General features: G+C 36.9%; 1 protein-coding gene and 1 long non-coding RNA gene across 6 annotated transcripts; one reads left to right on the top strand and one right to left on the bottom strand.

Annotated features, from left to right (window-relative positions):
• Positions 1-1,243: 1,243 nt before the first annotated feature.
• On the top strand, positions 1,244-5,820 carry LOC114061673. Of its 2 annotated transcripts, none has more exons than XR_003572178.1 (3): positions 1,244-1,369; positions 4,685-4,874; positions 5,580-5,820. It is a non-coding gene; the product is annotated as an uncharacterized LOC114061673 (long non-coding RNA). The 2 variants fall into 2 exon arrangements; XR_003572179.1 differs by lacking the exon at positions 5,580-5,820 and adding an exon at positions 5,474-5,545.
• COL11A1 (collagen type XI alpha 1 chain) lies at positions 5,814-135,968 on the bottom strand. Of its 4 annotated transcripts, none has more exons than XM_027892365.1 (68): positions 135,526-135,968; positions 120,627-120,794; positions 115,377-115,590; positions 112,865-113,027; positions 101,450-101,578; positions 93,453-93,569; positions 93,035-93,187; positions 92,753-92,848; positions 90,338-90,583; positions 87,705-87,767; positions 86,082-86,123; positions 85,659-85,721; positions 84,025-84,099; positions 82,643-82,726; positions 82,391-82,447; positions 79,916-79,969; positions 78,727-78,780; positions 78,569-78,622; positions 77,915-77,968; positions 75,311-75,364; positions 75,153-75,197; positions 73,774-73,827; positions 73,639-73,683; positions 73,146-73,199; positions 72,641-72,685; positions 71,426-71,479; positions 70,536-70,580; positions 68,955-69,008; positions 68,831-68,875; positions 65,488-65,541; positions 64,455-64,562; positions 60,884-60,937; positions 58,177-58,230; positions 56,025-56,069; positions 55,844-55,897; positions 55,710-55,754; positions 53,575-53,628; positions 52,659-52,712; positions 50,515-50,568; positions 49,489-49,596; positions 48,640-48,729; positions 48,298-48,351; positions 42,399-42,506; positions 41,819-41,926; positions 40,703-40,756; positions 36,559-36,612; positions 35,736-35,843; positions 34,141-34,194; positions 33,185-33,238; positions 33,033-33,086; positions 25,435-25,488; positions 24,855-24,962; positions 24,615-24,668; positions 24,270-24,323; positions 23,197-23,250; positions 17,833-17,886; positions 17,353-17,460; positions 17,214-17,267; positions 15,919-15,972; positions 15,099-15,206; positions 14,464-14,517; positions 14,339-14,374; positions 14,175-14,228; positions 13,114-13,363; positions 10,932-11,044; positions 10,001-10,069; positions 9,108-9,341; positions 5,814-7,564 (listed from the first exon to the last, which is right to left on the bottom strand). In XM_027892365.1, the coding sequence occupies exons 1-68, from the start codon at positions 135,638-135,640 to the stop codon at positions 7,418-7,420; spliced, it is 5,577 nt and encodes a 1,858-aa protein (XP_027748166.1). In that variant the 5' UTR covers positions 135,641-135,968; the 3' UTR covers positions 5,814-7,417. The 4 variants fall into 4 exon arrangements, with proteins under 4 accessions (XP_027748166.1, XP_027748167.1, XP_027748168.1 ...); XM_027892366.1 differs by lacking the exon at positions 135,526-135,968 and adding an exon at positions 123,337-123,389 and having other exon boundaries at positions 6,963-7,564; XM_027892367.1 differs by lacking the exon at positions 93,035-93,187 and having other exon boundaries at positions 6,963-7,564.
• Positions 135,969-215,155: the final 79,187 nt, after the last annotated feature.

The following is a 215,155-nucleotide window of genomic DNA, read 5'->3' as shown; positions in this document are numbered from 1 at the left end:
TCACCTTGAGTGCTCTGTGCAGTTTTGGGAGACACAATACAAGAAAAATTTAAACCTAATAAAGAGCAGCCAAAGGAGGCTACAGAGATGGTGAAGGGCCTTGAGGGGAAACTGTGTGAGGAGTGGCTGAGGTCACTTGGTCTGTTCAGCCTGGAGGAGACTGAGGGGAGACCTCAGTGCAGTTACAACATCCTTGTGAGGGGACGAAGAGGGGCAGGCACTGATCTCTTCTCTGTGGTGGCCGGTGACAGGACTCGAGGGAATGGCCTGAAGTTGTGTCAGGAGAGGCTGAGGTTGGATATTAGAGAAAGGTTTTTCACCCAGAGGGTGGTTGGACTCTGGAACAGGCTCCCCGGGAAAGTAGTCACAGCACCAAACCTGCCAGAGTTCAAGGAGCATTTGGAAAATGCTCTCAGGCACACAGGTGTGATTTTTGGGGCTGTCCTGGCAGGGCCAGGAGTTGGACTTCAGTGATCCTTGTGAGTCCCTTCCAACTCAGGCTATTCTATGATTCCTCAGCTGTACTTGGTCATCTTCCTTTGTAATCTTCCCTTGTCACACATACAGTGTTTGTAGGCCCTGGGCTTTACCCTTTTCTGCTTTTTTGCAGTGTTACAGCCCTGACCTCTGCACTTATTTACAGATATTTAGAGGCACACATCAAGCTCTGTATTCCTTCCCTGTGCTTAAACAGAAAAGGTTGGAATGCTATCTGGCTATGAAAAATATTCCAGTGTTGCAAGAGAGCCCTAAAGTACTTTTGATGTTTTTGCTGTCTCTGAGTTATACCTCTCATTAGTGTTAAATGTATCATTTCATACACCATCACAGCTGAGTTCCACTTGGGTAACGTGCATCTGAATTTGCTGTATATCTGTATGATGTATTTATTGTTATGCATATTAAGGGGGTATTAACTAACTCTGCTTGCATATGTTTCAGCCTTTAGTTGGCTTTCAAATTTGTGATTTCGCTTTCATCTTAGTTTTATAGTAGATGATTCTAACCTAGTCATTAAATTTAATGAGTAATCACATTGGCTAGCTGCTGTTTCTCCATGGTAAACTTGCGCATACAGTCATCAGAAAGATTATGCAAAACATGAGAAATGAATGCACACATGCAAAACCGCATAATGTCTTGAAATAGTCAAGAATCATTTAATCAGGAAAAATTTCAGCTATTATCAGTTCACGTGTACTGTCCATTTTTAATTTTTTTTTGTTGCTTTCTCCTGGAAAATTCTCTTGGAAAGGTGCGATGCTACTTCAAATGTCGTTCCCCAGTGCCACAAAATGCTGTGGCTGCTCCACAGGAATAGAGGTCCTGCAGAGGAAGCAAAGTCAGGACTGTTTTGAGAGAGGTGAGCGTGGGAAGGGAGGGGACAGAGAGCAAGGGACAGGGACGTGGCTGCAGCTGGTGCTGCAGGTATTAGTAGCACTGTGTTTTCCACAGAGATGTGCAATCTTTGCTACTGTTTTTAGGTGTGTTTTTTGTAAACCAGTTTTGCTGCTGCCTCCTTACTAGGGGGCTGGTGCCCCCCTGCCACTTGGCAATGAGAAACAGCCCCTGACCCCTGCTGTACACCAGCATTCACATGGGATGCTCCCAGACTGGCCATAAACATTTCTCACCCTCCTGCCCTATGCTGAAGGAAGCAAGCTCTCCTATCATCCTTTTCCCACATATTTCCCCACTGCTTCCTTATTTCCTAGGCCCCCTCCCTCCACATTTTCCTGCTTTCTGTTGCAAGAAAGTATTTTATTATGCCTTTATTCTTCTATTTAATTGTGCCTTTATTCCACTGTCAGTACTGCACTCAGCTCCTGTACCCCAGCACATGGACAAACTGTCTTGGTGTGGATATGAGTGAACTTCCTCCTACCAGTCAAATATTTTCCATCAGTTTGGAGAAAAACACCTTACAATTTCAAATGGAAGCATCACAGTTAAAAAAGTGGGAGAAGTTGGAAGGTGAAACCTGCTTTGTTCTTTTCAGAATTTAGAGTGCTGTGGAAAGTTTTTAGAGATTAAAATTCCATTTTTGGCCCTTTCTGACAGTAAACAGCTTTGATCTTAATATCTGTGCATTGAACAACTCTGCAGGCTCAGAGCAAAGTGGATATTTCTAAAATCCTTCTGAGGAATAACAAAAGGATGAGTGATCCCTATACATCCGAATCAGAAAGCTACTGAATAGCGAATGTTATGAAGATTATCTATTTATGCATTCTCCAGAGCCTGAGCCCTCACATTGTGCTGCGTTATCTTGTGAGCCAATTTGGGCAACAGGACCCCAAAGCAGAGCTACTTTCTTACCTGAGCTGCCACCGAGATGATATTCTAATAAAAAAAAAAGGCACAGGCCCAAGAGACTGTATGATAAGAATATAAAACCTTACCTTTTGTTGTTGTTGTTGTTAATATCTGACAGAAAGAAGCTTTTATGCCAATAAAACCAACTTCATTCTATATCCTTTCATCTCTCATTCCACTAAATATACTTTCTGTGCTGGAATGGAGAGTGCCTGCTCTGGAAGTGATGCAGCTCCGTGACAATCCCCTGGCTGCCTTCACTGGGCTTCCTGCAGAAGATTGTGAGTAAACTAACAAATAACAGATCAATGTTTCCATTTCAGGAACAACAATTATATCGTAACTTTTTTATCGTTATTTGTGAGTCACATCCTAGGTTTCAACATTTAGTTAATATTTTCTGCTTGAAAACTCGGGTTATGGCTCTGCTGTAGCTGCGTTTACTTTGTATTTGTGCTGGGGAACTTCAGAGCTTGCACACAGCATGATGGCCCTGCACTGCTGCAGCACGGGGGGTGCTGGGGCCATCTCCAGCATCTCTGGCTATGAGATATTTCAGGTTGAGAGGGGAACTCAGTGTGAGGCTTCTGGTTATTAAGATGACCTTGGGACGCTGGGCAGCCTTGTTATCCCAACTCTGGAAACTCAGAAAGATTCTTTTAATTAACCATTGCATCCTTACAGCCTATTTAGTTTAGAGAGCTTCTCGGGCTAGAGAAGAATTTATTTGGTTTTCTTCTGGCAGTTTATTGGGTGGACTGCCGTTAATTTTCATCTGCATTTTAATCACCGTGCAAGCTGGAGTTCTTTTATGCTTCAGTAAGATTTAACTACAATGCCTTTTTGATGTTAAAAAAAATTTGTTAGATCATACCAGGGAGCAGAGAAGGCACTTACATCCCAGTCCCACTGCTGAATTCTTAACAAGTCTTGTCTCTTACTGAAGTTGGGTATGTTTTGATGGAGATCACTTCTTCTACCCTTGAGAAACTGGAAACAAAGTCAAGGTCTGCCAAAGCTCCCTGGACAACCCAGACAAAACCTGTCCCTGGTAGCAATGCAGGCTTTGGCTCCATCCTCCCTCATTAGAACTGAGCCTTCATTCACACAGCTGGGAAAGGAACAAGCCCAATTTTGACCAGAGCATTATGTCTGAATATCTGTGTGCTTGCAGCTTTCCTCCCTGAAATTATCTTCAATGTTCTTATTGAAAACAAAATGTGTAAATAGCTTTAGAGCAATCTACTCCCTTGCAATAATCTTGGCAGTGCTTTTCACTGAACTAACAATGAGCCTCTGATAATTTATGTGCCTACCAAAGGAACACAAATAAGACATGTTTCCCAGTAAATATAATAGACAGGACATTTAATATGCTGTCTTTGTCATTTTCAGGTTTTTTTGGTGCACGTACAATAGAAGATGCTCATTCACAGAAAAGTGAGTGTGCTTGCAATAGAAAATCCATCATGGCTTTTAAAGCTTCTCTTTCTAGTCATTAGCTTCATTTTAAAATTAACAAAGCTGTTCCCCAGGGGAAGAATCTTAAGCAGATAACTGTCCTTATTTTTTGAATCAGATGGTGTTTTTTTGTATCAAATGGTGGCTGTTGATGTAAGCCATAATGACTGAAAATAAAATCTTCATTACCTTTTATGAAGGTTTCCAAGAGATGTGCCAGCCACGGTGAATTGGTATTGCTCTATCTTGGGTTAGAAAGAGGAAAGGAAAGAGAGAGAGAGGCAAAGAAACTCTACACCTTCACACTGAACAGTTTATGCCTCTGTGGTAATAGCTTGTCACTTAAATCTCTCTTGTATATCCATGTTATTCTGGACAGATCATTGTCTCAATATTTGTGGGCTTGTGTTTGCCGTGTGCTGACTCACTCCATTTGCATGCAACACACCCACAGTCTGTGTTTGCAGTGGGGAAACCATCTCCAGGATGGCTTTTCTGGTGAGAGGGGCTTGAAGCAAATTTTCAAGAGAAACTGCCCAGTCTGCTTTAGGTGAGGTGGCCCCTCACGATCACAGAACATCCAAGTTCTCCTTTGTCAGTTTCTACAGGTAAAATCCAGACATCGTATTACAATTTCAACCTTTTTGTGATTGCGCAGGTTTTTAATTTAGAACATGAAAAATATTGATCCTTGTTTTCTTTTGGGTTTTCTTCTTTGGTTTGCATAGTTTTTTGTAAGTTTGTTTGTTTTTATAATAGCATATGATGACTCTGAGGTTTTATGTTTTTATGGCTGATAGGATTTAACTACAGAGTCTGAAGTTTATTTTATAGGAAGACTAATGTGTGAGTTTTAATGTGAAATTTCTTTTTGTTCTGAAGAGTGCTCTTTTTGTTTGTTTTTTAGGCGCTGCTAATATGAGACTTCAGTCGAGGGAAAACAGCATAATTTTTGCTTCAAGGCAAGAATATATAATCCCCCTTTAATCTGAAACTTGAAGAGAAAAACAACAACATTTTGAAAAAGAGAATGGACAAAGAGGACTGAGAATAACTGGCAGTGGTGAGATGCTTTCATGACAAGGATAAATAATAAGGTATGTGGGTAAGGCCTTAAGAAGGGTTAAAGAATAAACCTGATGGGTCCTTGCCTGAGAAGTGTAGAAGACTCAAGTTTATTTCCTCCTTTGGGATGTTGCCAACACCAAAGCTTGGCAAGATGCTTTGACTAATTCTGGAAAAATCTGTTTTCATTTGGCTTCTTGAGTACATCGTTGCACTTTTAGAAGCAACATTCTGCTGCAGACTAATCCTGACTCTGTAAAACCACAGCCATTTTTATATTTTACCCATATCACCCTAAAGCACACCACCCAGAACTGTTGGGTTTTTTTAGACAGGCTTGAACAGCTCAGCCCCTAACTTAACTTTACCTGGCCCACTTGAGCAGCAGAAAGTAGCTGCTTTCACAGCTTGCTTAGACATAACCAGAGTTACTAAAGAACAGTTAGCAGGTTTTAAAAAAAGAGAAGCTGTTTTGGAGAAGGCCCTGGGGACATACGCCATGTCTCTAGATGGGACCCATCACCAGTTCTGGTTCCACTACCTATCTAAAGCAAGGTGCTGGAAATTTTGTGTTCCAGTTGTCTCTGAGTCTTGGTCTAATTCTTGTCTCACGTTTCCCATTAATAAGTAGGGTCACCTGCCTACTTGATGGGGTCCTACAAGGATAAGCCCAAGACTGTGAAGCAGACAGACATTGTAAGAGTGGCTGAGGTGGAGTATGGTGATGGTATTTTGAGCACTGCTGGAGCTACAAATCCATACAAACAGAGCTTATCAGCCCTGCTGCACAGTGATATGGCCAGACCAGCAGCTTCTCTGTTCAGACTTCTCCTCCCAGTGCCGTTGCCCAGTGCTGGCCAGGACATGTAGAAAGATTACTTTTGTTTAGAGCCTGGATGGTCTGGAAGCAGAATGAAGTTACGGTAATGGCAGTGGGTGAGTTTTGGACACTGAAATAAAAGAATGACCAATCCAGATAGACAAGACTTGATTTTATTAATAAAATTTGTATTTTCCTCTTTGAGGTGACAGTTACAAACTTTGGTTCAAAAATAAAAGAAAATATGAACAGCAAGAAGTTGACTTTTGAAATCTCACTTTTACATGTATAAACGTGCATAAGAAAATACCAGTTGGAAACGAGCCAGCAGAAACTAGTACTATTTAATTTAACAATTTATAAGAAATAGAAACAAACTTTTCTTTTCAAGTCTTACATATATTATGAAAAATAATTACAAAAGGATTTGTGTTGTAAAGCTAAAATGTAATTTCTACTTCCAACTACCTGAATAAAATGTTCAGAGGGAAGGCCAAACCAACCTGTGTTTTTGGTGAGCTTTGAATAGCGAATTGCAAGGGCTTGGGTCAGAGACAGCTCTGTAGGAAGCAGTCCCTCCTATGTTGCTTAGCAACTGTGTAGAATCACATGACCTAGACATATTGCATCCCTGGCCTTCAGGTGGAGTAACAAGAAGAAAAAATCATTCATATTAATGGGACGGGCAAATATCGTATAGAACCATTCTGTGGAACTTTTAGTATCCAGTTCAGGAAGCAAATATCCATTGCTTACATAAACATCTACGTAAACACTGCAAAACTCCATAAATAATTGTTTAGAAATTCAGCTTTTATATTTATGCAGACCAAATAAGCACAGTGGAAACAAATCTAGATGAGATTTAAAAAAAAAAAAAAAAGGAAACCTATATGACTAATTTATTTCACACCGATTTTTTTAACAATTCTCTTACACAGAAGTTTGTTTTTTTCTTACATATTTTTCCCACCCAAAAATATAAACTTGTTTATTTTAGGTATATACAGTTATCTTATGAAATTATGGAATTAGAAAAGAAAATAAAAAGTCTGAGGTATAGCACCATGGAACACAGCACCTTTGAAGGTGCTTTCATTATTAAAATTCATTGTCACAGAGTGATATCAGCAGAAAAGAGTTGTTTGAGTGTGCTGCTCAAGATCTTCCAGTTTTGCCACCTTAAGTTTACTGGCAACTTCAAATAACAAAGCTCTTCAACAACAATATATACAAAGGGATTTTATTATTAATCAGAAATGGAATTGACTTCACCAGCAATTACAGTTTTATTTTTTTCAGAATACATACACAGTATTGACCATGTAGTTTTGTAAATGTAAAATAACAGCCAGATGCAATTCAGAGACACATGCAAGTTTTGGAAATGGACAGAGAAATAACAGTATAGTACTGTACATAGAATAATTACAGTTTATTAAACACTTTCTTAACACCTCTTTGTTGTAATGGAAGGAGCACCATGTCGTTCATTTTTTACAGCACCAAAGGAATCCAAAGGGGGTGTTCCTGAAGTGAGCCCTATGTTGTCTGTCTGTGCCACAGCATCTTTGCAAAATAAGTTTAAGTCATGTGATTCTGGCCCTACAAGGGCAATGATTGCTTTCTAGATAAGGCATACATACACAGCAAGACATATTTTCTATGCCATCCTTATTCAAAACTTGCATGTGGCATGAAGTGGGTTGGTAGCACCAAAGTGCAACATTTTGTTGATCTGATTTTGTCTTAAGCTTAACCAAGGAAGCAAACAGGACCGACCTCAAATCCAAACTTCTGGTTCTGATCACCAAAGTCATTGATCATCACATCAACTATGGGCACTTGGTCTATTTTGGGCGTGTTGATTTCAAGCACCGTCTTTGCATAGCCCTTTCTTGACTGTTGAAAGAGAAGCAAAAGAAAGCCAATGGTTAGAGACCAATCAGAGCAGTAAGCTTGCGCTGGAGATCCTCATAGGTGATCTCTGAAGTGGAGAATTTGTTAAGTTACTGCCCCGTCAGGCAGCAGATATTGCAAACCCTAAAATTTATTATGTTTATAAATTGTCTTATGATTTTATTTTAAAAATATTTTTATTTTAGAAGGAGAATAGCCCATAGTTTTTTGACTTGCTAAAACAGACCTATAAATGAAAAATAATCTAAGACATTTCGTCTTTCTTAGAGAATTCTCAGTTCACGTCTATACTATTTAATAACTAATAATATTCCCATAGCAGTGCACATCTTCCTTGTGAAAAAATCATTAATTAGTTCTGAAAGAGAGAGGCTGTAACTGTCTCACAAAATATTACAGCAGCTGTTTGGACAGGAAAGAAAGGAGTAGTCTGACAGGACTGCCAGATGATGGACTTAGAAGCCAGCTTTGAAGGCACACCCTCACTGCCCAAAGAAAGCTCTCTGGCTCCTCTGTATGTCACACAGCCAAGTCACCGTGTTAGTTATCAGAACTGCACTTCCTTTACATGGTCTCTCGTATTTGCTGAGACCCTTCAGCTGTGCCAGAGTCTTGGAGTTCAGATAAGCATCCGAGTTGACAGATCTGAGGGTTCTCAGTTTACAGAGTTAAAACGTTCAGCTCTCTCAGGAGCTCTGCCTTCACCACTGTGGATAACAAAAGTGAAATAAAAATACAAGGAATATAGAAAGGCTGACATGAAGCAGCTGTGTAGTAGACTCTCACTGCTGAGCAGAGACTCTGCACCTCCTGAGCTGCATCTCTGTCTCAGAGCCAGGTGTATATCCTGGCACTTTCAGGTCTCTAATCTGTATCACTGACTTCTCAGAAACTGCCTTCAAAATGCTCCCATATCAAACCCCAAAATAATTAATGAGGCTTCAACTGTCACTTGCTCTTTTGATGTCTTTGTTTCAAAGTGTTGAGTACAAACCATTCTGTTTCTGCAAAGTGGTAACAGTTGTTATGCCCACAGAGACCCCGATGGAGAGGTGATCAGAGAGCTGATGCATGTTTGGACACCTCTGGGGATTTTAGCAAAGCTAAAGGAGGATTCTGAAAAGTAAAATCCACAAACTTCACCTGGCTTTGACTACACAAAATGAGGAAAGGAAATACAAAGTCATGTATCAAACTATTAAATTAATGTACTATGTTTGGGTACATACCTATGGCTTATGCCATACGTGTTTTTGCTGTATTCACTAAATATATGCCTTGATGGCCATTCCAGGTTTGTTCCATTTCTGTTGCTTGGCTTATGGTTATTTCTTTTTTGTTATGTATGTGAAAATTAAATATGGGATTAGTGTACCCTTAGTTAAAAATCCGCCAAAAGTCAGCATATGAAAAGTAAAGTGTTTAGAAAGCTTTTCTCAGAAGAAAGCGATGAAAAATGGATTTGTTTGATTTCTACTTTAAATGACAGGTTGGTTTTGCAAAGACTCTTTGAAGGTGTACTCACTGCACAGCCGTCGTGGAGAGCTTTGATGTAGGGATTGTTGTCGTAAGACATTTCCTCATCGTTGGACCCCAGGAACCTCAGAGCTTTGTCATAGCTGTCAGACGGGGCGTCATGCCAAGCTACAGACTGGTGACAGTTGTAAGTGAAATTTTGTCTGGCAGAGGCACTCAGTAGTTTAAGGAATGTCATTTGGACCATATTAATGGAATTGCCTTCAACATCCAAATAGGAGAGCTGGAAAATACAAGAAGTTAGATGAATATTTATCTTTTTTGTTGTTACAATGCAAACTAAAATTATTGTTGACTGGAAAGAACCACGTAGCTGTTCTTAACAAAAAAAATCAACCAACATGTAACATTTTATGGAGTTTTAAAGGTCAATACAGCTGTGACTCAGTAAATAGATTTTCATGATGTAGCAATATATTTAGGACAAAGAACTACATATTTTAGCTTCATTCCATTGGGAAAGACAGAGAATTACTCCTCCCTTATAGGGTAAAACAGCAGAATCTTTTTGGGAATCTGTTTTTAGTTAAAGTCACATCAGCCTGCAGCCTCTTTTTTTCATACTCAGTACATTTCCAGGTACCTACACTGGGGGATCTGTGCTCCAGCTGCCTTATTAAGGGTCAGTGGTGATGTGGGGTCTGCCAGAAGGCACATCCTCACCATCAGGTGTGCAGGTGACCCATGGGATCACTGTGGGGCAATACAGAGCAGGCTTCTGCTGGCCAGTGGTAAGAGACCACATAACTGCTATAATATTTAGGGCAAAGAGGCTGGGGGTCTTTTCATTATGTAAATATTTATACAATTCCTTGGGATCTGCTGATTGCTGATAACGTGCCCCTAATTTGTGAATACAATTACGTTGCAGCAACAACTTACAAGTTTGCCTCGCTTAAATTCGCTAAACCAAGATCCTGGATTCTCCTTTGGCCATGATGAAATTCTAACCTGTGTGGTCAAACAGCAGAGACAGAATTATTTAAAACATATGTTAACAGATATGAAGGTTTCACTTTACTTGAGACAAATTTCACACTAGATAATAAAAAATGTTTTTTTTTCTGAAATCTCAGTCACTTTAAAGCTCTAAAATAGGATGTTTTTCTTGTATAGAATGCCTTCAAATTAGTGACTTTGCATGGAACTCAAGGAGATAGCTTATAAAGAGAGTTAGTTCTAATTAAGGGAGACCATTATAATCTGTTAAGATTCAGGTAAACTGGTGGTATGAATTGTTGTTGTGAAGAGTGTCTAAATTTGAGTTTTCACTGCTGTTGCTGCTGATAGATCTCTCTCATTTAGGCAAGCTTTTAGAAAGCCTTCCTCTGTACCCTGTGCCCCCTCTGATGTGATCTGTAACAGTGAGTCAGGATACTGTTAATACATAGTGTTTTACATCTACTTTGCCTGGCTATGAGGGAACAGATATAAATGAACCCCCAAGAGAAACACAGTAAGAATTTAGCTTTTAGGTGACAAATCATAGAATTAACTGGGTTGGAAGAGACCTCCGAGGTCATCAAGTCCAATGCTAGATTATGTTCTGTAACTGCTGCTCAGCTGTGTTACATTCTGAAATGTAGTGAAGTGTTAGCAAGCAGGTGCACAGATTCTCTGCCTAAGAGTGAAAATGGTATTTGTTAACTCTGTGTACCATTTTACTGCTCCATTCAGAGGTATGTAAATGTAAATGTAATTAGAAAGACAGATATATGAAAATGTGACAGTGTAATTATCCTGTTTAGTTTAACATTGCAACAGCACAGTAGGATCTGTCAACAGCCAACTGAAAACACAGATTGGTACTTACTCCTTCAGATTTCTTATCTGGGTAGATGCAAGTTTCCCCACCTGCTGTGAAATTGCAGTATACTTTGAAAGAGTCTCCAGAACAGCCCTGGTTAGGATCAATCCAATATTCCCCTAAAAGAAATGAGAAAATATTTGCCTTATATAGTACTAATGGTATTTGGATGAACTAGGCTTTACTGCTACCTAATGGTCCTCCAAAGTGTGTAGCAAAGTTATTTTATCTGAATGATAAGAAATTAACCCTTTCTTTTCTGCCTTATGATCTGTTGCTGTTGTCCTTTATGAAAGATAACACCAGGATCAAAGTCTATTTTTATCTGTGTTCTCTTGTTTTTGTCTAGTTTGACTTCAAACTGTGACTGTTGCAGGAGAGTGCCGAGGTTTGGGAGGAACTGCAGACACCTCAGTGTAGAGACGGAATGACAGCACGTGTGGAACATACATGGCAAGTTTAAAAAATGTGGCCATTTCAGGATTTCAGCTAGAAGGATAATTTGTACCTGTGGTGAGAGCACTCTCAAAACCAGAGCAGAGGCAGCCTTGGGCAGAAATAAGCTAGGGTTTAGGTCAGAGAGCAGAATCTGCAGTCATTTGCATACTTATCTGCATAAAAAGGTGTGTGCATGGGGCTTGGTGGGGTTGTAGGTGGCACAAGTATCTAAAGCTTCCACTGAGAAAGATTTACCTCACACAAAGGCCTTTTCACTGCTGGGTTATGAAGATGCAGTGCTAGTGAAACTACTGAAGGCTGGGCATGAAAGAGTGCAGTCCATCCAAGGTCCATTAAAAGTCACTGCTTTTTAAAATCTACTATTCTAATTAAAACGATGATTTCTGTGTCGTGGGTTCTTATCTCCAGATATTTCACAAGCAGGACAGCAATTGATTTTCTGACACTACAGGTCTAATCCTGTTCCAAACAAATAGTGGAGGTTCCAAAGAGAAATGACAAATCCTTTCACCGGTTCTGTCTTCTGAATATAGAATATAGACAAAGCATTTATGGGGTTTAAATATTCTGTTGATTTAGGCTGTATTTATTGAAAACAGTCTTTCCTATCTGTAAGTCTTGTCCCTGGAGAATTTTATATTTTAATGAAATCCATTTGCTTTTATTTTAACCAAAATAAGATTACTTTTATATGAAGCCTCCAAATAAGAAGCAAATACTGGTAAATGAAGAAGGTGAATGTGTTCCATAAAAAACATTCCCTATTATGGAGGGTACTGAATTGTAAAATATGTACTTTTCATATAGCACATACACTGCTTAACTACTCCTCAAGGCGACCATCTGTTCTTATCTATCTAGAACGAAAGCAATAAAATATTATTAAACTGTCAAAATCCATTTTTCCTCCCATTTAAAAACAGAAAAATATTGCTTTGAACTGGGAAAAATATCCATTGCAATTGAAAAATATATGAAAGGATGAAAATTCTGTGAAGGCTGGCTTTCATTTAAACCTTTTCAAAGGGGTAAACTCAGTTAGAAAAAAAAAGAAGAAAAGAACAAAGCATAATAAAATCAAGATAGTTCTTCAGAACACTGTGTCTTGCTCATACTACTTTGCATTTTATCATGCTAGTACTTGGTAGCATTAAGCAGTATCAGAGAAACTTTGCTGACTGATATGGAACAAACGGTGGTGCAGTAGAACAAATTATTGTTTCTAAAGGTAAGAGAATAGTAAAGTTTTTGAGAGTCATAATTGATAATAGATTTCCTATGATACCAATGCTGTTTTATATTATTACACTAAGCTAAAGTACACAACTGCTGAAATAATTATCATTCATTTTAAAAGAAGCTATTAGCTATCCCAGCATGCTGACATTTGTGATTTCACTTTCCACTGATCTAAACAGCATCAATCTTTCATCACACTCCTGGCTTGGATTGTCCTGGAAATGCAATGCCCACCTCTCAAAACAACTTTTTATTTAAAAAGTTTTAACCTTAAAACCAGATCAGGTTATGTGTTTCAAGAATTTTGCTTTTACCAAAAGAACACCTCTTACATTTTTTAAAAATTTTGTACCTGTAAAAATGGATTCAGTGAGACTGTATTTGTCAAGCAATTGTGTTGCCAATCTCCCAGTAATTAATTGTTGTGCTAAAGTATGTCAGCAGACCACAAGCTCAGCCTTGGCTCCTCTGCCATGCAATATTCACATACCATCTGGGAAGTCTGGGTGACAGAGCTGCAAGTCTTTGCAGGTTCGGGCTGGGTTATTCTGAGTGCCCATTGGGTACTTCATGTGCTCAATGTCTTGCTTCAGCGAATTCAGTGAACCAAAGATCTCTTCCATGCCATCAGAATAATCCAGGATATTATCACCAGCATCAGATAACATATAATCAGGAGATCTTCTTGTCTTCTTGGGTGACTGGATTGGCAGTGGCTGGATTACCTCACCCGGAGGGCCCTGAGTGGAAAGGAACAGATCTGATTATCTTTTCTGTTTGTTTTTTAGCAGAGGAAGACCACAGAATGTGGCTTGGAAATGCTTTGAATAGGCTTTCTTCAAAGTGTTTATTTCTTTATTTCACTTAATTCCTTCAGATTTATACCTATGTGTTTTGATTTACTTGCAAAAAAAAAAAAAAGGATTGTAGAAGCCTTGTTGTGCTCTAAACTCTTGTCACTACATTGCTGTTTGGGGCAGAGTGTGTTGCCCTCACAAAAGTGTGTAGAACTGACTTGCAGTTACCTCTGTATCCCTGACAATTCCCTTGAGCACAGATATAGTCTATGACAAGTGAAAACTGTGGATGTTTCCTGTGATAAAACTTCAAAATTCCCCTTGGGGTCTATGAAGCAATATTTAATTTCAAGACATTGAAACACTTCATTCAGATATAGACTCTTTTCATTTTAGATTTTTATGATATGAAAAATAGTGGAAACAGAAGAATATCACCAGGGGAAACTAATATCATTCTATTTTCTGAGCTTCAATATACTCCTTAAATAATTATTGCATGAGGGTTTTTTATAAGGGGGCATATAGGGGGGTTTTGAGTGTTTTATTTGGGGAGGTGATTGTTTCAAATTTCTAATGGATTTTTCAATGCAGACATGTATTTCTCTCTCTGGGGATCTGTGAAAAATGATTCCTGAAAAATTAATTTTCAAACAATCATTAATATTTTAGTTCCAAAATGCTGAGTTTTACCCTTGTCAGAAGTCAAGGGGGATTGTGTCAATGTAATTCCAAGATAAAAATTCTTACTTACTGGAGGACCAGGTGGACCAGGTAACCCACTGTCACCCTTTTGACCAGCAGGACCCTACAAAACAATGAAAGAAATGCAGTGTTGGTCAGGCTACACAATGTTTAAAAATAACACACAAAACTTCAGGAAAAGAAAAAGAAAAAGTAGAGAGGAGAATTACTCACGCTGGATCCTTTGGAACCCTTTGGACCCTGGGGACCCTATGGACAAGAACATATAACTATGGTTGGAGTGCACTGCACACAGTGTGGGAGTTTTTTGAGCAGGAGGACTGGATGAAATTACTTACAGGTAAACCAGGAGGCCCAGGGGGTCCAAGTGGACCAGCAGGACCGGAAATTCCCTAAAAACAAATAAGACAATAAGCACAGGAGTATCCTACATACTGGACTGGATTAAAAATGCATATCTATGAAAAAGGTAGTGCCACTAAATGTCCAACTCTGATGAGTTTGATTTAGGGGCCAACATAATTTGCAAGTTTAAAATATTATCTAATAGTCTGAGTTGCTTGTAGTTGTTGTTACACTGCAGTATGTAAAGTCATACCTGTGTTGTGGTGAGGTTTAGAAACCCCCCTTTTTACATAGGGTCTTAAGAACTAGGAGAAAGAAGCAACTCTGAGTCATGCAGTTAGTAAACATGATGAGATTGGTGCTGCTAGTTTTATCTTGTCCCTAACTTGTGTTATGAGTGTATAATGTGGTGTATTTGTTTCCTTCATTTTCTCAAACATTCTATAATCTCATTTCAAGCTGTTTAATTTCACTGTGTTTGTACGATACCTAAGAAAGTTTTAACCTCTGGCAGGGAGACTCTGGGTGTTCAATGTTTATAATAACGTTGTCTTTCAAAAGAAAGCCTGGAATATGTACTCCTTGCTTGTATGGAACTTGAATGGAAACACAAATGTGTTGTACTCACTGCATCCCCCTTGGCTCCAGGAGATCCCTGTGGGCCAGGAAGACCCCTGTCACCCTTTTCACCCTGTTCTCCTGGAGGTCCAATCAGGCCAATCAAACCAGGATGTCCCTAAACAAGATTGAAGAAAATGCAGTTAAAACTCAATATACATTGGAATAAATGTGTTTTGCAGACACATAAATTAGACCTTTCACATGCTATCACTGTTGCTGGTCAACAATCAACCTGAAAACAAATTATTCTAAAAGCATATTTGTTGTTGTTAGATGGCTTTTGAAACTTTATTTGCAAGTTGTGACTGCTTATTTAGTGAAAGATATAAGTGCAAGATAGTCCTGAAACTGATACAGAAATAACAATACCTGTGGGTACAAATTTCATACCAATTTTCACATTTAGATGCTATAAGCATATAATAGAGTTGCACATTTGTTCCACATGTGTTATAGCTGTATAAACAGCTGATCCAAGGAGATAAAACCCCCCTGAAATTCACAAAGTACAGTCATATTAATATCCCTTTCTCTACAGTTTTTCTCTGATTCACAAGCAATCGATAAATTTTTGTGACTCTGTTAGAAATCTCAGATGTCTTAATCCATTATTTCAAAAGAAAGTATTATTGCTTTTAAATATATATATTTTGTTGGTTTAAAATAAAAATCTCCAGTGTTTGTTATTTCTACTTACTTTGTTCCTGTAAAACTGAAAGTTCTCCTTACATCAGTATCTTTGGGATTTTCATTGCAAGGCCAGATCATGTGGTCAATACATAGGCAATAATCTTTCTCCTCCTATTACAAACAGTGATAAATCATACCTTCTCTCCTTTGGAGCCTGGATCTCCTTTCAGTCCAGGCAAGCCAGGAGGACCCTAAATAAATTAAGAGAAGTAATGTTAAAATAAGTTTTAACATACTGCACATGTTTTCTTGAAATGTTATTAAAGGCAGTGCTAATGAAGTGCATTTATGTGCTTTGTAACAGCTATGTACTTGTGTAATCAGAGTACAGTGGTTGATGGTAGTGATTGATGGAATGTGATTTAGAGCCCAAAATAAAGTTGAAATGTATTTTTAAAAAGGGAAATTGATGCTGCTGTGGTATTTAAGTTTCTTTATAACTAGAAATCTAGAAAGGGTTGTATGATTAGAAATCTGTGAAGCGGAGGGCCAGCTAAATTCTTGATTTGAGAAATCTTCAGAAGTTCCTAAGAATGGCAGTACTGTTTTTGAGAAATTTGTACAGAGTGGGGTGAAAAATTCAGGCCAAGCAGTGCATATGCAAGAGACATTAATTTCTCAGGGGCTAATAATCTCACGCTGAATATGTATACATTAGGTGTAGAGCTGCTAGAGTAAGTCAGTCTCTCCTCACTGCAAGTCTCCTGGTGGCAGTGGACATCTGTGAAATTCTGATATGGATGGCAGTAATAAGTGACCTTTTCAACCTGGCACAGATTCAGCAGTGCCACAACACTTCATGTACAAAATATTATTCACTGCGTATGCTTTCCATCTCCACTTCAGGATATCATGAGATGCAAAAGCCTGGGCAAATACATAATTCATGAAAGAAATGTGAAATTTTTAAGCTTTTGGAATACAGAATCAGACTTTTCACCTGCAGAGTGTTGTGCTCTACTGCAAATCAGCTTTCATATTCTTCTCCTGAGAGCAATCTGCTGCAGAGGATGGCAGGGGAAGGAGTGAGACTTAACCTCAGCACCTTTTACATGTAAACTTTACTTTCTTAAAATCCAAAATTAAGTTGCAGCAATGGATTGAAAAAAGTTCTTGTTGAGCTGATAGGAAGTCTGCGCATTTGGGAATATATAGTTCATTAATATACTCAGCTTCAGATCTGAATTGAATATTTAAGCTCTCAAAGATTGGAAGAGAGATTCCTGTTTTTCAGTTCAGCATTCAGCACAGTTGCCAGTAGAGCAATGAAGTTTGAAGGTAGTTGTGTATCAGATTTTACCAGCACAGAATAGTAGCAACTTTGTGCTAAGAACTGACTTTTCATTTTTCTGTAAATGCACAGGCACATTAATGGTAAATTTTATTAGTATAGTGCTTCTTCTGTTCTTGCCCTGAAAGGAAGGGTACTCACCAGGGGTCCAGGAGGGCCATCCTGACCCGGTGCTCCAGGTAGGCCTTGTTCTCCCTGGAGAAAACAAAAATTTTGCTTTACCAGAGTATATTGAAGAAATGTGATATTTAAAATATTATTATTTGTTCCCATTACTTACCACAGGGCCAGGAATGCCCCGGAGACCCTCTGGGCCAGGTTTTCCAGCAGGTCCCTGTGGACCAACTGGACCAGTTTTTCCAGGAGCCCCTTCTGCACCAGGTTCACCCTAAAAAAACACAGCAGGTCAGAGAGGGAGAGGCAGCTTGACACGGTAGGGACAGACAAGATGCAAAGTGGGAGCAGAGTTTCCTCGCTCACTTTGTTAAAAGCCAAACCAGAGTTCTGCACAGGACGACCCCCTGTAATTCCTGCATGTAAAGATGTGGTGCCAGCAAAGCACCTTCATCTTGCCTTTCACAGGGCTGAGCTGGAGAGGCTCCACTCCATTACGTATTGCTACTAATTCTGAGTCGTCATTTGGATTTTACAGTTTAGCTATTACTTTGGTAAGTTGCACACTCAGAGCATGATAAGCAATTTACTTTCAATTTATAAGTAGTTTATATTTCCATGCTTCTAAAAAACTCTTAGGGATTACCTTTGCACCTTTTTCACCTTGTCTGCCTTCAGCACCAGTTGCTCCAGGAGGTCCCTGTAAAACATGGACACAGCTCATAATCTCAGATTTTTCAAATATAACCAGTGAAAAAAATCTGAAAGTGTAATTTCCACTGTATTAATAAGAAGTAAAATGCTTACAAAATAACATTAAGTTTCTTTCTTGACATTTTATTTATAGGATAAAAAAATACCAATCTGTCGTGCCAGCTCTTTTTCCCTTATAAAATTTTCTGGGTTTTTATAACATCTAAAAGAATATGCATTGCCTAACACATCTGACATGATGAGATTCAAACCAAAGAAATAGCTTGGAAAAAAAATTGAAACAGGGTGTAAATGGAAGTGAAAAAATACAAATTTATACACACAATAACAGTTTTAAACTTGCTTTGCATTGACTTCTATTTATTCACTGTAGTTTATCCACTGATTCCAAAAGGGCCTGCCATTCTACAGTGCACAGAATGACAAGTACTTCTTTATTCTCTAACTCAGGGATGGGCTCAGTAAGCAGCCTAATTACATTTGGACAGCCAAAAATTGACATATTAGCCACCAGATATGAAAGTGAACAATAAAAAGACCTTTTTCTCCTCCAAAGCATCAAGGGCTGATTTTTAGGTCAGGTAATTAATATTCATAGCTTCAGTCATGAACAGAAGCAGTGTCTAGAATCTAATGTACTCTTCAGAAAATGGTTCTCTTATATATACTTAGTTTAGGAAAGATGCACTCAAGATAATGGGCCAACTGTTCTACAAGGTTAATTTTTAGCCTGGGAAATGTCTTTATTACAAGTAGCTATTTCTTGCCAACCAATGAACAGCTAAAGCAAAATTAAAGAAAAGTGACCATGATGAAATGCTGAGATTTTGTGACTCTATAAAAAACTTATTTCCTAAGACTCACCTGTTCATTAATGCAACAAGTAGTTTGTTATGTAGAAATTTTAAAAAAAATTCTAAGGACCAACAAGAAGAAAAATTTAATCACTTCTGTTTATTTACTGCTTTTTACTTCATAAAAACATACAGAAAACCAATGTTTGACCTAATAGCAATTTTTTACACTAGAGCTGAATCTTGGCCAAACCTTTTATAGCCTGGTTCATTTCACTGTCCACTGCCCTGTCTGTCACATACCTCGAGCAACTCCACCAGTTTTAATTCCTGGCCAGAGATAGTCCAGGCTTTATTATCAGAGATAATACAACATGAACTGAATTTACCCACAGTGGACTTTGACCACTGTGGACTTTAGGTATCAACAGGTTTTTCTCTTTGGGTATTTTCAAGAGCTGTAAGTGGTAAAGGACTTAGTTTCATCTCTTCAAAATACATAGAAGCTAAGAAGCCCTGGGCAGTGTGGTCCAAATGTTGACTACTTAAAACAAGAAGAATAATTTAACTCACTGCTGTTCCAATAATAAATAGCAAAAATTTAAATAATAAATAGCAAATAGTAAATAATAAATAATAAAAAATAAAAAGTAATAAAGTCTGATGCATATACCCCTTTGTGTATGTTGTAATTCATTTGGTGGATTGCAGTTTGCAGTGATAATAAAAAAATCAAGAGGTATCTAAATTAACTCAGAAACATTTTAGAAACATGACTTTGTTTTCTTACATGATATAATTTACATGCCCATTGTCTTCACTGCGTGAAAATCCCTTGCATGGAAGTTCCCGTATGGATTATAATCTACCCTGCCTGAGAAACTGGAAAGGGTTGAGTGTTGTAGTTTGTATTTGAGAAATATGGTCTCTGCATAATCTAGAAATGCAGCTGCAGTGTGAATTCATTAGCAGGGCTAAAACCACTGTGATATCTACATTACAAAGAGAACAAATGCTGAGTGCCAAACAAAGGGGGTGTTCTTTGTCAAACAGTGCCAGTGCTGCTCCAGGTGTGAAGCTGCTGAAGGAACTGCTCCTTCCAACAGGCTGGGATTGCTGGTCTGGCACGGGTGGGGCTTCTACAGAGAGAGAGAGAGACTGCTAATTATTATTTATCTTACCTCCCTACACTGGAGTTGTTGGAGTGTCTGGTAAATTTTAACTGACAGAAAAGATTTCAATAACAGTAATTTTACATTAGTGCATGGCTGCCCACACTCATCACCTCAGCTACCATGGTGATTTTCAGGATCATTGCACTGCAATTTTGGACATCTTGCCTGATACATTTTATGCAGAACCAAGAAGACAAAAACAGTCGTGCAGAAACAAACTTGTTCGCAATTTTTGTTATGTGAACCTATTAAACATTTTTGTCTGCTCTGCCATATTTCATTAAAATAATTTAAATTGTTGTTTACAGCTGTCTGTCATCTGACTTAAACCGTGATTTCCAACATAGAAAACCATTACATTTCCTCAACCTGTTGAGATAAGAACCTGGCATATTGTTAGGTGTTCTGTGCATCTGCAATCAAGAGAGAAAATTAACTTAATTTTTAAGTGCTGAGTGCACCCTGCTGAGGCAGCGTGATGCTGTAGCCAAAATGGAAAAAAAATCTCCTTCATAAAAACACTTTATTTTTTCTTAAGTTATTGTATATAAAGGCGATGAACCAAATAAACTTTTCTTCTCAAAATTTAGAGACTGGCTTTGCTGCAGTATTGACATCTCTTCTTTTAATGAAAACAGACAGTATGCCCTCCAGTTGAGAACAAAAATATATCTTAGTCTTGCACTTTAAATTCTAATATTTTTAGATGGATATATGGAGCTTTATGTTATGTGACCTAAACACTGAATTGTCTCTAATAAAGAAAGCAGCACAGCTCAAGAGCCCAGCACACTGACAGGCTGAGAGGAACATAAACAAGGAGTACTGTCTGTGTTGATTTTTATTGATTGCATATGTTTAGGATGAATGTTGTCTGATGGGGTCTTTTCCTCATGCTGTTTTTAACGTTTGTCAGCTAGAAATCAGTGAATTCAAACTAGAGATGTTATCCAGTACTGTATGACAAAACAAGAAGTTGTCCCAAAATAAGAGCAAGGAATTAAGTTTCAGAAAATAATAGTAACAACATCATTGGAGAGTGGTTCAGTCTTGATATCTACAGTTCTAGATAAGCAGGCACAGTTACTACAATTACTTGCACCTTAATTACACAGGTGTGTAAACCCTTCTGAGCATTCATTTATCTGCTCTGGTACATGCACAGGGGTTTTTCTGAAAAGCAGAGGTGGAAATAGTTTTGGAAGAGCAAGTGTTACATCTGAAAAGTAATATATTATTTAAGGTACTGATTTTGGGGCTGCTCTATGATCTATCAACTTGTGTTTCATCCATAGATTTAACCTTTGAATTTGGTTTAGAACTAAGTGGTCATTAGCATGCTAGTCCTTTTTAATTCTTCAAAGAAGGAATCTGGAACAGGCTTATTGTTCTGGTGTGAAGTTCCTAGGTAGTATTTCTTAAAAGAAACTCACCATACTGTGTGTCCATGAGAGCCTCACTCAGTCTGCAAGGTACTTGTCAAAGCTTTTAGGCCTCCGCAGTAAAACAGTTTTGCTATTTGCTTAACTCACCAACTACTAGTAATCCTATTACTGTTATCCATCAGTAATTAGGTCGTGGCCTTCACTTGATAGCTGAATGTCACTGTAAGTACGTATCTGTAGCTGAAGTCTCTTAGATACAGTGGAGAATCTATTTATGCCCATGCCTTTCACTAGATTTGATTCCCAGGGAAAGGTAGGGAAACCTCTTTGTAACTGGCAACACCAGAGAAACTAATAATAAACATTATTTCAGAAGACCAGGCAGTAAAACTGAGTTCAGATCAGTTCCAAAATAGAATGGAAGAGGGTAATAAAAATTAGTGACAAAATAAATAAGGAAACTCTACAGATGAGGATTTCAAGAGACTTTAAATAAAATATATGAATTCTGAGCTCTGCCAGCTTGTTGTTTCAGAGACAGAAAAACAAAATGGTGTGGAATGTTGTTTTCTAATAGTATAGCCAGAGCTACACCTCCACAGACAGCAGTATTACTACAGAAATGGTTCGTCCTTCTTAGTCCAGATGAAAGGACAATTGTAGGGCTTTTTGTTGACATTGATTCTACCATGCAATTGATGAAAACTCATGAAAAGCATTTTTCCAGTTCATTTTTCCAAGAAAGTATGAAGCTTTCAGTCTTATCACTGTTTCCTTCTAGTGTAATGTCAATAAAATAGAGATTCTCTACAGGCTTGCAACATTCTGGTACTCAAGTAATGTAGAATTATGATTCTACAAAATGTTTTCTTCAGAATTCAGGAATGGGATTACTTGGCAATATTTAGCCATACATTTCCCCTGAATTGGAAATGTGTCAAACCACAGGTAACATGGAATTTGTGTTTCTATAGTGTTTTTTTGTCTAGGTACAATCAGATAAAATATAGCCCATCTGTTAGGAACTGCCTTTCTATATAATAAAGTAGGGAGTTCTAGTTTGATGTCAAACAAACATACTAAATGCTAACATTCAGTTTAGCTGTATTTCAGTTCCAGTGATAAGGTTGCTAATGCTGCCATAATCATCTCCAGTATTATAAATACTTTTCAAGTTGGTGGAGCAAATAGATTATTGAGTAAAATAGATAAAACTAATTAGGCATGTCAGTTCACTCAAGCCCATTAAATAGAGCCATTTAACATATTTTGTTAAATGACTCTTAGCTTACATTTAATGATGCCACTTCTCCTGGTTTTTAAAGTAAAAACTGCTCTAATTGCTCTCTAAAGCAGACCTAAAGGTTGATGCATGTACAACAGTTCTGTAACATTGTTTACTGGTTTTGATTACCTATATTTGTAAAGCCTGCAAAGCTTCAAAGACTTTAGAAATAATGGAATAGCTTCATAAGTTATAGAAATGTCTGCTTGTTAATTTTATGTGCAGAGAGGATGACACAGTTTTGCTGAAAAGCTGCATTGAAATTATTTTATTTCAGAGGCTAAAGACACCAAAACAGACACAGTTTTCCTGCTCTCTGATAGCAATCATGTGCCTAAAGATGAAGTCTTTTATTACTGCCATAATCACTCACTCGTGTTATTAGACTAATCCAGCAGACCCTGAATTCACTTGGGTGAAAAGAGCCTTTACAGGTAAGAAATACATTCTACCCTATGTATTTTTGTTCCCATGTGTCATGTGAGCTGTGTTAAAGAGTTTTCTCTGCTGTTTCTATTTTTTCATTTCTCCCATTATGTTACTTAAAAGAAACATCAAATATACACGAGTGTCACAACACAGAGAACAAGTAGGTGAAATTCTCTAGGATATGTCTCAGAACAGGACATGAACAAGAGAACATGAGATATTACTTACTCTTTTTCCGGGTGGACCAGGTGGGCCAGCTTCACCTGAAGGACCTGGTGGACCCTGCCATGGAGAATTATAAGCTCAGTGGAGATAAAGGATGAGTTCTTATCTTTATCAAATGCAGCAAACATCTGCCATAGTCAGCCTCTTTTAGTGGGCACAAAATAAGTACCATAAACACACACCACAGTATTCAACAAACCCTTACTTAGGGTGGTCTTTTGACATTTTTAACATTTTTTGTTACTGCACAAAATGCAATCACTATTTTTTTCTCTTCCTGTTTGCAACAAAATGTTGCAGACCAGAAAGTGGCTGCACAGAACTAATACACGGTCTGAGCCAACTGCCTGGCTCCACTAACAAGTTTCTTGCTTTCTGAGGTGCTGAAAGTGTTACTTTTGCTAAAATTTTTCCCTGACTTCTGTGAGTTAGCCATGGGTGGCTTTCTCTTGAAAAATGTAACTGTTAAGTAAGACATACAGATACTACGTGAAGTTTGCAGGTAACCCCCAGCTCATAACCCCCAGTCATCCAAACATATATTCAATGCAGTAGCATTTTTTATTTTCAAACTGTACTATATGGAATAATTGCCTGATGAGCAGAACTTTTGGAGCCAGAGAGAGACTTTTCAAAATGGAAACCCTATTTCTTCGCAATAAAAAAAACCCCTAATGATATTTTATATGGGAATCTACAGAAATAGAAGAGCTTTGAGGCTTAATATGGGTAATGCTAGATACTGCTTAAGATCTTTGCTTAATTTCATCAGGCCAGCTAATGAAGATTATTTGGCTGTACCATTCCTTTCTTATGCTCAGAGTTGCTCTATTTTTAGTGCTCCTCAGCAGCTCCAGCACAAATTCTTAACACATCATTTATTCCTACTTCAAAAAGAAATTGAGCTCTTGCTCATCTGTCTTCCGTCTCTACAAGGAAATAGTTATTTTTCAGTATAATACAAGGAGCTTCCACTTTAAAAACGTTTTCAAGAGTGTGAATGTATGGAAACCACTGATACTTTCTTAGTATCGGAGAGAATATGCAGGTGACATAAAATGACAGAAACAACTCACAGGTTGACCAGGATCACCATCTTCACCCTTCTCTCCACCAACACCATCCTGACCCTACAGGATTCATAGGAAAATAAGCAAAATTAAAAATTCAGCTAATTTAAGTCACTTAGTTTCATATATGAATATAAGAGCACTATTTCTCTACAGAACATTTTCCTTTTACAAAGTTTTCAAAACTTTGTAAAGATTTCTAAACATTTTTAAGCCTTAAGAAATATGTGAACAGAAAAGCAGTGGATTTTACAGTCCAGAACTCATCTCCAGACAAGAAAGAGTCAGGGTCAACTAGAATTTAATGCAAACCAAGACTAGAACCTAAAACTGTTTTTAAGGTATACTTACAGCTGGCCCAGGTTCCCCAGGGGGACCAGGGTCTCCAGGAAAACCAACTGGGCCCTAGATAAATCAAATAAAAAACAAGGGAAGAGTCATCCATTAACAAGCAGGTAGCACTCATCAAAAATATTTTATGAAACATATAATGAATTTAGTGCAATTGCAGAAAATCATATACAGTTCTGCATGTAGCACAACTTCAGTAATGCTTCAGTGTTTTGTGTTAAAATTATTAAGCTCACTTACTGGGTTACCCTTAGGCCCATCATCACCTGGAGGTCCTTTAGCACCTGGTGGTCCAGCTGCTCCGGGTGGACCAGCTTCACCTTTTTCTCCTCTTTCACCTTTTGGACCCTGTAGAAAACATGAGCACAAAAATTTCATGTGGCTAGAGGAAAAAAAAAAAAAAAAAGATCTCAATGGCAAAACTGTTTTTCAGACCAGGGCAGTGTTACTCCTCCATAAATACTGGCATGTGAATAGGAAAATAGAACTTCAGCCTCAGACTGGAAATCTCAGGTCATGTGCCAACTTCTGCACCCAGTTTGCATCAATGAACTGTTTTCAGAGAGAAAAACATGCAAGCTGAAGTTAATACCGTTGGAAGAAAAAATAAGTACTCTCTTGGAAGGATTTCTGCTTCGTCCTCTACCTGTGTCTATTATTATATGGAAACAAATTGCATTTTAAATGTGTAAGTTCTTCACTGAAAATTCAAAGAAATCATACATAAATACACAAGTAACCTGATTAAATGCTTTCTAAAGTAAGCTCTACCAGGTACCTTAGTTGGAGTTTAATGATAATACAAAACCACAGTACTCACAGCTGTTCCAGATTCTCCAGGAGGTCCAGGGTTACCAGCTTCTCCAGGTTCACCCTGTGTGTGAGGATAAATTTATAAGTCATTAGGGAAAATATTTCTGTGAATTTACTTCTGTTTTTCTGTGAATTTACTTCTGTTATTGCGTATTCTTCTTGTGCTTATTCATGTAAGCAGCTTACTAGAACTGGTTTTCATTGGGCCTACCTAAAGGGGTTGAGTAACATATGTGGCTTTGCAGAACTGGAGTCTAAAATTTGAGATAATGTATCAAATTAAGACTTTTGTGAGCCAGGGAGACTAACCTGCCCTTTGGGCTTTGGAAGATCTTCCCCTTTATTATCCCATACACTGCAAATTTCCAGTTTGTCGTCTTTCTTTCTAGCCACAGAAAAGCTAAATAAGAGTATTGACTGTGTAGTTTGTTCTTTAGAATAATTTTGCTTTCTAGAAGATAAATTTTGCCTGGAAGCAAGTTTCTACAAACAAGAGACTACTAACTGGAAATGAATGTCAATGGAGTGAAGTGATTATTGCTATAGCTACTGTTAGAATAAAAAAATTGTAGAAAGAAAAACATAAGGATAAAACAATAGCATAGCAGTTAGTAAAACTTTATCCACAGACTACAGAGGTGTATGCTATGTATTTACCAGTGATGGAAATTATTTAGTAAAACAGATGGCTTTGAGGATGACACTGTAGGAAGAAAATTTGTGCAAGTCAAAGATTATGCCCCATAAGTGAACATTTAAGATAATTCAGTCTGTTTCTGAGCTAATATAAAGTATTAGCTCAAAGACTGTCTTTTCAATTATTCATTTTGAAGTTTAGTTATGACTGATTATTTTCTAACTCAGTGGTCTGATAAATAAACTTTTTTTTAGAAAACTATTCCTACAGTAGAATATTTGGTTATTAGCATCACAGATACACAAATCTGTGAAAGGATAACAGAATATGCTTTGTGATTATCATGGAGTACTGAGGTAAGAACTGAATATTCTTATTCCAAAGAATTTCTCAATCTAACTTCTCATGGGGGGATTTTCTCCAAACCAAACGTACCTTGCCAATAATTAAGCCTATGGACAAGAGTAGTTCACTGCTGAAAATGCATTTTACCCAAACCTCTCTACTGACCTCACAAATTTGGAATAAATTTGTGTATCCTTCATAGTCCATGTGACCTACACGCCCCTCTTTGTTCTATGACAATTCAATTGATACATCATGCATGGCTGTTGTTTCAGTGTGGGCAGTATAAAGCTATAAATCATAAAATACAAATTTTGAACAACTGGTGTAGACACTGAACTTTTTTTCAGAGAAGCTAAAAGCAGCATGATGACCTCACTGGGACTGGAATTTGGCCCAATGCAAATATTACATTAGATTAATGAAAAAGATTTGAGTACCCAACTGAATTCCACACTCGGTTAATTAACAGACAACCAAAATTTTAGGAGCAATATTAAAATGCCCTTTAGAAAGGGCACTTTGAAAGGGTGAATGTGCCTTTAGAAACTGTGGTATGTTTTATTAAATGAACTTGAATTTGTAGTAATGTTAAAAATTAATTATCCCTTTTAGTAGTAATATTCATTTGCTTCTATGATACAGCGTTTGCTTCTATGATACAGCATTCATTATTTAAAAAACCCACAAACAACCTAGTGGATACTTCAGGGCAATAAGCATTAATTATGTTTTCTAGGAAAATCCATAATCTTCATTTCCTTATCCTCTGCACAGGCTTGACTGAATCTGCACCACCATTAGTACTGGGGTTTGTCCATGCCTCCTATCAATCCCATGAGATTTATGTAGCAATGGAGAATGAAGCCTGGAGTTTGCAAAAATACTGATGCTATTCAAGTTAGTAGATGTACCATATATAACAGAGTCCACTATATAGACCCTTTTAACAGGTGTTCCCATTGCAGGACTTGCTAAAGGAGTAACAAGAGCACCGGTTGTGCCAAGCCTTTCCTGACAAGCACTTGTGCCGGTGTAATCCCCTTGTAAGCTGCTCAGAGAGCCAGCTCTCTTTCTGCCTTTCTGCCAAATGATTGTGTAATTTAGGATGATCCACATTTGATTTATAATGCAATTCTTACCTTTCCCATTGACAAACACATCTTCATTTTATGATTATCATGCAACAATGGGTTTTTTCTGACACATTGGCCTATCCTTGGGGGCACGGGGGGATCTCGGGGTGCCTGCTGTAGCACACATGGCAATGGGCAGCTGCAGGCAGCTCTGGGAGCTTTGTGCATAGCAGCTCCCCAACAAGCAGCACTGTGGAAGGCAGGGAAATTGGAAGGGCTAGAAAATGTCAAGATGTTCCCCTTAAAGGGCATCTGTGAAAGACGAGACCAGTTAAAGTTTCATCTCACATTAATATTTCTATATCATTGCTCTACGAAAAAATGCAACTCTTCCTTGTATGCACTCCTTGTTTTATCTGACAGTGATTTTTATATTTCAAGTGTTAGGCACTATGAAATGTTGTATTTGGTTTAGACAGCTGTTAAGGGAGTTGATGTTTTGATAGAGAAGATTGTAGCTGGCATATATTTACAGAGAGCGTACTTATATCTACTAAAACCAGTGCAATCTATAGCTATTGTTGGCCCTTGTCTTCCTTTTTATTTTTGGTAAAAATGGTATTAATTCAGAATCTGATACACATTCTCCATAGAAAATATGTCATGTTCTTTTGGGAAATAGATTTTATGATCTAATAATAGATATATTTCAGCTCTGATTCTTTTCTTTTTTTACCAGGTCAGATCTTTTAAAAGTTAGTCTGGTCTGTCTTAGGCAAAGCCTTCCTCTGACAGAATTTCAACAAGCAAAGGCAGACATCCTGAACTACAAAGCACCTTGTCGTTTCACAGACATGTTTAATTCTGAAAACCTCCTTGGATTAAGCAAGCAGAATGTTTTCTATCAAGCTAGGCAAAGTAGTTTAAAAGTTCTTTGTTTTCCTTATGACCAGCTCTAGAGAACCGTCCCTACAAAGGGCAGAGATACTGGATGGAAGGCTGCCACCTTTTGGTTAGATTCTGGGGCATGATTATTTTGTAAGAGTGAGTGGCAATTTTGCAACTGACTGAGTTGTGAGAAGGAATCAGTTACAGTTTTGCCTCTTTTTTGCCATTCTCACAAAACAGGAAAAAAAAAAAAGAGAAAAACTGTGATTCTAGAAGACAATCCCTTTTCCCCTCTGTGACTGTGTTATATATAAGAAGGCTATATGGAGAACTGAGTTTAATTGAGAGAGAAATTCTAAAGCTGTACTGTGTTTTTCAGGAGGGCTCATATTTACAAGAATGTTAGAGAGATGTAGAAGGATGAGAAAAAAAATCACAGTCAGCAAGTCATGTAAAGTTATTAAAAGCAAATTGTTAGGACAGTAGCATAAACTGTCATAGACCCATCTTGATTAAGGACCTTAGCGATGTCTGCGCATGCGTGTGTGGAACAATTATATACACACACAAAGAGGGCTGTGAAAACTTATCAGACATGTTTTTAAACTTAGAGCCAGAATACTCAATTGATTTTGTCCTCTCACTTCCATCTGTAGCATAAATCAATGATTAAGCTCATAAACTACTGATTTCACTTGCTGAAAGTACTGTATTGGACTCCTTATTAGTGTATTACTTTAAAAAGTATTTTAGAATAATATAATAGGAAGGAACAGTGATAATAAGTGATTTTCTAGCATAAGACTTTTTCATAGAGTAAACCAGATCTGAACTCTGAGAGGCTGCAGAAAGAATGCTTAGGTTCTGCAGACATTCAGTTTGTACTGCTCTCTGACAGTTTACAACATGCTGCAGAAGGGAGATAGGGCAGGAGAATGGCACAGTACTGAGGGAAGTTATCACAGATTAATCTAAATTATTAAGGTAAATTTATTTTATTAGGTTTTGTGGAAGAGAAGTGTGAGGTTAACATTACTTGCTCCATTTCCTGTCTGTTGTACATTCTCATGTTACATAAAATGTCTACAGCACAGTTTTAAGAAGTCACGAGCAACTCCCTGGGTATTTAGAATATCTGCATGGTAGGCCTTTGACATCAAATTAAAGATGAACATGTGTTGGTACATTTTGGCTTTATGCTTTTTCTTCATTAAAAGCACAACAAAGAGAATACTCTTTGTGTGGGAGCTGGTTGTAGTTGAGTGTGAGTCTCCAGACCTCTGGCCTGCTCCGTGGAGGTTCCAGGCATTAATAATGCAGTGCTACACGCACATTTGTAGTGCTGAGGGCTTTGAACATTTGGGCCCTTGTGTGTAGAACAGAGGAAACAACAAGTTAGTTAAAAATGCATGGCACTAAGTGTGAAATAAAACAAAAAATTGTTTATCATTTGCCAGAAGATAAGGGGGCTTTGAAACCTTGATATTAATGAGAAAATATCTCCTGGTCTAAGCATTCAAATATGAATATGAGCAAACCCAGTTCACTCTGCAGCACTGACAGAGATGACGCCAAAATGTTTTTCTACACTCTACAATCACTGCATTGAATTATCTCTACTATGATATATCTTTCCTGATAGGGGTGCAGAGGCCAAAGCATGCTGACATAATAAGAAAAACATTGGGGAAAATATCTGTGGGAAGAAAAGAGAAAATGCATGTTTTGTTTAGAAGCGTGAACTGTCCTCCCACTGCGGGAACTCCTCCTGACAAAACAACTCTTGATCATTTCTAAGCTTGCAAAACTTATTAAATGGAACTGAAATTAAGATGGAAGATATCCCAACAAGGAAAAAAAAAAGTCTGGCATGTACTAACACTTGAGGAGGAGGGAGGAAAGTAATTAGAATAAATAAAAACTTCCAAAATAACACACTTGGAAGCTTCTCTGTGAATGCAGAGTACATGGGAAAGAAGCAAGAAGAAATAAAAAATGACAACCAAGTGATAAACAGTCTGAATTTCATGTTCTTGAATTAAATTTTGTGGGCTGATCATGACACATAGGGATTCTAAATCACATAGATGATTCACTGGGAGAAACAAAGGAGTGAGGAGTTCAGTATATGTCAATGATTTTACAAAATGAGGGGAATATAATTTGATCATGAAACAGTAAAAATTAAAGAGGTGACTGAAACCAATGGCAAAATTCCTATCGAGTTCAATGGGCCACAATATTATATGAGGTGGGTTTTCATGTTCTCATAATTAATGTTTCTCTCAGTACCCTGGTGGTAACAGGGAAATTTTTTCTTCCCATAGCACCCATTACTTTCTGTATTTCACTGACATACAGACTCTCTTTTTCCAGTAACTTTTTTTTTCTACAGCTCTTACATTGCGTCACATTTTTGGTACTCTTCTCAGAGAGAAACAAAATCCTGCAGCTTTTCATGAGGCCAAGATCTTTTTTAAAATAGGCCGAACAAACAATATCACAAACTTGGGACATTAGAGGGAATATCTTTGTTAATAATGCAGTCAAGCAGAAAGACATCATGTTTTATATGTCTCCTGTATGTGCAATTTTGGTGAAAAGAGATTGAAGACACAAGAATGATGTTGTCCCCAAGAGGTGAGTTGATGCTCAGAGCACTTCCTAAAAAAGAAGGGCTGCAGTGAAGCACTGTCAGCTTGACACATGACAGGGCTCAGTGCCCTGTGGTCTCAAAAGACAAAGTAAGGAGAAAAAGTAGGATATTTTTCCAACAAGCCATATATTATATTACATTATTGTAGTACACTCTTCACCACATCCTAGAGCATTGGTAAATGATTTATTTGATAGGCATATAGAAGAAAAACATGAAACACCTGAATATTCTATTAAACTAATAGTTTGGTCATACTGCTAAGAAGTGGTTGATTCCTTTTGACAAACCAAACCCATAACCAACATTTAATGGTAGATGTCAACAATACTGAAGAGCATCATGAGAAAGATCTTTTGTTGTTATAGATGAACAAGAAGCTTGTGAGCTACTGTAAGATGAACTGGAGATTTTTATCTTTTTACTAGTCATACAAATGATCCTGGGAAAGTAATGGCAACTTCCATGTCTTGTAAAGAGAAAGAATACCTACCAGCTCTATGAAGCAGAGTAACATGCTTTGGAACAGTGATCAAGAAGAGAATCATGAAAAATATAAGTGATTTTGATTGACATGGTACTTGAGTAATTTTTTGTAAATTCATAGTAGCTATTTTGTAAATTCATTTGTACCTAAAGGTACAATACTGGTCCATTGTGCCAAAGAGAATATGGGGATAAAGGGTGAAGAACTTAAGACTTCTGAAGTGCTGAGGTTCAGTTATAGTATATGAGGAAGATGAGAGAAAAGGTACCTGTGCATTTATTTATCTGATGGGACAGAAAGAAAAAGGGAAATCTTGCTTTGTGTTCTGAAAATTTAACAATATGGTGAGCTTTCTGAAAAACTACCAATACTGACATACCTAGAGATGTCTTTTCTAGAATTTATTGACATCAGTGTTTCTTTCAATACAAATGAGACTCTTTGGCAAATAATTAAATACTCAAGAGAAATTTACATAGTTTCTCAAGAAGCTATTTATAAAGTGACCTAGAATATATTTCTATTTTGTTTCCTCCACCCTATGCTCCACTGAGAATCTTCTTTCCAATTCCAAAGTTCAAGAAGAAATTCATATTCATTACAGCAAAAGGCTTTTAGGCTTACATGAGTGATGTGGCTGAGGTCATGTAACTTAATAAAATAAACATAAACAGGTATTTCAAGAGACTATCTCTTGAAATTTTTGCTTGTTCAGCACTATAAAATAGTTTACTCTGTTGCTTCAAATAAATCACAGAAAAAAAATGCCCTTATATCTATGGATATGTCATCTTTCCTTTAAGAAAAGGGAAGATATATCTGGCATTTTCTTTGGGTAAGATATGAAATTAAAAACAAACAAACAAAAACCAAACAAACCCACTCCATATACTAATAGGAAATTTTCTGAATAGAGAACTGAAAACAGCAATGAAAATAATTGTGATGAATGAATGTCATATAGCCTCAGTCTTGTCAGGTTTTCAACTAACATAAATAATCCTCAAACCTTTGACTTATTGGCACTGTATCTGTCTGTATGAGGAGCAGACATATATGGATGCTGAAGGTCTGCTTCACTTCACAGACATATTTACCACTGATACATCAGATAATAGTGGAGATCTTTGTTGTTCCAGATAGAGGGCTATGTCATATTGGAAGATACTCAGCATAACATGGAAAGCATTTGAGGCCAATAATGTGACTGAAAGCATCATATGTAGTTAAGGAAATAACCTTGCTTTATTACTTTGCCTGAGAACTACATTTTCTGCTCCAAAGTTCTTTCCTCTGATTGTTAAATAATTTTGTGGTCTAAAACTTGAAATAAAAAGACCAACTGTGGTAAGCCAGCAATTAGGAGTATAGCTAGATCACTATTAATAATTACTAGGTTAATGAAGAATATTTGGGAATTGTAATATATCCATATATCTCCACAGGGAAACGAAATGTACATTCATATTCCTATTCTAATGTTTTCTCTTTCTAGGAGGTTATTATCAACACTCACCTTTTCACCAACGCCTCCAACAGAGCCGATAGAGCCTGGGGGACCTTGAGGACCCTACAATGGTAAAAGATATTTGTTATCCCAAATATAGTTATCCAAAATAGAGTGCTTATTACTGAATTACAAAGATAAAAAAAGAGGTAAATTCTTACATCAGCTCCATTAGGACCCTGGGGACCTCTGGGACCTGGAGGGCCAGGTGGACCCTGTATCAAAGAGACAATTTGATATCATAGTATCATGGAACAGCCATAAAGAATAAGTGCAGTAGGCATTTTTTACCAATGAAAATGAATATACTCAATCTGTAGAGGGCTTTTAATCTTTGCAGTGCTACAGGAATGGCAGGGCCAGATTGCTGCCCATTGGATGAGCTCACAGGGTGGCAGGGGATCCAGGCTCTGGTACACAGTACCTGAGCTCAAAGGATCTGAGGCTTGGTATCCCGCACTGTACTTTCCCTGCAGGTTACCTGCCTGCCCACCCCGCTGTGCAGAGACCCTGGACTTGCTCCTGTGTGTGCTGAGGGCCTTGTGGCAGTCCTGCATCATCCTGCCTAGAGGTGGGCATTAATGAAGCATCCAGACTTGGCATAGAGTGCTGGAGGCAAATATATACTGTAGAGAGCTTGCATTTCTGTCAGGAACAGCCCAGAAGGCATTCTGTCAACACTACAAACAGTTGGAATATGCATCACCCAGAGAAAGCAAACAGAGCCAAACAGTGTTTACCATCTTCTAGCTTGCAATTACCTGAAGCTAACATACAATGTCCTGAATTTCAGAAAAGCAGCTCCAGACTCTCTGGTGCAGTGGTATCTACTTTTTCTTTCCTGAAGCTGATTACCACTCTCCTGTCTCAGACACGCACAGCATCTGTTTTACTGTCTATTTTTCAGAGTATTTTCTTAGGTTACTTAAATCTTGATATTAAAGATGAGGAGATAGTTGTGGGAAAGCAAAGTAAATCCCAGAGAGAGTTTGTTACACAAAATGTTTCACTCAATCACTAAATTCAGGAATAACAAATTGTGAGCTATAGAGAAGGGATAATAATATATGGAGGATATTTATGGCCTCTAGAGTGACTAGTGGGGAAAAAGTCTTACCATTGGGCCCACATCACCATTTTCACCTTTTTCACCTGGTGGGCCAGGCAGACCCTAAAACACATGGAGGAGAATACTATTAGTAGGGTACCTGGAATGATGAGTTATGAATCAATATGAAACAATATAAATGAGATCTATATGTGAAAATTGTGAACTTGGGAGAGGGCAGGGTGGTGGAACAAGAAAAGAAGACCAATTTGCATTAAAATGAAAAAGAAAAGAAGCTTTCTTTATATTACAGCATATGTATATGGAGTCCTAAGTTGCTTAATTTGGTGAAGCAGAAAATTTTTTTTGAAAACTAAATGCACACAGAAATGCTAGGGTGGGTGACTTTAAAAACACTGACATTGTTATCCAGAGGCCAGGTGCAGGTTTGGATAATTTAACTTATGCTATGATACATATATATGTAAAGAAAACATGATCAGTGCAGCACAATGAAGTGGTATGCAAAGATGTCTAAACTACCTGAGTACTGGAAGTTGCATAACTGCTTTATTAAGGTGTCCAGTGGAGGTGATAAATCCTGCTGAGAGGCATTGCATTGGGTTATACAGACATACCCTTAGCACAAAAGCGTCCAAGTTTGTCTACTAACAAACACCAAGAGAAGAAAACTGTAGCTGATACTAATATTGATACCTAGCTAGAAGCACTATCATCACTGAGCTGGGCATTCCCAAATGAAGGGTCAGGTACAGGTTATCAGGTGCAGGTAGAGGTACAGGTTAAGGTTTGGTTTAGTGACAGAGATGAGTCAGTTCACATGTGGTGGATAGAAAGGAGATGTACTGTTTGAATATATTCAAACACTATTGCCATCATTTTTAAAAGAGTGTGTATAGGATTCATGTTACAGCTTAGATTCATGTTTCATGGATTAGAATTAATAAGTGTTCTGTGCTCTCAAGTTAATTAAGTGGAAATGAATCAAAGGTCCTAAATGTCTTGTTCTTTGTCTCATTATATTTAGGCAAATTAAATTTTTGAAAAAGCAGATTTTTCAGCGGTAATTCTCTGGATGCAGCAGTGAGAAGCCTGCATTTTACTGTATGCTTGCTTTGTGGCTTTTGACTCATAAAATATCAATTTTAAGAGGAAGAAAACTGAAACTATAGGAACCTGCCTGTGATGGCTGCAGTATAAAAATATTACGGAGTTCTGCTAATCTTTCAGGACACAAGTAGTGTCTGTAATAGTATCACTGAGAAACATACTGTGTTGCCAAAACCTAGTGGGAAAATACTGTACATGACTAGGACATGTTGAACCCCCTTCAGGTTGCATCTTTTCTTAAAAGTGAGTATCTCCTGTATAAAGAAGTGCACTTGTTAAAACAGAAATTGTTTGACTCTGTCAATGAATGAATTACTGAATGAAATTCTAAAGCCTGAGTTAGCCAGCAGTTCAGTTTCAGAGCATCCTACTAATCTCCTGCAGCATTAAATCTGCATAAACTCTATGAATGTTGGATCTTTCAGTTCTTATTGACTGATACTATTATTTATTTAGTAGAGGCCCATAGCCATTCAGCTTCTGACACAGAAGTCAGGGTTCTTACAAGTGAAGGGTAAAATAAAGGAATTTACCTGTAAGCCAATAGGGCCTGGAGGGCCGGGGAAGCCTCGAGGACCTTCATCACCTTTTTGCCCAAACATCCCTTGCTGACCTCTTGGGCCTGGCTCTCCATCACCCCCCTATGTGGAAACAATGAAAAGCAAAAATATCACAGGTCTGATAATAACAGCAGAAAAATCTCCATGGAAATGACTGGAAAACAACTACAACAGGGCTCATAATCATGCCAAATGTCTTTACAAATGCATGCACACCCTCCTGATCAGATGAAATCTGTTATACAAATAGAATACCAGCACATGCCCTGGTTTAATGTAGGTCAATTAATACTGCTTGTCTTACAAAAATAATTTTCCCTGAATTCCTCTTCTCTTTCTCATCTGCATAAACATTCTAGCTGTTGAATACTTACATATTAGTAAATATGAGTAGCATATAGTTCTACCAATCTTCAGAGTAAAAGAATTCAAAGCCTTCTAAATAAAAATAAAATTCAATCCACCTGATATCAGGTGGATTTTAAAAAGAGGTACTGTCTCTTAATTGCATCTGGTACTGAGCTGTTATACAAACCACCAAGCAAGTTCACTGACAGGATGGGCCCCATTCACTATTCACAGTATTTAATTTGTAATGATTCTGTCGAATGACTGCCCTGCTATAAATCTGCAGTAGGACACCACCACCCATGCAGGCTTGTTTACAATGAAGAACTGCATGTAAGTGCTCAGTGATTTGAAATGCATTCCTGAGTAAGGAGCGTGTAGTTCAAAGAACTTCTAAGTATCAGAGAAGTTATGCAAGGTTGAGGTTTGCTCTGAATAAGCTACTTACAGCTATACCCGGGGCACCAACAGGACCCTGGAGACCTGGGGGACCCGGAGGACCCTGCAACAGACAAACATCAAAAGGACAAGTTAGTGATTCTGACATCTGGAATGAGATGAAAAGCAAAGACAGAGATGAGAGCAAACCCTGCTTACATGATCACGGTCTATTAAGCATTTCCACGTTTCTTCATAGAGAATGTAGATTATTCACAAGTCTTTTGCATTCAGTATAAATAATCATTATTTGTTTATTTCTCCAAAACTCAGATTGGCACACATCTATAGGAGGCAATACTGGCATTTGTTGGAAGCACATTTTTAATGTTTCAGAATGGATTCTCATGCAAACATGAATTAAAATGAAAAATATTTCTTTCGCAATTAAAAATATCAACACTTCCAATGAGATTTATTCAGGAAAACCTTCAACCTTTAAAGCATCATCTAAAAATGTATCTTTAATTGGAGCGCTTATTATTTGGATTAGTTTTTATGAAACTGCAAATTATTTTTACAACAGCACAAAGCTTATTTTGACCTCCAGGAGATACAAAAAACTGTAAGTTCTTGCTGAGCACTGGGAGTCATGTTCTCTTTGATATTAAGTCTTTTTTCAGCAGAATGGCAAAAAAAAAGTCTCTGAGAGGAACTCCCTAATTTTTTTCAGTGTCCTGACAGAATAATAATTTTCTAAGTTATATAGAAGTCAGTCATGCAGACGTGATATAACAAAGCTATCTAACAGAGTAGATGAATACCAGCTATTAATTTATGACGGAGTTAAAATAATGTGGTAGTTTGAATCTTGTTTTTTCAACACTAGAGGAACTAGACTGATGAATAGTGAAGCTAAGAAAGCATAAAAACACCTGGCATTGGCTAATTCTAGTCTATATCAGATAGAAAGTTTTCTACAGCTTCTAGGCTGCAAATTTTATTTTAAAGTAGAATAATGCTTGGATTTAAAGGCCTTGGTAGGGCTAAAATTAGATTACGGTGCTCCTTATAGGGAGATTAGGAAAAGGGACTTATTTCTTTCATTGGGTGCTGTGTATACTTTAGGAGTATCTTACAGTCAAGCTATATATTTCTCTTAGCATTTTCTTTCTGTCACATACCTGATGGCAATACATGAAGCAAAGCTCTCTGATGATATATCTAAAGAAAGGACTCCTAGGAATGCTCCAGTGGAATGGGGAGGGATACCATGAGAAAGGGAATTGACATGCATGGACTTTTTAAAAAATCCCATTGAAATGGATTGTTTTACACTCTGTGGATGCTTAAACATTCTCCTCTATTTTATAGGCCCTGGAATGAGGCCTATATGTTTTTAAATTAATTTAAAAGCCCTTTTTGATATAAAGCACTGTTGGAAGGTACTTTGCAATTGATTAATGAGAAGTTTATTTGGACACATGACTAGACTTTTTTTTCCATGGCTATGAGGGGAAATAGAGCTCTGGAGGGCAAATGGAAAGACTCAGAATGATGAGAGAATCTTCAGTTAATAAAGGCAGCTGTGATAGCTGTGGAGGTTTTGAAGGTCAAGAGAGGATGCATATCAACAACAAAATTGTGCTGTCCCTAGGTAGGATATAGCTAATAGTATTTTTGTTAGGCACAGTATATTTAAACCCCTAAACATAAATCCTTGTTAGTTTCAAGGGAAGATGTTTCCAGCTTTTCTTAAAGAGGAAAGAAGAATCAGTTCTTTGCTCAGGATCCTTGCTGGGATCAGGCTCTAAATGCTCACCAAGGCTTCTGTGGGTGGTTAGGTATTGTGAATATCTATTCTGCATGTCCTGTGATTTCAGAACTGGGTACTTCTTCTTTAGAACCTTTCAGAGGTGACCAAAAAGGCCTCTCCTCCCTGCCCCAATATACCTCTGTCAGCATGTTGAAAGGAGCAGAGTTAAAATAAACACATTCTGAAACTGTCAGAGTTGAATGGCTGCACTTGAGGGCAAACGTGTCTTCAGCTGGGGTAACGTTCACTTAACTAAGCAGGCCTGAACACTGAATCCTGCATTTCAAGGAAAATGAATAATATTCTCAAATGCCTTAAACCTTGAAACTGAGAGTACAGAACACATTCTCAAATGATAATGCTGCAGACACTTTATTTGTAAAGCAGGTCTGCTGGAACATGCCCAAATACATTAGTACTCACTAAGGGAACTGTGGTCACAGTCTAATGCTCAGCTATGCTAAAATGATGTGAAATAGAGAAGTGCAGCACATGTTTTTTCCTGAATTTCTCTGACGCAGAAGCCTCCCTAATGAAGAGGCATGTCAAAGGGGAAAAGGGGAGATGCATATGATCACGTGCAAAGCCTGAAGTGGAACTGGATGGGGCTGGAACAAGCTGATCTTTAACTTCCTTTCCAACCAAAGCCATTCTGTGCTTCTGTTATTCCATGACCTGCCTCACGAGCTTCCTCTTCCCTTTCCTTTAAATGCCAGATTCTTCTGTGTACACAGGGCCTGTTCTGTTCTCAACCTCTTTAGGTGGACAAACAGGAGCTGCATATATCTCTATGTATCCCACAGCTGGTTTACAACTACAACAGCAAACAGATTAAAATTTCACCTTGATAACTTGATTCTACAAAGTTAACCAAAGCACTCAGCTCAGTTATGCAGGAGTAATTTTAGTCTGAAGCAGAATTTGTTTACAACTTGATTACACGTATATTTCTTGGAAAACAGGGATTTATCATAGAAGTGCTCTCTTATGTATAGTATTACATTTCTGATCTTAACAGGGCATTACAAATAATTTATTAAAACACTTGTGATTTAATCTATAAAAACAAGATTGTGAAAAGAATGTGTTTTCTACAGTGGAAACTGCAGAAGTCTTTCTCACATAAATTATTGAGAAGAACAAGCTTATCTTTAAAAACAAGAACAACAAAACACCAAAAAACAAACAAACAAAACCCCAACCCAATTCAAACCAAAATAAAAAATGCCCCAAGCAAAACAAAACAAAAACCCTTGTCGTTTTTTCCCACATTTTATTGCCACAATTTTTCCTTGAAATTATCATAAAACTATGATTCGCTTGAATGTGTATATAACCTCCTATAAAACATCATCTATTAATATCTAAACTATAAATTTGGTGCAATTTTTAAAAGCAATCTTCTCTTAAGAATGCTCTGTAAATGGTTAATTGCAAAAAGCACACAGTGTTTTCAAGATAAATATGCTTAGCTATGAATACCTCTATGTTGAGTTCTGAGCTTTGCTGACTGTGAATATTGTTGATATATAACAAAAGGAATCTTCCTGCCCTTGCATCTCAATTTTTTTCTTCAGGAAAATTATTCAAATAAAGTGCCAGTTTATCTTGTAATTGAACACAAGTGAAAACCAACCTTTTTTAATTTTTGGGAAAGAAACCACAATCAAACATAAATAAATAAATGCTAGTTTTATTCTTTCTAGCTTCAAATTTCCCAGTGGAAAATGCTTAATTTTATATTTCTAGCCTCAATCAAAAAGTGCCTGAACTTTTGAAGACAGAAAAAGTCAAATTAAAATGGTAAAAGCCCAATTAGTCCTAGGTTCACTAACAGGCCTAATGACAATATATGAAAGCTTCTATAAGCCATTTCATCTTAGGTCTTCACTGTTCTGAAATGTTGCCATCATTTAATTGTGCTCTCCAAGAATTAGCTATTCTTTAAAAATTTTAAGGCAGTATTAGTAGATTCCTCTAATGAATATTTTCTTCATAGTTTTCATTGTTATGGCTAAGAAGCTGAAGCTGGATTTGTTCACACAATCCAGTCAGTGACATTAACTTAAACACAGTAAGAGAGTGCATGTGAATTCTTGGGCTCTCTCAGTTCAAATGCAGAATTATTTCAATGATACAGGAAGGGTGCTCAAGAGTATAGTGTACCTTTCTATTTTTTAGTGATTCTGTAAGCTCTAGGAATATGAACAATACTAAGTATATGCATGGCTCTATAATACAAACCTCTGGTGTCGCAGTAAATCAGCATTTTTTTGAAGAACCATTTTAGAAGTGTGTCTTTTTTCTGCTCATTTATGTAGCAAGGCCACCTGCATGCTTCATGCATGAATACTTTTTATTCATAAAGATGTAATGGACAAAGGATTTTGCTACTCACGTTTTCTCCTTTGTCGCCTTTACTGCCTTTCTGACCCGGTTCACCGATTTCCCCCTGTAATTGAAAGTTAAAAGTTAAACTTGTTTAAAATGGTTTCCTTCACACTCAGCTGAAGTCAATATCACGGTATTTTTAAATGTTCCTGTTGATATGATTATTTTATGTTTTATGCTGCTGCTTCAAGTGAAAGCCTAAAGGCAGCAATTCTGCAATGATCAATAGTATGTCATATTAATCCAGATATTGATTGCTGTATTGCAAAGGGCAACAAGACCTGGCTTTGAAGTATAGTGCAACTGAGCTCTAAATAAAGGAAATTGTGTTCCTCTTGTCACCTTCAATATGAACTTATAATGAAAGTACCCTGATTTACAGACTCATCTAACTGTTTGTGACTGAACAACTGCTTCTCAACGTAGTGTACAGCGTTTTAAAACTTCAGAATTATTCAAATCACCAAGAAACTGTGTTAGAAAATAATGGGGGTTATATACAATAATAAAGGCCAATTAAATTAAATAACAGAAAATACTCTCTGTGGGATAATAACACTCATGCATCACAAAAATTAATGTCAATATGTTTACCTTTACCCGATGCTAACTAACAGAGCAGTGTTGGATCAAGCAAACATGCACAATGATCCTGAAAGCTGCCGTGTCCTAAATTCTGCCAGAAGTCAACAGAGTATCTCTGCTGCGAACATAATTATTTTGATGCTCTCAACCTATCAACAGTGGTTCTGAATCCCTATATATTACTCAGAACATTTCATCTTACTCATTCAGCAAACCAAGTTTTCTAAAATAGGCAAAAATCAATTTTGGCATAATATGCCTCAATTTATTTTGCCATACTTTCATCTTTGCTTCTTTGCCAGGATAAATGTTATTCTACTAGTTCTTGAACACAAATCCCAATGTCCCATGGCATCTGTCCCTCAGACATTTGATTATAGAAGAGTTTTTAAAGGTTTTTTACAGTAAGCAGAGGAAGTTTGGGGGAGGCAGGGTAAGAGTTGTTTGTTTGTTGCCATATTTATTGTGAGGAAAGCTACAGAGAAATGTACTGACAGATCTTCTCACTGATGCACTAATACCAATTAAAATGATTCACCTTGTCACCATCTTCTCCAGGAGAACCACTAGGGCCAGCAGGACCAGGAAGTCCTACAGGACCCTGGATTCCATCGCGGCCAGCTGGACCTTGAGGACCTTTTTCACCCTGGTTGCAAAGAAAAGGAAGCAATCCACATAATCACAGGAGACTAATGAAAATTTCAGTACAAGGAGCCACATTACCATACAAAAATCTAAAAAACCAGAACCCTCACCTCTCAAAAAAAGAAAAACAACGAAACAAAACAGCAGAAAGGAAACTCTCAAGGGAAGAGAATATACCAGAGAATAACAATAATGGAAACCAATGTCAAATATACTTGTATGCTAAGGGAGAGTGGCTGGGCACAGAGTTGTAATGAATTTTTTTATTATATTCCCTCCATGCTGTGATAATAACAGGTTTAACTCTTCTGGGTATTAGAGGGTATGACAATGAATGTTTTACTATGTACTTTATTATAAATCTAGAAGGAGTAGATTATATATTTAATAGGCAAATATTAGAGTGAGGAAAAGTAACCTTCTGGAATGAAAAGTCTGTGCCATGAGAGTTTTTCAGGACTGTGATTACTTACAGGAGCACCCTTCTCCCCTGCAGGGCCTGGAGGACCCTGAGGTCCAGGACGACCTGGAAGACCAATTGGGCCAGCAGTGCCCGCTGCTCCACGTTCCCCTGGAGAACCCTGGAAAGAAATACCAAGTATAAGGGAATTCTGATATAACCCAGATAACTGTGGGTGGTTTTCATGACTGAGGTCAACTGAGAAAATACCTGTTTCTGAGTGAGATTCCACCTGGTAGAAAGGCAGACATGCAGCATGAGTGCAAGGAAAAAAAAAAGACTGAAAGAACTAACCTGAAGTTCATACTCAATACAGTTCATACAAAACTAATTTATTAATTTTTTTCATAAATATCACTTCATGTGTTTGTTCATCATCATAATAAGAATGCCCTTGAAAACAGCTTGTTTTCAAGAACTTATTTCTCTCTGTTTTCAAAATGGATTAAGATACTACTTTGATGAAAGAATATTCACCATATCAAAATACAGAACTAACCCTCACCACAATGCAAAGTTTTAGCCAAGTTTTTTGCTGTAACGTTGCTGTGATGATCAGTATGTTTCTGCATTTCAATTCACCTGTGTAAAAATCTATTCAAATACAATGACTAATCTAGTGTGTCATACAGAGGAGGCTTTTATGCACAGGTATCTTTACACAAGCACAAAAAAGTTAAAAATCTAATTTTGTAAATTAAAGGTGAAAAGACAGGCACTATATGTTGAGAACCACTAAAATAGAATCTTTGTTTTCTGTCTCTTAAAGTATTTACAGTTTTTTGCATCAATAGAGCACTGTTAATGGTGCTCCCCAACTTTTCAGCTTTACACCTTCAAAATAGTTTGTAGTATTTTAAAGTTTTGATTCATAGTTTCACTTTTCCAATGGATATACTAGGATTGGGATACATCATGGAATAGATAAGTAATAGGTGGTGTAGCCCAAGGCTCGGAATAGCCTTTATTTTCATGTCTAAGCAAGGTCAAATTTGTTGGCCCTTGGACATTGGAATTTTAAGATGCTTTCACCTATGAGGGCCCTACTTTTTGCTTTTACTCATGACGTACTTTTCTGGACTGAACTCATTAGCATAACTAGTACTAATTTCATAATAAGGTGCTTTTCCCTCCAGATAACTGTGGCAGAAAGAATACTGAATGATTTCTCAAAATATTTTTGCAAATTATCTCAGTAAGATTAAATTTGTGTGAGTGTTCAAATAAAGTATTTGTATGGGAATCATAGATGACTTTATCTTTCCAGGTGTTGGGGTTTTTCAAGTCTGGGTGAATGGCTAAGTTTCAGTCCCATTTCTGTTATTTTAGTTCCTAAAGCTTCAGTGAATTCAACAAGAAAAAGTCACCACCCTGCAGCCATTCTACCATGGTCTCTGATCTTGTCAGCTCTCATAAACTAAACAGTTTTAGGTCATCTCATCAGTAGAATGCAAGAATAGAGAGGAATAATACCCAAATAACTCACAGATCTTTCTTATGTCAGACAGCAGACACTAACAGTAGCCATAATTTCTAGTAGCTCTTTTTACTCAGCCAACTTTTCACATTTATCTTTTCATTTCACCTGAGTATGAACAGGGATTAAACCTTCTGCTTTCAAGGAACCTCTCCTTTCTCTGTGAGAATGGCCTCTGATCAGAGCAGAACACATTAAATCATAGTCGCAAGTCAGAAAAGCATTTAGGCAGCTTCTTAAATCTGTTCTCCCTTTCTATGTTTGTTATATTTTTTGATCACTCTGTCCCACTATGAAACAATCTCCTTATATTATGACACAATTTGTTAACCTGTGGCCTTGCAGTGGTATTCACATCCTGGGACCTTTCTATTAATCTGTGTTTTCTTTTAAAAAACTTCTCTACAGAATGGAAGTGTCATGTTTTGTCATGCAATACCCTTATATGGACTATAAACTCATTATCAATCTTGGTTTTATCTCACTTTCTGTGACAAAATATGTAATTACAGCTATCATATACATTACATAGCAGTGGCAATACTTTTTACTGATGGTTAACAAAATTCTCAACAAGTGAGGGTCCCCATGACTGCAAAATGTTATCAGAGAGATGAAGATATCTCTAGATAGCTCAGTACCAATAATTGGGTAGCCTACAGCTGGCTTATTCTGAGTCTAATTTGAGCATCCTATTCCTAAATGAGCAAATGAAAAATGACTGCTTGACATTCCAAAGAGCTTTCTCTCATCAGCATTCAGCATCCCACACAGTAGTATGAGAAGGGAAGAAAACAAACAGAAGACAAAGATAGCAGATAAAAGAGAGCTGTTAAAAAACCTCAAACAAAACCCCCACAACAACAAAAAAACCTCAACAACAAAAACATCCACAAACCCTCCACAAAAAACCCTCCAAAAACCCCCCAACCATGAACCCCTCACCACACCAAAAGAGAATCCCCCTTGCTCTGAAGTGCATTCATGCATCTCTTTCTTTTGTCCAAATCCCTCTAAACACAGTAATTGGCACACACAGTATTTGGAGCAGTCATTTGTTTGGTATGCTTGCAGATGTATGTGCTAGCCAAATAAAGCTTATAATTGACTATATATGCTAGTTGGAAGCAATTGGTATTGGCAGGGAATCGGAGGAAAGTCATCCAGTGGCATGAATTCTTTTCCTATTATAAATGGCAAATGAAGACTCCACTATAATTACACTTCTGGGTGTACCCGCTGTGGACTAAAAATAGATGGGAAAATATTTTAGGATTATTTGATGCTCATTGTCTGCTACGACCTACTGTTAAAAAAAAGCAAGCTATTGTGGTTTAATTCTGGTCCTTCAAGATACAGAGAAACCCAGTATAAAGGGCACCTCTACAACTTTTTTTCACTGAAAAACTTTGAAGATAACAAGTTAGTAATTAAAGATGAAATAGATAAAAAAATCCCACTGAGGACTCCTGAAGTACTTTCAGGGTGACTTGGTGCTTTTTTGTACCTCAAGTGGCCTGCTTGCACTACAATAAACTCAAAGCACTAAAAAAAAAATTAAAGTGCCCCTGAAAGTCTCTTTCCACTCTTGCTACCACTACATTTATTCCTTAAATATTGGAAAAACTATATGCAAAAATTTCTTAGCCTCCTAAGTGTTTCTTTCTGTGACTGTTCACCTTAGTAGAAAGTGTGGCCCCAACAGGAATGGATTTCTAAACTGAAGCCCTTGGTAGTGTGCTCCTGACACCCATACTCTGTGTGTTCCTGGACTATACTTCACAATAATTCTAGTCTGGCAGTGAACTCCCATTAGCTGGGGAACATTAATGAGAATTCCTGGATTTTCTCTATCAATTTAGTACTATTCATGAGCTCTGAGAGAGCTCCATAATGTGAACCAAAAGATAGTAAAGGGGGATAATTGAGACATCCTCCTCAAAAAGGCCCTGGTGTTTTCAACTAAAACACTAACTTATATACACCCTATAAGAACTAGAGAAACATGGATCATCTGAATTTAAATTCAAACCCACATATTTCAGAATACGGACAACTATCACTAAATAAGGTATGTGCTTTTGCCTCACGACATGATCTGTCTTTATGAGGAACTATGACAGGAGTGGCACTGCTGCTGTGTGGACATCCTGTCTGGCAAAGTGGGGTGTGTTAAATGTCAGGTATGTTTGTGCTGTCTGGTTTGTGCATGCTCAGAAGAGTTCTGGTTCATTGCACCTGAACTAACTATCTGCTTGAGAGTTGAGTCCAGCCTTAGGGGCTCCTCTAAAAAGGAATCAAGCTATGACCTTTACATTGAAGAGATTATTCTGGTCTGTGCTTTCTTGATTTTGATTCACCTTTTCTTTTAACATTTCAGGTTCTTCAGATGAGTACGATGATATCCCTTTTGACTCTCCCTACCAGCTTCTATTCTGTTTCACTCCATTCCCAGCTACCTTTTTTTGATGCCTTTTGGGAATATATATGTACTTCACAGTGTTACAAACTGAATCACAAATTCAAGTTCTTGTTTTTAAGAACAGATGCTAAAAGGCTTTAAGAATTCAATAATTAATTTTAAGAATTCAAGTACAACATATTACTTGCACTACTGATACTCTTTGAGGGTTTTTTTTATCCTTGTCTAGTGCTTTCTAATCTCAATATGAATTCCTGGAACATAATAGAGTTTCATTGTTGAAATACACAGAATTTCAGCTCCCCCATTATTTTTTTTGTCTAACAAGAATAGCTACTCTGATTGATTTTTTTTCCTTTACTTCAATTGCACTAAATGAAATAAATAAGTTGTCAACAGTCAAAATCGACACATTTTACATTTGGGAATAACTGTACCATGTTTTGAATACCAGTGTGTCCTTGAAGAACTTCCTTGCATTAAAAATGACAACAGAGAATAGGTAACTTTAAGCATATTCTACTGTTGATCTTAAAATATTGAGAGGAAGTTGCTGTATGAAATAATTTTGCTCAGTTGTACAAAGGGAATACAGGAGTATTGGGTTTGTGTGGCAAGGTTTTGGTAGCAGGGTGTTGCAGGGGTGACTTCTGTGAGAAGATGCCAGACACTTCGCCTGTGTGCGACAGAGGCAATGCCAGCTGGCTCCAGGATGGAGCAGCTGCTGGCCACCGAGTCCATCAGTGATGGTGGTAGTGCCTCTGGGATGATGTATGTAAGAAGCAGGGGAGAAAATGTAGAATAGAAACTGCAGCTGGGGAGAGGAGTGAAGGAAGATATGTGAGAGAAACACCTCTGCAGACAGTGAGGTCATGCAGAAGGAGGGGAAGTAGGTGCTCCAGTGACGGGAGCAGAGGTTCCCCTGCAGCCTGTGGTACGGACTGTGGCGAGGCAGCTGTGCCCCCACAGCCCATGGAGGAGACCCACACCAGAGCAGGTGGAGGCCAGAAGGAGGCAGTGACCCCATGGAAAGCCCAGGCTGAAGCAGGGTTCTGGCAGGACCTGTGGACCAGGGAGAGAGGAGTCCATGCCAGAGCAGGTTTGCTGGGAGGACTTGTGACCACACAGGTGACCCACGCTGTAGCCACCTGTTCTTGAAGGACTGAACCCCGTGGAAGGGGCACATGGTGGAGCAGTTCATGAAGAACTGCAGCCCAGGGGAAGGACTCATGCTGGAGAAGTTCATGGAGAACTGTCTCCCATGGGAGGGACCCCACACTAGAGAAGAGGAAGAGTGTGTGGAGTCCTTCCCACGAGGAGGAAAGAGTGTCAGAGGACAGTGTGTGATCAACTGACAGCAACCCCCATTTCCCATCTCCCTGCACTGCTTGGGGGCAGAATGAAGCAAAAATGAGGAGTTAAGTTCAGCCTGGGAAGAAAAGAGGGGTGGGGAGAAGGTGTTCTAAGGTTTAGTTTTTATTTCGCATTATCTATCCTACTCTGACTTGATTGAAAATAAATTAAACTCATTTTCCCCAAGTTAAATCTGTTTTACCCATGGTGGTAGCTGGTGAGTGATCTCCCTGTCCTGATCTTGATTCACAAGCCTTTCAGTGTATTTTGTCTTCTGCCCAGCTGAGGAAGGGAATGATAGAGCAGTTTGATGGGCACCTGGCATCCAGCCAAAGTGAACCCACCACAAACAGCAGGAGTCCGCCATTCACTAGCCATAGATTTTTCCGGAATGGAAAACTTCTCTCATCCCAAAACTAATTTGGCAACTAAGTGGCAAGTATTGAGCAGCAAGTAAAACTACCTACTGGTAGCAGGCGGCTTTAGATACTCTCAACCTTCACATTCTTTGAATGCTTATTAGTATGGATACTGAGTAGAAGGTTGATCTGTCTGCTGTTTTACAGACTGCATTAATGAAAACATCACAGCATGTAGACAGGAAAAAAGGTTACTAGGTAATGATGTCCATATTTCCAAAAAATTATTATGTGTACTTACCATTGGGCCAGGTGGACCCTGTGGGCCTTCCCCTCCTTTCAGACCAGCTGGACCCTAAAAAATGTAAAGAAAAAAAAAAGCTTGTCTACTAAACTAGAATGTTCAAGACTTACTTTTGCAACACATGTAACAGGAAAAATGTAAAAATTCAAAGACAAAAACCTGAATAAATTCCTTTTTTTCTTATATAGTCAAGGATACTTAACGTTGGATGCTTGATGTCTGTTTTCCCATTACATTCATTTTTAAGAACAGTAGAAGATTGAATGAAATAAAATAGTTAATATTTTGTTTCTTGCATTTAGAAATATCATGTCAATTGCTCTAGTGCTTATATTATACCTGAGCACCTGGAAGACCTCTCTCTCCAGGGAAACCACGAAGACCTGCTGGTCCATCCTTCCCAGGAATGCCTTGAGGGCCTGGATCACCCTGGGAAACACATTTTGATTAAAAAACCCCTCCATATTTAAAATGCTCATATTAGTTGTTAAATGAGTGATGAAAATTAAATACCATTCCGCAGTTATAGTAAAAAAAAAAAAAAAAGATTGTGCCTCCACCCATTCACCTGCTAATTCTTTGAAGATTATCAGTACAATAGTCTATGGTAAAATTTATAGCAAACTTTGATAAAATACAGTACTAGTTATAGAATACAAATAGTGAAAAACATGAAAAGTCATAAAAACAAGTTTAAAGATACAGTCAGTAAAAATTTAAGATACCCATTTATAATCAAAGACTGAATAGAATTACACAGTAACTAGATAAGCAATATTTTTTTTGTTCCTTAACAGTAGCCAAAAAGTAAGCAAGGAGTTAAGTTTAGTCAGTGAAATTCTGACTTTTAGTCACTACTACACATCCAACTTTAAATGCCAACGGGCAATTTTCCACCTTGGTGTGAACATGTCATTACTAAGTATTTCATTATTGAATGTGCAGTATGTGCAAAATATTTTTTTTAGTTTTTATTACAAAAATATTAATTATTGGCTCAAGAGAATTCTCATTATTTCAATGGAAGGAGACATAGTCTTTCAAATCGTTCTGGGTGAAATGTGCCAATCATGATTTTATGCTGTATGTTCAGATTTTATTCTACATGCATATGTGATGATTTGAAATGTCACACTGTCAGAAGTTTATCTGTCCCTTCCAATTTGTTCCCCCAAAGCCACATCATACCTTAGCACCTTCTTTTCCTGCAGCCCCTGGGAGGCCCTGTTCACCCGGGGGACCAGGAGGGCCTGGATGACCTCTTTCACCAATTGGTCCGGTCTCACCAGTAGGACCCTAAGCAAAATAGTAAAACTTTAGTCACCTGAAGGTATTTAATGTCTTGGGGGGCGTGGGAGGAAGTGGAGAGGAGCAGATTATTAATATCCAGCTGGTAGGAGTATCTGTTACAAAGCAGTGTTACCATTGGTTAGCACACATTCCTCACCTTCCCTCCAGGCAAAGCTGACTTACAAAATATCTTTGTCCTATAAAATAAATCTTGCATTGCATTTTGCCTGCAGACATGTCTGTACAGCTTCCAAAGGTGAAATCCTGACCTTGTTCCTTAAGCACTGAAGCTTTAAAACACAGCGTGTTTGGGAGAAGGTTACAAAAAGGACACGGGAGAGAAATCCATGTACTATTCTTGTCTTGAAACACTTCTGTGCTGTTGTTTTTCTGAATAATATGAATTTTAAGGGAGGAGTGTTGAAAGATCTCTCTTCAGATTCACTAGCAGAAAAGTTTCACTGAGGGAATTACCTAAAAACAGCTCATGCAATCCAAATGCTTGATTTAGTTGCAAATTACTAAGATTAGATCAAATGAAATTTTGATAATCTCTCCACAAGCTAAAAGTGACTGAAAATTGTCCTCTGACAAAAAAGTCTTTCTAAAATGTTTCATGATAATCTGCCTTCTTGACTTCTGGAAATCACTAAATTCATAATCACATGAAAAAAACACACAAACAAAAACATACACACACACAAAAAAAAAGGAAGTGGAAAGGTAACCCAAACATTTTCATATTTTGTGGACTCACTGATGAGTACTAAGTATACCTTTCTAATATTATTATGCATATTTTTTGAAAAAGTTAATATAACCATCGATATGGTCCTTCTAATACAACAAAAGACACTGCCTTAGCCATAATATAACTATTAAACTTGGGTCTTATGGAATTAACTATGAAATTAAATTGTGTACCTGAGGGCCAACAACGCCACCAGGACCAGGAGGACCAGTTTTTCCTTGAAAACCCTGTGAAATAATTATAGAAAATTATGTTACCTTGGACAAAATATAGAAGAGCAAAATTCATGTCTGTGCTGAAAAGGAGAAATTCCTTCTCTTCTGGAAATAAAAATGAGAAATCCTATTTTCCTGTGTACACTTAGAAATGAAATTATTAGTCTCTCTTGTATTTCTCAGTTCCAGTCTCTCTGAGGTGATATAGCTGTAAAAATTCCTGTCAGTTTTACAGATCCCTCGAGGTGAACTTGATTAGGTGAGTTTGAATGCATAAGTGATGCAGCTAAAAGACAGTTGAAAATACATTTTTATGTATATACATTACGAATCACAAAGCCAGACTTAAAAATGGTTTTTAAAGAAAGACACAGATGGTGAATTAAGTTGGAGGGGCATTAAAGATAAAGCAGAGGTTAGACAGAAAGAAAATGAAAAGAAATAAAGATCCAGGAAGATGAAGGTTATATAGAAATGGTAAAAAAGGCAGCATGAGTGCTACAAAAAGAATGAAGCTAATGAGAAATTGATGTGATGACAAAAACCGGGAAGAGGAGAATAGAAAAGAAATGGGTTAGAGACAGTTTTTTAGAACACTGGCAAATTTTACAGAATTTTCATTTTCTAATCAGTGGTTCCAGACTTCAGGCCAAAATCAGTCAATAAACTGAATGACAACCTCACTTTACAATAGCACTGTTTAATGCATCTTTGAAATATGCTACATTATTTCTTTCAAATACCGGAAGTGTGTTAGGAGAGTTCACTGCTGTATCACATTAGGGTTCTGTGCAGTTTTCCCTGTTTAACAGCCCATGTCTCCTTCCTACTCTGCTCACCTGTGNATTCTCTCTGAGACCTATGAAATAATCTATACTTAAAAAAAAAAAAAAAAAAAAAAAAAAAAAAAAAAAAAAAAAAAAAAAAAAAAAAAAAAAAAAAAAAAAAAAAAAAAAAAAAAAAAAAAAAAAAAAAAAAAAAAAAAAAAAAAAAAAAAAAAAAAAAAAAAAAAGACAAAAGTATCCCTTTGTTCTAATGACAGAAAATCAGAATTGCTTCAGATGGAACCATTCACATGTCCCTTCCTTTACACAGTCAAAGCTTCCTCTGTAAGCCTATTATAAGGAAAGACAAGGAATGTTGAACATTTTGGTCCAAGTATACAAATACACAGGGCAGAAAACAGTGCTAATGAAAAGCTGCAAAAGAACAAAGTTGTCACTAATGTTTCTCTCACACAAAAAAAAAGCCACTATCATTGCAAAGCACTGCTATGTCACAGTGCTACAGTACTAGCAGAAGAAAACAGAGATTTTCAGAATGATGTGGTACTCCAAGCTCTGTGCTCCTCCTTCCAGCAGTGGAAGTGACTCACCAGTCACTAACAGATTTCCAGTGACGCTGGAACCTAAAATACATTCTACATGCTGAGAAAATTCCTCTCTAAATTCATTTATGGCTTTCTCTCCAAGAAAGAATTTTATTTTACTACAGTGGAACATGAGTAAGGTTTTGGTGCTACAAAAATAGAGTGTTATTAAAAATAATTCCATTAAAACTATTACATGTTTTGTGGTTTGTTTTTTTTTTTTCTCCATTTTGATGCCAGAATTTATTCATTGTGATTCTTAGGAGAATTACATGGAATATAGTTTCAAAATGTAAGGGTTTTTTTTTAATAGGTTAAGTCATCCTTGATCCTACTTTCCAAAGGTCTTGGCTTTTCAGTTTTCTAGATGCTTACCAATAGTAAGACTTTTTATTATGCTATTATTTATGATACATGGCATTCAGTGAGAAAAGAACTGTATAGTAATTGTCTCAAAAATCTTAATTAAAATTGAGATCTAGGTATTGATCTCTTTTACTTCTACTATTTTATCTCATTGTGATGCTACTAACTGGGCATAGCAAAGAATAACCTCACACTTGTACCATGGAAAAAAATAAAGCTTTCTCATGCTTAACCTTCTAACCACAAGTCCAGATATATAACCTCTTAGTGCCAGCCTCTTTCCCTTTTCCCTGTTGGCTCTATTTCTTTAGTTTTGATTACATAATCATGACCTTTCAGGGTTTACAACACTAACACGTTTACTTACAGTCTCACCCCGCTGTCCTGGGTGTCCAGGCAAGCCATCTTTTCCAGGTGGCCCCTGAAATTGTAAAATACATAAAACATTTCTGGAAAAAAGTGTGCAATTAGCTGTAAGAATCTCTGCTCTCTTTTTTTTTTTTTCTTTCCTGGACTAGTCTTTGGCAAAGCTTAACTGCTGCTATATCAGACAACTAGGATTTTAATAATATTTACTGGGATTTTAATAAGATTTTTTCCTTGTGTCTGCCTTGATGTGTGTTAACAACTGCTTAGAGAGTGACTGTTGACAAATATAAACGTGGTCAGAATGTAAATTCAGAAATCATGGAAAAACCCTATACTTTCCTTCCATTTTTCTTTGGTTAATGACTCAGTTAGGACAAAACTAAGCATTACAGGAGTGCTTGATGAAATTTCAGATTTGGCATTGGAAATAAAAGTACCAAATGCATGGGTGAAAAAAACCACAGGTGGTTGGATGCTTTTGTACTTCACATGAGCAGAAGCACACCAGAGGAGCAGTAAAGCTAGTTCAGGCAGCAGCTCAAATGTGCTATTACTTCTACACATTTCTGCTATTAATGAATGTCTCCTTCCTCTTCATTCTGTCCTCAAAGAATCAATTGTTAAAAGAAAACATACACCAGTGAAGTAGTATTTTGCCTTAACTCGGTGTGTCAGCTGGACGCTGGATCAGGACACTAGAAGGTTTGCAGTTTGGGGTATTATGCCGAATGTCTTATGAGCTGCACCAATGATCATTTTGAATATGTGAGTTCTTAGCCTCAGAGCTCAACAAGCATATTTGTAATTTATACAAAAACCATCCCTTATATAAATTTTTAAATAGTCTCTTCAGGGACACTGCATGGAAATTAACATTCCTGTTGTTGCACATACTTAATTAAAGAGATACTTACTGGAGGTCCCTTTGGTCCAGGGAATCCAACAGGTCCCTGAGGCCCTTGTGGTCCCTGGAAAAAAGGCAACCAAATAAATAAAGTTCTACTCAACTGTTCTAACATCTTGATGCTTTTTAAAGAAAAAACCCTTGCAAAAACCTGCAGAGACAGGTACTCTAGTCTTATAGAGCAAGTCTTCATTGTATTCTACCTGGTATATGATGTGTGGTTTTGCTATGGTATCAGCTACCAAAATATGTTAGAAATGTTGATTTGATACGAAAGACTTGAAGAAGGCCACCACATCTCCCAAATTACACTATCTGTTCCTCTGATAAAGCTCTGTTTTCCAAGGTCCATAAGCCTCATTCCTTAGAGCCCAGGATCAGTTCCAGAGCACAGCTGCCTCCTGTATTAGGCAAAGCAGTGTGCAAATGTAGCTGTGGGAGAGGATCCCTTGTGCCCACCTTGGGAGAATTTGCCCTTAAATGAATCTTATTCCAGGTCAGACTTTTATAATACTGAAATACTAAATCTGAGTCAACTAAGAAGTGCTAGGCAAAGGGAGAAATTTTTGTGATCTTACTGCACTACTCATTAATGTTTTTTTCTTCAAAAACAGATGTAACAGATGAATTTTCCTCATTTGCTTTTGGATATAACATAAAACCTAATGTTTCAAAAAAAAAAAAAAGTAAGAGTTCTGTAGAGGAAAACTAATAAAATTGACTCAACTACTGTACAAAATATATGAATTAAATTGGTCACTCTCCAAAAGTGGGTTACAGGAGCACAACTCAAATTTTACAGTTAACTGCACCTTCTTTCTCATAAATTTCCACTGTTCTCACATCTTGAGGCCTTTAAAAGAAAAACCTTGCATTTTATTTCTCATTCGTGATTTGGCTTGCAGGTCTCAAGCCACTCATGGGCTGATGGATTATGTGAGAAAAAGCATTAGAACACTAACAGCATGCTATCAAAATTGCATTTTCTTTTCTGTCTTAAAATTTCATTTTAACAGCAGCTACATGGGATAGATTATTTATTGTTTACATGTCTGGTACCTGAAATAGTCTCAGAGGAGTAGAAATGACAGTTTTATTTTTTGGTTGACATTCACCCCTATTGGGAATCAAATAAGATACCTCACACTTGTATTACACAAGTGATATGAGATGTGGTGCTCTATGATTCTTCATCTCTTTGCTCTTATCAATTTTTCTCCAGGGATCCTTCATCTTGGATTGGTCTGCTCATTGTTTTCGGTGCCCCCACAACTTTTCTTCCTCAGAACCTGTTGGAGCTGTCAGCAAACTCCTCTTTCAGAAGGATCTGCTATTCACCTTCTGTAGTCTGTCTCTGATCTTCCTCAGTGCAATATAACCCATGCTTCCTTTCTTACACTAAGCCAAATTCTTTGCATCCACCATCCTACTTAATGTGAAAAAAAAAGTGACAGTATGGAGTTGGGGAAAATGCTCAATGTTCTCTTTTGAAGAGAACACTGGGACCTGGGAGTGGGCACTGGGAAAAGATCTATAGGTTCCCTGTATGGAAAAGGTTAAGAGTTTAATGAAATATAACCACAAAAGAAAAGTTTGTTAAGCTTTGCAAAAATACTTTGGCAGGAAACTCATCTACTGAAACTGAGCTGGTTTTCAAGTGCTGCTATTACAAAAATCTGATTTATTAATATTGTTTTTCTATATATAGTGCTGTGCAATGAGCTGACTGTATACTAGATTTGTGTATTGATTGATAAGATAATAGCAAGCAGAAAATTTTGTTTTGAGAGAACAATAGGTTTTCTGAAGCATGCAGAAAGTAGGTTGAAGGGAATTCTTAGCTGATCAGAACAAAAAAACCAGATGCTTCAACAAAGAATCTTCTGGAAGTGGCTTGAGTGTTTGCAAATCCAAAAAACAGGCAGTAAGCTGCAGTAAGTGGGGAATTCTGAAGAGCATAATCTGGTGAGTACACCTGTAACTCACGCAGATATATATAAAGTGCATGGATATGACACAAAATGTGTATGTATTCTCTGTGTCCTACATGTACAAAAATGATGGAGGAAGCTTTCAGCAAACTTCAGCCACTCCATTCATAACTTTGTGAAAAGAATCATCAGGATTACTCTGAACATTACATACCCTTTCACCTGGTGGGCCAGGAGGACCATCATTTCCTGAAGTACCCTGGAAAGGAGAGACAATATGTTCAAAGATTTAGATTTATTTTAAAAAATCTGTCTGTAGCCAATCTATACAGTGTGCTGGACCATTACCTTTGGACCTGGTTTACCAGTGGGACCTCTGGGACCTCTTGAGCCTCTTGGACCCTGTCAATTTAACACAGATGCACTTGATACGTATTGGATACTATAATCAAATAAAATTAAATCTTCACAGTATAATGAAGGTAATTTATATAGGAAAGCTGCTAAACTGCAAATCAAAAGAACATACTGTTGGTCCTCGCTGTCCTCTGGGGCCTGGTTTGCCATGTAATCCCTAGAAAGAAAAGTTGACAGAAATCATCTTAGCAGACACTCTACTTGTGAGATAAAGTTTTTTTACTGAAGTGGAGGCAGAGTGCAACTCCCATAAGTTTAAAAATTATTTTATCTTTCACTATCTGGTTTGCATTTCAATTTACAGAATCATGGTCCTTGATAAAATTGATTATCTTTCTGAGTTCACTGGGACTTGTGGCTAAATGTGCTGAATTTGCCTCAGATTCTCTCAGACACATTAGAAGACTTTAAACTACATTAAAGTAGTAGTGAAGATGGCACACAGCAAGCACAGTCCCTCTGCAGTAGTCTAAAGGACTTGGTTTCATTTCCAATGGAATAACAGCCTTGAAGACAAAGTTCCCAGGTTCCCATGGACAGCTCCACAGATTAATAGAGAAAAGAAAGGTAAGCCTCTTCATTTAGAACAGAAATGAGGACTGTAATAGCTACCAAAATTACGTGCACTTGCACAGAAATACAGAACTTATCTGAATACTAGCCCTTAATTTTTTGCTTTAATGTATCTCCTGATCATACTCAACAGAATTTTTTCTTTAGGCTCTGCATTAAAATTGCTGTGCATTGTAACACAGAGAATCTTAAAATTCAAGAGAGTATTCTTCAGGTAGAAAAAGGAACTTGATGACTGGTACTTTCTAATCTCTGAGGTAAACAAAAGAGCAACAAAAAATCAGCAGAGATGTTTTAGCATAAAACTTGCCTTTACCAGAAACCAATTAAATGCACACACTTGTTTCCTTGACAGTTGTTTTTTTTCCCCTGTTGTTTTTATTTCACTTATCAAAATAAAAATTATGTGTTGTTTTTGAAATGCTACACATCTTGTGATCTCAGGGACAAGGACTGTCTTTCCTAGTACCTGTATGTGTGGTAGCACAAAACACAGTGATAACCCTTCAGGCAAGATTAACCATATCTGATTCTCATTACACAACCAGCAGTTATGGTCTTATTGATGATCAGCCTAATGCTTGAGTACATAAGGAGTTTGATGGTATCATTATGTGAACTGAAAGCTTTATGAAGGCCTGATAACAGATCAATATAATTAGATTTTCATAATTTTAAGTCTGCTGTTAGTTGTTATCATAATTTTGCTTGTTTTTTAAACTTGGTATCTGTATTAGCAGTCATGTGTCATTTTTCCCAGAAAGGATGAAATGAGCATTGTTTTATTGCTTGTGCTTGTACATGACAACATATTTTCATCTGCAATAAAATAACACAAGAACAATTTAAACCATACATAAGCAGTGCAAGTGCAATTGGATTTCATATATTTAATCTTAAAAGAATGAATTTCTGCTTTATTTTGCGACAAAAATTAAAATGGATTCCTAAGAATAATGATATGCTACTTCAGCTTCGGTTGCTATCACCTATGAATTCTGATTCGTCTCTTAATAAGTTCATCATCTTTCTAACATGTTCTGCTATGTGCAACTGAGCTTTAGAGGCAACAGCACAGTGACCTTTTTTCTAATCCATTTTTAATTGTTATAGTTTGAAGAACATACATAACAGATTTTCCCTCACCTGCTTCCAACAAACAAAGAAGGAAAAGATGTAATTTTACGTTTTTTTAATATATGTAATAGTACATATTCTTCATCTTGTCTGGTATATTTTGCTTTTTTAAAGTTAAGCCTATAAAAAAAACCCTACCATGTGGCAAATCAGAATACTTATGAAATACAAGTCGAATTTCCTTGAGGGTAAATTGCATGGTAGCAGGATAATTCGTGGGATACAGGAAAATAGTTCTTGCCAACTCACTCAGCTATACTGTCCAAAAAAACCCCATCAGCAAAGGTGACTTCCCTTCTCTTTTTAAAATCAAATGATTATGGCAGCATATGCAGCAGAAAGCATCCACCTTCTTGTATATTTAGATTATTTTAAAGTATTAAAATAGTGTCTCAGTATGTCCTGTTTTACATAAAGGTCCACCTCAAGTGGACCTAAAACAAAAGCCTTGTTTTATAGTTCTTTAGACAGTAGCTTGTATCCTTGGGTTTTGGGGATTTCCCATGGCATGGAGTTTCAAAAGTTAATTCTCATGCAAGAATGAATTATCATACCCTTGCACCTTTCTCTCCATTGGCACCTGGAAATCCTGGGAAACCAGTTGAGCCCTGTGTACGAAAGCAGTGCAAATATCAGAGGATATCAACAGCAAAACAGTAGTAGAGCTAACATTTAATTCACACATAAAGCACAGCTGCAAAATCATGTACATTGTACATGTCAAACTTGCAAGTTTGATGGCACTCATGAAAGCTGTAAATAAACTCACCATAATGCTTCAAGTCCAGAATGCGTTAGAAAAAAAATAAATCAATATATAGAAGGGACATTATTTTTCATCTTATTAGATAACAAAAGATCTATTAAATCTGCACAATTTTTTAAAGTAGAGAAGAAATAATTAGTAACATCTCACTAGAAATAACTGTATCATAACGCAGACAAACAAACAAGGCCTTGTTGCGTCATAGTATAATAATTCTTTAAAAAAATAACTTAATTTAAAAAATTGTAGGGTTTTGCCACATTATCTATTCACTGAGCTGTAAATTAATTACTTCAGATGCTTTATTAATTATAAACTCACCACTGGACAGTTTTGTTTAACTGATACATACAATTTATGCATAAGCAGAATTTGTGAGAGTATCTGACGTGAAACTGCTCCCAGCTTTATTCCTCCTTCCTCTTTTTTTTTTTCCCCTTTCCTTCTGCTAAGTGCCTAGCCTAGTCTGAACAGTACTATTTTCTTATTTATTTCTGGTAAACAGGTTCAGTGGGGCAGCAGACCTTTTACCTGCCAAGGTCTTAATTTGTCATAAGGGACTTCAGGTCAAAGAGGTGATAGACATGATAAAATACACTTTTAACTGACTGGAGATGAAAATCAAGTGAGTGTTTGGTTTCATCAGCCATTAAAACTTACTGGCCAGACTCCCTGCTGTGATAATGCACCTCTGTCTGTGGAGCTCGCTGTTAGTATTTTAGCGACAAATAAAATGCATATAACAAAACTTAAAATATAATTTCTTGGTGCTCTTCTTTGAAATGTTAGAATTATTTTTTCATTTTTTTTTTCTCTTGTTCTTACTTATGTCTTTCCTCTAATGAAACTTGTTTCACACAATAATTCCAATTGTCCATAAAAGACTTAGGGAGAGTACAACTTCACAAACACAGATTCTAAAGATACCCTGACTGATATTGACTGGTGGGAGAAAAGTAAAATCTTTTTGCCTTTACTTTCCTTTTCTTTTCCTTCCCTTTTCTTTTTGTTCTCTTTCTTGCCTTTCAGTTCTTCACCAGTTATAACTTCATACATGAATAAAAGTGAAAATTCTAGTCTGTGAAGCCCAAGCATGTTCTCTAAAGTTAAAAGGCCAGTAAAAAACCAGACTCGAATGATGGCACATTAATAGGCACGACTTGGTTGCAAATATGTACAGTACTTTGGCAATTGTGCTAATCAAGAGGGACTGGATTGGAGAAAAAAAAAAAAAGCATAGTGAAAATTATCAGCAAATGGCAGTACTTTAAGAACAATTCTCAGAGGAAAAATCATGAAATGCAAGTAAGTATCAGCAAAAAGAATGGTGCGAACCTTCTCGACAATACTGGGACAAGATTTCCTATTTGCTTTGCACAGCTAATGTACTTCTGTGCTGCTTTTTTTCTCACTCTCTTGTGTTAATTTGAATTGGACTGTGAACAAGTTTCCAAAGAAGTCTCCAGTGAGTTATGTTTTGTAGCTGTCATTATTCTTTCTTGGAAATTTAAGCAACAAATTAGAAGAGTGAACAGTGAACACAGCTTGAGAGCTATTTTCAATTTTAATGTGATAAAAATTTATCACAAGGAAATTCTTGACCAAGTCTTTGTTGCAAAAAGAATCAATCAACTTTTATTTGAAATGTTATATAATTTTTGTTATTAGAACGGAATAATGTAAGAACTCTGATTTGACTTATTTGACACAGTCTGGAGGTGCAATGTCTCCCTAATGGTCTCCTCTACACAAGGAAATGTCTGTAGAACTATGCTTTTATTTCATTTCTTATTTCTTGCTAATCTCAGAAAAGAGAGCTTACAATTAATTTAGCATGCTCATTTCCTAAAGTTGTGTTAGTATGACCTTGATAGAAATATATTTCATAAAAATGTTTTAAAAATAAAACCCTTCACTTAAACCAGAAGCTCCCAGCATGGTTTTCTATTGCAATCCAAATGTAAAAGAGGGCTGAAAGATAGAGGTAGGCATGGGTTTTGTCACATTTGTCTTAAAAGGAGATAAAGGAAAACCTGATGAAAATAGTAAATTATATTTCAAAGAAAAATGGCTTATTCTATGGAAAAAGCAGTAATGACACAAATGGAATCCTTGTACCACACTGAAAATTCCCATCACTATCAGCATCCATTTTGTGGTCAATATAGCACTTATTCTCTTTTGAGCATATCAGCAATTCCTTAATTTTCTAGTTGTTTACTGCATGCTAGTTTCTGATGCTTACACAAAAACACAAGTCACAAGAGCATGAGAACATGGGTTGAAGGCAGCCTACTTAAGAAGAGGAAACACAGTGCTCCATAAAGAGCCTAACTTAGGGATTCCCATGTAATTAAAAATTTTACTTCAAAATATGACTGTCAAGAAAGAAAATGAGAAAAATGGCCCTTTCTTTGAAGTCCACAGCCTTCTACTGCAAACAAATAAAATAACTAATATCAAAGCACACAATATACAGCTCATTTACAGCTCACCTTTGGACCTTGTCTTCCTGGATATCCTGGCAATCCAGGTACACCAAGCTTACCCTGCAGTAAGAAGGCAGTGTTAAATTTTAATTTATCCTCCTTAGTGGTTCAGCCAACTTCTATACAAAATAATTTTTTCACAACATGGAGTGATGATACTCCATGGAATATAATCTTCAATTAAATCAATTTCTCATTTTTACAATTAATCACCAGTGAACTCAGTTCCCCAAACTTAAATAAAAAAACCCCTCCAGTGAATGAATCCAGAGAAACCAATGCCTCAGTGTTTTCTTTTTTACCTCATGAAGTGCTGTGCATTGTTGTGGGGCTGATGTCACTAAACAATTAATATTCTTTAAGAAATCAGGCTGTTAATAGGTTTAAGTGAGAAGAAATTCTTTTTAGCTTATACTGTATGATGGCTGACTTTCCATGAATAGGCATACAAAGAATCAGTGTTTTCCTTGAATAGTTCCAAACTGAGACTATGATAAATCACACCCCAATGACCATTTGCTGACAATAGATTTGTCAACAAATATTAAAAGCTTGTTATGTTCAGAAAGGACTGATCAACACTGACATCAACCATTCTCAGAAAAAAAAACACAGTACCTACTCCACTGAGTTGGTCTCTTTAGAGCTCTAGAGAATGAGTGATGGTTTGCCACTTTCAAAGGCAAGGGAAAGCAGTCTCAGACTTTGAAAGATGGGAACTCTGGGGAAGAATTTGTCTATTTTCCAGACTATCACGTTTTGGAGAAGATCTCAATAGAAAAGATATGACTATAAAGTATCATAAGGTACTCGCAGTAACCTTTGGTAATGAAAAATAGGAAGGAGAGACCTGTATGGGGAAGGAAATTTGCTAAAAAATGTCTGTTGATAAAAAAATGCAACACATGAAAAAACACATATATTATCATATTCTTGCATGTGTCTGGTGAGACATTGTAAAAGAACACTTTTTACATTATGAAAATAATTATAATGCTGCCAGTTTTGTGCCCCACTGAAACAAGCTGCTTGCATTGCAGTGATTTAAATGTTTTGTGGAATGACAGTCATCAAACTCTTGTCAAATTCAATGAAAGTTTTATCCCTGATTTTATGATTAAGCAAGCCCAGTTGCATCGCTTTTGAGTGTGGATACAGATGGGTTTTTTTAATTATAACCTCTTTTCTGATCTGTTCCCCATTTTTTTGTACCCTACTTGGGATTTCCTTAACCAAGCAGATTCAGCCTTAGACCTACTTGGAAAATAGTTTTCTTATCATGGAATCTGTTGAACACAGTGAACAAGAAACTACTCCGGTAATTTAATGACTTCCATTACAAGAGCAGTACCTTTGCATTAAATACTTCATAGTATTTACAGAACAGGACATGTATAAGTGGTTTTACAGACTTTCCTAATATTGTGAGGAGGTCTAAGAGCTCTCAAAGATTATTTTAGTTTTTCAACTAAAATAAATATCACAGGACCAACACCACAGAATTCCTCTCTGACCCACTCTATTCTGGCCAAATATCCATAGAATATCCACAGAACATGTCTGAATTCTAATGGGCAAGATAAGATAGAAATATTTGTAGAAAAGGAAAAACTGTAGGTCTCAAATTCCAAGGCCAGCTAATGGTGCTAGCAACACCAACAGTTTTTTTCAAATGTCTTCCGATATTTAGAGTTTCAAATTCTGGACTTGTGAGACTGTTAGAGTCCCAGATATGTCACAGTGAAGAAAAAATGCTGGAAAATATGAACCTATATTAATACTGAGTAATCTGAATATGAAGAATTAAAAATAACTCAAATTCATATTTGGAAATTACCAACTATTAAGAAAAAAAAAAGGTTTGGTTTATTTTGATCTGGTTTACTTTATTGTGAGGTGGTTGGTTTTTTTTTCCTTAGCTTATAAAGATTTGAAAAAAATGGACTATTTCCTAGAAGTCCAGAATTAATTATTCGGCATATTTCATAACAAAATTATCAATTTCTACAGGATTCCAAATATTCTTACATTTTTGTTAGTCAGGAATACAGAAAAAACCCATTGTCATGAAACATATAGTTCTTTCTGGAGAACAGAAATATATTGTGGCTCAAGACAATATGACTCTTATTATCCTGGATTGTTTTGTTGACTTACTTAAAACACAGTACACCGGCCTTCTGGTGTGAACTCAGCTTGCATTCATGTGAGAGAATAATTCTGAGTTTCTTTTTTTCTGTGTTCTTTGATTTGTGACCTAATGAATCAATTCAATGACCTAGCTGGTGAGGGATCTTGCAAAATTGTAGAAAACATTAATTAATAAATAATTTCCAATAGTTAAGTAAATCTATTTTTTTGTAATGAGTGAACTGAGTTTTTAAATATATATTTTGAATTTATACTTTTGAATATATACTTTTCCAAGAGTTTATGAATGACATTATGCTCAAATACAACCCTAACATCTTTCTGAAGTTCTACTAATGATGTAGTTGCAAAATATAGTGGCTTTTGATGAGAAGAGAGTTTGTTCCCAAGTTTGTAGAACACATCTTTTTCTTCCTGAAAAAACTCTTAGCTGTGAACCTTATTACCTTTTTAAGATTTCAGTGTATACTTTCAAAGAGTGTATATAGATAAAGATAGAATAATTAATTATCATGTGAGATGGAATGTTGCTGGAAAATACTAACTGTTCCTACTTCAGAGACAGTGAAACTGAGAATGAAATATAAAATGCCTCTTTTGTCCCATGCTTTTCAAGACAGAACTAGAATTAATTCCATATTTCATAAAAAAAATGAAATCAGCATCTTTTCACTTTGGTGAAATGTAGTACATCCATTTCTGAACCATAATTTTTTGTTTAATTTTATTTTATATTATCATTCTCTCCCTGATATTCAAATTATCAGTGCTGAAATCACCTTTCCCTTGTGGTGCTGCCGTGCAGTGAAATATAGTGCCCATCCCCCCATTCCTCAGCCTCCTTTCCATCCTCTGTATCAAACTCAAGTGGCTTTTGTTGAGGTCAGGATTCTACAGAGATCTGTACTTGTCTCTGTGCTTGTTCTGTCTTGTATTTCATGCCACCATCCTTTTTTGTCAGTCCTCCATTTTAACAGTCCATTTCCCTTTTACCAACACTACTTCAGATTTTTTATTCAGGATATTTCTTCTGTTTAAAACAATCTTCAAATCACAATTTGCCATAAAATGCCTCAATATTAACTCACTCTCCAGCAGCACCTTTATTCTCTTTTGTGCCCGGCTATTTTCTTTGCATTGTGTTTTCCCCAGCTGGCATGCACTGTATGTAATTTGGGATAAGAATGCAGTTGCCTTACATACTGGTGAAGTATTATAATGCCCTTTTGTTTACTTCCAAAATAATGATTCCCAATGCTTGTTCAAATGTGAACTCCAGTGGTCTATTGTAGTAGTGTCTCATAAAAACTACTAGGTAGCTAAAGATTCTGCAGATATGGAGACTTCTTTTTTCAGTGATGAAGATTATGGGTTCCACCTAGGTTATGAGGCAATGACATGTTTATGTTGATTTCTGGCTACTGACCTTTTCCCCAGCTGGACCAGCAGCACCTGGATCCCCAGATGGACCTGCTCGACCTTTTGGACCTTCTGGACCATCTTCTCCTCGTGGACCTGGCTGACCAATTTCTCCCTAAAATAGATTACCTTATAAATATGGAACAATTGCCTTTGTCCATATATTAGACAGATTACCTACAACTATCGAAAGTAACTTTTCAGTTAATCTAAATAGAGATTAGAATCATAGAATAGTTTGGGTTGCAAGGAACCTTTAAAGGTCATCTGTTCTTCCTGCAATGCACAAGGACATCTTCAACTAGATCAGGTTGCTCAAAGCCCTGTCTAATTTCCTATTAGGAAAATACTACTAATGTTCATGATATAAATGTAAATACAAAATACATACAGATTAGATGCCGAATATTACTTTCACAAGTGTAAGAGCCTAGTTGTCTTGCCTGAAGACAGTTGCATTTGAAAACTGTGTAATCTTATTTTTCCTTTCCTAAATTCTTGTGAAGGCACTCTGTCAGTCCACAGAAAGAAACCTGTCTTGTACTTATGTGGATACCATATTCACAGTTATTTATGTATACAGACAACAGATACAGGCCAGGAGTGTCTAAGGAGTTTTTTAAAACCTCCACAACACTTCCTATGAAAGGATGTAATCAATTATTGGGCTAAATAAACATTTTGGCAGAGATTTGCAAGATGCTGGGTTGAAATAGAAATATCTTTATCCTAGATAGATAAATTGTCCTCAGGCAAATACTGGAGATCTTGGAATCTGGAAAAGGAGTTTCCCTAGGAAGAAGCTTAGTGAAAAGGATATTTGAGACTGACATTCACTTCCTCTTTATAACCTTGCCATTGTTGATTCACAAGAACCATATCTCTGCCTTAAATTTGTGCACGCACGGGGAATAAAAATAATTAGAGCTACTAGCCTTTATTTTATTTTTTGTTAAAATACATTTTTTCACTTTAGTAATCCTTTCAAAATAATAACACTTAAACTTTTAAGAACATATGGGCTATGAGTAAATGCTTACCCGGTCACCTTTAAGACCCATGTCGCCTTTAAATCCTGGAAAACCATCTTCACCCTAAAAAAGGTAGAAATTCATTTAAAGACTTTTAGTAATAAGAGGAATTTTTTTTCTGCAAAAAGAATAAGAAAACATGTTCACTACAGATTAAAATAACGTGCATAAAGCGAGAACTTCAGACACGAGAAAATTTTACTATTACTATCTTATAGAAAATATATCAGTGCACTATACAAAATGACTTTTTAGTCTGAAAGTTCTTAATAACAGCTCTTGAAAAATCTATTTAAATACAGAAACAATGTAAATTTTCTATTTTAATATGATTTACCTTGTTAAGTCCTTTCTTAACTCCTAAGTTGGTTTTGATTATCACTCTTTTTAATATGGTCATCCATTCAATTAAACAAAAATTGGTGGCAAATCGGTGTTATTCTTTTTGATAGCAGAACTTCCCTTTTTCTTTTAAACTAATGTCTTAATAAAATCATGAAAGGAAATCAAAAAGTTGACTAGTTGTGACATCTTAATAAATTGACAAAAAAACTCCAACGTAATAATGTTCATAACTTAAAATACGTAGACATCTCTGTCACCTGTTTGATGTCCAGCAATACTCAGCCCTGAATACTCTCATAGGCTAAAGTGGTTGAAAGGATGTAGGAAAAAAATGGACATTAAGACTGAATCCATATACAGTGGCAAAACAGGTGCACATTAATGTTATTCCTAGTAAGAATTACTTATTTACTGCCTACAAATTCTGGCAGAGACTTTACTCCAAGCAATTTAATATGTCCTCCATGCTGAAGTACAAGCAGATAATACTCAGATGAGTTTCATTTACACTTGTATAAGTTAGTTCAGATACAAACAGAAATCTCCCATGTGTTCAGTGGAGTTGTTTATGTCTTGCTCCAGCATAAAAGGACCAGCTTTTGGTTCTCTCTTTCTTAGACTAACTCATCATAAAACTACTGTTCCAATATTCAGACAACGAAGATTATTGACTCAGTTTTCATCTGATGGTTAGTTATAACCTGGCAGTAAAGGTCTTTGTCATGAATAAACACATAGTAAAACGTTCTACTATGATAACATTAGGTTTTTTGTATGCTGAAGTAATACTGCTGACTTAGAATCTGAGTAATATTTGGACTGTCAGTAAAGCCAAGAAAGAGTGATAATGTACTCCATACTACTGAAAAAAAAACAATAAGGCTTTGTATTGCATCCTCACTTTAAAAAAAGAATTCTGTGTTTTGCATTCCTGGGCCCACGAAAGCTTTTTCTCCCTGATCAGCAACTGAGATGGACTGCAAGGCTAAAGCCCCTTTGAATTTGTTTGGAAGTTGTCATACTGCATGCAACATATAACCCTAAAAAGGGTGATAGAAATAGATCTGCCAGTGCTAAACCGTTAAAAATAGGTAGGGAGACATCAAAATTAAAAAAAACAAAACCAAAAACAAAACCCACAAGCAACCAAACAAGCAAATACAGATTCTTAATAGAATGTGTTTGTGTGATTCTGTCAAAAGGAATTTGCTAAAGACCATTCTCAAAGCAGGTGTGCCATGCTTTTGAGATGGTGAAACAAAGCTTTATGTGGTCATCTTCTATTGCTTAACTTAAAATTTTAAGGTGCCCTTTCTTAAAATTTAGAAAGAGGTGAAAAAGGCAGAGTGCAGAATACATCAAAAAAGCTTCAGTTGTAACAGTTGCTCAGTTATGGCCATGGACAGTAATAATTACAGGAGAACACTTTGCAACATATCAGCAAGGACTGAGCACGTGCCAACTACTGACCAAATGGCTGCCAAATGAACTGAAACGCTTCTTCAGCTTTCACAGTGAGGTTCCAGCTACTGAGATCTACAAGAGCTTGATTTTATTCCATGTAGGAGGAGAGAGCTAAATGCTCTATTTCCTCTTCTGCTGTTAACAAAAAATAAAATAGCTAAAGAGTTCTAGTTACATTTACTGGTCTGTACAAAGAAAGGCCTCCTCTGATATCCCTGGGACCATCTCAGATCTACAGAGGCTTTCCTGAATGATAGGTTTATTTATTTTGGTCTCTTGCAGTGCTTTCCCCCACGTAATGGCATCTGAATAATTTCAGTTAAAAAAGCCCTGTGTAACACCCCCTTAAAGCACTAAGAGGACAAACTATGATTTATCTTCGTGTGACCTTTCAAGGTATTTAGTAGAGTTCACTGTCTTACTGCAACTGTGAGATGAATTTTTAGGAACACAGAAGTATTGTGGATATTATGCTAATCGGCACTCCCTGATACAAACAGATGTATACATACACACACACATATCTTAAGCATATTTATATGCAAGTCTTGTATTTTACCCAAGTTGGATATTAATCACTCAACAAGACACCAGAAAAATCCGGGGTTTTGAACTGTCCAGTCTCCACAGGTATTAAACACACTCCTTTTCAGGTTAAATTTAATAAGCAGCTCCAGAATGAGCATGCAGAGTAGACAAACTGTGGTTTAGGAAGGCTCAAAAATATCCAGCAGCTCTTGGCATCTGAGACAAGTGTTGAAATCAAGACTTTTTGGCAAGACTGACTCTTCTGCTTGAGAAATATCTATAAATATATACATTAGCCACCAGATCCACAAGGCTGAATTTGCCTGTGTGGCCAGGTTTGCGATCTGTCTCTTATTTTGAATGCTGAGGGAAGTATGAATTTAAACCAACACTGGCTGCAGTTTCAGCCACTGCAGACCATCAGTACTCAGTATAGTTCACAGTAGCTGGTGTTTGCTCTAATAAGAGCTCTACACATAAAATTAATGGTATGAACATAAGAGCTTTCTTCACATTCATATACATGTATCTGACTGGGGTTGTCCATCGATTTGGAACAAAAGTACCTTGAACCTAGAAAGCCATTGCACTAAGTACATAAGTATATACTAAGTACATAAAAAATACAAATCTATCTCATGGCTCTATCAAAACAGATAAATTAACTGTATTGTCATCAACTATTTTTATCATGCACGAGTTTCTCAGTATCCACTCTAGTTATCTACCAACAAGAGAGGGAATGTCTAATTCTCTACCTAAGGGCACCTTAGAGAGAAGTTACTTCAACTGGTGTGAAGAGGATTCAAACCCATTTTAACAACTGAAAGTTTTATTTTCAGTCTGTACCAGCGTAAATAACCATGGAGGTCACTGATTTAGCAATTTGGCTTTGTATGCCCTTAGGGAAAGGCAAAAATAAACCCACTGCTGCAAGATAAAGCACACTGCAGTGAAGGAGACAGAAGATGTCACAGTGAAAAAAGGGAAAAGAATTAACTGCAGTCTGATTTACCTTTTCACCTTTGGATCCCTTGAGTCCCCGGACACCATCAGCACCCTAAAGGGAGAATATAAAGAATTACTCACATGCACATATTCAAAGGAGTGGGGGGAGAAATCCAGTAACTAAATCTTACCTTTACACCACGAGGACCTGGATAGCCAATTGGACCCTGAGGACCTGGAGGGCCCTAAAATATATTGGAGTAAAGAATCTTTGTTTGTATAGTACTTGGTTAGCAAGTAGTTCTCTTCTGAATCTAATCCTTATTCTTTCACTATAATGCAGCAGTCTTGTGTGAAGCAGCAAAATAACACTGGGCTGCCTGCCACTAAGAAAAGTTAAGACATCACAAAGCACCCTTCAGTGTCACTATGAACTATTAATAGAATTATGAACTTAGATCTACTTGTATATTTGAGAAGCATCTATCCACAATATAAATTATCTGAAACAATGGAAATTGTAAAAAGTAACAAACAACCTGAAACAAAAATAAAGATGCGAATTAGAAACTAGTGGGGAAAATTTATGTTAATTATGATGATGACACAAGTCAAAAGTAGAGATCAAAATAATGGGGAAAATAAAAATTACAGTTTAAAAAAAGAAAAAGAGAGATTCCAAGCCTGAAAGCTAAAAGGCTCATGGTGCTATCAACACTGACTGGTGCCTAAAGAAACTAAGTTCTGTGAACAGTGGAAACAAGGAAGCCTGGAAACATCTCTGTGTGAGGCTGAGCTCTTCTGTTGATTTGCCAATGTCTGAGATGGACAGATAACAAAATCTTTCAATAATGGGGACATTGATAGTGTCTTTTTCCTCATTCCAATGTGCCTTTTCACAAAACTTTTAGATCATTACCATCTCTGAGAAACCGAACTTTCTATCAAATTTGGCTGAAGTTAATCAGTAAATTCAAAAGTCTTAAGGAACAACTGACAGATGTTCATACACCTGTACTTTTAAATCATAAATGCTCTATGTAAACTCTATTTTCTTAAGAAATCAGGATAAAATGTAAAAGCCTCTAACAGATAACATTTTGGATAAATATAATATGCTGATGTCAGTAGTACTGTACTTTCTGAAATTCCTATTAATTCATTCATCCTGTCAATTCATTCATCCAGAATACAACCTTTTATCACTGCCCCTTGATATCAATGCTGACATTATAGCACTGATGTCAGGGGCTATAATGAGGGCTATTCGGGATAAATAAGGGTCAATACTGAGCAAGCAGAATGATTTAAAGAGCCCCAAGTCCCTCCAGGGCTTCATAAGGAAAAAAAAGAATTACACTGACACTGAGTTGAGGGTGACCTAAAAAATGCAAGGTCTCTGCATGCATTTATACTTTTTTCAAAAAAGCAGGTTCTGAAGGACTCTTGTGGGTACTCCATACAACAGAATTGAAAACTCAAAATATCTGTAAGTTATTTACATGAAATGTATGCACCTTTTATTGGTGGCCACTCTGCCAACACCAAAATTAGTTTTACTTAAAAAAAGTAAGCTTTATTTTATTTACAATGTCGACAATATTTCAAATACAATAAATATGTTTGTCTGCATACAGATGTTTGAGTGTGCCATCGGTTTTCTATTATCTTCTTAAGTAGTTCTTGGAGCACCAAATGTGTCATACAGCTGAAAAACGGCCAAAAGCTTTCTTGAAGTCTATGTAAATAGATGGAAAAGTTTTAAAACTCACCAAAGCACCTTTATCCCCAGACTGACCCTCTTTGCCAGGATGACCCTGATTTAGGAGAAATGTATTGGATTTGAAAAATACTAGTTTTTCAGTAGTGACTTTTTAAATATTTGCATTTCAGGACATTAATCACATTTCTTCTGTATTAGAAGAGACACACAAAATGTTGAGGACAGATTTTACTTTTAATACTGATTTAGTTTACATAACAAAGGAAAAGCTGAACAATAGTTACATTTATGTCAATATTTTCAGAAAATTATCATCATCCCTTCTGTTTAGTTCATGTAAGATGCTTTTAATGCAAGAGACTCTCAACTTTGATTTTTGTAAGAAGAGTGATTTATATTGCAGCATGAAGACATTCCTAAAATTATTTTTAAAATTACGGAATTTATCACAGGAGTCAGTAGAAGGCTGATCTAGTTTCAACATTCTATGTCTTTGTTCTAAACTTTGTCTTTGCTTTTAAAATAAAATACAATTTACATCTTAGACTTTCTTCTATATCACTGACATTAACACTGCAGCATTCAAAACATTAGTCAATCCACCCTTTTTCTTTCTTACAAAATTTGAAAATATCGCAAATTCTGCAAAATTTAAAGGTCGTTCAATGAAGCTAAAGATTAATAGATAATTGTTTTTGAGTGAATAGGTTGTGTGTGGGCAAGAAGCTGTGAGGGGACACAGCTCAGACAGCCATCCCAAATTAATTAGAGAAATATTCCATACCCTATGATGTCATACTCAGCACTAAAAGCTGTTGCCAGCTGGGATGACCACTACTTTCTCCCTCCATTTTGTTTTTGCAATAGAGGTATCCGGAAACATTTATCACCTGGTAAAAATATCTAAACATTCAATGGATTAAATATTTGGTTACTTACAGGAGGCCCATCAGAACCAGGAAGGCCAGGAAGGCCAGGCTTGCCTTGTGGTCCCTAAATGCAGTAAAAGACACACATCTTAAGAACAATAGCAAACATGTCAAACACATTTGTCTTTGAGAGCTAAGGATATAAAATGCAGTCACACCTAAATCCCTCGGTATGGATATGAAGGATAAACCAAAAATATAACAAAACTCAAGCCAGAATAGCACTACCATATATGTAAGTGCAAGGCCAGTTCTTACAATCTGGAGCCAACACAAATCACCCATGTTTTTTAATGGATGCTTGCCTGAGAATTACCCTATGAACATGCACACACATAACACAAGATGGGGAAGAATTCTCCAGTGTATAAAATTAACTGTTATTTAGAATTTCAGGAATAAAAGGATTGGCCAGCGAAAGATACCAAGTTCAAGAGGCAGAGTAGAGGTTACAGAACTCCAGTGCTTGTAGCTGAAAGGCATGGTACGCCTTTGTGAGAGCCTAGGAAATGCACACATGGTGGAAATAGTCCATTTCGCTGGAATAACACTTCTTAGGCACACTGACAGGTAAAAAGTATGCATATTATTTCCTAAAATTTCCTTCAATTTCTCCAAAAGAATATAGTAAACAGTGAAGAGGAGAAAAATCAAAGAAGAGTGAATTGAGCAGGAATTCAGCAAAAAGGGGAGAAAAGTAAAATTAGCGTAAAATTCAATAGTTATCTTTTTAAAGTTACCAGAAGACATGTTTCAAGCCACAAGAACATGTACAAACATATCAGAAATAAACACCAAATGACCCTACAGTATGCCCATTACACTGCAGAGTTATGTCAAACTATAATCTTTGGAAAAAGAACAGAATCAGACTTGAGTAGGTAAAACTTCTCATAAAAAAGAGGTTAACAAAAGTAATTTTTGCAGCTTCCTCTAAATTTAGTTAAAAATGAGTATACGCTGTTTAATATTGTAGATGGGATTCTGAAGCTAATAACAGAATATTAAACCAAAATAAAGGGAGGAAGTTATGCTTGTGAAAAAGGGTATATGAGAGGAAAGCCAAGCCTCTATTGGTTATTCATTTACTCGATGATTTCGGGAAGATCTCCTGATTTTTATGTTTAGGTTACTATTCCATAAAAGACAGCGAAGCCTTCAAGTTCATAAACAAGGTTGTTGCACAGAACTGACTGCGAAATAACAAAATAAGGCTGTAACTTACTTTTTCACCAGGAGGCCCAATAGGACCTTGAGGACCAGGAAGCCCCTGTTAGAAAGAAACCAGTGTGAGAAACCAGGGAGAACAATATACATACATTCACCCTACTAAAGGTCCCTCATTAATCTGTTTAAACACACTGGCAAATATAAGTGGCTTTTTTTCCCCTTACAAGTTAGATCAGTTTTGTGTGAGCCTTTTGCACAAGCCACTATTCTGGCAGTAGGTCTGTAACAAGATCCTATTCAGAACCCTCCTCCAGGTGTGGCCATTCCTGCTGCATTCCAGCAACACTGAATGAGTCATTTTTCTCCTGAATGAAAAATCCCTCTGAAAACTTGCTTAAAAACTCTGCTCCCACTGCCTTCAGCACATTTGCAGCATTATTTATAAAATCCTTGAAGCTTTATCAGTTTTGCACATGAAAAGCTAACCTTTTAGTAATTTCCATTTATTAAACATTTGCTGTATATTACATCGTATTTCTTTGGAGTTATTTTACACTTACTTGTGGGCCTGGAATTCCTTGCTGACCAGGAGGTCCTGGTTCCCCTTGAGGACCCTATCGTGCGAAAAAATAGTAGGGCATTAGGTTTGCATTTCTGTACTACAGATCTTCATTGTCAGGACTAAAAGGAATACAAACTCATCATTGTTCCTCCCTCTTTAAAGTCTACCACCAACTTTCTATCCAGTATGATATTTTTTCATTCTAATGAATATCATGACCTTTTCTTTAATAGAGAATAACTGCCCACACATAGGACCTAAGCACTGGAGTCCATGGTGCTAAAGGAGCTTGAGAGAAATCATGGTTAGGCCTTTTGGCTGAAAACTAAGTAATAGAAGGCTTCTCTTTTCTATATAAAATCATAATAAACCTGAATATTTTGACAGAAAAGTTTAATTCAATGGAATGGACACTATAGTAGCAGGTATGGGAGAGTGTACAAAGGATTCTTAGAATCTACTCTCTTTCTAATTCCCAATTTACTACTCACCATGTTTCCTTTTGGGCCTGACGGTCCATCAATACCTGCAATGCCCTACAACAAACAATAAAAACATGAGCAACTTTCAGTGGACTTCCAGTTTTTTCTTCTGGAAATTGCAAATACAGATCGACTCATACGTACAGGTTGTCCAGGGGGACCAGGTGTTCCTCTGGGGCCCAGTAATCCCCGTGGACCCTGGAAGAGAAGATACACCCATTAACACCTGCATGACTTTTCTGAACAGAGACAACCACAAGCAAGACTGGGCAAGGGGTGTAATAAGGAGTAGGAAGGATGAAGGGAAAGCAGCATGAATGTTTAGGAAGAAAGAAAGGAAAAAGCTCACTGATAACAGATTCTCCTCAAGGATACCCTATGTCTGAATACGATTTCAGTGGAAGGGAAAGCTCTGATTTAGCTGCTACATTGTCATTTCAGAGAAAGGTAGGAGATTGCTATTTATATTTCCAGGTGTAGAACATTAGGACAGCATCTTGCACTGAAGTTTCGGCTGTGTCTTGGTCTGGAAGTCTGACCTTAACAGTAGCATACATATTTATATTCCTGTCTTCTGAAAACATGATGGTGTGCCTTACTCTATACTACTATTCTAAGTTTAAAATAGTGTTTTTATTTTTAGTAAAGATCCAATAAATAATTAAAAATTTCTAATAATTTTATTATAATAAACGCAAGGCAGTCTGGAAACCAAAATCAGATTTGTTCCTCTTACCCCTAGAAATTTCCACAAAAGACCAGTGGCTATTGTCCTAAATAAGGAGAACAAGATTTGAGTCTATAACATAATCTTTTGCCTTATAGTATGTAAATGAATATTAGATTTCATCATTTGTGTCATCATTCAAGTCATGCTGCTAAAGAAGGCAGAATTGAGTCTCCAGTCTCCTCATGTATGATATAGTCACAAATCACCGACACTCTGACTCTGTAGCAACTTTGTTGTACTTTGTGAGTAGGCAGCAGTATATCAGACATTTAGGGTAAAACTCCCTTTTCTGAGGCTTGATTTCCTGCCTGCAATGCAGAACTCTATTCTGCAGTGACAGCACCTGCAGAATTCCAACTGACAGGAGTGGAAATTCTGCATGTGAAACATGTGAAACAATGAAGCACAGTAGTGTGAAAAAAGGGGAGAATCCAGGTTTTATGTTCTAATAAACAGATGTTTAAAAGAAACAGGGGCTTGGTTATATTCTCATGTATCAAGGACTGCAGTGACTGATTTTACACAACAGGATAAGAAATAGCCTTTTTGATTCTGAAAGTGGTATATGCTTGGCTGGACATATCCCTGATTGAATTTTAATTGTGTAAGTGGTGTTTCATCCCTAACAAAACTGTTAATTTGTTTGCTTTTCACACAGAATCACTATTCTCTATATACACACAAATGCAATAATTTTTATACCTGGAATTCAGAACTGTTCAACAGAAAGGAAAAAATCTGAAAGTGACTTTTGTTTGTAACAGAAACAGAAGAATAAGAAAGAATTGCTTACAGCTTCACCTGGAAGACCTCTTGGTCCAACTTCCCCATCTTCTCCCTGTTTTTGTACAAAAGGAAAACAAGTTTTAGAAAAAAACTGAACATGTATTGTGACCATGTTCCCATTACATGAGGATTCCTTCAAATTTTCCTGTGTGAATAACAACTTACTCTTGACCCATCTTCACCAGGTAAGCCAGGAGGTCCCTGTGGGCCACGGTCTCCCTGCAGAACAAGGAAAATCATTAAAATAATGTCTGCTGTTGGAAATAATAATGGATGGGAAAGGAAATAAAAACAAATGCGTTAGCTAAAGTTTGATGTGTCAAAACATGTCTTGACATGGTGATACAAATCTGAAGGTTATAGTACTCAGTAAAATCTTCCATTACATTAGTATAAAAACAAATGAAACAATTAATTATTTTTGTTTGTAAAATTTCACTCTGTAACATTTTCTACTGCTACAAAAGGTAGTGTTACCTCATCAACACCTCCCCTCTTCCTCTACACAGTGTATTAGTGTCAGTAAAATAGGGCTTGTGTACATGGGTCAGAAGTTAATAAACCAATAGTTGGGCCCTAGAATATACATAGCAAAGTTTACTGACCACCTTTTAGAGTCACACACCCTGGCACCAGCCACTAAGAGCCTTGGGACTGATTTGTCTGAGGCTTTGGAAGGCAGCCAGACTTCCACAATTCCCCTCAAAGGTTTGGGCTTTTCAAGTCTATATACGCAGAGCCTCAGTAGATTCTGGACCATACTTTTAGGGTTTATTTTTCTTTCCCAATTCCTAAAGAGAACTAGTGTGCTACGTAACTCAAACACCACCGACTGACCTCCTTGTGGGCCGTGGGCTTTTAGACTGTGACTTCCTTCTGGCATTGGACAACAACCAAGTATTCATGCTGTTTACCTTCATTTTATCAGTGTTTCCAAGGAGCTTGACCACTGCTGTGGATTCTGGTAGAGATATATGGACTCACTGCTTAGTGGCTCTGTTCTTTACACTTTCAAGCTTTCCTAGGGAATTTTAGGTAACTTCCTTATATACCCAAGGGTACATCCCCCAAATAGAAGAGTAATGCACCCAGTGAATCCAAATAAGAAAAGTTCAAAGCCACAGATACTGAAGTTAAAAGAAATATTGCACCATGTAGTGTGATCTGCCCTACATTGGAAACCAGAGAATCTCATCCAGTAACTCCTGTCTGACAACTTGTGTTTGACGGAGGCATAGCCTCAGAGAGACATACAGTTTGCAACTCATAGGTACAATATGACTAATTCCAAAACCAGTCCTAAAACTTCTACTCTAAAGATATGGGTTTTCAACATCTATTCTTTTACAGCTGAAATATAACTACAACAGAAAAATCGCTTCCCTTGCATTATATGTCAGTATATGTGACTCCAAGAGCCACAGCCATCTGATCTGGCTTTGAACTGAGCTGCTTTCACAAAGATCACAGTGTGTTCATTTACAGAAGATTCCCATAGAAACACAAGAAAGTAGTGATTTTATATAGTGGGATAAAAAAAATGATGAAAAGAAGTCACTACTTCTATTATTATTCTGTAAATTTCAATCCAAACTTATTCTTCTATTTAAGGGGGAGTTATTTTTTTTAATATTTAAAAAAAGAGATATTTTTTTATTATTTGGAAGGTGCCACAGACAATTCTAGTATCCCACATTGGAAAGCAGACACACATTCCCTGATTGAGACCAGATTTCTGCTCAGCCCCCAGAGTTCAGCAGTGGCAAGTGCTTAATGCCGAGCCCCCTCTGCTGTTCACCTGCTGAGCATGCTGGGTTTCAATTATGTGACGCACTGATTGCTTTAGACTCTTTAAGTAAGAGGGGATGATGAAAGAGGAATAAAAAATTCTTTATGACACCAGAAGTTTTTTCCCCACTGCAAACAAAACTCAAAGCAGTATCCTTAGATGCTCTTAAAAAGAACTACATTATGGTTCAGTAGCCAACACAGTTGAGATTTTCTAGGAAGTGCAACTGTGCTTACTCATTGAAGGATGACGTAATCATTTCTTGGTCATTGAGCTTTAGCACATCTGGAAATGGTTTTGTTGACATTCCCATTCACTGTTTCTTTTGTGATGCTCTACACTTACTTCAGGCACACTGTTGCTAGCACCTACAATTAGGTATGTAATCTAAAGCAGAAATCCCTGACTGTAATCATTTCAACACTGTAGAGAAAGATGAAATGTCATCCCATAGATTTGTATGACATAAGGAGCAAGTATACTAGTTGTTTTAAATATTACTACAAGTTTTCCTAACTTATCTGACCTGACTGTGATCTTTCTTTAAGTGTCAGTTGCTGGAATAAGCCACACTAAGAAATTCAGTTTGCAATTCAAATATTCATATGCATTTTTTTGAGCAAGCTTCTCAGCAGGTTAAAATTTGTCATGGTCCGGATACAGAAACTTCAGGTATTGAAGTTTCTATTACTATTTCCTTTACAATCACAGTAAGTCCAATAGGCAAATTCCTTAACTAAGAAAAATTAGAGCAAAACCTAGCTGAAGATGTGATCGTTGTCTGTTGATTGATATTACTAAACAGTTTCATGAAGAATGCATTGCCTGACCGTACAGATATTATTCTGTAGTGTGAAAAGCATGAAACACCCTGTTTGAACTTTCCTCCTAGTTCTTAGTGCTATTCTTCATGAATAGTGCATTATTTCTGTGACAGTATCAATTTGGTGTTGTATAAATACACATATTTTTCTTCTTACCCTGTTACCTTTGTCACCAGGGAGGCCAGGAAGACCATCAAATCCTCTGTCACCCTAGGAAAGAAGAAACTGCAGCATTAGTAAATGACTATTATATCATATATTGCTTACTCTGAAGAAACTGTACCTTCCCTCTACAAGTTAATTTCTACCCTTGGTTACCTGTACACTTTCATTTTTAAATTAAACACATAGGGGTGAGCATTTAGATGAAATTCACAAAATTTGCTTCTATGCATTGTAGAAAGAGAAGATGCCACATCAACTTTTTCCCTGTGCTTTAATTACACTATTTATAAAAAGAAGTCCACACTGAAATTAAAATCTCGATTCTAGCTGCACTTTGCAGTTGCAAAACTGACTTTACTATTACTGATACTCTGTAATTAGAAACTGACTGGAGAGAGAGGAATCGTGCCCCAGGAATCAAGTTTCTTCAAGGTCATACTACCAGCCATTAACATGAATTACCATATTTTAAATGGATGATTCACTCTCAGTTCCTGCATCTGGCCCAGCTATCTGAAATCTCATTATTTTCACTTAAGAGAAGAACTTTGAGTTGGCCTGGATGAAACTGTGGTACTAACATAAAATCTGTCTAGCCCACTCCAAGACTGAAATAAATCCTAAGGTCTCATTATTATTATTTACCTTTGCACCAGGTTCTCCTGGCATTCCTCTGGCACCATCAGCTCCAGGACGCCCCTGCAAAAGCCAAAAGGGGCAAACATTTGAAAATGCAGTGGAATCAGTTAATATTTTAATAAAAACTATTTACCCGGAGAAGAACTGATCTATATGCTACCTACCCTTTTGCCAGCTTTTCCACTTGGACCAGGGGCACCTTGAACACCACGAGGACCCTGAATTTAAAGAGTGCAATTCTTAGAATCAAGTTAATGTCAGTAAAAAGTTAGTTAAAAACCTCACCTCAAGAACAAGGTAAGATTTTTTTATACACAAGGCTGCTTTTTTCCCCTCAGAAGATGGATTCTGGTTCCCAAATTCCCATTAGTTTTAAAAGAACATAGGCATCCAAATTGGCCTTAGCACTATCAATTTTAACACTAGTTTTCATGAAATGGCACTATACATGGCATTATTCATGCTTTTAACATAAAAGTTTCTCACATTCTTTCCATAGCTTTTGAGTTCTCAGTCCTGTAGTTTGAAAAACCTTCTTCCTCTCATGCCAAAATTTAGTCATATTACAAATCTGATGAAAACTAAGGGTGCTTATTTCAGATCCCTAACTTATACACAAACATGAGTTGTGCTGGTAAACAGCTCACATGCTGTCTTAGCTTTACACAACACGGTTTTAAGTAGAGGGAGACTGAGAAACATACTTCCACTTTTCAAACATATGTAATGACATTTGATGACTGTGTGGGCATGACTGTAGAAATTTTCTCTTCCTCCATCCAAATGCAGGTGAAAAAAGCAATGGTAAGGACTAGCCATCCAAAAATAATGTCAGTGCTCTTTAACATCACTGCACAGAAGTTTGTACAATAGTAAGCTGAAAAGCAAAGCATGCACTATTCCTAAGGACTTATTCTTGCTATGTCACATCTTTCTTGAAAGGAGGCTCTCTAATTATGAATTAAATTCAACCTCCCTCACCTTATGAGATCTGATAAGATCAGAGCGCCAGGCCATACAGTTGCAGACTAATGTGATTATTGAACAGGGAAAAAGGCCTGAAGTGACAATATTAAAACAGGTTTTCAAGTGCTAACACTCTACATGGGATAATTGCTCTTTCTTATACAAAGATTGTTACTTCCATATTTCAGAATGAACAATCAAGCTATTGATTTTAATTAAGATTTTAATATTGATCAAGCTATTGAATTTAATTAAGATAGTATTATAAAAGTTACTTTTCTTCAATTGCATGCAGAAAGCATATAATTGATTGATTTCTTCTAATTGATATGAACACTTTTTTTTTAAGATAAACACTCTCAAACATAACAGGGAATATTATTGTACCTGGGGACCTGGTTCACCACTTTCACCCTTAGCACCTGCTGCTCCAGGTCCACCCTTGATGAAAAAAAGCAACATACATTGTTGAAATGCACAAAAGCCTCCTTAAAATACTAAGTTACTTTCTATTTCTATACTTGAATTACAGGGAGCAATAACAATCTTCTATTCAGCAGGAGGAATGAATTTACCATTTGAGTCTAAAGACAGCCATGATATATCATTGCCTAGACACTGGTTCTAGGTAGGTAAAAATAGTTCTTACTGAAGAGAACTCCCATTGATTTGAAGGAGATCAAATTTAACTCTTTGTTCTATATTAATATTTGAGAGCTAAATGAGCACAGTAAGAACATAGATAATGCAAACAGAAGTGCATCCTTCATAGGGAAAGCAACAGAAGCAAAAGCCACCTCTTTTTACTTTTATCTATTTCTATGTTGTAAAGAAAATAACAGTCTGAGTTCAATCTGAAGATCACTACAGTCAATGAAAAATACCCTGTCTAATCTTGTAATGAACTTCAGTGATGTTTTAATGAAGTCCTTTGTGCATCTGGCCCTGCAGAAGTGGGGAATCTATATAACTACATCTCTTTATTATTATGAAATGATGATATAGATTTTAAGAGTAAATTTTACTCATAAAGAGGCCTAAAGCAGATATTCATCCAGGGCAAGGTACTGTACATGGAATCTGGGGCAGAACTAGTCAAAGTAAATTAGGTGTCTCACAAAAACAGACAAAACAAAACAAAAATATCTTGGCATGCACACATAGAATACAGGCTCAGGGAAAGAAAATACAGGAGTTTGCTGCTATGTGCAAAAGGATTTTTGCATTTCTGACCTTTGAAACAGGTTGTGACTTGATCTGTGTATTTAACATGAAACAAATGTTGCAGACCTTTGAAAATTGATAATCCTCCTATGCTCACCACTGTGAACTTTGAAAGCAAAAAGTAATCTCATGGTTTGCCTTAGTGCTGAGTCGCCCACTCTGGGGTGGAAAGATTCCACTGACCTTATAGGTATTGAGAGAAAGTCAAGTCCTAAGCAAACTGAAAATCAGATCCCAAACTGGTACTGGCAGTGGAAAGAAGATTGGCTTTGGTAGGTGGTGACTGTCTCTTTGGGTTTCTCTGATGTAAGTTCTTCTTTTAATTAATATAATTGTTTGCGTTTAATATTTGTAGGCAGAAGTTTATTTTCTATGCTGTGTTTATTAAGCATGTGAACTCCAGACTTGGTTGAGGCTACACTGGGGCTTTGACACTGCTATGTTCAAAGTTTTTAGTAACTAATACATTTGTAAATGTATCTTTTATTTCACAAAATGCAATTCATACTAGAAGTAAAAGCTCCAACTTTTCCATTGTTAAAAGAAGCTAGGCAAACAAACAGTTTACAGATCAAGAAATTTGCTTTTGCAACTGTAGGCAAAAAATGTTGCTAGATCAAAGAGTTGGATTTCTAGAGCCTCCTGGTGGTTTAGAAGCAAAACAACTATTAGTATTATTCATTTGTTGGAGTTTGCATACAGAAATTCATGAAGGCTTTTAAAACATGAAAGCATGAGTATGATGTATGATGCCAGGTTACACCACTGTCAATATTATAACAGCTTTTACAACTTACTCCTCGCTTACAGAAGTTCTGTAGTTTTTTTGTCTATATAGACTGAATGCTACCCTGCGCTTCACTTGATTTAAATATACTGCTGGAAATAGTGTATGAGTTTGTTAAACAGATGAAATATGTTTGACTATCTGTAAGTATTGCATATCTAATCATGATGAATCAGGAGTCTGTGAGAAATTCTCTGCTTGGTAGCAACTATTTACTTTGGAAAAATACTCTAGGGAAGAATTGCTCTTGTACAGATCTGCTTAAAAATACAAGCAAAGTATACAAACTTTGTAAAAATATTAAGCTTTTTTAACATCCATTAAAGGGCCATTTCCAGATCATTTGGTATTAGCAATCAAGTAAAATTCAAGATTAAAATTAAAAAAGTATAATTCTTTTAGAAACCTGCAGGGCTCTTAAGTGCCTAAAGGAATGCCTTTTAAAAACTTTCCGGATTCCTCCTAAATTTTGAGCAAAGGTGATTCTGCACACTCTTACTTTATTATCTCCTACGGTAGAGCTTCATATTGAACACAAGAAATTGTATCAATGTTATTATAGAGATGACTGACTATAGAGACATATGTAATTATCTATGTAAAACTATTCACTAGTTTTGCAAGTCTACCAGTGTGCTCTACCCAAACACCACAACATCTACAATAAAAGCTGATTTAGTATTCAGGTTACATTGAAGGCCTTGAATAAGAATACAAACAATGGTTTTAATTATATAATATCGATTTCAAATAAAATAAGTACAAATACAGAGGTGTAGGCAAGACCAGAATGGGATCCATGGACTGCATTACTGTGTTCTTAAACCTGTGTCCCTGCTTTGTTCACATACCACAGGACCCGGTCTTCCAGTGAGGCCCATAGGACCAGGTGGACCTCTCATAGCAATCTGAGAAAACAAATAGAACAAGAGGTATCATGGGAAAAGCTGTGAGCCAGCATACATATTCTATATTAATACAATTTCATAATGTGTTAGCAAATAGCCCCCATCTCTGACTTCACATCCTGAATGATATAAAACAGATTGGGTTTTGGAGCTGTACCCTTGTGGCGGTTTTGTTTGCAGGCTCCTTGTGCTCACCCTAGCTTGCTGAAGAATAGCTTGTGCTTGAGCTTCCTGAGCTGAGATTGTAGGGCCTTTCTCACCATCCCCACCGAAGCGGAACTGCAAATATAAACACAAGGACTCAGAATTTATCAAATCAAAATCATATTTGTTTTTTTGCTGGAACCGTGCAAACCACTTCAAAGACAAAAGGTTACAGTTTAGTTCATTCCACTGACTTCAGAAGATCCAGGTCACTGGATCCAAGATGAATATAAAGTCACTGGTAATAGGTTAGAATTGAAATCTAAATCTAATCCCTGAAGAGAAAATATTTTCTTCATTTCATAGGATTTTGGTTTTCATTTTGTTTGTTTGCTTGCTTATTTGTTTCAAAAAGAGGCCAAAATAGACTCTTAATTTTCTGCAAAACTTCAATAAAAATAGCTATCAAAATTAATTATTTCTCTGTACATTGGTAGTTACCCACAGGAAAAAAAAAAAAAAAAAAAAGCAATTTAATTTAGGGCAGACAAATTTGAAAAATGTTTGGTATTTTAAATAAAAGAGTTTTGTGTCATTTCTGTCAATTTCAAAATAAATTACAGAATAAAATTTAAGTACTCATTCCCATGGTTCTGGACTATTATTGCTCATGCAACTGCTAGCAGAAGCTTTGCAGTGTTGCAGAAATGCTAAGCTGCAACAAGAAGCACAGCTTTCCAAAGGTATGGCATAGGCACACTGGATATCAGGGCCACAAATCTTTCACTGCCCACAACAGATTATCCAGCTTGCCTACGCCCAGAGCTGACATGGATCTTCTGCATATATACATACACTCAGGAATAATGAATTCCATGCACACAGTATTTTTCATACCACAAAACTGCAAGATCCTTTAACAGCTTTGGGCTTGTTCCTCCACATGCTAAAACAGATGGTGTTTTGCTTTGACTCCAGTGGGAGCAGAGCTGGCCATGTGCATATATTTCTAATCAAAGGATGCACTGACTCTTCAAAGAGGACACTGAAGTCCAATTTTAAGCATGGAATGCTTAAAATTCTCTGTGTCAATGAGACTTGAAAGCACACACGCCTGTTGGGAGTACAGGTCCTCTGTACAACAGCAAACTCGTTGTTTAGGACATATAGTAGCAAAAAATAGTTAGTATTGAAAATATAAGGAGATTTTCCATATCTGTAATTTAATAGGTTCCAGTCTGTCAGCCACGCAGGAGTTAAAGCATATGTTTTGTTTGAGGAAAAAAAGGCAGCATATGAACTTCAAATTCTTAGGCTGTACAAGAAACTCTGTATTATCTCTCATTCCACAGACAAAATTAGATGAGAAAGAAAACACTTATACATTTCTCGTAAGACACTTTCCCTTTTTGTAGGCTAGAATCATAACTTACCGGCAACATCAACATGGTACCTGGGGGACCTGCTAAACCATCAGCACCAGGAAGACCAGGGCGACCAGGTGGACCCTAAGAGAGCAGAGAGATGAGAGAAAAAGGGATGAGAATAAGATAGTTATGTAAGATAAACCTTTGAGTCACATACTTTTGAGTCACTTCCATTTACATTCGTAGAATATTTTGGGTTGGAAAAGACCTTAAAGATCTAGTTTCAACCCCCCGCCATGGTAAGGATACCTTCCACTAGACCAGGTTGCTTAAAGCCCCATTCAGCCTGGCCTTGAACACTTCCAATGCCTCACCACCCTCACAGTCAAGGACTTCTTCCTGGTATTAACTTAAACCTGCCTTCTTTCAGTTTAATAACATACCCCTTGTTCTATCATTATGTACCTTTCAAAAGTCTCTCTCCACCTCTCCTGTACCCTCTCCCTCACTCCCCAGCCTCTCTTCACAGTAGAGGTACACAAGAGTGGTGTAGAGGAGGAGAGTCACTGCCCTGGACTTGCTGGTCGGGTTTCTTTCTTTGCAGCCAAGGACACAGTTTGCTGCAGGTGTACACTACTGTGTCATGTCAAGCTTCTTGTCCACCCCAAGACCTTCTCTGCAGGACTGCTCTCAATCCATTCTCCACACAATCTAATTGCTGCAATTATTTATTTGTGTCATGTCTCTGTTTCATGACAAGCAAACAATGTGTTTAGTCAAGAATTTCCTTATGATGAATTCAGTAAACAGATAGTTACAAAACTAAGTACTATTAGTAGTTATTTCATTACAATGTGTTAAAATTCCTATTTTATAAATTTAAATACCAACATATTTAGTTAATCTGCAGAAAAGAAATACTAAAGAAATGTGGTTGCTGACTTACTAGCTAGGTGAAGAATTGTTGGGGTTTTAACATTATCTCATTATTCAGTGAATTGGTAGCATCTTCTCAACATGTTGTATGCATAAATATAGCAGGAACATGCTAGACTTGAGACTAAACTATCTTTTGTAAATGACAGGAAAGTTTTTTAGTAGTATATATTTTCATCAATAAATATATTCAGGTTATTTTAAAATTGTGTTAGTTGTGGCAGTAAGGAAAAGCTTATGAGAACGTATAACACTAAAATAATAGCTTACATTTAAATTATTTTCATTATTGGATAGGGTTTTCATGCCATATATTATTTATTATGGCAAATAAATTCTTCCAAGATCATCTAAATATTGTCCATCACCTTCAATATTCTCGTGTGTATTTTGATTCTGCAGAGGTTGTTTTTCTCTGTATTTGTACATATTACAGACGAGGCCATGGTGGTTTTTAAAAAACTCATTCAAATACATATGAAATGTTTGCCCCTATTACTTTATTAGATTTTAAAACACATCAAAACAGAGAAATATAAACAAATAGGATCTTAACTTTCTTCCTGTGTTTACAATACATATTTCTACCACTAAGGAAAGGTTAGTCCAGATTCTCAGTTGATTTCCTTGGCTGAATTGATCAGCCTCAGTTGCACTGAAGTTTCTTAACCTGTGTATCTATTTCAGAGCAGGATCTAACTCACTTTTGTAGCAATTAGTGCAAGATATCCCATGAATACAGAGGATTATGTTTGTTGACTTACCCTTTCACCAGGGTCACCTGGAGGACCAACAGGACCTTGCAGACCTGGGGGACCTGTAAGACCCTATAGAAAATAAATGACACAATTATGCTGAAGGCTTGCAGCACTTCTGAACTTTTTTTTTCCTTTGGAAAGTTATGAAAAATATGTATTTGGATAAAGTAATTTATAAGATGGTATATTTTTTTTCTTACAAAGATTCATAATCAACATTTAAAGCTTAGGATTTTCACGTGCACTTAGCTTGTAGTGTGCTGTCACTGAAAATGCTAAAGGTAACCCTTTATTACTCCCTCCTAAAAGTGCTAAGTCTGATATACCATTTGGGAACTATAATAAGACCAACATTGTGTTAACTCATGGACACAAAAGCAGAGTGGATAAATCAAATGCAATAAAGGAAATTGTGATTAATACACTTACAGCAGGTCCTCTTGGTCCCGGCGGTCCTTCAATGAGCATACCCTAGGGGTGGATGAAACATGACATTAACTTTATTGTGTCTTGTAGAAAAATATAAAAATCTTTATATCTGAACTACTAAAGTTAACATTTCTTAGTGTTTTGATAAAGTTTTGGAGGAATCTTCTCTCTAAAGTTACTAGAATTAGAATCTGAATTGTTGTGTGGCTTTAAAAGTGAGAAAGACTTTAGACTGGAGGGATCTCCTAGTTGATTTTAAGTAATTTTTTTTAATTCTGTTGAAGAATTTGATGTGAATAACTGACTATTCCTATGTTATGGGTCTTGTACCATCTCCTAGTTCCTTTTTTTTTGAAGTAGATGCTAATCCAAATTCCAGGTCATGGTAAGTCATACAGCTTGTGATCCTCACTTGTACTAATGGGCTCTCCATAGAAAGGAGGACTGGACAAACTAGCTGGAAGGTAGCTGTAGTGAACTCCAACAATATTGTGGATTGGCAGTGGAAACCTCTTCAGTATTATAGATCTAAACTAAATGTACCTTGCAATGGCTTAAAAAAGTCATGCATTTAATGAGCTAACACTCTTTGAGCTTCTTCACACACCATGACTGAGACGTCACGATTTTGATTTCAAACTTGTTCATTATTGTACTCCTTTAACTTTATTCAGCAGTACTTTATCAAATCCTAATCTTGAGACAGAAATACAGAATTAAGAAAGAGTTTTTGGATCACAGAATCCAGATGATTGCTATTTAGGTAACAATGATACATCATAATATTTTTTCAGACTTCAATTTAAGCTAATTTTTCCCTAGGAAATTCTGTACCTAATTTCCCATGAAATAAAAACCAGATTAAACTTTAATTCCTGCTTGGACCAAACACAAATTTGAAAGCAGTTCTTGAAAATTCTAGAAAAGTAAACCCCACTGGCATTCAGTTTCTGCTAGATATTTGATTATGCAAAAATGATTATTTTTGCATAATCGTTTTAATTCAGTTAAATTTTAGTTTCTAACCACCAAACATTATGCTACAGTAAACTTATTCATAATGTAAAAACCACTTAGTTACTGTAATACTGTTTAAAGATGCATAAACTACTGACACCTTACTTGTGCTTACAAGTTGTAACCTCCAAAGAAAGCATTTATTTAAACTCTTAGCAATATGATTGCACCAGCACAGGTTAAATATACAAGAATTTAATTAACCTCTCAGAGGGACTTCTCTGTCCTTGTTGAAACCTGTAGTCACAGTGTGTGCGCCTATGTTGAAAGTTATCTTGGTAAGCTGAAAGTTATATTGGTAGATCTGTCCAAGCTGTAGTTCCTAGATGGCCTGAAGAGCAGATCAACACTGTTTTCCTCTGCACAAGAAGATTTTCCTTGTTTTATGGAACATGTGATCAGTACTTCATGTGACCAAAAGAGTAGGCTGGAACAGGCCACTGTCTGTAATCACTTGACACCATCCACATTACAGGTGAGTGTTTCAGAGATCATGGATAAGGTCACTGTCATCCTTTCATGAACAACATGGTTTGATAACGATGCACCCACAGTGTACATATATTATATAGTGATACAGAAAAACTCACCCACATCTGTACTTACAGGTTCAATCACAGCTGGCTCTCCCTTTTGGCCTTTTTCTCCATAAGCCCCATGTCCTGTCACCTGGCCAGTAAAAACAACCCCAGAAATGAAAATAAGTAGAAGGTCTAAGGACCTGGTAAAATAAAAAACTGCAGCAATCTTTAACTGAAAGCTAAAGCTGGAATTGGTCTGTGCTATAAAATATGCATCACAGGCACAAATCATATAAATAAAAAATACATGAGAAATGGAAAATGCAAAAACTGTATGCATGCTTTTCAAATTACTGGATACTGTCAGTTTTTACTTTTTGAATGTGATGCAATAGTGTGCATCCCATGCTTTGCATTAGGACTTTGGACTAAAACTTCAGTGTGCAAGCCACAACATTGTTTCTTTTCTTATTTGATTGGAAATATTCTTGGTAATTAACAAAGATTCTTCATGGTTTTCTGAATTAAGCAAGCCTAAAGTAAGAGGGAAAGAAAGATCCCTTCGTCCAATATGGACAGGACTCCTCAGGTTCCTAATTTCATTCATTAGAAAATCATAACATGTAAAGTAGCCTGACAAAGGGCTGTGATTGCATGGCAAAAATGGGAAAGGAGTTAAATGGCACTGTGAACCTTAAATAATATGTCACAGATAGCCAGTTATACCTCCTAAATACATGAATTAGCATCAACTGCCAAATTCTTTTAGGATCAGCTCTATAGGAAGTTTTGGGTTCAGGATTAAGATAACAGAAGTGACTAAAACAATATGCCAATAATGCATGTTAATGGCAAAGACAGATTCAAGTTTCAAACAAAGAAAAAGAAACTGGGTTTTTTTCAAATCATGAGATAACGTATTTTTCTTCAGAAGTACCTCTCTTGATTGCTAATATATTCACTAGAAATTAAAGTTCTAGTTCTGACCAGTAGAAAATTTGAATTTTTTTTTTTTTAATTATTTCAGTAGAGTGATTTGACATTTACTCTAAAATAGCTGGGGATTTTAAAATGTTAAGAATAATGTTCCAGTGTTTCAATAGGAAATATTTTGGAATGGAAAAATAGAGGCATAGATTAATGTCCTGTGCATTTTGAATTTATTTAAGAAGGCACAGATCTCACTATGAATGATGTTCATAAACCCATCGATGGTTCATAAAAATCAAGTAGCAAGAGGTATAGACAATTATTTTTTATTAGAGTAACATAAATTAGTTGTAAAGAATGACATCTTAGGTAACATTGTCCCTTTTTGAAAGTTTCCAGATACTGAGTACTTTCAAACTTGCCTTTCTTATCAAAGGTAGAACTTCAGTTCTTCTAAATACACCCATATGTCAAAGGAAAATGATATGATATCTCTGGTTCAGCAGATGAGAAGGCACAGGCCAGAGCCTGTGTTCTAATTCAAGATTCCTGACTCCTTCAGCTTTGTATCAAGGCATTTTAAGTTGAAATTTACACCAGGGGATAGAGTCTACACAGTCATTTGTTTAATGCAGGCACAAGTGGTGCCTTATGGGCTCTTTGCTTTGCACATAATCTGACCTTTTCTGTGTCATTCTGTCACAGTGTCCCCATCTGGGCTAGAAGGAAAAGAGTACACTTGTATCACATTGCACAGATAAGGATCATTAAAAAATACAATGACCCCAACAGGGTTTAGAAAGGAGCAGTAAAAGTAGTATGGGTTTCAAGGTTGGCAGAGAAAAACAACCTCACAGCATTTGCTGTTATTTCTTGGATCCTTCATGAATTGAAGTTTTGAATTTGTGAGGAGAAAATAAAGACAATACTGAGCAAATACTGCAAACAATTATTTTTTTTTTACTATATTCAGGGTCTTCCTAATTAAAAAATCCAAACGGAAATTTTTTTTTTCCTTCCAGTCTTAGCCATATTACTTTTCTTTGCAGCTTCCACAGTCTGGTAAACTGGTAAACAAGGATCTTGGCACAACTAAAGGAAAGTTAAAGCCTTGCTGTTTAGCCTGTGATTAAGTCAGGGGGAAAGAGAGAGCTATTAAACTCAGAAAAAAGAGCATGATTCACAGGATCCACCATGTCATCCTATCTTTCTTTATATACACTGAGCTGTTAAATCACTTCTGCAGGATCATAAACCTGTCACCATTGACTAAGCTTATTTTCATGAAAGGGTTCAGATCTTCACATTCCCACTCATGAATTTTCTCCTTGGAAAGTAGCAAAAGCCATAGGATTCTAGACACTTGTGTGCATTTCAACTTCTTGGGGTAATGATATAAAAATAATTATTACAGCACTTACACCTGCATTAGAACTTACATTCTTTCCAGCTTTAGCTCTAGTTTAAAAAGATTTTTAAAACTGTTCATTTTATCATTTATTTTTTTGAATTCTACCTCTTCTTTTCTTGCCTTTACTTTCCCTCCCATCTTCAGCCCTCCCTTGCTCCCTTCATCAAACAAGAAAAGAATCTTACATTTAATAAAAATAAAAAAGTTCAGGAGTAGTAAAATAAAAGGATGGCCTTGATCCAAAGTCTATCAAAAGTGAGAATATATCTAATAGTTACAAGGAGCTCTGGATCAGGGTCTGTGCAGTTCTGAGACTGTGTAATTATAAAATAATTGCTAAATTAAATTAATCTGCATTATGCCTCCAATCAACTTACGCTTGTTTCTGTGATATCGGTCTCTGCAGGAACACCTGGACCAAACTCCTCATTAGCGGAATCAGTTGGTTTCTCTTCATATTCTTTATATTCATAAAAATCATATTCTCCTAAATCTCCATCTACCAGCAGATCAGATTCACTGAGGTCTACTCCTCTGCTTCCATATTCAGTTGCCTCAGTTTTTTTATCATAATCCTCTCCAGTTATGTATTCTTCAGCAAATACTTCTTCAACAGGATTTTGCTATTCGTATCAGTAGCAAAGATTTGGAAATAGGAGGAATATGTGGGTTATTGTTAGTAAAGCAATGTAAGCATACGCTGATCCACCATGATGACTTGTCAAAAGAAGAAAGAACAGTAGAACTACAGCATATTGTCTTTTAATTAGAGTCTGAAGGAATGGAAGTTCAGCCTTTCAGAGTAATTAAAAGATCTTTGTATAAGTAGTACAAAGAAGTAATGTTTTCATAGGCTTTGGTTTTTTATGTCCAAAACCACTGAATTCAATATATCCAGTACTATGTGTACTGTTTGCTTAATGTTACTTTAGTGCCAAATATAGCTAAATTTCCCTGCTTGGTTTCACACTTACAAGCATTCAAATGAATGAACATGTGCAGTGAGCAACGAATGAATTCAGGTCTTTTTACAATAGCAATGTGGAGGAAGTGCAAGAACCACTTTAGTCAAGCCACCCTTTTTCATTATTTTATGGCTATAAATACCAATGCTGAGATTAAACCCCTTTTCTTTTAATAATGATTTTACAGTTTACTCATCAATAGAAGTCATGGCTCATATGTGTCATGGTTATTTACGTACTTTTTTTGTCTAAGTCAAGTACGATCTGCAAAATTCAGATTAATTTAAACATTTCAGAAACCAAAGTTCTCATCTTAAGAGTATGTAAACTGTCAAACCAAGCAACCATCTTAAAAGCACTAAAGCAGTTTAAAAGAATGCTATATTTGAGATGTACAAAACCATTTGTGAAACAAAAGAGGATTGCTTTATTCTATTACAGAGGTCTCTTGAAAAGACAATTTTGAAAGAAACCAGATTTCAGATATTGCTAATATGAAACGGATATTCCAAATGATCACACAATATGAACTTGGATGGTCTTAAAAATATTCAGAAGCTACTCAACATCCAGAGTAATTAAAACATCTTGATTTTATTACGAAACATACTGCAGTTAAAATAGGTCAGATTCTGATTTAACAATTGCCTAATTCAATTACCTACAGGAGTATGACTTTTGCCTTACAGCTAGAGTAAACACAGAGTTGAACCAAATCTAAGCCAAATTTAACCTTTATGCAGAACTGTTCTCACCAAGGAGAGCATTTAGTGCTTTGAATCTACCTCATTACAACTCTGCTATTGTAAAATTGGCTTAAACGTGCCCAAGAAACTGAATAATTTAGATATACCTCTATTGAACAACTTGGGAGAAGCAAACATGAGATTTGACACAAGAATTCTTTACAGTAGAATGAGTAAAACATACCTTAATTCACCTTCACCTTTCAAGATACATAGGAGGGAAACCAGAAAAACAAATGGGGACTCTTTTCCTCTTTTCGAATATTCAGGGGAAGGGGGGGGGGGAAGTTTTGTACATCTTTTAAGCAACATATCTTAATTTTGAAAGGAAAAGGTAAAAGAAAAATGAAAACAATATTTTTTACAATCAGCCATCATTTTTCCAACAGTAGCATTAATTAATATGTAGACATATTAATCAATACTGGCTTAGGTGTAGCAATTTTAAGAAAATAATGTTTAGGCTTGTCATTCTGGTTTTCTAAAAACGTCTTTTCTAACATAAGTCAAAATAATAATTTTATCTTTTTGACAGTTCAAAATATAATGTTTCTTTTGACTAGAACAAATGAAAAGCCAATAATTTGGTTTTGTTAGCTGAAGAACTGTGAAAAGCAAATGATGGCTTCTGACTCAACTTCCATATGGTTACAGCAATTCTTCGTCTTGTGTTAGGCTCGTTTTATGCTGCACCTTAAGAATTACAGGAAAAACTAGAGACAACACTTCCTATTAGATCAGGAGGACTATGTCTAGTATCTAACCTAGTTTATGCTAGACATAACTCCATTCACATCCACACTGAATGCAACAACCATACATTCCACGACATATATCACTGCATGATTTCCAGAACCGTGAACTCTGCAGTCTGAAGATTCAGCAGATCTCTACAGAATTAAAGGGAGTTCTGCCCAAGAAAATAGTACTTTCTCATATTGGCTGAGAAAGCATAAAACCACACTAACTGCTGTCATAGTATGTATCTTTTACATAGACATTCATCTTCTTAAAAAGTGTTTCTACTTTTTTAACCATCGACACCTGGTGGAACAAGTATTTTCTCGAGAGTCCTTATTACCTCATTTGCTTCAGTAGTTCTGGAGGGAGCTTCTGTCTGGGGCCCATAGTCATTTTCAGCTATGCTGTACTCTTGATATGCATCAACAACATTTGCCTAGTATTAAAGAAAAGTAAATTATTAAAAAAAAAATCCTGCTTGAAAAGTTCCAGAGTTATCACTTTTATTCAGGTTATGGTATTAGCCAGATGTATTCATCTAGTGGGGTTAGGTAAATTTTTTCTTATTATCAGAGATCTTCCAGTCTTGGTCTGGGAAAGATCTTGATTATTTCTTGGCTACCTTTACCCCTAGTTTGCCTTTTGCTGCTGCTTGATAAGTTTTCTTCTTCTTGGATGCATATTTTTCAGTTTTTTTTGTTGTGGCCTTTTGGGGTTTGTCCTTTGAGCTAGCGGCCACTGTCCTCTTCTTCTTTTTGGCCATGGCTTTCTTTTTCTGCAAACGTTATGAAAGATGGAATGGAAAAACATAAATAAAATGAAAAGAAAATTGAGATAGCATGAATGAAAGAAGAGCAACCAAATGCGAGATGAATGCTGTCAGCCGTGAGACCTTCCATCTCTAACTGAAAGCAAGTGCTACAGAGTAAAGACATGAGTGAAAGGAAAACACTGAGCTTATATACAGAAGACACAAATTGACAAACCATGTGGTAGGGGACAGCTGGACACCACACAACAAACAGACCAGATTCTGTTACCTCTGTTTGTGCTACTGTCTCTTCGAACAGTGGGAGTCCCTCTGTTACAGAATCAGTTTCTTTATAATCTGCATCCCCATACTCATAGTCATACTCGATAAAATCTTCTGGTGTGTACTACATTATAAATGGAAAAATATCAGGCATTCCTATGTTAGTGGTAGCATACTAGATTAGCAATACTGGAAAGCATCTTAACCTTTACTTAGGAGTAAAATTTAACAAAATTAAGTTAGTATGAGCAATTCAATATAATTATTCACTTGGGAAAAAAAAAACAATTTCTTATTTCTTTCAAAGCACAATACAAAAGTAATAAAAAAGTAAGTAGTAGTGCCAGGAAAAAACTTCTCTTTTATTGGACTGCAAAGAAGAATCAACTATAATTTTGATTACTGGGAGTACCAAGAGATCTTAATGAAATCACATATTTATTTAATATTTAATTTTCAAATAATGCCTCTTTCTACCTATATTTACCTGTATTCTTTCTCAGGTGACCAGAAAAGTAGAGCTGTCAATATCTTACATGAATAGAGCAAATAATTTCAGACACAGGAAAGAGGCCACAACTCACAAATAAACATGGCTATCTTCCTCTTGTTTGTTGTTGTTGTAGAGTTCTGAAAACCAGGGTGGCTCCACAGTACACACTGCCTGAGCAAATGCCTCACTGGTATAATTTCATTTCAGATTCAGCATCTGCAGACTGCTCCATAGCTCTGCATCTATAATAACTAGTATCAAATGAAGATTTGGCACATAAAACTTTTACAGGAGAAAACAGCATTAGAACTGGATTGTGTAATGTTGAGAACATAACCTAGGGAGCCAGAAACTCCTGAGCTGTACTCGTGGCTGTGCCATGAAGACACCAGTGTCGATATTATGTGCACCAAGGACTACTCATCACAGCTGAGAAGACAGGGCCACTCCAAACAATCTTACACTTGATGCTACAAGAACTGGTTAGTCTGGTAAATTAAAGCAGTCTCCTGGTTGCTACTGGTTCACTTTATGTATCCAGGGATTCAAAAGAAGGTGGAGCTGTGGCCAGAGTCTGGATAAGTGTTTTCTTTCCCTTGTTTAGGAAGAAATACTCTAATGTGCCCCATGTGAACTAGCCACTTCCGAAATCCCCTCTCCCCTGTTACAAGTCAGCATCATTGTCTGTAAAATGAAGACAATATCTGTTTGTTTCACTAGATTGATAAGAGAATTAGTACATTACACCCAAATGGTCTGAGGATTCACAAGAGCCATCATCATCAAAAAGAGAATGACATTTTAGAAGAAATTACAAATGAGATTAAAACAGATCTCCATATTCCAAAATATATTCTACCATGCGACCGAAGCACTGGTTTAACTGTTTTCTCTGGCAATGCTTTTTGATAAAATTCCTTTCCTTATGATTTTAGTGCACAGAAGTAGACTTCCTCAGCAATTATAAGACTGACACTGAAAGGCCTTAATCACTTAGAAATCCCTTTCCATGGGTTTCCATTACTTCACTTCTGTGGCTCCTCAAAGGCTTACTATGATAACAGCTTTTCTTAAAAAAGAAAGTACAGATTTTTTTTTCAGAAGTCAGATGCTCTTTGCTTGATTGTCCTTTTGATTATTTCTACCCATGCACATATAAATTGGTTAGTTATGAGATATGAACATAAAGAAAGGTTTTAACATATTTTGGTACTTCTTCAAAGCTATATTACACATTAATAAGAGCACTTCAAACTACATTTAAATAAGAAAGCATCATTTTAGGTGGAGTATATCCTCTTTATGCAGTATATGGACACTTCGTATCTGTCTCATATAATTAATCAATGCTTTGTTTTCATCAGTGGTATCTTTGGCATTACCAAAATAAGTTGATACGATTTATACTTTTCAAAACCAGCAGCATTTTAGACTTAAACATGATAAGTAATACATGATTACTCTCTCCTTGTTCAGCAAATTATTATTTAGTCCTAACCCCAGTGAAGTCAAAGAAACATGTTTGACTTCTAAAGAGTATTGTCCACGGGCCTCACGAGGAGTGCTGATATATTTGTATAGTTCTCTCAATATATAAAAACATGTTTTCTGGCTTGTGCAGTTCTGGAAATGCAACTCAAACCAGCTTGTTTGTAATGAAGTATGGCAGTGCCATCCAAAAAAGAAAACACAATGACAAGTTTCTAGGAAACCATACACAGCCACATAAAGGAATCAAAGAAAGAACCACATGAATAAAAACCAGATTACCAGATTTTTTAAAATACTTGCAGAGTAGCATTGAAGTTGCAATATTTCTTTGAGAATTATAAAAATGTGTGCAAATGCATAAAACCTGATTCATTTATCTTCTCTAAAGAAGTCCATGCAAATTAGGTTTATTTATGAAAGAAAAAATATTCAGTGGAATGTACCTCTCTATATTTGGTTATTCCAAATAACAGTGATAAGCCATTACACACTTCTAAATGCTTCCTCAGCCAAATGACATGGATCAAACACTCTGCTACGCAATTTTTATTGGTACCCAAACAACAGACACTACCTATGTTAAATAATATCTAATATCTTAAGGGGTAAGTGGAGGAACATTTTGGAGAGAATTACTGAGTGATTAGCCAGATTTAAATTTAAATATACTGTTAGGAGCTTGTTTTAATAACTTACAGACACATAGATTCCCTTTTAGTAAGCACTGTAGACCTATTCAGAAACTGCAAGCATTCATTCCAGCAGTCATTTTGACCAATTAACAATTAAAATATAGCTCTGTGTTGCTCACAATTATAACTGCTTTGCAAATCTCAGTAGCATGGCTTCTCTCATGGTAAGCTGAATGGCTGTGCTGAATTGTGCCAACCATGTGACTAATAAAAATTGCAATAGTTGGTAACAAATAGTTCTTCAGAGGCCATAAACTAAACAGAAATGTTGACTGGAGGGAAAAAAAAAAAAAAAAAAGAAAGGAAAAATATCTGTGCCAATGTCAGTATTAAATAAAAAAGAAAGTGGTGAATAAATTGATATTTATGCTAAGAGGTTTAGTTTGAAAAGTCAGACATTTATGAATGAGAACTAGAAAACATACAAACCAGCACAAATATGTGGACAGATCTATTACATCATGCATAATCACACAGAAAATACTTTTGCGTGTTGTGTTTCACTCATTCCTGTTAAAAACAGTGAAACTTTCTTGACATGTGCAAAACGTGATCAAAGTTGTTGCACTGATGTTCAGGCACACAGACAGAAAGAACATGGATGGGTGAGAAGTGGGGAATGACAGTTTCCATGCTGGTTTCAGATTACAGCCAAGCAAGCAGGTAAAGATCCTCCATTTTAAGAGCACAGTATCTGAGAGGTATTATGAAAATTCTGGAATTTACAAGCTGAGACATGTGGCCACCTTGCTGAAACCACACTCAAGCAGTTTCCAAATCGCACTACTTTGTAGCCCTGCCGATACAAGGAGGACAAGTGAAAATATGTAGCAGTCCTAAACTTTCTACAAGATAAATCTTCTTAGCAATCCTTCCTTTCCAGACATTTCCTTCTGAAAGATCAGCAGCCCTTGTCTTTCCCACCAGCTAACAAACTCAGGGTATGTTTTGTACTGTACTGCATTGCATGGGTCCTGCTGCAAACAGCGAAATACAGACGCAAAATCTTCCAGGTGTATTTCCCGAGGCACAATCTGTCCAGATAGAGGAATGCATCTCTATATCCCTAACTGGTGTAAAGATATACTTTAGAAATATTATTTACTCACAGAATGAGTTTATCAACTCCACCTGATGAAGGCTATTCCCTGTTTTTTAAGATGAGACAACAGGGCTATTGAAGGACTGGCCAGTTAAATGAGGATTAAATTTAAAAGTACCAGTGACAGGTTTAATGGCTTTAGTCACCTGCTGTGAAGCTGGCAACTCACACTTACCCTTCCATTGACAGTCAAGCCTGGATATGTGGTACATATCCCCTCTTTTTCTGGAGCTACACAACCACAAGGTCACCTTTATCGGATAACCAGAGAGAGGGGTATGATTCATTCAGTTTGAGGCCTCAACAAAGCTTGAGAAAAGTGTCTTTACATTTTGGATGCTACTATTCCTGAGTGCAAAACCCAGGCTTTGCTATTAGTTCACAGAATTTGGGGAGTCCACAGAAATCTGTCACAAGCAGACTATTGAATAGGTAAGAGTGAGCATCTAGAATTTCAACTGTAATTAATGCAAATGGAAAAGTAACTTCTGCCACTTTCAGAATTTAATCAAGCCCACTAACTCTAGCAAGAAATCAAAGCATGGAATGAAAGCAAGTATGACAGGATGACAAGTGCAGGAAGAGAGTGTAATTTGGTTTTTTAGCTCTATACCAAAGATATTACTGGCCAAGAATGCAGCCAGAGAATCAAGAAGTTGGAATGGGATTTAAAGGGGCATTCCACTTGTGGATCATTCTGATGATCCCTCTGTGAGTACTGACATAGCCAAGTGTCAAATATACCTACCACAGATGTGCAATGTTACTTCAAACCTGCTCCAGAGATCTGCCTGCGAAAATTTACCTAAACCCTAATACTGCTAAATAATGGAGTGGTTACAGCTCTGAGAAATCAGGGATGGAAAGTTCTCTTGTGAGAACCAAGTGCTCACAGTTACAGCAAAATATATATACTGCATTAACTTTCCCAGTGGTTTCCAATGAATATCAAAAAGATTGACTCAAAGTTATATTTCAATAGGTGGAACTTAGCAAGAGATTTTAGTTAAGAGATGTCAGGTAACACTTCAAATGTGATGCAATTTTCTTCCTCTTGCTCTTCTTTCTTCTCTTGTAAGACCAGCAATAGTTACTGAACCGCCATTCTTGTAATGAATATTGCATATGACTGTTTTCTTACAAATGAAAGGAAGAATAAAACCTGATGCTTTTTGATGGGACAAAATGTTTCCATTATGATCTCATGCTTTCTTTACCAGAGTGATTATATTACACTACCAGATCATTATGTAATTCCAATTAAAGAGATGAACTGTTTTCTTCATCAGATGTATTTTAGAAGCAGAGGATCAGCAGGATTCAAGGCCTATATTTCAACTGTTAAATAACTTAAATATTCTGGAGGAAATCTTACTTTGAAAACCGATTCTTCTGCTATTCATACTCTAAAACCCTTACCTCCTATTCCAAAACGTAGATTTTAGCAATATTTGCTTTACATTTCCAAATTAAAAGAATTAATAATATAAAGAACTGTCATGATTAAATTAATAATAACATAAGCCAATTTTTTCCATTGCCTAAAGATTACTAAAGCATTGAGCAAGTTAAAGAGCAAAGACGACTTGGAAACATTCTAGACTCACTAAGACATCACAAAATACAATAAAATAAAGGATGCTAAGCAAATGAGAGTTTTAAAAATCAGCTGCAATAATATAAATAAATGATAGAAATGTCAATCTTAGGGCAGAATAAAAGTTAAAAGAATTGGATGGTCTCCTCTATCACATAGTCCTTATATTGTTCATAAAAGTGATAAAAGGAAGGAGATAAAATGAGATAAGAACAAAATGTTCAGTTTCCAAAGACAGTCTGTGTCAAAGGAAGAATAAGATCCTTAAGATTCTTTATTATGTTACTTCCTTAAATAAAAAGTCTACAATTATCTTTCTGAATTTTTCAGCATACTAGTATTTCTGCTCAGTCAAACACCTGAAAGAACATTAAACTAACATGTTCTGAAAGGGTGCCTGAAGCCTCCAAGTCAACATATTTGGGGGTCATTTGCACCTTTACTTTACCAAGTTCATTTCATTGAAGGAAAACATTTTATGTCTTCAAGTAATCCATTAGTTTGGGACAGATCCAAAATAAATGAAGCCAAATTCCTTTGTGGAGCAATTTCTTCAGCAGAAGTCAGATGATGTGATTCACTGGGTTGCAGAATAATCTTTCCAAGAGGAGATGTGAAAGCCTGATAGTTGGGTCCTTTGAAAACTAGACCTGATGACACTCAAGAAAATACACTGTCCAGCATCGAGGACAATGAAGACTGGCTAGGTCTTTCTCTGCTCTAATTTCTGTGAGCTCACCAAGCATAGGTGATTGAAATGGAAAGGAATTTAATACATTTCCATTTATAGTAGAAAGAGGGTTGAAAACAAAACAAAGTCCTGACTGTTCACAAGGTATTTATAAGAAAAGCATAGGTGCGTCTTCCTTAAGAAAAGTAATCTTGATAGTCCTAAAATACAATTCAGACCCATATTTGATTCTTAAAACCTAACTATACATTCAATATGAAAAAACCTAATGCTTACTGAACTTCTAGGCAACACCTTTTTGTGTAGTGACAACTGCTGAGTCGTAAGTCTGTACTTGAAAAGTTACAGAGATTCGTACCTGGCTATTCACAAGCATGACTGAGGAAAGCTGATACACACTTCAATTAAAACATATCTTGAAGATGGAAATAAATTATAATAAACAACAGAGTAAACTGTGTTGATATTACTATTAATCTACTGTCGTATCACTTCCAGACCAAGTGACAGTTCTGAAGAAGAGGGAAGAAAACACAGAGGGATAGAATCATTCTCTACAGGAAGGGTACTGACATGCACCTCTTCTAACCCAAACTGCTCCCACAGAGCTTCAAGGGCTTCACACAGGAAAGAGAAAGAATCAGAGTGCTAAGCCAAATAGCAGCAAAGCCCAGGAAAGTTCTCAAGCAAAATTTAAATTTTCTTTGAAATGTACTAATGAGAAAAAAAATATTTTTGTGGTTTTGTTTTTTGTTTGTTTGTTTGTTTTGTTTTGTTTGCATAAATTATCAACAATATGCTTTCAATCTGTTCTGTTTTGGAATATGGAGATCCAGGTAGCCAGGCAGGCAGACAGAAGGTCCTATGGAGTCCCTATGAAGAGCCCAGACTCCATACACTGTAAATGCAGTGTAAAGACCCCTACCTGTGTAAAATCGACTTGACGCATCTTGAACTACAACTCTGAGGCAAAAAGATGTGGGAGGGAGTCCCTCTGAAATAAGTTCTGGGCCCTATGGATCTCTGCCTCTTGCTGACATAATTTTCAGTCAGACAGAATAAATAGTGACAACAAATAAAATTATCATGTATTTAGGAAAAGTTGAGTCCTGAAATAGGTTCAAAGCACACATCCAAGAACATTTCAGCAAGTTTTTAATGATGATCTCTTGAGCAATCAGTAGTAATAACCGGCCAGGTCACACACTGCTGACTGCACGCTGGCTACCCAGAGCCCAGTTCAATTACTAGTTAAATTTTGCAAAAGCTTTTCACTTTATATTATTTAATATGAGTACTTAGAACCTGTATACAGCAATACATACAACTGCTGATGCTCAGAGGTCTAGTCTGAGGAACTATCTTGACTTCGGTGAATTACTCAGTTTATGACTGTTAGAACTGTCAACAGTGACAAACAGTTTCTATTAATATCTTTCATGTTTCTACTCTGTTTTGTGCCCACTGGTTAAGCTGCTAAGAGTGGAACTGGCTGAAATAATTTTGCGTGAACATTCATTTGTGCACACAGCTCACTAAAACACACAGCATTTCTAACAGAAGATGTTTACAATTGCAGAATATCAAAAGTTCCTTACAAATGTGGCATTTGTTGATACTCTGCATTACTGAAATTATAAACATACACAGGAAGACAAATACATACAAGCAAACAAACTCATACTGTTATCATTTTAAAAAAGAATTACAGTTTAACTTTACTGAGAATGGTGGTCGCTCAAACACCACCAGTGTGAGAGTTTCCTTCAAATGCTTGACTTAAATGAGTGGACAACAAAAATGAATGCACTCCTGCAACCTGTTTCCTTCACTTCTAGAACAATGCATATCATTTATCTGGAAGTGCTCCTTTGTAACTTGTCTCCAGCACAACCACTAATGTGCAGTAAGTCTAGTAATACATGACTGACTACCCACCTCATCAACCTGAGGATCTTGAGCCTGAGCAGCATTGGGCACTGGGGAATCACAGTCCGGGCTATAATGCTCACAATAGTCAAATGCAGCTCTGGGATCAGCTATAATCAACAGTTGTTGGATGTCACCCTGCAGGAAAGCATATGCAGATTAAATAACAAACACAAAGATAGTCTACAATTCATCAGAGGTACAGAGTTTGCATTCAGAAATAAAACTAGGCACATAATATTTAGGTATTACCATCTGTGGTTATAAATATCCTACTTGATTTCTGCTGCTATTATGGAAAACATCTTAAACATGGTTCCCATGGAAAAACAACACAAATTAATGTGCAATGGACTAGATGCAAAATTCTGGCCTAAAATGATGTCTGGTGGGAAGGTATAACTCCTGCTCTGCCATTTTCCTGCTGTTTGTTTACTTCTTTACTGGAAACCAGTCTAAATTCCTAAGATTTAATTCAGGGCACTTCCTATTACCAGCATGCAGGTCAGCATGCAAGTGATCAACAGTGTTATTCTGAGAGTTTGCATCCCATTGGTACTCTCAAAGAAGGAGACAATAAAATAAAATTAAACAGTCTGTACCAGAGACACAGTTATTGGAATACAAAATAATTAAGTAAGCACTGTGCAAACACACACTGTAGAATGTGCTAAAAAAACCCTTTTAACTGCTAACAAATGTTATTTTCACCTCCATTGCCATATATCATGCATAAAAACATCACAGTAAAAGGATCCACTATTCTGGATATTAAAAATGGCTCTGCTGAGATCCCCTGCAGAGACCTCGTATGTTTATCATTTTCCACAGAAAGCTGTCTGGTATCCAGTGTATTTCTTAACATAGTGGTACTATTTAAACAGTGTTAGGTAAATTCCTGCCAACATTTCCACTATAAATTTCCTCATTCAGGAGCTTCTTATGCTCTCATAAAAATAAGCTTGTTGAAAATTGGCACATGTTCTTGGTCAAAATCCATTAATTTTAATCTCTCACTATTTCCCCGGGGGGGGGGATTTTTAAGCTTTTATATACTTCTAATGTAATTTTATTTTGATTTTACCCAAAATAGGGGCAAATTATTAAATTTGTCAGTATACCTGTTGCTGTTTTGTCTTTAAAAAGAAGATATCATAACTGATGGAAATCTACAATCGGAAAAGTCACAATTCTCTCAGTATTTCCAAAATTGCTTTACATCTACGATAATAGTAACCTTTAACAAACTAAGAAAACTGGAGAACATTTTAAAATAATAAAGAATAATGGTAACACTTGTTCCTTTCAAAAAGAGAAAAAAACAAAGAAATAAGCAGAGAAAGAAATTTCTACAAACTGACCAAAAAAAAAGGAAAAAAAAAGAAAAAGAAAAAAAGAAAAGGAATCTGCATTTTTCCTAGTTCGACAACATTTTTACTATCTTTTTAATCATATAGTAGGAAATAGTTTAATAGCATATAATGGCTATATATTACAAGAATACTTTTCACAATATTCTCAAATCATTTTACTTTCTAGGCTCTTGTGTGTCTCAGGTTAATTGAGATTTGGAATATTTTTTTAAGCTTCCAGAAATAAATACATATGCAGCAGTTTGTTTCCCTGACAGCAGTTCTGGACTGTATCTTTTATTTTCCTTAGCTCGCTAACACTTGCTGTTTTGAATATCTTCTTACAAAATCTGATATACATACAGAGAAATTCCCCCTTTGATTTTTTTACATGAGTCCCTCAAGTGCTTTGAGAGGTTTTGTACAGTCATTGTCAGCCCGGGCTACGCTTCCCCCATCTCCAACAAAGTGTTTCCGAAGTGGCCACCCTTCCTCTTTCACCAGTCAAATTAAAATGGAGTGAAGTAGAGAGAAAAATTAGAGAGAATTAGCAAGTGAAAGACAAAAGAGGTAACTCTTTTGGAGCAGCCATTAGAGGTGGATGTGTAGAACCTCTGTCCTCACTCTGAGTTCAAGTCATTGTCTTGCTCTCTGCCCTGGAACATCGCCGGCTCTCTGCGATGCCCATCAGATCATCACGTCCACAGCGTGCCAACCAGTGCGAGCAGTGCCCACTCTGCTCCTGCCACTGCTGGGCAGGGTGACAGCCCGAGAGAACCCGGGTCAGGGAACGCAGCCAGCGCTCTGGAGCTTGCTTTGTGCGGATCCTGAATGCCATGGAATTTTGGCACTGAGCTTTGCTGGATTGTGTGTTTGCAAGAAGCACTCAGTATGCTGTTACCACTTGGCTTAGATGTCCCTAAATTGGTTAAAGCTGTTCCCGATCCATTGACTGAACTTCCCAGCCCCGCCTGTCTGCCTGTCATGGGTCCACATAGAGGAAGGCCCTCAGAAGTCTCGCACAGAATACATAAATTGCTACGGGCTATTCATGTGCAAGAAGTTTACTGAGGAACCAATTGATTTTAATTGTTAATTTCCCTCTTTTTCCTTCAACCTCTGCTATAAAAATATTTTCAGAAAATTAATAATTTTCTTTTTGGTTTTTTTTTTGTTTGTTTTTATTTTTCTGTCTTTCCTAATTAAATGGCGCCTTTTGAGTGTTTTGTTCTGTGAAGTATTGGCAGTCCTCTTTCATTAGTCTGAGAGGAGCTTTCCTTTCAGATCAGGTCAATCATCTCAGCACACGAAATTCCACACTCATTATTGCAAATTTCATTACTGTGACTTAGTTATCATTCTAAGGTATTTGTTGGACAAATCTACACTCTTTCCCTCTGAAAATTTTTCATACAATGACTTCAGTCTTCCCAAACATTCTTTGATTTTAACTGCTTGACTTTATGAGACTAAAATAGAATTTTTAAAAGTTTTTTACAAATAAACTACAAATTATCTGGTCATATTTCATGACCTGGAGTAATAAATTAGGCATTTAATGATCTACCTGCAAAAGTTCTGAGAACTTTAAATAAATTATGGATAAATAGAGTCATGAGTTATTAAGAATTCCAATAGTTTCTCTCTAAAACAAAACTAAGGTATCTAAACATATGCATATGTGCCTACAGGATAGAACGATGAAAGCACGAGAGGGAGAGCAAAGGAGACAGAAGACCAGTTTAAAATGTACAAAGCATCCTTGAAGTAATCTGAAAAGTGCATAGAGAAAAAAAAAGTATGAAAGGCAACTGTCTATATAGATCGGTTCTTTTTCCTTCTCTATGAATGACCGTATCTGTTGGCAAAAACCGCTCAGGCAATTTCACAAAGTTGATAGATGATTTCTAGCCCATTATAGAAGATGGATTCTAAATTCTGTATTGAAATAGGCATTAAGTGGTCAAAGCCCACACATAACTCACAAAGTCAATGCATAGTTGAGTGATTAATCACAATATGGAATAAAATCGGTTAAAAGCTATGAACATTTTCGTTCCTCTCTATTTTGAGGATGTGCTCATAATTAAAATCAGAGACTTTTGAATCAGTCTCATGGTTATATGAAAAAATCTGCCTGAGACTGTTAAAAGGAGTTATTTAGATCTGAGGAAACATTCACTTCTTTGTTGCATGCAACAGCAAAGGCAGAGAATGAGGCTATAGAGCTACAGGGAGAATATGCTCAAATCAGCAGAACACCTGCTGAGTGGAACAACTGCACAGACATTCACTCACATTAACTGTTCTACAACAAGGAACTGCACAGCTAAAATTGAGAAGTGTGTGGTGAATTCACGCATTGAAAATTCCTCTGTGAACCTCACAGACATTCCACAGTGACGTGGAATAAGAAGTCCATGTGCATGCACATTTCCAGGATTTGCTGAAAAACACAATGCAGTGATGCACAAGATGGGGCATCTGCACTGGAAACATAGCCTTTTGATATGAAAACAGTTTGCAACACTGAAAAAATGCAGTGTTGAATAAGAAAAAAAAAGGAAATTGAAACCCAATTGGCAGGAAAGCAGTAAACTAACAAGTTCTATTTCCATAGAAAATCTGATGTCACATTTTCCCAATGATGTAAAATCACTGAGGGCCTGAGTAGTAAGGAATAAATTATTTTATCATTATATCAATAAACGCTAATGGCTGCTTATTACCTTAACTGACTTCATAAAATGTCTTAGATAGTATCTGTCTTCTTGAAACATTCCCTTTTCCTTCTAACTATCTTACTAATTCTTTCTAAATAAGGTACGTTAGAGAAGTACAATGGTATTAGTCCATTTATAGTCTATTTATTACCTTAAAGTTTCTATCATCAAGAAAAGACATCTCTATTATTACCTGCCACATTCTTAAAAGGGTAAAAGTATGAATTCTTACAAGGTTGTAAGGGAACTACATGAAGGAATCAGTGCTGAAATTAACATTTTCTTCCAATATGTGAAATTTTATGATCTAGTTCCACAAGAAACTCAAACAGTTCAGAGAGAGATTTTGGGGCTATCTCTTTTACAAGAATCTTAATGAAACAATAACCCTGCCAGGTGAAAATGATCTTTGTCCAGAGAATAGCAGGTGTTATTTGAGAAGTTCTGCAGGATTTCTCCATAAAAACAAACTTCAAAAGTTCTTCAAGACATTAAAAAAAATAATTTCTAAGAACAAGATTTCTAAGATCTTGACAGTTGAACAACTAAGATGATACTTAACAATGTGACTGGACCAGAACTGAGAACCCAAGTTGTAATTTCTTATAGTAAAATAATGAGATTCTGGAAAATGATTTAATTAGGAGAAAGTCTCTTGCTCTTTTTCCAGTTTGGAAAAAAAAAAAAAAAGGCTGCAATTACTTAAATGTCTAATTTATATTAGAGGTTCAAAAAGACTTCCCACAACTAGAGTGGGAGGGTTAGTGTTAGCAAAATATGATCCTTCTTAATCATGCTCTGGATAAAGTAAATACCTCTTATATGCTCATAAGGATAATTAGATTCTAATGATGTCTAAGTAAATGGTGATAAAAGCAAAACAAAAGCAGTGCTAGGCACTGTATCAACTCAGGAGAACAAAATCAATATCTTTCATTTTCATGCTAAGGCTAAAGCCTAAGAAGTACAAAGTGAATTTTTCAGTAAATGAGAAGAAATCCTAACCTGTGTACATGTGCCAGCTTTCTCTAATGAGTTATGTGACAGTACAGCTGTGGACTCCACAGAACAAAAGTCTAGACAGCATAGATACTATTACTATAGAACTTAAAAAAACCTGCTGCAGAATTCATTTAACCTTCCTGTAAAGATTTGAGGGATTGAGGAGTTCCAAGGGCCTTTAATATAATATTCCATAACCAGGGCCCATTGCATAATATAGCTAGAGAAAGATACTCAGAGCCTGCCAGACTGAAGCACTGTAAAAGCAATAAGTTGTGAAAGTGGAATTCTGTACAGGTCAAAGCTTCCACAGAAATCAATGTCTTCTGATTTTTTGAAATATAATGCTTAAAGGACAATAAATTCAGCTTGGTTAAGAAACAGTTTGATGTACCAATTATAATTTTTAACCTTCAAAGCCCACTGTGATTCTTGGCTGAGAGATTAGATTTTATTACAATGCCTATATAACAGCAAGTGTACATAACACACACACACACACACACACACACACACACATGTGTGACCAAGGACATCTTACTGGCTTGATAAAAGATCTGCAAACCTCTTACATTTTCATATATCGTTGAAACCTCATTTACAGCTGTGCTTAAAACTGAAATGTGTTACACACAATAACAAATGAGGTGATATTAAATCCTATCCGTTAAATTTATTAGAGCTGATGCAACACAAAGCATTTTTTGAGCCCAGGCTGTTAATTTTAAATGTAATTGAATTTAATGTAATTACAAAAGTTTAGTTAAATGACCATTCTTTTGCTTGGGAACATTACTTGAAAATGAACTTGAATTCTGATGAATTACCAGAACTTACTTTCTTTTTCTCTCCCATTCCTGCTTTTAAAAACCAGGAAGGGAAACTGGAATTATTTACTTTTATTCCTTGAGCATAAGCTTGGAAATACTATAAAAAATTAATAAACACCAAATCACGATTTTTTGAGATAAAAAAGAAAAAAGCAAAACACCCAAGCCAAATAGAAAACTTTTGTAAAAAATCCTGATTTTTTTATTAGGTGCCTCTGAAATGGAAAAACTGTTTGCTTTGCTTAACTGTTTTTTTTTTTTTTTTTTTTTTTTTTTTTTTTTTTTTTTTTTTTTTTTTTTTTTTTTTTTTTTTTTTTTTTTTTTTTTTTTTTTTTTTTTTTTTTTTTTTTTTTTTTTTTTTTTTTTTTTTTTAAATGTTGGTTTTCCTTTTACCTCTCAATGCTGGAAGTTGGCCACTTCTCTGGTGTTGAGATCCAAAAGGCCGATTCTAAGTGTTGCCTGGAGCCTATTACATTTTTTGGTTTCTGTCCCATTTATGTTAAACATTACTTTTTAGTCTGATGGACACTAAACATTCAGTGGGTCAGTAGCAATTACTAAATGTGATGTATAATGGGAATTGCTTTGGCCGGGTCTAAATGAGCTGGTAGAGCATCTCAACAGGAGTGTATGAAAGACAGGATACTGAGGACACCTCCCTCACACCATCTGCCTTCAGGGGCATTTTGCTCTGGGCTGGCTCCCCTATTCTACAGAAGCTGTCCAGCAAATTTGACAGGTCAGTGAAAGCTCTCCCCATTCTGCTACAGTTACCTTCTTAAGGGAGCATGCACACAGATGAAAGGCCTTTCTGCACGTGCACTCTTCAACTTGCTATGCTTACAGATATGTGAGGGATGTTTCCTCGTCTGAAGGGATCTGCAGGTTAAATCATGTTGCTGTCAGGGCACTATCGGTCTATCTTCGAGTGCTTGCTCAGGCTGTTTGAAGGAATCCTATTCTGTACATGGTGTAGGAGTGCTTTTTACATGAAAACAGATTAATGCCTACTATCAAAATCTAAACCCTTTATTAACAAGCATTACTGCAAGGATTTAATCTCGTAAACTCTGTGCTTTTAAAGATTTCACTGAACTTTAATTGAGAGTCTTATACATCCGGTTTTGTCTTATTATACTCATTTACAGCACAATGCCTAAAAATTATTGCATTGGTATGACGTGTGGAGTTCTGAAGAAGAAAGAAGTCTATAGGAAAATATCTGCATAAAGACTCTCTTAGTTATTAACTTGTTATAAAATACTTCTAAAAAACTGTTGTATTGTTCACACCAACAGTACTAAATGAGGAGTGACAAATCCTTAACGCTGGCAAAGAATAAAAAGATCCCCATTATTTATCAAACATTTAAGCTACAAACATTTTTCAACGGATACAATTCAAAATTCTTTTACTAGGTGCCATGCACCACAATCTCACTAATTTCTTTTTTTTTTCTATGCTACTTAGGAATTTCTATTCTTTGCAGTAAGTACTTACAAACCAGCCTTTCTTACACTACGTATTTGAAAACACAGAAGACATTAATTTCAAAAGACACTTGTAAAAGTTTGAGAAATGTTGTGACAGCCTTTCATAAACAAGCATTTAAGAATTAGTCCCACTGATATCAAAAGATCCACTTCAGTGAGCAAGAGCTTAGCAGTGTAAATGAAGACCTCATAATTTGGCAGTTAATAATAATACAGTTTCTAGACAGCATAATTTTATTATTCTAAACCACAATCACAGTTCATAAGTTGCTTCTCAAGCATTTATATGCACCTGGTGCTTAATGCTGGCTTGAATTCAGTATCTTGTTTTTAACATCACATTGATGTCCACAATAACTGAGCAGCAGACAACTCCAAATTGGAATTTTCTCATACAAAACACGCACTCCAACCCTCACCTCAGATTTGGAAAATATTTTAGGTAAAATTTTTCTTGCTTTTAAAGTTAAACTAGAAGATTTTTCTGACACCACTACTAAAAATATGCCTCTTTGCTTTAGTGCAGTAGGCAAACTTACCAGAGAGTATTGTGTGTTTGTGCAATATGACTGAAAAAGCAATTCTTTCTTAAAAAGATACAACTGGGTTGTTGGGAGGTCAGAATGACTGTACAATGAGTACACTCATGTGTGTACTGAAGAATTCATAGAGGTTTAGGTGCACTCTCTCAGGGAACAGGAACATATGATGTATTTAATTGTTCACAGCACTGGTTCTGACAGGGCTGAACTCTGCTTTCAGTGGGAGTGAATTGCCTTAGAGGTGCAACTGCTTTTTTTCAGTTGTGTTATGTTGCATAAATTGGTTCAAGACAAAAAAGAAAGACTGTCATATTCAACTAGTAGGTTTTTGAAGCCCAAGATTCCATTACATTTATCTACAGGTTCATTATTTCCACATTTTAAATTTCCATTCAGTTTGAAGAGTGAAGAGTGCTCCACTGCTCCTGGGATCAAATCATTATTACCCAAGATAAAACAGCCTTTATGATTCATGGATACAATATTAGTGCTTCTGACACTCAGAGCTGTGAATTCCAACCGGTATTTCTTTTTAGGCAACATATGAAAAGTCTACTGTATTCTGTGTTAAGTCTTAAACAGTTAAATCCAATGTCATGGCTAAATAACTTAATTTCTGGAATTTCCTGCACACAGAATAAGACACATTGTGTTATGTGTTTCTTCAGTGCCTACTGCGGTCCCAAGATACAGCAGGGTTCATAACACACAAATAGTAACAAGAAGACCCATGGAATCACCAAATATCACTCTGTACTACCATGAATGAGAAAAATAGAATATTTAAGACATAACCAGAAGACTGTCAGGCAGGAGGCAGGTTTCAGGAAACAGCACAAAACTTTAGGAATTGTAGCAGCAGTAACTAAGGGATGGATAAAGTCTTATTAATGAAAACAAAAAGAATGCTGTGCAGAGAGTAGAATAACAGCAGACAAACTAAAAACGAACTAGATTATGTTTTGCTTGGCCAGACTTTGAAGGACAGAGGTCACTTGGCTTAGAGAAGCCTAGAGAAGAGGAGACTGATGGGAGACCTCCTTGCAGTCTACATCTTTCTCATGAGGGGAAATAAAGGGGCATGTACCAATCTCTTCTCTGTGGTGACCAGTGTCAGGACCCAAGGGAATGGCCTGAAGTTTTGTCAAGGGAGGTTTAGACTGGATATTAGGAAAAGGTTCTTCACTCAGAGGGTGGTTGGGTGCTGGAACAGGCTCCCCAGAGAAGTGCTCACAGCACCAAACCTTGCAGAGCTCAAGAGGCATTTGGGCAATGCTCTCAGACACATGGTGTGATTCTTGGGGCTGTCCTGTGCAGGGTCAGGAGCTGGACTAGATGATCCTTGTGAGTCCCTTCCAACTCAGGATATTCTGTGATTCTGTGATTCATTAAAAATGTATATGGCACAGCACTTGGCTTAAACTTTGAGGTACATTCTAATTCCAACAAGCACATTTTTATCTAAAGATTCAGATAACTGAACATTGGTATAAATGAATCCATGGTGGCTGTACAGTAAAAGAGAAAGCAGAAACATATCCCAAAAGAAAGATTGGAAGCCTCTAGTTTAAGTAAAACTTCAGACTAAATCTAAACTCCCAGAAATTACAAGAACAGCCTTGCAAGATGATAAGAGATTTCTCTGAATAAAACAAGAAGAAAGAATCGTACTCAGTTGAGTAAGAAAAACTAATCACTGAAGAAATTCAGAAATGTACAGTGATGTTAAAAAAGATTGAAATGCTGCTGTTCTCAGTACTGAATGTTAAGATTCAGCCTCTAAACTGACTACAAATGGCTGCCAAATTTCTTTTGTGAGCCCAAGGATACCTTTCTTCTTAGTGGGTCTCATCTGGAATTGAAGCACTAACTTGTAATGGCAGTGTAGAAGATTTCAGCAAAACATTTTGGCAGAGGATCACTACCACTACCTTCCTTTTTCATCCTTCCACATATGACAAAACCCATCAGAGAATAGTAATTTTAACTCATTCTAGCATATTCTGATAAAGTTATATTCACATATCACCAAAATTTATTTTCAAACAGCTATGTACAATCATTTCAGCACCTCTGAAACTTAAGACAGATGTTTTTATTTAGCAGTTGCACCGAGTAAAAGAAACCAAACATCAATGCTTAGTTATTGTGCGCTTCCCTCCTTGAAAACTTCTAAAATGGTTACAAACTTTGCAAGAACAAGCCAGGGCCTGTTGCCTTAGCTTCTGTTGTAATCTAAAAATCGCATGTAAAACACTTTAAAAAATCAGTTTATCTAATTTTATTTTTTTCTGAATCATTTTTACTATTGCATATTCACATTGCACACATTTTGGCAATTTATTGTCAAACACACATATTGTGGGACTTGGTTTCTGACCTAAGGAAAAAATGCAAATGAACACAGAAAGTAATTTAGCCATGGGGAGACCAAAAATCCTTGTCACACCCCAGATAAGGCATCTGTGGAATTAACCTTCAAATGGAAAACAATGTCCCTCAGATGTGCAAACTGTACTGGGGACTACAGGTAAATTAGGCTGCAAATACCAAACACATCATACTGGTTGATCCATTGAATCATCACAGAAATTTCCATATTCAAAAAGCTCATGGTGCATCAGCATCACAATGTTACACTCAAAATTCATATTTCCCTTCTTGATACCTGTGTAGCTTCTCCAGCACATGACCTACTTAAAGCTAGGATTACAACAGTGGACATTAACGGAGCACAGATGTTTTCTACATGGAGAAAGTTAACTACTGATGAGTATTTTCTTGTTTTTCAGTTTTAATTTGAATATTTTAATTTAAATCTTACAGTTTTATAGCAATATTGTAAAGGAAACTCAATAGTGTAGATCTAGTGAAGCTTCATTATTAGCCTGTAAAAATAATTGTTGACATAAGGATTCTACCTAGAAAGGCCTCATGATTGGCAGTCACATACTTCCTTAGAGGCATTTTATCCTTCCTATATGTACTTCTTGGCCACTAAATGATGGAAACATATATGTCCTTATTGCCAAAGTATGTTCCATTTACTGGAAAGAGTAATAAGTGGGATAAACACTATAACAGATTCATATAACACAGAAAACTTTCCAGGTCCTTTTGCCCTGCTCTCAAATACTCTTAGCATGCACAAATACCTGCAAATGTTTGAGAGACAGAAAGACAATGATTCAGTATGATACTACACAACTTTCCCTGACTGATTCTCCTAAATACCTCAGGTATCTCAACATTAGGCAGAAAGACAAAAAAAGCAAGTCCCCTCCAGATACAACATAATCTAAAGGACAGAAAAATGCATCAAATCTTCCAACAATACACTTCCCTGTTTTACTTCTCTTTCATTTCAGCCTATCCTAACAGGTTCTATAAATCAAAGTTTCTACATTATATCAGCTTTTGACCTTAAGCACTTCACTCAACACAAAATCACTCAATACCATTTGTTCATTATTGACTTGTACCTCAAAAACTTCTTCATCCAGAATCCTGGTTCCAAAGACAGTGATGCCATTGGTGTCCACAACTGTTTTGTCACTTCTGTCCAGTGGTTTTGTACTTTTTTTGTTACAGTCAACAATCATTGTAACACTCTTTTTCTCCACACTAATAGCTACTCGATGCCACCTGTTAAAAAAACCAATACAATTCTACTTAAAACTAGATCACTGTGTTCTTATCAAGTCAGTTTATAGCAGATGGCGCACCAATGAATTCACAGATAAAATTTCCTATGTCTCCATTTATTTCCTTTCTTCATATGTGCACAAATGTGCACAAAGTTTTAACTATTTCCTATATACCTTCTGTCCCTCAACACACACAGATCTGATCCACAGGTCACTGTGAATATCCCATGTAAGATAAACTTCAAGCTGACCTTCTCTGCAGCTTTACCCAAAGAAATTTATAAACGAGTACACTGTTTACATTTTATAGACTGACTGATCTGACAGCAGATTTTTTTTTACTCATATGTTTGATTTTCCAAATTACTTAAGGAACTACTTGCGCAAATATAATTAACCCAGCAGCTTATTATTTATCATTTACATTTTAATATTTGTTCTGTATAATCAACCACAAAAATTTTACCACGTTCCTTTGCTTCTTTGAATGTATGCCACAGCTATAGAGATTTTTCAAATATGTACAGCAATTCCAACATAGATGCTTTTCCAGATACATATACTTAAAAATGCCACCATACTGACAAGTGTCTGTATTTATTTTAAAGACATTTCAGAATAAAGTTTTATATGATTTTCCCAACTCTACTATGTTCTTTAAAAGACTTTATTAATCATCATGACAGATCACTTGAATTTAGTGAGCCTCTTTCAACTCAAAGATCTAAGAGCAAGAGCAGACCACTCTGCAATCTAGGATGGAGCAAAGTGTTAAAGAATTTCTGAGAGACCAAGGCAAAAAGTGTCAGAGTATGTCATGTTAGTGACTAGTAGGAGGAAGGCTGGAATCAAATTATTTTAGTTGGCTTTTTTGGCATTAAGGCTGCCTAAATCAGAAAGACAGCTTAGATCGTTACAAAGAGCTTCTGTATGTCAAAAGGAACATCTTGAAGCTAATGGAATCTGACTGCTAAACAGTGTCACTGAGCCAGAACTGTAATTCCATGTTTTCTCTGGAACACGGTTAAACATTATCATTATAAAAGCAAACTGGCCATGCATCCTCAGGCACATTACACTGTTTACACTTTTTAAATATATCTCATTTTGAGATGAAGATTGTTGTCCTAGATCCTTCATAAAATAGCTGAGTCAGAAGAAAGTTGTCAGTCTATCTTTTGAAAGCATGTAGAAGCTGAAAGCATGAAATCATGGCTCGCTGTGGACAGGAGTTACTCCAGTTGATTTAGAAGTTGTATAATCTCACCACAGGAAATTGTACCAAACCAAGTTCATTTTTATTTCTAAGTTTTTGTCAATTTCTCAACATTTTGGGGGAAATTCTGAAATCTATGTAAAATCTTTGTTATTTAGCAAAAGGTAATTTAAAAAAGGTTTGCTGCTTTTTTTCAACACTCCTTCTGCTAGGGAAATGCATGAAGCTTAGGTCTTGCGGTGTAAATCAATTATCTGGTAATAGAAGGCCAAGAAAACAATTACTTTTTCTCTTTTTTTTCCTCCTTTATTGCTTTATATGTGTATTTCATTACAGCTCAGTTTTGGCCCTTCCTTACTGATTTGTTTTCTCTTGCTTTAGTAATATTTATTTCTGTGTATCTCTGAAGACTGGCTGCTCTCCCTGGACTGCAGCACCGTCAATAAAGAGTTTTTGAAAGAAAGTCCTTTTACAAACACTGGAATGACGTTCCCCAAGGATGATTACTCACCTACAAAGCTATCAAAAATTAACAACTGCCTTAATAATACAACAGGTGTTTGAGATTAATTCCTTTACTGAGGGTGCAGTGTAAGTCTTTGCAGCACTTCAGATTAATTGTCCAGCTTTTTCTTCCCTGATTTCATTACACATGGATATCTCAAACCATCTTATTGATCTGCTGTTTTGGTTTGTAGTAGGAGAAATTCTGTGCTATCTTGTCAACTTGTCTTCACTCTGCCTAGCACCTTCAAATGGACCAGACAATTCTTCCAGTGAGACTATTCCTTGAGATTTTTTGAAAACAGAGTTTCTTTCTATATTGCACAGGCAGAATCTTCATAAGTTTAGATTTGGTGAGTTTAACTTTTATGACTATTTCCTCACTCTTCATTTACAGAAATGGCAAATAAGAAAGGTAGTTTGTTTTATTTGTAGCTGTGTACACCATTTGAAGCTGGAACTGTATTCTGCTGCAAAGGTTCTCTGATTTTGTACCACAGCAGTCACACTAGCGAGAAACCATGTTCCTGATTAATTTAAATATTTAAGAAAACATCTGTAAATACCATAATCACCTACACAGTGGTCTGTCGGACTGTTTCTCATTTTAAAATTTTACACACTTACTTGCCATCAGCAATGTTGACTGTTCTGAAAAGAGGATAGTCTTCTGGGGCAGGTTTTCCATTTTGGTCTTCAAATAGGAACACGGGGGATCTACCAACTTCAACACCTACTTGCTGAATTCCTTGCTCATTGTAGATAGACAGAAGGAAAGACTGGATACCCTTTTTAGGTTTTACTGTCATTAATATTGAAAAATCTTCTGGAAAATTTCCACCTGTAAACAAAGTTATACATACAGCTATAAATCCAGAAAAGATGAAACCATTCTTGAAAAGTTTACCTTTTTTCCATAAGCACAGAAGATCTACCAAACAAACTGTTGGGGTTTTCTAATTCTCAAATCAAATACATAAAAAATCATATTAGGAAGATTTTCTTTATCTTTTTTTTCTTTCTGGTCTCATTTTATTTCCTGAAAGATATATCTTAATGGTTCTTAAAAACATAACTTGTAAACCATAAAATCATAGAATGGTTTGGTTTGCAAGGGACCTTAAAACTCATCTGGTACCACCCCCCACCATGGGCAGGGATGTCACGCAGTAGACCAGGTTGCTCAGGGTCCCATCCAACCTGCTTTCAACACTTTCAGGGATGGGGCATCCACAAATTCCCTGGGCAACCTGTTCCAGTGCCTCACCATCCTCTGAGTAAGGAATTTCTTCCTAACATCTAATCCTACTCTCTCCTCTTTAAAACTGATTCTCCCTGTCCTGTCACTACCTGTCTGTGCAAACAGCCCCTCTCACTCTCTTTTGTAAGCCCCCTTTAAGTACATGAAAGCCACAGTGATGTCTCCCCAAAGCCTTCTCTTCTCCAGGCTGAACACTGCCAGGTCTCCTTTGCAGGAGAGGTGCTCTAAATCTATTGTGAAATCATGTAATAATACAATATATGAGCCAACCGTGATAGTTCACATTTATTATTTTTTTCTATTCATCTTCTGTTTAGCAATCTTCTAATTTAAAAGTGTGCACTACAATTTCACTCAGCATAATAAGCAACTGTGCTATAGCAAATAAACTCCAAGACACTTAAATAGCCCTTGATAAGCATTTATTTCAGTTTCTCTCTCACAACATATATTTGAGTCTTTTTAGAATTATATGGTGTGTAACACTGAAAAAATATCTAACTAGTTTTATTTAATGGGAGATTTAGGCAAAACCAAATAACATTAATTTTCATTTATTCCCTGATGCTTTTTCTTTGAAATAGAGATGGTACATCAAATATTTTTCCCACCTATACAAGTAAAAATAAACAAAATTAAAAATAGATATCAGTTGTTTATAAAGGAAGTACTGAAATACTGCTCCCATTGAAACTTGTGGTATATCTGCATTTCACTTGATGTGAAACTCTATTAGGCTTAATAACAAACAAAATGTAAGACAGATTCTAAAATTAAGAATATTGGATCTGGATCCATGTGGCTTCAGCTGCAATTTGACATACAAGAAATAGATAAGAATCTTACTATAACATTGGCAATGTAACTTTGTATGCATGATTGGATAATATGTTCTTAAAAATTTTAATATAATAATGGAATAAGTTCTAATAAAATAATATGTTGCATTTTTGTAATGAATAAAAGTATATAAAACTTCATCAAACTCTGATTTAGGAATTTCTTCTTCCAATGGAGAAAATCCAAGATTTTTCCAAGACTATGGGAAAACTCTTTAAAGATTCTAGAGTCTTCTGTGAAGACAAGTTTCTACTTCTTTAATTACAATACAAAAACAAAATGCATAGAGCTTTCCTTGCTCTTTAAATGTCATATTACTCTTCTAAAAAACAAAACTTACACTTCTTATATTGTCTGCTGCAATGGTAGTTTATGTGCTTTCTACCATTTTTTAACTTTTTTTTATAGAAGGTTTTCAAAAAACTCTAGTAATATAGATGAGGTTTGTACATCATTTTGACATCTTATTTTGAAGGGATCAAAGCTCAATAAATAGGAAACATTTCATTTACTCTGGTGAGTAAATGGTGGTAAAGATTTCTCATGACAAGGTAAAGCAGAGTAAATTAAACTGTATGTTATACCTTCTAATGTCAGAGCAAACAGATGGCAAAACAATGGAAAAGAGAAGACACTGTAAACAAAGGCCAAAGAAACTATTCAAGAAGCACTGAACACTTGCCCTATATGCATTGTTAACCTGAAAGATATGCTGAAAATGCTTAAGGCAGGTGATACTAATTCAACTTGTCTGGGCATGTGCTCTTCAAACAGATAAAATCCAATTGAAAGAGAATTGGGAGCTTTCTAAGAAAGGTGACTGAAAATGAATCATTCCTCAGTTCAGCAGTTTCTGTCATCACTGCTATGACACAATATTCCCAAATGTTGAATCTACTTTGTGTAATTATAAGCCAATTTCCTTTGCAGTTTTGATTGAAAAAGTAAAAAAATAAATGACATTCTAAGATGTAACATTGAACATTGAATGTATTCCCATGCAGATACAGTTCACGGACACAAAGTTATCCAAGTCTTCTCAAGTACTGTTAAATTTCTTGTTTATTGGGATGGTTCTATTTGAGCAACAACTAAAAGTAACAATTGGAGGGAAACCATCTAGAAAAATCTTTGTATAGGTCTAGGTTGGCATTCCAATATGCTTTTGTAAATGATAACTAAGAGCATGTAAACAAACAGTACAACTAAATCTAAGCAGTTATCCTTACAATTATATAATGCCTTTTAGCCAGTGAAATCAAATTCTATTAGATTTGGGAAAATTGGTAAATATTACTAAATTCATATTTTTAAAAAATGGATATATTGCTTGATATATTTTAATTCCTGATGAATTACAGTAGTCAGACGAAAATAAGGATGGGATGCATTACAACTTGTATTGTTAAGCTAAAATGATATTTCACCATTTGATCTTATCTTGGATATCTTTTATAGTCTTTCCACTGCTACAGAGCACTAAGAAAAAGGGACATAATCACTAAAACACCTTTAAGAATATTCTGAAAAAGGAAGATTTCTTGTGGTCAGGAGAGAGGACGCTTATTCCACAAGATTCAAAAGGAAGTAATTACCATAATCACCTCCCAAAAATTGTTTTAATGTTTTTTTACAAATGTAAAGGATAGCAGGACATTTTTCTGTATTAAGCAAAGTTTTGTGGTGAGCAATACCTTTTTTTGTCTGCTGCACTCAGAATACTAATAGGTGAAATCAAGAAAACTCACTCCAGTTGTAAAGCAGAAACTAAAAGCATGAGTAAGAAGAACACCTAAATTATAACATTCACAGGCTATAGAAATTTAGATGTCAGCCAACACATTCTGCCATTCAAGAATCACAAGAACAGTTATAACTGCAGCTGCCAGATTTCCTCTTTATACTACAACTTGATTCATGAATAAGTGCAAATCAGCCCAAGCTCTCAGAATTCCAGCTCCAGATTCTCAGGCTTTGATTTAGAAGAAGGTGTTTGCACTGTCCTAAACTTTTAAAAAAAACCAACAGTGATTCCAAGTCAGTTTAATCTTCTGTTCAGTTCTATTTGAATACTCATTTTAAGCTTTTTGTTTTACCACTTTGTTTCAATTACACACATGATAAAACAGACTATAAAGGTGCCAGCTTATTACACTGTGCAGCTTGTGCAGTTTTCCAATACACAATCACAGAAACAAAGAATGGGTAAGGTTGGAAGGGATCACAGTGGGTCATCTAGTCCAACCTCCCTGCTCAGGCAGGGCTATCCTACAGCACGTGACATAGGATTGCATTCAGGTGCTTCTGGAATATCTCCAGTGAGGGAGACTCCACAACCTCTCTGGGCCAGTACACAGTCACTGGCACAGTGCAGAAGTTCTTCCTCATATTCAGGTGGAACTTGCTGTGCATCAGTTTCTGCCCATTGCCTCGTGTTCTTGTGGTTGGCAGAGAGCCAGGGAGCAGAGCCTGCCTCCATCCTCCTGACACCCCTGCTTTAGGTATTTACACGCAGTAGTGAGGTCCCCTCTCAGTCGTCTCTTCTCAAGGCTGAATAGGCCCAATTCCATCAGCCTTTCCTTGTAAGGAAATACAGTGGAGCATTTTTGCACTATTTTTTAAAGAGCAGTCCCTTTTCTGCTATCCTTACTAAGGTGAAGAAGTATTTAATTGTAAACATAGCACGCGTATAGCATGACATACATAGCCCGTGTCACTAATGTGCGTTCTGTGAATGACCTTTTCAGCTGGATAGCTCTGTCAACTGTGTGCAACTTAGTTGAGAGGATATATTCAAACACAAAGAACTGCGTTAAAAAATACTATAAATATATAATTATATAAGTAGTGAACTTTGCTTTGATTTTCCATCAATAAGAAAATGATGAGTTAAGGGAACATGTGAACAAGAAAATGACGAGTTAAGGGAACAAGTGAAAACATACTTTTCACTTGAACTGTGTAGAGCTGTTTCTCATGTTGGTCTGGGAACAAAAGATTACTGGAAAATAAAGCCTGTTACCCTTTTAGAGATCTGGGTAATTTCTATGATTTCTACTTTGAAAGACAACAAAGCAAGTATTTTTCTTTGCCACATCTAATCTGTATGTTTATAGAAAGAATTGTTCAAACTCTGCATGATGTGTTAAAACAGAAAATTCAAATGTTCCGTGTTTTTGGTTGTTAATATTCTTACTGTCAATTCCCTCAACAGTTTGAGTCAAATGACAAGTGACAGCCAAATAATGAAATAAAAGTCTCTCTGCAACATCCAAAATTTGACTATTTCATTTTAGAGAAATCTGAGAGAAGATGGAATCAGATTATCAGTTACCTGCAAGTAGCCTTGTTTAGTCCCCCAGATATCCAGATACTCTGAGGTAATTCTTAGAGGATAGTACTTCTGGCATTGATTTTGCACTGGCCAATGACAACTCACTCCTATCACTGCAGAAGTACTCCAGGAAGTACTACTACTTTTGAATGGACTACCGAAAAAGGGAGGAAACTTGCCAAAGCCACCACACAAGGTTTCCACCAGACAGCATCATGAAAGAACAGGTAATATGACTTAAAAGTCAATTCTGGCAATGATATAATTTGATGAAGAGCTTTATAACTGAGCCAATAAAAACTTAATTATGCAGTGGATAAAAAGCCTGTCCTGTCCTTTGTATGCAGGCCTAACTCTAGGAATAACAGAAGTGGTACTGATGATGTGCTTTAGATACCATAAAAACATAGGCAGTAAAGCAGTAGCTTTCTGACAATCTTACCTGGGTACAGCTGCTTTGTTGGGGCGCTCAGCTGTGCAGTTTTTGAAACTCTGTAAGCAACATCTGATCCTTTTGAATTCCTTCTGTTTGTGCAAAATCCTGCTGTTCTTGATATTCCTTCTGGTGAATTGTGAAATTCTAATGCTTTTAGCACATCAACGGGTTCAGCTGAAAAAGGAAAAAAAAAAAAAACAAACCAAAAAGAATTACTCATCTTTCATCTCTACAGTATGCAGCCTCCAAAAAGGATATGAATTTCATTGCAAAAGGGTGTGTAATCCAAGCAGTAGCTGCATGCTATTTTGATTTATTGCACATTACTCCCACACCATAATAATATTTTAACAGGATTATTCATTTTGAAATATGTAGGCGTTCATCCCATTCAACATAATGTTTATGATTATATTTTCTAACTACTTGATAACACACCAAAAATCACCATTTTGCAAATGCAGAGAATCTTGGTGGTTGAAACTTACAATACAGACTTTTAATATGTGATTTTTAAGAAGTGGAACTGATTTTTGAAGTTTGCACAAAAGTTACAGAAACATTCAAGTGCCAATAATCTGTTACCAGAAAATCGTCTGTTGCTAACATTAAAGTATAATCTGATTACATATAACTTCTTTCTCAGACACAAAGTGATAAGGAAGCAGCTAAACTAACTCCTCATTCAGTTAGAGGAAGAAAAATGTACCTGCTTTGCCTGCAAGGACTGAATGGACTGAATCACAGTATTCCATTATTTCCAAGCTAAAATGAGAATGGATGTGGTTTTTACTTTAGAGACCAAGTACAATATAATTCCATTTGTGCTCAGCAATTTAAAGTTGAAATCCAGAACTGTTACTGCACTGATATTGATGCAAATTAAAACAAACAAGAAAGCATATCTATGTATATAAATATGTATAGAAAGTCAACAACAAAGTGTTAAGCTATAAAAGTTCTCCATGGTAAAAGGACAAGGTACTGGATAGACAAGCACTTCAACAGAGGCAGTGAGAGAAAATAGTTTGCAAATTACATATCTTTTCTCTTAGGAAAAATTAAGGTGCTCATTGTCATGCTCCCTATGGATCCCTTGGCTAATGTATTTTTTTGAGTGGAAATAGAATTTCAATAGACTTTTTTTTTTCCTCTGGTTCTATTCTGCAGTTTTTACACTGGCAGATTCATAACAACTTTATTTGGACAGGCAAAGTTTTACATGATTTTCACTGTGAAAGCTGAGAAATGTGCTTGGTAAATTTGATCTTACTTCTCATCTTTGAACTGCTCTGTGGCATTAACTATAGCTGATTTATTGTCTGCTATCATTCACTTTACATGTCAACAAAATATCATTTTAAGGCCCAAAATACACTGCCCAGGAATATTCCACTATTTGCACAACTATTTGCAAACAAGTGGAAGAGTGTAAAAACGCAGGAAAAGTATTAGTCTTACCTCTCTGTTAAGTACTGACAGAAAAATGTTAATGGATATAACACATTTTCTATAGGTGTTCCACACAATTCTAGTTACTACCATATTGAAGGAACTTCCACTCTTTTTTTCTGGTAACTGATGGCTAATATTGCTTTACCTATAATAGTCTGAACCAGTAAAGTAATGCAGAACTAGTCACTAGAAATATTAGTAAAAATTCCAATTCACTGTATAAGTCAATCACTGCTACATTCCTTTTTCCTTTGCTTTTTTCTATAATTTGCACCAGATTCTTCTTTTTTTTTTTTAGAATAATGGCCTTTCTTTGCCTAGCTGACTGGAAGACTATTCACCCATAAACAAGATTATTCATTACTCCCTGCTAGTTCTCCTGCTAAAAAACCTCCAGACAAGAAACAGAATAATAATAGGACAATCTTCAAACCACGAATTCCAAATAATAAGAACAAACATTCTTGCTAATAGTGCACAGCTGACTATTTATTTATTTCTGCAAACTGTGATTCATGAAACATAAAATAGCAAAAAGACTAGTTTAAAAGAATTTCTAGAAATGTAATTTGTCATAGAAGTGACAAGATAGATGCAATAACAATTTCTATAGAAATTGAAAGTTACATGAAGCAATTAACACAAAAAAAGATAATTAGTCTATCTCCAAAGACAAGGTGGCTGACCTGTTAAATGTATACAGATCACAAGTAACAGAAACTGCTTCCCTAATTTATATCAAAGATTTCAGACAGCCACTTCAAACAATATTTATAAAGTCAAGCGGTTCTTTAGATAAACTGGACAGACATGTAAAAGATGCAGGACTCCTCCTGTGCCATGCCTAGTGCTACCATATAGTGACGTTCCTGCCGAAGACCCCTCTTTTTGCTAGTGGAAATTTTGCCTCATGGAATTTCAAGATTTTTAAATATATTTTCTGTAAGTATTGCAACCTAGTTGGAATAAGCATTCAGTAGGCTTGACCATGCTGACACTACATCAGTCTTAAAATCCTTGATGAGCTCACTGTGCATGCTCAGATAATGAGCTCAGGGCATCTAAAGAAAGCAATAGATGCTGTTGCCACAGAGCACATGTGTAGGAATACAATCTAAAATAAACAGTTCTTGAAAACCTGCAGCTTAGGCCCTTACTGGTTAGAGGTAACCTGCTCAAGTGTAAAGGACCATGAGAAGTCCTCACACAGCCAACACTGCCTGCTTAGAAGACCAGGGAGAGAGGCAGGAAGACGACTCACAGTCAGAGAAGAGCATAGTCTGGAAGCTTTCACCTGAAACTATGGCTTCTCTCTGCCAGTTTCCTTATGTCCTGCAGTGCTCAGTGTCACTGTATCCCGAGAGCTTCCATTTTTCCTGAAAACTGCCTCTTCTCTAGCATGCTGTTCCCACATGTTTTCTGGGAATGGGAAGAAATAACCAATAAGAGCCCAAGTTCTAAGGGCACGCAGTTGGCCTGTTTGTGTGGTCCAGAAACTAAGATTACAGCTTGTATTTATATAGGGCAACAACAGTGTAACCCATATATTGGCAGATCAAGGGTCTCTCAGGAGACCTTCTCTGCAGTGCATAAAACAGCTTTCCTAAAAGATTTTACCTTGTATTTAATTTCCTTGGATAATTTTCTGAAAAAGTAAAGAAAACTGCAGATTATGTTATATGATGTCATGGGTTTGTATCTTTCCAATTTGGTGCCAAAATTTCAGATGGCTAGGCAATAACAAATAAGCACCATGTAAACAGCTCCATTCACCAGTTTCCCAGTTCTTGGGATGCAGTTAATTCTCCTTATGAAAGACATCAGCTTTGAAAACTCAACTGTTTGCCAGGCAAATTCAATGAAATACAAGATCCAGATGCGGAAAATAGATCCCTTATGCAGATGTTTATGGCCATGCTGCACTGCTACTTGAAGGCCACCTCTTGCAGGCAAGCCAGACAAAGCCTCAAGATAACCCTGTGAAAAGAAGCTTGTGTTCATCAGGGCAAGGCTGCAGTTTTCAGCCTAAGCTCTCCTGGGTTTCAGACTGCAATCAAAATGCAAGTTTCCACTCTGCTACTTTTCCACTGATATAGAACCAACTGCATGGGATTATTCTTCTCACTAATGACTATAGTGCAAAGTTCAACAGCACATGTCTTGATTCAAAAGATTCAGAGAGACATGCAACTTTCACCGTCACTGAAAGACTGCACAGTAGTAGCCAGAGAAGAAGTGTTGAAAAACTCTGGGATTTCTGGTATGGCAAAGGCAAATTCTTCAGAAATCTCTTTTTGGAAAACAGAATTGCATGAGATGGGAACCTGAGTGTTCCAATGTCTTTCAAGATATCAAACCGTTAATCATTTAACTCCATCATAAGTTCCTGGTTTTTAAATAAAAAGAAGATAGAGCACACAAACAAAAATTAGTGGTGTAACATCTTAAGACCAAAGATAACTTGTAACTTGCAATATTTAAAATTGTAAAGTCAAATATCGTGGTATGATTGAAGTATATCCATTCACTCAATGAGATTCCATATTTATAGTGGTATGGATAAGAACATTTGGTCCAGAGCATTTCATACTAAATATAACTTCAAAGCTGTATTTAATCTTCCTTGCCTTTCCCTTTAGCTTTCTTCTATTGTAACTAACCAGGAAACTTAGGGAGAAAAAAGACACTTCGACAGAAATATAAAATTTTCTAAACTACTTTAAATGGTACTGAGGAAAACTTCACGTGTCTTCTGTTTATTTGGAGAGAGGGAAAGTAAGTAAAAATTGACTTCCAATTTTGGTTAGCACTTTCAAGCCTAGACTTCCTCTATATACAGTGATACATTTGTTCTAAAGCCTATGACAATGCAATCTATTAAATGAAATAATAACCACATATTGTAAATACAATGGTATTAAAGATTGAAAAAGAACATTATTATCATGCAGTCACAGTTAAAAATATCATAGCTTTCACTGCACTCCACAATCTCTAAAGTGAAACAAAATTTGTGATATATCATTCTTATTAATACTAATACTACACATATGGATCAAATTATATCTTTCTATATCTATCTTTCCAACAACTACTACAGTTACTCAATGTCATATCTTCTGGAGTTAAACTGAATCTGATGAAAACACCAGATTCATTGCTGATATGTTATAATGTCACAAATGTCAATAGCACACATTATTCAAGTTCAGAAGACTTGCTTCCTTCACTTAGACTTCCTGATATTTGAGCTGGAATCTATTAAATAATATGGCACTGCCTTCTCGTGGTGGAAACTGTCCATGGTGGAGGTTCCCAGGCACCGTGACAAGTCATGACATCAGAGAAAGGAGTGTTAAATATTATCTTAGTTTATTAAATATGTACCCTGCCTGTAACTGAGATCATGGTGAATGTAGTACCAAAGTAAAAGGCAGTAAAATTCCTTGTTTCTGCTTCAGTGGCCACCATTAAATTTCTGCATTGTGACAAAGCCCACCTGACACTGCAAAGGTAAACTGAACAGAATCCAAGAAAGATAGATCAACAGTTCATCTAATGGCAGCAGTGTCATCTTTGGAATTATATCAGCCACAATAACTTCGGATAAAAGTCTAAAGTCAATTATCTTTATTTTAATGAATTTTCTTTTATGAAAATGCTTTGATTTACAATACGCTTTTTTAACAAGTTTTACTCAAATCAGTTTAGTGAGTGACACTGCTGACAACGCTAGCTAGGTATGTAAATGTTAGGTCATAACACACACAGAAAAGAGAGCTGTATTGTTTCATGTAAATAGAATGTTCTGTCCTGTATCACTCAAAGTAGTGTATATGTCAATAAATTGACACTTAAGCATACAAAAAACTTGACCTCCTGTTTCTTAGCATATATATCTGCTTCCACTTAGTAAGTTAAGTCTGCTGCAGTCACAAATAAATTGACAAATTCTGTGTCATATTAATTTCATTCACAGAAAATTACCTGAACATTCTATTACTGGAAATTTTTTTTCGGAAGACCTTTACCGCCTACTTGTGCTTTTTCAGCAATTTCTTTGACCCATCTAAGCTAGTTGGCTACCAGACAGGTTTCTAACCTATGTAAAGCTGTATCGAGAAGTTTCTGTGTCAATTCCACGAGCGGCTGCAATTGCACACTGGTGTGGATCTCGGTATCTCCTCCCTCAGATCTGTGGAGATCAAACATTTAGTGATCCCATCCCACATGCATGCACTGCTCCTCAGTAGACTTGCAATGCATGCAGATTGAAAATATTCATTGAACTGAGAACTTCTGAGTGAGTTTGATTATTCCTTGAAAGATAACCATGGAAGTCAGAATGGACTTATCTAAAGGTCACATCTTGAGTTTTCTTCTATTTAACACATGGTAAAACACTTAGAAGCTACAGTGGGAATAGAGCACTGAACCTTTTCAGACAGGGTGTACCAAACTTGACACCTATTCCCTTGCTATAAACTGTACAGCAAAGCATTTTGTAGGTGCAGATGAAGGTGGTGGTCCTTAGGACCAAACAGTTCAAGGAAGACTGTTATTGAAGACAGGGTATATACAGGAAACAATCATCTGCATTTTCAGAAGGAAGGACTTCATTGTCAGGCCTCAAAGTAGAACTCTCCAGGATTGACAGGAAAGTGACTGCAGTGGCAGCTTCTGGCTACAAAATTCATTCACATATGAAATTGTTTAGGGGATGACTCATTTAGACCAAAATATTTTTATTTCTGTTGAAATACCTAATAAATCAAGGAAGCTGAAATCCTATCATGTTTAGATTTTGGTCTGGTAACTCCTGGGTCTTAGTCTCTTAATTCTGTGAGTGAGCTCAGGCACAATGATCCTTCCCTATTTAAAGGCTGTGTTCACCTACATGATTTGCAAGATGCTGACAGATTGCATGCTGGAAGACACACTTTAAATGCAAACACTAACAAAACTCAAGGGAAAAAAAAAAAAGAGCCGGTATTCTTTACAGATATACCTTAGCAAATGGAGGGGCAACTCAGTGCTTGCCATACTGTTAATACCTCTAGTCACTTTGCCTTTTCCTTGTTTTTTGATATAGTAAACAGTAGTTTTACAATAAACAGTATTATGTGTTTTTCCAATAAAATAAACAGGTAACTTTGAGTTATCATAATTCTTCAGCAATGCCTTTTTTTGATTGATGTGAAAGTGAGTGATGACTCCACAAAGACCCTTTAAGAGTTATGATCAGTAACTCCTAATTAGTGAGATACAACCCTGGAGTAGAAAAGAGCTCAATTTGCCCCAGTAAAAAGAATTATTTGAGAAATTTAGGAAGACTAATGTATCTAAATTACTATTATTTTACTTCATATTTTTCCATGGAAATAGGTTTCATTCTGCCAGTAATCTGTTCCAATGGAACCACTGCAAAAGCTAAAACTTAAAGAGCGTTGAAACATTAATCTTCAGTTCTAAATGGAGTGTTTTTTCAAAGTTTTAGTCCAGTTTTATGTCACTGTAACAGATCATTTAAAACATACTAGCTGTTACAGCCTGGTAGGTAGGCTAAAACGTGCATATTTGGTGAGTATTAATGAAGGGACTCCTTATACTTGTGGACAAGGCTTTCAAAATAGGCTACCTATGATTAGATTTCTAGGTATGTATTTAGGGACTGAAATAGGAGGTACTGGCTGCTCCACAGGTTTTTGAAACCATGCTACCCATTAAAGGCATAATAGCCTACAGTTATTTAGTTTATTTACTTTTCTTAAAATTTTGAATCTTTATAAGTGCTCATTCTAAGGACCTTCCATGTAATCTAAAGGTGGGTAAGGATAAACAATGCTATGATGAAGGTTTCTGACACTCATTAAATGGTCCAAGGCTTAATAAATATAAGAGGCCTTTACCAGCAGCGTTAGAACCTGGATTTGTTAAACTGCTAGTTTGTTGACCTTTAGGATACAAAACAAGACCCATCTATTACTAGAAATTTGTGCTATTTCTAATGTGATAAGAATATTTTTGTTTCTATTTTTACTCTTTAGACACTTCTACTTATTGGGGGCACTTATGATGGGTATCTTTGAAAACCACAAATACATAGAATTATTATTATCTATACTTATTATTTTACTGTGTTCTTCATCTGGTAAGCATTAATTCAGAAGTAAACATCCAAAAGCAGGAATTCAAAAGCATGTTATGCCCAAATGCTTCACTGAGCTCCCCAGTTCTTAGAAAGGACTCTGTTACCTCCCCACTGCAGACTCCAGCCTCTGTATCCCAAGCAACGATTCCCTGCAGTTTGGTCATAGGTGTCTAAGCACAAGAAAAGGATCAGACACTTCTGTCCTCAGTATTTCCTACTGGCTAGCTCTGGGCAGCGCTGCCCTTCCTCACATGCTTTTGGGCCAGGCAGTCTGAGAATCCCAACTCCACTGAGAGCCCAGACATGTAACAGAAGACTGCTCTTCTGGAGGAAGCATCAAACATGTTGGTTCTGCAGTGTCCTTTGTGAGGGTTCCAGCACTTTTCAGAGATGTTGACCAAAGGACTTGACAGAGCCGGATAAAATGAACTCTCTGTTTTATGGGCTGCAGAAGTGAGTTACAGAGCATCTTCAAGGTAGAAAAATGAAGCTAATTGAGTTGCCTAAAGTAATTACATAGTGCTCCTGAAAATCAAGCCGTCTTTTTTTTTTTTTAAAGGAAACTGAATACAAATTTATGAGATGAACCAAATGTCTATTGCCCTCATATATATATATATTTTTAGAGACATACTTTAAGGTTGTTTTATCTGTTAAGAATTTTCCTATGTGTTAGCTTTTAGATTAATTATGTAATTGGGATCTTGACTGGTGACGTTTTTAGAAGAAGGTGTTATTGCAGTGCTTTCATATTTAACAATTATGAGAACTAGAGATTATCCAGATGCATATAGGAATGCTTTCAATGGCCTAGGATTGACTGTTTCACCAATGGAGGCTTGTGTGAAACTTCTCAGAACTGGCTACTTCTGTTTCCACACCAGTTACTTGGAAATTTTTCATTGACTTCTTATGCTGCCAAATCTACTGAACACTTCATAGTATTTCAAAGACTATGCATACAGTCTAGGTATATATGGGATACAATTTTGATACTCACCAACTACTAACTATATCTCCTTTTAATTACCAATCTCCAGTACTCATAAAGTAAAAAAAACCCACCCAACCAACCAAACAAAAAACCCCAAACCAACAACAAAGAAACAAACAACCTCAACAAAAACAAACAAAAAAACCCCAAACAAAACCACAAAAACCCCCACTGAAATCCCATACTGAAAACAGTGGAAAACTTGTCTATATTCAGCTACAGGCTCAGATCTTTAACAACTTTAGCTGATTTATTTACAGGAAATATTCAGCAAAGAGTAAGAATATTTCTAGGTTTTGTTAGACTGCATAATTCTGGAGGGTAACCTAGATTTTGAGACTTTTTATCATATTTGTTTTATGTATTTTACCACAAAATGTGACTTTTTATTACCCAAAACCTTCTTTGAGACTAGATAGGTTGTACTTTTATCACTTGTTCAGCAACATTGACTGCAATCAAACACTCAGGACTTGATGCTGACCCCATAAATGGTTGCACTTGTTACCCCTAGAAGACTGGGCTAGTTGATCATCCGATGCAGGCCTATATTGATCCCTGGGGTTACAAGATTTTCATATTTGTCTCTATATTCCTATGGAGTTGTTCTTATGTGGCACCTCAGCAAAATCTGTCGGTACTGCAGTCCAAGTGTCTAACTATTTTGAGGTCTCTGCTAAAGATTCAAAAAGTTGTTTTTGTACAGACAGTGGACACAGTACTTTCCACTGTGAAAATCAGCAAAACAAGTATTACATTCTTGGGGTATCCTGTTTCTATTGCCTTATCCAAAAAAAAAAAAAAAAAAAAAAAGACAGTCAAAAAATGGTCCCTGCTACAGGAAGAGACAAGGTGTTCCCTCAGCAATTAAGCACCAAAGAAGCTGAGCCCACTTAAAAGTTTTGTTATCACGCTATTTATTCAGAAGTAGCCCAAACAACACTTCAAAAAGATCTTCTAATAAATGGGAGTTTTCAAATGTGGAACATTTGTAAATTTTTCAGCTTTAAGCATAGAATACAGCTAAGGATAAGATTTAGAAATGGTGCCATTTAAAGTAATCCTCTTTAATTTGATAGAGAAACAACACATAGAACTAAAAACTTCCACCATAGTTTCACTGATGTCAAAGGTATTCTCTCTCTTTTAAGAGCAAGGCAAGGAAATCAGACTCAGTTCTCTATTCTACTAATATCAGCAAGAATTCCTCTTGAGCGAGGTTGAAACATCATGAACTTATTTTTTTTATAAACTATGAATGCTTGATTACTATGATAATTTGAATAAAGTAAGGTACACAGTTAAGGGAGAGAGTAGGTTAACACTTATTCTACAGCAATACTTTCACAGTGTGACCATAACTTGACTCACAACTAAGTTAATTTGTATTATAGACATAGCTTAGCTGCCACTGACATTATTTATAGCAGGATCAGTATCTTTGTTTTTTTTCAAATCATCTATTATAATACATCTTTCAGTTTGGTTTGCAGCAATCACTTCACTTCTATAATATGAGCACTGCCAAATTCCTTCTGTTTCACACACTGTGTGCATTAACACTTTGACACACAGTGAAGTCCCAGACCTGAAATTCACAAAGGTTTTACAACCCCTTATGTGTGCTAATGTGCTAAAAGGAATTTAGGTTCTGCCAGATTCTACTACTATTGTAATAACCGGGTCAACAATTAATCCTTACATTTACAGTCTGTAAACTTAGTATTTAATACCGAGTAGAACAGTTCTAAGCCCTTGCAACAGGCATGTGTGTTAACCTAATTCCTTTTAAGCCACTGCTCTCTATTGTGTCCATCCAGAGGGCAAATCTTTATCACTGCATGAGACTTCACATTCTTATAACATTAGAGATTTCTCCCAAGCTCTGCTTAATTTATTCCCCCCATTATCAACAAATACTCAGAACAATGATAAATTAACCAATGCTAGGAGGATTTCTTCCGAAAAGAAGCAGAGTGCTCTACAGAGAAAAGAAAAGCAACTTCTTAATCTTGCTGGCAGATGGAAACCCTACTGTTCGCCACTGTACAAAACAAATCCGGGAAAGACATAATTGCTCCAGTGTGTTTTAGGTATAACTTCAGTAGTAATGTCATGGCTCCCTTAGTGTGCTGCAACCATGTTAGTATTAAGGGTTCTATTTGGAGGACATCAAGTAACTTTGGGCATGACAATTGTAAAAATGAGCATGACAACCTCTTGCCTACATTTTACAACTGCTGCAGATACCAAATTCACAAACAGCAGGGGGGCTGGGGGTGGGTTGGTTTGGTGTGGAGTTTTTTTTCTATTAATCAGAACAAAAGATAGCACCAGGAAATATTTCCTATCCAAGATTTTTTTTCCTACTGTCATTCCAATTATAGGTGCCAGACACAGAGATTATTTCAAGCCAAAACCACTGAGTACTTGTGGGTATTCTATACGCACTTATATACAGTTACTTTTGTTAAGATATACACAAAAATGAAGTTGAGAAACTTCTTTTCTGCAGAGTTAGTAAAAAGACATAATTTTCTGCAGCCTAAATAGTCCTTTCTTGGATCCTCGTGGAATCTCCTAAATTAAATGCAAAGACACATGCTCCAGAAAATTAATAACACATACCAGTCATTTTTCTGCCTGATGTCTGCTGCTGCAGTTGAAACAACTACTTTACCTTATAAACTATTAAGAAATCTAAATTATATAGCAAAACAGACGTATACTCTCAAACTACCCTGGGAAGATTGGACCATTTCACCTGCTGATCCTTGGGACTCAGAAAAACTTCAGCTAGGACCACTAGCTGCATCAAGTGATGGCACCCTTTGATTTATTTATTTTTGGTAACTTTGTCAATATTAATGTGAGAAACCCAAACTAACACGTAAGACAATTTCGCTAAGAAATAAAGCAATAACTTAAACGTTTATGTTCTTTTTCAACCTTAAAAGTGAATTGATCAGTTAAAATCAGAAGTGCTTTACATCACTAACAGTTCTGAGAAGAAATTTATACTTTTCTGGTTTAAAAGTCCATTTTGTCTAGGTTTAGACTAGCCGGATACATTCAAGAAACAGATCCATATCTTCCCTACTAAGTAATTACAGTGTAACTTACTAAGCAATTACATAGAAGCAACAGTGTTTCATGTGCACCCTCGAAGACTCTCCTTTTGCCATCATTAACTGTCCCAGTTCTGCATTCCTTCTGCACCTAGAACTCCCACTAGTTTCCAAGCCTGGGTGAGGGAAGCACAAGGAACCTTTGTATTGCTTAAGATGACAGTAAGAAGTATTTATTCTATATTAGAAACAAATCTGCTTGTCACTGACACAGAAGGTCCAAAGTGTGTTTTCTATATATATCTTCACAGCCTCATTTTCAGTAAGGTTTCTTAAATCTTTTTTTTTTTTTTTTTCACTCAGATTAAGAGATGGATTTCCATTTGCTTGAAAAAGCTTATAAATAATAAAAAGACTGATTTTTCATTTCTTGCCCATGAAATTTAAATCAGCATCACAATAGTGCATTGATGTCAAGTTCTTACAAAAAATTTATAGTGTTGAAGCCATGCCATTTCAGCTAAATGAGTTTATTCATTCCAAACACATTACCAACAGATTCAGTATTAAAGGTGAGGAAGGGGAAAGGAAATCAAAGGATGTCTTTTAAAATACTGAATTTTGTTTGCCTTAGCCAAGTCTTAAAGAAAAAATATTTTCTAAAAAGAGCTGGTTAAGAGCTGGTGAGCACTGAGCTGACCAAATATGAGTCACTGCTTTTCTCATTCAGTTTATTCTCACTTCTGTAACTTTTTATGTCTAAAGAAGAAATAACTCAAAAGCCCAAACACACCTTCACACACCATTTCTTACTTCTATGAAAGACACCTCATACTTTCCTCTTTGAGTGTGTGTGTTAAATAAAGAAACTTGGAAAAAGTAATGAATTTTATGGATCTGTTCAGGTTTGTCTCCATGGAATGGTTTCTCTTGTCTTAAAAGGAAGTCATTGCTATATGATTAAATGATGTATTCATATAAAGTTAATTTTCTTTTCATAGAGGTAATTTATGAAAAAAAAAATTGAAGAATATAGAATTCAAAACAGTATATAAGGGCAATTAATATTTTGCCCAACATATTCATTTTGTCATATTGTTTACCTGCTGTAGTATGCTATTTGGTTTTATTCCTTGTTATTTTCCCTCTTCTATTTTCAAATATGAGTCATCGTGCCCTGTGTTATCTTTTAACTACTTTAAATAAGATTAGAATGCATAAAAGATGATTCAGAAATACCTCCCTTGTACTCTGGTAGAGAAATTAGGTCAAATTCTACTCCCTCTGCAGTCAATGGAAAAACTCTTACTGACTTCAATAACAGATCAAGTCCTAAACACACAGTTCCCTGTAGTTTCTAAGCAAATAGCATACTGTATTTCAGAAAAGTTCAAGAACCAAGTTCTTTTCAGAATACTTTTACAAACACAAGAAGCCTGTAGTTTTAAGTTTCTGAAATGTCCTTTATGCAGAAGACTAGAAGAAAAGATTTTCAAGTTTTTAATAAAGTTACCAAAACCAAATTAGTCTGCCTAATGTTGCAGAATAGAGTTCAGTAAGTATCACATAACTTCTGTTGATTTTTGCTGGGCTGTTTGGATTTAGATTTTCTTTTAACTTGTCACTTGCATCCAACCCACTCTGTAAACATAGTCTACATAAATCCTACCTAATTTAGTGAGTTCTACTGTGAAAAGTGGCAGAAGAAATCGATCATGCCTTTGAGAACAGTATCACTTCTTGAAGAAATTTAGTTTCGACATAGTAACGAGTAGCCCGAATCCTTGAAGCTCTGCAAGATTAATTCACTCTTGGTGTAATTCCACCGAGTCCGTGGAATTGCAATAGGAATGAAATCTGACCCTTCCAGTCCCTGTCAGAAGCGGGGCCAGCAGGGGGCAGGAGCCCTGATTGATCTGACACAGTCAAGGTTGTGCCCAGGTATAAAGGCTTGAATGGAAACTGATCACCTTTCCCTGCTCCCCCTAGGACGCCTGTTGATTCGGAAAGTGGGAATTCAGATCGAGAAGTACCTCGTTAAAACAATAAATGTGTAAAAAAATGAACCTTTCATTTCGGAGAGTTAAGCCCCACAGTAAAATAAAAACCTCCATCTCAGCCAGACTGGCCCCCAGATGCGCCTGCGGGGTCCGGCGGGAGGGAGGGAGGGATGGAGGAAGGGAGAAAGAGGCAGCGTTTTCACCTTCGGGAGGAGAGGAAAGCTCTCCCGCCACCAGAGACTACACACTGCAGCTCCGCGGACGTGCGAGCACAGCTCCGAACGCCCAGATGTGCCGGGGGCCTGGGGCTGTGCCGTGCCGGGGAGCGGTGCGGGGCGGAGAAGTGCGGGGGACGCGCGGGGTGGTGCGGGGGAGGGGGCGGCGATTTCTTTCTGCCGAGGCTGCTGCGCTGCTGCCTGGCTCTTGTTCCCATTGCAAGTCCCCCGCGGGCCGCACCCTGCCCACCAGGTCCACGGACACCTAAGGGACCACTCGATAGCCCGGGGAGGCTGCAAAGCGGGGAGGAGGCTGGGGACGGCGCCCCGGCGCTGACACCGCCCTTGTGGAGCCGGGAGACCGTCAGGCTGAGCCCCCCGAGCAACCCCGGGCATCTCCACCTGCGGGGCGCCGCTGCCCCAGGGGCTGCCTCCCACCCTTGCGTCCTGGAAAACTTTTTGCCCAATGAAACGCGTTCCAAAAGGAAAAATAAAAGAGCAGAGAATGCAGGGAGCCTCCACCCCCCCACCGCCCCCCGCCCCCCAACTTTCCCTTTCCTCGCCCCTCCTAGGAGAAGGCAGATACTTGTCGTTCCATTTCAGTCACAACTTGGTGAACTTGAGCAGTTCAACAACACTGAAAATCGGACGCATGCTCCACAAAACAGAGTCCAGTACTGGACTCTGTCATTCTGCTCAACAAGTATTTCTTTCGTCTTCCCGCCCCGCCAGTGTGCATCCCCTTTACCTCATTAAAACCACATCCAAAGTTTAAGGCTGAGGCTGAACGGGAGCCATCCCGCCGCGGCACCTGGGAGGGACGTCCCCCGCCCGCGCCGCCGGGGGCTCCCAGCGGGTCCCCGTGCCGGCCCCAGCGCCTCGGTGCGCTCTCAGCTCCCCTGCACCGGGACTCGCTCTGACAGGTTTCCTCCGAAACGCGGCCACAGCCGTGCCCTGGGTCCTCTCCCCCGAGAAGAGGAAGAGAGGCGACTGGACTCCCCGGCTCCCCTTTGGTTTCTTACCTCCTCTGACTTCTGCAGTCCAGAGAAGGATAGCGAAGGTGATGAGCACGGTTACGGCCGAGTCCCAGGGCCACCTTCTCGTTTTCCACCTTGTGGACCATCTCTGCATCTCCATGCTGGGCACCCACAAGTGTGAATTAAACACAGGCGCCTTCAGTTTATACCAGCTCCGTCCTTTCCACTATATTCCCAGAGATGATTTCTCCTATAGAGCCATACGTGATAAACGAGAGGGGTTTTCTGTGTTTCGACCCGCTCCCGCTCTGCCCGGCCTCGCACAGGCCCCTCCGACCCGTCCTCCCCGCTGCCCTTCCTTCAGACTGAGGGAAGCTGAGGGGCTTTAATCAAAATGCAAAGAGCGCCGCATCCCCCTAAAGGCTTCATCCCGTCAGAGGGCTGGGCGAGCAGCTCCCAGGGCCACCCCTGGAGCCCGACTGACACGCCAGCCGCCGGGCGGAGGCCAATCGCGGGGCTCCCCCGGCCGCCCACAGCACCGCCCTCTGCCTCGGCGGCGGCACACCGGCCGCTCAGCGGGCACCGCCGGCCCCCGCGGCGGCGGAGAGCGACCCTGCCGGAGGCGCTCGGGGAGCGGGGCCGGCGGGGCGGGAGCGGTCCGGGGGCGCCGCCGGGATGCCCCGTCCCTGGGGCAGCCCCGTCCTGGGGCAGCGCTGCCCCGCCGCCCCCCGCCCGGCACGGCGTGGGCCCCGCGGCCCCGCGCATGCGCAGAGGCGGCCGCGGCGCCCCGCGGAGCGGGGACGGGGAGGGACGGGCCGGGGGCGACGCTGGGGACACGCGGGGAGCGGGGGGAGGGGGACGCCGGCTGAGAGAGAGCGAGGCAGGGCAAGTTTGAGGGGAGGAATGTGCGTGAGAGGAGCCGGGGCGCTGAGGTGAAGCCTCTGCTGGGCGGCCCTTCGGGGTCCCCGAAACTGCCCGCTGGCGTTGATGCTGCGGCGGGTCCGGCCCCGGCGGCCCGTTCCCCCTCACACCCCTCTGGGGCGCAGTTTGTTCTCACGCACTCTTGGGGGACCCCCGGGAGGCTTCGCTCTGAGGCCGCTGTGAGAAAGGAGGGAGCGGGATGGTGAAGGAAAAGCCCGCCACTAACCAGGCGCCCCGTTCCCCGCCTCGCCACACCCTGGAGCCCGGGGAGCCAGGTGTGACGGCTCCTCCCCGTGAAACCTCCCGCTCGCACTCCGGTCCTGCCCCACCTGTGCGGCAAGGGGACCGGCCCGTGGGGAGGTGGTATGCTCAGTCGAGATCCTCCGTGGGGATCAGGTTCTGCCCCGGCTCCTCTGGAAAATGAGAGAAAACCATGGTCACATTTTAGTAGAAATGTATATAGAGCCTTACAGTAATTAATAAACATATGGCTTATCAAAAAATGCATGTTCTTTTATATGTCAAATAAAAGAAATTTATTGTCCTTTCCTACAATAGCTTATGTTTTGCTGCACTGTATTAATATAACTAGCTCTTTCTGTCTTTGGCTTTCTGAAACAGTGGGTATAATTATCATGAGATTTGCAACTGAGGGGACTGAGGTCCATCACACAGTTACATCTGAGCTCCCTTAAGTGCTGTGCATTGAGTGCCATTCAGTGAAGAGATACACAGGGTTCTTCTGGCACTTTATGTAGTTACCCCCAGTACAGCTGTGGAGCACCAAAATGCTCCATATGCATCCCACTTTTCTAGTACAAAAACTTACTCATAGAATCATTAACGTTGGAAAAGACCTCTAATATCATCAACCATTTAACCCAACAGCACCCTGTTCACTAAGCCATCTCTCCAGTGACTGTGAGATTACCCCCAACTGCTTATAGAATATTTTGTTTGGTTTTACAGTTGTCTGTCTTATACTCTTAACTACGTACAGCTTCCCAAAAGTCAGTACTATTATTGTTTCTCTGCCAGTCTATGGTGTTCTGTCATTTACTAGATGCTGTCTAGAACAGATCAAGTGAACTGGATGGTTCAACCTCCTTCATTACCATGTCAATAGGTAGTCCTAATGGCAATTGTTTTTACTCAAGTTGTCACTGGAAATATCTCCCATATGCTCTAAAGTTTCAAGTTTCCTCTTCGTGCTTGTAAATTACACATCCTTTTCTGTCACCAGCATTCTTGTTCTTGCTACTTCCATTCTCTTTTCACATGTTGCTTCTCNCTTTTTTTTTTTTTTTTTTTTTTTTTTTTTTTTTTTTTTTTTTTTTTTTTTTGAGCCTTGCAGTTGTCCTAAATGAGTGCAGCTATATATCCTAGTAAAAAAGGAAAAACCCTGCCTCTGCCCAAGGGTAGAAATGGAAGTATTTCAGATAGTGGTGAAAAAGAACAAGTATTCTTTTAGTGTAGAGAATAGTAATTTTACACAATGCCTTTACCATTACTTGAATTTTAGGGTATGTGGTTCATCTCTCAAAGTGTCAGTGGAAAGACAGGTGAGGTAGCATGTTATATTAATATACAATTCTGTATAATTCGATATTAATTCTAGTACAAGGACCACATTAATTTAGACCTAGCCCAGTTATTTTTGCATGCTGGCATACCAAGCCACACAGACATGTAATAAACTGCCATCAAATTCAGCAGTTATGAGAGAGAAGTTACATGCCATTTAGATGAAGATTCACATCTCGCAGCCTGTCAAATTCAGTATTTAAGGACTATTTCTTTACAATTAAATTATTTACATTTATTTTCTTAGTTATTGCTTTTAATCTTCTTAAGTGCAATGATGATGTTTTAGAGTGAAATAATTGCAGCCTAGGTGCCATGAAAATATGCTAAAGAATAGATAATCATTCAGAGCATAAATAAGCTTTGAGTGCCTTAAAATTATTCTTAAAATATTTTTGTTAGAAATTTTCAACCCTTAGATGTAATTTCAGGAGAAATATGTTCTTTCTTGAATATGAAAGAGGATTAAAATATGAAAACTTTTTCAGAGAAAATCAGAAGAGAATGTTATTTTTTAAATCAGCTGTGACCCACAGTGGTTTGTTCTTTCTGTCGGCCTTTTTGTTCCTCATTACTCTTCAAGACAGTTTTAGTGAAAAGAAAGACCAAGCACTGTGACATTCATTATGTTCTGTCCCTGATACATCAACGTTGGCAGATTAGCCCATGTTTAAATATTAGGAATTGCTCTCTTGTATGTGCACAGATGGGTCATTGTTGTATTTTGGGGCAGAGAGGGGGAGGGGTTAGGAACTATGGAGAAGAGAATATGTTTCCTTGGACTACTGTAGGTTACAAGAAACTCACAGCAGCAGCACTCTCACATTCTTCAGACTACAGGCACTGTAATGAAATATAAGTGAAAATATGGTTTTCTTTGGCTCTCTTGCAATCATACTGTGTTTTTCCCAGCATATTCCTTGACGTGACCAAAAGCGAGAGACCTTTCTCTGTATGTAAAGGGGTCATTTCCTTGGGAATAACTAGTGCACTGTAAGGATAAGTGTGCTTTTATTGTTGGTTTCCATGAATCTCAGGGATCTTGACTTTTAGTTTCTGGCTTCACACAGATGTTGATGCCCTTTCCAATTCTGTTCACAGCACATCAGTGAATACTGCAAAATAAATGTCTGCCTTAAAAGTCATCACCCACTGCCTTCTCTATTACTTTATTTCTTTTGGCTCAGGTAGGTGGATATTTCAGCGTAGTCTTGTTTCTGGTGCATATCTACGTTTTCTGAGAGTTTTCTGTTGTATGATTAATATTAGGAAGAAATTTGGGGAAGTGCACCCTCGTAATGAAAGACATCTTACCAGTGGAGATTAGTGGAATGATCTCTGCGAGGTGAAATGCTAATCAGCTTCTTTCTGTACTTTTAAAGATAAAGAAATATTTGAATGCATGCATACAAACAAAATAATGACAGTATTACTTCCTGTGATTCCATCTTCCAGAAAGTTAATATACCTTTTGCTACCACCAATCATAGCTAGCAGCTTCACTGAACTCTCCCAGTTCCATTATCACAGGTTTTGAAGGATGAAGCCAAGGCTTTCTCTGTCCCCCAGCAAACTCTTTGGGCTAGGGAATGACCCATTGATTCTTTCTTTCAGATTCACAGGAATTAGGGAGGGCAGACGATAGTAAAAGAAATTCAATGCAAAACAGCGTAGTTCAGTACTCATTAGCTAAGGTACCAGAAGACTACAGAAACATTAGCATCACCAACTTTTTTTCATGTGGAGAGTGTATTGAGAATGACGTAGGCAAAGCTGCAATGGCAGCTGCACTGTGCAGGGCTGAGGTGGGGCTACAAATTGGATGCATATTTGTTCTGGTGAAAACATCCTTAAATTTCTAAACTGATTGTGCACTTACAGGAATTGCTACCAGAAACACCAATGTGAGAGGTTAAACCTTCTAGGCCTATGTAAGGAATAAAGTTGGTGTTAAGGTTAGCATTAGGGATTTAAAGGGTTAAATGACATGACTGCTGTTTGAAACAGCCTCCTGGTTTGGGGAGGGGGCTGTAGGTGATAGGAGCTTATACATGTCTTGCTGTGGGAGTTTATACAGTTTTTTTAAAATACAGTTAACATTGAGCGTTAAAAATGTCAACCATCAAACTTGCCTCCTGCTCTTCAGGATCATGAAGATAGAAACAAATTTGGAGAATTTAATCTTCAATGTTCTTTGAAGATAAGATCAAAGCTAGGCAATAACCTGTGTCGCTTCTTATTCAGGGGTGATGCCTCACAAATAAATAAGTATAATCCTTCTTACAGAAAGAACTTGGTTAGCAGAAACAAGGGATATTATTAAAAATAAGGAAAGGGAGAAGATTTGGCACATGGATAGAGCTGAGGATTTTGAAGTCTTGAGAAGCCAGATTGTTCCTGGTGACTCCTGGAAATAGTAATTCTTTTAACAGAGACCTGTGCCTTGCTGTATTAGTCCAATAGGAACTAGCAGAATGTTTAGGAAAAGGAGATGACAGGTTTAGGCCAAAGGTTTTTGCTAAGAGCCATTATACCTTTCTATGAGTTCCCCCAAGTTAATTGTGTTGGTAGAAATCACTGAATAATGCTGTCTTTAACTTCCCTATGTGCTAGTTAATTCAGGTGATAGTTAGTGTTCAAGTCATAGAGTCAGGGTTTGAGAACTGTAACTGTCCTAAACCCTGAGTAATGCAACTATGCCAGACTGCCAAAGGTGGTATTAAGAAGGGGGGTATTAATAGAATCTGATTTACTGTGTTGTTGTGATTTCCTGTAGAAATCGGTGCCCTTCCTAAAGATGAAACAACGATTAGAAATTACTTTAATGCTGATACCTGCATACTTGTCACAATTTCCACTTGCATTTTGATCCTATGGGGAGCAAGGAGATAAGGAGGTAGGCACTGATAAAAGGCAGTGCTTTATACCAGCTGGCAGAAACCAGTGACTTCATGTCTTCTAGGCTGGGGAGAAGTCTACTATTAAGCAGAGGTTTAAGGCTTAGGAAAATAAAGCATCAACAGTTAAATTTATTTCACATAAATGCAAAAATCTTTTCAGCATGTTTTGTGCTAATGTAGTTAGCAGCCAGAACCTTTAGCAATTTTCTTCCTAAAAAGAAAACAGTATTTTACTCCAGATGGAGAAATAAGGTAAGGGTCTATATTTTGTTTTACTGTTGGAATTCATTCTTCAGAACTAAACAAGACTTCTGTTACACTTGATGTTAGGTTTTTTAATATAATGTGTCTTGATCCCTAAGTAATATTCTCTTGTACATGGTCCCTTGCAGGTAAGCACAGAAACAGTACAAATGGAAACCAGAGACTGATATTGTCTTACATTATTTATATATATAAATATATATATATTTATATATATCCTGTGTATATATTTATATACACAGGAGTAGTTACAAATTGGCATTAGACTCTGCAGGTGCTACAGGGCTGAGGATTGGGCAGATACTGCTACAAGCCCTGTATTGTCTTTTCTACTCCCCAACCCTCCTTATTATCAGTGTGCTTCCATATTGTTATGCAAGAGGAAAAGTAAGTTCATTTACATAAAATCTTAGCACAATTAAGAAGCATCATTGTTTCATTAACTTTGTTCTTTTCATTGATAGATGTAGTCTGACAAATTGGTAATTCTCTATGAAGTTCCTCCTTTCTTGCTTTATATAGCCTTAATATATACAAAAGTAAGCACTGTTCCAATGCTGATTCAGGTGACTTCTGAAGAGCTGCAGCACATGGCATGACTGGAACGCCAGTTTCTCTTTGGATTGTGGAGCTGTAGGACCACACATCTGTGAATGGAAGATATTCTGACTGGAATTTTTCTGGGAATGTGCTATGTGTTTGGCCTCAGGTTAAAAGAGAATGTTAAAACTCTGTCATCCTGTGAAGTTAATTGAAGAAAAGCAGCAATCATCGTATTTCCTGATCTAGCTGACTTTGCTGGATCTTAATCGTGTCTGCTTTGTAGAATAGTTTGGTCTTCCTGCACCTCCCTCCGAAGAGAGAAAAAATATCGCTAAAATTGCCTTTTATAGCATATAAACAGCACAACATTTCCATCCTGTTCAGCAAGCAGCAGGAAGTATCAAGTATCATGCAGCATTGCCAGCTCAGTTTGGTCATTCAGCTCAAGTTTTGGGGGCTTATTTCAGCCAAACTCCCTAATCATTCAAGGTTCACCTACTGATGCTTTACAGCACTGCACTGTGTAATCAACACAGCAACCCACCATTCTTGTAATTTACATGAATTTCTTTTTGGGATCATAACCTGTTGTAATCATAGCTTGTTGTAATCATAATTATACTTCAAGAGAGAATAAAAAAAAGAACAATTAGTTCAACACAAAATACATCTCCTAAAATATGATATAAAAAGGATGGCAAAATTGTCCACATTTCAGAGAGCTAAAAATGACATATATATATATATATTTGAAGTAGGGATTAGTTTCTTAGTTTCTGTCTAGTTTTTAGATATTACCATTACACACCAAAACTGTCAAAAATCTACATTTTGGTTGCCCTTTCTGAATTTTTTCAATGGCCAACTAAAACTTCAGTCTGTTGTGGTTTTGCAACACAACACTTTCAAATATTTGCCTTCAATTGCTGGTGTCTGTTTGGTTCCTACATTTTTTTTCTTTTAATGATTTATCTGGAACTTCCTTTTGCTGGAGACCAATTGAAACAGACATGTGGTCTGGGAGAACTAACAGGGAACAGTGTAGACAGGCTTTAGTTACTTTCCTTGGCAACTGTTTATCTTATTATCAGACAGTGTCCCTGATCAGTTCTGCTCCAATCAGTGCGGTTCTTGAACCGGTTGGCCAATATCTACATACCACAGGCCATCTTTAACTATGACTTTTGACAAATAAAGAACACAGATGTTTAAGTATAAAAAGCCTCTTACAGTCCCTGTTCTGCATTGTTTTGTGGTATTGTTTTGTGTTGGGAGAGTACTGGTGGCCTATCTAATACACAAGGAGGCAGTGCAGGCACAGGCTAATGGTCTGCATGTGTCACACACTTGTAGCATGTTTATTAGTTTTTGGCAACCCTAATGCTACCTTACAGTTCCTTTTAACTGGGGGAAATTAAGACAGGGAGAGAACTAAGAAGGTGAATAGCTGATAGCAAATGAATTTATGCCCACTCTTGATAGTCCTGTACTTCCTATTCCTACACATAGACACCTTGCAACTGAATCACTTGGCAAAGTACTTTGAAGTGGAAGAGAAGTTTATCCTGTTCAGTAAGAAAGAACACAGAGAAAACAAAGGTAGCATTTCAGGAAGGCCATGTGTCTCAGGATGCTCTGTCAGACTTGCCCAAGTTTGAGCAAATGAGGACCAAAATATAAAGTACATCTAAATAATAAAAATAAAAGAAAAAAATTACATTAGTAGTTCTAATTTAATAAATATTTGTCCTATTATATTTAACTCACATTCCTCCAAAATAGCACATCATCTCAAAGCAGAGGTTGCCAAATGACAACTGCCTTGGTATATGAGGGTGCTGGCTGACTTCAAATATTTCTCATTATCCACATCAGTTCAGAAAATAATGGCCATTTTAGTAGTCCTAGCTGGTGAAAACTGAATCACATGCATTAGCATGTCATGTAATAATTCTTCCCTAGACCAAATTCTGTTGTTATACCAGAAGGGAGAAACCCCTTTGAGGAAAGTGGTTGAGTTATGTGTAGTAGCTTTAAAATTTAGGCATGGCAAAGCTTTTAATTTGATTTGGTGCCTTTTAATTTTTTAAGATTTGAAAACTCTGTTTCGGGCTGACCAGGCCCTTTTGAAATGTGAGGCAGCTCCAGTACACAGGCCCTAACAGAGTCTTGGGGACCAGTCCCAGGAGATCAGTGGGCTGGGTGTGTTAACAACAGTTCCCAGAAGGCCTGGAGTGGTTCGTGTGACAGGGGATAATGAAACAAGGATTGCACAAAAACTGCCAGATTGCCTTAAGCTTCCTGTCCATGGGCATACTTTTCTGCAGAGCACACAATTCCTTTCTCAAAGAGAGTGTGTTTACATATTGTTTGTGAATTTGTATGGATGTTGAAAAGACAAGTAAAGAAAATATTATTTTAATCATTGTTTAATGTAAAAAATTGTAAATCTTTGTATCTGATATTAGGACCCACAAAGAAGAATATAGCAACTCTGTGAGAAACACAAAAGAATCAGTAAATGCAGGATGAACAGAATATCTTTGCATAGCCCTTTTTGTATTTTATCTTGAAACTGTCATACACCTTTTTTCTCTATAATGTGTGTTAGACTAAATGATCAGTATGTTGATTTCTATTTGGTTCACTCTTAGTGTTATTCACCTCCCCTTAACACTTTAAAAAACACCCTAACAGGTGCTCGCAATGCTCCAGTATTCCTATTGTAGTCAGTAATAATCTCAACTGCCCATATTTTGATCTTTTTCCAGGAAGTGATTATTTTCTAGTCAATACCATGAAAATGATTAACTTTATCAGAAAAATGTCAAGTTTTTGTTTCAACATGTATCTTCAAAGCAGCAGTGGGTGTCCAAGCCCTGCTGTCTGCCAGGCACATCGCCCAAACTATCAAATAATTAGATTCATTTGTAGCCAGTCTGGACTGAAACAAAATGTAATGAGGTCTACTAGTGTAGTGATAGTTGAGGAAGATGAAAAAGTACAAAATTTAAAGCTCTGAATGAAAATCTATCATTATTTATATTAATTATATTCTATAAAATAGGCAATAAAAAGATAGGAATAGGGAAGTTCATATTTGAATTCTTAGTTAAAGAAATGAAAGTTCCATTGCTTCTTCCACTACTCTATTATTTTACAAGTTAGGTGATCTGAAACTCAAGATTAAAGACTGCTGATTATTAAGCTATCACAGCAATAAGTAAATTGTATACTTAATTACAATTTTCAGTACCAAATTCAACTATTTCAGTATGAAATTTGTTCTGGTCATTTTCACATAGATTCTGAGATTATTTCCTTATTTACATACTGAAAGTTCAAGAGGTATCCTGAAAAATATTTCAGTGAATTTATGCATACTGCCTTGACATTAAATTGCTAAACCAAAACATTGATCAGAAAAAAAATCTGAACATTCCAAAATGTAATACTGCTGAATGACTATAAAATGAGTTGCAGAATTTCTGAAGTACAGTGGGCAAAATAATGAAGGTTGAGATGTACCTGTTTGTTTGTAGTGCTGTCAGACACTGAAACCACAGATCACCTTCTGTGACAGGTGCAGTATTAGTGCAGATTCTCAGTGCATGGAGAAATCAACGTTTGGATATGATTATTGCATCTGCAGTGTATATTTTCAGATTCTTATGTGTACCAGGCAATGTTTATTTTATGCTAAGGATTAATTTATTGTATTCAGATTGATTCCAGATGATGACTGCAGTAATTTTCCAAAATTTATTGTATGGTTTAGTCTTCTAATGCTCTACCAAATTATAATCAGATATTAGAGCAAGACTGAGAAATGTAGAGAAAAAAAATTACCCTAAATATTGATTAATATATATGTATATTATACCTTGCTGTCATCCCAAGATTGCTCAGAATCCTTTAGTCCTCCTAAAGATAGACTTTAAGAATCATCACATTTGCAGACAATAACCTTTTCAAAACTGGGCTTTATTGTGCCAATAGGATTTTATACATCTGTTTTTATTTTTAGGTATGTAAAAGGCCCAAAATTCATTCCAGATGATATATAGCAATCTTGTCTTTTAGTCTTCCCTGGATAAAAACATCCAGCCTATCTTTACCGTAAATACTGTTCCTGTCCTTTATTTATTCTCACATCTGCAAGACAGCTATGATTATGATCCTTCTAGTATTTTGGCAGGTGCTTTGTTTTTAAGCATGTAATTGTATCTGTGCACCCCATTGGGGTGTATCTTTAAATGTATCTTCTTCTCCCCAGGACTAGTTCCAACTACTATAAGATGGCTAGCCATTTCTAAAATCAGTGTATATTACTAGTGGTTTTATATATGAAAAGTAGAATCAATATATATTTCTTGTGCATCTGTGTGGTGGATAAGACAAATATAAGGCAGAATGAAGTTACTATCATTTTGAGTTGGAGGGGAGTTGAAGTGGACGAAGGAAAAGAAAAAGGATGATTAGCTCACTGTATATACTTTCTGTTGGACCCAAATGATTATTGAAAAACTTGGAAAGAGTTATAGGAAGGGAAGAAGGGCATGAGAAAGGCTTATTTCCAGTATCCTGCTCTTTGGGAAAGGAAAACGACTAAATGAGAATGGACATTCAGTCTCCACCATTCAGTGATGCCTGTACTGCTTATGGCCAGGGAAAGAGATTGGTGAAGTATTGATGGTAAAACTAAGTAGAACAATTCCAGATGGTATCTAAGATCCAATGTTGCAGTTCTGTCTTTTGAAATAATCCCTTAAATTCATACAAACACATGCTAAATTGCACCTAATTGAATAGGTCAGAATTTCCCCCATTTTAAGACATTGAGACAAATTTCTTTGTCAATATATAGGCAACCGTAGCTGTTGACTGCAGTGGGTTCATGTCAGGTTTCTAAAGCTCTGGATTTGGCATGTTTGCCTTTGGAGCCTAAACTGAATGCTTTGGGAATGACAGTGTTGCAGGAAAGATGCATTTTGACAGGAATGAGAATAATGAACAGGCAGGTGGAAATACCTGGGCAGGTCATGCTTCGTGACAACCTTCACAAGCAGTAGAGCTGCTGACTTCAGAGTTGCCTGTGGGTCTGTCACTTTGTTCGGCTCTGTCAGGGTTGATTTATCAGAACTACTTTATCTCCAATGCGTCATATCCCCAGTGGCTTACCTTAGCCTGTTAGGAATTTACATCTTATCATCAGCTTTGAATATGTCTTAAATTCCCAAGAAAACTCTGGAGCTATTTCTTTATTATAAAAAGCAATGGGAGGGAGATGGTAGCTTGTCATCCTATTATTTGTGTGGGAACGTATCTGTGATAGCATATCTGCATGATATGTTTCTGAAACTCACTGGACTTTCTGTTTTTGAGAAAAAAATAATTTAGAAGGACCCATTTATCCTACAAAATAAAGCTACTAATACATTTCGTATTAATTACCCTTGCACTGTTAGTCACACTGTGAAATTTAATCTCATACTACATTGAGAAAGAGGAAAACAAACAACGTTTTAAAAGTTGTGGTAGTGGGGAGAGCAGTAGTACACTGTCACAGTGCATATTCATAAAATTCCAAACACCTACATTGATCAAACAATAAAAAATTTGAATGAAAGAATGCACAGTTTGATTTCAAACATGTCAAGCTGCTACAATCTACTGGCTTTGAAACCTGACCACAAGTTTGCATTACCCACTTTTTCTGTTTAATTTCCAGCTGTGGGAGCCACAGGAATGGGCTAAAGGCATGGGAATGCTGCTGCTGTCCCTTCAACAGGGAGTTTCCCTGTTCCTGATTTCCCCTCCCCAAAGGCAAAATGGTCTGGCTTGTAAAACAGTGGCTTCTTTCTATGCAGAAGACAGTAACAAGAAATGCAGGAATTATTTTGTTTCTGAAAAATTCCCCGTAAAAATAGATGTTCAGTGCTTTGCTTCCTCTCTCACTTCTTAGGCCTCTCACTTTAAAAAATGTGTTCATCTTAATTTCTTTAAAAATTGCTGCTTTTATTTAATTAGATTAAAACTGTGTATTCTGAGGAACATAATTTGGTAAATAACTCAGAGCCAAGATTTTTAATAATTTGTTTAAGGAAAAGTTGTTAAATGTAAAGAGTTAATAAAAATTAAAGCCTGTACACAGCCTCTCATAGTCTGTGTCAAACCTATGTTTGGGGAGTTCAAAAAAAATCACAAAAACAACAAACTGTCTTAATACCAGTAAAGGTAATTTCATGGGAAAAGATGACCTGTTTCACAAAACAAACCCTGCCCTGCTGTTCCCTCACCAGTAAAGCATCATTGCCTGCAACAGAAATATGCTCTTATATCCATCCAGCAAATATCTGAGCATGACATTAATAAGTCTCATTTTAAATGAAAAAAGAGATCAGTGACCTCTTCTTGATCAAGCAGATGTTAAAGATATGGTAAAGAACACCTAAGGTTTCTCTGCTGTTGTGGTACTGCCAGGAAACACAACCAGGGAGGGCTGAATGGTACAGAACATCCTGCTGTACTGTGAAAGTAAGGAAGTTAAATTTAGCTGTAAGTTATTTTTAAAATTAACAACTGAGCACTTTATTCACAGAATCACAGGACCACAGAACATGCCAAGTTGGAATGGACCCACAAGGATCATTGAAGAATGTACAGCTTTATGGTTTACCATGAAGTTTTCATCACTCATTATTGTGCCTTAACTTTTGTAATTTGGTAGTAAGTCCTGCTGTGGTAAATCTTATAGACTTCCCTTCCACTCTGTGTATCTAGAGATATACTGAAGAATAACTATTCAGAAATTGGTAGCAAAGAAGATGGTTAATGACCAGCTTGAGTTCTCAAACACAAATACCCCTGGAAGAGAAGTTTAATTCAGGCCATATGAAGTATAACATCATCCTCATACCAATTTCATTTACATGATTGATTAAATAGACTTAGGTCCATATAAGTCATCACTAAATGATATCAGAAGCACATGGTCTTCATTAGCTGAGATTATGGTGTTAATATTATCACTATAAATTAAGAAAATCAGTGTATCACAAGTATAGAGGGTTAGTTTTTTTGCTTATAACTTATCAGAAATGGTTACTTATCAGAAGTAAGCATATTATGAAATTTTCAGTTCCTTGCCAATCAACAGCCAACTAGGAGTCCTTTGCCTACTGTTTTTTGACAAGTGAAAAACTGGATCCTTGTTTACTGCCTCAGTATTGTATTATTCAACAACAGACATAAGACACAGGTGAATTCTGCATGTTCATATTTTGTCTTATGTTTTCTTAATATTTGCTGGTTTTTTTAATTCCTGTGGATAACTGCTATTTTACATTAGTCAGAGTAGAGGCAAGAGTCAGGTAAACTCTTCATAATTTTTAAGAATTTCAAATCTACTTTTTCACAAGGTAAAAAGCAAAACAAAAATATCAATGATATATAAAAGTTATCACCATTTTTCCCAAAACTATGAGCAAAGAAAAGATTTGGTGAGGTAATGGAAGTTGTTCCTGGGGTCTTTTTTATTTTTGTTTGTGTTGTTTTTCCTGTTTCTGACTTGAAAAATGGTTTGTGATGGGGGAAGGGAAAAGAAAGCAAACAAAAAAAAAATTAAACCATTAAAAATATTTAGGTAAAGATGCTACTTCTATTCTGGAAGTTTTCAGCGTAGAACATCATTTAGATTTACTAGGATAAGTTTCCCCTTTCTCTAGTGTTCTTCAGTTAGTATCAATGAATTGAATGTTAAGAGAACATTTTTTAATTTATCTGTAGTATGACAAATTAGGAAAAATTAGTTCAAATTTATTGAAGACAGGAGTGAAAATTAATTGAAAAACATTCATAGAAAATGCTTTAATTCAGAATTAAATTGTGTGCATAAATCTAATGTGTTTTAGAAGGAAGGTGAGTTAAATTACACCTAATTATGGAGTTTAATTCTGAATAAATCTGTCTACTCAGCCTTTTGATGTGATATTTGCAATGTGATTTTGAAATTTAGTTTGGATTGTTTCCCCAAGTGACCTTGCAAAGACTTACTTAGATATAGCCTTAATTACTGGCTTATTCCTATTACTTGGGCAGAACAGAAGATTTCCATGAACAGAAGATTCTCTGTGAACTATCCACAGCAGAGTCTGTAATTTTTCTTATTCCAGAAAAAAAAAAAGGTTCAATTTCATGTCTTAAAATAACTAAGATAGTGGTGTTAATAATCCTATGCGATGAGATTGTTAAATAATTTGAAACATGAGGAAAATAATTTCACAGTAACAAGTGTACAACTTGATGGTCTCAGCCGTAGTATGGGATTGATGGACAAGCAACCAAGGAATCATTATCACTACACTGTTTACCTCTGTGATGTTGCAGCATCAGAAGACAGGTAAGCAAGTGCTTGCTGTAGCAGTAGTACCCTGTTATAATTGCACATGAGAATACATAAGACAACTAATCCAGAGGTGCTTTCTGAGTATTTTGGAATGTTAACGTTTTGCTGTCATGGTTGTTGGAAAAGGAAGGGGTGAGGAAAGCTGAGAAGAGATTTGGAACGTTCAGGAAGAAACCAGAGCCAACCATATAGGCATAGGCTGATTTGGGGGATATTTGCTAAGATGGGATAGTAGTCTCCATCTGTGAGTTATTTCTTCTGAGTGTTTCTAGTAATGTGATAAAGAAAAGAATAGTAGATTCTTGCCTCGTTCTGGCAAATACGATTTGGCAGCTGAGTTGACCAGGTTTTCATTCATAGTAATGGTGAGGGTTCTAAGCTTGTATTTTAGTAAAATGCCAAATTAATTTGTAACTTGATAAAATCCAGATTGTGGATTACTGGAAAACTTCCCCAAGAAACTGAGCAAATTATTTGCTCCCTTTTCTAAATCTTCACTGGATTTCTTTCTCAAGGCTGAAAAATCAGCTACTGTGTTGCATGTAAATTGAGTTGGGGTCTGCCCTCTGACTTCTTGCCTGGTCTTTCTGTTCTGTTTCTATTATGGAACACACTGGCTGAAATCTGAATGTGCAACAGACTTTCTATAATCTTTCCTCATAGCGACTTGTACCTGGCCGATTCTATGATTCTGTGATTCCATGTTCAACTAGTTATATTTATGCCTGGGGTGGGTGTATATTTAAGTTGGAAATTGCCTTAAAATAATAGTAATGACCTGAAATGGGAAGCTTGGATTGTATAAAGTAGTTTAGTCCGTGAAAGGAGATTAAAAGGGCAGTGGGAGCAGGAAAATGATGGTAACTGACAAATGGAATTAATAATGGGTCATAGAGAGTATGACCCATTTACCATCCAGAAAGAAGGAAAAGCCATGATGAGTTGCTTTAGAATGGGAAGGACCAGGCATTTTGTGGGAGCTAGTATGAGAGTAGGTGTGTGTTCTGGATGACTAGAAATGTATCTTTCTGGCATATTTGCTTTTTAAATATTTTAAAGGGAAGGCTTTGTTTTAGTTTTAGATTTTTAGTGTAGGATAGTACACAGACAACCACATTGTACTGTCTAAGGTATGAGGACAAAACAATACACACTTGGAAGTCTTAGTAAACACACTATCCAACCTATACAGAGTTGATTCTATCAAACCTACACCTATTTGATTCATTTAAGAGTTTGTTGCTGGGCTAAACATAGGGTCTCCAACTTCTGAAACAAAAGCTCTGTTATGAAGCAAAAGAAACAGCTCCCTTGAGCTCAAGCCAGCTGAGTTTGTTATATTCAGTCCAGACTGCTTTACAACCAATAATTCTTCTAGTTTATATACAGTACCCTGCTATTTCCAGAGGGATGGTTTTATTTGACTATCCATTCACTCAGGATACAAGTTTAACGTAAACTTGATGGTGCCAAATATGGCAAGTTGATCTTATACCTCTTTGATATCTCACTTCGCAAAGCCAAAGCAAGCATCACCAATCTACAATTGTGGCTTACCAGACTTACCATTAAATGCAGCATTTTAAAACTTACTGTGGCATAGCAAAGGCATGTGATCATTGAGATGCACAAGACCAAAATTACAGTGACAGAATCGTATCATTATATCCTGTTTCCTGCATTTTATTTACACTGTCATGAAACATAAAATGGATGCTGAAAAACATAGATTAACCAAGAAAAACATTAAAGCATTAGGAAGGCCTTCCTAAACTTAAGAGGTTAAGAAATGTATAAAACAGCAAGAAAATTAGGTGAATTTACCAAGCTTCACCTCAGATGAGTTCAGTTGCTTCTGTAACTGGAAGATTGTTCCAGAAGTCCATCTTTTGAGAGATATATATAAAATCTTCTAATTTTCTGAGTACATTTTTTTATAGCAAATTTATCATACATTTTCATCGAAGTAGGTATTGCTCTTCTTTTCTCCAGCCACTCACTCACCTGGTATATTGTTGGAAAGTTATCGTATTCTCTCTTATCATCAGCTTTGGTAGATGGACTCAGGAGGTGCTTACAGTCACTTCCAGTAAGAAGAGGTCCCATTTTCTCTGCAACTTCTTTGCATCCATTTCATTTTGAATGCATCTTTTGATATACAGGCTTAGGGTCCTTAGGCAAGAGCCTTTACATGCAGTCTTGTGCCTTAGAGATAGCTTGATAACATAGACTGCTTGTGTGCAAGTCTTGGGTACTTTGGCTGCCCTCAACAGAGTTTTTTATGGGTTGACAAAGTATATCAAAGGCTGCAGCTTGGTCTCACATATTTTATTCTTCTGGACTTTTCAGGTTCGAAGGAAGCTATGCAAAAAGTCCCCAAAGTATATACTATTCTGTGTTTAGTAAGGTTTACTCTCAATTTGTACTGCACTTTACAAATGCTTAGGTGATAAAACTCTAATCCCGTTGGATTTACACACCGGCTTTATTAAAATGTAGAAATTAATTAAAATGTGAAGAAAAAAAATTTGAACCAACCTTCCAAAAGACCCCCATGTCTCTGAACACAACAACAAACTAGAGCTAAAGACCTTGCTTTAGGCTTCAATCTCATTAATTCCTTTCCCTGGCAAGTAAGTTTCAGAGAGCTTTAGAATTTTTTTAAAAAAATTTCTGATATAAGGATACTTGCTTTGTTGTGTTAAGAAAAAAAAAAATTATTCAGATCAGTTCTACCTGCAATGTTTATTTACAGGTGCAGTATGAAGACATTTAGCAGATATATATTAAGTCTGAATATGAAAACACTGAATGGGTGATACTTTAGAGAAGGGAAATTCCTTCATCCATGTCATTCCCCAGCTACTCCACCTGACAGTTTGATCAGCTGGCAGAAACCACACGCAAAGACAGGTGAAAAAATAGCTAATGGTAAAAATCTACTTAATTTTTCTGTCGGTCCTGTTGTATGCTACAGACTTCATTATTTTTTGAATTGTGGGCTGACTTTGTTAGGTCAGGTCTGATAAATTTATTACTGAAGTGTTTTCATTATCAAAGATTAATTATTTTTAACTTTTATCATCTCCCAAACAATATTTCAGTACTTATTTTACTAACATGAATAATGAGCCAGAATGGACTATGGAGTGGATGTGCCACAGTCATATTTGAAGATGAAATATTTTTGATTTGTCACAAAGTATTTATGTCTTAATAAGAGGATGTTATTTCCTCCTTTGCTGTGTTGACTCATCTTAGTTAAATACCAAAAGACAGGCTTTCTCTAAAGCACCACATGAATTTAAAATAAACTACATTGGCACATGGATTTGAAGAGAATGTGAGAATAATTTCTATGAGAATAATTTATTTTAAGTATATAAAGAAAAGAAACTACTAGAGAAAAATAAGGGAGGGAAAATTTATTCAAGTAAAATAAATTTCTAGAGACAGGCATGGGAAAAAAGGAAATATCTAGATGATAGACACAGAACAAGAAACGAGCCATTTTGGGCTTTTTTTTCCTTTGATTTTTTTTCCTTAGCAGGATGAAAAAAATACATTAAAGCAAACTGTAGTATAGGTAGTGTTAGTACTGATGCAAGATAAATATCTGGTGGCACCTTTCAGTGAGTGAAGGAGATACTTGCTTTATGTAGCCAATCTTTTTCAATAGAAAATTTCTCTTTTCTTATTTGTTTCTGAGCCAACTGCTGATTGCATAATTGTAATTTGACATAGCTACTAAATACTAATCATATTTAACTTCCTAATGTGCATGATTTGATTGCTTTTATTCTTCAATGCAGAGCATTTCTGTGGGGCTATAAAAGTTGATTTAAAAACTGCAAATACTATTTTCTTCAATATTTCTTCAGGGCTTTTTGTGTGTATGTGTGTGTGAAGATCTTCAGCTTCTTTAGTGTTTGTGCCAGCTCCTCTGGAGTTACAGAACTTCCTTAATATAAATCAAGGCTTTACTATCTCAAGAGGGCAATTTTTCTTGGCCTAAAAAATCTGAAAATGCAGCAGAGGTGGAGGTTCTGCTGGCACTGACCTGCTATGAGTAACTTCCTTTGTCTTTGAACAGTTGGAACAATTTGCTATGGCTAGAACCAAAGCTGGATAGAACTGAGTGGACAGCTGACAAGTAACTTCAAATACTCCCTATGTTAAAATAGATAAGCCATTTCTATTAATCTAATAATTTCATATAATTCTGTATTAAAAGGTGTCTGAATTATTTTAATCCACTGATTTACTGTTATGGATGTAGTCTCATCATTCAAACTTTTTACCTCAAATCACAGCATCAATCATGATCATACTTAGAAAGTAGAACAATTTTATTAAAAAAAATTGTCAGCCAATTTCTTCTGTCTCTACATTAAATCTAGATCCATTTCAAGTATTTCTTCTCGTAAAAATGAGATTGATGCAGACAGTCATCTTGCTCTCTTAAGGAGTTACGGCACAATATTGCAATAGTCTAATTTTTTGCCTACATAATGTCTTCTCCTGCTTTATTCTGATAGGTGATCATGTCTCTTGTGAATCTGAATAATTTGCTTTGCAACATTTGCCTTCTTTAGCAGTTTGTGTTGTACTGTCCCTTCCAGTTGTACATTCAAAGGAAGAAAGCCCTTGCTTTAATAAAGTGTGTCTTCAAGGAAGACATTCTGGGATTACCTGTTTCTGTTGCTTTCATGTTTGGTAGAGCTTCAGTAAATGGGAAATGTAAAACACGGCACTGCCTTTTTGTTCAGTTAATAAATTGCTTTATTCATTAGTCATGTTTGCTGAAACTGTGACTTTGGAAAGCATTTTAGTTGATACCTGCCTTTCATACTTGGCTGCCTACATATATTCTATACATCTGTGCTGTTTCTGTGGTTTCTGTTACTACTGTATTTGCGTCACCTAATTTGAAACAGACTCTCTGCTGTTTTCAACTATAATGGGTTTGTGGCTTAGTATGTGAAATAGAATTGACTGCACAAAATGTGAAATTTTGATGCTAGACATTCCGGCTAGGTCTCCACAGACAGGAATGTACATTTGTCTGGGCAAGCATTATAGTGCTAGGGGTGCTTAGCTCTTTTAGTGACAGCCTGAATATGTTGAAGTCATTTGATTAAAGAAAAAAGAAAGAAAAAAAACACAAGAAAACAATACAAAGGAGGGAAAACCCCCCCAAAGATAGAATAATTCATTTTAAAGAAAAGAAGAAACTGCCTTGGCACAGCTCTGGGATTTTTGCATTGCAAATCTCATACAACTGTGGAAAAATTTGTGAAACAAACATTGAAAGAATAAAATATCTTAAGTATGTGAAGTCCTGTGTAGTAAGTAAACTGTAAAAATTAAGAGAAATGTTTACTATCAGGGGTAAGTCCTACTAAAAGTATGAGATGCACAGATTGCTCCTCATTATCGTCTATTTAACTGTATCTTCAAAGGAATGAAAACACACTAAATCCACGAATCCTCCAAAGGTTTTTTAATTTTAAAGCATGAGATGGCTTATCCCGTTTTCCAGTTGTCCTTCTGGTTTTTGGAGAAAGCAGACACTTCGCGTTGCTCTGACAGTGATGAGCACAAGTCACTAGAACAGCCACAAGAATTTCTTAGTCAGAGATCAAGCTGTTAAACTGAAATTGTCCCTGTGGGGAAGGGATAATCTCTCCAGACAAGGTTAGGAGAGAATAAAGAATGAGGGAGGAGAAACTCCCACTCCTAGGAGTGAGAGAGAGAGAGAGAGAGAAGGAGGAGTTTGAACTCCTCTGTAACAGAAACTTCTGAGGGTGGAGTGATGGGAGTTGTGACTATTGAAAGTCCAAGTATGTTTGTTTTTTATTTCAGGTTTCAGAATATCAAAAATATCTTCCCTTCAGCCAGCTACTAAGAACAATCTCCTTCCTCTGCCTGTAGTAGTTTCAGTCTGTCCTGTTATGGCTTTTCATTCTAGAGCTGCCCATAAATCCTTCAGTCATTGTTCCCAGGGCCAGGAGCAACCGAGTCAAACCCATCCAATGGACATACAGCCTGACCACATAGTCCTTCCATAACAAATCAGCTGAAAAATGTTACATTCCTGATTCCTGGCCCAGGCATTGCCAGAGATCTTCTATTTTCAACTCTTCTGCTTTTCTCCAGCAGCCTGGCTGTCTGAATTGGTAGGACTTCCCTTACCAACACTCGGGTCCCAGATTACTGGCAGGATTTTTCTGTGGAGGTTTAGAGGCTCTCTACAGCTGTGCTGATGGCTCCAGTTGTCTCCTGTGCCCACTCCTGGAGCAATGGGCACAGTGTGTGAGATGAGAGAAAACAGGCCTAGGACTTAAAGTGCAGTTTAGAAACAACTGTTTTCTGACAGTTTCTGAAATGTCGGTTTTATATGCTGGACTCTGGTAGCATGAATGGCCCATCACTTGTTTTAACCAGTTGTTATAAATAATTTAATGCCATGAAAATAGAACAGCACATTTTGGATCCATTTTTATCATTGGCATAAAACTCACTTCCAAAGTAATGTGTTAACTTGAATTTAATTGGATTCTTTTTATATGAATAAGACGACTGATTTTATTATGAACTGAAATGAAAATGCTGAGAGAAAACAGAGCTCATGTTTATATTGTATTATACAGTGAGCCACGAGACTCCTCAAAGACAGGAAACTGATTGTTTGAATTGGTAATTCTCATTTTTTTCCATTCTGAAACTCTATCTACTCTCAGGACCCTTCTTGTGTCTACTCAGGAACTAGAGAAGATTTCCTGTCTATTGAGGAAGCATACAGTAGCCAGAGGCAGATTAACTCAATTTAAAGACTTACAATTTAGATCCTGTATGATCATTGAAACAACTGGATGCTTTGTAGCATTCATATGCAGTTATATAAAAATAAGTATGGCTACAGTGTGTCAGATCCACAGTCCATCTAAGCCAACATTCTGTCCCAGAGGGTGGCTAGGAGTGGAAGCCTACAGATGTGTAAGGGCATCCTCTAGTGCTCTGTCCCAGCTTATAGGGTTCTGCTACTGAAGATGTTTTCTCTTCAAAACATCTTTAACATTGTGTTTAAAAGCTATAGGGAAACCTATTTTATACCAGTTGCTTAATTGTTTTTTGACATTATATCCATTTATATATTTGCATTCAAAATATTGCAGTTAAAATACTACCATTTCAAGATTTGATATGTGAAAGACCATTTCCTATTTTTAATTTTTAATGTACTGACTGATACTTTCTTTGTGTGACTTCCACTCCTTTGAATTACAAGAAAAAGTGATAAATAATTTCTGACCACTTCCTCTATTATAATTTCTAATTTTTACATCTAGTGCAGCTAATATCGAAGCTGAATAATCTTGATCTTTTAAACTTATCCTTGTCCAGAAACCATTCCATAGTTCTGCTTGAACTGACTACCTTCCATCTACTTAGTGCGATACTGAAATATCCTTTTGTGAAAGGTGATCACTAGTAGCAACGCTCCAGTGTGTGTGCTTGGGAACTAGTCAGTGTTTAATGATTTTTCCTCATTTGTTGTCTCATTCCTTCTAATCTTTATGTGTCTTTTTGTCAGCTTCTGAGTATTAAGCTACAGACTTCAGAAAATTATCCAGAGTAATTCTAATATCTCTTAATTTTTGGCGATAATTTAGATCCAATATATTTCATAAATATTTGAAGTAATCTATTCAGTGTGAGAAACACAGGACTCTTTACAAAGGCTTAAGTGTTCTGCCATCTTTACACAGTGAAATCACACTGTAGCTCTGTGTGTGTAGCAGGGGAGGGTTGGTATTTACCACAGAGTAGCTCTGACAGGTCACAGTTCTTGTGAGCACTGCAGAATTTGGATTGCAAATGGAAACTATGTTTTTCTAGATGAACAGTTTGAAACCCTTCGTACTGGCTGCAGATTTACTATGATGGTTTTCTAGTTTTGATTACCCATGGAAAAGATGTATTGATGTAATATGCAGTTAAGAAATTTAATACTCCTTACAGGTTATCTTAAACATTTCAGTATATGTAGCAGTATTTTTGTATGCCTTTGTGTGAAAGCAAGCTGTTGAGAAATCTGTTTGGAAACTTTCTGTCAAAACATTTACAATGAACTGATGTATGCTTATAAAGCCTGCTTTCAAAAACTTGTGAGGTGTTGCTACCTTAAAATATGGTATTACATTAGGGGTTTTTTTTGCATATTTATCATACATCCATGTATTTTTAGAAAAAATTAAGATGTAAATGGACACCCAGGTCAGGAACACATGCATCAAAACTGCATCCAAGTCTAATCATTTTATGCATGTATACTCCAATTAGTGAATTGGTCTTTTGGTGTTACTAACAAAAAAATATATATTATTGTAATCCTTAGTGTTTACCAGTAGCCTACTTTATGATCTAACTTAATTCTGAAATTATAAGCTATACAATAATTGTCCTCTTATTCAAGCCAAAGTTACTATACTTAACTAGTAAGTTTCTAACCACATTTTCCACTGTGTTAGCTACATGAAAATAAGGCTTTTTTGTAAGGCTGCATATTTAGAGAAAATGCTACTAAATTGCCCCTGTATTAATAGAATCCAGAGCATTCCTTGGTGGTGGCTCAGCGCATTACCATGTGAGTTGCCTGCCTTTGGAAAGGCATAATTTGATCTTAACAGTTTTCCTGAATTCTCTGGTAGTTACAGAGAACAAGTGACCACAGTTCAGCTCCTCGAGTCGAAAGCTGAGATTAGAACCACAGTGGTGCTGACTTATATGTTTGTGAATTTCAACAAGAGAAGGAAAATTCTTCCTTGCAGCTGAGTCTTTCTGATTCTAGTGATGAGTTGGAAAACCAAAAATAGCAAAGTGGTCCCAGATGGACTTTTTTTTTTAATGAAAAGCTTCTTAAGTGGTAAAGCTGTCTGTCAGTTTTCATAGACCTGTCTATGTAAGGTAAAAGGCTGGACAGCGTTATGCTAGAGCCAACAGGAATGTCTGGTGAACGCTAGGAAAGGCAACATTATTATTCTTGAGCTATCAAAATTAAAAACGTAAGAAAATACCATCAGTTTTGTTCACATTTTTTTCAGCATACTGTTTATTTCCCTTGCTAGATATAAATCTCAATTACCAGAGAAAGGAGTAATAGTAATTTAAGTTATATCCAAGGAATAGATTTGCCCTAAAGCCAAAAGAGTTAATAGAAGGTTGGGAAGCTTAGAATAAAATAACTACATACTTCCTATCAGCTGCTTCTGAGTGAGAGAATGGAGTTCAAAGGCCACATGCTGATCTTGGCTACAGCAGGGCAAATCCAGCCTCTCTGTGGAAACCGTAGAATTGCTAAAGATTCAAATCGGCATGAATAAAACTAAAATTTGGTCATTAGAAAACTTCATTACGAAGGAATATATACTTATCCTGCAAAGTTTATTTTGTGTTTCTTATGTCTGAACATTGGTACCTTCTATTTGTAGTTATTTCTGAAGGTTTTTTCTTTGGTTGGTATTTTTTTTCTTGACTTGGCTTTGACTTATCCAGCAGCATAAGGGTGGCATGCTATTAGGTTTTGATTGTGTTTTATTTAAGTAATGATGGCTTTTGGATTAGTGAGATGATGTGAAGTGGTATTATTAATGGACATTGACCAGTAACAAAACAGAGCTGCACAGGCAGATCTCCAGTTGGCACACTGAGGCCAAGGTTGGAAGCCTGCCTGGAGCAGAGGAGGAGTGAGCCTCACCAGGGCACAGCACAGAAGATGTCTCTGGCAAGCACATACAAGTAGCAGCTGAGAGGATTTGACAGACAAGCATAGATGGCAGATACCATATCTCCCACAAGGATAAACTAACAGGGTGTCAAGCAGATAAACATAAACATATGCAGCTCTAAGTTGAAGGAGAGCTAATGCAGATCATTAACAGGGATGCTGGCAGTGACCCTCTAGTAATTTCTTCATAATATATTAAGAAAGTCACTGGTAAAAACAGTGCCTGCAAAGAATCAGTATCCAACTGCCCTGGTAAGGAATCCTTCACCAACTGCAGGGAAATACCTACCTTGGTGTCTGGAGGGCCTCTTCCTCCCCTCTTTATTTGTCTTCCGGGGTCTCTGTGCCATTTCAAACAGGTTTGTTTTTTTTTTTTTCTTCTCACTTCTCACTACCTTTGCAGCATTTTGCTCTTTCTTAACTACGCTTTCAGAGAGGCACCACCGGCTTTCCCCAGGGGCTCAGCCGTGCCCGACTGAGGAGCTGCTGTGGAACCTTCTGGAACAGATCCCGGCCGTCCCTCACAGCGGCCGCCCCTCACAGCGCCTGCCCCACAGACACCTGGTACAAATGTGAGCTTGGAATGTTTTTAATTCCTGCTAATAAAATCCTTCTGAGAGCTAAATAGAACTTTCAGGTATCAATGGGGACTCTCCCTATAACCGAATATAAACCAAAATCAGCAGCCTGTGATTTCTCCTGCCCTTTTACATATTTATGATTTGGCTTCAGTAATGGAACTAACGACCTACCTCAAGCTGTCTGAGCAGACCAGGTGAGGACAGAGGGGCAGCACAGCTGGCTGGCAAGGTGGGCAGAGGGATTCCCCCCAGGGTCTACCCAAGCCCCTCAGGGACAGTGGGAGTAGCTGTGCCAGCTTTCCACAGCTCCATGCGGTGGGAGAGGGACAGCAGTGGGCAGCCATGGCTCTATGGCATTAGGCCTGGGCTCTGCACCCTGGCCCAGGGTCACCTGCCCTCTTGTATTTTCAAAGGGTTCTTAAGTAGAACTCATTAACTGATTGAAGAATTCATGGTGACTGTGTGGTGTTATGAATTCACTTCGTGCCTGTGCAATGTGCTGTTTGGGTGGGGGGTAAGCGGTTTTCTTTAGAATACACAATAAAACAGATAAAGCTTCAAAATATACCCCAAGTTTGTAAATTCTCTCCTATATAGCCTACTATAACTAGAAAAATTTGCCTAAGATGTGATAGAGGCTGGTTATATGCTTTTTCTTCTACTTCTTGGCACTGCTGCACAAATTAATATGACAGAAGAAAGAATGAAGCAGAGGCAAAGAAATGTGTCCACTAGCAGGCTGCTCTCTCATCCATTCACTGGTGTTACTACTTGTTGCCTTTGGTTTGATTTCTTTTTTTCATTGTAGTAGAGAGAGAGGCCCTTGAGGAGATGAAGATGCCTATGCTGTTAAGTAGACATGGATTTTTTGTGGATCCTGGAATTCTTTTTTTGGCATTTTGCTTGGTCAAGGATTCTCTTAGTCTGGTTTTAATTTTGTGAACATATACATTGACATACAGAAGGCAAATAGTGGTCAACACCAGATGCTTCAGAATTAACTGGGAAAAGCTGCCTCATGCTTCTAATTACATCTTAAATAAAACAGATATGCTGGAGAAGGGACTTCTACCTAAGAACTGAACTGTGGTGATATGGAGAAGAAGATGGTGATGGTATTGTTGATTTTAGTGTTGCTTATAACTGCACTTCTGAAAAGGCAGAAGGGGGACGAACAGGATTGGTCAGAGTTAGCTGAAAGGGAAAAAAAGTAAATGGAAAATAAATCAGCAAATTATATGTTCTATGTACATCTGCTTGACTCATTCTGAGTAACGCAGATCATGAGTATTAAGCGAAGCCAAAATGAGAGCTTTGTAGATAAGTTCCTGGAAGTTACAGCACATACAGGACTCACACCCTGACCTGTTAAGGTGGGATAAGGTTACTAAATAGGGGCTAATATGAAGTCAGAGTTTGAGAGTACCTATGATAACATGTTCTTGCATTTTGTAGAATTTAGGTTCTACTGGTGGTATCTTTGAGTGAACTTTCTTGCATGTACTCATATCTTTTGAAAAGGATTACACACAATTTCACATGAAATCACAAATAGTTGAGATAGCTTCTTGACATTACAGAATATGATGGAATCTGGCCACTCAGCCAAAGTGTTTTTACTTGAAATATAAGATGAATAATAATAATAAATAATAAAATAATAATAAAATAAGAAATAAAAATAATACAGTTACCATCGTGATGTACCTTAAATATAATGGATAGAATAAAATTTTCAAAAGTATGCAGCTAACCGACTGACTCGAGTCACATTTTCAAACCTGATTAAGGCACCTACATTCCTTAGGCACTTTGAATGTTTTGCCTCTGGGGCATTTTCTGAAATATTTAGTTGAGATCATGATTAATTCACAATACAAAAAAATGTTGATTCATAACCAGAAAATGCTTATTTGAGAATATTATTATAAATTTTTCTTTATTTCATATCATTATTCTATTTGTTACAGTCAGTTTAAGGATTTTTTTTTCTTTTACAACTTTTGGCATAGAGTAGATATTCAGCTAATTATTGGCATATGTTCTTGAAATAGTTGCCCAGAAGATGACCTGTAGACTAAACAAAATCTGTGGAATCTGTTGCAGTACTTAAACAAACCAAACAAGTGGTACTTTAGAAAGCAACAGGTAACACTATAGTAAGAGGTTATCTTAGTCTTCTTTCTTACTTGGCAGAGAGGAAAAATTGTTGAATAGTTGTGTATGGGCCACAAAATTCTCAATCCCTGATTTTGAAGGTAATCCAAAAATCACTCTTTCATCTTCTAGTGATTAGTTTTGGCAGCAAAGTGCTTCATGACTGTAGTAGTCACAGTGCTGCAAATATTTAACCATTTTAATATACTGGAAAATTAAGGTTAAACACATGTTTAAGTTGCAGGCATAATATCAGATTTACTTGTGAAAGCTACAGAGCCATCTACAAATATTTAGCATCTTACCTAAGATTAGTGCTGACCTTTAAAAAATGAGGAAAAAGATCAAGTCAGAAATATTTGGGATTCAGTGTTTAGATTAGTAATTCTGGTAAATTTATTTTTTTGTTTGTTTGCATATTTCAGTAACACAGAGCTATAGAATTTTTAAACCAGTTCCTAATGTGAAGGTGATCTTATAAATATATAAGCTCTATAATCTTAGAAATGCTCTCTAGTGCGATATTTACTAAGTCACTTCCTTGACTGGGCAAAGAGCACTCTCCACAAGAAGGCTGGAAGTTTCCCATCAAACCTGTGTAATCCAAGTAAGAAGGGGCAGTTTGGAACACTGGATAATAGAAGCAGAGGTGAACAGAGAATTTAATGTGCTGAGCTGGGGTTTTTCTTTCTTCAGAAAACTTTGGCCATATTTAGAAATTTAAAATATGAACCCAGTGGGTCATGCTAAAATCTGGCTAATTCATTTGAACAGACAGGTGGGTTGTGGCTCCTGGGGGAACTTGTTTGTTTTCTTTGTTTTTGGTTGTTTATTTGGGGGTTTTGTTTGGTTGGTTGGTTGATTGGTTTGTTTGTTTTTTAACTGTATGAGGTAGTTTGACAGCTCTTTCTATTCCTTGAGCTGAGAGACCTCAGAAAAGGAATGTGCAAAGGGAATGGCTTAAGGGGAAACAGTCGTGGGTAACATTAGGACTGAGTGATCAGCAGAGTTGCCTGAGAGCTGCAAGCTGGATAACAGTGAACGTCATCCATCTTCTGGGTACAGTCAGAATAAGTCTCGTGATATTTGTCTGTCTGCGATTCCCCCGGTCTGGCACCAACATTGCCCAGTGGGCAAGTAGGAGTAGACTATTTGGTACCCTTCTATTGGAGCAAAGTGAGCCCACAAGAACTGAGAAGTAGCAGAAAGTAAACTAAAGATTTTTAACTCACTGCTGCTTAAAGAAATTGAATATCACTTGAAGAATCATTCCTTGAAGATAAAATCTTAATTTTTGTAGGACACTGCTCATATGCATACTAATGTGAAGTGTTTATCTAAAACCTTGTCTCTGACACATCATTTGCAACCTATGAAACCCAAAAGGTCTCTAGAAATACAATGTCTTGTTCGAATGAAGAGAAACAAGAAAATCTCTGCTCATTGCTGCTGCAGGGAAAGGACATGAAGGTGTGTAACTCAGTAGCTGTTGCACTAAGTTTCTCACAGCAATAGCTTGCTCTGCCTCATCCACTGGCGAGATCACCTCTGTCTCAGTCACAGGGAAGTAAAATTTTATTTTTACACTACATCTGTGAAATGCCTCTAGTTACTTCTAAAAAAAGAATATTATGCCAGCTGTAGGTTGGAGGTCTAAGGAGTGTAATCTGGGGGACAAAAAAAAAAAAATAAAAAAGGTCTAGGAGGATGTGGTGGCTCTCCTTCCTTCTGGGTTGTTTGGAGATTTCACAAAATAAGATACTGCTTTCTCAGTTCAGTTTTTAAATTCGTGACCAAATATTAGGTGTATATACTTATATTATTCTGTGTACTGTGCATGACACTCTTCCAGTGGAGCTTTATGGTGGAAGAAGAGTGAAAGATCGGGAACATGTGTGGAAAATCTCTAGATTTGTGGTTTTTTTTGCTTTTAATACTATTTTGAATGAAACATTTGGGTCCCCTAAAGATGTTTAAAGTTCACTTTTTTCAGGGAACACCATGTAGATTGCTTGATAGCTTTCTCAGATGTGAAGAGGTATTGCAGTTGGAATAGGTTAAAAATAAAGTCTTTCCACTTGGTTCACTCTTTTGCTGAAAGGAGATCCAGGATTCTGGTTGCTATGAAAAGAGAAGCTTTCCAAAACCAATTAGAGTACTAGTAGATTCATTAAGCGTAATTATTTGTGAAAATGGAGCTTTTCAGAATATCAGGCCTCAGTTTCATACATAAAGACCTCAAGGTAGTCTGTGTTTATGGAAAATCCTAAAGAAAGGCTTGAAAATTCTGTGTGTGTATGTGTGTGAAAAATGATAGCCAGAAAAATACCTTATTTATTTGAAAGCCACCATGTACATCCAGCTGTAGCTCGATCACTTAATTAAATTGTAGGAGTCTGTGTCACACTGATAGGAGAGCTGGGGCTGCCTGTGGTGAGGATGGTATCTGAACAGATAACTGAAAGGTGGGTGAGTGAAAAGACTGAGGGAAGGAGTCTGGGAGAGACAATTTTCTTCCTTGGACATTTGTTCAAAAGATTTGATTTTAGGGCCTCCAAAAAAAAAAAAAAAAAAACAACACCAAAACCAGCCAACAAACAACCTTTCTGAATTTTTAAAATATCTTCTTCAAAGAGATTCACCTTTTAATGGAAATACCCTTGACAAAGCCCAAGTCCTCTGGAGGTGTTAACTGCGGTGTTGGAGCTGTGGCTCTGGGCAGCAGGGTGAGCCTGGGCTGGCTCCCTGGGGCTGTGCGGCCGTGGCAGCAGCTCTGTGAGTGGGGCCCTGGGACACAGCGGGGCTCTTGCTTGGCCCTTGCCATCCCCCCCAGCCTGAGCCTACCTGCTGCTGTGGGAAATGCTGCCTACAATGACACTAACACAGAGCTGGGTTAATACAGGTGGAGAAGACAAAGCACTAAAGAACTGTATCATTTGTGTACAAGGTCACTTCAATAATATATTTTGCCAGTTTCACCCCTCCCATTTACAACTTGCATTGCAATACCGCTATATTTTCCCACAAAAATGAAATGTAGCTTAAGAGTCCTTTCTAAAAATGAGACATATTTATTACAATAAATGTGTTTCTATTGCATCTTATGCCTAGGATTTATATGGCGTTCCAAGTGGTGACATTTTGACAAACAGGATGGAGTTTTTTCTTTATCAAATACAAGTAAAAGGAGGCAGATTACTTTTACTTGAAATAAGTCAAATAATACTGAAATAATTTAGCCAAAGAAATAGCAATTAATCCAATCTCCATATACCAAATCTGATTAAATTAAGTTCTACTAATTCTTTGTGTATCACTTTTTTATAATCTTGAATTTCATGTGGATCCAGTATGTAAGGTTGAATACTACACCACCTTTCCTTAGAAATGGTGATTCTGCTTTGCTCCACCATCAAATACTAGATTGTTCTGGCTGCTAAACATGCTGCTTCTGCTATGTCTGATGTATGCCTTCCTCAGAAATCACCTTTTACACCTCAAATTGTTTAGGAAAAAATGTTAAGTTATAACTATCTATATGCGTATATATGTGTATACATGTGTATATATATATGTATATATGTATATATAATATATAGATACTTCTGGAGTTTGAATTTACTTGCTCATTTTAAAGTCTCACTTTGTCCTAGTAAAAGATGGATAGATTTGTGTGGAAAATAAAATGGAAGTATGCTGTAGAGTCTTCTCTAAATGTCTTTATGGGAACAAAAAATAAATGTAATCCAGAAAGTATTTCTGTCAAGAACCAATAGCATATAATTAGCAGCCAACGTGTAGAAGAGGTTTTCCCTGATATATATCTAGCTGTAAAGTACTGACTTCTGTCTGGAAATTCCATTTTATTATGTAATATATTTTGGAGCTAATCAGCAACTATGGAGCCAAGACACAAGTGCTACAAGAAGTGGAATTTTCATTACGGCAAAACCACTGCTGTATCTTTCAACTCTATTAAATAAATCACTGAAAGAAAAATGTATGAACGAAATCTGGTACTTAAAAAACAATTGCCATACTTTGCTGCATGACTGTACCAAGTACTGACACAAAGAGTGCAGTGTACCTAGACATTTTAGAAAAACTAAGCACATGACCTTAATTGTTCTTAATTTTTCTCTTTAGAACACGACTAAAGCTTATTTACTTCCTTTTTATTTTTTCAGTAACGAGTGTATTGATCCTTAAAGAGGGCAGGAAGTGAAGTTGGTGTATATTTTATGGAGTGCTTATTTTTACCTTTATAGGATTCTACTCTCAGAGGCTATAAGAAAGATAAGAATTCAGAGGCAAAACATCTGTATAGTTGGGAGTATGGGTGGGCACAGGCACGTGGTGGACACTGGTTATAAAATATCCAGACTGAGCATGTGCACAGGCAGCAGGTGTGAAACACCTTAACTGGGCAAAGAAACTGGGTGTGTGTCAGGCTAACTCATCCCTGCTAACTTCTGGTGATGAAACAAAGATGCACACACAGAAAACTTAATACAATCATCTTCAGTAATCAAGCAGAAGTTTCAGATGTGAGATTTGGAAACACAGATTAGTTTTGTTTCACAAATTCTCTGGTTGAGCAGTATAAAAGCTTAGATCTTCAGTTCCTGGGCTTTACCATTTTCTGACTGACTGGAAGTTTGATTGCATCTTTCTTGTAGTGTTTAAGGTTTCCATAATCCAGTTTGGCACGATATAGTAGGGTATATAGTATGGTATGATATAGCAAAAATAAAATTAGCAATTACTACAATAGTATGGTAGTGTGCTGAGGCACTGTGAATTCATTTTATTCTGTCTTAAATTGATGAAGCCCTACTCAGGTGTGAGGTGCAAGCTACATTTTCTGAAGAAGTAGCTATATACTCTCTTTGTGATTGTTCATTCCTGTTTGGGAGAGTACTTTCCATACCTACATATGTGTCTGTGTTTATGTTATCTAAGGTTTGCACACCTTTGAGTCCAATCTCATTTTGTTACGATATTTGTGACAAATAAGGTTTGAAGGACCTAGAACAGTGGTTTGTCTCTGTTCCTAGGAAGGAAGACTATGAGTTCTGAACATACCATGCAATCTTCTTTTCTATCAGTGTCATTGGCTTTACACTTAGGAAGTTCCCCTACTGCAGATTAAAAAAGAGCTATCTGCTCTTACTGTGGATATGAAAAGCAACTTACTCCCTTGTTTGTTCAGCATGTTATAGAGTGCTTCACTGTACCTATCCTCAGTCTGCTCTTTAGGGAATAAATCCAATTCTTTCAGACTTTCTACACACCTGAAAAGCTTGTTCTTTTTCTCTATGCCAGACTTTCTCTACACAGCTCATGTGCATTGGGATGCCCAGAGTGTGATAAAACCTTCTGGTGAAGCCTTTACCTGTGCTCTGTAGAATGGGAGGATTTCATTTTGTGTTGTGTCAGGCATGCTGTCTGTATCCCATATAGTTTTATTTAAAGGTGACATTCTTTCTCAAACTGTTTGGTTTGGGTTAAATCTGTGATTTTTAGTGTAATTGCAGTTCTGAAAGCCTCTCAGATAAGTTCCAGTTATTGCTTATCTACATATAGCACTTTACTCATTTAATTGTAAATACAGTTTGAAGCTATTTTATAAGATTACTCTCTAGTAATTTTCAAGGCATAGAAAACTGGCATTTTCAGCTTTGCAAGATAAAAATGCATTGTGGTTTTTTTTCAGAGCTTTAACAATAATGTCGGTTTTAATTCCCAAGGCAGCTCAGGCATTAGAGCCTGTTTTGAACGCCACCAGTGAAGGACTTGCTCTCCTGGCAGCTGATTAAAATTTCAGTCAAATCAGAACGAATTATGTCTGCGACGGAGAATTGGCATAATGTAATAATGTGTGTTACCTTAAAATACCTCTTAATGATGAAGGATCTGTCTACAAATGCAAGACCAATTTCACTGAACTTGGCTTAAAAATCATATTTTAGTTGAAACAATGCAAATACGCATGAGTCAGCTGTAATGTTTGGTTTTGACCGTTTTCACTATGAAGTAACAGTATTCAGCTTTTATCTGCTAGCTTGCACTCACCTTGTATTCAGGATACAGGGAAATAAATTAAGATGAAGTCATCAGAGAGAAACAAGTATTTTGGTATTTGAGCTACATTATCTGGTTTTGCACACTAAAAACCTGGTCTTGTGGAAGGTGTCCCTGACCATGGCAGGGGGGTTGGAAAAAGATGATCTTTAAGGTATCTTCCAATCCAAATTGTTTTATGATTCTATAAAATGAGTAGAGAGGATTTAATTAAAAAAAAAAACAAACAGTAAAACTACAATTTAAATGTGAAACTTGCTTAGGCTCAAAGAAGCCCAGACTTTCAAATAAAAGATTAAAAATCATACTGCAAGCATTACATATTTCTCTAAAGGTTGTCAATCTGAAAGTTGTCATTTTTTCTTCTGATTAGCTTTTGAGCAAGGGATCCAGAGTTTCTTTCTTTTGATGATGGAGTAGACAAAACTAAAATAGCAATGCTTGCAAACAAAGACTTCACTTTGATGGAATGCCAAAAGCCATTGTAATTTATAGTTTGAATTTAAGATTATTGGTTTCCCAAAACAATGCACTGTGTTGCAGAAGGACATTATTATCAGGTCCTTGTTAGTAAATGGCTTTACGGTATGTAGGAGCTCACATTCTCTTTTTTAGGAGTCTTTGTACGTAGTCTTACTGTGCTGTGAAATTGCATTTTGTAACAGCAACATGACAGAATCGTTAACTCATTAGATATTGTAGTAACTTTATGCATTTAAAATGCAATTGCAGAGAAACAGTATATGTGGAGTAATCAGAGTAATAATGTCTTTTCTGATGGTGACTAATGTCAATAGCTCTGTTTGTTGTCCTATTTATAGTAGCAAGTTGAAAGGAAGTCTTTCATCCTACTGTGTAATTAGTACATATTTTCAACTTTTTTTCCCCTGACCTGCTATCCAGTTCTTGGAGGGAGAAAGAAAATGAGTGAAAGACCTAAGAGTACACAGTTCCAAATCTGCAACAGGAAAGTAAAATAAATATGAAAAATTAATCCCTTTGGGCCCTGGAGTCCAATTTTCCAGACACAAGCTCCACTGGAATCCACTGTTACCACTGCCAAGGAGTTAAGTTCCTTTGATATATTTTGTTTACTTATCCAACTCACTTTGACTTTTTGGTCTAGTGTGTTTGATTCCCAATTACTGAAAACATATCAGCCTATTTCATGTCTAAAGGAAAACCAAAATGAGCACCCTGGCTGCATGGGCAGGAGACGATCAGCTTAAAGCACTGGCCTCTGCTTCTCTTCTATGCTTTTATTTTCAGCAGCAGTGATTCAGACAGCCAGGTAAAATGCTATGGTTCCTGACTGATGTGTGATCTCAGTTATCACCAGTCTCTTTGGTCCAAGGTGCAGTGCTATGAGCAATCTTCAGACCCTCTCAAACACTTGCTGCACTTCTCTTGGGACAGGAATGTGGTGGATATGAAACCTTGTCTGCACAGATATCAAGAAAATTAGACAAATGAGTATGTACAACTTTGTGTGCTGATGCAAGGGCTTCTTTGACTTCGAAAATATTGTTATTCATTCCCCACTCCCTCCCTGCCCCTGCAAAACCAAAACAAGCAATAAGCCAACAACAAACAAACAAACAAACAAACAGAATGATTAGTAAGTATTTCTGAAAGAGCCATACTTGACTCCACAGCTGTAAAGTGCTGACCTCCTTCTTGGTGGGATAGAGATTCCCACTGGCAGGAGAACTCATGTTTTTTCAGCTTTACCTTCTCAAGAAGGGGAAAGAAATGTGCTGCAGAAATCAGACATTAAGAGGGAAAGCTGTTCTCAAATCCTACCTGAGCACTGCAACACTACCCATATTTGTAATAGAAAGTTGATAATGAGGCTCACTTTCAGCAGCTATACTGAATTGATTTTTTTTCAGTTGCTTGTAAAGGCAAATTCTGTGCATTTTCTTAGTGATCTAAATAGTAACACTGCTTGGAAACTAACTTTGTGGTGTTCAAACACTAATGTTTGCCCTTCGGTAAAACAAAACATCAAGTGATAAAAGGAGACATGAAATTGCCCTCATCGTGGCCTCCCTCTGGAAGGAGCAGCATTTTTTTGAATAAATGAAAATCGGTAATACGTTGAGTAATTGTTTGAGTATGCTGATTGGATGTATTTACAGTAAAAAAAATATTGCACCTTCTCAAGTAAGTTTTTAAAAAGCTAGTGTGCTGAACCTTAACTTAAAATGTCAAGTGATTTTAACATGCTGCTTGTGAATGCCGAGGAGGGTTCAGTTTAGATGTTTATATAACACTGAATTCATATTTAGTTATATGTAAGGGAAGCTGGAAACTGCAGACAGATAAAGCCTTTTCTCAGCACTTTATTCCTCTAATGCACCAAGTGTCAAACCAAGTCCATCCATAGATAGTGTAGCTTGAATGAATTTTGTTTGGAATACGTTGCCCAAATAATCAATGCAGTAAAATAATAGTAAAATAATAATAAAAAAAAACTAAATACCCAAAACAAAGATATTTGTAAAATGTTAATTGATATATGAATGATAGAAACAAACTCAGTGATGAAAATAGACATTGGTAAGGCTTGGGGCACTGCTAAATGAGCAGTGTTGTGTTGTCTGGATTTCATTTCTTTATTGGGCTGGACTGACTGACATAAAACTGATCAGCAGCTGGAACTGTGCTGTTCTCTTTACTGACATGGTTTCTTGTATAGTGATGAAATACACTTTTTATTAGATGAAAGATGTGTACTGGTGTGTGATGTGAGGTCACCAGAGAATTCCTTGTATTATAACTGGCTAGTCATTTGTCTATTTGGTCCAAAGAAATATTCTCCCGCCAAACTAACAGTAGACTTCTTAACTTAGTGGTTCACTGGCAGATGGAATCCAGCTGCTTGAAATTTGAATAGTCAAAAGCAATATTGCTTAAACTACAGCTTGTGGAGTCTTTGTGGATCAGTGGGATAATTCCTGGGATCCGTGATACACTAAGTGATACTTATTCCTGGGAAGTCAGCAGTCCCTTCCTGTCAAGTACTGGCTGCAGGTCTGGCTTTATGGAGGCTGCAGCCTGGCCAGAAGGCAGTCCTGGGGCTCTGGGGAATGACAGCTGTTGGGAACTGGCCATGTGTAATTGCCCTGGCTCTTGCAGCCCATTTCCAGCCTCTGTCAGTGTTGGGCCAAAGAGTTTTGGGTGTGAGCTGAAAGCAGACTCTGGGCAGATCTGTTGCATATTGATTCTACTACAGACAGACGAGCATGTGTCACACCCCCCAGCATCTTTCTAGGGTTACACTCCATTTATTAGTACTGCGAGTGTGTCCTGCCTGCCCGACCAGACAGATTAGTTACCGCTGTTGAAATGCAAAGTCTGTAGCTTTATTTACCTCTGTTGTATATTTTCCAATTAGTCTATTTTTCTCCAGGAAAATACAGTAAGATAACACAATTGCTAATCAGTGATTCAGTAGATGCTCATTGCTGTAAGACTGAATCAGAAGCCATCTAATTAACTCTTTGAATATATTGGAGTGTGTTCATGCATAGAAACTAGATCATGGGTGGAGTAATTAAAATTCCTATTGCCCTTTTTCCTGGAGTACATAGCAACTTAGATGTTAAGTCACCACATATCTTTGCCTTGAAACCTTTTGTTCTTTATTAGCAGAGGATAATATTTTTATCCCAGAATATAACTGTGTTCCCAAGGTTCAGGTCATTCAGATCAGTCCAAATAGAAGAAGAAAGCTGGCCAAGAGTACATCTGGAAACAATGTTAAAAGCAGGCAATTTCTGTATGCTGAGCTATTTGAAAGATCTGAAAGCTGAACAAAAATGGTTCACACCTCTGATCTTCCAATATAGTAGCAAAATCTTTGAATTACTCTCGTAATAATACCTACCTCTTGGACTGCTCTGAATAGCTGATGTTTATGTTCTTTGTTGTTGTTCTTATTACAGTTTTAATAATAGTTTTAACCCTTGTAATTAGAGTAATTGATTTCTTATATGTCTCTGTGATCCCAATCTGTTCATTTTGAGGTGAAAGCATGTGCCATCATCTGAAAATAATACCCACTGAGAAAAAATATTTTCTTGATATGCCTTTACAGCAGCCAATTGAATCAATTCCATCTTTAGCTTTAGTGTAATGAGACAGCATTTTTCTAGCCCACTACTAGGCTCAAAAATCCAAAGTGCTTTACTTATACCTTTACAAGATCCCAACTTTCAAATTATATTTGGATTTTTTGTGGCCTTGTTTATCTTTTCCCCAGTTCTTCTAAATGTTAATCTGATAGGCTGCCCTCTTGTTACCTCTGCAGCAAATGCTGGGGGTTTTTTTCTACTGGAATTCACAGCTGAGTATGATGATCTAGCATATCTGAGCTGTCTAAAGCCTGAGCAAGGCAATTTTGTGATGTCTTTAGCAAGTGCCACTCTGGTGCCCAAAATCTGATGTTAGTCTCCAGCTTTAGGTCATTACACTCATGAAATGGGGCAGGAGAATTTTGTAGTACCACGTTTCCTTTATATTGCAGTCTTGCTCATTCTCACATGCCATCCTCTCTGTTTATTCCTAAACTTTTGTGTGATGGTTTTCAGTGTACTTAACAGCTCTCACTCTTAGGCAGAAACACCTTTTTAATTCCTAATTTCAGTAACTTCACGTTCTTCAATGCATTATTTGAATGGATCAATTTTTTTGTGCTTATGTGGAACCCAGTTAAAACCTTAGGGCTGGGGGAAGGGTAATAAAGGTAGAAAAAATGGCTGCATTTTCTTTAGTTGATTGGAGAGTAATAGTGTAGATCTACATCTTATGGTTTTCTGTCCATATTACACTCATTTACCTTTGGGATCTTAATTTCCTTCCTGCCTCCTTTGCTTTCAGTTCTGCATCAGGGCTTCATTCAGTTCAGTATTGTATTTCTAACAGGAAGAAAGGAAATAATTCCACAGATTAAATGATCCAAAGAAAAATATTTTCATACCCCTTGTCTTGCTATGTTTAGAGATGTTATTGTAAACAGTTTTTCATTCTTTTAACTATCTTATACTGGATCTATATTATTATTATTATTATTATTATTATTATTATTATTATTATTATTATTATTATTATTATTATTATTATTATTATTATTATAAGAAGTGCTTTAATAATTTTAGGTCATCACTTTTTTTCAGGATATAACTAATTCTTTTGCAGTTTTATAGAGCATACATTGATGTATTTTATTGTTGGGGGGGGTATTTGGTTGTTTTTGTTGTTGTTTTTGTTTTACTGCCATCATTAAAAATTCTTAGTGGAATATCTTTTCTTTTCCAGACAGGGTTTTTGAAATTCCCTGTTCAGTCCAGTGATCAAGATTTCTTAGCTTTACTGAAATTTAAACTGAAATCAGATTTCAAAATACTAATGAATGCCTGGCCACCATCCTGACAGTGGGCCTGGCCGGCCTCTTCTGCCGTGGCTCCTGCAGGTGCCTTTCCCTCTTGGCTGTTCCTTGTTCTTGCAGACTCTTCTGCATCAGCCCTTCCCACTTTGCTTTTTTGCCTGTTTAAATCCTTAACCTACATTCCCTATTGGGCTGTAACACTTCATTATTTCTGCTTCGTCCCAACTCTGCACACTTGGCAGCTGTGCTTTGTCTAGATCAGACTGCTGAGAAAAGTGCAAAAGTAACAGTTCAACAATCGAGATTGAAAGTTACACACTTGGCCACTGTACTTTGCACTGCTTATTTCCAGTTTTTGTGTTCTGACATAATGTTTCATAAAGGAAGTGATAGAAGGGTTTTTAAAATTTTTCTACCAGAGAGGTTATCTGTTTTCATCTAATGCCAGAGCCTGAGCTGGCCATATTTTTTCTCATGAAAACTTACTCCAGGGAGTAAGATTCTCTCTTAGCAGAAAGCATTCAATGCTAGTTCCTGGTTTTCTCATTTAGAAAAACAATTAAATTAATCAATATGAAACATTTTATGCAAATTTTCATGCATGTCAGGAATCACCACAGCATTGGTTGTACAGCACTGTGACAGAATGGTTAAAGGAACTTTTATAACAGAGAGAAAGATACCAACAAAAGCAGAAAGGAAGAGGTCAATGGTGGGGTAAAAACTCTGGAGGGACCATTTTGAGGACAAGTGAACTGCAAAAAAGATACTTTGCACACAACTATTTCCACACATTGAATATTTGACTTTGTAAAACTGACCTGCTTAGAAGTAAAAAGCACTAAAACCTGGAGGATCTGCGAGAAGTGGACTGTGCTAGTGATCATGTCCAAAAACGTACTTCACTTATTACTTCTGGTCATCGCAGTCTCTGATCTACCTCTCTTGTCCATCATGTTGGTTCATCAGACTTTTTTTCCTGCTTAATCTAAATATTAACATTGATTATATTGTCTTTTTGCTCCTGGGAGGAGAGCAATCTATCAGGTACTGGCATGTTACAAGAACCACTTGACAAGTTATGACAAGATGTTTGATTCCTTTTTTACTTGTATTCTGAAATCCATCTCAATTGAGATTTCCCCCTAAAAGTTTGTGGTGTCTTTTAAGTGCCTTCTTTGGCTACCTTCTGATTTTTTTTTTTAATTTTTTTTTTTTTTTGTAGCAGACCCTATGCTTGGATATCATAGCTTTTTCCATTCCAGCTACAGTGTAGACAAAGCCCTAGCAAGTTGAGTTTGGCAGATGACAAGTATTTGTTATAAAGTCAGGAGACTGTGCATCCAGAGTCTGGACTAGTCATGCTGTACACATCATCCAGTCTGTGAGAATAAAATGATTGTAGAGAGTCCAAGAAACATTTTAGGACATAACTAAGTAACAGCACTGAACTTGATTCCTTCTGTAATTAAGAAGGACTCTAGCAGAAAGAATCATTAAATGCTTTTCAGAGTTTCATGTCAGTCATTAAACAGTGAAATTTGTTGGACTTCAGTTTGAGTAATCTAAAAGGTAAATGAGTAGAACAAGTATAAATAGATAGTATTGGGTTTTTATCTACTTAGAAAGGGAAAATCAGGATAAATTGTCATATGGTTCATTTATCTAATGTGAGTAGTTCAGATAAGAGTGTAAAAGCCCATGAAACCAAACAGTGCTGTCTTAGAGAATTTTACTTTTTAACCATGCTACTTGAACTTCCTTCATACTGGCAAATTCATTGTCATAATTAAATGTGCTTTTTTATGTGTCTAGTAGAAAATGGTTTTCCTTGGTTAAGTGGCAAAATACAGCTGTTTGAATTTCTCTCTACTAATTGGACCCCCTGAGGTTTGCAAAACTAAGGACTGTGACTTAACAGATCTCACTTCCTTTTAAAAAAGGTATCAGCCAACAGGATACAAAATGAAAGGATCTCAATAAAGAATTCTTTTTTTATTTACAGATTAAATCCTTCCTACTTAGGAGTGAAACTCCCCTTAACTTCCAGGGGTTGGCTGTGGGTTGTACAGGGTTGCAAGGTGGTTCTCAGGTTGTAATGAAGATCATTCTGACTCTGTTAAAAAAAATAGCAGATTTGAAGTACAACAGAAAGTGTTTATCACTTCTTCACTGATAGATGAATTATGATAGTAATGATCATGATCATAATGATAATTAACTGATATTGTTAATTATAACCTTAGTAAATAACACTTTTCTTTTTTAAATTCTCTCATATTAACTATGTAAATGAGCTCACAAAGATTATAATGGTGCATCTTTACATGTTTTAGAGATCTTAGTAAATTTGAGGGTTTTTTTACAGAGGCAATACTTCAGATGCAACTGAAATAAGGAGTAGTCAGCAGTTTTAATAGTTAGGGCTCAGAGTCTCAGAGGTGGAACTCTTGGCACTGTAATGATATTTTGCCTTCACAGGCCTTATTATCTGGCATCACAGCTTGATCCTGGTGGGAAATAAAAATAAATCTACATAGATACAGGATACACTGACAATAAATATTTCCTATCTGTAAAAATAATTTTTAATTTATCTGATTCAGGATGTGTCCAATGTCCAAATGCAGTGTTTTTTGTGTTAAAGTGATTGCTTTTGCAGAAAATATGAATCCATAGATTGACCACTCTGTATATCTGGGGGTATTTTTTCAAGTCTCAAGGGTGTCATGAGAGAGACACAGACACTTTCACTTTGGGAGAAATAGCTTTTTAAAGCAAAGAATAAAAGATATTCCTAGACAGAGAAATACACTCTTCTTTCTCTTAGAAAACGATAGTAGGAGACATAAAGGACAAAAAATTCATAATCCAATTTTGAGAACAAATACATGGTGCTGATGGATGTGCTGAGTCTGCTGACTATTTGCTGGCACTAGTATTTCATATGTCTTTCAAGCTGAATTTACTTGTCACCTTAGACATTAAGGCAAAGATATGTGAGCCAAAATCTGGAGATACTTACTAGTGGCAACATCCAAAAAGATTATTCAATCATTATTCACTTGTGTAGATGGAAACTGCTTGCTCCTTGACCTTTAAAATAATTCACTGTGGCAAGCTAGCTGATTCTAGCACAGTGTGAATGCAAACATATATCTGTATTTAATAAGAGGATTCCATCAGTATTCCCAGAACACCATCTCCATTTTTTTCTGAAAGAATTTATTACTATTAAAAATAGTTTTATCTTCTTGAATTGTAAAATAGGGGATTTTCAGGTGGTGCACTTGGTAGCTCTCAATAAATTTCTAATAGTGAAGGCACCATTTCATCTATCCAACAACCAGCTGAACAACAGTATTTAGTTACAGACATTGAAGTATTTTTTTAGTGGGCAAAAAAGGAAGACTGAAACTGGACTCACACTGCATATTGTGACTACCTGGCCCAGAACATCAGTTACAACTGGAGCTTTTTTTTTTTTAATTTTTTCCTCCCTCAAAGCTATTAAATTTTAATGTCTTAAAAGGATAGTTGAAAGATAAAAACTCTTTTCTCCTTCAAGTAAATGCTGTATTTTCATGTCTGAGAATCTTTTTATTTTGTTGATAATGGCAACTGCCCTGTCATTTTTTTAAATCTTCAGCATATGTGTGTTTTTATATACATATATGTATATAGAAATCATGATTAGTGCATGATCTGAGTCCAATCCTTTTCTAGAGTTATTTATTTATCCTCTTATGGGAAAAGGAGTAAATATATGCAGACATGGGAAAAACTTGTGGTAATGCACTGCTTATGAATGCACACTGGTTTTAAAATAATGAAATAAAGCTATCAAGATGAACAACAAAAGTAGAAAAGAATATAAATTCTTGTTCTCGTGTTCCTATAGAGACACAGTCATCTGAGAAGCTGAGGCCTTACCAACATCCTTGGCAGTAGGAATCCAGCAGCAGTAACTGTAAGGTAGGAGTAGTACCCCAAGCCTTTATTTCTAGCCCCTTCAAATAAATCCCTAAAATTATTCAAAATTATCCGATTCATCACACTTTTTAACAGGAATAGATTGCTTTTGGAGAACAAATGCAAATTTGGGATGGATTGATGGGGATGGCTGTTGTGAGGCCAGAGTGTGGATTGCAGTGTGCCTATGGAGACAGTGGCCAAAAATTCTTCTAGTTTACTGTCATACCTAAGCCAGAATTGGTCCCACACTATTATTTCTTTTATTTTTTCTTCCCTCACAGTTTCTTGTGTGTTTGACATGTATGCAGGTGTACTTACTTTGTGGCAGAAGGCAAGGGCTATAAACTCTGAGATAAGAACAACTTTTTGTTTCATGCATAGTGACAAACTCTGTGGGGTTCTTCTTGTTCATGACCTTCTGTAAAATCTGATCCTGAAAAAAAAAAAAAAAAGATAATTTTTCACTTTCTCACACACAGGTGACCTCTAACCAGCAGCACAGTCCAGCGTATAAAGAGGATTCATAAGGTGGGTCTCTTGAAGGTAGCACTTTCATTACACAAACTTCTGCAGTTTCCTCAGACAACTGAAGAATGAACAAAATTACCAATACATGTTGTCCATGATGTACACATGATATGTGCACACTATTTTAGCTGTCAATACTATAATGAGACGTATAGATTCAGAATCCTTAGCTGTAGCACAATACATGTATTTTGAACTGTTCAGGAGCTTTTTAAAAAAATGGGTTTTATTATTTAAACATATCTGTGCTCTTGCTGTCCTCCCTTTACTTTTTCTCTCTCCACATAGTTAGCTGAATTTTAGCCTATATCTGTTTAATGGAAATTGCACATTTACTCATGGCAATGGGCTCCAACATCCACATCTCTCACTTGGCAATATGTATTTGAATTCTGTCAGACTGAAGAGAAACCTGGTTGGAATTTCATGGGCAAATAACCTAATTATTAGATACTAAAAGGGAAAAACAACTTTTCTTTCTTTTTTTCTTTTTTTTTTTTTGCTTCACAGGTGACATTTAAAAGGAATTTGAGTTTTCACTGCTGCTTGGCAATTTTCAAATGTAATGCAACGGTTGAAATAAGTTGCAGATAAGCTACCTACATATTCCAAACATTTTTAGCTCTTTTAGGTCATTTTATAACCCAAAAGCCTCAAGCTGATGAGCTGGGGAACTGAGATACATAGATAGGATAAGTTTTCCTGTGTTTGTTTTGATTTTGTTGTTTGGTTTTGTTTGCTTTGTTGTTGACTTTTTTCCCCTTAGGCAGTGCTTTACAGCCTTCACTTCAAATAGGTGAACATCTGTTCTAACTCTCAAAATGGATATATATATTTTTGTTATATATTTCTGGGGTTGGTTTTGTGCAGTAAATACAGGATTATGTTGTACTTCGTATTGTAATCTTCTGTATCCCTCTCTACTTGCAAGAGAACGCCTTTTTCTCTTTTTTAACATTTGTTCTTTCATAAAACCACAAATGACAACCTAAAGAATAACTAAATATTCATTCTGCAAACACAGGGCTTTTTTCATGAGTGTCGTGCCTTTTGCATTAGAACATCACATGGAAAAATGGCTTTGTGCTGAGGGACTGATGCATGTCTAATTGGCAGAGGCAGGATTTTATACAATGTTTAAACTAGAAATGGTTGGAAATTTCATGTGACAATATATGCTCAATAGGTAATGAAGTTTTTACAAACTAAACTTTTTAATGGATGTTAATTTTTTTTAGATGAAGAAATTCAAAACTAATTCAACTCTTTAAAATCTGCTTGACCCAAATCAGAATTTGTTATTTCTTATCTGAATTAAACTGTTATTTAAAAGCATTCTAATAAACTACTCTATATGTAAGTCTAAATATATAAATTTTATATTTTATATATATGTATTTTATTTTATATATATATTTATATAAAATATATAAAACATACAGTAACTGTATTGCCCTCTCAGGGCACTGCTTTGATTCTTTATGAACTTAACTAGGATTCCAAAGTAACCTATAATTTCCATAACTTATATAAGATTTGCAAGATCTGGAGCTGCAGTACTACTTCAGATTTAATGGTGCAGTATTAATTCATTTTAAAATGCGTTTAATAAAACCAAATTATTTCATGTCACTTTTACAAGCTGAAAGAAAGCCTCATGCAGTTCTAAAAATATCACAAAAATAAAATGAAAAGAGTAATATTTTGAAGCTCACTTGTTCAGAATTGTTATTTTTAAACTATTTTCTTCTACCATCTATATAAAAATGGAGCAACTTAGTCATTTAAATGCTGGAATTTCTCAGGTGATCAAGATTCTTTGTCTCCAATTTTTGAACATTGTTGCTAATAATGTGAGGTCTCATGCTCTCTGAAAAATGAGGTTGCATTATTTTTTCTTCCAAACTGTTGTTTTTCTCTCTTTTTTGTTTTTGTTTTGCTGGGTAAATATTAATATAAATACTCAAATGGTATGTCAGACTGAAGTAGCCATCCATTAGATATAATGCACATTAACTGAAGGAGAAGGAAAATATATCAAGTTTAAATAACCAAAGCTTGGTGCATTTTGAGTGTAGGCCCTTACTATGCTTTTAATCGCTTTGACAGTGTCAGGATTTTATATTTATTAAAAAAAAAAATATGATGGCTTACAGTTTTTTTGGCAATGTAATCAAATTCTTATGTAATACTTTATGTAAAAAGTCTGCAAAAGTGCTGAAACATTTTACTTTTGGGTAAAAATATTTTTGTGATATAGAGATATTCCTTATAGAGAGCCCTAACCTGTTTTCATATTGTAAGTTTGACTATACAGTAGGTACAAAGAAAGGTTTTAGGTAGGATCCAACAGAAAACAAGCATGCACCTGTTTTTCAAGGGATGACAGGATATTTTACTGCCTTTTTGTGCCATTGAGAATCCTTCCTCTGTCTTACTCAAATAAGTGTTCAGTTCTCTCCCAAAGAACTGGTTTCTATGCTGCTCTTACTTTTCTGAACTTTCCAAGCTAAGAAAATAGCTGCTAACAGATGCCGGTGCTTGGTCTAAATTTTGCATGGTTTGACACGTTACTGGTGAACCTGTTTGAAGAGTTTTCCCTAGGCATTTAGTCAGATAAAGAAAAAAGTGTTACGAACATATAAAAATTCAAAATCTAAGAATTTTTTTCCCCAAAGACTTGTTCGAAATCAAACAAATTAATGCAAAGGTTTCCTGTTATTGCTGCATAGTGAAGATTTTGACAGTAGGAAGTCAAATAGAAGCAGATCATGAATGCTTCTTACTTCCTCATTATACAATTGAACAATATTTTGTAACAAGGAGAGTTTTCCTGAAGCAGATTAAGCCTCCAGAGTTCTAACCTGCTTCACAGACACACCTATCCCTCTAGCTCCTCTGACTCCTGCTGAAGATGGTAAGCAGCAGATCTGTTGCAGCAGATGGTATGCAGTTCAAGTAATTGCAAGCTTCTATTTGATTTTCTAGAAGGAGACTAGAAAACCATTTGCTTGTGGTTTAGTGGATTCAACTTCAAATAAATATAGAACTACACCTTTCAAATGTACAATTTTCACTGACTAACCGTAGCTAAATGTGAAGGACCACTTCCTTTTTCAAGTTTAATATTTAGTAACCAATAATTTAATGTCTAAAATGCTTTACTAAGTAGAAATAAAACTCTATGCTTGCATTTGGAAAGAAAAAAATCTCAAAGGAATTCAAGATCCTTTAGGGCTCTCAAATGATCTTTCCATATAACACCAAGTAGACATGCAGATTTATGAGGAAAAAAACCCCACCACCAAATAAAAAAACAAACAAAACCTTCAATTCTTCAAACAAACAAATAAAACCTCACTTATGAAAGAGGAATTTGTCATAGTTATGCCTAAAACTTGTTTGCAGTTGTCATTAAGACCAAGATATAGGGAGGGCCTTTATCAAGGCTGAAATTATAACTTTGTATAATTTTGCATGTATTATGAAATTAGGCTAGCTGAAATTTTATCTCATACCAGTCTTCTATGAAATCATCTCTTTATTATAATAATCTCTAGAAAATGAAAAATGTAGTGTTTAGAAAGAACAGAGTAATCAAAGTGTTCTAACTAAGTAGAAACCTGGCAAAGAATGAGAATAGGCTGTTGCAATTTGTCTATCACTTGGGAAACCCACTGAAAATTGTAATGTGAGACAGCTATAATATATCCACTAAATATGGTCCACAGAATAAAGCATTAATTAGGATAGTACAGAGCAAAATAAATATTTGAATTTGAAGATCTAGGGAATGTGATAATAAAGGAATATAAGTGGAATTTAATACTGGCAGTAATACTGAAATCTGTTCCTTTGTACTTGTCCTTTTGAAAGCGAATTCCAATTCCATTTGTGTTCGGTCATCATTACTGCAACGCAGAAATGTGAATTTTAAATGGTATCTTAAAACAGGATTTTGCAATTAAAGACTTAAAAGAACATCTATTTAAGATCTATGAACTGATCATAAAAAAAGTGATAAATGCCCATCAGAGAATGGGTTTGTTTGTAATAAAAACAACACATTACAATGGTTGTGTGAAGCACAGCATGCATATGGCAAAGCAACCATCTATGAAAATGTGTTGTAAGCATGATGAAGTGTGAAATACAGGACTAAATTGAAAAACATACAAAGCAGCACTAATCAATGTTGCTGCTAATGAAATGACACAGTTCTTAGCTGCTTTCTACAAAATCAAATAATATTCAAATAAAGCAAGAATGAACAATAGAAAATCCTTGATATAGTCAAAGTACGTTGCAATCATACTGCTTTGAGAATTAAATAACATAAAGGAATAGACACAGTAGATTTGAACAGGATAGGTTTATTTTGCAGAGCAGAAGGTTGTGCGTGGGCTGCAGTGTGATAGGTGGAGACGGGTATGATGACATAGGTATGTAAGTGCAGGTGGTTAGAGCAGATGTCAAAAACTTTGCTAATTACTTGATAGAAATATTAAAAAGATGGGATAGCAAGGAGGTAGTATGTCATACTGATGGAGATAGCAGTGCATCATTAGTGTGTACATGCAACTGTTGGCAATAAGAAATTGCACTTATTTGTACACAAACTCCATAAATCAGACTTTCCATAGGGGAATATTAGAAGCTGCTGATGAAAAACGTATTGCAGTTGGCACAGTTGAAAATGTGATCATGTTTTGGCAAAGTCAAAATTACTAAAGATCTGTGAAATGGTCATCAAATGTCAGGTTATAGTGTGAGACTCTCTAAAGTATTTAAGTTGGTTAGAGAGCTCACACTCTCTACTTTGACTATAAATTCATAAGAACATCACTCTATAATTTGCAACAGGAACATTTAGCTTAGATGTCAGAAAAAATGAGTAACAAGCCCAATTAAGATTACCATCATGGAAGTCAGTGACTACACCAGGCTACCTTCTGAGGCATTGCAATCCTTCACAATTGGAGATAAGTTTAGACAAAACCTCATTCTGTGTGTAGCTGACTGTGTGCACTAAGGGGTGAGTTCTGCAAGGAAGATCTCTTGCAGTTGTGTATTTTTGTGATATGAAAAGTGCTGAGCAGAGCATGTCCTGAATAACTGCAAACCTTCAACTGTCTTTGCGGTAGGTTTGTACTGCAGTGGTTTCTTCAATATTACTTCAGCAGTTAAGGACGCTATTCCTAATATTTTTAGAGATGCTGGATGGGTTGGAAGCAGTAATGAATGATCTCCAGCTTGCTTCTGAAATTATCAGCAATGAAGGCAACTTCTAATATATGACAATGAAAATTACTCAAAGGCACCCCATGTTTCACAGTATTGTACTTCAAAAGCAAACAACAGTATCCAAATCCATAAAGATTTCAGAATATGTCAGCTTTCTTTTAGGTTTAGGTTTAGGATATAATTTTTTAGGATACAATTAGGTTTAGGTTTAGGATATAATTTTCTTACAACGCTTTTAACTATTCCTCACTAGATTGTGGCAAAATATTGGTTTTGTGTAAAAGTGTTCATTCAGATCCAAACAGGGTGAAAAGTTAATAAATAAAAGCAATATCCTGGAACATGGAGATCTTTCCAGCCTGTCAAGATTGCTAAACAAACTCATTCTCACCTTGTCTGAAATAAATCTCATTCAGTTTGTTCTTTGAACACAATTCAGAACAGCAATGGGATGACTGACGAGGTCTCAGAGGGGTGTTCAGTGGTGAGTCTGGAGTACTGATGAGTGCAGAAAGATCATCTGAGATGCAAACTTACACACATTTGAATCAAAAGTTAGAGTTACTTTCAGGGTGTGGAAAAAGTCATGGAAGTGTGATTGAGGGAGATGTCTTATGAAGGTGAAAAGTCATAATTGTTTTATTTGTGACTTTAAGATAATATTTTAAATGAAAAACTGTGGTGATAGAATTGAACTCTGTGCCCTCCTTGTATTGTGATAATTTTTTTCCTAGTGATTATATCACTATGTCTCAAACCAGAGAACATCCTGAAAGGGTGATAACGTTTGCAACTTTAGATGATATAAACCCACAGGACAATGCAAGGTGGGATTAGCTGAGAATGAGGGAAAGAGTCGAGTTCACTGAGGAATAGACCACAGGGAAAAATAACTCAGGAAATGCTTGATTAATCTCTCTACCCACATGCTGCTCTCTCTTGGGTCATGTTTCTCTTTTTCCTTTGTGTCTTCTCTATATGTGACTAATCTGCAGTCAGCTCCTCTACTTGGACCATTTATTCTGGTCAGCAGCCAAGGGAGCTCTGAGCACCCGCTCACCAATATCCCAACTAATGTTTTCACAGTTGGATAAACTGCTGCAAGAAAACCTTCAGCGTACCTTTCTAAACACTTGCTATTTTCTGTCTCAATCAGGTACTGCTTGTTCCTTCACTCTGTCCTGGATGCCTGTGGCTTATAAGTTATGCAGACATTTACCAGTACATAGCAAAGAGGACTATTGATAAAATCTGTCTTGGAAAATGAGGGAAATGTAGACCAAGTGTCAAAGGCTAAGAGGAATTTATCTAAAAGTTCCTATTCTGCGATGTATTTAGATTATTTTTTAAAGGCCCAGATATAAGCCTCATTTTTTTTCCATAAAGAGCTTGTTCTACCTCCATAAAAACTGAAAGTTCTCAGCAAAAAACCAGAAAATCCCTACTGTTCTCAGTCTTGAGCAGAGTGACAAAAAGAAATCCATATATCCTCATGACAGGAAAGACAGAATGGCTACTACATTGAGAAAGTACATGTTGACCACATTACCATCTGAAATAGTTCCTCCTGGCACTGCTTAGTGAGGAAGACAGAACATTTCTTTAAAGGTAGAATGCATTTGAGGATCTGGTCTAATGAGACTGTTCTGCTTTACCATGCAGTGATCTCGTACCACTTTTGACTGACTGGCTGGGTCATGGCTATGCTGCATGACCACAGCATTGCCATTCCATTTATATCCTTGTCTCAAATACGGCCAGCGACTGAATGTAAGACCAGTGCCATCAAATCTGTCATCCTTGAGTTTTTCAAATGCCCAGGATTCCTAATGGGAATTTGTTGCTGATAGAACAAGGCCAAGAAAAGTCTCAGCTGAAACCAGCTGTGTCAGAACCACCAAAATTTCTGAACAAGTGCCTCCTATTTGCATTTGAATTTATTATTTTCAGTTATTTATGCACACAGTTCATATCATTTAAACATGTGATTGCCCCCATAAATTAGATATAATTATTCACAGCCCAGAAACGTATGGAATCTGATACTGAAAGAATGCATCACTATTTGAAGAGTTTTCTGATACTGGAAGTTGAATAAATTTATGATGCTACATCACTCAACCAGTTTCATAAACCGTCCTTTATTTCACTTATACAAGTGAATACTGTCCTTCTTGACTTGGATCAATAATCTAGAAATAAGTCAGAAAAAAAGGCACCGTAGTTTTGTGCAGACTTTGATTCTTTTCATCCCTAGAAAAGAGATTGCCCAGAACACATTCTGAGATCTGAATGATTTTGTTGGTAATCAGAAGGCCAGAGTTTCCAGTAGCCAGTCTTTAATGGGATGGGAATTGCAGGAGTAGGTAGAATCCTGTCTCTATCATTTTTTGTACACCAAAGTACAAAAGATACTCTGATTTAATTTTGTCTGGAATTAACTTGAAACAGAAGGCAGTATGTTGAAAACAAAAAATATATTCATCTTTACTAAAATGATATATGAAAGATTTCACTGCTATCTCAGAATCTTGTCCCTCGTGTTGCTGCATGTTCTTTATTTATGTGTAGAATTTTATACTTCTTAAATCTAACATTGATCTGAATTTATTTACAATACTCAAGCAAAATTCAAGCCTGTTGTTGGAAGAAGAGAATGCTAAGAAAACGTTATAGAATATAGAATATTACTCTGAATAAACGCATCAAGGTTGCTTTGTGGTAATACAAGTTTAAAAATTGTTAGGACAAAATGTTGACAGCTGTTTATAGTTAAACTCTGAAAAAAGAATACAGGTTAACAAATGAACTGGTATTACTCTGTGTGAAAAAGCATAGCTTGAGATTTATCCTAATTTTGGTAATGATATTCATGTTTATTCAAGCACTTGCCTGGTGAAGCAATAATAATATAAGCAGCCTGCTCAAAGAAAAATGTATGCATTTTTCCTCTAAAGAGATCACTGTTGAGACCAAGAAAATAAAATCTTCCCCACTTTTTTGCATTACACTTCTCAAATGAAGAAATTTTTTCTTTCTTACTGACATGAAATCTCTCGAAACAAATCTGATATCACCAAGGCAATAAGTTTCCTCACAAAAAGTGGGATGAGTAAACATGAATTTCATAAGAAATAAAAGTTCATATCATAAAGATTAGCACAGGTATTTTTTGTTGGAAGAGACACTGGCTGTTTTCTCAGTTGCTGCTATGCTCTGCTTTTGGTTCCATGCCACACTAACCATGAGTTAGAATTATACTAATTTAAATTTCCATTCTCCTTTTGCCTGGAATTTTCACCTGGTGAAGCATGATTCCATGAATGAAAGAAAATTTTCTGTTTTTCATAAATTTTTACTCAAAGAGTATTTTTTTTTCCTCAAACCATTAATGTAGAATGCTAGGTAGGTACCCAAGCATCCTGTTAAACTATTTGCCCTAGACTTATTTCCCAGTTTTCCTATATCCTGCCATGATTTGAAGTACATGTAATTTTAAATTAAGATTTTTTGAAAAAAAAAAAAATTACCACTAAAAAATGGTTTGGTGTTTATGTAAGCAGATGCCTTAACAAATATCCCTCTGATGTTCCAAACTACAGCAGGAATTCATCACTATTTAAGTGACATGGAAGTACAACATATATTGATAAAAATAGGGCTAATAGCAGAGGTCTCTAAGCTTAGCTGGCCCAGGCATACAAAATCCAACTCATCCAAGTGTTGAAGCCAGAGACAGTGGAGGTTCATAAACTCCATGGCACTGAGAACTTACCTCTAGAGCAGTTTAGAGAAAAATTGTCAGTATGAGCAGGACATAAACAGCCAAAGCCTGGCCAGACCTTTCTCAGATACTGACATTAATTTAAGATTGTTGCCTAATAATGCATTCTTCAAAACAAAACCAATCAGGTGCTTTCAATTTTTTTTTTTTTAAATTGCCTACTTTCTAATTTGAAACACTTACCTGTTTATTTGAAATAACAGAAATTCATAGAAAGTAATCTTAAAGGGTTTAATAATAACATAGGAATGTGTTTTGTCCAAAATAACTGTTTGGATACTTTCTACAGTCAAGATTACAGAAACAAACTGTAATTGCTGGGATCCACATGATAGTATAGGCATGTTTTTGTGGTTGGGGCATAACTGAAGATTTCAATTTGAAAAAGCTAAGCGTGGTGGTTTGGGTTTTTAGAAATGACAAATTACAAAACTGCAGGTATTATATTTCCATCCAAATCTTTTTATATATTCGTAAGCTCTTTCATTCAGGATTGGCAATATCATAGCAAAAAGGAAAAAATACAACAGAAGTTGTAGATGCTGCACAAAAGAGGGGAACTGAGCCAATGCTTTTTGTTTGTTGTTTCTATATATCTATACATGACATTCAATGGCAATTTCTGGTTGCATTCATTACCAGATGAGGAAAGAGATGTGATTCTCTCCCATGTTCGTGGAAGAAGAATCCTTCTCTTCACAAACTGTTTTATGGTAAAATTTTCTAATTAAATTTTTGTCACCCCTATATTATTTCTGTTCTGTTCTCTGAATATTTTAGTTATTTTTAGTTGAGACTCAAAGGCTGGGGCGTCCTTATGAATCTAGTCCTGAGCGGAGGCCCAAAATCGAGTGTGTTAACGCAGAGAGGCACTGGGGATATTGAGTGTAGCTGCTGTAACCCCTCGGTCCCTTTCTTCTCAGCTTCTGGAGAATCTATTGCAGCTGCAGAGAAGGTAAAACACATGCTTCTGCAAACGGCCCTTCCTCTTAGCACACAGGACAGAAAGACCAGGGCAAATGCTCTGCAGGAACCATTATATGAGGAAAATTTTCTCTAGCTTGAAACACTTTATCATGAAGAGCGGGCAGATGTTATTCCACTGATATAAGTAACAGCTTGATATATAAGGTCCAATTAAACCAGTTAGCACTAATGAAAGAAATGGCAATTAGGTCATGTTTGAAAGGTAAATGCCAGTGCCTTGAGCTGCTGCTGCTGTCACGGCAGCACAGATAATACCTCAGGCTAACACCCGATTATCTGACTTGCTTTTTATGTAGGTTCTTATGTAGGTTCTTGAGTTACTGGGCATACCCAGTAATGCCCAGATCAGTGTGGCTGTGCTCCTGCCCACCTCTCACCTTCTGTAACATAGTGTTCTTCTCAGGTGACTTCCAGAAACAGAGAAATGGTAGCACAGATGTAAACAGAAATGTACCATACTGAAAAATTGTATTTTGTAATAAAAGCATTGGAGCCCTGTACTCCTTAAGGATTTCATTCTGGCTCTGCTCCTATGGGCAATAGCTGGAATAAAGTTACTAATTTTTGCACAAATAGAGAAAAGTGATAGTGACACATGGAAATAATACATTCTGGAGAAATGTGTGAGATTTTGGAAATGCCCCTGTCCTTCCAAATGACCCGGACAAGGAATGAAGGAAATACCCTGCACTGACAGACTAATAGACTCTATGTGTGGTTCCCTAGTTTCCTGGATACTGTGGTTTGACAGGGGCTGATACAGTTCCAGTGAGACAGGCTGGTAGGATAGACCTGCTGTGGTTCCTCTGCCATGTGAAAGGAAGCAAATATGCTACAAAATTGAGTCTTCCTCAAACAATCAGCTTCCCCAAGCAAATCAATGCCTGTTTGCACTTGCAATGCCTGGTTTTGTTTTATTAAAAGAGCAGAAGAAGTTCAACCTGGCGTTCTCTGTAATCTTTCTCCTGTTTGTCCACAAAACTGGGAGTTTCTTTGTCACTTCAGTTTCATAGCATGGTAGCATTTATTTCAGCTTCATTACATTCTCATAGTAGCAGTAGATACATAAACAATGTTCCTTTTTAATAATGTACAATTAATGACCTGCAATTTCTCAGCTTGAAGTACTTGTTGTCGGAACATCTGTGCTGAGTGCAGCAGCTCTGACATGTACCTTATCAGTAAGCAGTTGTACTGTACAGGCTCATAAAGAATTATTTGCAAAGCCCCTTCACCAAATATATCACCCTGAGTGAGGTCCTTTGGTAAAAAATGCTTCCAGCTACTATAAGAGTATTCGAATAGCATAAAATACTTTTATGTGTCGGGGACGTATCTGGAACACATCCACGAATGGCTGGAAACAGTGAACAGTGTATTACCAGTGTCGAATATCAAGGATCCAACTTTAGGTAGATGTTCTTTTTATATACAGGAGAGTCCAAGTTTTATATTAGAGTTACATATTAAAAAAGTTGATCCCAATACCATTATTGGGGTGTTAAATATACTTGATAGCATCAGAAAAATTGTATATCATATACTGTGGGATAAAGAGAAGAATGAGTTAGTATTTTTCTGACTCAAAATACGAAACCAGATCCTAGGACAGATTATGACTTTTAAGAGGAGGTTCACTGTGAATGAAAGAAAAGGAGCCATGCCAGAGCAGGGTCCCAGGAGAACTGCAGCTGAGTCAAGTTTCTTTTTCTGGAGACTGTAGAGTTAAGAGGGTGAACAGAGGAGCACAAGATCTGTTCACCCCTCCACTCTAACACACTGCACTATGCACAAATTTTCCTCTCACCGGGGTTTTAGTTTGAGCTAATTACCCAAATTATCCTTCTATGTATTCACTTGAGTGCAGGACAGAAGGAATTTATAAATGCTAGATGTGATATTCATTGTTTTAATAAAAGTTTCAAGTAGAGATAAAAGTTCTGTTTGCTTTGGAAAGCGGCCACAAGCAAAGTTTATTTGCTGCTTTAGTGCCAAGTTGAACTGCAAATACAGACAGCAATTCTCTTTACCCTGACCACAAAGCACATAAAGCTTTGAGCCAGCTAAGGGAAGTCCCTATTTATGAAAGTTAATGTGAACATTTCAATTTATGCAGTCTATACACACTTCCCTGTGTTTAATATAGAATTCTCCTTCAGGATTTTAGAAATAGTTTAATATCATGAAACTGCTACCCTGACTATATGTAAATGTAAAGGTCTAAAGGCTGGAATGTGGCTAACAGCTGGTGATGAAGGTGTCACTAGTATCAGCAGCTCTGACATGTGATGCTTTATAGTCTGGAATATAACTGTCATTGTCAACATTTCCATTCCCCTGTGGGCTGATTGTGCTCCTGAACCACAGGGAGTTTAGATTTGAAGAATGAGTAAGTCAGAGGTAGGAAATGGGGGTGGGCTTTTTGGTGTGCTGATAAAAACTTATGAACATCCTCCCTATCTTTCTGGGATGAAAACGGCAGTGATAAAACCCAGCTGTGTCCTCTCTTGCAGTTCATTTCTATGCATGATTTTACATCATGTGAAAAATACTTTTTCTGCTCTTTCTCTATTTAGTTATTTTGATCCTGCAAGTCTTTTATTTCTCTTGATGCATGCTTTTATGACTCTTTCTTCAGCTTCATCTTTCAAGAAAGGTTCTTACTCTCTGACATGGGTGTGTGCTCCCAGTGTTGATAACAGCACAGTCTGTGTAAATGTAATATTCAGCCTTTGGCTTATAAAAAAATTTACTTTTTTCAGAGGTGTAAACCTATATAAAATACATAATTTTCTGTATTTAATAACAAGTGTAAAGGTATAAAATGTTTAACACAAACACATAATGTTCATCTTGTATAATGTTTATCTGATGGTGTGGACCTTTTCTTCTTTACACTTGTCACTTCAATGTCACTGCTAGAAACAGCAATATCTCTCAGAATAGCTTTAACTTTTGGGAAAAGTGACATTATTTTATTTATAATTAAATTCTGGTTTTAATTGCAAAACTCTAAGTGAGAACATACTTAAGCATAAGGAAAGTTTGTCTACCAGTACACCTCTCACTGCCATAACTGTTTATTTTGCGTTATAGCTTTCCTTAAAAGACTGTAAATATCTCTGAAGTTTCTATCCAATTATTGGAAACAATATATTTCCTCGCATAAGGGCCCCTAAAGCAATGTATAATGAAGGAAAACTGAAAGTGCAGTTTCACAGGGCATTCCACATGGGAAATGCCATAATAGCTGTGATGTGAGAGTGGTCCTTTGGTAGAAAACTTTTCATGAGCAACACTTCGTTCTTTGCTGTAGAGAGAAATGTTTCACAGCATATTTCAGTGTTGTGATATGCTCCTTTTCATACTCCTTTCTTCTGGATGCAGAGTGTGGCCACTTACATACACAATACCTGCCTGCAAAATCCTGCAATATAAAATCAATAATATATAAGAAAAGAGGAATTTCAAATTAATATTTGCCAAAATAAGATAATTATTATGTTGATATTAGAAAGTGCATTGAGGAATGTTACATGCTTGATAAGAGAAATACATGTATTAATTTTCTTACACTAATCCACAAATCAGCAAGTATGTAATCTAGAATTTTACCACCTAAAATCTTCCTGAAATGTGCTTTGCTCTGTAGTACCTGCTTTGTGACTAGAATTTTTTGCCTCATTTTGAGTCCCAATCTTTTCACACTGATTTTAGCAGTATAGATGATACTTTATTGTAACTATTCAGGTACTGATGCTGAAGCAGTTTATCTGCGATATTTCTCCAGATTTTTGAGGTTTCCTTTTCTAAACATTAAGACAAGCTTTAACTTTAGAAAAGGTCAGTAAACTGGTAGATTGAAAGAGTTTACAGATGAATGACTGACTTCTCAATTTTTACTATTTCAACCTGGATTTTCTTTTGTCTTTCTCCCCCTTCCCCCACAATAATGACTTGGTTTGCAAAGAGAAGTGTTTGAAAAGGCACATGTAATTATTTTTTTAATAACACTGGATTCTTTAACAAAATTAAAATTTAAAGAAACATGCTTATTCTTATGAGCACTTTCATTTCCCACAAACTGGTGTTTTCCAAGAAATAAATGGGGTTTTGCAAACATGTTTGCACACCCTCTGGGTGTGAGGTGCAGCATCTTCTTCACTGATCCTTACCACTTTTTAGCACAGTCAACTGTAGCCTTAGTAAAGACGGTGTCAAAGACAGAAGTTGAAGTTGCACTTTATATTGCATTTTATGATTCACATTTTTTTTTAATTATCAGCTGTTACCTTTCCTGGAGTATGCCGGCACACAGACTTTTACTTAATGTTTCCAAAAAATGGTATGGGCTTCTGCTTCCTAAGATTGAATAGGAAATATTTTGGTAGTCCTTCCCGTCTTGTTGAGTGTGAGGTTGTGCAGCTGTAAGAAAAGTCAGAAAAGGTTTAATTCATAACATTTGTGCATTTTTTTTCATAGAATTTTGCAGATGTTCCTTTCTGGTGTGGCTTTTTTTTGGCTCTGCCTCTGCTTTGTTCTCATATTTCAAATTTCACTATGAAGTAATAAATGACTGTGGTACACAGAGAATTTACAGATGGATCAGGATTTCCATACTGTTTTGGAAAAGTCATAATGCATTTAGCTTCTGACAAAATTCTTGAAAAATACAAAGATCGTTAAGACTTTATTGGTACACATTCCACAAAAGCTGAAGTGAAAAATATAAATCCCGGAAAACAAGAAAAATGAATTATTTTCCAAGAGTTGGAAGCACTGAAAATGACTATTGAGTTATAAAGTAAAAACTGTGATGAACAGATTGCCTTAGAAGGTGATACTGTATCAAAACATTGAGTGACACTGTGCTTCCCTTTGTCTCTGTTCAAAGAACTACCCAGGTTTTTCAGAAGGAGACATTCAGTGGTATTAGGTACTCAGAGACTGCCAAATTCTCTGGCCCCCTCTGCAGGCATGCAGAGCCCAGGGAAGAATGCAAATGTCACGCTGAGCCTACCCTGAGACGGAATGGGGGTAAAAAGAGCCTCGGTGGGGGCGTACAGACCCACCTACGCTGCGTGTCACAGCTCCGGGAAGCCTATTGACTCGGTGCTGCTGGTGGGAGGAGGGAATGCGGCCGCACATTTCCTCACAACAAGCCCTGTCAGGCCAGGGGCAGCAGCTGCGACAAGCTGGAATGGCCATCCGTGCTCCAGCATCCTGCACCGTCAGGACGCGCTGCCCGGGGGCTGCGCCGCTTAACCTGTGAAAGGACGTCACCTGCGTGTTCCCCAGGCATTAATCGAGACCAAATGACTGACGTGGTGAGAGCGTGGGCTTTCTTTGGGTGGCAAAATACTAAATAAGATAGGTTACCATCCACTCCTGGTTTTATGTCAGACCTATGGACACCTACAGATGTAAGGTGACTTCAATTTTCTGTAAATAAATTTGATTTTCTCTCAAAGCCATACAAAATACCTCGTTTTCTCTCTTCCTGTCACACACAAGCACACTGCTGCTTTTTTTTCTTCTCTTCGAGGAGATAGTTTAATGCAGTTTCTAGGTTTTGGAATAAACAGGACTCCCTCATGTAGTGAGATAATACTAGCGCAAAATAAGGTTTCTTTAAAAAAGAAAACCCTACATCCTGACTTCTAAAAAGAATAATTTTTATGTGAGAGAAGAAAAATATGATGAAGAGTGAAAAGCACTACATGATAGTGTCAGTTACTGAGTTTCCTGCGGAAAGTCAATCCCATAGGAATGTGTCGTACAATTACAAGGATGTACAGAGCAGGTAGTGTTTTTTAAAATTCTAGTTGGCTTTTTTTTTTTTTTCTCTTGGAGAAATTTTGTCTTGCCACAGGTTCTTACCAAGATCCCCCTTCTTTTTCCAGAAAGCAAGCTGTGTTGACTGGTATTAACAAGCACCCCTTTATACCTTTCCTTCAAAGAGCACAAGGATTCCTTTGAGCTCTGTAAGGAAGGTTTCTTCATCCTGAAGTTTACACACTGGGCAAAACCCTGCCCTGGCTTGCAGCACTGCATGCCCATGGAGCAAGTTCAGTGGGGTTATGTGGGGATAACTGAAGCTGACCTCCTGACTGTCATTATAAGAAACAAAAAAGATTTTTCTTTTCTCACTTCATTTATAAAGGTCCATTTTTTATGGAGGTTTTTTTACAGGTAGAGAATCTTAAAAGCAATTTATTGGTATAAAGCAATGATTTATCACACATTCTAGAGTACCCCAGCAACAAGTCACTTTTCCCTCAGTAATGTGGAAATGGGACTGCAATAAAGTCCATAGCACTCACACAATTTCATGTGTACCCTGTGAGCTGGCTCTGACTAGGAACTATAGATATTTCCTGTTTTGTGAAACGTTCTTGAGCCAGCAAGGGAGTGAGGAAATTTGAAAGTAAGAACTTCAGGCAAAATGCATCCCTAAAAGAAAGAAGTTAAGAGTTTTTTATAAAACGACTGTTCTGACTGATATTTTGCAGTGCATTTTCTGTAAATACCTATATCTTCTCCCATACACAGCTGCGTATGAAAGTGCACCCATTCATTGGGAGTGATGTCAGGTAAAACGTGACCTGCTTACGTGTGGCAAGAATGGATATTTTGTCACTAGCTGTGTGCCCCAGCACAATTTTTGAAATAATTATCACCTTTCTGAGTCATTTTTCACAACAGGAGGTGTTATATTTCAAAATGCTTTTTTTGACGCAAATCGTACTCTGTCATATTTGCTTCTCTCTCTCTTCCCCTCCTCCTTCAACCTCATGCTACTGAGCAGTTCCAGCTTTCACTGGTTTCAGTTTATGATTTTTTAAAGTTATTGCTATTTCCTGAATATCTCTAGATTCCTTTCAGAGGAAAATTCTGACAAGTCCTTCCAAAGTCAGCTGGAAGCTACTTTAACCTGCTTCATTAAAATCCAGCTGCAAATAAAATGCATAATTTCTCACTGCTAACAGGTACCTTTCTGTACTGGAAAGAGATGGTCACATACAGTACCCAGGTAATTAAGGTCTAGTAAGAAAACCAATCTTTTTGCTATTTCTGATATTTCCATGCAGATATCAAGTTGTGTGCTCTGTGGGTCTTCAATGTCCATGAGAAGGGAATTATTCCTATGCAAAGGGATAGCTCAAGAACTGTAGTAATTCCAAAATGTGCTCTTAATACTTTCCTCTTATAAGGTCAGCAATGTATTAGGAACTACACAGGCAGAATGGAAACCTTGGGATAACAGGAAGCAAAAAAGTCAATTCAACATATAAATTGAATGATTCAGTGGGTATTGACCTTGCTATGATTTGTTATGGACTTCTTTTTTTGATTTAAAAAATATTTCTTACTTGTCTCTACTTCTTCACTATTTATCAGCTTTGCTGAAGGGTATGTCATGGAGGAGCTATCTTCAGATAATTCCTAAGCCTCATAGAAAAGAAAAAACAAAGCCCCCTGGTCAGCCTGTGTTCAAGTGACAAGCATTGTGGAGAAGCTTCCAAAAGAGATGGGACCAGAAAGGGACAAAATGAATAGAGACAATGATGGATAGAGGAGAGGGAATGTTTTATGGCTCTGAAAGCATGATGAAATCTCAACTAGAAGGAAAATGGGCAGAGCTTATGAGGAGGAAGCCAAACTTAGAGAAAAAAACTTCACTTACAGGTGTCCTGTGTTCCATGGCATGAGTTAATCATGTTAGTCCATGGCATGTCTTTTCAGATGCTAAAGATGATTTCATCAAATCCTGCTTATAACTGATACTGAGGCTGTGGAAATAAAGATCATAAGGTGGTAAAAGAGTTAGATCTTTCAATATGAGTGTATATCTGAGAGTGTGTAAGTACTTGGTTTTCTTGGGTTTGTTGTTTTAGTTAAGACCATATTGAATTTTTAATGATGAACTATTTTCTCTCTTGACATCAACACTTAGAAGTCATGTGCCTTATTTCCATCTCTGTCAATACTGCTGCAGATTGGCAAAGGAATGTCAGTTCTTTTTGCTAATATTTTAAAAGTATCCAATTATCTGATATGGTCAAACACTTAGTCTGTTTTAGTCTTGGTAGAGGGTGATCTCTACTGAGCCACTTTATGTTGCACTGAGGCCATCCAGATTAGCATTACAGACTGTCTAACATTCAGGATTCTACAAACATTTGCTACCTGGAGCTGTGCAAGCTCCTCAGACAGCTTTCCAGACCCACACAGACAAAAGTTCCATTGAAATGAATAGCTCTATTCATTTGCAAAAAGGAGGGAAAGGACTGAGCAAAATTTTAAAGAGCAATCAGTGCATTTATACAGCTCCTACAGAAGTCACCAGCTTTAGTTATAGAACAAATCTCGCTGTCCTAATTGTTACACTGCTTTGGCCATTTCTTAATTGCTCCCCTTGGACTTCTTTATGCTCCTGTCTGGGATCTTTTTTAAGTGTTGCCCTTACTAAAACACTGCCAGCACATGGCAGAAACAGTGAAGAACAGGTCCAGGTTTCTAAACTCCTACATCCATGAGGAATTTTAGTAACAGGAATAATCCCAGAGAAGTAAATGGGATTCACTATGCAAGTAAAATGACCTCCATGCGTGTTTGTAGGCTTGGACCCGAGACATTAATTTTAAGCTGTAAGTTTTTATGGTTTTTGCTTCTTGAGGGCTTTGAATGTTTAGCCAGAAGCGCTGATGGCACCTCTGGAACCACAGTGACTAAAATAAGGGAAGAAATATGGGCAACAGCAACGGTTGTTCTAACCTACTAATTTTGGTGAGGTGGAAAAAAATTAAAATGTTTGTTATCATTCCTCAGTTTTAACCAAGTGAAACTTTACCATCATCTTGTGAACTTTTGTTGTAAATATGGTGACATCTCATAACTTTGAACAAATATATATATTATTGGAAGTTTATCCACTAACTGAAAAAGTATACACATCCAGTTCCTTGTTTCTACTCTCACAAAATGTTAAGGGACAATCAGAAGGAGATTTTTTTTTTTCTTTTGTAAAAGCATAAATCTGGGTAATACAAAAGAATGGTGTCTTTTGCCCTGACATAGATCCACATCAGTCACAGAAGCCAAAGGATACATCCCAGTAAAGTAGCTTCAAATTTGGCCAGTGTGAAGGGTTTCTGGAGCATTAATCTTATTACCCTCTTTAGTTTTTCTGTGCTGTTGCTTCATCCTCATCATCTCCTTGACAACTCTTGCCTTCCTCTGGCTAGCTTCTTTCCTTTTCCTGTCTCAGGTGTTGCTGCCAAAATCGTTGTCGTTATAATCTTCTATTCTAAATACTTTTCCTTTCAGCATCTTGAAACCATTCATTGACTTCTCACCTACTCACCACATCATTCTTCTTGTTTTTACCTTCAAGATGCTGCACAAAATAGAAATTGCTTTGACCTACACCCTCTTCTTCTTCCATTTGCTTTTGTGCTCCTTAATATCTCTCACTATGGCTCCTTTTGCCTACCCTTATCTATCTTAGCTTTGTTGCTTGCCACCCCTATCTCTTGAAAATACAATGAAATACAGAGAGAAGAAAACAAAATTTGTTTGCTGGCACACATTTGTCTCTTTTATTTTTAGATTAAATTCTTTTATTTACATCTTCTAGAGGAAAGCTAATGTTGTCCTCAATTTCTAGTAATAGAGCTTCCCATTTTTTCCTGTCCAGCACGAAGTTAACTGCAGGATATTTGGCACCCTTGCTTTAATATTCTGAATAGTTCTGTGTGTCTTTGTGGTACCACAGAGGTACAACAGAAGCATAGGCAGTGAATTGTGAGATGACAGATTAAAGAGAAACAGCAGTGTTAAAATGCAGCAGGTGATCATCATGATCTCATTTCCCAAGCACAGTAACAGTGCACCTGGCCTGCCTTACCCACAAACCAACATATATCAAGCAGATTTCCAATAAGATGACATACTGGGGATGCCACTTAGGGAACAGGTAGTCTGTGGCTGTGACCCCCATTCCAGGAACAAATGACCTTGAAGGAAAGCTTGCACCCTGTTCCTGTTCATTCCCCCCTTCTAGCTGGTGGGGGGCTACCCACTATTCCACCCTTCCAGCTGGTGGGCAACTGTGTGTTTATCTGTGGGTTTGGGCTCAGGGCCCAACCCCTTCCATGGTTTTCTGTGCCAATGGAACTGGATGGGACCATCTTTGATACAATACCTTGGAAAGCTCTTGCTTTTGTCGGTATTTCACTGTTTAAACTTATATTTTCAAGGAGAGAGGTTCATTCTTTGTGTACAGTAATAACAACAAACTAGTTTCATTTAGCTTGTGGAGCCAGCTTGACAAGATAGAAAATATATACAGCAAATTTTAACCTCTGTTTATTTTCCCCTCTCAGAACAACTTCAAGTGCCTTTATTTCTAAAGTAAATAGTAACTAGCAGGAGGGTTGTAGCCTTGTACTGAGACAGAATTTCCAGATAAAAAGATCAGTTCTGGGAAATTTAAAACTTTGGTAACACTGTCCTGGTGGCTACAATCCTCTAGCAAAGGATGAAAAGGTTATCAGGGAATGACTACTGAACATTGCTCTCCTCAGCCAAAACATCTGTTTATAGAGTGTTCTTCAGGCACCCTTATATAGGCAGCTCCTCCTTTGGAATGCTCATGTAATTGCAGTGCAGCCACGTGTGACTGTTCAGCACAATACAAATACCTTCAAGCAATTCAAATAAATATTTGCTGGTCTGTTTAAATAAGTCAGCAAATTAATTCCCTTTTTTACAAGCAGGTTCACTTGGGTGTAAAACCATATAGAGGACCTTAATTTAGTCAAGATAGCAAATACTGTGTATTATCAACGTTAACAACGGTATCAATATTTTCAATTATCAGCATTATCAATAGAGCTAAATGAAAAATGACCAAATAATGTGATGCCATGTGCAGGCCATTGTTCTTCTATTGATGAAGACTTACATTTTCCTGGGCTATACTTATGATGAAGTGTATGAATTTTTCCTAATTCTTCAGAACACACAGAATTACAATAATTAGTAGTAGATACAGTGCCTTCAGTGAGGCCAAGTAGGCAACTGCCTACCTATAGTAGGCAACAAAATTGAAGTCACTGGCAGATTAAGTATAACTATAACTTTTTCCACAAGCATTCTTTCATTTATAGAATGTATGCTTTCATTGCAGTTTAATTAATAGCATTTCAGAGCAAGGGTGTTAGACTGATGCTAGGTATTTTGGAGAAGAATCATATTTCAAAATATTTTTTTTAACGGATTATTGATTTAAATGTCTCAGCATGTGTGCAACATACTCTTCAATATTATAAAAGCAATTTTTATGGGATTTGTGGATCATGTGTTTTGACATGTGTTAATATGATTCCTTTAACTAATATGTTAAAAATAAGGATAGAGAAAGAAAATAATCAACTGTTGCATACTAACTATGAATTGTTTGACTTTCTGCTTCCTCTCTTGAAAATAGTTCTTTTCTAGTCTACATTCCAGTCCTCCATGAGGAGATTTGCCCTTTTTAAAAGTCTTTTTCCTTTCCTTTACTTTCTTTCCATAAGTATTTGAAAGCACAGCTACTAAATATGGCCAAATTTGTAGAATGTATTTTATATTTGAGCAGATCATCTTAGCAGCAGAGAATGGGAGACTGCTTTGTGAAGTCTGTTTCCACTCAGTGATTCCAGCCTCTATTCTGCAAAGCCTTCTGGGAATACATTTTCCCGGTCTGCATTCCAGTAGCTTTTTATTTCCTGTAGCTGTGTCAAAAGCAGTAATAGTAAGTCTAAAGAATGGAACAGGTTACTTTATAATATATGTACCATATGGCTTTGCAGCCTCCTTTCTTCATTTGTTTGGAAATGATTGCAGAGGATAATAGTGACTCTGTTCACTAATTGCTGTCCCATGTGCCATATTCATATATTTTAACCGGGCTGTCAATAAAAAATTTATGTTTTCTTTTCAGATTTTCTCTTAGATCATTATGTGATCAGAGGAAGTTAATTACAATTTTATATAAAACCAGCACTGCTTTTTGGATTGTCATAAACTCCATACATTATATACGCACTTTGATTTACTTATTGCTTTATATTCAAGTCTGCTTTTCTCTGGAAAGAAACGTCACTTTTTGCACTCACCTATTTCTAGCATCTCAAGGAGCCCGAGCATCTCCAAATTGACAGGGAGAAACTGATATAATTTACAAAGACTGCAAATTATCTTAATCAAAACCGCAACTCAGAGCTGCAGATAACACAGAGTAGGATAACATTCTTCATGATGTATTTCAAACCACAATCCTTACGGGCTTAGATTTTATTTATTAAAAGAACACCAACGTTAATAAATATTGTATTTCCCCACTGTTGTTCATCTTGAATAATAAACAAATAATGTTTCATTCCAAAGTAACATATAAGTTTTACTGTACATACAGTTATAAAATCTTATTGTATTCATTTTGTAAAGAGTGTAGTTAGAAGACAGTAATTTAAGTGCTGAAATTATGAGAGGCTCTCTTGATATTCAAGTCCTGCCTAGACTTGAGCTTTATTAATTGTTTTATTTATTAATTCTTTTGGTGACAAGTTTACACATGGTGTACTGCAATGTAATACATAGTTTTAATGTTACATATTGCATAAAAGTTCAGTGTTTTCTCTGTGTTCAGTGACTTTTATTCCTTGATCCTTTTTCCTATCATTATGTGATGCAAATTACCCTGGGGGATTAGTGCTAGCAGAAAGTTGTGTGCATTTCTGAGCTTTTGGCTTTACCTAAGTAATTCATCTGAGACACAGCTCAGAGAACTCAGGAATGGGGGGAAATCAGGGGGAAAAAAAGGGCTTTAACATTTCCCCAGTCTTGAAGGGCAAGACACTAGAAGCGAGGTCCCCTCACAACTGACAAACCCACAACAGACAACACTCAGAAGAGGGTTTTTTTCCAATGGAGTACAAAACTGAACAATGAACTAGGTAAAAGGGAGAGAGGGAAATAAAAGACGCTGAGCAGTTAAAGGAGTTGTTTGGGCTAATCTTGTACTTACTGATATACTTAGTTTACAAGTGATCAGTGCTGAAAGAAGCAATCAGGGATGTTGACCAACAAGGACACAAAGGGTAAAGGAGTCCTGACCAAATAAGCTTGTCTTTTAACTTCAGTTTACATCTTGGATGATATAGCACCAGGATGGACTCCTGAAACAAAAAGAAATGGGACATTTATACCTTGTCTTTATTTCTGACACTTCTGAAAGAAGCTAACAACCACTGAGAACAATGGAGAAGAACAAGGCTGCCTTGTTGGGCGGCAGACTCTCAGTCAGCCAGAGTGGAGACTGTAGGTGGTGGTTGGTAATTGGAGGGATAAGGTGAAATTATTCCTTGGCTGCACAGACTCTGTGTCAGTGGTCTAACACACAGCCTGGCAGAGATTTCCCGTGTGTAACTGCAAAATGGTAAAGCAAACTTTCTACTTAAGCTCTCCCAAGACCTTAATCGTGTAAACCAAAGAAAAACCTTCTGATCCCATTGTAGGTCAGCCTTGAGGCTGTGACAGAGCCACAGAGCTGCTGTTTTGTCAGAGAGAAGTCAAGGATGTTTTCCAGTGAAACAGTAATAATCCTATTTATGCCTGTAGTGTTCCAAAAATGTGCCAGGTATAAAACAAACACCCTGAAGCACTCACATTTGGATGGAATAGAAGCAAAGATGGCAGCTATTCAATTTTACAGTGGTCTTTTTCCCACTATCCAATAACACTTTGTTGTTTTAAAATTAGTTATTCTGATTGAAGTACTTTTGGAAACTTTTAGATGGTCTCCCTCATATTTTTTTTTCCTTTTGAGATTGAATTCTCACTTCTTTGAAATACTGAGTGACTGAAAAATACTTGAAGACATAATATTAGTCTGTTTTTCTTATTTTCTTCTTGTTCACCACAGCACTTAATTCTCATACTCTCTGTCCTTTCAAGAAGAAGGACAGAAGGAGGAAGGAAACACTTACCTGGCAACTGAAGAGTTGAAGAGGCAAATTACTTGAGTTCTTCTGGTGGTGGCACAAATGAATCAAGCCACCAGATGGGAAGAACAGAAAGCAGCAGCCAAAATACCAAAATAAGGGCCATAGAAAGCAGCTACAGAAGTAAAATATGGGGCTTGCTCTGAGCCACATGATAGTAATCTTTTTTACATTACTTGTTTTTCTTCTCACTCTTTAATAGAGTGGAGTGAGCTGTATTTTTAATCCAAAGCACTCTGAGGCACTGATTTTCACCAGTTATGGATTTTGTGATTCTGATCTACTCCTAATGCCCTCTTTGATGTTCCTTGTATCTTCTGCTAGGAGAGACTGAGAATATAAATTTCTTATTCACCTTCTCCATTTAATTACTAATTTAATTACATTCAAATTAATTAATGAATTATTTTAATCCCACTCATTTTCCTCTTTTTAGGGTGTAGTTCTAATTAATTTCTTGTATGGAGACAGCCCTGTTCCAGCATCCTTGATGTCCACTATACCTTTGTCTGTTTATTCTGTGATGAGGAACCAGAACTGCATGTTTATAAATTCATGTGCACCACGCTGATTAAATGCTGTCATTATAATGCTTCCATTTAATTTTCAGTTCTTAAGTTTATAGTTGTTATTTCTGTGTTGTACTAAGCACAGAACTGATTATGAAAACACGCATTTTACGTTATGCCTTCCATTGCTGAAGGCACCACCAGAATAGGTAACTTGCATATTCCACATACATTGATCCTACTGACCAACCCCCCTCTGCATAAGTTCATTCATTCATCCGTTTGATGTTTTGTAGGCTCAATTAGTTCCAATAAAAAGCAGGATAAAGCCAAGTTGAAGTGCCTGCTCCTTGGTGAAACCTGTCTCAGCCTGATGCAGGAATTTTGTGTGAATCAGCAGCAATCCCTAAAGTTGACCTTCCGGGTCTAGGTTTACCCTTGAGACATGCTCTTCAGTCTCATCTTCATATGGAATCCGGAAGGGATATGTGGCCAGGACTTCCAGCAGTGGTTTTGTGAAGTTGGACAAGAGTTAAAAAACAGGACCACAACTGACTGGAGCCTGGTTGCTCTGCAGAAGGCCTTTCTGGAGCACGTACAATTAGAGGCAAAAGTTAAAATGAGTCTTGGGAGTGGCCAAACTGTCTATTTAGATGCAGTGTACCCTTAACTGAGGAAAAACCTCAAGCTCCAGTTGAATATAGAAATGCTTGTTTCTAGGCTCTCCCGCTTATCTCATTAAAAGCTTTGCTTTACCTCTGCCCTGAAGAGGAATGGAATCCAAAGGTTAGGTCTGTTTTCTGCACCTTTGCTTTGTTCAAAAGAGGAGGCTTGTTTAGAAGTTAAATTTCCTTAAGGCTTTCTTATATATATTTTGTTGTTATTCTGTGTTCTGACTCCATCTGACAACTTTTCTTCCGGATTTATCAAAAGGATAAAGAGATAGAAGGAGTTATATTATCTAGAGGAGTCCATATTATCTAGACAAGAGAGTCTGAAGAATAAATCCAGATGTTGGTATAACTAAGACTGAAGCATCACAAAACAAAGCAAATGACAGCTTATTCTTCTGCAGTGTAACTAAGTGAAAAAAAGTCTAGGCTAGAATGGTATCTTCCCACAAGTCTTCTAAAATCTCTCTTAAGAAAACTGGGAAGGTAAGAGCTATTGTTCAGACTAATCAATATATAACATTATATTATTTTACAATATTTGCACAAAAAATTAGTATTATCTCTTGATACCTGATGCAAGTAAACAGATTCAGCATCTACCATGCTGCCCCCACAAGTGTAATACAGTGATTGTACTAAAACAAGTCCCTTGGCTCAAGGTAGAATCCTTTTCATTAATATTCAGCCTAACTTATTCCTCATATGGAAATTGAGGATTCCCTAGGGTAAACTGTAGACTTCATGAAGTTAGCTTATGCCAGCCATCATTCTCATTGCTTACCCCACCCAATGCAAAAGATTTCTGGGAGCTTAGACTGAAGGGGAAGAGAAGATTTGTACCAGAACATATATCCCATTGCTGAAAGGGTTTAAGTTGATCCAGGCTACAGCAGCCCTGAGCCACTGCTGTCTGTGCTCCCCTTTAGCTGTGCTGAATTAGAGCTTGGCAGAGCTGAGCTTGAAGCTCAGGTTCTGGACAGTGATTATAATTGTCTCAGTTTAAAAAGTCTTTGCAAAAGGGAAGACCAGTGCTCAATAAGGATCTACTCTGGCAGTTGCTTAGTTACTTGACATATGGCATTTCTATTTCCAGTTGCCAAGGTATGTCTGAAATGTATTTTCTATGTCATTTTGTGGTAGGAAGGAGGCTATATTCATAGCCCAAGTATCCATGCATTCTTATCCACTCACATATGAAAGGTCTGACTAAGATTTCATGTGTACATTTCCAGTTTCAATCAGGTCATTTCAGTTGAAGAACCTACGTGCACTCATGCATAGCTGTGCTAGACGTATTTCAGCAGACTATTCTTCAAGCATCTCTAGTATGAGTGAATTTTGCAGTCTGCAGTTGAGCCTGTGGGATTTAAAATACTAATTCAACGTGGGGTTTTCTTCATGCAGAATTTTGCAGGGTTTTATTTTCATATATTGCTTGTCCACTTGTCTTCTGATCCCTCTCTCTGGGTTTTTTGGGGGTTTTTTTGTTTGTTTTTTTTTGGGGGGGGAGGGTGTTGTTGTTTTGCTTTGGTTTGTTTTATTTTGGTTGTCAACGAAGTATTCTGTCCTAAGGTTCAAGAAAAAATCAAGACAATGTCTGTGGTTTGATAGGGTAGCTCATTTGAATTACTGTGGTAGAACAGTGTGTTTCTGTGCACAAAAATGGTAAAGAACTACTTTGAAAAAAAAAAAAAAGTTTGGATTTAAACTTTTTTTTAAAAACAGTTTCTCCAGAAAGACAGACTGGAACTTGATCTGTGTGTCTCAGCTTTAACACATTTGGAGTGATGAACAGAGAGGTGATTCAGGTCCCATGTAGCCCCCTTGATGATCAGCCCAGTATTGGGAGACTCCTTCACGGATGTCAGTGTGTGCCTCCCCCTACCAGCCCTGCCATCAATAGGCATTGCAGCCATATCACAGCAGGGAGTAGAGTGGAGATCCCCGGCTATTTCATGGCTACCCTCACTGGCAGACTGTCTTCTGCAAACTCTTGCCAGCTGGCACAGGCTAGAGCAGCCCACAGGTTGCACTGGCGTGTCCAAAACTGGGAGGAACAGAAAAGCAGGGAGCACAGCCAGCTCCCTGATGGTCTCGTCTTTCTGCTTCACTGAAGCAGATAATGTAACACTCAGGGCTTGTGTCAGACATAGTCTGAAAGGATGGCTCCTGGTGCTGCCGACATTTCATTCCTGTCCCTCTCAGTAATAACAGATAGAGACCATGGTCGTGAGAGGGGCAGAGTGCCATGATGTGCTGTGGAGTAGCTGATAAGCCCCATCTAAGTTTGCACATGAAGTTAAGACTTAGCTGTTGGCTTCACAGGAAATAAAGTGCTGTTACTACATCACCACCAGCTAAAGGTAATGTGCTGAAAACCTGTCAGATCTATTGGTCGGACTTCAACTGCCAGAGGTCTTGTTTAAAACAGGAGTTCTTGAATTCAAGGGGATTCTAACTGCTCTTCCACCAAATTTAATAACTAAATACCAGACAGATAGCATACCATACTTCCTTATGGTTCAGAAGCAAAGGGAGTTCAGCCTATTATTCATTTGCAGACATCTGTAAAACACATTGCTGTGGAATGACAATAGAGGTGAAGTGGGTACTTGCTCTTTATTATGAGATACAGATACAGTGACACAAAGCATTGCTTTTCAAGTAAGTGTGCTCAGTACAGTCTACACACACACAATATAACTTCACGCCAGACATTGATTTTCTGTTGGGGGTGAACATCTGTTTGATATACACAGACATCTTGTGATCATGCTCTGCTCGGTAGCTAGACCAGCAAATGACGGGTGGAGCGGGGGAGGATGAACAAGCTTTCTTTCTGCAAGTAATAAACAAACCATAAATGTGTTTATTTCCATAAGGAGTGGAAATAAAGATTCAAAGTTCAAAAGGTGTTCACTTTCAGCACATTTTTTCATTGGAGCTGGCTTTTTACTGACAGTCATCTATAATCAAATGTATTTTCTGGCAGAAAGAGATATTCATCTGCTGAATTTAGAGACTTAATAAATAAGGAAACAACATGTACATTAATTTATTATATGCATGAATGACAAACAAAATGACTTATTAATTATCCTAAGCAGTACAGAATAAAAATATTGTAATTTATTGTTCTTAAGAAATGTTACATCTCAGCAGGGTTTAAAATTCTCTAATTCCTGTGGGTTGTAATTTCCAGTTTCAGAAATATCTCCGTCAGCTCTGCACGTCATTGCAATAAAATCCAGTTGGAGCCAGATCTTACCATGATCCCAGTTTCTGTTCCTGAGTGACAAGGATCAGAGCTGCTAATCCAACTGAACACACCCTCCATTTTGCAAGTCCAAAACAATGTATTTCAGTAACTGTAACAGCCAAATGAGTGTCTACTCTGAGCGCTCATTTATACACCTTATACTTGCAAAGATCCATTAACTAGCTTATTTTCCCTTTGAGTTTGCTTACATGTATTTTGGAAAGAGGATTCAGAATCTCCAGTTAAGGCACTGGTTAGAAAATTAGGAAGTAGGGATCCGGTTCAGAGATCTGCCAGAGATTCCTAAGCACAGTTTATAGGTTCATCACCCTTCTCAGTAAAATAACTGAGAAACTCGTTTACTAACCTCATTTCTGCCTGGGGCTTTTTTGCCACTTGAGAGGATGTTACATTCTATAAAACCACAGGGGAGTCTCTCCTTTATGTAATCTGCCTTGCCAGATAAAAAAAAGTCCAGAAGTGCTCCCTGAATTAATTCCTGTAAGAAAAAACATTTTATTTTTAAGGTTCTATAAGCACCTACATGATGGAGACGTAGTGAGGATCATTGTGTGCTAGTGACTGGCCTTCTTATTATTCTTAATATTTGCTGTCCCTCTACTGTCAAAGTGAAAGTTTACCATATGGCTGGAAGAATCCAAAAGAGATTGAATATATGTTTATTTCATTGCTGAAGAATGCTTATCTAATGGATTCCTTATGGTAGAAATAGGATGTTTCTCCAAGTTCTTATGATTTGAATGCTTTTCCCCAGTATCTAGCCCAAATCTTCCTTGCTGCATATGGAAACCCATTAGTTGTTTTCTATTTGGTCATTTGTGGTAAAAGTGTTTAACACAGCACCAGGAACTGATATCTTAGCAAATGGCATTATCTAATTTAGCAAGGTAAATTCTATTGAATATTTTTGGATTTCTGGTAAACACTCCTACCTCCTTCAGAAGAGGTTAAATGGCAAAGATCCAGCCTTGGAATATATACTTTTGGCATTTCAGTGTCATCTCTTGCACAATGTATGCTAAAAAAACCCATTCCACTCCTCACTGAGACCATCTTCTAGATTACTTTGTAGGACACCAGTGATACATTTTGTGCTTGTAGAAATCAAGGAAAATTTGTTCTATCCAATTGCCAATAAAATGATAAATAAAATATACTTTACTGTCTTAGTCTGGAGAAGAGGAGGCTCAGGGGAGACCTCATCACTCTCTACAACTCCCTGAAAGGAGGTTGTAGCGAGGTGGGGGTTTATCTCCTTTCCCAGGCAGCTACCTGTAAGATAAGAGGGCATGGGCTTAAGCTCTGCCAAGGGAGGTTTAGGTGGGACATCAGGAAGAAATTCTTTGTAGAGAGGGTAATCAGGCATTGGAATGGGCTGCCCAGGGAGGTGGTGGACTCTCTGTCCCTGGAGATTTTTCAGATGAAACTGGATGTGGCACTGAGTGCCATGGTCTAGTAACCACAGTGGTAGTGGATCAAATGTTGGATTTGATGATCTCAGACGTCCTTTCCAACCTGGCTGATTCTATGATTCTATGTGTATCAATTACTCAGCTGTTTCCAAAAGGCTAGGAATGTACGGGAGAGGATTTTTTCTCCCTCCAGGGAGATACCAAGTCTCCAAGAACATTCATTGTCTCATAAAAAGTACAGCAGGTACCTCTGCCATACGTAGGCTTTCTGATAGGTACTTATGGAATATCTTTGTATTATTCTACAGATGAATGCTTGGAACATAAGACAGAAGGAAAGATGACAGAACTTTATACATGGTGTCAGGAAAATAAAGTTTGAACAACTTGTTAGAGCGTACTGCAGTGTACTTTAAAAAGTATTAGATTTAGTATGAAGCATGCACTACATTACGTACGTGTAACTACGTAGTGGACTGAAAAGAATCCAAAAGAACAGTCAATGTGATTAAAATATATTGTTAATACTTAATGAAAGTACAAACCAACTAATGAGCATATATGATCATTATATGCAGGTATTTAGTCTTTATTTTTTTAAAATATTTGGTTTTAGCCATTATTGCACTTTTCTGTGGACAATGGAAAAAAAAAAAGAAGCAGCACATTCAGGCAAACAAAAATTGCCTTGAAGATTATTTCTAAAAGATTTCATACTTAGCAAAACAGCACTGCTAAAGACTCGCAGAGCATTTCTTTTTGTTTTTAAAGGGCTAATCCAAAATCTATTTAAAGTTGATGAGAATGTTTTTATTGAATTACATATGCTCATAACTGTGCTGTAAATGCAAAAGAATTGCTCTCACCTGGAAAGAGGATATTTAAATACACATACATATTAACTTACATCTAGAAATATATATCAGGATTTTTTTCTTAGAAACTCAGATACTTTTTAGTAAGACTATTTCATAGTAGCATTCTAACCAGTTCCTCCTAGCTAATTTCCGAATTTTTTGGATAATGAAACAGTATCTTTTCCTTCAAAGAGCAAAATATAATGGATACCTTAGGTAGGTTACTACTAAAATTAGATTCATTGTCAGTTTGCTTATAAGGAATACATTCAGTAGTATAAATGTGCTGTCCCTGAGAAATTCCTGTCACTACTGCAATAGTAATTGAGTATGGATTATGAGTATGAATATGTAGTTCTGCATCCTTATGGAAGATATTCATACTGCCTGTTAGATATCTATTCAGTTATTCTGAATACCCTTTTGATAAGTCTTTTTCCTTCCATTGACATTGGAAGTTAATATAACAATAAACTTGATAGCTGTGTTTCATTCATGCTTTGTAGGAGGGGAAAACAAAGCAAAATACATGGCAAATGTTTAGGAAATATCCAGTAATTAAGATTCCTAAGAGTTATGGTAAGACACTTATTATATTTTATTATAAGACTGACCTCTGAATTTATCACTGCAAAGTTTTACCTGGTTCTGTTAACCTACTTGTAAAAGTTTTATTACAACTATTTTTTGCATGACACAATAAAACATAAAAATGTTGACCCAAAAACTGACAACGTTAGCTAGCAACAAATGTTAAACTAATTCAGGAACATTATCTGTGATGGATTAGATTAATAAATGTGCCTCTGAACATCACAGTGTTTCAGGGCCTAGAAGTGGTTCAGATACCACCAAATTGGTGGTTTACAACTCCTGTAAATTGTGTTGGTCTTTGTTTAAATCTTTGGATTATGAATATTTGCAATGATATGCGTTTTTATCTCGGTTTTAAATAAAATTAGATTCCATTTATAACAAAGATTTATTTCACTGTGTCCAGAAAATTGCCTGTTCTTAAAGGTGAAAATGATTGAGTGCTACTATCCAGCACTACACCCTTCTCCAAACTGTGCTGAAATCAATGAAATTGGGCTGAAATACTATTGGAAAACAACAGATGGCAACATTTGTAAATGCCAATGTGTATTCCATGTGGAAATGTGCTATTCTCCCCTTACATATTGAAATAAAGAACCATGTAGCCTGTATGGAATTTGCAGTACATGTGCTGCCTCTCAAAGTCCCCAGAAGTGAGGAAATGTATCCTGTGTCATTCTCAGATGGCAGGGAATCCTCTGCATTTCTAGATGCTGTAGTGCTAAAAGAATATCAAGAGAGGAGCAAGGGAAGCAGAGTGTAGGCTTGAGCAACCAAAAAAAACAAAACAGGACTGAGATTGAACTTTTATAAACTTGAAATGTTTATATAAGAAAATGTCATCACCCCTGTCACACTGAATTCACAGAGTATTTAATGACTGGAGCACAGGTAGACAAAAGGAATCAGAAATTCGTGGTTTGTACAGATGTAGCCAAGTTGTAGTGAACTAAGTAGCACCATGGGTGGGGTGAGGTTGGTTGTCTGCAGTCAGAGGGAAGGACTTTTTGCTGTTGCTAATAGTTGTGGCAGTAGCTAATGGCAAGTGTATTGTTCTCTGCTAGGGCACAGGCAAAAAAAGCCTGTCAGTGTTTACTGCCCATTTTCATCCAAATACATTGGAGGCAACAGAGAAAGGAAACAGAGGGTCATGCCACTCTGCTACAAAAAAGAAGATCCTCTGTTTCTTTGAACTAGTGTTCAAATGCTCTTTTAACTTTTTGTTGCAATCCAGTCACACAAAAAAAATGTGTGTGTAGCCTTTTTCTGCTTCTCAAATTTGACTTTGCAGTTTTACAGATTGTTTCCTCACAGTATAACTAGTCTGTAGAAAGCACTTTGGACAATACAGGGAATGAGACCTACAGTTAAACTGACCCGGTGTTGTCCATTATAACTCCCTGTTACCATTACAGATTTTAGCTTTATTATATTTCTGTGAACTGTATAGAGATTATTTATGCTGAGTATCAACAAAGCTATGAATGGTACAGTTTCTTGGAATGATGTTAGGTATTTAAGTGATGTTATTGGTGATTAAAGTTTATTCTTTTCTTAGTTCAGTTTCTTATTTGGTATCTTTTGGATACATCAAAGTAATACGAATTTATTAAAAGTGCAATAGATACTTATATATTAGTCCACTGCCAGGAACTGTGAGGTGCCTCATGGAAAAAATGTACTCAGCAACCGTGAAAACTAAAGCTTCTCTTTTTTGCTGATGGCTGCAAAACTGAATCAACTAATTGACTCCATCTATATTTTTACAGTTGGCTTCTAACATATTCTGAAGTTGGTTTTTACACTGCCTTTTTGAATTTCTGTTTTATGCTTCAAGAACGCACTGCCTTTGAAAAAGGGACTGATCACCATCATGCTACAAGTAATAACCAATTTACAGTAGGATAGAAACACAAACAGAGTCTAAATATACTCTGCAGAAATATGGGAGTTCTTTAACCTGGACAATTTCTCTGCTTGGAACTGAGAAATAACACACAGAAAAGAAACTGCAAACAGATGGCACTTGGCATGCCTTTAAATATAAAGATGAAGCAAGCAGAAATTATTCATGTGTAAAACCAGTGTGAAACTGGGAGATTTAACATTTGCAGAGAACTATCTTTGAAATCAGGGTGGGTTTTTAAATTCTTTCATTTCAAGTATTTTTGGTTCAAAACAACGGAAAATAAATTTAGTGGCATGCCAGATTTTAATTTTTTTTCGGAGCATTAAAATGACTCCTCAGAGATTCCAGGAAATTATTTATTCACAATAAATTAGAGCTGCTGCAACTGCCAGCCAGACTGTCTGCAGCAAAACGTACAAATGTTTTATTGTCTAGCATCCTTGAAGTCTGCCAATAAAATTGGGCTTCATTCTACAGTCAGTGAAATATTGTGCTCCCTCTCTATAGGGCTGTTTATTCAGTATCCACTCATACCGTGCGTGTTTATGCATGTGTGTGCATGTGCACTGACAAATGTGTGTTATAAAGAGGAAAATCAAAACAGACATACTGAAGACAGAGTACAAGGACCTTACATTTAACCTGTTTTCATTCTGAATCTGGTTCAGAGACCCAGTAATATACATTCTCTTCAAACATTTATGATTTACAAAGATATATAGCCTTTACAGAGGTATAGTGGGCTAGTAAGCTGTACAAATGAACTTTTGTTGAAGACTTCTAGTGTAATCATATTTTTTGCCTCTACATTCAAATAATGAAAAAAGTTATTTAGAATAATAACCTGGAGAGGTCACAGATAAACAGAGTGACACCCACAGAATGTCCCCAAATATGCTTTGAAGAGAAGAGCAGGCCTCACCTACATGGTATTTGTTTCAATATTTATCTGGAAATATTACTTAAAAATTGAGAGAAAGAGTTTTGCTCAGTGTTCAAATTACAAAAGATTGACAAGGCATGGAAATTATGAAAGGAGTAATTTGATGGGCACACAGATAGAGGTTCATGGGATGTGCCTGTCATTCAGATAAGAAGCACGCTAAAAACAGCTCACCAGACATTAGAGAGTTTTAACAGTTCAGTTCTTCAACAATTCCCCTTGAAATAAACTGGTTTCTTTTGTCTGGCCACCTTAGAGTAAGCTTTGGATCAGGCATCCATACCATTCCCATCATGAGCCAGAGCACAGAGGGAAAAGGTCCATGCAGCGTCTTCTACTGTACAACTACTTTTGATGAATGGCTTTCCTTTTAGACATTCCTTTTTACCACAGTATTCTCTGAACTCTTGGTAGGTTTTCATCTTGAATGTTTAATAAAGTAGTGTATCAATTTCACTTTTTAATCCTAACATTAAAAATAGGTGATCTTCAAGGCTGAGTTACAGATTTGCCATCTCTGTAAGTGAAATTGCTGTAGTGAGATCTCCATTCAGCCTCCCCAATTAGTGCAGAGACAAGTAGATCATCAGCAATGCATTCACAGAATGTAAAGAATAAAAGTATGGCTTTTGCTCAACTAAGCCATTTATTACAACGCATAGCAAAATCTCTGTGATTTTTTTTTTTTTTAAATTTAGGCCTACGACTTTTACAAACCGAATTAAGGAAGGAAAGGAGTCTAATTTCTTCTACAACTTATACTGCCCCCAGAGTTCTCCCTGAAGGGAATTCCATAACGAACAGAATATATCATAACATAATACTTCCTAGGGCATTTGATTTATTTTCCTCTACAAGTTTGGAGAAGATTGAATCTAGAGAAGCTTATTTGATTTCCCATTTCAGTGGACTTTTGAGAAAGGTTTCTGAAGGGGCTTTCTGAAACCTGAGTAGGCTGGGGGACTCAATTCTAGAAAAATAGGTTTTAGCTTCCCCTCATGGGATGGGAGGCTGCTATACACCTATGAAGAAGAGGAGAGGAAGGGAATGAATAACAGGCTACCCAAATTCCTCTAGTCCTCACTCAATTAAAACCTATTGCCTGGCATTTGTTATTTAATTTCATAATTCAAAGGATTTGAGTAAACAATCACTCAGTCACTGTTTCAGAGATCAAACAGACTTCTTTACCCACTCTTATTTTTCTTCCTTTTTAAGTAGAACATTTTTGCCTTTGTTAAAGTAAATGAAATAAAGCTTTTAGGCATATGTTCTTCTACAGTTTTCAATGGCTCTTAAGGTGATGCCAAAACATGATTTGAATGACACCGAAAAATAGCAATAAGGGGGCATTACTCGTGTTTCCATTTCAGTTCGACAGGAGATGTTTCATTACAATTCTACTGACAGCACGTTTTCAATAGAGTAACTGCAGGTTTTTTTATCAATGACAGTGGACATAAATAAACTTCAAGTTTTATGTGCTGTGGATGTTCACTTATTTGCTATTCTCACAGCTGGAATTATCTGGTAGTGCATATAAGGCATCCTGTATGAACTTCTTGGCTGAAGTCCAAAAAAGGGCCCCAATAAAGTAGCAAATTTTGGATTAGGACCTTTCTAAAAACTTGCTTTGTACATTCATCTTTAGAAAACAGTTACCATACTTCATTTATATAGATGATGCACACTGAGAGATAATGTAATCCAAATGAGACTGTTGTGAGTCATAAGAAACTCCAAGCCTTGTTTTGCATTCTTGATCTGCAGAATGTCAAGATATATTCTGGAGTCCCACTACATGTACACTGCTCAGCAAAGTTTCCTTTAAAAGGTGTCCTTCATGACTAGATAAGTACAGCAACCTTCTAGTACAGTATTAACATAATAACTAGTCAAGAACACTGTTAATTGTAAATTCATAGCTGATGTCCTAAATTTCACATCCTGTGTCATATAAAACATAGCTGAAATCTCATGAAAATAATGAATTTTAGAAAATTCAGGGAAAAAATACAAAACTTAGTTTTGTGAATATTTGTCATTCTCTCCAAAATTATTAATCTGGGATGCCATTTAACCCACATCACAAATTTATTTAAAGAAACAGATTATCAGCTCTATAACATATGACTTTGAATAATTTTGAATTAGGTATAGCTCTTCTAACTTCTGTGGAATTACTACTAGGTTACAAAACATAAATTAAGGAGACATCTTCTATAGCAATTAAAATTTGTCTGTATTTTTCTTAATTCTTTACTGAACAGATTCAAAAGACTTTAGCTTTAAGAAAGAAATA

This window comes from Empidonax traillii, unplaced genomic scaffold (genome assembly GCF_003031625.1).
Source record: "Empidonax traillii isolate 1590-97213 ecotype Southwest subspecies unplaced genomic scaffold, ASM303162v1 scaffold347:size1123457, whole genome shotgun sequence".
NCBI classification, from domain to species: Eukaryota; Metazoa; Chordata; class Aves; order Passeriformes; family Tyrannidae; genus Empidonax; species Empidonax traillii.
The sequence above is the reverse complement of the archived record's forward strand: the minus strand, read 5'-3'. Positions and strand labels throughout refer to the sequence as shown.

Bases quoted from the DNA above. Each gene is read 5' to 3' on its own strand.
- COL11A1 (XM_027892365.1), bottom strand. From the start codon at position 135,640: ATGGAGATGCAGAGATGGTCCACAAGGTGGAAAACGAGAAGGTGGCCC. The intron at 115,591-120,626 runs GTAAGATTGTCA...CTTTGTTTACAG, and splicing joins AACAAAGCAGCTGTACCCAG to GTGGAAATTTTCCAGAAGAT. The intron at 82,727-84,024 runs GTAAGTTATGAT...TTATATTTGCAG, and splicing joins GTACCATGTTGATGTTGCCG to TTCCGCTTCGGTGGGGATGG.